The 265,045-nt window shown below is 43.8% G+C and overlaps 6 protein-coding genes and 2 long non-coding RNA genes across 17 annotated transcripts; 4 read left to right on the plus strand and 4 right to left on the minus strand.

Moving 5' to 3' along the window:
- Nucleotides 1-16,153: 16,153 nt before the first annotated feature.
- ADCK1 (aarF domain containing kinase 1) lies at nt 16,154-104,905 on the minus strand. Of its 7 annotated transcripts, none has more exons than XM_071557748.1 (12): nt 93,058-93,074; nt 90,876-90,993; nt 89,175-89,312; nt 84,768-84,851; nt 61,992-62,195; nt 40,275-40,433; nt 36,196-36,354; nt 32,984-33,100; nt 22,798-22,947; nt 22,353-22,550; nt 18,483-18,676; nt 16,154-17,148 (listed from the first exon to the last, which is right to left on the minus strand). In XM_071557748.1, the coding sequence occupies exons 3-12, from the start codon at nt 89,298-89,300 to the stop codon at nt 16,977-16,979; spliced, it is 1,563 nt and encodes a 520-aa protein (XP_071413849.1). In that variant the 5' UTR covers nt 89,301-89,312; nt 90,876-90,993; nt 93,058-93,074; the 3' UTR covers nt 16,154-16,976. The 7 variants fall into 7 exon arrangements, with proteins under 7 accessions (XP_071413849.1, XP_071413848.1, XP_071413851.1 ...); XM_071557747.1 differs by lacking the exon at nt 93,058-93,074 and adding an exon at nt 92,623-92,674; XM_071557750.1 differs by lacking the exons at nt 90,876-90,993; nt 93,058-93,074 and adding an exon at nt 104,649-104,905.
- SNW1 (SNW domain containing 1) lies at nt 104,253-121,160 on the plus strand. The gene is made up of 14 exons (XM_071557745.1): nt 104,253-104,335; nt 105,395-105,548; nt 107,227-107,388; nt 112,961-113,056; nt 113,142-113,248; nt 114,055-114,159; nt 114,259-114,328; nt 115,097-115,162; nt 116,423-116,539; nt 116,888-117,029; nt 118,608-118,704; nt 119,522-119,639; nt 120,626-120,789; nt 120,866-121,160. The coding sequence occupies exons 1-14, from the start codon at nt 104,322-104,324 to the stop codon at nt 121,068-121,070; spliced, it is 1,617 nt and encodes a 538-aa protein (XP_071413846.1). The 5' UTR covers nt 104,253-104,321; the 3' UTR covers nt 121,071-121,160.
- Nucleotides 121,161-121,557: 397 nt separating this feature from the next.
- On the minus strand, nt 121,558-125,479 carry SLIRP (SRA stem-loop interacting RNA binding protein). Its single transcript, XM_071557754.1, has 4 exons — nt 125,343-125,479; nt 125,148-125,206; nt 123,501-123,608; nt 121,558-121,682 (listed from the first exon to the last, which is right to left on the minus strand). The coding sequence occupies exons 1-4, from the start codon at nt 125,434-125,436 to the stop codon at nt 121,623-121,625; spliced, it is 321 nt and encodes a 106-aa protein (XP_071413855.1). The 5' UTR covers nt 125,437-125,479; the 3' UTR covers nt 121,558-121,622.
- A 7-nt stretch (nt 125,480-125,486) lies between these two features.
- On the plus strand, nt 125,487-143,715 carry ALKBH1 (alkB homolog 1, histone H2A dioxygenase). Its single transcript, XM_071557753.1, has 6 exons — nt 125,487-125,651; nt 128,333-128,441; nt 132,876-133,038; nt 137,348-137,438; nt 138,503-138,696; nt 139,224-143,715. Exons 1-6 carry the CDS (start codon nt 125,520-125,522, stop codon nt 139,642-139,644), a joined length of 1,110 nt encoding a protein of 369 aa, XP_071413854.1. The 5' UTR covers nt 125,487-125,519; the 3' UTR covers nt 139,645-143,715.
- LOC139672951 (uncharacterized) lies at nt 126,127-133,348 on the minus strand. Its single transcript, XR_011698013.1, has 3 exons — nt 132,473-133,348; nt 132,302-132,387; nt 126,127-126,344 (listed from the first exon to the last, which is right to left on the minus strand). It is a non-coding gene; the product is annotated as an uncharacterized lncRNA (long non-coding RNA).
- Nucleotides 143,716-146,356: 2,641 nt separating the features above from the next.
- On the minus strand, nt 146,357-147,372 carry LOC139673632 (uncharacterized). The gene is made up of 3 exons (XR_011698163.1): nt 147,105-147,372; nt 146,743-146,971; nt 146,357-146,457 (listed from the first exon to the last, which is right to left on the minus strand). It is a non-coding gene; the product is annotated as an uncharacterized lncRNA (long non-coding RNA).
- A 13,025-nt stretch (nt 147,373-160,397) lies between these two features.
- Nucleotides 160,398-232,914, plus strand: SPTLC2 (serine palmitoyltransferase long chain base subunit 2). 2 transcript variants are annotated; one of them, XM_071557756.1, is made up of 12 exons: nt 160,398-160,577; nt 172,153-172,347; nt 178,478-178,632; nt 179,675-179,823; nt 180,151-180,275; nt 184,597-184,690; nt 187,290-187,395; nt 188,217-188,436; nt 190,265-190,391; nt 225,157-225,292; nt 227,172-227,301; nt 232,189-232,914. In XM_071557756.1, the coding sequence occupies exons 1-12, from the start codon at nt 160,488-160,490 to the stop codon at nt 232,306-232,308; spliced, it is 1,647 nt and encodes a 548-aa protein (XP_071413857.1). In that variant the 5' UTR covers nt 160,398-160,487; the 3' UTR covers nt 232,309-232,914. The 2 variants fall into 2 exon arrangements, with proteins under 2 accessions (XP_071413857.1, XP_071413858.1); XM_071557757.1 differs by lacking the exon at nt 160,398-160,577 and adding an exon at nt 170,225-170,366.
- A 6,648-nt stretch (nt 232,915-239,562) lies between these two features.
- Nucleotides 239,563-261,540, plus strand: ISM2 (isthmin 2). 3 transcript variants are annotated; one of them, XM_071557758.1, is made up of 7 exons: nt 239,563-240,502; nt 244,780-244,920; nt 255,069-255,329; nt 255,815-256,175; nt 256,988-257,128; nt 257,625-257,702; nt 258,119-261,540. In XM_071557758.1, the coding sequence occupies exons 1-7, from the start codon at nt 240,365-240,367 to the stop codon at nt 258,634-258,636; spliced, it is 1,638 nt and encodes a 545-aa protein (XP_071413859.1). In that variant the 5' UTR covers nt 239,563-240,364; the 3' UTR covers nt 258,637-261,540. The 3 variants fall into 3 exon arrangements, with proteins under 3 accessions (XP_071413859.1, XP_071413860.1, XP_071413861.1); XM_071557759.1 differs by having other exon boundaries at nt 257,631-257,702; XM_071557760.1 differs by lacking the exon at nt 244,780-244,920.
- The last annotated feature ends 3,505 nt before the right edge of the window (nt 261,541-265,045 follow it).

A 265,045-nucleotide genomic window follows, 5' to 3' on the forward strand; every position in this document is an offset into this window, starting at 1 on the left:
TTGAGTCTCCCAGAGACATTTCTACTGCAAGTTTCTCCTCACACAGCCAAATCCTTTAGAAGCCCAGGGAGGAAAACACAGGTGCTGGTGAGCCAACAGGCAGCAAAGTTTTAAGCCTGTGTGAGCACTTGTGCTGTTTTCAGCTGTGGTAGAGTTAATTTCCTTCACAGTGGCTAGTATGAGGCTGTGTTTGGATTTGTGCTAAACATAGGATTGATAATATTGAGATGCTTTGGTTACTGCTGAGCAGTACTTACAAAGAGCCAAGGCCTTTTCTGCTTCTCATACTGTCACATTGGTGAGGGGACTGGGAGTGCATGGGAGTCTGGGAGGGAACACAGGGGGAACAGACTGACCAAAGGGATATTCCATACCATATGACATCATGCTTAGTATATAAAGTTGGAGGGGGGAAGAAAGAATGGAGAAGTTTGAAGTGACAGCATTTGTCTTTTTAAGTAACCATTATGCATGATGGTGCCCTGCTCTCCTGGAGATGGCTGAACATCTGCCTTCTCATGTGAAGCAGTGAATTAATTTCATTGTTTTTCTTTGCATGTGTGTGTGGCTTTTGCTTTCCTTATTAAACTGTCTTTATCTCAACCCAGGAGTTTTCTTCCTTTTACCCTTCCAATTCTCTCCCCAGTCCTCCTGGTGGGGGAGTGAGCGAGCAGGTGCATGGGGCTTGGCTGCTGGCCAGGGTGAAAACATGATAGCAATGCACTGATGCACCAAATCAAAATTCCCCTCAGTGACACGGGGTAAGGAGGAATACAGGCAGAGACCTCCACAGAACACAGCTCCCTCCAAAAGCCTCTGTATTTCTTGGCTTTTCTCACACTTGCCCACACTCATGCTCAGCTCCCATCACACACCACCTCAGGCCCACATTGTCAGGCTTGCAAAGAAATCCAAGGAGAGATACACTGTCATGCATTTAAAAGCCACCCCCATCTCTAGGAGCAGGACTTCCTCTAGCCACCCTTCCTTTCTCTTTTTCCCAGACAGAGAAGCAGGGAACTGCATGCCTTTCTCCAGGTCACCAGACAAAACAACCATGTTCCTTGGGACACCCTCCCCTCTCTGGGTTCTGCCCTCTGCCTCTTCTCCCCTTCTCCACATAGCCCATGTATCACACCAAATGAGCTACCAAGGCCTGTAGCAGATGCACTTGTTAACTTCAGCAAAAGAAAAGGCAGCCAGAATCCAGGGCTGCGATCTCCTTATAATTTGTAATGAGTTGATGGGAAAATATTTCTGCCTAATTAGAATCTTTAACAAGCTCTGGAGTATTATGAGTGGAATTTGGCTGGCCTCCTATTTTGTCCCATCCATAATGGCAGGACAGCTTCTAGTATTCCCTATGTATCTCTTATCCTCAGCCCAGCAGGAAGAGGTATAGTCATTCTTCACCCATCTGTACCACACCCTGACAACAGCAAATGAGAAATACTGCTGGTATTAATATATCAGTCCTTGCTGTAAATCAGAGTTAAACCTTCTGCTGCTTGGGAAAAAATTTTAGTCACCAGCGATGTCACCAAAGACATCAGCCAAAGACAGAATCGTTGCACCACAGACTGTGCTGTGTTAGGGGTTTGAAGATCCTTTATCAAGTATTTGGAACAAGGATCCTCTTTTTCCATTGTATTTTACCCATTAAAAAATTATTCCTGTGAAGCAGTAAGTACCCCTGAAGCAAAGAGTACTGTTCCCACTAGCAGAGGAAAACTACAAAATGTGTATTTACAAAAAACAATGCAGCCAATACTGCATGATAAGCACAGGCCTGGGGACTCCCAGGGCTGAAATGCAGCTCAGGTGCTGTCACATCTTCCCCAGATATTCTCCCTGCTGGCAGCTTCAAGGAGAGCCAGAGAGACCGGGACAGGGAATGTCCTGTCATCCCAAGGGGGATCCCTGCAAGGTGGGCTATGGTGCATCTCCAAGGCTGCTTTCTGAGTCACATAGAGAATTTTTGTGTCTTCTTTCAGCTTGGGACCACATATGTCCTTGCGAGACCCTGTCCCTCGGGAGTCTCCATGTTCCCACAGCACTGCAGGCCCACCAGGCAGTGGCAATCAGTCAGGGGAGCCAGCACCTCTCCACCTCATATATAAAGTCTGGTACTTTATACCATGAAGAGTCTCCACCTTCATCTCCTGTCCATTTGTCTTCATATCAAGGCTCTCTACTATGCCTCCTCTAAATTCTTCAGCCAAAATCCTTGCAGCCCGTCTTGACTCTGACTCCCTCTCCAAAAGTCACGCCAGTAAGCCATTCCTTTCGTCAGCTTATTCTTTCTTCTACGGTGCTTAGCAACATCTTTTCTCTGGCTTTACAACAGTCTTTTCTATAGCTGAAATGCCAGGTGAATGGGTGCAAGGAGACAGGAGAGGTTCTCCAAGCCCAGATTGCTTTGGAAGGAAGGAAAAAAGGGAGGGAGGGAGGGAGGGACCTGGCTCCAGCATCACTGCAGCTGATGGAGTGTCCAGGGTCCTACGGGCACACACCCAGGCTTTGTGGGGGTACCTTTGTATAGATAAGTTTTCCCCACCCTGGAGCTTAGTTTCTCTCTTTCTATGCAAATTAGTTATAATGCATGGTTAGTTCTTCTATACCTTTCTGGAAATGGATTAGAGGCTTTGGGGTGTTTTGGTGGTCTTGATCCTCCCCTACTGGATTGACCTTTGGTCAGCAGTCCATGCTCTCTTCTTGACCTCATTCCTACACTTGTGCTGTACTACTGTGTTGTGCTTATCTCCAGGAGCCAGAACAAGGACATTTGTCCCAGAAAAGTGCTGCTCTATCTCTGTATGGCCCCCTTCTCCAGCTACATCCTGTTCTTTCTTGCCCATTTGTGTCCTTGGTTGGCTCCACAGTTATCTTGCTATTGGTGTTTGAGACATATATATGTCTTATCTTCTGGGCTTCTACAATACCTTCATAGTATTTTTAAAAATCCTCTTTAGAACTTACCTGCAGTTGACTGGAGCAACTTAACTGACCTTGGGAAATGAGATGTCTCATGTAGGCTTGGTGATTCAACTCCAGCCCACATAACTCAATTGCCCAAGATGATCTGGGGATATGATGGAGCCAAGTGATTCCTATGCCCCGGAGGGCTTGGAGAGGACACCTCAGTGACCACTTGGTGACTCAGTCATTGTATCACAAGGAATGGCTGGCCCAGAATGACACAGTCCACTGGTCATAGACTGTGCTCTGCATTGGTTATAAAGGTTTCAGGGTACTCAGTAATTAGTGAAAACAGGCCCAGCCACATTATATGTAAATACATACATACAAATTTATAAATGTTAAAGAGATATTAACTTTCTTGTCAACAGTTTAGACCTGCTATAAACAGAAGTATAGAGTAGGAAGAAACTTCTCCACTTGGCAAGTCTTAAGTGTTGTCCATTTTTGTGGCTTTTCCCCTGCCCTCTGGGTCAGCCAGCCAGAACTATTTTAGAGGCTGCAGGCTGGACTAGATGGAGCACTGGTCTGATCTGGACATTAAGATTTCAGCTTCATGTTAGAAACAGAGGATTTTAACTAGTGTTAATATTTTAATTACTTTTTTCTATTCAGACATCATCCTTGCCTTTCATTCTGTGTAATGCCAGCAAGAGAGCACTAGAAGACTTGTGCCTGGAAGTAGTTTACACACAGCCCTGGAGCAGAGGTGGTGAAGAGGCTGCAAGTGCTCTGGGGGAAATAACTTGAAAGACTATGTTTAGAGGGATCCATTGGCACATGCCATAACAACACAAACAGCCTGTCTCTTAACACTGGTTATATAACTTTTAACTAAGGCACTAATACTCAGGACTTGAAATCCTTTTAACCCCTAAACACCAAAGCCCTTCTGTGGAATGAGAGATCCTGTGTAAACTGTTAGGAGCCTAGAGATAACCCACTAAGATTTGGAAATAGTTGCTAATACACTCACCAACCCAGTTGATGGTGTACCGAAAAGTGACAAAACTCTCTGCTCAACATGCAGCTGGTTTGGTGTGAAGCCCAGAATGGCTTCCCCGGAGAAAGATAGTGTAGAGTTCAAAAATATGTTTATGTGAATATTGTAGTAACACAGAGCTGCTTTTGTAAGCTAAATTTTCCCACTTCTTGGTATAGTCTCAAGCAGAATCTGTTGTTTGAAACCATAAGGGATAAAATACCTGCCTAAGCACTTCTCATTGCCATCCCAATACAGGCAATAAGGAGAGAGATTAAAGAGCATTCTGTTTTCCCCACCTTTCCCATTTCTGCCTGCAGCATTTTTGTATTTATGGGCCTAGGCTGCACTGTCCCGTTGTGGAAGCATCAGTGGGCAGCTATTTTCCATTGAATATGTGAGAAGTCAATGACAAAATCAGGATGCTGAGTCCTATCCTGCTATAATAAATGCAGTCGTCTTCTGACCCTCCTGGGCCAAGCAAGAGCCCTTGACTTTTTGCTCTATGCTTTTAATTTCCCTTTTGTTTCTTCTACCCCTCCAAAACACACTGTTCTGTCTTAAAATTTCCCACTCCCTCCTTCTCCAGTCACTGTCCATGCTCAAAGTGATTAACTCTGCCCCTTTCCCCGGGGCTGTTTTTCTGAAGATTATGGCCTCATGTTTGGAGTGGATAATCCATCAACCAAATGGCCAGCTGCCATCCAGGGGTCTGTCACAGTCCTTTGGCACTGGTGCTAGAAGGTCTGTGACTGCACAACCACAGGAGCGTGGAGAAGGCAGCGCATCAGAAAAACCAGCACGGCCTGGAGTTCAGTTTTCCAGCCAGCATGTGCACACATAAACATAAGCACACATACACACAATCACACTTGCAGCTCCACAGCCTCAAATCCCAGGATTGCTGGAAGAATAGCTCAGGAATGAATTAGCTGTCAGGGGACAACTTGCTTGCTCTTATGCTGCACAGACCTCCCTTTAAATCAGGAGGGGGAACTTTCCCTGCCAAGAGCCAGGCAGTTTTCAAACGACTTATGGAACCTGCATAGTGTTATTTGAAGCAAATATGAAAGTGAGCTGGAGCTGAAAATTGTGCCAATGCTAATGCCACATGCCATGAGCACACAGTGTGCCCTAATGCTCTAGGACCTCCCTGACAGAGCTGGTGCTCCTGCAGGCTGGCTGGAAGGCTCCTGGCCTGGTGATGCCATTGCAGACTTGGCTTTTCTGATAGCTCTAATAAAATGCCTCCAGCTTGACTGCTGTGCCTGACCCACTGGGTGCTGTGGGCCAACCACCCAGTCTGAGAACAGGTCTGAGTTAAGATCATTGCTGAAGACTGTTGATCTTTGAAGTGATCTAAACCACAACTAACATCCCTCCCCAGCAAGGACCATTGATAAGCAACATCATCACCTTGACAATATGGCCCAAACCACAGCCCACTCCCCTTCAGCCTGGAGAGGCAAACCAAGCTTAACAGAAACGTTACTGCAGAGTGGGCTAAGAAGGGTGCAGCAAGACAAGAAAGAGGGAAATGACTTGGCATGTGGACTGCTTTTGGCAGCTGGGCACAGCCTTACCAGCTTCATGCAGTTGAGATGGGGCAACATCTGCCTTGTGGCTAAAGCAGAGATGGAATGGAAGCTGTGCCCCATGCCAGTTGACAGTACTTCCTTGTGCCTAATTTGCCATGCCCATAGCGCCAGTCAGCTGTGCCACGAGGTGATGGCACACGGGCTGTCACTGCAGCAGAACGTGGGGAAAAATCAGGCTGAGAAAACCAGTTTCAAGTGGGACAAACATGTGAGAAGAGAGGCCAAAGAGAAAGATGCTTCTTGCTGGGAATGGGGCTAAACTGGCCAGGCTGCTGGCAGAGTGAATGGACATCTGGCTGATATAATAAGCCATTTAAGAAATCCATTTTTCCCTCTACTTTTCACCTTCTTTTCTTTCTCTTCTTTTCTTTATGTTTCCCTTATTAGTCAGTTTTTTAAGGGCAGAGAGCTTATCCCATCAAGCTGCCCTGAGGGGAGGGACTGGGCTGTCTGAATCTCTACCAGTTTCCTACTGACAAGCATCTATTCAAATCCTCTTCCAGTTTCAACCAAGGGAGGCATAGAGATCCCAGAGATAATGAAAGTCTTTTAGATCTAATGAAAATAGGTAGGTAGATAGAGGAGAGAAGACTCTTTGAGCATCCCCACTGTGGGAGATTGCAGTGTGAGCTACAATACCAAGCACCAGAAAACCTTCATGGGAGAAATCCCATAAATATCACAGGCCACAGGAAACACATTTAATCTGCCTCCATACTCAGAGGGCACTTGCAGCTGGACATGGAGCACAGAGTCAGCAGGCAATGGAGGCAAGCACAGCCCATCATGGCTGGATCAGTGGCAGGTCTCTCTTTCTGTGGCCTCTCTGCAGGCAGCAGGCACAGCTGTCTGGAAGCATCAACTACATCTGGTCTGCCATCATGTGGGGTCTCTTCCTGGCATCACAGGCCAGCACTGAACTGTGCATTTGTGTCTGGAACCACTAGAAGTGCTTCTCCATCTCTCAGAAAGGAAAAAGCAGTCTTACAGCTCCTTACATCTGTCCCAAGGAGACTGTATCCTCCATGCAAATAATACTGGGCCAGCTCCATAATGAAGCCACACCGTGCCATTAATGCTCCTGCATTCTCTGGGCAGAGCAAGGCCAGTGAGCCTGCTCTCTGTGCAAGTCATCCCACACCCTCTCTGCAAATAAGCTCATGCCAGGTCGCAGCCTGACTCCACTGCTGACTCGGCTGGCACGTGAGTGTCTGCCAGTTCCTTCAGAGGCTGCTGAACAGTATGAACCAGGCTTAATGATGGATGCAACTCTTGCTTGCTCCCTGCAAATTTTCTGTACTCTGCTTGGGAGATCCCATTTCCCCTCTGAAGGAAGTAGGTGACAAATAGAAGAGCATTATCCCCCCTATCTGCACTGAAACATTGACAGTGCCAGCGTATAAAAAATGGAAGGAGCCACACACCTTCCTCTTTTAAAAACAGGAAGGCTAGGATGCTTTCCAAGCCTAGAAACAAACTTAAGGCCAAGGCTGACATTTCAGGGATCATTGCCAGTTAATTTAATGAATAAAATTCTCTTCTTCAGCCATGCTCTGTGCATACTGGAGAGGAGCTGGATTGTTTTCCTGCCCTAGTTCAGGATAATTTTTGCTGCATTCAGTCAGAGACATCTGCCTGTTTTCATGCCTGCAGTGTAAGCTAGTGTTCAAGTTGCATCTGCTAAGGAGCCTCTCTGCTCCCTATCCTGGGGGCTATTTCAGGACAAAAGTATCCATTAACTGCTTACTCTGAAGCACACACTTAATAAAAGCATGAGCAAAGAACACAAGCCTCAAGCTCTACATATAACTCATCAGTTGCTGCTGTCCCTGGAAAGATGGAGGGAGCTGGGCTGGTCCTTCCCTGCACCTGAATCTTCACTGTACCTACCTTCCTCCCACTGCTGCTGAGGCCCAAACGGTGCTCTCCAGCCTCGTGAGGGAATGTTTCACCAACCACAACTTAGAGATGCTCAATAAAATAGCAGTGAGTTCCAAAATCCACTATAAAAAGAGAAAGGGAGAAAGGGCTGGGAGTGGTGTGCTTCAGGGTGTATGGATGACTGGAAACAAACCCCAGATCTCTGAAAACAGAACAAAAGGTGGGAGAAAACCACATAAGCAATGAGGAGGCGGTGAGGAGAGGGGCTCTCGGTATTGATGTTTGAAACAGGCTCTTTAAAATGGAAGATAATGACACCGAAAATTATTCTGAGCTTTTCAAAGGCATAAATGACCAAACTGCCTCCTGACTCCTGAATTACATTACCCAGAAAGAACTTAATAGCATGTTATTATCGCTTCTCCTCACTGACAGGATTTCGGCACTGAAAAGACAAACAAGAAGTGCATTCATAATCACAACCGCATTCACCTCTGCAACACACTGGCCACAGCTAATTTCAGGTAAGTGTCTCAGCAGCCAGCTGGGGAGCTGAGGAGTGAGGTAATTGCCTTTGTCACTGCCTGAGAGGGATCAGCTGGGTGTCCCCAGTGGCAGCCAGTGCTGAATTCCTGCTGTATAGGGGAGAAGGGCATGGCCTGAACTGCCTAATAGCAGCTGAGGGGGACCTACCCCCATGCGGCTGGCTCCAGTGGGCCACGGTGCTCCCCATCCTGTGAGGGGTCTGAGGCTGTGCAGATGGCAGTGGGGTTCCTATGTCTGCTGCAGCTTCAGCTCTGCTGGCCTAATGGGAGCTTATAAGAATGGGAGCAAGACAAGAAAAGGGGACATAGGGATGTGTGAGCGCTGGGGAGTGTGAGGAAAGAACCTGATCTGAGCTGTTCAGACCTTTGGCATTTGTCATGAATAATTCCTTTTCATGACTGGCAGCCCTGGAGATAAAGATGTTACTGATTTCCAGAGATGGGCAGCCTGGCCAGCCCCTCTTCTTCTCCCCTTGCTCCTGCCACCCCATTCCCATGCCCCAGTTCAGAAGTCAGGAGGCAACTAGGTCATGTTGTACTCCCTGCTGACGCTCATGCCCTGGCAATATCCTGGAACAGGCATCATCCTGGTCTAAGTCAGGGATGACCCTGGCATTGTGCCACTGTCTGAGGGGCACCACAAGAGAGCAGTTTGCTTTCGCTTTTCTTTACATCTTCTTTGTGCTTTACCAACACATGCCACTGCAGTACAAAGCACCTCTCTCATAGTAGGCACAACATCTTCCCCTGAAACCATCCCCAGTAGACAGAGATGGGGCTGGCTGCAGCTATGGCAAGGCAGCATGGTAGGCCAGTTCAAAGGGAAAGCAATAGGGAACAGAAAGAGGCAGAGAGCCATTTCCAGGGCTCTGGTGAGCTGCCACTGCCATAGGGTGCAGAGTCCCTAGGCAGAAGACCTTCCCTGTTACAGTGCCAGTGTGACAAGGCCAAACTAAACTCCAGGGGCAGCCTTCACACAGCGCTCTGCGTCCTGCACAGGATTTATGTCCCAGGTTTAACAACATTTAATTTCAGCAGCTGTGCTCCTATAGCTGCAGCCCCCTAGGCAAGTGAAGGAGGTAACTACAAATGATAACACCCAGAGCTGAGCTCTGTCGCCTGCCCACTACACATGTAGTTGTGGGGTTTTTCCCCATAGCACAATATGGCAAATACATAATCCTTCCCCACTCCCAGCAGAAGATAGGCTGTGGAGAGAGCTTACTCAGTACACCCAGAACCCCCCATGTCATCAGGGTGGGACTCCCCAGCCCAGCCTCAGCAGAAGGCTTCAGGTGAGCATCTGCTGCCATGGCAAAATTCGGATGCTGCCAGGAACAGTGCACATGGCACAGAAGCACCCAAGCAGCTTTGCAGCCCTGTATCCTCCCATGGAGACTCCTACAGGGTCCATCTCTTGTCCAGCCACTGCTTGGCAGAAAGCGCAAACACACCAAACAAAGGAAAGCATGGGGAAAAGACCTTGGACACAGCTCCCATGAGTAAGATCATGGAACAGTCCTTAAAATAAAGGAGTTCAATTAACCAAATAATCTGGGCAAGATGAGGCCTGAGAGCAAACTGCAGGGAACAGTCCTTGGCCAGCAAGGGCTGTAAGGGTGACCTTGCACAGCCTGCGCAACTCTCAGTCTGGCTTCAGCAACTCTCATTCCTTGGGCACGCAATTGAATATCCAAGTATGATTTCTCCAGGGCAAGACTCTTCTCCCATAAACTGACTGTTCAGCCTGCCGTGCAAAGTTATCAGTGGCACTACACTTAGCTGACTTCCCACACCACATCAGTCTGCTTTCTTCCCTCTGACTTCCTTTGGGGCTCTCTCCAGCTCACATCAATATGTTTCTGGCATGCTGATACCCCAAAGTAAATCCCCAGTCCACATCACTTCATTGCTCAGGTCTTCATATCAGCTGTTGCAGAACAGCTATTTCCCTGATGACCTTCTGCTCCCAGTGGCTACACTGATGGGTTTGCCCTGCTCCAGGTTATCTAATGATTCCATGATGCAGAGAAGCAACTGCAGTCCCAGCGCAGACTGGGTGCAGCACAGGCAGCTGTGGGACTCACTGCTGTGGGATATATGCATCTTATATTGCCAAGTTTTCCTTTCAGCCTTATCAGCATGATGGATAGTTTAGCCATGGTGAAGTACAATGTCCATGATTACTATTTTCCACATTTTCTCTAAGAGCAATATGGTATTACCAGGCTTCATGCATGTCATTTTGTTTATTAGCTACCATTTAGTAATCTCTTCCATCTTTGCTTTATTAAAGCTAGAGGCACTGTAGGCTGAGGGCTGAGAGGAGAGCAGGAGCTCACAGGGCAGCCACCCTGGGGAGATGCTTGCTCATGTACATCCATGCTGAGCCTGGAGCTGCAGACCTGCAAACCACCAGCAGCTCATGTGCACTTCACATGCAGATTCGTCCTGCTAGGTCAGACCTAAGTCTTGTTCCCTTCTTTGCAGTGCTCTAGCTACAGGAAGAGATTTTATGACTGTTTTTTATGCTCATATGTATCAGAGTAGGGAAAAAAGTAGCCTCAGCAAAAAAGACTCTGAATTAAATAAAATTAAAAAAAAATAATAAAATGCCAAAGCTCCTCCCTACTCCACACTGCTCATGCAGTCTAGGTGAACAGTCTTTACCAGACCACTAGAAATCACAAGTACCTGGTTACAGCAAGCAGCAAGAGGGGCATCTGTGCAAAGAGCAGCCTGAGTTCTAATACCGTGGCTGATCTGGAGTGACACAGAGCATGGCAAGCAGGTGATGCTCTCTGGGTCACACAAGCCAACCCCAAAAGGTCATTACCACTTGACAAGTTTACCATGAGCTGCACAGGGTTGGCAGGTGTGGGGGTAAGCATGCGGTCATGTCCTGCCCAGGGCTCCCTCAGGCACTCCTGTGGGCAGACAATGTCCCTGCAGGGGACATTGGTGCTGATCACTATCCCAGAGAGAATCAGCAACAGCTTTCCAAGTTGGCATGGAGATCTCTCAAATGGGTGTGGTTCCAGTTACCCTCTGTGCCATACATCCTGGGGCCTGAGTCGTTGGGGCCTGATTACCATCATCAGAGGTCACAGAGCATCCCTCCAGCACACTGAGAAAGCCTTCAGCTGAATCTAAGTACAATTTACTCCTGGTTTAAAACGTGCTTAAAGCCTGTGCTAAGAACAGCAGGATCCTGGGAAGACACCCACTGCCTCTTTTCAGCAAGGCATTGCAGCAGGTGAGTTTTGCCCAGGAAGGACTCAGGAAGTGGCTAGCTGATAAAAACTGCAAGGTGAACTACCCAGGCTGGAGTTTGCCAGTACAGGCAGACTCACAGCCCCAGCACCACAATGGAACCAAATAAAAACAGCTAGCAAACCCTGGTCTGGGCTTTAAAGCAAAGATGAGCCCTGGGCAGTGATGTTATCTTGTGTTTGAGCACAGACACTGACACACAAGGGACAGCTGGGAACGGTAAAACCCAGATCCACAGCAATGACAATGGTAATGCCTGCTCTGTGCCAGGGCTGTACTGGCTTCATAACCAGGCAGGCTAGGAGGGGCCACTGGGCGTCTGCCTGACTCCTGCTCTGTGGGTGACTCTTGCCAACAGACGACCAGCTGAGCCACTCTGGCTGGCCAGCCTGGAAGGAGACCCTCCTTGGGTGACATGTTCTAGCTTTGCACCATCCTTCTGATGAAGTTCCTAACTATCCAAACTGTGACTTGTGGTCGTTGGCCCTTGCTTAATCAGGTGGCACTGCCAGAAGGAGATTTGCTCTAATCCCCTTTCAGAGTCTCGAGCCATTAACAGCTCATCCCCTTCCTTCTTCCTTGCAGGGCTAAACAAGCCCATCTCCCTTGGAGGCCATGGGAGTAGATCCTGGCCATGTCGTGTGCCCTCCACCATCTCTCCTTCCTTGCTCCTTTCCTCTTCCCTTTCCCTTCCTCACTTCTCCTGCCCTCCCATCTCCAAACTTCCAGGATTCACTAGCAAAAGTGATTGCTGCAAACACTCAGAATCACATGCATCCTCACAGTGCTCTGCAAAGAGCTGTTTACTGCCTGGTTGGAGCACTAACACCACGTTCACCACTGACTATTGCCACACTGCAAGGAAGCAGCTGAGGGGAAGTCCTCTCACATCAGCAGGGGTAGGACAGCAAACACCTCCCAGCCAGCAGCACTGAAGACCGTTAATGGGAAAAAGCAGAAAGCCTTTGGGTCTTCAGACTTTGCACACAGCATGGCAGGAGGCAGTGGAGTAGTGGCAGCAGTTCGCCCCTAGAGATGTCCACTGTGGCACCTTGTTGCCCAGTGTGCTCCTCTGGGAAACTTTGGAGGTCCTGGTCCCCAGCATTGTTGCAGCCTTGCCCAAGGTGTAAAGTTGCATCGCAGGTAGGTGACTTGAGACCCTGAAGCAGGGGCAGCAAGGGAAAGCAGAATTCCCTGGGAGCTGCTGCACTCCTACAGCAATCAAGATCTTCTACTCAGCCTGCAGGCAGGAGATGGTTCCTTGGTGCAGAGAGTGGCCCTATTGCCACTTTACGGAAGAGACTTAGAAGGAAGTCAAGTGCAAGCTCAAAGGCTCCAATTGCTCCTTCGCTACATGCCCTGCTCCACCTTATGACACACCTCTATTCAAGTTGCCAAAGAACTGGGAGCCCCAAGCAGACCTGGATTTATCCTGAGGGCTTTGAGCTTCTGAAGCACCCCTTCCCCCTTCCACCTCAGCAGCACCCGCAAATTCCCACTCCAAAGACAAGGCAAGGCTCAGCCCACACCCCTCTTATCTCAGTGCCGTTTGCCCTGTGCCATTTGAAAGCCAGAATACAGACTTCTTGTCATCACCCAGACAAGCACATCCCCTGGGTGAGATGGGTATGGTCACAGCTCAGGCAAAAGCCAGCCCCAGCCTCTCACTTCTGGAGAGAAACCAAGGAAGAAAAATTATCCATCCCCTCTTTCTAGCCATTCAGTTGTCAGGAAATGAAAGAGATAAGGCACTGACTGCCCCAAGGGCTGTGCCCTTCCAGGCATCCCTCTCTCTGCTCCCACCTGAATGCTGGCACAGCCTGCCATGTGTGACATCTCCTTGCATACTCCAGGACCCAGAAGCCTGCCCACACCCCTTTGGACTCAGGGTATGGGTGGGAATAGCACCAAGGGGAGATACACAGTGGAGGTGGGGGAAGAGCCCTACAAAGTGATGCACTGGAAGGTAGCATTGGTGACCCAGCAGTAGTCATTGTGAGGGGCATGACTTTGGTGCTGGTCAGGCTGCATGTGAGTCACAGTTGATATGTCACATGCTGTGGGAAGCAGGGAGTGATTCATCTGGAAAGCTTCTATGCTGCAACTGCAGGAGGTTCACAGGCCACTGCAAGATGGCAGAGGCCACCATGCAGCCTTGATCTGCAAATCTACAAGCCTCATCATCTTTAAAGTTCACTGGATGGGGTAGGCAAAGGCTATGCTGTTCAGCCTGAACTAATGCTCTCTCTGTCTTTCCTTCAGCTGGATGTGCAAAAGCACGTTCACTTCATATCCTAGGTCCTTGCAGGTTTGCATGCCAACTTCATTTACCCTGAGTGCCTCATTTTCCACCTCCAATGGTGGTAATGGTAGATTATATGGTACATTTAAATGCTAGATGAAATGTCTGCTGTGTCCCCAACACGTCCAAGAGCACTGAGAGCCTTGGGATGGGTGATACTACAAGACTACAACATTGTAGTTCATAACATAGAAGCTGAAAGGCGCCCATCAGTTTTGCACCTCTGGCCCCAGCTCTTAGTTCTGGTGAAAGAGCTGGTGGACTCAGGCGTCTGCTTGCAAGGCCAGCATTTAGTGTCTGCACCAAACTTCAGTTCACTCACAGCTGCAAGCAGAACAGCAGAGGCTGTTTGGGGGTGGTGAAAACAGCAATAAATGCAGGTTGGAAGGACAGGCCAAGTGCACAGAGATGATCCAGGTTACCCATGCCTGACAACTACAAATTGGGATGAGAAAGTGTCTCTTCAAAACCCTTTTAACACCTTCACCTTTGAGAGCTTTGAGCAAAAAGATGACATAGGAATGTTAAAGGGTCAAAGTTCATTTGTTTGCTTGTTCTTTCCTCGTTGATTGACTTTGGGAAGGGTGAGAGCTGAGCACAGCTGATGGAAGAATTCCTCTGCTAACACTGCAGCATGCAGCCTCCAGGCAGAGACTGACAATAGACAAAGCTCTGCCAAACACACATCGCTCTTTGCCTGCTGCATGCTGCTAGAAACCAGTCTGAGGGGCTGCTGGTTCCCTACCACTTTTAGAGTCAGAACCTTTCTCAGGTAGCAGAACTAGCAGTCATGTGGTGGGATTTTGAAGGAGTGAAAGAACAGGTATGGCCAAGAACAGGCTGCAGACTTGACAGCCAGTGCAAATGCCAGCTGCAAGGAGCCTCTCCACATGGGATTCTCTGGAAGTAAGTCTTACTGTGGGATGACCTTTCCTTCACAGATGTTAGTGAGACCCAGATAGTGCTCTGGTCAGCATATCCAGCCACAAACAGGCAAAGGCATTTGCAGAGGCAGCTACAAGACGACGATATGCAGCTGGTGACCATTGCTAGAGGGTCACTGGATTTTATCTTGGTGCACCAGGCCAGTCTTCTGAGCAGAGCTCTACTTGTGATGAGAACAAGATAGGTTCACCCATGCTGGCAAGCCTACAAGCTCTACGTGCCTCATCAAGGCACTGATTCAGCCAAACTGCTCACATGAGCAAAGATTAGTCATGTACAGGCTACAGGACCAATATTTCAGGGCCCCTGTGACTGACGCCTTGTCAACTCAGGCATCTCATCACTGCGATTACCACCACTCCATTTACTGACACCATCATACAACCCAGAAGTCCAGGGGATTGCACAGGTTGGGGACAAGCTTCGCAAGGACATTCAGTCTTGCCAGGGTTTCTTTTTTTGCTCTTAGCAAAGATGGGAGAGCGCACCACTCCTGCTGTTGCCCCTATAATAGGAACAGCTCAGATAGCTAATGCCAGGCTCAGGCAATTGACTACACAAGGAGACCAAAAACCCACATTCAGTAATTCCCTATCCACAACTCCACCAAACACACATCACTTCTTGGCAGCCCTGGGATAGTCAGCTCTGCCTACACTTTTGTGCATGTACACAGTCACCGTCATAAGCCACATGTCTGCAGTCACTAACCCATGATGCCCAAGCTCACATGCAGTCAGGTACCTTTTCGGGATTACATCCCTTCCTTGTCCCACAGAGCCAGCAAGAAAACTGGTTCCTCAGGGACTCAAACACACACACTCACCTGCACTCTGACCCCTGCTTCCGTTCCCAAGCAAATGAACTCACTTCAAGGTGGGTCTTAGATCTATGCAAACTGGGAAATTGTATGGAAACTGGGAGAGTGAATGGCCTTCTTGCAGCTTGGACCAGGCAACAACCCTCAGCTTTCTGGCAGTAGAGGAAAATTCCTACCCTGTCCCTCATGTCCCCTTTCACCAAGACAGTTTCTGAGAAAGCTGAAATGATGTAAGCAGTCACCTCCATCCACCCTTCCTGGCAAAAGGAATTCTCACAAGTAGCACAGATGTCTCCCAAGATCCCAAAAATGTCTCACATAAAGCAGGCCTCTGGGTGAGACTTTCCAGTGGCTCTCCCATAACTGCAGAATCAGAGCCATCAGACTTGTCACTTGCACGACTGAACACATGGCAGGTTTTTGTCCAAGGCAAAAGCAGTTGAAACATCACAGGCAGTGACAACGTGAAATGCTCAGTGTGTGGCATGGGGATGGTGATGTCACACAGATGTGTTGCAGCCTATTGCCACAGGCAAGGAGGAGGTAGGCCCAGCATGGATCTGGGTGGCAAGGTGTGGTGCATCCTTCCCAGTAGAATGATGCCTGCTCTTCTGTGCCATCCCAACACATGTCTGACATAGCACAAGAGGACTCAGACATGGAAGAAACCTCTTGGATAGAGGAAAGACCAAGTGGTCCTTTCTTTTGGCTAGTAAGGAATTGCCAGCGTTGCCTGGCATCAGTCATTCAGTGGAGAAATGGAAACAGAACTCAGGTTAGAGGCCCAAACATAACTCTGAGTACACATCCAGGCATCCCTCCCCCAAAGATCTTTGATACAACACATTTATTTTGTAGTGTGGCATTATTGTACAGTACACATGCATTACCAGCAGTTTCAGAGCCCTGAGTTGTCATTCCTACTGCTTTCCCTGAATTTCAGAAAAGAGACAAGACCACTGTCTCCTTCCCTCACTTCACGTGCAAGGTAACAGGCCAGGAAAGTCCAAAAATATAGATGCACTTGCTGACGGGACTGGAGGCAGACCTCAGAAAGCTGGGACTCCCAGTCTACCACTCTCACCATTCATGTCCCCTTTCCCTGGTGCTGGGAGAGGAAGTCCTAGTGACAGCTTTCCACAAGGTCTCACCCCTCTGATAAACTCTGCACACCTGAATAGAAATCAGACTAAGGAGACTGTGCAAACTAATATACACCCCATTGCATTTTAAAGGGACTTACCAGCTCTCTCTAAGGTCTAAGAAATGTCTGGGGGCATTCTAGGGAGGGTCAAGATTCTCTTAAATTCTCTAAGATTGTTTAAGAGAGCCAAGGAGAGGCATTTGCTTCCAGTGCAGTTCACTTGAATCTGAGTGAAACTTACCCTGCTCAGATGGGGAAAAAAAGTATCCTGTCCTTCCTGACACAAGGTATCATGCATCTCCTTTTCCTAAACCAGGAAACAGTAGAACTCTGGTACCAACTCAATCTCTCAGCACCACAGACGAAGCTAATGCTGTAAAAGGCAAGGACAGTGCAGTGTGTAATGTGGAATAAACCCCAAAAATAGACAGTAAGTCAGAAAGGCAAATATGCCGTGGAGAGCAGAAGGAACGGTGGAGGCACCCAGGCCTCTCCCACCAGTTTGTGTCAGTATGTGGAATGGTGCATCCGTCTCAGGAGAGCAATGACCCAGTTCCCCAGCTGGGACCCCTTCAGCCACAGGAACAGTTCATACAAGTTGATCTGCCACAGGTTCAGGGCTTCTGTGAGTGAGATCTGGGCCCTCCTGTAAAGTGAGTGACTCCTGCTCCTCTGGTACCTAGAACGAGAGAAACAGCTGCATTAGATCCAGCAGGATACAGCCCAGGGGGAAGGAGGCCTGTCCTTTACTTCGGTACAACTGACCCTTCACCAGGGGAGGGCAACATCCCACATCCGGAGAATCCCCAGGAAGCAGGGATTTCCTTCAAGTAGTGCTTCTAAGAAGCTGGGAACTGCTTCTTTTAGACTGAATCCAGCAGAACAGACAGCCTGCTCCCTTGTGAAGCTGCAATCCTGGATCATGGCATCCTCTGCTTCTTTGCCCAGCTTCACTTCAGCTAACAGGGGCAGGTGGGCACTCCTGTAGCTTTTCCTGGTAGCACACTTGTAAGAGTCCAGCAATCCTGACACACTTACTCCAGGAAAAGTATTTCTTCACCTTTCTTTAGAAGCAGAGGCTAATTGGGCTTCATAGGTCCCTCATCAACCAGAGAAATAACTGCTATTTCATCTGGCAAGGAGGGGGAATCTGAGGCAGAAGTGCATTGACTCCTAAGACCCACAGATGGAAATCACTTGCATGACTCTTGTTCCTGGCTTTTAAACATCAGCCTCACCTTCACCGTCAGCCCTAGCCTCTCAGTCAGGCTGTAATGGACAGGAAGCCCCTTCATTTCTTCTAGGGGGTCAAATCCTAAACCCCTACCCCAAGACTTCCAAATTTATCCCTGTCCCCAGTCCCAGGGTGACAGATTTGTCCTCTGAAGAAGCTGATGGATGTGAGAACAGCACAGACAGAGGCTGAGATGTGTAACTGAGCAAGGGTAGGATCATAACTGATGTGATAATGAGGGGAAGAGATCCACAGCTAAGAATAAGAGGTCAAGATGTCAAGTCAGAGCCTTATCAGGCTACCTGAGTGGGGGGCTTTAATAAGCCTCTAATGGTCCTGCCCAACCTTCTGGTCATAGGCCCAGGAGACACAGTTAATCTCAGGCCTGCACCTTTAGTTCCTGCCTGAGCTACACTGGAAGAGTAATGATCCCCAGCTCATGCCCTGCTGTGAAGCCTCATGTCCTGGATCTCAACTCATATACTGACCTCTTGGCTTGACCTCAGCCCTCAGTCTTGTCATGGACCTTCTTGACAACCACTGGATTGGAGCTAAATACTGACTTTCTGGTTTGTTTTTAGACCTGCTCCATCACCATGATGCTGCCTTTTGATAGACTTTTGACTGGATCTGATCACCATCTCAGGGTCTGTCCTGCTCGCCTTGCTCAGCTCTAAGGGACTGACCTGCTGGACCTGGGATCCCACTCAGCTCCTGCACCACAGGGACAGTCATCTCCTGCTGCTCCGTGGTCTCTGGTGCCTGGAGAAGATACTCACGTGGAAACAGCTCTGATGCAGCAGCGAGACATGTTTAGGAAGGAGCTGGCACTGGCCCGCGTGTGCAGGGCTGACTCAATCCCCCTTAACAAGTCATTGGTCTTCAGCAGCAGCAGCATCTGGCGAGGGACATTGTTGAGGAGCTGGGTGATCTGGGGTAAGTAAGCAGCAGCGTTGGACCGGATCTCCACATCCTGTGGCCAGCCAGGCCATGTCAGGAAGAAAGGAGAAAGAAGTTGAGAGTGCATAGGAAATCCAAGTCCAGATGCAGCTCAGATTCAGCAGGAAGAAACAGTGTTTTTACAAACCATGACTCTAGGCCAGAAGCTAAAGAGCTCTGTCCTCCTTTTCTGCAAACACTGGGCTGTCCCAAGCATTCACAGCAGTCACAGACCAGTCTTGCTGTGTCCCACCTGCCACACAGTGAGATAAGGCCCTGTCCCCTCACTGCCTGGATTAATAGGCACTCATTGCTATCTTAGTTCTTGGCCCCAGGCAGCCTACAGCAACCGTATCTCACTACTGCCCTTGGAGACTCCTGACTGACTCTCACCTCACCAACCCCATAACTGGCAGAGCTGCAGGTAGCACAGGACTGCTCGGGAAGGAGGAGTGATGCTGCGAAGACAACCAGGCTGCTCCTTCTCTTGCTATCCCATGCAAATGATGGCTCTGTGCTATACTGATGAAGCTGTTTCCAAGGCCTAGTTTAGTCATCTGTCCTCAACACAACTCAGCAGAGGAGAGAAAACATTATGCAGTTAAGCCTCGTGATAACCCAAAAGATCAAAAACTGTCATCTGTCAGATCTAGACCTATGTCCTGTCTGACAGCAGCCAGTAGCAGATTTTTAAGGAAAGAGTGTAAGTCCAAGGCAGGCACAGGGTGATCCTTCATGTTCTCTGGTCCTCCAGATTCCAACAAACATATTGCCCACTGTAAGAACCCTGTAAGAACCCTAACCCTATTGCCCACTTAGGAGCTATAGCCTGAGCCACTTAAGATGGGTTTCCCTCCAAACACGAGGCACTATAGCATGCAAGACAGCCAGCCCCACCTCTTCTGCCTGTTTTTAGAACTTAGAGTTCCCTCAAACTCACCATCCCACTAAATGTAGCACAGTGTGGTAGGGAGCTGATCCTATATACATACCATGTCTCTACCTCTTCCTACAGAGGCCATGACATGAATCAGCAAATCCAAACAGAAGTCCTTGGAACATCTGAAATCTCCAAAATCCAGCAGGACACATGCAGAGAGCAGTACATAACTTCTTACAAGAGGAAGACTCCTTTGTGGAAAACAACAGCTCTAAAACCTTCTCTCCTCTGCAATATGGGATGGCCTGTGAGATTTCACGCCCTTTGTGAACTTCAGACTTGTTATAAAGGAACAGACTTGCACAAACTGAGTGTACAGGTAGTGATGGTCAGATGTATACAGCTCACACACTATCATGGTTGCTTTGCTGCTGACAAATAAATCTTTGTGTTCTCCTGTCTCTGTCACTGACCAAATACACAGAGCTTCAGCGAGAAGATGCTTAGCTCTCCTAAATGTTAAATGTTTTGTTCCATTATTTGTTGGCAGAAAATTCCTCCCTGATTATTTCTTATCCCTTATCCTAGCCAGCATCACTGCAGAGCCTACTTTATTTTCCACACAGAGGTTTTCTTTTTTATTTCTTTTCTTTTTATTTTAGCTCCAGCTGCTTGTCCACATCACAAAACAACCACATGATCTGTCATTAGAACTGTCATTTTCTGTCAAGGGCAAAGCCTGTGCACAGAGGAAGAAATGAGCTATGCCACAGGACCTGAGAAAAGCCCCTTGGCTGCAGTTGCTGAGGCTGCTGCAGGACACAGCAAAACACATCATAGAATCAGATGAGATGAGGCTAGCAGCCACCCTGAGCAATCAGCTGCCTGGCCCTGGCTTATGGCAGGAACAACTACACCTATGGCAATCCTCATACATTTATTTTGCCCAGCCTGCACCTCAAACTCTGCAATGATGTGGCTCAAAGCATTCCCAGAACATTCGCACTAGTGTTTCGCTGGCTTTGTTGTTAGATCTGGCTTTTCTCATATTTAGCTGAATTTAAAACCATGACTTCTTGTCTGTTTGCAGCACTCTTTAAGAGATTTGCATATCACTTCTACAACTCTCCTCAACCTGCCTTGCCTTTTTTCTGCCTTAATTTCCTCAGACTTACCTCCTGGATTGTGTTGGCTTGAACCTTGTAGGTTCCTCCTAGACTTGCCCCAGTTTCATCAAACCTTTCTCAAGATGCAGTGCTGCAGACTGGGTACAGCACTACAGATAAGATTTTGTTTCAGAAGAGTTTCTTCCTTGTCTCACAGGCTACTGTCATGTCGATACATCTTCAAGCATACTCTCTGGAGTTCTGTGCTGATGGTACCTGCCTACACAGCACTCAGCTCTTGCTGCTGATAAAATCTTTCAAATTCACCTCTAAAGTAAGGGCAAGCAGCAGCTCATTTCCTAATGCCACAGCAAATCTGCTCAGCTCCCCATTATCTACTGCAGGATTATCTAGTTTCAGCATTAATTGTGTCATGTAGGCAAAGACAACAGAGCTGGTTCTATACATGCAATTCAACTCAATGACAAAGTTCATTAGCACACACAAGGCACCATGCAGCTGCCACTACCCCTCTGCCATAACCTTCCCAAGCCAGTTGAGAATAAACAGTGCTCACTAGCTCATATTCAACACTGGCTTTATAGTATTGGAGCCAGCTCTGTGCCAATTCACTTTCTGGTAGCTCCAGAACTCACCAGATCAAGCATAGATCTGCTAGACAGTCACTATATTATTTCTGATGTTCAGAAAATTAACTCAGGTAGGAAGCAATCAAATTACTGGTTGGAGTGTGGAGGGTCCACTACCTAAGGCATCTGACCTCCTCATTGCTATGAATACTGACAAGCCAGTGCAGCAAATTCTGTCATATCCATCAAAATGAAGACACTTTCAGAAGAGAATTTCATAGGACAATACTGTAACACTACTTAAATTAATTTATCAATATTGTAACACTACTTAAATTAATTTTTCCTCTCTGATACAAATTCATGCAGATAAAAGCAAATCATAGGATACAACATGCTTCTGTTTACAGACACTAGTCCATTGGCTGAAATCACATCACTATATGTGACCCTCTAAATACAGCACAGTTGACAGAGGCTCTACTATTCTTAAGTTGGTGTGTGTGTGTCAGGTGAGCGAGGAGGCATAAGAAGGATCCCAGCATGTGTGGATAAGAAAGGGTGGAGAATTTAAGTGACAATTTCCTAGACTTGTGGTGACTGAGTTGACAGCATCTGCAGTTAAGCAACCTTGACTCCAAGTTAATAGGGTTTCTGACTGGGAAGTAATTTTCAGGGGTTTTTAGGAATTTGTATCAGTGCTGATAGTCATTTACATGAATAGTGATAATGCATTATCCTTCTCGTGTCTTCCCACTAAGCCTTTATGTCTCCTCTGCCTTATCCTAGACCCCTTGATGGTTCTCTGCACAGCTGCATTCAACATTTTTTCAAGAAAAGGATAATTTACAAATGTTTCTCCTGCCAGAAACAGTGAAAACTTAGGCATTAAAATATTAGACAAAAAATTAAGCAGCCCACGACAAGTGAATCTGGGAAATTAAGTTCAGCCACTATAAAACACATTGCAGAAGGACTCCTGGGTTTTTCTAGCTCAGCTATCAATGCAGAAATTGCTACAGGGTTGCCAGGGGTTGCCCAGCACTGCTGCAGTATCAGTAGTGCAAGCGGTTTCAACAAAGGTACTTGAGGAGAAGGTTGTGCACACATTAGGGAAGGACATACAGGACCTACCTCGCTGGCTGAGACTGGGGACTGGTCAATACCCCTGTTGACAGACTCCCAAGATCTGGCAGTAAGCATGCAGGCGAAGAGAGGGTACAAATCCCCTGCTCCGAGACGCCGGCTGTACTTCTGCACCCTCTTCATATCAGCCTTGATGAGCGCCTGCCAAAGGCGGCAGTAGTCCATGCGGAATGACTCGCTCAGCACCTGGGAAGGGAGACATGGTGCCAGAAGCCCATAGAGGACAGGAAACTGGGGGTAAAGTCTGGTGCCCCTTAGCTGTGTTCTATCCCCCATTTCAGGATCAGAAAATATCCTTGGGGGGTTATGAGAGTAACAGGAAGAATATATTCACATGCGCTTAGAGGGGCAAGGCTGCACCTGGATGTGCTCTTTCAGCCTGATGCCCAAAGGCAGCCTCACAAAGCTCTAGAAAACCTCCATAGCTACATACCTGGTAGAGCCCATGATCCAGGAGGATAATGTGAGCCTTGCCAGAGGTTGGGCATTTCTTCACTAGCACGTTTCCTGGGTGTGGGTCACAGTGCACAAAGCCGTTCACAAAGATCATTTCACTGTAGAGCTTTCCCAAGTTGCGAGAGATCTGTGAGGAGACAGGAGATGGTCACACACTGCCACTCACAGCAGGGTGCCTGCCGGGGCGGGGAGACAGCCTCTGTGGGCCAACCCTGCGGGGAAAGGGGTCTGTACATGCCAATGTCCCCATCCAGAGCTCCTGTAGCCTCTCACTGACAAACACACAGGGTAACTGCTAGCACCAGTAGCGCAGTGACCCAGGGCATTGAAGGATCCATGCAGGGAGAACCATGAGGGTGTTTGTGGGATCAGGACTTATTTAAGGACACTTGTCTGGCATATAAAAGAGAAAATACCTGTGGGTAGGAATGGGGTTTCTGGTAATGAGGAGGAAAGTAGGACAGCAGAAAGGAGCAGACATGCATTCACAGGGAAGGCACATAGAAATTGCTGCTGGAGTAGATGAGATTGCTTGGAGGAGGACTCAGGTGTTCCCATCCATGGATGGCAGCAAGACCCAGTGGAGAAGGGGTGTGGGGAGACTCAGCCTGTTAATCTGCTCACCAGAATGAACATGGGTTCCCGCTCCCATCCCTCCATCATACTGTTCCCCACTTTCCCTCTTCTTTTCCTCAGACCCATGCTAATCTGATTTGCAATGTCTGTGAAGATGAAGCAGCACAGAAAGGCTGTTTAAATCATCCTGTCACTGCAGTGTCCCTCCATGCTACTGCTCCTTATCACCAAGAGATGTTATTAAAGTTAAAAACCTCCTAGGAGCAAGCAAACATCCCCAGGGCACAGAATCAATCCCTTGCCATGCACTAACACAGCAGCCTTGCCCTGCCATCCCACCACCAGCCCTCCCTGCCATCCCAGAGCAGTGCAGTGCTTCTCAGCAGTGTGCTGAACAAGTAATTAAAAGACAGTTATAAATTATTCCAAGCATGTCTCTAGACACACTGTGTAAGCAGCAAACTGGCAGCTGTCCCCATAAGCAGAGGTGGTAGAAGAGGTAACAGGGATACTAATGACAGCTCATCCTGTAGAAAACCAGACAGCCAAGAAACAGTCTGCTTTACCCACCTCTGAAATGCGGCCACCTCTGAGAAGAGCGTTCATTATGGATAGCCCAAGAAACCACAAATGAGGAGAAAGAATAGAAACCCTTCCTGCAGCACACCAACAGGGACAGCTGTAGGATCGTGTGAAACAATACTCTGTCTCTCAAGTAGGACCTGGAATCACTGCTGAGTCATGATGAATGCTGGTCCCATGCTGAATCACCCACATAGATGGCACAGCATAGCCCTGTGATCTTCCACAGTGCAGTGTCCCTAATGTCACACAGGTGTTACTTTAAGTACTCACTGAGGGAAGTGATGGTTCCCTTTTCAATTGCCAACAGAGATCACTGGAGTCATGAAGTAACCCTTATACGTCTCCTAGATCGACAAGCTCTAAATTTAGACAGGATCAAAGTACCAGGTGCTGTGATCTCCTAGAAGAGCAGAGTAGCACTTGCTGACAGTCCAAGGATATGCTGTTTTAAGCCAGTCACTCATTTACACGGTCTCCCAGGGATCTGCACATCAGAAGGAATGGACTTGGACATCATGACTGATCACAGCATCAATCCCAACACTAGTGTTCATACTGGGTTAACCATGTTTTGCCCTCCCTGCCTCAACTGTTCGCCCTCCAGGGACATGGAAGAGCACAGAATTAGTGAAGATGAGGACCTGTGGACAATCTGGGGCACAACTCAATGCCTCATACCCATTAAACACATGTCCAGACAAGGGCTGGCAGTTCTGCAAACCTGTTGGTTGGTCATGGCTGAAGGGATTGTGCAATCTCCATCCTTGGAGGTTTTAAAGACCTGACTGGCTAACCCTCCAAATAAGCTGGTCTGACCTCAAAACTGACCCTGCCTTAAAAGGAGATTTGATAGAACACTTCCTGAGGTCACTTCCGATCCCAAATATCCTAGGATCCTACAAAAAAGCCTCTCACCAGGTTACCCATGCTCCTCTCAAAACAGCATCTTATGATACGGCTGCAGGCTCCAGGTACAGAGGAGGTCCCTGTTCCTGCATCACCCTCAGCACAGACCTACGGTCATAGCCTTTTGCAGCCCATGATGCAATGTACAAGCAGCTCGAGATTCATCTTCCCATGAAAACAGAGAGGTCACAGCCCTGCTCAGACCCTCATGCTGGGTCAAGGGTACAAGACAATCTTCACTGCAATATCCACATCCTCTCTCCCTTCCCCACTGTACTAATAATTCTCTCTTCACCAGCATGCAACTTTGATTATCTCCAGTATTTACACTGAAACTAAACTTTATGGCTTCTTTAAATAAGATGAATGCATTCTGTATTATTTCATTAGCATACAATAGATATGTTACAAGGAATTGTATGTGTGGCCAAACTTTGCAAGCGAAGATTTGGGAAGGGCTCTCCCCAGGTGGGGGTGTGCCATTTGAGCCTGCACAGTGGATTTTTTAGGTGAGGCTCAGCATGCACAGAACTGGCCCCACTGTTTAAGTCCCAAGGTCCATCTGCCACAGCCGAGCGAGCTTGGACAGTGACAGTGAAGTCCTCAGGACTGTCTACAGCACCCAGTACTAACCGGGGCTGACTCTGCTGAGCATCCGAGATCTGACAGGATCGGATGGCAAGGAGGCATTGAACTGCCCGGTACGGTCTCCACTGAGACTCGAACTCACGACCTTGTGATCAGAGTCCGGAGTGCTCACCATTACACCACGGGACCGCCCTACAAGGAATTATGATACAAGCATATAAACAGTTTTTACTTTTGAAAAAAATTACCTACTGTAAGAGATGGAGCTGTGCTGCATACTAAAGTATTTTCACATAGTTTTGTCTGTTGATATGCCTCTAAAACAGGATACATATTAAACTAAGATGTATGTATGGCCAGACTTCATGAACGCAGATTTAGGCAGGGCTCTCCCCACGTGGGTGAGCCCTTTCAGCCTGTGGAGTTTTTAGGTGAGGCACAGTGTGTGCAGAACTGGCCCCACCGTTTAAGTCCTGAGGTCCATTTGCCACGGCCGAGCGAGCTTGGAGAGTGACAGTGAAGTCGTCAGGACTGTCACAGCACCCAGTACTAACCGGGGCTGACCTTGCTAAGCATCCGAGATCTGACGGGATGGGATGACAGGGAGGCATTGAACTGCCAGGGGATGGTTGCCACTGAGACTGGAACTCAGGTCCTTGGGATTCCCTTGGGATTCAGAGTCCAGAGTGCTCTCCTTTACACCACGGGACCGCCCTAAACTAAGATAGAAAGTAGCAATACTGTCAAATTCTACACCAAACAGGAAGCTTTACACTCTAGAGTTTAGACTGCAGTATGTGAATAGTGATTTGTCATTATAATTCAGACAAAAGGAGTTCATGTTTCTTGAAAAACATGGACACCTTTATAGGAAAACAACATGAAACTTTTTTATACATTAATTCTCCAATATTGTGCCTAGTCCCTATGGGCCCTTATTCCACTCTTATTGAGAAGGCCATGGGATAAATAACACTACAGAGGTCACTCTGGAAGGATGCAGCTAGGTGAAATGAGTAAACAGACATGAAAACCTCTGTTCAGCAGAAGGGAGGAATTCAGCAAGCATTTAGGCTGTGTGAGACCTTGGGGTGAAAGTGCATCATAAATCAGACAAAAGGTTGCAATGATTTACAGAAGCAAGACCAAAATTAACAGACAGGCTTTTTGTTATGACATGGAGAGGTCATAAGTCCTTTCCCTGTTTATCATCCAACACAATGGGGTCTTTATCATTACCAGTGTCCCCTCAGCATCGTTCTTCTGCACATTGTAAAAAAATAATAATCATCCTTGGAATTCTGTCTTCACTTCCAGACATCTCATTAACAGAAAAATACAGGCAACATAGAGGGAGTTCAGAGAAAGCAAATAAATGAGCAGGATGCAGAAGGCATTTACTTGGGACAAAGATAAAAAGAGCTGAAGATTCCAAAGTTGGCTAAGGAATGGCAGAGGAGAGAAATCTATTGATGTTAAAAGGTTTGAATTGCAAGGAAGCAGAAGCACTTGTAGTTCTGGATGTGCTACAAGAAATACCACTAGGCAGACAGTGGTGTTATCATGAATAGCATAATATAGGCATAACACATAAGAACAAACACTATGCTAGTCAGCAAGCACAGCTGAGCTTGACATGTCAGGATGACATCAGGCTCTGGCTTTGGCCAGAGGCAGTCCTTGCCTACTGCCAGAAAGTGTGTTACTGCCTAAAAGAAGTTTCGTTTGCCTGTCTGTGCTGCAGCAGAACATGATGACTACAGTCACCAAGTGAGTCTGTGGCCTTACCAGTCAACGCAAATAGCAAACTGCCATTGCCACATTACGTGACACGACCATGACACTGTGTCAGGCAAACCGCACATTTTCAGCCCAGTGTTTTAATTTTGAAAAAAACAGAGCTGAGGAATAAACCGACTGCAGACAACAATACAACAATGGAGTGACAAAGTCATGTATAACAACCAGAGTTGAAGTAACTCTTCACCAATGTAAGCACATGAAGTTCGTTTTATGTACTCAATGTGGCAAAGAATGCTACATGTAACAAACTACTCTACTGTGAATTACAAGGCAATACAGAAGAAAATAACAATGCAGTGCAGATATTAAGCATTGTTACCGTACAGTACCACCAAGTCTCTCTGTAAACTGGTCAAGTTCACAGGAAATATGTAAGACAAAAAGCAGCACGTTGGAGGCTGTTTCAAAATTTACCTTCAGATGAGCAGAACCTTTCCCTTAAATCCCAGCCTAATTTTAATTATGTTCAGTTTAAATTATCCCCTCAGTTATCATAATACTAATACATAATAGAGTTTAACTAGTTCATCCCTCTTCAGTATTTACTACTCTAGGGTGTCCACCTATCAGATAATAATCAGCATAAATTCAGAAGAAATACTGCCCCATTTCTACTTAGGACCTGGTATGTCCTAGGAGTCAACCTGCCTCTTACACAGTTGAACTGCACAGGAAGCACACACCCTATGACTGACTAATATCCCAAAGTTAATTCTACTATGTCAGTTCCCTCTGATAAACTCCCAATACATTTAAGAAACTCTTCTTATTATTTTCTAAGCACATGACTTTTAACTTGGTATTGCTCATTTTTGTTCCTTTCTATAACTTCAGTCCTCAAGGCCAACAAGTCCTCCCCTGTATCCTCAGACCTCCCAACACGGTGTCATCAACAATCTCCTTGACATGGTTCTGTTTGTGTTGATGTCATCACCAATTTTTTAAGTATTATCTGTTTGAAGAGCAAACCTCACAAAACTCTATTATACAGTAATTTCTCTCCACCATTGCCTCTCTCAGTTTCCTATGTACTTTGCAATTCCCTACTAATCCCCATCTTTTCTAGTTAAGACTCATATCCAGGCTACCAAGTATTTTAACACTGCACTTCTGTCATCTAACTCAGAGGATCCCAAGCTGTAGCACAAGTAGCAGCAGTGATGTATTTCTCGTTGTGTATGTACACAGCCACAGTAAGTTCCTGCCATAAGTTTTGAAAGCCTAGACAACCTGCCGCCCTTGCCCCTGTATGCAACTCTCCCCTTCACAAATCAGCATACCCAGCTGACAAAGCAATGTGACATTAACAAAAGACCAGAAAGTTCATCACAAATGGGCATCTTTAAAAACATCAATACACAATAGTTAGCAATAAACCTCTTGGAAAAGAAAGAATGCACGCAAATTTGAACCTCCTACAGTAAAAAAATAGCACATACATCATGTTCAAGGGTAGCTGCAAGCTAACAACCAGCCTAGATTATCTGGGGAAAGTCACTGATACTTTCCTGGACTTGTGAGCAAACTGGAGTGATCCTGGCTCCATGCCTCCAACTGACATGAAGAATGGCAAAGAAAAAAATCCTGTGTCATGGTTCTGTAGATATGATCTCACTGCCTGCCTCTGATAAGTCCCAGATGAAACTGCCTGATAGGGCATCATCCCTTCCTGTCCCACCTCCATCTGTGACTGTCTCCTTAGATCAAGAGCAGATACTAGTCTCTGGCCTTAATTCGGCTGTAATATTTGCCAATTATTTTAAGAGATGGCGACACTAACTTCTATTGATCTCATTAAAAGTAAAGGTCGTTGTGCAGCTCATTTCTCAGGGCTCAATATTACCTCCTCCAGCCAAAATAATAGCATTGATTTTAGAACCTTAATCGAAGGTTAATTGGATTGAAGACTGTATTGGGTTTTTGCTTTCTTTCATTGTTATTACAGCCATCATCTAAGGGTTTGCTTAATCCTGCCAGGCCAATTCTGCCCAGTTAAACTCATGTCAAATTAGCAAAGAGTGTGGATGGAAAATGCTCATGATTTGGAGCCTACTGCATGTCTCTGCTCTGAAATGGTCCTTGTCCATAGATTAGGGTGGTCACACACGAAAGATCCGATTTCACACTCTGTCCTCTGTGATCCAGTTGTGATGATCAACAATGCTCTGTTATGCAGTGCTATCACTATGCACTAAACAAGCATTACAGTAAGGTGATGTCTGGACACACATGATGTCATTAAGATATAGAAATAGATTTTAGGACTCCTGGAGTGCACTCCTAGCATACTCTCTGTTGGAGACTGAGGCAATTATTTTCCTGCTCAATGCCCCATCTTCCATGGCATTTCAGTGGGGAGAAATATCCTGACTCATCCACCCTGGGAACTGAGGGACTAACTTGACAAATTTGTCAAAATTCTCAAAAGGATGCAGATAGAGAAGATCAGTTATTGTCTTTTTAATTGTTTCCTGCATCTGTCAGACCCAAAATGACCATGAGGATCATTTCCCCTTGGCTTTAAATACAGTTGTATTTCCTTGGATTTAATGTAAAGCATCTTGCTGAGACTTAAGCCATTGATTGATGATTGACGAGGACAGTTGGGACTGACTTTCAGTAAGAAATGGGTTTGTGTGTAATTTAACTCTTTTACTTGGTGTCTTTGCACAGCTCAAAAGCTGAAGTCACTGGAGGTCGCTATCCTTGCTTACCAGTGCCTTTCAGCGAATTTCACTAAGCTTCAGCAAGATGAAATATAGGAGAATCTGCAAAGAAACCTCTTCCCTGACTACATCACCAAGTGTAAAGAGCAAGAATAGCCATTTTCCCCAGGAACAGTGTTCTTCTCCATGCTCTGCTTCATCTAACCACTTGAATGTTATAAGCACAAATACTTGAGACATGAGAGGTTTCCACACTTGCACTGACAAACAGATCCCACCCTGGGAAATTCCACTTAAATTTTAGCAGCTACATGGCTGCAGCTCCTGACTCTTGGCAGAAGGGTAAATCCCACACTGAAAGAATATTTCAACTTGCAAAGCTGTCAATCACAAGAAGGTAGCTGGGCTCTTTATCGAGCTAAGAGTCACCATTTCAATGCAGAACCCATTTAGTAAAGAAAGAAGCAAAAAGTTACAGTAGGATGGGGTGACAGATGGCAGTAATTGTACTCATCTTAAGTACCTTAGTTGTTTGCTTTCAATTCTCAGCTGCACAAAATACTTTCCTGACTTCTGAATCATTCACATGAGCTCTTGGTGAGCTCAAGTACAAGGCATTGTTTCTTTTCCCTGACTCAAATCCAAACCAGGGTGATCATGGGGACTCTCCACTTGGCTACCTGAACTGACTAGTTAGTTGGAGGCTATACAGCACATGCCATGAGTGCATCTGGAAACTCCACAGCTCCCACAGCCTGCTGATCCAGCAGCCTCTGTGGAGACAGGCAGAGAATCCACAGGGAAGGACATGGAGAACCCATGCAGCAGACCAGAGATAATGTTAAGATTTGTGTACAGACAAGGTCTGTCTAAATGAATCAGGTACAACCAGAATGGGTGTAAAAGGAGCATTTGTGCCATCTGAGATCTTCTTTAAAAATCCATGCTCTAAGTAGGATTCCTTTCCTCCCACAAACAGTATGCTACAAACCTCTTGAGAGCCCCTCAGTCTTTCCTTCCTCTCCTCCCTGCTCTACCCATTTCTTCCAAATGGAACCTCCCAACCAAGACTGCAAATCCCCTTGTGTTTTGAAACAAGAAGAATCCAGTTTCCAGGTGTCCCCTTCTTAACCCTGCCATGGCCTGGTCTTCTCTCAAAATTCCTTCCAGCTCATTTCTTGATAACTCCCCTCTCCAGATTTCCCTTTCACTGTCAATGTCCTATAGCTGCATGCTCCTCCTCAGCTACACTTGCACATGAATAAGTAACTGTTCCACAGGCAGATATTTCAGTGTTTGCACTTGTCTTTAGAAATCAAAGCCTTCTCTGATTAAATGCCATTACAATCCAGCACTTGGACGGATCCAGTGAGATTAATGTGCTTTTGGGCAGCTTTAATGATAATCCTGCTACAGACGGTATTAAGTAAATGTCAGTAACCTGGTTTGAAGGGAGCTTTCACCTCAGGGATTCTTTCCATTTAAAGGAAAGAGGCTCAGCTTGCTTTTCGAGGCTGCATTGTCACACAAGAAATCCTGCTTAGTGAAGACTCCTCTTCCTCCACTCAGAAAAACAAAATGGAGTAAGATGATAGAGGAATTGATAGGTAGATAGATTCAAGTGATTTATAGGGAGCAAATGCATCTCTTCAAAGTCAAAATTGCTGTATATTATAATATAAGCCAGGTCATAGTTCTGAAAAGCAGGTTACCACTCCCTCTTCATACTCCTTTAGATGTCTGCTATCTTTTGCTCACCTCATCACCGTGCCACACAGTCCTTTATGCAGGGCAACAACAGCAGCAGCTGATAATGGACCTTGGTTGTATTTGTCCCCATCTGCTGCACCTTGCCAGAGGAGAAGTCTGGGGTGTGCATTGCTCCTACCTTCTATTACTGTGGCCATAATAAGAGATCTCCATCCCCATCACATGACCTAGACAGGCTCTGTATTCCCACCTTTCTACTGCTGCTTTATTGGCAATCAGTAAAAGTTAATCATTAATTTAAGGGAGTGGGAAAAAGGAAGAAGAGCTCAGAACAGGCACTGAGATAGTTTGCAGAAAATCAGTCTTAACCACTGAGCTGAGTGGCATCCTATACCTAACAGATGGACAGAGACCAGCTCAGAATCAGGAAAATACGTGGTTTCATTCCTACATAGGACCTATTATGCCAAGATGTCACAAAACAACCTTCCCAAAGGCATGGATGAACAAAACTATTAGCAGAAATTTTCACCCTAAATCACTCCTATTGCAAGCAAAAGCTTCTGCAAGTTAGAAAAACTGAAATCAGCTACGATTTTGCTATCCCCATCAGTCTGAGAAAATGCAAAGAAGCAACCAAAGTCCTAGGGAGGTACACCATGCTAGTTACCTTGATCTCAGAATGGATCTGCTGTCCAAGAACTCTGAGGAACCCCATCCCAAAATCTGAATGTACATATTGCTCAAGAGTCCTCCCGTAATGCATCAAAAAAGTCTTTCTAACTATTTCAAGACTTGAGGAATATTCATTCTTCTATCTGACCGTGTGGGCTGTATGTGACCCCTGCCTATGGCAGAAGAAAATGACAAGATAAACTCACTCAAAGAAATGACTCACTCACTTTTGACCAGTTGACTTGTCCAGATGAATGGAGCTGACTGTGTTTTGCCATGAACAAAATTTTTAAAATCTCTCCTAATAGCAAAGTCCATGAGACAAAAATAATCAGAAGCTGAAATCGTCCCTTTAGGGTAACAGGAACTGCCATCTTGGAACAAATCATGTGTGTCTGTAATATAAGAGCACGGTTGTCTTTCACTGTCTTCTTGAAGATCTCTCTAGATGCACAGCCTACAGGAGAGTGTTCCCTAAAAAGGGTTATGTACTTTTCCAAGAAGCACAGGAAAGGAGATCTCTCAGATTGATTGCTCTGTTCACATCTGTATGTGCTTCTTCTTCAGCCCTGTCCTGTCCTGTCAGCCTCCATTTTGCTTCAAGGTCAGCTGATGTCAACACCATGCCACATTCAGAGATGGCTGAGAAATTACCTCATTGACATTGATGCCATTCCTCTCCATGTAGGCCCTGTCATTCACCTGTCCCCCTTCCATAAACTCCATGAGAAGGACACGCCTTGTTGAGAGCTCCCAGTAGATCCTGGGGACCTGAAACAGGAACAGATGGGTTAGGTCAAGCAACAGGCTGGGAAAGGAAGGAGAATTTATCACACACAGTGCAGAGAAGGCGTAAAAATCAAGTGGCTGAAGTGAGGACTTAGGGTTTTTTTGATGAGCACATGGGAGGTAAATCCATCTACGAGCCTCTTTCCCAGGACAGCAGCAAGGTGTACAAGGAAAACACAATTCAACAACAGCAGGATCTGTCTTCATGCAACATCTGGCCATACTCTACAAGACCTTGACCACCTCCCACTCCCACTGTAGTCTGAGAGCTTTCTTACCTGCTCTGCAGCTCCTCTAGCTGGGTTGTTTAACTAGTACCTATTGTAAGTTTCTGAATCATCCACTCAGCTCCTTTAGACAGGAACTGCATCTTGTTTGCTACGCACAGGGTCCACTTACGCAGCTTTAAAAATTATAAGCCATCGTCATAAATTGCATCTCCGCAGTGCCCCTTGGGACATGAACGCCTTTGAGCTGACAAACCCTGCATACTTAGGACATCTGCAATTGAACTGGGAGAAAAATCAAGTGTCATAAATAAGGGACTTTTCACAGAAACCCTGGGAGACCCTTAACTATCTTATTGCCAAAGTGACACAGTAATGAGTGTAAAATGTCAAAGCACTTTTCATTCAATCGGCAGTAAATCAAGCTGAGTGAGGTACCAGTAAGAGGTCTGGTGTCATTCAGGGAGGCAGTGATACCAGCATTTCTCAGGCTGGTTCCCCATTTTCCAGCCTCTCCCTCTAGACAAAGTTTTTCCATGTTGACGTCCCCTATTGTCAAGAGCCACTTTGCTGAATTCTCTTTGGATATTTCTCACATCATTGTGCTGACCAAACCCTCAGTCTATCCAGATTGCTTTTGCACATGGGTGAAGCCACACTGGTACATTTTACTGAAGATAAGGGAGCTCAACCCATTCCCATTACTGTGCCCCACAGAGATACAAATTTTGGATCATGCAAATAGCAAACCAGCTGTGCAGGCCCCTCTCCTCACCCTCCTGAACCAGTCATGGACTTAGGACCAGCATCTTGGGGCAGGACAGGAAGAGGTAAGGGGTGTTGTCCACCTAGTGTGACCAAAGCCAGGGGATGACCAGCCAGGCCACTGTAGCTCATTGTAGCTCCTGAACAAGTAGCATTTGTTGCTTGTAACTACTGACAGTGTCTCAGATCCTCACAAACTATCTGCTTCCCTCTGTTCCTGTCCCAGAGAGATCGCTTCTACTTTACTATGTGTGTGCCATTTTAGATCAAAGGCTCCTTTGCTGAGCAAGTCCAATGTGCCTCAGTCCCACCATTCAACATCCTTGACATACTCTGCATGTGAACCTAGATTTTGATGCTGAGATCCACTATAAGCAAGGGGGATTTGGTTACTCACAGCCTCCTTAACTTATTTGGATGCTCATTCTTTGCAGTTACATTGCTGAGAAAGCCAGCCAACTCCAAAACTAACAGTTCCCTAACCCATGTAGCTCACTGATCCCTGCTGCCTTAGATCACTTCAGATGACACTCACTATTGTCTCAGTATTTACACGGGCTAGTCAGTGAGCTTGTAAAGCACTATGCATGCTCACAAAATGTCTCTCTCAATCACAGTCAAATTCTTCAGTGATTTTTTTAATTACTCACAGATGTTTGGCTGTAATGCTAGTGTGTGGAAATAATTCATCTCTAGCTTTAAAAGCTCAAACAGGTTCACAGCACAAAATCTAGTTCTCATCTTTCTAGCGTGTTCAGAAAAATTAATGTTACAGGAGCCCAATTCTTCTGTTGCTTTTGGGTGATGAACATGTCTCTGAATTGGCAGGTCAGATTGGAGAATTCATTATTTAGCCATCTCAAGCCATTGTTACTCTCACACATATTGATATAATGATAGCTTCTTAACCCAGCAAGGTGGTGATTGTATCCTAGTTACAGCTGCGACAGATACAGCTCTCTAAGGTGCATCACTTCTGATAAGCACCCACTCAGCAAAACCATTGGCCTTTGGCCTTTCATAGCCCTGGTGACTTAGCTATCTGTGTCTATGGGAAGGCCATCACTGCCACTGGGCTTGAAAAGGACTGCCCCAAACAGGGAGTCAGGCAACAAGGAAAGCCTTTACATGAAGGAAGCAAGGAAAAATGGATACATCAACCTGTGAATCCCAACAAAAACTCACCTTATTTCAGACCTCTGTCTCTTCTGTCTTGGGACTTCTACATAAACAGGAGGTTAAAACCTCATTTTGATGTGTGTATGCAGGAGGGTCCAAAGGAGGGTACACTTTTTGCTGCCTTTGTGTATGTGCAAATGCAGTTACATCAATGACTGTACCCACAGCACTATCTGTTTCCAGAAAGCACACACTGGAGGCTTGTGCCTCTTGTATGCCAGCAAAAGATTTCTGAACATGCAAGTTCGAAGATGTGAACTTAGGTCTTTCCAAGAATTAGGTGTGTACATGTCTGGTTGTACTTGAGACATTTGTCAGCGACCTTAGTCAGTGTGTCAGTATGAGTGTCAGCGGGAAGGACACACAGCTGCAGTTGATTTTGTGTATGAAGGTTGTATGCCTAGTTCTAGAGTAAGAATGTGCTTTTTTGCAGTAAGAAGGACTCATGTGAATATGCTTTCTCCTGAGATACAAGGTGTTCCCAATACTAATTAACACCATCAGCTTCAGTCTGTTCTATGTCCATTTCTTGCCCTCAGTTGAGATTAAGTTCAAGAAAAGTACCAACAGATGGCTCAGCAAAGAATGGCAAAGTCTCGGGCTCTGGGCAAGTTCAGAAAGACCATCTGGGAAAATGAGTAGCAGGCTCCAGACACTGCTGGCCCCAAGCTACCACTCCTGGACCCAGTACAGAGTGGGTACAGTAGGAAACAAACATGGAGAAAGCGTGCCTCAGAGCATTTCCTGGTCTGTATTAGCAGAGCAGTCTAGGATGGACAACACAGAGGGACTGAACTCCATCCTCCCCCATATGTTTCCTCCAGTTGGTGAATGAGGTGCATAAGACACAGTAAGGAAGACCACATATATATGAACATATATAAACAGAAATATGTGTTTCCTCACCTTCAGGAAGTCAAAGTTCTTGAGCATATAAGCCACCTTCTCAGCATTTCTGCCTTCATTGAGAAAATCCAGCTCCAAGGGGAGATTCTTCTTAGCTTCTTCCACCAGCCACATGAACTCAAAATCCGGAAAGATCTGCTTCACAACCAAGAGAAGAACCTGAGAACAAGGAAACAGACAATCAGCTGCATCCTGGCTCCAAAGCCACTCAGTGCTGTTTTGATAGGATCATTCCATATAACTTACAGATTTAAAAAACCCCAACCTACACCCCAAGTGCTTTTAGGATTCCTACAGTATCACAGTGCAACACAGTGTCATGCCTCAGTCATGTAACAAATTTTGGCTTACTCTTCCACACTGGCACGTCTAGGAGTTAAATGATGGCACACACCTGAATGGCAGCCCAGTTGCCTGCCACCTAGAAATAAGAAAACAAAACTCTGGAGAAAAGATCATATGGGCAGGTCTCGCCAAGGGCATGGCCCTCGATCAACTCTCTTCTGGGTCCTATAATTCTACAAGTTAATGTTTGGCTTCATTCATAGGTCTCAGATAAAGCAGATGAGAAAGATCTAAAATAAGACTTGTCATCATTATGTTAATTCTTCCACTGCAGAACAAGACTTTTGCTAGCACAGTAAATCCACTTGGCAGTTCAAAGAAGACAGAGGAGGTTGGATACAGTTAGTTGGCTAATTATCTTTAAAAAACACCTCTGGTGGGGGTCAGAGGGCAAGTTGCTCTTCAGCATCAGTCATAGACATCCTCAGTAATGCTGAGGAGGCGTTTTCTAAGTATCATATATCCACTACCTGGAATCCTCTTCTTTTTAAAGGGATTAGGTACTCAGCTAACAGCACCTGGAAAAGCCCATCCAAAAAGTTCCTGGAAATGTTTGCTTAAAGCAACATTTAAGGACTGAGTGAATCATGATTACACAACTGGATGGCATAATCAAAGTTGCACGGCAGCCAAGCATGTTTTCTGTTCAAATGAAGGGCTAGTTTCTCCACCAGAGTTGCAAACTTACACAAGCTGACAATTTGGACCACATCTTAAGGCAAATAATTTGTTTGACCGTTTTTAAATACTTGAGTCATAAAACAAGCTTTGCTGTCTTTATCTCACCTGTTCTACACATTCATCTAAAAATGGAAACAGACTTGTGTGTGTTACTACTTCCTAGATCTCCATCACTGAGGTGGGAACTCCTGCACTGCAGGAGAAACATTTAAGTACACACAGGAAGCTGCTAGATTGAAATGTGTGACAAAAAATAAATTTATGAACCATCACTGTTCCTGTTCAGTTGTGTGGCAACGTTAGTTCTCCACCCCTGTCTCAACTTCTGTTATCTAAATGTCAGTTCCAAACTCAATGTTCCTTTAAAAATATAATCACCAGGTTCCAGACACTATTGAATTATTTTTTTACTATTATATCTAGAGGCATAAATCCATTCAAATTAATGTCACCCAAATGAAATGTAACCAGCAATCTTCATGAACATGAACGTAAACTTCATAGGGTCTGCAAGATTATTTTGCTGGTGCCTGATATGAGAAGATTCATGATTTTTAATTTCTTTAAATGCTCTTTTGAATCAATTTGCTAACTTGGCCAACAGCAGCGACATACTTAACAAGTATTTCACCTACTCCTTTTCTGACATCTGTCTAACATATTGCCTTGAAATAATTATTGATATATGAAGATCAGTGAGGTATGTCTCCCTGGGTTTACCAGACACTGTACTGATTTTCAAAGAGTCAGCACTGATACTATGAAACTTCAAGTGAATTTAGGAAATTTCCATCTCGCTTTTCCCATTCAGATTCTTTCCCATCAGTCTCTAAATAAGACCATCTCCATCAACATTTAAATTAACCTCCTACCTAGCTGCAATGTCTATCTGATTCTTAAAGTAACAGAACCTGAGTGCACGTAATCTGGCTTTCCACACAGACTACACAAAAAGAGTCCCACACAGTACATGATGAGGCATGTAAACCAGCACTCCAGAAGAGACCTTTTAAATACAAAACTGCATGTATCGAGTTCTGAGCTACTTTCCCATAGCTGTGTATACACAACAGATCTCAAGGATGGTAAACTAGACTGTCTGTAAAAGAAGAATACTAAATTGCCAAAAGGAAATACACTTTTTTTAGTTTTAACTTTCCCAGAAGGAATAGTTTAAAACCAGAAAAGACAGGAATCATTCTAGAACAATTTTTTTAAATGTCTCTTACCAGTATAACCAGCAATCACAGAAACATGATGTAAAGGAGTATTTCTTCTGTGATATCCACTGATAAAAGGACAAATATCCCAAGGTAGACACAGGTTTTGGCTCATTCATACAGAATCCTTCTATTGCCCTGGTCTCACAGTCTTTCATTACCTGCTCATCCTTAGTCCTCGACTTCTCCTTTTCTGTCACCTCTGTTCTGGGAAGGAGTGAAGGATGTCATAAGCCCCCTGAGAAGTGCAGTGAATGTGATGACTCACATAAGCAAATTCATTGGGCAGACCACTACAGTCAGTCCTGGAAAGGACCCGAACAAAATTTAGATCTACAGGTGGACCCAAAGCCAGTTCACACAGTTCTCTGTTCTCAAAACAGCACTGAAACAGACAGATCGGATCTTACTGGGACATCTTTTTTGAACCCAAAAATTTCTTTGAGTTCAAAATAAATATTCAGCTGCAAACTAATGTGCCCCAGCTGGAATCAGACTAGCCAGGATTGCTCAAAGCAGGGTGTTTTAGCTGCCTAAAGAAGCTTTAGCTACATGCTCCTCTGAAAGGGTGCTGGCAGGATCTTTCATTGCTGATCTTCTGTGATGGAGAACTGTGTTAATGCATCAGCAGTACCCTCTAACACTTATCAGAACCCCTCAGCTTAAGCTTCCCTGCTTTAGTCCCATGGACCTACCTGTCTGCCAATGAACGTGCACATTACTGTAGATACATATGTGACTATACATGTATCTGCTTGTAAGAAGAGTGAAAAGCTTTATTGTTACCAGTTACAGACCTAATCCCTGCTGTTTCCTCCATCTCAGCCCTGTGCCCATTTCCTCTTCCATACCATATTGCTGGCATCTTTGACTACTGCAATGCAGTACACTGTCACAGTTTTTCTCCAGTTCCTCCCTTCCATGGTTAGACTTGGAGGTTAAGGAGAAGCTACAGCGCTGCACTGGGAACATGAGTGGTACCTACCATTCAGGAGAGGAATAGGAGCCAGGCATTGAAACTTCTTCCCTAGCTGATTCTCTCATTGGTGTGTCTGCCCCTGTTAGGTGACCCTCTCCATATTTCAGTGTTTTTGCTTCCACCATGAATCAGTTCAGCATTAAGGAGCTGATTAAGAAACAAAACTGAATCATAGCAACCTCATCCACTGTTGAATCCACACTAAATTTTAATTGGAAAAAACATGCTAATCATGGGCAGTGATTTTATTTTGGCCACACAGCTCTGACTGCAAGACCAACTCAGAAAAACAGTTAACAGGCACACAGGCTGAAGACAGATTTCAGGACACTCTCTAGTTCTTAAATCTTATATGGACTTACTATGTCACACAGAACCACAGAATCAATTAGGTTGGAAAAGACTTCTGAAATCATCGATTCCAACCTATGACCCAACACCACCTTGTCAACTACACCATGGCACTAAGTGCCACATCCAGTCTCTTAAATACCTCCAGGGACAGTGAATCTACCTCCCTGGGCAGCCCATTCCAATGTCAGATCACTTTCTCTGTAAAGAATTTCTTCCTAATGTATAACCTAAACCTAAACCATGTCATTCATGCTTACCTGTCTTCCTTCTGCCCTCATTCCCTCTTATCCTATTGTTCAGTCTTTCCATCCACACAATCACCAACACTGCAATCCTCACCAACTTTCTTTATTAATCATGTAAGACAGCACTGATCTCTGTGAAGGTTTCAAAGCTACAGGTTGGTGTTGTTTATGCCTGCTTACACCAGGGGTGAAAGTGGCCCCCTCACATTTCAATGGCAATTGCTTTGTAAGTCAAAGTCAACAGGTAGTTATTACCTCCATAAGCAAAATATCCTTGGAGCTCTGAGCTTGGACCTTTGGGTGCTGGATTTTCACTGCCACCGTTCTCCCGTCCTGAAGAACTGCTTTGTGCACTTGGGCTAGCGATGCTGCTCCCAAGGGAATGTCCTCAAAACTCATGAAGAGCTCTTTAATCTGCCGGGAGAAGAGAAAGAGGCATCAGCTTGGGATACAAGAAGCTATCCTAAGTAAGGCCCTGCCCACAGGCCAGAGAGTGCACTTGTCAAAGCTGGGCAGACTCAGCCCTTTCATCCTTCTTCTGTGCCCTTCCCTAGCCTTGTCACTGTCTGGCCTCCCAGTGAAGCTTGCCAAGCATGCAAGTGCCCTGGAGATATTCTGCTCACGGAAACCTGTGTCAGAGCCCCATCTTGGACTTCTAGCGGCCAGGCAGTATGTGAGGGGACCCCTTCAGGCTGTCCTGAAAATGGATTGGAATGATTATTGTTAGCATCCTTCGTTGTTACTGGGTGAAGAAGCCAACAGCTGTTCCTTTGCATTTATTTCTTCTAGAGACATTTAATACCAACCACCATCACCCCCTGAAACCTGACAGCATGCATTACAGCAGCAGCAGCTAACTCACTTGGTGAAAGCCAGTACATGTCTGGGAGCAGTAATAAGGGCAGGATTCAAGGCAGAGGCACAAAAACTGTTGTTTGTACCTCAACAACCTGGCCTGAAAATATGTTTAATGTGATGGACTTTCTCACATCTCCTGTAAAAGTAACCAGTGCCCTCAGCTCAGAAAAAGCACCAGGTGGGGACAGCAAAGCACTTCATAGGCAGGAGAGGAAATTATTAGCAGCTCTGTCTGAGAAACTCAGGACTAGACTGTAAGGCAAGTTGTTGATGAAGTAGATTTACCAGAGACAGATCCAGGAAGCAAAATCCGAGACAGACACAGGTGAGGCAATGGAAGATGGACAAAGGCCCATAGCATAATACCTGCTAGAGACCCTCAGTGTAGCAGCAGGCAGCACAGGCTGTGGAAACACCACAACCACGGTAGGCAGTATCAGCCTGTCTGACCAGCCAGACCCTCCACACATTCAACTCAGCTCAGAGCAAGGACCAACGCAGTTACATGGCTTCAGGCACAGACAACAGTTCATGTAATACCAGTTGAGGGTTTCTGTCCTGCTCTATAGGGCAAGGTGCACATAAGCTCTGAGGTATACAGAACTCAGCAAAGGAAACTTGTCCTACCATTGCTGCAGGCTCAACTCATTTTGTGTGAGCAGTTGAGAAGCCTGTAATTTATGCAGTAACAAAAAAGAAAGAATGTCAGTGCATTTTTATAACCTGATTTTTAAAAGGTAATTAAAGATGGGAGCTGCAGCAACCTAGTAATTAAATATGAATAAAGACCTTCTAAGCAAAGTTTTCATGCAAAGCCTTAAACGAATATTCTTTTTGCTGACAAGGAAGAAAATTACTACAAGGAGCAGCCTGTTCTCTCCTGCAGCTGTCAGGGAATGAGTCCCCTCCCACACTACCCTACCCCTTCTCTCCCAGCCCCTTACACAGAAAGCTACTGCCAGCAACAAACTGGAGCATTCACAGTAATTAGATTCCAACACAGACTCAGCTGCCTCCAGTAATCCACTAGGAAGGTGCATTTTATTTATTTAATTAATTCCCTTTGGTCCTAGCGGCAAAATCAATTAAGTAAAACAACTGCATTTAAGAACAACTAGTTAGGTGGTTTTTAATTACAGCAGGGCCATAATTCAAACCTATTGACATTTGTGTCTCAAGAGAAAAAAAAGGTTTTTCTCTCTTTCCTCTCTATCCTTTCTTTTCTCTCTCACTTCTGGATTTGGAGATTCTTGTTTCAGATTAGTATAAACAAAGAAGCACCTACAGGATGACAGATGGCTCAGGGCACATGTGTTTGAGACACAGGGACTTTCACCATTATGTCAAGTTTGTCTATTGGCTGGAGAAAGGACCTGCTAAGAGTAAAGACTTAAGGCGGCCAGAAGCATGCTGGGCTATGAGATCCCATAAGGAATAAAAAAATTCAGAGAACTTGCCACATGAGGTCGAGCTGGGACTTTGTTCAACTCTCTCACTACCCTGCATCCTCACAGTAGAGGGATGTACCCTTTACAGAGTGGTAGCCAATATTACTAGTCTTAACTGTTTTAAGGGAGGCAACATCCTCAAAAGGTTAAGCAATTGGGAGTTCACTGGCCTGAATCCAGTAAAGTACATTTATAGTAAAATCATACATAATTTGGTTAAAATACCTTCTGCTCTGAATTTCAAAATCTTTCCATTGCCTACACTGTCAATCCAGCCATTTTCACCAGCACTGAATGAGTGCAGGTGAAAAAAAAAAGCTGAATATATTCCCTCTGGCAGGAATAATATATACGACATTCTCGCGTGACTAAGTTTTCTAAGGAAACCTAATTGAAGAAAGCCATGTCTAGGAGTTTCTTTGGGCAGAAGAATTTCTTTTAAAAATTTGCTACTTAAGACATGAAAGCCAGGTTAGCAGGCATGTCCGTTAGAGCCAGCCCACTGGCCCTGCTGCCATTCCAGGGGGAATTTGTGCACATTCACAGGCTGCAGGCAAGGGCAGCAAGGCGAGGGACTGCAACAGGGCCACACAATTGATAGATCCTCCAGGAGCAGAAGGGCAGAGCATGCACAAGGAAGAGGGAGCAGATCACAGCAGAGTCATTCATGAGCAGGTGTGAGGCTGAGATAAAGCAGCAGCACAATTACAGCTGATTCCAGGACCCCCCACTTAGCAAATCACCCTCATTCATTATGAAATTGTCCTTTCTCAGCTCACTGGAGGCAGCTAGTGCAGGCTTTGTGTCCCAGACATGAAAAAGCAAGAGGCTGTATGGCATGGAAGCAGAGAAGAGGTGAGCCAGACTCCCACACTGCCTGCCAAAGTGGGGTCCTTCCCAAGGGAAGGTGGCCGCATCCATTTCATGCAGGCAGGGAGTTCTCGGAGCACACTGCGGGCTCTTAGTGCTCACAAGCACCCTCAACAAAAATTCTGTCACTTCCAGGATGGATGATTAGTAAGCATAGGTCTGGGACAGTCTTGGAGCCCACCTGACATGGTACTTAAGGAACTATCACTTTTTTTTTCCAGGTCACAGCGGGTCTCAAACAGCCTTATCAAATTGGCTGTTACCATCTGTAAGGAATAGGCCAGCCAGCTGCAGGTTTACAGGTGAGCCATATCCTGCATGCAGTAGTTTCCCTCACTAGCCTTCTACACTGCCAGCTTCCCATTTGGGCACATGCTCAACCAGCAAATGAATGGGTCACTGTACTTCACTGGCTGGAAACAAAGCCCTGACTGCTTAATTCAAAAGAATGAAGCTTGTTCAATTTTAAATATGTAAAATCTTTTCATGATTGTTGGTATTAGTATTCACACCTCAGGGAACTGATATAAAAGCTCTTACAGGATCTATCTACTTAGAAACTTATTAGTATGTATTTGTGCTGAAGTTGCACCTAAAGCCACATTAAGCCCAGAGTGCCATTGTAGGAGGTGCACAGCCACCACGAGCCCTGCACAAACTCATGCTTTCCCGGAGTTCCCAGCTACAGGTCTCCTCTCATGCTGAAGTGCCTTTCCAAAGCACAACAGCTCTGCCCAAGGTCTGCAACACACGACCACCTCATGCCACAATGTTGAGCATCAGAATGCCTCAGTGTTTTTTGTGAATCGTGTCCTTAAACACTTAGGAAGACACTGGAAGTCAATTGGCTTTAAGCTTCCAAATCCTGAGTCCTTTCTGAAAGTATTACCTAACACAACCTGCCCAGCATGTTCTTTGACAGAGCTGGGATTTAACCCAGATATCCCAAGTTCCACCCTGATGTCTTACTTTCCAAACCATAAAAGTTAAATGCATATGTCTTGCTATCTAGTTTCTTTTGAAATAAATACTGACCCTTAATCACAACCTTTTAATATCCATGTGCTGCAGCAAATGAAGGAATATTACTGCCTGGTTTCAACCTGCCCACTGTGTTCCCTTCCTTCTCCAGATGTTAACACAGTACCTGAACAGGAGCCTAAGTCATGGAGCCTCCTCCCAGCCCAGCACTACGTAACATCATGCCAAGTGAGATGCGGTGGCTCTGCTCTGCCATTGTGATGAACCAAGCCACTCTATCACTTCCCAGCTGGACAGGGGAGAGAGAGTAAGATGGAAAACCACTCATAGGTTGAGATAAGGCAGTTTACTAAAGCAAAAGTGAAAGATTGCATATGCACAAGTGAAAAGGAAAATAACAAGGTTGGTTCTCTACTTCCCATTAGCAAGCAATATTTGGCTTCTTCCCGGGAAACAGGGCTTTCGGCACGCAGTTTCTCAGCAGGCATTGTAAACAACCAATGCCCTCCCTTCCTCCTCCTTTCCTCAGCTTTTATATCTGAACTGATGTCATACGGTAATGGAATATGCCTTTGGTTAGTTTGGGTCTGCTGGCCTAGTTGTGTCCCCTCCCAGGATCATGCCCTCGACTCGGGGGAGGGAGGTTACAGCACTGATGCTGTGCCAGCACTGCTCAGCAGTAGCCAAAATACCTTTGTTATCAACACCTTTCTAGCGACCAGTGCAAAGCACAGCACTGTGAGAAGGCTGCTATGGGGAAATGAACTCCATCTCAGCCAGACCCAACAGAGGAGGCCATGTGTCAGCAGTCTGTTCAGGATAAATTTAGGGTGGAGTGTGATGCAGGACCATTAACAGAAAGTGTCTCAACAGCCCAGCTGGCAGGCTGAGCCCCTTTGTCTCTGGGCAACACTGGCTCCATTTGGAGACAGAGTGGTGAGCTCCAGCTTTTTGTCTGATTTGTATAGTCATCTTTATATTCCTCAGAAGCTCTCTCAACAGACTGACCAGTTTCAATGACAGCAGGATGGACAATGGGGAAACTGTTTCACCTGCTGATATCTGGGACTCTGTCACTGTTTGACAGCCTAGGAAGTTCCTGATAGACCCTGTAAATTTCTGAGAGCACAAAGGGTACAGGGGAACCACAGCTGGAAGTGACTCAGTGTTCAGGGTAACAGTGTTGGTAACAGTGCATCTTCATGAAACATCTGTCACACAACTTTCAGACAATACAGTTGCTTCTATTACCAAAAGTATGTTAAATATTCCAGAACAGAGTGTAAAGGTGCCTGTCAGAAAACTTTGTCAAAGTCTGGAACAGGTGAGGAACATGCAGCAAGAGCTGGGACCATCTCAGGCAGAGGCCATCTCCAGACACTTCACTGTGCTTGACAGTTTCACCATAGCTGTTCAAAATGATTTACAAAAAGGGACCCAGCAGGGATAATGCCATGCCTTTATTATGAAAACCAGTGCAAACTGAACCATTCAAAACCTCAACCACAATTTCACAGCAGATCTCCATCTGACCACAGCATACTGTAATTGCTACCGAGTCTTGCATTTTGTATTTGGACACTGTAATCTACGAGATGTCCTGCTATTTTAGAAGGAGATGATGAGGCAATACAGGATTAACTTGGAACTACTTGTGCCTACAGGATATTCATCACAGACCATGATACAACAGACCTCCATTAACAGGAGTATTTTGCAATGGTCAGGGGCAGCTCACAGTCTCCAATCATTTTGAAGCGATGGAGCAGCACAGGAAAATGCACATGGGGAAGTTGGTATAAATTCATTTAAGACAAATGGAATAATACAGCTGTGAGACATGTGCACAGAGGAACTAGATAGCAAGAAAGGGATTAAGGTAAGTAAATTTTGCACATCTCCTGTGCTGTGATTCCCTTGATGGAATTAGTTGATTTATCTGGATTTTCCATTCCAGACAGAGACAGCACTAAACAGTTCCCTCTTAATCATGGCTCTATGGATGGCAATTTGCTAAGGTGAGCTCAGCCTGCAGGAGCTTTCTGTGAGTTACACAAGGATCATGCTGTCTGCAGCCTCCCAGCCAAAACACTGTGAGGCAATGGGATAACGGAATTCATGAGCTTGCTGGAAAACAGACCAACACAACACCACTCTGGCAAGAAAAGTTTTGAGGGCTGCAGTTGCCACCTTAACACTACCTAGTACAATGTCCCCTCTATTTCACGTAGCAGAATACCTGAAGAGATACTCAGTTCTATGGGCATCTCCAGAACCTTTGGAATTCACTTTATCAACACTAGAACACTATTGCACTCAGAAGTCTAAATGCCTTTCCTGGTTTAAGGGATGTGAACCTCATCCTAGGCTGGTCATCTTTTCAACAACCTACACGTAATTGCTCGTAATGCCACCGATCCCTGCAGGTCTGCAAGACCAGAGTTCCAGGCATGAGAAAAATGTTAGCTTGGTGTAGAGCAATATACTTCCCAGACAGCAAGTGAGGGTTTTTTCCATTGTCCCACCCTTTCCATCCCCTCTACGAAAACAAAATGTCACAGTGTTGCTCCAAGAATTATTAAGACAGCAAAAACTGAAAGATTAGATTTATTGCAGCAGACAGTGGATTATGAAGAATAATTCATCAAACGTCAGAACAAACAGCCCACAATTTATAGGCGGCTTTGTTGAGTCAGTGAAATCTGATTGGACTTCTCCCCACCTAATGAATGCCAAGTCTAATTGATGGTTCCTAAATGCATCTGTCAAGAACGTGTATTTATTAATTCAGTATTTTTAATAATATTGTAGAGATATATCAAATAGTAGTTTTCTTTTCAGTGGATTCCTTGGTGATCATATTACTTATACATGTAAGTGTACATGCATATGGAGGTATACGCTGCATCCAAATGAATGTAGGTAAAGGTGCATGTGTATTCTCATGCACTGGAACAATTACATATGGCTTATTACACAAAATCCCTGCATCTTTCAGTGAACAGGATTGGAAAGTAATGTGGTTCTTTTCAGAGGAAGATGTGCAATAAGGTGCCTGCTTAGAATTTGAAAGAGCTTGAGCTCTAACATTGTCTCTTCTTGATATCCCATGTGAAGCTGAGCCATACCATGTCACAGCTCTTATGCTTGGATGAACAGAATTAGGGCTGTCAAGACAGCTAGAGATCTGCCCTTGCCTAATCTATTAGAACCAAATTTGTAACTTTCTCTTTAAAAATCTGTCTGTACAATACATATACAGCAGTTATTACACAGAGCCACAGACATGTCACTTTATGTGCTAATGGTACACATTTGCTCCTGGCATGCCAATCACTGCAAACTTGGTTAACCACCGCTAACGTTTCACTACAATAGCACAAAACCAACGCTGTCCATCAACCACCAGCCTTTCTTCTAAGAAAGAGCCGTGAGTCAGGTGGGGTGTGAAATTCATATTTTCCTATTATTTCTGCCTGATACCACTTTGTTCCTCTGCAGTCCACTATGTGCTATATCATTGAGAATCTTCTCTTGGATCCTTCTAACAGCATTTCTCAGTCACAAAGCCATGACTGTTATAGAAAATGAACTCTGCTAGGAAGAGTCCGTGATCCCATCATCCAGAGACCAAAGTTTGCTCACTCATTCATTGTCTGATACCTAGGATCCTGGCTATTTCCTGTTCTGCTCACCTACAATTCTCTTTCTGTAGTCTCTTCTGGTGAGCAAAGCAGTGGAAAAGCCTACATGAATCCAATCTTGTATTCATTCATTGCATCCATCCACTGAGCTGTACAGCAACAGCATCAGTCTGTTTTACGTGCTATAGTACCTTTAATTATTACAGAGCCATACTTTGGGGAAAAGCACTTTTTATTCCATTCTTGATGACTCCTGTGTATTAATCTGTGCTCAGACACACACATGGTAGCTTCATTTATTTTCCTGAGTAAGTCAGATCCTTTAGGACAAGGCAGAACTATCTGAGAACATCGCTCATCCTGGATCGAAACCTGGATCTCGGTGGTAACAGCTACAACAGACAGTAATAGCAAGGAGCTGACAGAGCTGATTTATGTCTCCTGAGACCTTGTATGTAAGGTGGACCTCATCTCCCATCTCTCTGAAAGGTGTAAGTCACTTATCCATGGCTTCCACAAACGACATTCAGTCCAACAAAAGCAAGTATTGTCATGGCCAGACTGGAACATAACTGGCTCAGGAACATTCTCCTGACTGGCACAAGGAGATAAATGGTTTCCATTGATTAAGCTATTAGGTGTCCTACTACCTTCCAGAGACACAGGACACTAAGATTAACAGACTAGCTCAGTACTCAGAGATGCTTTCAACAGTTGGAGTTCTACAGTTTTTCCACTAGCATCACCACAGACTCTTCCATGCTTAACTTCATTTAGCCGTTCTTTGTCCAGATGCTGGTCTCACAAACCATTCTGAAAGCAGAGACTGTACATTAGACTTTTGATGTAAAGCAGATCTCAAGCTGAATTGTAGGAAAGCAGAGTCCAGACATTATCTGCAGGGCTAGCACAAACATATAGATGTAGTTCTGCAGAGGAAACAGCAAAGCTGGGATGTCTCAGAACAAGTCTCTAACTCAGTCATCTGTGTGTGAGCATTTTTCCTGGTCAAAGTACTCCATGTCAGACAATGCAGATAGTTTTCTCCCATGTCTGTAATCTCATGCTCAGAATTAACTTCCAAGAAGCTCTATTCTCCAAAATGTCCACGGGAAAGATTTTGCTGTTGGAAGTTGCAACATAATTTTAAGCTGCAAGTCCAGTTCACTTCCCTACAGAGAAGACAGAAGGTGGAAAAACTTTGCACCACTAAAGGAACCATTTTCTCAGGATCTCCTTGAGTGATAACAAAGTACCAGTCTCCCTAACTCTGATATGGCCATTGGGAAAATGCTGGTTTCCTATTTCCAGATGCAGTTAATCAGCACAATGACCTGACTTGTTCAGCATCTCACTTCTTTCTACCTCAGAATACAGCACCTTGTACAGCTAGTCACCTTCCTGCTATCCTAAACCATGTCCAAACCCCGACTTGTCTGTGACTGGCTTCCAACAACAAGCCAGTGTTTCCTGATCCTAACAGTCAAGTAAGAGTCCACCAACAACAATGCTTGTGAGGAAAGGGAACATGAGAAATAACCAGTTGCCAGAGCCCAAGGATATATGGGGATCTCTGGGAACACACATCACCTGTGCCTCATCTTAAATGCCTCTGATTGAGCTTTGAAAGCCTGGGGGCTTCAACAATTGTACCAGACAAGGAGAGGGGCAGGGGGTAATGTGTATGGGCAGGTTTATGTGACTACAGACGATATAGACTGTGACTATAGAGAGCATAAGGAAGGGATATGTGGGGGTATATGTTTGGAAGAGGTGGGATACAAGCATTTGATCAGGAAGTGAAGCTGTGCCAGGGCTTGAGCAGAGTTAAGAACGAGGCATGGGGCAGCACACTTGTGCACGCAGCTTGTATGGGGAATGGTAGGCAAAATCCTCCATCCACAAGAGGTGAGAGAAGAACAGGTTCAGGACAGGTGTTTGGGGGTGTGTGCAGAGGCAGAGTGCGCAGGGGAGCGAAGGACTGTGTGTGCAGGACAGCCCTGCATTTCACTTCATGGAATCATAGAATGGTTTGGGTTGGAAGGGACCTTAAAGATCATCTAGTTCCAATCACCCTGCCATGGACAGGGAGACCTTTCATTAGAGCAGGCTGCTCAAAGTCCCATCCAACCTGGCCTTGAACACTTCCAGGGACAGAACAGCCACAACTTCTCAGGACAACCTGTTCAGTGCCTCCTACCTTCACAGAAAAGAATTTCTTCCTAATATTTCACCTAAACCTATCATCTGCAGTTTGAAGCCATTCCCCTTTGTCTTATTACATGTTCTTTTAATAAGTCCCTCTCCAGCCTTTTAGTAGGCCTTCTTTAGGTACTGAAGCTGTTATAAGGTCTTCCCAGAGCCCACTCTTCTCCACACTGCACAACCCCAATTCCCTCAGCCTGTCTTCACAGAAGGGTTCCAGCCCTCTGAAGATCTTCGTCACCCTCCTCCAGATTTGCTCCAACAGGTCCACATCCTTCTTACACTGGGGGCCCCAGAGCTGGACAAAGTTCTCCTGGTGGGGTCTCACAGAGCAGACTGTGAGTATGTGCTACACTCTCAGACCCTTCTATTCCAGCTCCTAAAATGGAGAGAGAGAGGCATACTCCCATGAGTACTGTGTGGAATGTTTTTATGTATCTTTGCAGAAAGGGATGAGGGAAATGTTTATGAGCCTGGGACAAAGAGCAGGAATGACAGAAGCATTGCACAATCCAGCAGCCTGTCACCAGAGCGGAGAGAGGCACAGCAAAATGAAAACCTGCAGAGTACCAAGACCAATCCCAGACAATTCTGCCCAGCTATATCCTTTCCTCAGGTTTTGGTTATAATTATATAGACACAAGCATGACAAAGTCTTATTGAAGCACAACATTGCCTCAGATTAATAGGACAGGAAAGTAGGGGTAAGGATCCAAGGTGGACTTGGAAGTACATGCAGTCTGGCAGATGTGGGCAGCTCTGCCTGAATTGAACTGGTATCAAGAAAGGGATATAATGAGGTCACTACATTAGAAGAAAGATGCTTAAAAGGTAGTAAAGCCCTGCTGAAGATATAAAGCTCACCAGCCAGTTAGCAGTGCTAACTGTGTCTTGATGGGATACTGAAACACCAGCACACCTGGCAGACGACTCAATGTAAAGGGAACAGACATATAAAAGTCCACACCACGGAGACCAAGGTGCAGGGACTGAAGAGAAGCTGATGTAGAATAACTTACAAAGAGATCTGGAGGGGACCCTGGAGTTTGTACCCTTTGCAGCTTACTCTCAGAACAAAAATACAAAGAGATCCATAAAAGTCCCTCAAGAGAGAAAACTGCATGGCAAATTAAATCCACAGCCAACTTTGCCAACAACCTCACTGGCACCATGCTGGGGAAAGGGGTTCCGTGCATCCCCTAATGACTAGTCATACAATCCGTGGAGCCCAGAGCTCTCTGCAGTTATGCAGACACAAAAATCCTATGCTAAGCCAGTCACATCATTTCCTGCTTCCTTCTTGTCAATTTCTCCTCTAAATGCCAAGCTTTCCTTTCTTCTCCTACCCATATTTCCCCTACTTTTCATGTGTCTGTTCAGATCTATCTGCTCCTTCAACAGTTCAGTTATTATCTGTCTCTTCCTCTTCTTCCTCCCCTGTTTTTTCCCTTGCCCCCAGATCTTCTTGTGGGTCTGCTAAGTCCCTGGTTCAGTGGTGTAACTCAGATGATTTACTTTCCTTAAAGAAGTGTCTGCTCTCATGTAAATCAGCCTCCAAACCCAACCTTTGAAACAGGCTTGTTCACTAAACTCTATGAATAGGAAAGTAGGCACAGCTGGCCTATTCATAATCAACATAAAAAATAGATTAGCACTTTACAGATTAAACATTATCGTTTCAACAGTTAACATAAATCAACTACACTTACAGGCCTAGCATTGCTGCTGCCACTGCAGGGTGACAAGCACTGCAAAGGGAAGGGCTGCCAGTCCAGGGTGCACTGGGAAATAGCTCATTTCTCTTCCACCTTGAATGTGAGTTCTCCTCTGGCACCCCCAGGGTGTACTGCCAGAGATTGTTGTAAGGAGAAAAGTGGGCTAAGGAAACAAAGGTGGAGAATAATTTTGATTAATTCACAAGCATTTCCAAGCAGTCCAGCAACCCACTATTCCAGAGCCAGAATCCAATTGCTCTACTTCCCTCCCTAGGGCCAATGCAGGTCAAAAACAGAGCAACAGACTCAGCCTCTGGAACAGGAGCAGGACAGGAGCCTCTGAATACTAGCTCTGTTTCTTATAGTCCAAAATATTTGGGCTTTTGTGGATAATAAAGCAGTTTGGTGGATTTTATCTATTACAACCACCCCAAAAATCACCCCATCACAACCCAGGGATTTACCTCACCAAAGAAGGGCCAAGGACTGAGATCCACTCCAGGCATGCATCGTGGAGAGCAAGGTCAAGAGAGAGTAGCCCAGAGCCTGCTACTGGTCAGGCTGCACCTCCTCCTTCATCAGGTACAGAACAACAAGTCACCGGAAATGTTCAGCCCAACACACTGTCAACAGTGTGCTATGGTTGTGTAGTCAGTAGAGTGACAAGGCCCACAGAACCAGTACAGTCCGTACCTTTCCATTCCTTCCTACTCACTCACTGAGAACCACACAGTGGTCTCAAATGTTTAGTTTGGAGCAGCCAACCTGTAATTCCTGAGCTGGTTCTTATGATTGCAAGGGACTGGCAAGGATCTTGGTCATTAAGAACCAGCCTCACAGCTCTTTCAAACAAAAAGGGGGGAAAAAAAGAAGGTGAAGAAGAGATCAGGTTCTGGTCCAATGAACAAAAGACAGACTGAGAGAGAAGGCATGGGATTAGTTTTCTTCACAGCCAAAGACATTAGGGGTTTGCAAAGGACAAGGCAGCAAAAGTTATATGGAGAGACTTCTTTAGTATAACACCTCTTAACAAGCCCTCGTAATTGTCATAAGCCTTAATTGCTCTAGCCTCTTTCTAGCCTTTCTTGATAAATGGGAATAGCAGTTAACAGACCTGAACCAATCAGCTACATCCAATAAAGTGCTTGGCAAAATTAACTTTATTCTCCACGTACAACTGATACCACCTCAATTTCATTCATTGTACGAAAATGAGCCAACTAATGTATATTTTCTACTAATAATTTGAAATATGGAAGGGTTGGTGCTGAACAGTCTCTTCCAAGAATTTGCCAAGTTGAGATGGAGTGGTTATGTGAGCTTCGTAACGGAGAAATTCATGGGTTTGCTCCAGCAGAGCTACCCTGGCACAAGCAATAGATCATGTGAGTTTTCTTCTTCAGTTGTCACAGACAGCTTCACAGGTTTGCCTCTGAACCACGCAACCTGTAAAACCAAATACTGCAAAGCACACAGAAAATAAGTGCAAAATCTGTTTAATGTTCACAAACATGACTTGATTTCCAAAGGGAACACGAAAAATCTTTCTCTTTGTCTGGCTGCTCTGCATACTAGAAACAAACACACTTTGCTTGCTAATGGTATAAAGAACTTTAAGACCACTTAGATCCCAATTTTTGCTTCAGTTCTCAAAACATAAGAACATGTTGAGTGTGAGGCCTCCCATAAGCAGAATTTCCAATGCTCCTAGCAGTTTTTTCACAGGGAAGAAAACTTTTAGGCAGAGTTAAAGTGCTTTCTATGGCTCAGCATCTTTCCACAGAATTGAGAGATGCCTCTCAGACAAGTCCCCAAACTGCCATAACAGAATCTATTAGATCACCATACATTTTAAAAATTCATAAAAATATTATATGTCTATTCTGTGTGCTAGGAAAATGCAGATATGTCAAGGTCCTGTCCTGTATCTCCTTATTTCATCTTATGTAATTTGTTTCATCTACAAATAACCTTTTGCCAAAAGTTGCCTGACTCACTGCATCAAGTTTTCATGTTCTCAATCAGTCAAGAGCCAAGTAACTGGGTAGATGTGAAGTTGTGTAAGAAATCAGATGATAACCAGAAGAATCAAGGAGGATGTTAAAAGATCTGTGGTCAGGCAGATGACAGAATTCCTTGCTCCCTCAGAGAAAAATCAGGCATAGTAAACCCAGCCTGTGCTTAGATTAGAGCATCAAGAATATTTCAGAGTGTATCAGCAGTGGGCTTTGAAATAGAAGCCAGTCCCTCCACATGGCAGCTCTGTGTTCCTGCCCCTGCCCAGATCCTGCTGTGTCAGAAATGCCAGGAGATTGCTGAGCAAATGTGGTACACATTTGAAAAAAGAAAGCCTCCATGTGCAAGAATAAGGGCTATTAACCCCAGTTACAGATTGCAATTGTCCATGATTGTTTGGAACTGGAAGGGTTACCCTGCACTGAGAGGTGGTTCCTGCCAGTGGCTAAAGTACTGCTGTGCAGCACACCCACCACCTCTGCCAGATACAGTCACTGAACACAGCCCAGCACAGCTGTTGTGTGCATTGCCAGCCAAGATGTATTTGCACCACAGCAACACTTCAGGTGCCATTCAAACTCTGAGAAAACCATGCTGAAGTGAGCTTACCGTCTGTACACGAGACATTGAGCCAACAAATTCCATGCAGGTATGTCATACACTAACCCTCAGGCACCTCAAGAATTTGCAAATTAAAGAAAAAAATGTCACTAAGCATGCAGATCAGAACTATTCTGCATCAGAACCAGGCCATTCCCCATTGCATTTTCTGATCTCCAATTTTTCGCTTCCTTCCAGAAGGCCCTCCAAACAATCCTTCAGAAAATCCACTGTCCAGCTTCCTGTATTATAAACCTTACTAACTTGAAAGAAGCCAAAGGAGATTATCCTCTAATGTATACACAAAACCTTCCCTCTCTTAGGTAATGGGGCTTAGAGCACCCAGGAAGAGGCTGCCATGAGCAGGACTCAGACATCCTCTCCCAGGAGCTCTGAGTGGAGAGAAAAGCCATGGAAGGAGGGAGTACACTCTTCCAAAGCACCCCTGGCAATAAGGACACCAGGTTGTCCTTCACATGACAGTAAGGGTCAATGACACTGGAGATTGCATACACAATGAGCAGGGACACAAGAACAATGCAAGGTTCACCACCTGAACCACAAAAAGCTCCATTTGCTTCCCCTGTCTGCCCTTGCAATCAGCGGTTCTGGACAGCTGCTGCCTACACAAGGACTCAGTGTAGAGGCAGCCACAGTGAGATCTGCCAGTCACTGGGGCCTCTTACCAGAGACAGGGCAGGGAGAGCACAGCAGAGGCTGCAGAAGCAGGAGCTGTACAGGCAGCCACTCCTGCCTTTCAGCTGAGTAATGCGGGGACATTTGTTTTGGGTGACATTAACGCTATTCACCATCCATCTCAGACTCTTTAAATTACCTTTTTATGGCCAAAATCCTTTTCATAATTGATAAAAATCTCTTTTTTATATCCCGAGTTATTGAAAGAAATGTGAAGTTTTTTTATTCCTCATTACAGTTTTAATACAAATGTGTCTTTTATTGGCGGCTGCTTGGAAGCCCTGACGGGCCTACTGAGGGAGGCTCAGAGGGGTGGGAGAAGGGCCACATCCTCCCATCCCACCTCTCAGCCCCTCACACTGTCAGAGGAATGAGCACCACAGCCCAGCTTCCACTCTGGTGGGCAATGGAGGGTGAGGAACATGCAGAATGAGATCTCCTGTGACTGACAACATCCACAGCGGGCAGAAGTGGCTCTTGCTGACCTAAATCCAGTTTCCCCAAGTGTGTTAGTGATGGACACTGGGGTCAACTTCACAGATCACCCGGCACGGCATTGCTGGAGCTGGGTACTTTAGGACAGAGCCACACTCACAAGCTACAGGAGACCCGGGTGTTCAGCAGAGACATTCAGCACCAGTCCCACAGGCCCACACAACCATGAGAGCAATCACGCACTGTGCCACACATCTGCCTTCGGGCAGAACACTTGACTACAAGGGCTATGCAACACTGAAGGAAGCAGGCATGTGTCCTGGCATCCTAGAGGGGTTAGACAACAATGCCAGCCTGGGAAGAGGCTTTCTAGGGCCATAATAGACTCTGCAGCATCGTGACCTGAAGATCTTGTGATCTAGCACAGTAAATCAATCTTCTCTAGGGCACCACATGGGGCCAGCTACAGAATATGGCTCATATTCCCTTGGGAATAACTTGGATGCTGTAGGACATGAAGCTGTAATATCCAACAGCCTATTGAAGGCCTAGCTGCTCTCCCACAGGGCTGAGCACTGCTTCAATAGAGTTCTCCAAATCAGAGGTAAGCATATGTCTCGCCAGAGCTTAAAATACTAATCAACAATTCCAGAAGGCAGGTACAGTCCATCATTCTCCCTATCACTGGCACAGCAGAGGTTGCCATAATATACCAAGAATGCATACTGAAATAGGAGTAAAAGGAGTCTCTTCTATTCCATCTTTTCTGATACTCCAACAGTTTGAGGGCAGGGAAGTCTCTTACTGTGGGGATTAGTTCCTTGCTGTGGCCTCATTCTAAATCTTTCCCATGGCAGGCTCACACAGTCATACAATTTTTGTCCCACCCTGTCAAATGGCCATGTGACATTGTTGCAGATCATTGCAGTGACCATGTTCCCAGAAGTATATGGGTACATCTCAACAGCAGATGAATATTTGTGTAGCCAACTTAAAAAACACTTTGAGAACCTTGGGGGCAATTTAAAGTAGAGGGACAAATGGCAGTATTCTTCTTAGCCATGGTTTTGCAGCACAGACAATGACTTCTCAGACAAAGAGTATCTGTTTCTTACCTGCACAGCACTGGTGCTGTGCCAGCTACAACAATAGGAATCCAGGGCTGGATCCTCCAAACATTGCTGTGAAAATGCATCCTGCTTCACAAATCACAGTGCAGGAGGTTCTTCTACCACAGGTGCTTTGTTCATAAATCACAGTCAAACCATTGACATATCCTGCCCTGCTCAATCAGCAAGCTCCATTACTGTATGGCTGCAGGAGGTTTCTTGCAAATGGCAAAATAGTCCTTGAACAACAGGTAAAAGCTGCAATTAACTGTGGATGAAAAGTATGGGCTCCTTGGAGGTGCTGGGTAATCAAGCAATTAGAAACTACTTCCCATTACCTGCATTCCCACGAAGCAGAGCTGGACTGACATCGTTTCAAATGACTGTCTTTCCATCTATTTATGATGAAATTTTTATATGATTTGGCATCAGCAAAGACAGGCCTCAAACTCTGGGATCTCCCAAGCCCTTTCCCCCAGCTTTGAACAAAGAAAGCATTATAAACAAGACTTTCAATCACTGATGTGATCTCCCTATAGAGCCTGTTTTGTCTCAGCCTTCCTGGAGCACAGCAAACTCACTAGCAATGGTGTAAGTGTTCAGGATTTCTTAGGCTCCCTCATTTGATAGCATCTGAGACTGCCCAGCTTCAGCAATTTTCACTCTTCTCTGCAACAGCTTCAACAATTGTTAACAAGGAGCCAGAGACATGAGGATAAGTCAAGGGGCAAGGAGGAAGGAGAGATTCTCACTCCCCTGACAGGTGAGACTGGCCCTGTGCCCTATACCAGCCCCTCACCCCCTAAGCAATGGCACAGCCTGGACACAGAACACCTGGGCAGCCACGCCACACAACCACCCCACCAATATGTGAAAGATTCTATCTGGGATCACACCAGCCTCACTGGAGGGATACTAACTGTATCTTTGCCCTAATCCCCAACTACACAACCTCCGACAAAATACAGGAAACTAGAGAACCTGCCTGGATGGAACCTACCAGAAAGGAGAATGGCAGGAGTTGGAATATTTCTGAAAGGACAGCATGAGAGATGGGGAAGGAGGGAGTGTTTCTCACCAAGGAAAATTACCTCCAACATGAGATAAAGTCTGGGTAGATCAAGGAGTACACAAACATACTGAGGGAGAGAATAAGAAGTCTTAGGGAAAAGGTCAGTAAGTTGATTTAAAAATGTGTAAGAATGGGCTGGAAGCTGATGAGCAATGGGTTGTGAAAAGCAACAACTTGCTGTATACAGGAGAGGTAATACAGTGGTGCTGAGTCAATAGAGCTATGCTGTGGCCTACTGGGATGTGCAATATGACAGTAAACCAGGACGTATTTTGGAACTAGAAAGAGCTAAAAGAGTGTGTTGGTGTAGACAGGAGTACACAGAGAAGCAAGAATATGTCACAGGATCTAAAATTATTACCATTGCACAGCAGCAGAGAAGGGAGACCATACTAGGAACTGCTCTGGACAGTAATGGAGCCAGACAAGAGAAAGGCACCAAGAATATTTGGAAGACCAGGGTTGTAAAAGCTGTCAAGTCCTTCTGCAACCACTTCATCCTATGATGAGGGATGCTCTGGAACAGCTTTGATCAGAACAAAGTGAAGCAGATGTACTTTTGAAAGCAGAGAGTTTCACAATAGTCCAATCATTCTTAGCAATGAGCAATTAGCTCCTCTGAGCACTTTGTCCATGAAAATTATATGCAGAAAGACCTACAGGAAGTCTTTTTGACAGATACCGAAGGGCTGTCAGGTAGCTTGGCCAAAGTCAGAGATGCCCTGGGTTCTACATCTCTGTCCCAGGACCAAAATGGCATCACCTTCCCAGTATACCCACCTCCCACAGCCACAAGACAGTCTCTTCCAACAGACCTGCCACAGAGAGTAAATGCCGCTGATCCTAGTGCTGGCAAAACATTTCTTCTATCTTTTCTAGTTTCTAAGCACAACGATTTTGTGGTTTTAAGGTGCAACCACTCTGAGAGCTTTATCTTCCAGAGCCCCTCATCTCTCTTTCTCCCTAAATGTCTGGTGCCCACATTTCACCAGAAGTTGCCTGGCTCTGCTCTGCATACACTTTGTTGAGTTAAAGCACTTAGCTAAACCAGCTATGTCTCCCTGTGTCATTAATAGTTCTGCAGAGAAAGAACATATTCATTTTGCTTTCATTTTCCACATGACAACTTTTCACTTTCAGAACCTTGGTCAAGCAAGAAACATAAAAATAGAGGTAGGAGAGACTCATTCGTATCTTATCACCCATTCTTATGCACACAGCTTTTCCCAACTGCTCAAAGGAATACACCAGAATGACCCCAACCTGTGGTATCCCCACTGTCTCCCCAGAAGATTCTTACTCTGTGATCTCACTGGTGATCGTTTCCAGGAGTCAGTGCAAAGATTTCTTTGTGCAGCCTCTTCCACTACTATTTACTTGTGTTTCTTTGCGAATCCCACCCCCTACACCTCAATATCTTGCATGCAACACTCAAGAGAATGATCACCTCCCACCATCACTTAGCCAAACCACTGTGGCTGAGATTAGAAAGACAGCATCTGCTCACTACTGATTATTTTTATCCCAATGATCCTTGATAGGTACACAAATTGCTCCCAGACTTAAAACGGGGTTTGACAGGACAACTCACTAGTCAGCATATATGATGCTTCTCCTGCTGTGTCAGATCAGCACACATGCCATTTGTCTTTAAATCAGTTAGCTCATGCAGCAGAACTACATGCTGCAGCTCCCAGTCCCTGGCCATGATGCTGGCTGGCCTAGAATGGGAGATCCCACATAAGCAGGGTATCATGCAAGTCTGCATGTGGACAACAGAACCACGTTGAAGTGCTGTAAATCCACCTCACAAATGCTCTGTCTTGGCTCAAACATCAGTCCCATTGGCACAGCCATTTATGCCAGTTTCCCCACAAAACATCTGTCAAACATCCAAGCCTGTGATAAGATTCTGAAGAGTAGGTCACATCAGAAGGCAGACTATTTCTAATTGACTGAAGCTACAATGCTTCTATACATGAAATGGGTTTTCTTTGATTTTCATGCTCTTTCGCAAGTTCTTGCCTAATTTGTCAATTTGTCACATTTCCCCTAGGTATCTCTGTATTTCCAATTGGTCTTTCTCCCATCTGTTCTGCGCTGATCCAAACTGCAGGTAGTTACTTCTTGCCTACACTTAAGACTCATCTGAGTAGCCCTGCTCTTGGGCCTGATGAGGGAACTGCAAGTCTTAGCACTGAATTCAAGTGCAGCAGGGCTAGGCCTAGCCACCCTGGGAAGGTTCCCTTATGGTCATTTTCTCTTCTATTTGAATGCACCTGCAAGTTCCCAGGTTTCATGCTGGCTCCAAGGAGGAAAATTTCAGGATCCCTCTTTGCACTTGCCTCTGCCCTGACACTCCACCTTGCCCCTCTGCCACCTATATTTCAGCTAGTATGACATACTTAAAATGTACTGAGGATCTAACTATGCTGGAATTAAATTTGTTCCTGAAGTAACTCTATTAAATCCTCTGGGCTACAGCAAAGATAATTTGGGTGCACTGAGGTCCCCAAATCCTCTGTTTTTAAATACCTTAATTTGGTACCTTATAAAAACTAACACTGGCATTTATATCAGCTTTTCATACCACCCTATTTTATGAGCTCCTTTACTTTTATACATTCATTTATCTTTTTTATCATCACTCTCTTTCTATTGTTACCATTTCCTCTCTATCACCTTCTTCCCATTTCTACTTTTTTTTCCTCCTTCTGTTTCTTTAAAATTAAATATTGCCCAGCATTGCCCATGTGTGTGAAGCAAAGGCTATGAGGTAAGGCTGCAGTGGAGACTGTATTCGAGCTGCTTCACTGGGAATCAATGAGGCACAGTGTTCATCTAGCTCCCAAAGTGCCAGGGAGTGTCAATGGCAGCTGAACTCACACTAGAGAAAAAGGTGCACCTCTGAGCACCTACTTTGGTCCTTAAAAGACTCCACACAATCTGCACTAGAGGTGGCTGGTGTGGCAATTTAATGTGGGCTAACCTTGAGGTGGCTTTCCACAGCCTCTGCGAAGGGGAGATTGCCAGATGGAGGCTCATGGAGGTAGGGGCCTGCAGGGGTCTGCAGGGAGCAGCCAGCCTGCACTGCTCCATCTACTCACTGAGCTATGAAACACAGCTGGTAACCAGCCATGCTACAGGGATGCAGTGCTGTTAGAGAGAGAGCATCCTGCAGGCTGGGGACTGACTTAATCCTGCTATTAAACTGCAGGGAGATATTAATTGCCATTCCTGTCAAGACAATAGCTAGACCCTTAAACTACATGTAGGTAGTAACTCATCCAAATCTGCCCATAATATAGACTCTAGGTGCAAATACTCCACTTACCTCCTCGTGTTCCCCCTTATCTCCTTCCCACACAGTCAGACAGGCTAGAACAACCAAAACCACCCCCAAAAATCCCTCTCTTTATAAGCAGCAATAGATGTACACACTGCTTCCCTTCTTCAACCTTCCATCTACCTCCCTCTCATACACACCTTCTCTACCATCATCTTTGCACACTGTTGCCTCCTTCCTCCCCTTACAACCATTGTGATCCTTGAAATGCCTCCCCTCAAACTGGGCTGGAGTGTGAGGGGACCTCTTCTTGTAAGGGACAAGATGCAAAGTAGCAGAACACCCTCTGTAATTTACTGTGGTTACTTCCCTTATAACTAATGACCACAGGGACCTACCTACTGATCTCAGCGCTGTGGGCTGCTGAGGGTTAATGGTGGTACTGACTCCTGGGCTACTGTGTTACCTGACTGCAGCATCAAAAGTGATTTATGCTATTATTTTCTTTGGGGGTTAATTAGGGGCTCGAGAAACTAAAGGGCTGTCAGTGCCAGCTGGAATTGGTCTAGTGCAGCCAGGGAAGAGCAGTCATCCCTCACAGAACTCTGCCAATATAACTTTGTCCTGAACATCAGTACCTTCAGTTTCCACCTCTCAGTGTAGCAGACAGCTCCCCATTCTGACCTCCAGCTACCCTTTTGTCTTGGCATACAGACTTCATTGCTCTGTAGAGTCCTGTCACTTCTATCGGGCAGCTTTCACACCCTAACTCCTCTGTTATCTGCTCCTTATCTAAGCTTGCCAATAATGCCCACTGATGGAGGGAAAAAATTTCCATGGCATTCTCCCAGAGGCAAGGAAAAGGCATCTTCCCCTGGTATCTCTTAAAACTGAGAACTACCAGTTTTCCTTCCTCTAGCTGTTGTTTTCCTTCCTCTAGCTGTTGTTTTCCTTCCTCTAGCTGTTGTTTTCCTTCCTCTAGCTGCCCAGGGCCTGCTGAGACCAGAGAAGCCAACAGAGGCTATGACTGACTCTACCTCTTTGCCCAGATCTTCACGAATAACTTGTTCAATCTCCTGCCTGGTGCTCTGTGGAGCCTGGCTGTGCAGCACTTTGAGGGTGCGGGTGTACTCCTCAGGCAGCAGGTAGTCAAGCGCTCCCAGGTGCTGTCCCACCTTGATGAAGGTGCCTCGGTTGGAGCAGCACAACTCCCGGAGGCGCTCAGCAGAGCGCAGGTGCACCTGTGAAGAGAGCAGAACATCAGCCAAGGCCTTTTGCTGTCTGTTATATGCACACGCCCACATATGTATCTTTTATTTGCCCAATATTTCAGAAGACCAAGGATTTCTTTTCTTCATTTTGGACATCATCATCTAACATGTTGGTTAACACTAGGACTCTGGCTAGTTTTAGTCAGGCTGAACCAGACCAGGACAAGATGCTCCAGAGTATAAAGGGCTTCAACACTTGTTTGTACAGGCAGCATGCTCAGTGACAGCATATCAGTTTTTGGCTCATCCTTGCACAGAATAAGATGTCTAGCCATAGGACAGTATTGGTTTGTCACGGTGATTCATCACTATGATGCACAGTTTGGGAACCCCTTGTTAAAAGACAAAAAATCAGGACGACAACCATTATGGATGGTAGACTCTTAATGTGAGTGCAGAGAATCAAAGTGAGAGGAAAATCACAGATACCATCCCAGAAACTTAGAGGAACTTTGAAGAAAAGTCAGTTAAAATCAAAATTAGAGATGTCTGTTAGTCAGTGAAAAAGACAGTATGTGGGCAGTCACTCATTTTCCTCACCTCACTCAGACACATACAACAGAAAATTATATCCCTCCAGTCCAGCCACCTCTTGGTCTTCCTGCTTACACTCCCAATAAAGTCTGCAGTGAGGGTGGTTTGAGCAATGAAGAATTAGAAGACTTGCCAGCTGTGCTCACCATAGCCAAAACGCAACTACCAAATGGCAAAACTCATCACTAACCACTGGATTTCAGCTCTTGAGGTTTGTTTCACTTCTCAATAATAGACTAGCCACCACATCCGTCAATGACAATGATTTATTCTGCCTTTATTACGCTCACTAGAAAAATCTCCTGCCAAGGACACAGCTATATTGAATATTTAATGAACTTCAGATAAGTTTACTCTGATACATTAATAAAACGTAAGCAAATCAATAACAAAAAATAACTGTGCACCCATCTCCTGTTAATGCCTGACATGTATCTGCATGAAGGCTCCCAATTCCTCTGGCTTCTGTGTCATTGAAGGATAAATCTTGCGTCTGCAACTCTCATTTGCCCAAGATCCTGTGGCCAGGGGCTCCACCAAAAGCCTCAAAAAAACAGGAACAACACAACAAACATTCATGAACAGTACACACCCCCACCCCATTCAGTGTCTATCTTTACCCTCTGAAAAGAAGTGCTGTGTGTCTCACATTTGGGAACCGTCTGGGAGCTGATCAGGGGACAGACTGGGTGCTGAGCTGCGAGTGCACAAAACACAGGCCTAGGGAGTGTGAGGAGAATGCCTAATGTGTAAGTCTCACACTCAGCATGAGACTTGACAGTTTGATATACACACACACAGAGGCATTTTCCTAGGTGGGCGCATCCAGGCAAGAGTAACTCATGCTAGGTGGGGAGCTTCGCCCAGCACACTGCTGGCTCAAAATACACAGGCAGAAGATAACATCCATGAGCATGTCTGAAGTCTCCCACATTACTGTCCTGCATTTTACAACAAGTCCTGCTGCAACATACCTCTGCCCCAGCTCCTTCCCTACTCTCCTCCCCTGTGTGCAGCAGAGGCAAAAGCAGGCCAAAAGAGAACAAGGAAAGGAAGCTGTGAAAGAAAATGAGAGAGCAAGAAAACCAGGGAGGGAGTAATGGAATGAAAAGAGAAAGGCAGTGGGAGACAGGGAGCCAGAGCAGCTGGGTAGTTTGTCACAGCACTGCAAGTGCAGCCCATTACAAGAAAACAGTTTTTATGCAGCTCCAATAATCACCCTCTGCCCACTGCCTTCAGCTGTGGAGGAAACCCCCTGCCAGCAGTGAAGGCAAACAGCGGCCAGCCACCTTCCCCAAGGTGTTGGGCAGCCACAGCTGAAGGCATCAGAGGGAAATAGGCAAGGCTTTTTGCAGATATGTTCCGAAACCCCAGCACTGGGCTCCCAGCACTGAGCTCAGGCCAGCACAGAGCCCTGTGACCTCCCACATGCACAGCAGGAGTCCATCAAATGACTCCAGGCTGCAGCATGGCTCAGGGCAGAGCAGCTGCAACCCTCGGGCTGCTGTGCAGCCATGGGTGTCAGGCTGGGCAGCCAGCTCAGGGGAGCAGTGCTGGCTCTAATGCACTACCTACCCCACAGGGATCAGCAAGGGACATGGAAAAAGCAGGATGGAAAACTCGTGTAGCTAAAAATGTAACTGGTTGTAGACATACTTGGATACAGCACATATCTTCATGTCGTTAATCACTCCTGAGAAAGAGGCAGACATAACCCCTTTCCTCTGGCACAATGTGAGAAGAAATTCTGGCTTCCCAAACTTAGCCACACTGTTGAGAATATGGTTGGCATTATGGACACAGAAGTCTTGGCTAGGAGAGACCAGAGGATCCTTAGAGAGGGCTCCAGGAACAAAACATAACAAAACTGCCATGCACAGCATCCTCTACCATGCTCTCTCAACTGCCTTGGCTAAAACTCCTAAGAGAGTTGCCCTGGCTGGCTGGCTGAACCAGGGAATGCCAGCTCCTGCACCTGCTAGGGAGAGAACATGACCAGGCAACTTGTCTCAGAGGAAGGAAACCCATCTATTTAGCCCTACATTTTACAAAACGCCAGTCTGCATTAGAGGCAGAAGCACAGTGAGCATGAAGCAGGACTGTGAATGCAGATTCCAAGGTCTTTTCTTATCAGTCAGATCATTTTTTTAGCACAAAGTGTTCCTAATGCTATCTTATAATTTCTTGGATCTCCTCAGCTAGGTCACAGTCAAGATGCAGCACTTGTTTCTGTAACAGATGACATTTCCTAATCATAGGCAAGGTAAGAGTATCACAGTCCTACTACAGTGTCCAATCCTATGGATCCACATTTCTGTTCCACCTTGAGGAAGCTACAAGTTAAATGGAATCTCAGAATGGCTCAGAACTTTTCTTCAAGAAATCTCACAAAATACTGCTCTTTGTTGCACAAGCAATACTTTGAAGACTCTATCAGCAAAAGGAGTGGGAACCGCAGATAGTTTTATATGGACCTGCTTGTATGTATCATGCCTAGGAACGCATTGCAGAGAAAGGAAGCATTTCATGTACTGGGGAGTATAAGCTAAGCCTCAGCAAGCACTTCAAATCACAAATGCTGCCTTGAGTGTGTATGTGGCTCTTTCCTCAGTCCACATGGGCACTTCTGTCTTAAATCCCTTCCCTGAATTTCAGCAGGCCATATTCTACACTGGCCCACAGCATGGCTACCTCCTTCACATAGTTTTACCTAAGTTCTGAGTAGATGGGGATTGACTATTAAAACTGTGAAAGTAACAACTGTCAGGGTATGGAGAGGAGGCACCTCTGGCATGAAGCACATGCTCAGCAAGCAGAGCTGCAAAGCAATATTTTTTATTTTACCCAGGAATGTATAAGTAGGCCTCGCTTTTCAAGTCATTTGGATGCTTTTGAAGGAGCCTATACTCACACAGATATAGGAAAGAACTACTTTCCAGAACAACAGATGTGCAGGTGTCATGAATTGACAGATGCTAATCTGGTCTTAAAAATAAAGGAATTGATCTAGAAGAAAATAAATACCAAAGTTAAAATAAACCAGTGAAAATTTCAGTATCTGGTGACAGACCTGGTGGCAAAAGGGCTCAGAAATGTCACTGAATACAGTAAACTAAGTGGTGAAAGCCACTCCCCACATGAAATCCTTCAGAAAAGTCATCCCAACTCAGAAGAGCATACTCTTAGCTGGCAAAATGTGAAATGAGGATTAGGAATGCAGAGAGAAAATTTGATATGCAATTAGTCAAAGACACAGCAAACAAGTCACCAGAAAATCCTGGTGATGAGATCTGCCTCCAGGAACACTGTAAATACAGTCATCTCACACCAAGGCCATCATGCTGGATTTTGCCCAGAGTACAGGGCTTGAAGGGCTGCTCCTCCTCTCCCCTCCATATCGGAGAGCACTCTCATACAGGTGAGGAGGAACAGCTCTGCACCATGTGGTGTCTGCTCACATCCCACCTACTCCCAGCCTGAGCCCTGAGCAAGGGAAAGCAGTCCTGTGCATGGGGCAGGATGCTGAGGAGAAGCCTGCCCATCACTGCTTACAATGGAGATATACTCAAGAAAGGTGTCTCCAGAAAATACCTTAAAAACTTCAATCATATAAAAATTAGAGATTAATTCAAAAAGTGGCTGAGATGATAATAATCATAATAAAAACGAGACCTCCTAGTAAAACCATTAACTTCCAGAGGACTGAAAGGGAATAAATGTTGCCCTGTTTTTAAGAAAAATCCAGACTAAACTGGGAAATTATAGTCCTGCAAGCTTTATTTCTGTATCAACTAAATTAGTTGAGACAATAATTACAGAGAGTACTAAAAATCATCTAGCTGAATGTGATATGACTAAAAGAAAGTCAACATGGATTTTCAGGGGGAAAAAAACCATTCTTCACCAGTCCACTAAAATACTGTGGGGATGCTAATACAATGGTCAATAGAAAAAAGATATTTATTGGGGCTTTCAAGTGGCTTGCAATAGATTTCCTCACAAAGAGTGAAAGGAAAACTCAGCAATTACTGAAGATGCAAGAACATCACTTGCTCATTATATCCCATTCCCAGCCCCGAAGCCCAGCACTACAGACAGCTGCAGTGGGAGACTTTCCAGTTAGAACAAGGAGGCAACATGTAGTGCTGTTTTCATCATAGCTTAGATTATCAGCTGACTCAAACTGGGTCAGGCCAGCTGACTTCTACTGGCCAATGGTATTGCATACCATATTCTGACATCATCTCAAATATAAAAGGAGAGGGAGGAGGAAACTTCTCTTCTTCCTGACCATGGCTGTAGTACTGACAGGACGCTGCTGCCATCCCGTTCACTACTATGTTGTCTCAGGAAAGTAAAATGTTTATTCTTGGTTTTCTCTCTGTTTGGGTCTGTCCCTCGGGAAGTTGAGCTCTCTTGGATGATTTTGTAGCCAGAATAGTAAGATTTGTGTTTGGAGGGGTTCAGTTTTCTGTTGGGTGGGGAGGTAAAAGAATTATTTTTTATATCTAACTAGCATGGCTGTGTGTTATATGGTAGTTTACTTTTAATTTTCCCTTTTTGTGTAAATATATAACCCAATTTTCTGCTTTAAGTTTTTTTTCTTCTTTACCTTTTCACTTGATGGTGGGGGGGGAACTCTGATTCTGTGTTTGAGTAGTTGGCATTTTGCCAGCTCAACCAAACACAGGGAGATATGACCATTTGATACAAAAGAGTCTGGTAAAAAGGAGATCTGAAATGTTAGGAGACTGTTTAGATTACAGAGAGTTAAAGCATAAGAGAAAAAAGTTGTATGCAATAAGGAAAAGAAAATCTCCCATTCCTATTTCCAGTTCTCATAAAACCACAGATAATAAGGCATTCCACAAAACAACTACCTTTTGGGGGGAGGGGTTATATCCCATTTTGCACAATACAGCATTAACCCATGGCACTCACTGTCAGAGGATAGAGAAGCCAAGAGTTTAATGAAATTCAGAAAGACTTTAGATATCTATGATAAAACAACCATACCTGATTTTATATGGAGCTTTTCATCTCTAAAAGAGCTTTACAAAGCTCTTTACAAATCTCAGGAATGCTATTCCCCATTTTACAGACTCATAAGAACATTACAGGTAATAAACTGTCTAAAGGACTTTAAACACTGTTGTTCAAAGCATCAAGACAGAAATTACTCCACTGTATGGCCACAACGAGAAACAGAATGCAAACAGAGTGCATTACTAAAATCTTTAAAGAACATATTTGGTGTATCCAGCTCCCAAATTCTGGTTAAATCTTCTACTGGAGTTACCCTGTTTCCAAGGATTTCCATATTTCCTGCCGATTACCTGCCATTGCAATGACTTGGGACATTGGTAAGGGACTCTTGCCTTCTTCCCACAGAACAGCAGAACTGCTGCTTATGGTCTTTCATACTAAGCCATTGGGATGCTGGGAAGAACCTTATGGAACACAGTGGGTTGGAGCATCCCAAGTGCATATGCTGTCAGCCATCCTGGACAAGAAAGCTCTTCCAGGAATGTCTGCAGTAGCAAGAGACTGGACTGGAAAAGCCAGGCTGTCTCTTGGACTCCCTACAGAGGGAAGAAAGGATGTCATCACACCTTTGTGGTGGGTATCCCCAAAGCACAGTAAGTCAGTGAGGGAGAAAAGACATGTCAGAAAGAAAGGAAAGGAACCTCCTCATAGTCCTTTTCTCTCCACCCCGATAATGTCAGGGCCATATGCACACAACTGATAAAACTACAGAAGAGCTTTAGATGACCCAGGACAACACAAATCAGAGAGGAAAGAAAGGATGTCCACCTCAATTTAATACAGTGAGAAACTGAAATCAATGGCCATGCCAAAAGATCTGTAAAGATATTTAGAGAGGATACAGTGACTGATGATGTGAATAGGGTACTTGGGTGCTTTAAAAATACCAACTCAAAACATAGAACCCATTTCAGTAACAGTGTAGTTGTGTCTAAGGGGCTGTTATCTCCTCTTTCAAGAAATCTGAATAAGAATACAGTTAATATAAACTACTACAGCCTTCACTATCAGCCTGGCAATCAAACTAACTGACAGCAGGGTTGCTGCAGGGAGACACACAACTCTAAATGGAATTGTTATTGCCTCTTTTTGTATTACCTTTCCTACTTACCTTTTACAAAAGCTCATTCCTAGGCACAGTAGATATTTCCTATTCAAATGCTTCCTTATACCAATACTAACTGATCATACTTGCTCCTGATGGACAGATCTACGTCTTCGGAATTGGACTAACTCCTGGTCCAATGTACCTCACTACCTAATAATTCATTATTTGTGTAAGTTATGTATAACTTAATCATGATCCTTCAGAAATCCTGGCACAACGGTTAGTTGCCAGTGGGACAGAGAGGAAGTGAGAAAGAAAGCTTTATAGCTTGGAAAAGATAAAGGATGGAGATGAAACCTCAGACTAAAGTGACAATTTCTTAGCTTCTCAGTTTCACAAGCACAGAAACAAGGAGTCACACAACTAGCAGGATTGCCAGTAAACTCCATACTAGTGGAATAATAAACACAGTCATCCTGTGTCAGACAGCTGAAATGTGGTGTTGGTGCTGCGGCCTTTGATCAGCAGTGCTGATAGTGGCCTTATATCAGCAGCTGAAAATAAAGCAAACACATTCCATGATTTGTGCAAAACTTCCAAGATCATGATGGACTTTTCCAAATCTAGGCCTACACATTTTACACAGAGTAGATAGGCAAGCTCCCACCCTCCAAGCCATCAGGACTCTGAATTCCACACACAAGCACACACAGACACTGATCTCCCATCTTTGCCACACATACGCCCACAGCTCTTCCCACTAATACTCTGATCCACAACTTGGTTTGTACAGGAGACTGAAGGGCAGCCTAGCAACAAACCCCTATTCTGAGATGTCACTTTGTTCAGGAAACATTTATCCTAGGCAGAGGTTCACCTCTTTGGCCAGTAACTCCCCAAGCTGCTCTGGAAAGGAGGAAGCAGTGTTCCTCAACTGCAGCACAGAGCACCAGCAGTCACCGTACTGAACCTTGCCCTTGCTGGCTGGTACATACACAACCAGCACCAACTGCCTGCTTGTGTTCCATCTTAATTTTACTCCAAGCCGATCATTTGTGCTCTGATTATCTCTCATTACTGACGACCTTGCTATAATGAGTTTTAATCTGCCTCGTATTAATTAGAAACATTTTCATTAGCCAGCTCAATTTTAAGTAAATAGCTAATAGAAGCAACTGAGCTGCGATTAGTTATCTGTGGGGCAGTTCAGGATAAAAATCAGGAGAGAGCAGCTGTTACCCCTCTAGACAACTCTGTGATATAATGCCCTATTCTGTGTATATCTCCTGAGCTGGGAGAACAAGGAGCTTGAGGAAGGGCTGGTCAGAGACAAAGGGAAATAATATGCTAACATAACTGGGCCACAGCACTTCTGTGCCTATAGCATTACCGGTATATTCTCTCTCACTAACAGTCCCAGGTCAAACCATTGAATAAAGCAATCTGAGAGTCAAGTCCCCTACACCCACAGACATCTCCACTGAACAAGGTTCTGCTCTTGAGGCTGTTTTACCCTATGACTGTTCAACAGGTCCTTCACACAGTCTCTCTTGTGGGGCATGTACATTAACGTGAATGGTAGTTACACAGGAGGATAAGATCAGATCAGATTTGCACAAGATGGAAGGACCTAGACATATGTGCACACAGATGCATAATACTTGCAAAAGCAGTAGATTCCCAAAAGTGCAGTCAGTGCCTTGTTGTTCTGATAGTGCTGGTATAGAAAGAGATCTGTCCATCGCAGAGAACCCAAGGAGGATAGAAAGCAATTCAACAGCATGTCTGCAGGAGGCACTGAGACATTTACAGAAGCCGCAATGAAATATGGCACATGTCTTGATCCATTGATCACAGTGCCTGCAGATTCTGTTACAAAGGCAGGTGAAATGATAATAAATTTGACACAGCATCTCTCAAAATTTGGCTAACAAAATTAATTCAGTTCAGCTTGGATTACACCATGTGAGATGCCAGTGAAAACCTGGTGCTGCAAAGACACCATCTTATATGGCATTGTGCTTAGATGTGGTGAGGGTCTTTCAGCCATCAGACCCACTAAGCCCTGTTCCATTTGCTGTTTTCAGTTGCTGTAAGAAACAACATCAACTGAGATGTGTATTGCATTCAGGAGTGTTCCCTTAACAGGAGCTGCTGACACACTCTGCAGAACTGCAGACTATTGACTGCACAGCAAGAGATGATGTCGTGCAGTAAAAATGACCTGAAGGAAGACTCCCCAGACAGCTATGTGCGTGTAAGGAAACTCTGGAAAGGTGGTAGCATGGGAAGTGAGTTCTGGTCCTGGTCCACAGGGAAGGTGGGGGAATGAGCTCAAACAAAACCACAGTAGGAATTAGCTGTCACTGAAGCTCAGTTATGGCTATGCCTTCAAAGCGAAGTGAAGGATCCTAGCAGCAGGAATAAAGACAAAGATCTGACACTCCCTTCCCTTAGTCCCCTCACTCCATCCTACAATAAAATGGAGCTGGAAAAGCCATGGACTCCACAGGAAGCCCAAAGAGACAGAAGATACAGTGAAAGATGCTAAAAGATGAGCATTATCAGGATGGATGGCCCAAGCACCAAAAAAAAAGACTGAGAAAGCTCAGTTAAGTCTCATCTAGTTCAGCAGCTGAGGGTCAAGACAGGGTAGCTTCACACAGTCTGCTCTCCTACTGTGGATGTGCAGAAAAGAAGGAAGCACAGAGGCAGCCGTTGCAGCTGGAGGGGAGAAATAGTCACATCCACTTTGTCAACGCCGAAGAATCTGGGCTGACATTTTTCTCTTCCCAACAGTTGAATCCCACCCTACCAGCTGCACGTCACAGCTGACCTCCAGTCAGGACCTATCTGAGTCAATGTCAGGCGATTAAATCGTGCAGCAGCAGCTTGTACATATGCAACTTCTCTCCTGGCAGGTCACTCCAACAGCCATGGGAGGAGAGCAAGCGGGCTCCCTCTCTTACAGCCATGCAGACACACACCAGCATTCACCTTGGTGACAGAACCCAGAAAGAAGGGTTCCATTGCAGTCTCTCTAAAGAGAGTACAGCCCCTTACCAAACTGACAGAGGCAGATTCTTTTCCCTTTCTTTAATCTGAGAAGCTCTGACCTTTAAAGTACAGACCTCTTCCCACAGGAACAGGATGCCTGAAGAGGAAAGAGACAGTAACACATGAAATACCTATGAGTGATTAACTTGGATTGACAACAAAGTCAGGAAAGGTAACAACCATGGGATTATACTGTCAATTCCAAAAAACTGCAATGACTGTTATAGCACCACATCCAACAGACAGAATGGCTGCAGTGCCAGTAAGTCATCACCAATGGCAAAGTGCAGTTCTATTTTTCAAAGTGCCTATGTTGAAAAAAAAAAGAAAAAACAACCCAAACAAACAAACACAGAATGTCCCCTTGTTACTCAGCAGGTCTGTTCCCTTCAGGGTATCAGTCAGAGCTGCTGATTTAGGTGAAAAAAATAAATAACTCCAGCTTTTTCATCTAGTTGACACCACACAGCTTCACACCAAGAAAGGCAACTGGCGTCTGTTAGCATCCCAGCAATGTCATTGCTATGGGAGACTAAGCTGGTGTCTCTTCTGCTTCATATACAATCAGTAGTCTTGTTAAACTGCAGTTAGAAGGTCTGATCCTTCCTTGCAGCCCCTTCTGTACCTTCTCACTGAAAACAATAGGTTTCTGCAGGTGTTAATGGAAGTAGAATTTGGAAAAACTGGATTTGCATGTGCCAGTGAAGGAAGCATTTGGTCTGCTGAATCCTTACGGCTGCTGGGAACACAAGCGAGAGAGAACCTACACTGGCTTAGACAGTACCCCTTTAAAACAGCAAGAGATGGCACTTTAATGAAGTAAAACATAAATATCTGACATGGCATCAAACTGAGATGAGCAAAAGGAGAACCCAGGTGAGGCTGCATGTTGATTATTCATTCCAGAGCAGATTACTTTTGCTCCCACAATAAGCAGAAGGAATTACCCCCAGCAGTACCAGAGGCAATTGCCTTCACTGCAGCTGGTATGACAATGAACAATATTGTACGTGCCTCCTCTGCACTTGGCTGTGGCTCACCAAGGTTGTAAGGGGAGTAAAACTGAGGTCATCTTTATATACAATTACATATTCAACATTTTTCCCTTTTCATTTCCAGTTGTTGAGTTTTCCCTTTCATCTTAGAGGCAATGAGCATCCATGAGGCAGGGATGCTGCATCTGCAAAAGCCAAACATAAGAACTTAAAGTAAAATAGTCAGTAAAGCTTCTGGATGTCTTGTCTCGTTCTAACTTTATAGAAACAGATAGTTCTTCCACCTACAGACTCATTGTCAATCATTATTTTATTTACAAGGAATCAGGTGGAACAGGAAACATTACCAGTGTATGAGGAGCTGTGCACACAGACAAAAGGAAAATGAGCAGAAAGCCTACACCTCCAAGTTACCTATCTTATCCAGGATCAGAATGACTGGTCAATGTTTAAGAGTGGTTCAGTCTACATTATAAAATAGATTTCTGCAAAACTGCCTGAGAAAGAACATCCCTACCTTTATCTCCCATCCATCCAGAGAAGCAACCACAAATACCAGGAAATGGGCTTTACCAAGTAAAAATTTAGGGTGGCATTTTTCTTGATTTAAAAGATGCCTATTACCACAGCCCTCCCGTGCAAGCATCCCAAAGGACAGGGTAATGGAAGCCTGGTCCATTACTACTCCAGTATAACTTTAGTGGGGAGAAAACTTCCTAACTGGGCAATGTTTGACACAATTTTAAAACAAAAGCATCACCTAGGAATCCAGTGTTCCTTTGCAAAAGGGGAAGGATATGGTACAAGAGGCTAATATTGGACAAGAAAAAGCAAGATGACACCACACCGGAGATAACAGGCAAGAGGCAACTCTCATCAGCAGGCTAGTTGAAGACGGACAACGTCTAACCCTGGCTAGAAGGTAATCAGTTAAGTCAAGATAGAAGGCAACTGGTGCAAAACCTGATAGAACAACAATACTGACAAAGATCCTCCAAAGAATCAGATCTTTGGACTGGCAAAGTACAGTCACTGTGTATATTCCCAAAATAAAAATCTGCATGCCAAAAAGAGAGAATGAGCACAACACAAGATGGATATGAAGCAAAGAATTTAAAACAGAAGCTAGTAATCCAAAATTAATGCTATCCATGACTTTTAGCCTTAAATACTTAATATGAAAGCATTTACATACTCCACACAGAGATCCCATGAAGAAGGATGAAGTCACAGTGAAACTAGAAGTTGATGCCAGCAGTCAGGAGAAGATGGAAAATTGGATAAACATGGTCTTGATTCGGTCTCTGGAAGAGTAGAGTTTCCCTGTTCTTTCATTAAGGACACCATGACACAAAAGGAGGCTGTGCATTAACACAGAAAATTTGCTGCTTTTCTGGACAGGGACAGAGTGCTGCAGAGACGAGCACTTGGCTGGAAATGGTAAGATGGGACTCAGATGCAACTATAGAGATCCTTTGATGAGTGACTACTTCTTGACAACTTGAGTGAGACATCAAGGTAAAGCTGGCAACATGAACAGGCCTCATCCAGGAGCTTCTTTAAATCTACATCATGGCCTATTCTGTAGCCTAAAATTGGCTCCCTCTTAATTGTTTGCTCATCAACACCTGGCATTCACCAGCATCCCATAGCAGCCAGTGGGCTACGAGATACATATCTAACTGCCTTTTTGAAAGCACAATTACCTTTCTGTAATTGTCCCAATTACACATACATTGGGGTGAGCTTCTAAACAGCAATGAGAAAGTCCTCCTCCTCCTCTGAGTGTTGCAGAATGCTTCAGTCACAGGGAGGCAAGGTGCCTTATTCTCCTCTACTACAGTGAGGCAGCTGTCTTTGGGCTACATCACAACAGTTCCCAGAAACCACCCCACAGGCAGAACTTGGAGTTGGTAGTCTGCAACTTCAAGGGGGAGGGCCCAAGCAGACAGAACATCATTAGGCACTTGGAACTCAACCAGCACATCAGATTTGACATCCTTGACAGAGAGAATCCTTAGTGGCAATAAAGCAGTTCAGATAATGACCTTTTGTCTCGTTCTAAAATCCATAAAATCAACAAGTCCAGCATTCCTCACTTCCAAGCCCTCATGATGCTGCTTAATCATGACCCAGATAGAAGACACTGGTCTGATACCAACCATGAAGACCTCCCCTCCATATGGCAATGCACAGACTCACGCTCATTTTGACACATAATATTGGGAAACCAAAAGCTCAATAAAAGTAAGCTTTCTACACCCTAGTCCTACTTTTGCAAATCCCTCATCTCCAACAAAAAATGTGTTTGCTTACAGAGAAGCATGTGTTTCTAGCAATTGTATAGAAGCTGTTATATTTTACTATTCATTTGCCTAAAAGAAGAAAAAGAAATCTCCTCTGTTTGTCTATTGATCCATCATAACGAAATTCTTCATAATTAGTTTGTCCTCAACAGTTGCTTTGTAAGAGTAGCGAGAGAATATTTCAGGAATGGCAATTACCTCTGGTGTCAAAATGATGGGGAAAACAAATGTTCAACCATCAACAAAATGCAGTGCCTTTTCCACTCCCACCCGATGGTGGGTGACAGCACTGCACATCAGAATTACAGTGCAGTTAATTACTAGGCATGTTGCAATTGAGAATTCATTTCCCTTCTTGAGATGAAATTTGTTGAACAACGCAGGTTGAAGGAGGGGCACCTGCCAGTGGGATGGGGGTCATGTGAGGAAATGGTCTTACCCATACACTGCTGCTTCTTTAATTTACTATACGTATGTCCAACAATTTTAAGGAGTGAGCACTATTTAAAGGAATTTTCCTTTATTACCTATACATACATCTCACAATTTCAAAGATTTTGCAAAAGGACAGAGCTTGACTTCTTTATTGTTACTTTATTTAAATTTAGTATCCTTCAACTAAAATTCATGTCTGCATTAGTCTTTCCATACTATCCATACTAATATGAAATATAGTAGGTTTCTAGGCTGTTTGTAAATGGAAGAGTTCCTTGGGCTGTGAGCTCACTGGATTTCATCAGGTTACGGAACCTGACATCTGACTGTTTCTGACGTGAGATTTCCAGGAATGAAGCTAAAGGCACACACAGGTGTGAAGCTCATCTCAGATGAGGACCAAGCTCTGCCAAAGTTAGGAATGCTATTACAGAAAGGGACTAGGCAGGGGAAACCTGCTGTCTTCCCCATCCTTGACACATATGTACCCATCTCCCACAGCCTGGGAGAGCTGTTCTGCCAGAATTTGGCAATGTATCCACTCAGCCCCTGTGTCTGAGTGCTCTCAGAAAATTAACATTGTAGCCAAACTTTGCCACATCAATTACTAAGGAATGCAAGCCTAGGTGGCGTAAGTCTGTATCCAGTCTGCCAGCAGCATGGTGGGAGGTGACAGCCAGGGCTGAGGAATTAGTGGGGAGAGGTAAGGGCAGAGCCAAAGGAAGCAGGAAGCTGACTCAGGCATGGTACAGGATGTCAGCGCAAGTGAAGGGAGGTCAGCTGTGCAGGGCAAGTGTGGGAAGCTGTGTGCGTTCAAATGATGATACACCAGGAGAGATGCACATGTGAAGCTGCTTCTGCATGCATTTTGCTTAGTCCTCAACCATATTACCAAGTACTTCTAAAATCAAAACATAGGTTTAAAGGAATTAAACATCATCCTCACTCCTGATACAGATTCAATCCCTAGCCTGCAGCCTTTGAGAAGAGTGGAAGCCAAGAAAAATTACATGGACCTGACCTTGCCAATCCAGGAGATGAGCGATACCACCTTCTGGGAGCCCCTCCCATGCATCGGGTTGCAGTCACCAAGCTCACAACCCTGAACAAGCACCAGCTCACAGTGAGGAAAGCACGGTTCCAGCTAATGGCTTTGCTGTTTCTCTCTCCCCATCGCTCAGGACCCATCATTTCAACATAACAGTGTTCCCCTGTCAAGGATCACCACTCTGTATATTGGCAGGGAATAACTCCCAATTCAGATCGCCACAGCAAAATCTCAGCTTGCTGCAAGAAATAGAAGCAGGGAAGTTGTTCTGGAGAGGAAGAGGAAAGACAGGACAGGTGATACTAGGGCAATGCAGAGATTAAACAGCTCCTGCTGGGCTCTGGAAATGCCCAGCAGTGCTGCCTGACTGAATGCAAAGGAAAGGGCCTGAGGTAGGAAAGTGTATCTTCCCTACTTCTCTTCACACAACAGTCCTATGACAAACAAAGCCTGCTGCTCTTCAGCAATTCCATAAAGAACAACTTCTGTTTAGAGAAACCCTACAAAAACAAACAGGCTGCACAGTTACAGAGCTCACAGGCAACTCAAAATGAGTAACATTTTCAAACAGAGACTGCAGGGGCAGTAAAGACATTTTAAGAGACAGGGTTTTTTTAAAAAAGCAATTCTGCTATTGACCTTTTCAGTGAATTTACCTCTAAATTCAGCAAAACTACCAATAATAAATGGATCCAGAGTTGGCAGGAGGCATTTCATAAAACACTGGGCATGTATGTATACGTGCAGGCTCACATGCAAATTCATTGTTAAAGTGGAGCTAGGAACAAGGTGGAGGCTGTAGAAAGACGACCCGTCACTATGTTTATCTGCTCACTGTGGGCCCCTTCCACATCACATCACAAGGGCTCAGGACACTGACAAAAACAAGTTGTTACTGGTGTCAGACCTGCCAAGATGATGCTGCTGCAGAGGAAGGAGCAGCAAGCTGCTCTGAATGGTGCACCATCAGCAGAATTTGCAGCCACTGAGACAGAACTCTAAAGCCAAAAAAGATACAAGTAAGCAAAAAAACAACAAAAATAAAGACATGTCAAGCCTGTTCCATGGGACCAAAAGTAGGCTTAACTAGTCTAGCAGTGAATCTGATTACCAAAAGTAGGCTTAACTAGTCTAACAGTGAATATGATTACCATCTTGGATTGACTTCCAGAGCCATCTTCATACATCTGACTCTGTCTCAGAAACGGCTCCTTAACCAAAAGTACTTGCACCTGAACACACTGGCACATGTCTACAGGCAAACAGATGTCTCTGTCCAGTTGCACAAAAATGCAGATTTCTGGGCAGGGCGCATGAACACCCCAGTAAATAAAGCAAGGGATAACGCCTAGCACTGAACATTACTTTGTGGGTTGTCCCAGACTAAATCAGCAACTGCTCCAGCTCAAGAGGAACCTACCTAGTCACCAGGGCTTCCTCAGCCTCACAGAGTCCTGCCTGATCCTGGGGCACCAGATGGAAGAATACAGCATAGTTCCTTTCAGAGATACCTTCCCCTCAAGTATGCAAACAGGGTAGCCCCCACATACGTAAAAGGGTTTGATTGGAACCCACTAACACACTTCTCACATTGACAAGAAGTCCAGGGGAGTGTTTGCAAGATACCACCCACCACAGCAATTCCCTCACCACTGACTTAACTGACTAAATGAAGATACTGGCTTGACAGGTAAGATAATTGTGAGCTACCCTCCAGCACATTCTTTTATCAGATACACTTTGGGGAGAACATGATAAGGTCACTGGTTTAGCAGAGCAAATCTACAGTATTCAGTCCTGCCCCAAAATTCCAACTTGGCCTGATACATGAAACATCCTCTGCACACCACACGACTCTCTTCACTCCTGGTTTTACATCTCTGTACTCCTAATTTGGGATCCTTCAAGATGGTGTTTCATTGCAAGATGATACGACCACCTTAGAAAAGAGAACAGAATCCACAATATGGGTCTTGTGAAGGACTCATAGGGTGAATAAAACAACACTTGAGAAGTCCAGTTTGACATTGCAAGTACTGATGTCTCTTCCCAAATGAAACTTTTCGGTGTCTGTTTTTCCTAGTCTTAGAAAAGATTATATCTACTCTCAAGCCAGCTGTCTTCCTGTTCTTAAAACAGGTTAAGTACTGGCTACATGTCAAATCTACTGATTTTACAGGTGGCCTCCAACAATCATATTAACTGGCCAGTAGTTCAAAGCTATGGAGTCCTTCATTAAGAAAACATACAGAATTAGGACCTGATTCAAAGTCAGTGGGATTAGCCTTAAGTCACAGTGGCATCTTAAGTAATTTCTGCTTTTTGTTTCCTTCCCTTTTTAAACAGACCTTTAACCCTCTGAGAAACCCTATGTTTGCATCCATTCGCACCACTCACACCTAGGGAGGAAATCTAGGCAAATGAACCATGAGCTCTTCAGAGAAGATACCTACCATCTCTTGCCATACCTCTTGACTTTGCACTGCTGAGTGTTCATTTTAGTTCATTTCACATTGGGACTCAAGCCATAGTCCAAACATTAAATAAAACATGATTATTTCTCCATTTCCCATTTGTTCCTGCCAGAATGTTTCTCATGATGCAAATTCCTTCCACCACTACATCCTTCAAGGGCTTCCTAATGGCTTCCTCACTGCACCGGTTGAGATGCTCTTCAGATTCTCCTTTGGCTACTACCAACCTCTTCAACAGTTGTAAGGAAGCAAAGTCATGAGGTCCTCAGGGATTCGAATGAAAAGTGATAGCCCAACATAGAGGAGAGACAGCTAAATGCTCCCAAGGCACACAGTGTCTGTCACCCCTGCTGGGGAGCTGAGAGAGACGGCTCAGGCAAGCGGTGTGCCTGTAACTCACACTCCTGCTCCTGGAGCAAAGCACTTCAGGGACAAGGATGCACAACCAAGAAAAAAGGTGCAATAAATGAGGCACCCTAACCCTAATCCTAACCCTAATCCTAACCCTAACCCTGTCTCTTTCCCCTCACTTCTCCCCTTCTTTCTCCTCCAAAAATGTCACCATAAATGGTCCATTTCTCTGAATAAATCATTGCAGATGACTGAAGAACATCTTGTTTCATAGGCACACATCCCCCCCAAAAAATGGACCTTCCTAATGCTACAAAATTAAAACTTAGTGATGTTGTGGCCAGAGTATTCAGCTGACACCACTCTAGAAAAGCATGAGGAGGAAAGGGAAGTGTCGTATAATTATAAGACTTCTTTTACAGCTTGTTATGTGTTTTCAGTGCAAATCTTTTGTGCTTTGTGTGTTGGCAGGAAGTTTACTAGACAGCAGTGCTCAAAATGTAGTCATCAAGCCACCAGCTGACCCTGCTAGTAGCTTTTTTAGACTGCATTAGTGTCGACTATGCCTTTTAGATGAAGAGATATCCTGGGGAGCACATAATAGGGCAACCAAACATGATCAGCTCAGGGACTGTGGATGAGCTCTGAAGCTCTTCATCTCTCCATTACTGGTTCCCATTTAGTTTGGGGACAGAAAGTCACTAATGCCACCTAATGGTTATTCCATGTCTCATAGGCAAGTTCTTTCACTTCTCACCTCAGTTCACCACACGCTGAAGCACAAACAATGAGACCGCCACTGCATACACTGACTGTGGTGTAGAACAGCCCACAGTTCTCATTTACAGCTGTCTTTGAAGTCCATGGAGAGTTCCTGGGGACTTCTCTCTGCAGATGCAGTCCGCTTCCATCAGGAAGAAACTATTTTAGAACATCACTTATTATTTAAGGCACACAGTGCTACTGAATCATGAGGGAAGTCCAAAGACACACGCTATTTCATTGGTTTGAACCATCCAGAAACTGTAGGTTATTTTTGAAAAACACACACACGTGTACACCCACTCCTGTTCTTTGCAGGATCCTTCAGCTGGGCAACTTCACTGTGAGACAAAACTCGTTCTTGAAACACCCACTCCACTGTGAGAAGCAAATGTAACAAATGCCAGGAATAGCCTCCAAAGAACAAGAAATCATATTCTGTGTAATGATGGCACAAGGTTACACTTTCCAAATATTTGCCCAGGTACTGACAACTCAATAACCATACATTTACATGAGGAGAACATCCTCATTCTGCTCTCAAAAGGGGGATATTTAATTAACTTCCCCAAATCTCTTTTCCCTGACAAAGCAATTCTGTAGCCAACAAAGTTAATTCAAGAATGGATTCCTAGTGTCTCACGAGACACCTTGACCACAGATCATTCTTCTCCTTGCTATCTCCTCTCCATTAAAAAAATCCACCTGTATCCACATTCACAGCAGTAACATTTTGTCTTATAGAGGAAAACAACAAAAAAGCCCTGCTCAAGATTTTCAACTGTGGCCACTTGTGCCAAAATCTACAAGATGACTGACCCATTGCAATCGCCTGACTACACTGACAACAAGCCAGAATCCCATTGATGCCACCCCTTAAACAAACTGCATGTTGTAACACACCTCCTGAATGACAGCAGAATCAACAGAAATTGATACCAGCAACATAGGAAGTGTCAGCCAAGACACCCAGATGCTGTGATGAGAGGCATGCCGGAAATGTCACAAGGTAGGCTGACTTGAGACTGGGGAGACAAACACTCAAAAAGGCCAACATTCAAGAATGCAGAACAATGTCAGAGAAATGCAGACTTCTACAGAAACAAAATGGTTTGTTGAGAAAGCAATAGTTAAGGAAATGGCACTGAGCAGGCCACCCTCCTTTGTCCTCTGACCCAGTGCAAGCAGGAGCAGAAATGAAAAGAAATGCCCAATCTTACATGTGGCAGAGATGTCCAGAATCATTTAATGAAACAGACATGAAGTGAAGAAAGTTCGTACCTCCCCTAATGATTCTGACACTAAACCTACAGACATATGATGTCTTGGGGCCAACCATGGCTACCATTCGCCTTGACAACAGTACACTGACATTATATGCAGGAAAAAGGTATACACCCCAGGAAAGGATCTTTAACTTACAAGAAAGATCAAGTTTCCTATATGGTCCAGTCACCAGTAGTGAGACAGGGCAACCACTGCTAAGGACATAAAGCCTGAGCACTTAAGAAGATTAGTTCCTGCTACAGACAGGAATGGAAACGAGAAGACTTCTTTACTCTTGGCTGCTGCTAAGGAAGGGCTATGAGTGCAATCAGGTAAGTGGATTCTCTTATCTCCTGGTTGACAGGAGAACCAGAGAGATGCAAACCAACCTCAGGACACATGGCAAATTCCCATCTACTGCTTCCTGCCTTATGGAAAAGAGTAAAACACTCCCAACCTTCTGGCCATAAAAAACCACTGAGAACTGAGGGACTGAGAGTATTAGCATCAAATGTGGTCCATGAGGGACAGAAAAATATAATAAGACTGGAGATAATTCCTTGAAGCTAAGCAGGAACCTGGCAAAAAGTCCACAGGGAACCCATTTCATTCTTAATCTGCTTTGCATCTAATCATTTCTTAAAGACTATGTCCCTGTTTGGCCCCAGTAGGTTCAGGGACTGGTGTTGCCACTGAAGCTTCCCATCTCTCATCCAAGCCCATGGGTAATTTAAAGACTCCAATTTAATGGCTCACTGCGAATCCATGTAGAGCAAGTTCAGCATTATTTGCACTGGAGCAGTACCCACCAGTATGCTGAGTACCAGGAGGAGATCCACAGGAAAAAGTGTTTTTCCACTCCCAGGTGCAAGCTCATCTCAGACATACATGCAGCTGCGTTCTCTCACTGGAGGCAGAGGCACAGCCACTGCATCCAGACCTTTTGGCACTACGTGCAGTCCTAAGGTCACCAAATCACATAGATACACATCCTGCCTCACAGAACCTCTCTTCTAGGCACAGCACCAAAACTGAGTCTGGAAATCAGTAACCAATTCATACACACCCTTAAAAGAAAATTCCAAACTCTCAGTTTATGAAAAGGAGGTTAAACTGGACTCACTGGAAAGACAGAAAGCAAAGAGAGTACAATGAATAGCTGAGAGCACCAGAGATCTATCCAGGTCAAAAGCAACATCTGGTTAAGTATCCTTACCACACAACACTTGCTTGGGAGGGGCATTTATATCCTCTTGGCCCCATCCAATGACTAATCTTTAGTACCCACTCCAATGGGGCAATTTATTACAAGTGATTCTGAGCTAAAATAAGACCAACAAAATCAGCTCCCACAGAGAGATAAAAGAACTGCAAGATGGTAAGATTTGGTTGCCATTCACTTACAATTGCACTGAGATAAAGGGTTTGGTGTGCAAAAATAATTGTCCAGGCCCAAAAAAATCTCACATGCCAAACTGATGCTTCACTAGTACAAGCCCTACAGGGATGCTGCTGAGGAATCCCCAAGTGCTATCACTGCCAGGCTCTGTGGTGGCACTGCATAATACCTGCCAACAGCAGGACAGGCCTCTGTTGGCCAACAATTTTTACTAACACACGCTATGCTTGTGCCTACCTCCTCCTATCTCCCAGTCCATGTCCCTTTATGCAGCCAATGGCTAGTGCTGGCCACACCACAGAGCCCTCGCGTACCACACTGGCACGCTGTGCTTGCTGCTGGCTCTGCCACACGCAAGGGCTGACTCAGCTAGTCTTGGCTGCCAACCAGGGAGGGCACAGCTCTGTGCAGTGCCAGCAAACAGGCCCCTTTCTGGCTGCTGGGGGCATGGATTGACAAGCCATCCAAACCTGCATGACAGAGGTTAATGAAGCTATGAGGAGACATGGCACAAAGTCAGGAATTTGCAACGGCTGCTGCAAACTCTGCCAAATGATAAGCTTTCCACAGCACCGGTAACTGCGTAACTTGAGAGTCACTTAAGAAAGTTACAGCAGCCCTTCTGCAAACTAGATTTCAAAGGCACAGAGCATAGACATGGGCAGATAGACAGTGGAACTCCAGACTCCAATACATCTATCTCCATTTTATTCCAGGGCATCAGTAGCACTCATCTGGGATGGGGAGCTACAGCAGAACAGCTCAGCATTTTCAGACAGGAGAGGATGAGAATAAGCCCAAGGAAGCCATTCTGCAAACTATTTCAGACACACTAAGACCAAACTGATGATGTGGATTTTCTGCTAGAGGAATACTACAGCATGCTGTAGACCAATGTCGCTGATTTCTACCTCACCCAGTGCTGTTTCCAGCTTTAGAGGCCCTCCAGACTAAGAATCTCTGGAGACCACCACTCCATGCATTACGACCCTAGGCCTAAATCCTATGTGCATTAAGAAGAAAAATAAGGTTAAAGACCTTACTTCAAACACATTATGCAGACTGGCCTAACTTGGCACAAGCCATATTTTCCACTCCAAGGAGGCCTTAAGCTGGAAGAAAAGAGAAACACTGGCTACCTACACCACATGCCCTAAACTAGAACTGGGTGTCATTCACAGCTCAAGGTACTACAAGACTGTAGGCTGAAATGAAAGGTGCAGCACATGACTTCAAAGGAGCAATAAGGGTGCTTATTTTCCTTCTAACTAGAAATGTTTTTTTCTATTAATGTTAATTACTGATATCAAAACTCAACAATATGTTTTTCAATGGCATGTACACTTCTTGGCACAATTCTCATTTCCTCAGAGATCTGGAAGTCTGATTCATCCCTATTATTTCCCTTTCAACACACTCTTTTTACTTAAATCAGTGAGCCTTCATGTTATGGCCATTACCAACCAGTAAGTAGGACTACCAGGCCACTCTCAGCACTGACCTCCACACACCAGTCTGGGCAGCAGCAAACCAGTGGCAGAGCTGAAATGCATCTCACCCACACACCGAGTACTTGAATCTCTACCAGACATAAGAGCACGGGTTGCATGTGGCTACTTTTGGCAAAGGACCTTCTCCACTGATCAATGCAGGTCCTCCAAGAAGCTTATCTAATGTGGAGCTGTTATCTAATATTGCTGTTAACGATTTGGTAGAAAGCATATTGAATTATTAAACTGACAGCTTTACAGCAATGGCTTTGGCAACACAACTGTACAGCCTTGCAGTTTCTGGGGAACACAGATCAGTGCCATCACCTACCTGTGATTTGAGGAATTCATACTCCTCTGTTCCATATGGGACACTCCGAAGAGAGGTGAGGTAGTCATAGGTGATAACCGCCGTCTGCAAATGGAACCAGAAATGTTCAGCAAGCTCTGCAGTTATCAAAACAATAAGACTTCTGTTAAGGAGAATGTATGTAGCTTAGGTTTCAAAGTTTAGCCTCCACAGTGAAGCCTGTGGTAACAGACTCATTAATAAATTAAATTAAAATATTTCAGTTTCAATGAATGTTTATAAAAAGCAGTGCAGGGGGCCTCATTGATACATAGCTATTAAAAATAAGCAACACTTGGCACTCCTATACTGTCTTCTATTTGAGGAGCTCAGAGCATTTTCCTAATACCTGTACAGCACCTTGCACAGCAGACTCCCATTCTCAGTCAGCCATGTGGGGCTTCCACAGTCATGTCTGCTGCTAGTAACAGAGGTCATGCAGACCCTGTTTGTGTCCCAGCAGTTATCCCACACTGCATCTTCACACCTCCAACCTGCCTAACCAGCTCACTCTGAGTAGATGGCTCAGCAGGGAACAAAGTGACTGAAGACAAGCTCATAGATTAGCACGAGCAGCAGGACTTTTGGGGATGTTCAACTGCGCAGGAGATTACAGGCCCAAAGGGTCAGATACCCAATTACAAAACCACAATATGGGGATCCAGCTGAAGTTTGCTAGCTAGACACAGCCACAGACAATGGAATTAGATTCCTAAGTACCTCAATGATTTCTGAAAACAGATCTAGGGAATTTCATCATTCCTGCAACTAAGGTTCCTCTCTTTCCACAGTCAGAATGCCAGTGAATGGAAGTTAGGCATACAGGTCATGTTTGGAGGCAGAGAAGGGAATATACACCTGGAGGAGGCTGCCTGCTAACCTGCCATTTGAACTTCAAGATCCTTGCCACAGAAAACCATTTGCATAACTTCCATCGAAAGTCAGTTTTCCTAAAATCTCCCTACTGAAGGGGTAGCATCCCATTCTGGTACAGGATACTACCCCTGTTCATCACAAACATGTCCAGGAAGGACATAAAATACAGGTGATCTATTAGGAAAACCAGGGAGGCAAGGGAATCAAACCTGGTTTGAGACCAAGGCAGTGGAACTCACAATAGGGAAACATTCAAAAACTCAGAAATGCATCCAAGAGGGGACCAAGCTGGGAATCATTTACAAACACACTCCTTCCTTGTGGAGGTTAGGTTTCTCATGTTTCCTGTTTCCACACTGTAAACTGAGAACAGCAATTTTTTTTATGGTTTTTCAGGCTCTCTTGCCCCTGGTGAACTCAGGAGCTGCAGAGCTACACAGAGACCATTCAGAAGAAAAATTTTTCAAAGTATCTTCATAACCTCAAAGAAAACTTTGAAGTGGAGAGAGGTTCAAATCAGCCTTGCATGAAGGCTTGAGTTTGTTCTTATTTTATCTCTGGTCCACAAGGGCAATTATCACCTCCAACTTGAAAAGAAGCAGCTAACAGATTGGCCTGTATTACAGAGGAAGAGGGAATTAATTAAGCGGTTACTAATTACATCATAATCTTAAACATTAAATTAATATTATGATGATCCTGATAGGCAATTCTGACATTGCCAAATCCCTGCCAGTGTCTAAGATGTATTCAAGTTACTGCACAGAATGTTCCTTCCACATAACCAAAACAACTGGGACACTCACAAAGGAATATGGCAAATGCACAACTGCTCTGCCAGGTTTCTAATTTTACCAGAACATAGAAACTCTGCAGTGTGATGCTGCTCACGCCACTAAATTCATTCTCATCCAAGACTAGTGCTGTCATTCATGTTACAGTGTGAGATTGAGGCTTGCAGATACAAAAAGATCTACAAAATCGACCAGTCCCTCCCTTACAAATGCCAGATTACTTTCACTGACCTTGTATCCTGTCCAGTGTCAAATGTCCCAAAGGCTTGGGCTTCCACTTTGTGTCAATGAATTGCCAACACCACTGCTCCTAAACCTATCCTTAGATCTTACCAAGTCATAGCATAATGTTCCCTCTGAATAGTTGTCTGCCCATACATAACCAAGCTCCAGTTCTGCAAACTGAGGATTAAAAAGACATTTTCTGCTAGTGAGCTTCATCAGGTTTCTTATGGAGTCTGCAAAGAACTACTGAACCAGCATGCTTAAAATACAAGTAGGCTGAAATCTTTCTAATCAAACTCTGGTGAAATCTGTCTAGAGACTCATGCGTATGGTTTCTTGATCCTCATGTGTTCTTTTGTCCAGGCTTCTCTTTTGTTTTGTTTGCCATACAGTAACTTGTCTTAAATTTTTATGTAGGCTGCTGAACTTAATAGCTCTTAAGCATTACAGTCTCTTCATTACAGTCTGCTTTTGCCTGGCTATGGTCCAATGATTGAATCGAGCACCCAGGTAAGAAGTCTGGGCAGGTCTAGACTGGAAGGACAGATACTTTAGGTCCATGTAGATGCTATCAGTATCCAATGCCCAAAATCACTCGTTTGCTAGAGTCTTTCCTTTCATTTACAAAAACAGCAAGCCCAAAGCTGAGCTTCTTAGTAGCAAACATGTCTGCTCTGCTGGCTTCATCTGGTCCATGCTAAGGAACGACAGCAGTTCAGACTGCCTGTGCTCAGACAAGAGCAGACCTCTGACAGTCCAGCAAGGAGCAGACCCCAAGCTGGGAAGGCAGAGGTCACTGGTGCAGCAGGACTAAGAATGTATCAGAGGCAACACAACCATAAGCAGCCATATATTCCAGAGGAAACATGGAATTCACAAAGAGAGAGAAGGTCCTTGTTTGAAAAGCACACAGACACACAGATTTAAACACATACTGCCATCACTTGCAGAAGACCAAGCACTGGTACCTTGGTTTCTAGGGTCACTGCTCACAGCAATGGGTGCAAAACCCTCTAATGCATTTAAGAGCAGGGCCCAGTGAAGCGCTTTACAGCCAATGACTTGTGACTTCCCTGAAGGCAGAGAACATGAAAGTCAAGCATGTCTGTAGATTTGCCAGCATCTAAAGCAAAGAAAATCCGCTTTCCCCGACTTTCTCTTCACCAAGAAAGCAATCTCTCACAGTCACTCAAAACACACACCAACTGCACAGCTTCATCACTGCAGTGGCTTCAGAAAGACTGAGAAACACTGGTCAAGCACACAGACTGCAAAGGCAGACTGGAGAGCCCAAACAGCCTGAACAGCAGATTCTCCTCCAACCACAGGAAGCTGTGTTCCCCTTCCATGCCTCAATTTCCTGTACTTTAAAAGGGAAAGAGCTGCTCCCTGCCACCAGGCAGTGTTGTCTTATGGTTAGGGACAGAGCACGAAGCTTAGCACTTACTAGGTAAGCAGGAAAGATGACAGTGTGTATTTCTGCCTTCACTCCTTCGAAATAAGCATTCATTTTTCTCAATAGTTTGTGATACTGCATGCACACGGCACCTGAGCCAACCCACAGAGCTTGTTTCTTAGTGCATCTGCCCTCAGGAGCTGAATCCCTGTAAAACTCATTAATGAAGTGCTTAGAAGTCATACAAAATGCAGACAGACAGCTGCTTACCACTGGGGGTCTGTAAATGATGGAGATTGTGGCCTGAAGTGACAGATGTATAATGCAACTGAGGTACAGGGAGACTGATACCCACTCCAGTCTGCTCTCTGTGTTCCTGGCTGCTCGTGGATTCATCAGTGAATATCCTCAAGGAGAAGGCAGAAGCCTATTTGGCCTGCAGTCTCCGTTCTCAGGTTTTCTGAGAAATATCACTGATGCGAGGCAGATATAGCATTTATTTTACATATCTGGAAACCACTCCAACCTCAGATGTCATCTCCCATCCTCACTTTACTCTTGCTTGGAGAATGATCCTCAAAACACCAGTCCTTCTCTCCCCAAACCTCTCATACCTCTCCATGTCATAGGGCAATGGATACCATAGTTTATAATAAGGATCCCTAAAACACAATGTTAAAATGTAAAAAACAGCATATGCAGAGAAGATGCTTTGAACTAAGTCACTGTTAAAGGCCACAGGACACTGTACCTGGGCAACTGACCTTGAAGGGTTGCTGAAGAAGATGTGCATCCAAAGTGAGCCCTTGCTCTAAAGGTCCCACCCCATCTAGGGAAGCAGAGACAGCTCTTGCAGCCCAGTAGCTCCTTTTGTCTCTTTTCAAAATGTGCAAACAACAGTTCTATTCCTTACACGCTTTCACATCTTTTCTTCCCACTGTGTCAAGAACTTGAAGAGCTAGCTCCCTATGGACCTTCTGACTTCCAGAGGCCAACCGGACATGCAGAGAGGGAATGCAGGAAATCCCAAGTTCTTGTGAATTTCAATTCCCTTACCAATCTAGGAATCTTCCTGCACATTACTGTGGTAAAACTTACTGTGGCAATGGCTCGGCCCACACGAACAACTCCAAAATCATTAGGATCCAGAAACTTGTTTCCATACACATAGATGCCAGAAGCAGCTGCTGTCAATGAGGCAAGTTTCAAAGCCCTTCGTGCCATCACTGCTGAACCCTGCTGAGACACAAAACAGCAACTGTAACATCTAATAAGGACTTAGTGATCTGATGCCTACAGCCCCAAAGGATCTGACAATCCAAGTTTTAATTGCTTCTTTCCTAATGACACATCGCTAGTGCTGCCTCCAGCCAAGAGCTCAAGCAACCACGCAGCAACCGAAGGTAAGCTATTCATGCCAATCCTAACTTAACAGTGTCTACAGGCCACAAATCCATAAGTAACTCATTGCCAGGAGCATAAGATCACCAAAAGTCAATTCTGATCCTAGCAATAGGCCACTTCTTCAACACAAATTTTTGAAGATACCACAGCATAGGCAGACTGCAAGGGGACAAGAGAAAATACTAAAAAGCAGGGTTTAAAAAGAGCTCTTGCAACATGAAGGGCACTGTAATGGTTTGACTCATGGCTTCCTCAGTAACCATTGTATCTAAGGAAGTTACAAGTATTCCACACGTGTCTTCCACTTAGCAGGAGGGGGAGTGGTTTTGGTCTTTTTCTCTTGGCCGAGGAGCTGGAGGGAGGTGGTTGGAGTCTGGTCCCTCCGGTTGTTGGTGGTTCTCCTGTCCTGGGGGAGATTGTTTCATTCTTGTTCCTGTTCCTTGAGGTTTTTAATTGTGTTTGTTTTGATTCATTCGGTTTCTTTAGGTTGGGTTGGTGTCTTCCCTGTTTTTCTGGCTAATCAGTCCCCTTTTTTCCCTTCCCCTTCCCCTGGGGGTGGGATCCTATGTACTGTGTATACAGTGTGGTTTGTGAATGTTAGAAAATATAATTTATTCTTTTTATTCAGTTCAGTTTCTCTAGAGTGTGTTTCTTTTCAGTGTTTTTTTTTCCCTTTCCTTTGCTGGAAAAGTTCTGGGAGGGGAAAGGGGGGCCAGTCCAGGGTTGGCAACAGCTAGGCCAAACCTGAGACAGGCACCCAAAACTTCTTAGACACTCTGTCAGGCCAGTTCTACAAGTTCCTCACGGCTGACAAGTGGTCCAGGAAGAGGCAATCCATTCCAGGAGGTTGGGTGTGACTCCAGCAGTCAGACAGACAAGCAGAATGGCTGAGCATGGGGGACCCGATCAGAGTGACCCAGTGAGATTTGTTTTCTCATAATCACTGTCCCATTCAAGTGCCAGAAAGGGACTGCACTGGCAGAACAGGAATCTGCAGGAATCAGCAGCCTATTCCTGGCTCTTCACAGGCGCAGCACAGGCCTGAGCTGAGACACATCTCTCCTTACTCACTATTTCTCTGGGACACAAGGTGGGGAATGAACACATTTCCCACATGAAGCACTTTGGATCACTGCATTCATAGTTTGCAGAACATACAGTAAACATGTAACTCACTACATGTAATATATATGCTACATTTCTTTATGTAACCTTAGAAGATTCCGACCTCAAAAAAAAAGTTAATTACGTGCATTTTTCTTTCCTTTCCCTCTGGCTGTTATTGGACAGAAAATGTGGTTGACCATTCCTTCTGTTTGTACCACAAATCAAAAGGCACAGTCACCTACACTGCAAGCTCCCAAAGAGCACCCTTGACAGAGTGCAGCCTCTTACCCCTTCAGGATGGAGTCTACTAATCCTTCCACTCCTAGACTTGATTGAGAAACTTTCCTACTTCTCATTGTGAAGCTTTAGCAGCGTCAGTCTGGCTTCTGCCTTTTCTCTTGGAAGCCTTGTAACCAAAAAACACATAGCAGTGACACAGGTCAAATCTTTCAAAAACAGCTCACAAGAACAAAATCAGCGAAATAAGTTAATATAACACAGGAGAGCTCTATACACGAACCCTGGCTAAACTTTATGATTTCCTTTTATTTCCTTACAAGCCTTAGGTAACTGCAAGGCTGAAAATCTTAGAAATAGTCTGTCAGTGCTTGTCAGAGCTGCCTGCAGCACCCCAGCTTTTTCCTATCAGATTGAGTAGCTGATTGACCAGGACTTCTTTGAATCTACAGTCAAACTCAAGAGAAAATAGACCTTGACCCTTGACTGCAGCCAAATAAACAAGCACGTCCCCCAAAAAAAGCTGCCTTCCTCCCCATGCCTCACTGGAATTCTAGAAATTTTGGGCACTTTTTCTGGAGGACCAACCTCTTGAACAGACATCTCTTGTATCCACTGTCACCTTCAAAAGTCTTTTCTGTAATGTGTTTTAAACCATTTTTGCTCATTGTACTTTTCTGTAACACTTCTTGAAAAGTGAAAGGTGCAATGACATTTTTTTGACACACAAAATATGCCTTTCTTTTTCACTATTTTTTCCTTCACTTTCTTGATTACTAAAGAACATTTTATTGAAAGCAAGATGCAGGTCCATCTGTTGTTACATCTTGTTTCTACCTGAAGCTATAATTTGCAGTTTGTGACATCACATCTACTGCCATACCCGCCAGCTGTACGTCACAAATGGAAGATGGGAACTGTAGGGTGCAAATAAACAGGCAGAGCAGCTGAATTCTTCAGCAAAAAAGTTCCTGCTTTCATGCTTAATGTGTTGTACCAATAAAAAGGGAATAATTAAAACCCCTCCAACGTAAGGTTCAGAAATGGAATTGTCAGGAATAAATTGCATTTCAAAGTTCTGCATAAGGAGTCAAGGAGCCTTTTCCACCTAAATGAGCCATTACGACACCCTTAGGGGTATCTTAAGGACCCTGGCACCTGTGAATCACGCCTGAGGATGTCACTGCCTCCCGTTACTAAGCCCCGAGTTGATGGATCACCTTCAGCTTTCCTTTCAGCTACGTGAGGTGGCACGTTTGACTTTCACACAACTTCACACACATGACGTTCCCTTGACTTACAGCCACGCCTCTCCTATTCCCACCAGGGGCAGCCGCGACGGTGCCGGTTCCCTACCGGAGCCCCGAAGGTGACCCCGCGGCCACCTGCCCAGGCCCGGGCCCCTCCGCCCCGAGGGCAGCGCCGCCTAAAGCCCCGGACGTGCTGCCCGACGCCCAACCCGCCACCGCGCCCGGGCTCTGCCCGTGAAGGACACGGGGGGCCGGCGCCGACTGCTCTCGGTTCTCCTTCAGGCGCCCCGGGCCGGGCCTCCGGGAGCAGAGCCCGTACCCAGAGCCGCTCCCGCCCGCACGAACAACGCCGGCCCTGCCCAGCCCCGCGGCAGCCAGAGCCCTGCCCCGGGGCCGCGCCTGCGGGGGGCAGTGGCCGCCTGGGCCTGGAGCCCCCGGCCGAGGGGCCGAGGCGGCGGTGCGGGCGGGCAGGCAGTGCGGCCGGGCGGGCGGGCTGTGCCCGGGCGCCCCGGCCCAGGCGCTCCGCCGGCGCTCGGAGCGGCACTTACCGCCTGGCCGGCACTTCAACTCGCGCGCCCCGCGCCACTGCCCCCTCCGCCCCACACACGGTACGGCCTTGGCGCGTGGCACGCCGGGAAATGTGGTCCCGGCCGCGGCCTCTGGGAGCGGCGAGGAGCCGGCCCCGGGCGAGCCCTCCGGGCAGCCTCGGCCCCCGGGCAGCCTCTCACGGCTGCTCACAGCGCTGCGGACGGAATTGTGACCTCCTCTAGTTCGGGAACTACAGGGCAGCGCAATCCGCCCCTGCCAGTGCGGCTCTCAGCCTGGCACGGCTGCCCAGGAAACCCATCTTCTGCACTCGTAAAAAATCTCAGACTTTAGAATAATTCAATAAGTTTTCCATGTTTTCTAACCAAAATCTCTGCAGGGAGATTCGAAATCTCTGAAGGGAGAAGGTTTGTATCTATATATACATTTATACGTACATATATCAACAATTATGTATGGCCAAACTTCGCAAACCAAGATCTGGGCAGGGCTGTCCCCACGTGGGTGTGCCCTTCCAGCCTGCGCAGTGGATTTTAGGTGAGGCTCAGCGTGCGCAGAACTGGCCCCACCGTTTAAGTCCTGAGGTCCATCTGCCACGGGCCGGGTGAGCTTGGACAGTGCCAGTGAAGTCCTCGGGACCGTCAGAGCACCCGGTACTGACCGGGGCCGACCCTGCTCAGCATCCGAGATGCGACGAGATCGGATGGCAGGGAGGCATTGAACTGCCAGGGGACGGTCCCCACTGAGACTCGGAATTCAGAGTCCGGAGTGCTCACCATTACACCACGGGACCGCCCCCAGCAATCATGACAGAAGGTAGAAACACGAAAGTCGGAGCCCTCCTGTTCCACATCCATGAGAGGTGCTGGAGGGGCACTGATGTTTTGACCAACTAGAAATCAGAACTCGCCTTTGATGAAGTGTGCGGGTTTGACCAGGGTACTGTGAATATTCTATTTTGTAAGTCTGAGTGTTGCACCGCATCAAGGCTGGTGTAAGCACAGTCACCTGTGCAGCCACACAGCACATGGGATGGCAACACCATGCCTGCTCCTGGCGCTGAGGGAGTGCTCGAATGCTCTCACCAATGGGATTCTGGTGACAAGATTTGCAGCACTTGCTCTGCTTCCACTGAAGATGACCCAAATGTTGTCCATCATGTGGTCAAATCCTCAAGCAGTGTAAATCGATAGCATAACCCATGCAGCTGTACTTAGCTTTGATCACTGGTGAAATGCACACACATGGCTGTCCGATATCAGCTTATGTTTAAGGATATTCCAAAAGTCAAAGAGGCGTGTACCACAGATATCTCAGAAACTGCTGTTCCCCAACAAAGAGAATAATCCAGTAAAACAAGGATGTTCATCAAGAATAAAAGAGCTGTTGGCAATAGGAAAATTATTGCAGAATGAAAAAAGCATTGTCTGCAGCTAATCTTTAGCTCCTTACCGTAAGAAATGAAAATAGTAATAAATTTTATCATATTCAAGGTTCAATGTAAAACCAATCTCTCCATCAAAGTCTTCTTGCAATAAAGATCACAATAAAAGAAAGATCAAAGCAGAGAATGAAAAAAATGTTGCTGAATCATCATAAATAATGTAAAATATTGATATTCTCTGGACCAAATACCTTATTTTATAGTCACCCACTTGAAACTTGGCATTTCTGATTGAACTTTTCTCCAGTTGTGAAAAGCACGAAACTCAGTGTTGTTTCCAGTCAGTATCTTTCTGATAAAGAGAACTTGCAATTCAGCAATACCTGGGAACCCATTATGGAAGTATTTGGGACAGAGTTAAAGACACATCTACCAAAATAAATCCATAATACTTTAAAAGGATGAGAGTGACCAAACCAGAATGAGACCAAAATGTTCTTAGTAATTCTTTGAGAGTTCTTATTTTCATCAGGATTCTGGAAACATTGAAAAAATTGAGGAAAGCATCACCACACTGCATTTCCGTTCATATTTGCAGAGATACGGTTGCACTCAAAAGGATAGAAACAGGAGGGGAAAGGAATCTGGAAACATTGAAGCAAAAGGTCTCAGCTTCTGAAAGTAATAAAACATGACATCGAGTTCAGGGAAAAGTCCTGATGATAAGTCTCTCTTTCAAGATGAATAGGTAAACCTCAATGGAAAGTGCTGTAAAGGTAACTTTTCTACCTTCTCCCTGACTGTGAGATAATGGTATATTAAATATTTTCCTAAAATATAAACAGAATATTGGGAATTTGCTAGGTACCTGTAGTGGATTTGTGTGGCAAGGCTGGGGGTGTGGGGGGGAGGGAGCTACAGGGGTGGTTTCTGTGATAAACCGTCAGAAGCTTCCCCCATGTCCAATAGAGTCAATGCCAGTCTGCATTTCCAGTCTGCAAGACAGACCTGGCGCTGGCCAAGACAAAGTCTATCAGTGATAGCAGTAACACCTCTGTGGTAACATTTATGAAGGAAAAACCGTTATTGTGCAGAGGCAATTTTGCTCAGAAAAAAGTGAAAATGTGTGAGAGGAACTGCTCTGCAGACACCAAAGTCAGTGAAGAAAGAGGGAGAGGAGGTGCTCCAGGCACCAGAGCTGAGATTGCCCTGCAGCCCATGAGGATGAAGACTGTAGTGAGGCAGGCTGTCCTCCTGCAGCTCCTGGAGGTCTGTGGTGGAGCAGAGACCCACTTGCAGCCTGTGGAGGACCCCACATTGGAGCAAGTGCATGTCCGAATGGAGCTGACACCCCAAGGGTAGGCCACACTGGAGCAGGGTCCTGGCAGAACCTGTGGAACCATAAAGAGAGGAGTCCATGATGGAGCAGGTTTGCTGGCAGGATCTGTGACCTTGTGGGGGGGCCATGCTGGAGCAGTTAATGAAGAATTGTAGCCCATGGGAACCATTCACATTGGAGAAGTTTGTGGAGAAGGGTCTCCATAGGAGGGACCAAACAATGGAGCAGGGGAAGAGTGTGAGGAGTTCTAACTCTATGGAGAAAGGAGCAGAGGAGACAACACGGGATGAACTGACCATACCACCTGTTTCCTGTCACGCTGCACTTTTGCAGGAGGGGGAATAGGAAAAAATTGGGAGTGAAGTTGAGCCCAGGAAGAAGAGAGGGTCGGGGAAGCTGTTTTGTAAAATTGGGGTATATTTCTCATCTGATCTGATTGGTAATAAACTCAAAATAGATTCAGTTAATTTCCCAAATTGAGTCTGTTTTGCCTGTGACGGTAGTTAGTGAATGATCCCTCTTCCTGTCCTTATCTCAACCCATAAGCCTTTTGTTATTTTTTCTCTCTGTCCAGCTGAGGAGGGGAGTGACAGAGCAGCTTTGGTGGGCACCTGGCAGCCAGGCAAGGTCAGCCTGCCACATTACCCCATTTGTTTCCATTTGGTTTTGCTTCACTTTTGTTTTCCCTGCTTGTAGTCTGTGGCAGAGCTTAACATAAATGCCTGCACAATGTGGGCTGCCTGCTAAATACTATCTCTAAGAAATAAAGCAGCTACAAATGATGAAGGGCAGAGTTAAGGGTGATTACCCTGTCAGCTCTCTGAGGATATAGGGCCCATGTGGCCAGTTGCTTCATCAGCCACGTGATGGCTAAAATGGCTACAATCTCTTAAGTTTCTTTCCCTTCTAGGACAGATGAGAGCTTTTGAGCTGATGTGGGACAGTGAAGCATCGCAACTTAGTCTTGGACCATTACAAATTTGAGTAGGAAAGACTATTTATTGGAAGGAAACTTCACAGTTCAGAGGGAAAAGAGGAAGAAAATAAGTCAGGGAGATGTGCACCTGATGTACTATTGAGAAAATGAGAGAGGAAGAAGTCCTGACTGAAATGAGATAACCAATCTGAATCACATAATTAAAAAGTCTTAGAAGGGTGGGAGAAAGATCTACTGTTCCTGTGCCTAGTAAAGCCTGTGGAAGTTTTGCTATGGGCTTTTGTATTTGCAAATTCGTGACCTTTACATCTCCAATTGATACTGGGCATAACAATGGGATATCCACTTAAAGTTACTGTGCTACGGCATATAAAAAGCAAAAATAGAGACTGTAACTACAAAACAATCACTGATTCCTGGCCATAGCTCACTGCTTCTACTTGGAATGCTTACGAGACTGTGCTGCCCAGGCTATCAATCCCTTGCTTTAACCTCTGGATCCCACGTGTTGGCAATGGTCCCAGCAAAGGGAGCAGGTCAGCATCTGATTTTTGCTGGCCTCCCCTGGAAAAGCTGTGGGAGGTTGCTTCAGATTAATTTTGTTCCTTGCAACTCTCAGTTAAGCAGGCTGACACTGGGTCTGCTGCAGAAAGGGAAATAAAAAAGCAGCCTTTGTAGCACAACAATGCCGTGTGCTGATGTGCAGTGGGCAATTATGTAACCAATGCTAAATCTTTCTATAATTAGAACAAGCACCTAGTTAGAGTGATCAGAGCTCCTTTGTATGAGCCTACACGAGGGTATGCAAGAAAAACCTTGGCTTGAAAGAAAGATGCTGGCTTGATTTCCCTTTCCTTTTCAACTGCTGAATAAATTAAATCTCAGATTACCCCAAATTGCTGTGAAAGACAAACAGTGAAAAGCGTTTCCTTTTCATTCGTGTTGAAGACATTTGCATCCCAGGTGTGAATCTCATGAAATGCAGATACAAACCCAAAGATTCGGCCTCTGCGCCCCAAGCACAGGAACGGGAAGAGCAGCCAGATAGCCTGAAGTGAGGACATAAGGTCAGCATCAGCACTCCCTATGGAGAATCAACCTTTTTTAGATTAATTTTGATGAAAAACATGGCAAGATATCCAGAAAGGCTGACTTATACCAAACATTCCTCATGTACACGGAGGAGGCATGGGAAAAGAGATCAAAACAGTCCCAGAAAACAGGTGATCATATGATCTTGTGGACCCCAAGAATTATCTCACAAAGGGAGATGAAAAGATATGGTGAGAAATTGCTACTAGCGCAATGGGAAGAATGGCTTGACCCAGCTGTTCTTTTCTCACTCTTCTGAGCTGTCACTCCATTCTGTGGATGGTCAGAAACACAAATACTGAGGCAGATCTGCCTTCTGCAGCTGTAAATAAATTCAGTTCTCAAACTGTATTGTAGCAATGTGTATTCGGACAAGTTGAAGATCTGGCTGGTAGGATCTCTGCTGACAGAGATCTGTACTCCTCAAATATTTTCTGATTCTTCTCTTATTAATGCAGGTCACTAGAAGAAATATTACAAATATCTCTGTATAAGGGTTGACAGATGTGCAAATCAACATGGGAGACAGGAAATACAGCAACCTACCTGGAACTAATTCCAGGAGATATAGTGAGACACTCCCACAGGTGTGCAGCCAGGACAAACCCTCCCCCATTCTCAGTCCAACTTAAAAGGTGATTCGCAGGTTTTGCCTTTATATCAGCAAGAGAAATCTCAGAACTGACTCTGGAAGTCATAAAATTGTAGAATACCACCTTCTTACCAATCATACTGTACAGAGCCGGGATTTGGATATGACATCTCTCGACAAAAACATGCCCATTGCCCAAGGTCGTTCAGTCCCTGTGAGCCAGTAATGACCAAAGTCTGAATGTGACAACAGAAAGTGTTGTGCTGCTTGGAGAGCTGGGCTTTAGCTGAGAAACAAAATCCACTTCTACTAGTATTTTGTTCTCTCAAGGCCTTTGCTCAACATTGTTGTGCAGTATCAGTTTAGACAATTGCAGGCCACCTCCATACCTCTCTCTCATCATTTCCGTGGGCAGCAAAGTTCCCCTTTGTTTCCCAAAGCTTCTGCTGCCTGAAGGATACTCCACTTCTTGCAGTTCATTGGGAAGTGTCAGTGAGCCAACATGTCCCGTGTGAAAAGATGTTTATCAGCTGGGAATGAAATGCTTCCAAGATGTTTGCAAAACACTCCAGAGTCTGTGGGGTTTTACAGAAGTACATGAGAACATTTTTGCCTCTCTGAGAAAGCTTTGTTTTCTACAAAGCACAACAAATAACAGAAATTAACCCAGCCCCCAGTTCAGTCATTCTGGAGAACACAGACATGGCTTAAAGAATTTAAAGGTTTTTTAATGAAAGCACTAATAGACCTTCTAATCTTTTACCCCCAGCCATAATTATTCTTCCTGACTGCTGCCTGTAACCTCTAAGGGAATGAGAAGTGCAGGGGTTGCTGTTGTGGTTGAACCTTTCCATCTAGGTAAATATCTTCTTTTTCACTGTTTAACATCACACCTGTGGCACAATTTATGCCTTGGGTTAAGGACTGTCATTTATTTTGATCGTTTTTATCCCACTGTGTGCAGCAACTGATAGGCATATAGATATCTGATATTAACAATAGTTTATTTCATTACTTTGTATTGTCATCTTCATTTGTTCCAAGGCATTTAATGAACCATTTAATTCTGCATTTGTGAATGTGAAAAGTAGATAAAAAAGTTGCAGAAGATGTAACAGCCTAAATCTACCCCAAAAGACTCCTTGGAATGCATCAGAAATACGTTCTTGAAACCAACTGTGGTATTCATATCTAAAACTGTCCCTGCTCCTGGCCATGCCAAGGATTAAGAGAGACCTCTGCAGAGCCTGAACTCCTTACTCATGATAATGAGGATCATTTTGGCATGATCATTTTGTGAGAAGAGATGTATGTGGAAACCTGGTATGATTGTTGTCCAGAAAGATAGCAATATATAGCAATCACACAGCACCTTCAGGGTGGACAAGGGATTAGACCCAGCCAGCATGGGTTTAGGAGGGGCAGGTCCTGTCTGACCAACCTGATCTCTTTTTATGATCAGGTGACCCACCTGGTGGATGAGGGGAAGGCTGTGGATGTGGTCTATCTGGACTTCAGCAAGGCCTTTGACACTGTCTCCCATAATATACTCCTGGAAAAGCTGGTAGCCCATGGCCTGGACAAGCGTACCCTCTCCTGGATTAAGAGCTGGCTGGAGGGTCGGGCCCAGAGAGTGCTGGTGAACAGAGCTGCATCCAGCTGGCGGCCAGTCACCAGTGGTGTTCCCCAGGGGTCTGTGTTGGGTCCAGTCCTGTTTAACATCTTTATTGATGATTTAGATGAGGGGATTGAGTCCATCATCAGCAAATTTGCTGATGACACCAAGTTGGGAGGGAGTGTCGATCTGCTGGAAGGCAGGAGGGCTCTGCAGAGGGATCTGGATAGACTTGAGAGATGGGCTGATTCCAGTGGGATGAAGTTCAATAAGGCCAAGTGCCGGGTCCTGCACTTTGGCCACAACAACCCCCTGCAGCGCTACAGGCTGGGCACAGAGTGGCTGGAGAGCAGCCAGGCAGAAAGGGACCTTGGAGTACTAATTGACAGGAAGCTCAACATGAGCCAACAGTGTGCCCAGGTGGCCAAGAAGGCCAATGGGATCCTGTCCTGTATCAAAAATAGCGTGGCCAGCAGGACCAGGGAAGTGATCCTTCTCCTGTACTCTGCATTGGTGAGGCCACACCTTGAGTACTGTGTTCGGTTCTGGGCCCCTCAGTTCAGAAAGGATATTGAGGTGCTGGAGCGAGTCCAGAGAAGAGCAACAAGGCTGGTGAAGGGACTGGAGCACAAGCCTTATGGGGAGAGGCTGAGGGAGCTGGGGTTGTTTAGCCTGGAGAAGAGGAGGCTCAGAGGTGACCTCATCACTGTCTGTAACTACCTGAAGGGAAGTTCTAGCCAGGTGGGGGTTGGTCTCTTCTCCCAGGCACTCAGCAATAGGACAAGGGGGCACAGGCTTAAGCTCTGCCAGGGGAAGTTTAAGTTGGATATCAGAAAAAAATTCTTTACAGCGAGAGTAATCAGGCATTGGAATGGGCTGCCCAGAGAGGTGGTGGATTCACCATCCCTAGAGATTTTTAAACGCAGATTGGACGTGACGCTGAGTGCCATGATCTAGTAAATGGACTAGAGTTGGACCAAGGGTTGGACTCGATGATCTTGGAGGTCTTTTCCAACCCAATCGATTCTATGATTCTATGAAAACCAAAAAATAATTAATAAATCTTTTTCTTAGAAACAGGTCTTTATTTGGGCAAATTATTATACAGATTCTCAGAAATATTCCTTAGCTAATGTTTCTTTAACCAAAGCTCTGCCAGAGCTGGCATCTTTGAACCATTACTGGGTCTGGTTAAGAAAAGGTTCAGACTTAGGAGATAGATGAAGATGCACAGAAAATATCAATTCAGAAGAGGATATTAACTTTTCTTGTCTGATGCTGTGATTGTGGGACATGAAGTTTCACCTGACTATTTCTGCATGGGCCCTGGTTGCTCAGGCTTGCTCAAAGCAGATCTGGAAATAATGAAATTGTTTCTTCCCAGGAAATTTCAGCTTTGATTAGAAGATAATAAAGGATCAAAAAGAAAGCACTTCTTATAGTTTTCAAAGTTAATCACTTTCATTGTTAAATTGTTAAATTTCTTATTTGACTTTCCCTAATTTCTACTTCCAGGCACTGGTTCTTGTTTTGCCTTCCTCTATAAGATTAAGGAATGTCTTCATGTCTTGCATTTCTAACTTGCACAGCTACACATATAGGATGATCAAATCTCCTCTCAATTATTTTGTAATGAGTGAAACATACTAAAGGATTTAATTTGCTCAGTCAGATTATTTCTCCCTGTAGTGTAATTGCCAAAGAATGAATAAACGGAGTTCACCTCATTCTAATCTGACAATATAACATTTACCTCTGAAACCTCACCACAAAACAAGTTCACTTATCGTATGTCCCCTACACTTCCAATTAATGGTAGCCTCAGATTATCTTTGTAGTCTTCTAACTCTCTTCCTTCCAGCATTGCTTTAGAAATTTGAACAGCAGGACAACAGAGGCCTCCTGGAGTTTGCCATGTCTCTACTTCTGCATCCATGGGCTGCACGAGGCTTTTTGTAGCTTCATAGCACAAGAAATTCTGCTGCTTCTGTCTCATAACCCTCATGGATCCTTTTCAGTCGGTGTTTCCCAGGACAATCTGTACTTAATCTGTTATTTCTTGCTTACAGATACAGAAGTTTGCACAATGTAAAGTTAAAATACATCTCATTTTAACGGATTCTACTTACCAAGCAGTCTAGCTCACCCTGTATGACTTTCCTCTCAGTATCACTGAACATTTTGCCACTCATTTTGAAACACACAAATTCTATTAATAACAAATTCATATTGAATGCAAGCTGATGAAAATGGTGACTAGTAGAAGTCTGACTGTCTCTTCCTCTGTCTCTTCCTCAGAAATATCCTTATGCAGCATTGATTCACTGCTGACAATTCCTTTGCTTTTTAAAATGCCAGCCAGTTCTCGACCCACGTGACACACGACTTTGAGTGTTGCACAGTAGTAGTTCTTTCATCAAAACATCATCAGAAGCAGAAGACAGAAGTAATGGGAGGTGTACCTGGTCAGGTTCAAGGACAATTGTGTAAGCAATTTATTTATTTGTTCTGGTAACTCACCTAACATAAAAAAATAAATTGCTTTCTCACTTCCAGAAGAAAATGGGAAAAAAAAACCCATATAAACAAACCAAAACACCATTCTGTGTGAAAACAACGACAACAGAAAAGTATTAGATCAGAAATTAAACACATTCTGGTTTTAAGAATTTCCCCACTTTCAAAAAAGCAAGGAGATTCAGACTACAATTGACTAAGAAATGTTGCTTTACACCAATTCTTGAATAATTTATTTTGCAAATGTTGGAAAAGATTCAAACTCTCCAGACTTCTCAGATTTTTTTTGAACCTTTCATTTCAAAACTTCTCAGATTTTTTTCTCAGTAAACATTTTTAACAAGTTAAACCATATACATAAGCATTGGATGCAATATGTGACAGGTAATGCAGATTAGAGACAGCTGGATTTATAGCACTTGCATAAAATAAAGACTGTGATATGTTTACAGAGCCATATAAGCTTGTACAGCCCCTTTGTACTCCATGGTCCACTCTGTCCTGGGCTAAGAGCATTTCCTATTCACTCAAAATTAGCCAAGTCAGACATCAAAATCAAACCACAAAAAGACAGTGGTTCAAGGGGAAGAAAATATTCAAAAGAACCAGTGTTGCTTATAGGCAGACAGCTGTAAGTGTCTGCAGCACCTGGAGCTCACCATCTGCAGTGAGAAAGGGACTGCACAGTCCTCAGAACAAGCTATGTGACTGAGGGAACAAAAGGAGCATCTCAGTGCAGGGGCTGAAGCAGATTGTGCACCTACAATTTCACCTTCTAAACAGTAAATTTGTACTGTGCCTGTCATATAAACTCTGTTGCAAAGTTGTATATTTGCCATAGAGGATTAAATGCATCCCATCAAAGGAAGAAGAAGAAGAAACATTAAAGTAGGAGGGGGAAAATGTATTTTTTCCACAGAGACAGAAGCCCTGGCAACTTTTGATGGGGAGCAGAAGGTCCTGAACCAGGAGGCACTATTGCCAGTTGTGAAAACAGCAATTCCATTACTAAATGACTGACAGAAATGGGTAGAAGAGATGACAGATGAGTTTTACTCAGGAATATTATTGATAAATGGTATGTGTCAAACTCTTCTCTCTTTAGCTTTGTCTAAAGTGCTCATAAGAGGCCAGCTGTCTCTGTCATTCACAGAGGTGATGACAGAGCTGCTGTCACCACAATGCTAACCCAAAGTCTGATACCCACTAGAGGTGATGAGATTGGGTAGAGAGACTGCAACAGGACTGCCCTTACCTTCCTCTAAATTTCCTCTGTACTAGAAATAGCAGCAGATTAATTTAGCCTGCAAGACTAGTCTCCCCTGCAGATTAGATGATAAAACAGACAAACTGACTAGAAGACTGCAAGACAGACATTTACTCTGCCTTATTGTCTTCTTGCCCCTTACAGTACAATTTTCTAATTTCCAATAGACAGTGTTTGTTTCTTTAATTCTTCTACACTTTTCTTCTCTAAGTGGCTTCTGTTTCCCTTCTAAATGAACTGCGCCTGGCCCAGTGAGACCTTTTTCTCTTTGATTCACTAGATGTGATGAAACAATAGCTGTTTCTAATTAATAACTGAATGTCTTTGGTTACATATGGTGGCATACACTGCCCTTTCAACCCAAAGAGCAGGTTGCCCATATAAAGCTCCACCTGCTTCCCATCTATTACAATTCCCTGAGAAGTATTCTTCCACGTTCCAACTTTTAATCATACTATAAAGAGTTCATCTCTTGACTTGATGTAACGAAAAGCTTCTATGGAACATATAGATGTCCATTTAACATAGGCAATACAACTCCTGGTATTTAATATAGAAGTTTTTATTATAAATCAATATATTCTATGCCACTTTCCATCTCACTTCCTCCCTTCTCTCCCATGTCCCAATTCTATTATTTCTAAGTATCAGATATCAAAACAAGAATTTTTATTCCAGTCCATTTGCTCTATATTTTCTGCTTTTCACTTCGACAGCTTCATGTGGATGAATGTGAAGTCACAGAACTTGCTGGAGACGGCGCAGCTCAGGGGGGCCGAACGGGACACGCTGAGATCCTTGGAACTACACCTCCCAGGATGCCTTGCGGCGCGCCCGAGTGCGCCGGCGCGCCGGGCGTGACGCCACAGGACTACAGCTCCCAGGGCTGCGCTGCGCTTGCGGCGCGTGCGCACTGCTACCCGCAGGGCCGGGAGCGCAGCAGACGGGAAGGCCGAAGATGGCGCTCACCAGGTGGGTCCGGCGAGCCCGGCCGGGCCTTGGGGGTGCCGCGCCCACCGCCCGGCCCAGGGCTTTCCCAACGCGCTCACCGCCCGGGTCGGGGCTTTCCCAACGCGCTGCGGGGCTCCGCCGGCGGGAGGGGCCGCGGCCTCTCCTGGGCCGTGGGCCCTGGGCCTGCCGGCCGCCCCGGAACCTCGGGGAGGGCAACGAGGGCCGGTCGGGCCTGGGGAAGCCTCACTGCCCTGCCCTGCGCTGCCTTTCCCTGCCTTGTCTTGTCCTGCCCTGCCCTGGCGGGAGCGGGTGTTTGACACTGCCAGGGCCTTACCTTCTTCTCGTGTTCCTTGCGGGAGGAAGGAACTCCTCCGCCTCAGTCGAGTCCCTGCGGTTTTGTCGAGGTTCCCCCACCGTCGCAGAGGGCGAGCGGTCTTTGTTGGGAGTCGCTGAGTCCCTCGCGGCCCTGGGCAGTGCGGCTCCAGTGGCTGCCTCGGAATTCCGAGTTTCTCGGGGCGCTTCCTTATCAAATGCGCAAAAGGCCTCCTTAGACTAGACGAGCTGAAAAACGGGAAGTCAAGGAATTGGGGTCCGACCTCTTGTGTTAGGCCGGGAGGTGTGACGCATTGAGGGGAGGTTGTTGACAGATCTGTTTGAGGGTGTTTGCTTTGAGAAAAAGGAAGGGCGAGTCATTGGGTCTGGGCATGCATTTTTTTTCCTTCTCCGTAGGGGTGGAAAGAGCACATAGTGGATGTGACATTCCTGTTGGAGAACAGGCATTGTCACGCTCCTGTTCAAACACAATGTGTGTGGACGAATTCAGCATTAGTTTTTACAGCACTTTTGCAGAAAGCTGAGAAAGTACACGTTGCTTTCGCCCCTATAATATCAGAAGTTACTGCTCCCAGGTGTATGAGTGTAATGCTCCAGTTCCGTAAATTGTTTCTTAATCTATAGAGAGTGATTATAGAGCAAGCTGTAACTTAGAAAGAAGTTGCTTCACACACAGTTGAGTGTCACTGAGTGAAGTTATCAGAATTAACTTTCTTTCTCTTTTGGTGTCTGTCTGTGGACATGCAGTTTTTTGCCAGCTCCAACCCAGCTGTCCCAAGACCAGCTAGAACTAGAGGAAAGAGCAAGAGCTCAGAGATCCAGGCAGACTGCTCTGGTCTCATCACGAAGGGAACCTCCCCCATACGGTTACCGGAAGGGATGGATACCTCGGGTGCTCGAGGTAAATACTTACGTTCATACTGCAGAAGTGTGTCTGTGAATGGGGGAAAAGTATATTTTCTGGAGTAGAAATAAACTCTGAGCACAGTATTTCATGTATGATCATACATTGTTCCCAAATACCATCATTTCCTGAGCTTGTAACAGTGTTATCCTCACTTATGTTTGAGTCCCATTTTTGTAAAGATGGATCCAACACTGTTCATGGTGATCCATGTATTTCAAATAATTGTTCCAGTGGTTTACTGGAAAAAGTGGGTTCAGCATTTTACTTGAGTATATGATGTTAAAAATTGTACCCAGTGTAGGGTTCCTTTCCTATACTTTGATTACTAAAGTTACTATTTTAGTGCTTGTTCTTTATAAATGTTAGTAAAAGCATTTTTTAAGAAGTCAGGAGGTGAAGGTTTAGGAAGAGTTTCCAGCATCACTGGGCCACAAATTGATACACATCCCAGGAAGACTGTTACTTTTTTTTGCTTCATAAACAAATGCAAATTCAAGAGCAGTAAATGCTTTCAAAGCATAACCTTTGTCCAGTGATCCTGGAGTGCCATGGTTGGAGAAAACAAAACCTGATCTTAATAGATCAAGAATTATGCAGAAAAATAAATGAAGGAATGACTGACATTGGTACTTTAACAACTGACTGTTGAATGTGACACATCCCAGGGTAAACTTTAAATAACTGAAACTGTGTTGAAGAGCATTTGTAGATGCCACAAAGGTGTCCCTGTTTGGAAGGAACTGTTCTGCTCAGTCATTTCCAGCCTCACTCCACTGTTTGTCATAGTGGTGGTGGCTCCTTGGTCACGTGGTGAGCATGGAGGGAGATGGATCTGCCCAAGACACACATTGGTTTTCTTTGATCTGTTTTGTTACTCCTCATAAGCAGTGCTATTGCAACAGAGAAAGGGGGAGATGCTCGTGCTGCTTTAAGCAAATTCTTCCTCCAAAGAATGACATTTAAAACCATAGCCTGAAGTTGGTTTGTGAATAGTACCAGTACTGTGCACATCCTCTGTGTTACTGAGATGGGATGGTCTGTCTTAAGAGGTCTTTTGGTTTTCTGGTTATTAAATGCTTTTAAAGCAACACACTGTAGGAGAGAGGAAGTATAAGAATGTTGGGCTGTTGGGTGCTGGCCCAGTTTTCAGTGTATTTACATGTCAAAATAAACACTTGACATTTGTACCATTGTAAAGCCAAGGAATGCAATATCTTTTTAACTTCTTCACTTTGTTAGGTGTGAAAAGCAACAAATAACCAGTCGAAATCTTCATGAAAAATGCTGCTCTTTTAATTTTAGTATCCACAGTTGCTTTATGGCAGAAAGTAAATTTTTAAATTAGTAACTCACTTGTGAATTAAATACTTAATTTTGTATTGTCTGTAGCATAGTTTTGCAGGCACATTCTAGTCAGGGATAGCTGTTCCTGCCTTCTTCAGGGAATAATTACTGCAAGATGTCTGTGTTTCACTGTCTTTTAATAAGTCAGAGTTTTCTCATTCACTGCTCTGATACCAGTGAAAATAATAAAACTACTGGAGCATTTTTGCTATATTTCTTTTTGTTCAAATCAATCTGCTCTCTCACTCCATTTCCCATCCATGCAAATGTTGTAACTTTTTTTGTTATTGTTGTTTTTTAGATGTTCACCACTTTTTTTTTCCTGCAGGATTTTGGAGATGGGGGTGCTTTCCCAGAAATCCATGTGGCTCAATATCCATTGGATATGGGCCGAAAGAAGAAAATGTCCAATGCTTTGGCTGTTCAGGTAGATGCAGAAGGAAAAATAAAATATGATGCAATTGCTCGACAAGGACAGTCAAAGGACAAGGTAGGATTTCTTCACACGTGTCAGCTGGCATGATGTACACTGGGAAAAGTTCTATGTACACGTTGCAGGTACTTAAACTCATTGGTCTGGCATTAGCCAAGGGGATTGCATCTTCTTCTCTTAAACTTTAAGAACTGAAATAATGTCAGATAGAAATTGTGATCTTCTCTGTAATGTAATTGAAAGATAAGGCAGAAATGGTGAGAGTCTCTACACAGAATTACTTGATGGCTTAGCAATTTTTATTAGAGGGCTTTCCAGTGAAGGCAAGAATCTGAAAACAGGTCTGAAGCTTAGTTCAGCATTAAAGGAGAGAGGGCAAAAAAAAAGACAGGAAACACAGTTCAGCTTTCAGAGTATTGCACCTTATGTCTTACTGATTTAACATATGAACCTTCTGGCTGTTTTCAGTGTTGTTTGGTGCTCTTTTTTGTTATTGTTACTGGATTTTTTGTTACTATTTTTGTTATTGTTTAATTCCAACAGAAAGTATTTGCCAGTGGTTACACTCTGGAATTTTGCACTGAGTTCAGTGATGACAAGATTCCCATTCAGTCTAATGGGAACCAACCTCCATTTCCTGCAGACAGCAGTGTTTCTAAAAACTAAGAGATGACACTTAAGGTCCTAACTAGTATTGAGGAGACCAGGCACCTGGGTCTCCTAAGGCTGCTTTGAGGAGTATTTACATCTGCCTCTTCAAGTGTAACCAAGTGGACCATTAGACTTCTCTTAAGCAGATATTGGGGGCTAAACACCTGCTGAGGCATGACCAGTGTATGACCAGCTGCTTGTTCCAGCAAGCATGTCCTGTAAAAAATACAGTAACCTGAGGAAAATCTAAATAGTGTTAACTAAAGAGAGTGTTTTAGTTAATACATATGACTCGTTGTTTTCAAAATAATTTGACTTTTCGGGGTTTAATTTCGGATGCCTTGCAAAGCTTATGAGTATATAACATGCCCCATGTCTTACTGCAGTTGAGGAAGGGAGAAAACCAAGATACAAACTTTAACCTCTCAAATGAAAAAATAGGTTTAGCATTCTAAGAATAACAGGGGAAACATTTGTTTTTAACAGATAAATTTGTTTGTTGTTTTAAATTGATTCTGTAGTCAGTGGGATTTCATTTTTAACTAATACTCAAAGGTGTGTCACATCTTGTATATCCTCATCCTGTGCCTCATGTTACTGCAGTGCCTTGGAAAAAGATGAGTACAAATTGGACTCCATGCTGTCATGTGGAAGAAAGTAGTCAGACTAAACAAACAATAGCAGGGGCAATATTTTTATGGAGGGGACTTTTATTGAAATTCCATCAGACTTTGTCTAATGTGTGGAATTATTTGTGAAGAGGAAGGTGCTAAAATATTAATTAAATTTGAAGAATTTTGTGGCTAAATATTTGATACTTCATACTAAAATAGAAATGTTACTTTTTCCAAAGCATAAAAATAATTTGAAATGGATAAGTAGACAAGAAGTAATAATCATACCAATTTTGGGGAAGCTGAAGGTCAAATAATAAGAAAAAAAATTAGCATAGTTACAGTCCCATTTTTACAATTTGTCAAATACATCTTTATTTCCTTGTAGGGTCATTTTTAATTTGCATGTAATAGAACTGTTCAGATTGGAATCTAAGTATGTTTGAAAAATAACCAGATATTATAGTAGGCTTGAGGCAAAAGTGACTGTAGTCTTTTGCTGTGCCTTATTTGGTTCAGAGTTAGGAAAATACTTAGAAAGGTGGAGTTAAATTTAAGCTGTTATCATTTGTCATATTGGACTCATGAAGATCTGTCAAACTGTAGAATTAGGGTTTCCTGACCTAATCCAGCCTTTCTGGGTCAGCCTGATCCTGATTACATCTCTCTGGATGTAAATGCTGAGAGTAAAGGTTAAGTATTGTGAGTCAAGGGGGAGTAAAACTGAGGCAATATTAGACCATAGACTCATAGAATGGTTTGGTTTGAGACACCTTCTGCCAGACCAAGTTGCTCAGAGTCTCATCCCTCCTGGCCTTGAACACTTCCAGGGATGGGGTATCCACGAATTCTCTGGGCAATCTCATCAGTGCCTCACCACCCTCACAGTCAATAATTTCTTCCTAATATCTAATCTAAACCTACTCTCCTTCACCTTAAAGCCTTTCCCCCTTGTCCTCTCCCTACATGCCCTTGTGAAAAGTCCCTCTCCATCCTTCCTGTAGCCCTCTTTAGGTACTGGGAGGCTGCTGTTGGGTCTCCCTGGAGCCTTCTGTTCTTCAGGCTGAAGAACCCCAACTTTCAGCCTGTCCTGACAGGGAGGTGTTCCAGCCCTTTCATCAACTGAGTGGCCTCCTCTGGACTCTTTCCAACAGGTCAACATCATCTTTGGGTTTGTGGCCCCAGACCTGGGTGCAGCACTCTGGGGTCTCACCAGAGCGGAGTGGAGGGGGCTGACTCACCTCCCTCTTCCTGCTGCCCACACTGCTTGTGATGCAGCCCAGGATACTGTTTGCTCTCTGGGCTGCAACAGATACCTGAAACAATTTCACTGGAAGCAGCAGAACTGCTTTTGCTTGATTTGCTTGCAGGAGAAAGTATTGGCAGAAATGTCATAGGGAGCAATTCTTCACTCATCTGTGTTGAGCTGAATAATGTGGAATATTTTCTTTAAGAACTTCTGATAGTACAGTGTCAGTAGGAGTAGATAGAGAAGTTTCATTTTCCGGAGAGCTGCAGCCATAATTCAAATATTTCTTCAGTCTTAATACTTAGAGCTGAAAGAAACAGATACTTCGCAGTCCGTCAGAAATCAGATGGAGTTTCCAATCTTATTCCATGAGCTACTTGTTTGGTTTGAGTTGAGAAGCAAATTTTGCTTTTGCTACAGCTTATGGATTTTTTTTTAAGTTGAATTCAGTATTCTGCCTTCTTGTAGAGGCAGCAGTTCCATCACCCAGCCTTTATCTTTAGATGACTTGTCAGCAGTTTCTGCTGTTGCAGTGGTTTCATCTCTTGCATCTGTTCCCTTACATATTTGAAAAATAGTTGCTTCAGAGAATTTTCCTTGAAAAATCTGACATAGGTGTGATAGTCTGACAAGTCTCCTGGTTTGGGCTGGCGGAAAGTCTGTTGACATAAAGTGCTGGATAACATTGACAGCCCTGGATGCAAGACCTTATGGATCCGAGGATGGAGTTCTGTATGGTTGTCAGTGAAGGATTTCCAGCACTGGCTCTGTGAATGGCACTTGTGCTGCTGTGAATTCTCCCAGGACTTTCTCTACTCATAGTACTAAAAGGCAGGCTAAAATAATGCATCAATATTGATACATTTTGATGAGACTGATGTTTGTCCCCTTATTAGGAAAATAAGGACATGTGATTGCAATCTGTGGTTTTATGAAGACAGAAGAGAGTAAAATTGAAGAATGGACCTCTTACATCTATTACTTTTTTCTGGCAAGGATCACTTTCCGTGCATGAGTTGGATTTCTTTGTGGTGGCCCAAGGCTGTGGTTTAGATGCTAAAGACGAAAAAAAGAATCACAAATCTTAGCTACAGGGTTTTTCCTCAAGATTGTCAATTCAATTGTGACATTTACAAGAGATAGTAGTTCCATTGTTGAAGGAACCCCTGTCACAGCGATGCAACAGGTCAAGAGAACATAACTAAAACAATCAAAAGTGTTCTTTACTCATGACATATTTGCCTTTGTAGTAGAGCTTTGTTTGAGAGTTTATCACCAGTCTTTTCTCTGGTGTGTGCAGAAGGCTTATAACCAGGTAATTTTAATGACCTCTAAAATGTTAAATGCTTCATGAGGAGAAACTTCTTTGACAAGGAAGAAATTCATTCTGCACTGCTTGATAGTGGATTCTCGATTTCCACATAGGATTGATGAGCACTGTACGGGTCTGGTTGGGATATATAGAACAAAATATGTCAAGCAGAGGGATTTATGTGTAGCAAATTAAGACATTTGTATTCAGACATTGCATCTATCAAGTGTCTCATGAAACTCTGAATGCCATGGATGTCTAAATCCTGCCATGAGGTACAGTATCTTAGACAATGAGTTAGGTGAGAGTTCTCTTTCTTAAGGCAGTGGCATGCAGATTTCTAATTGCTGCCTCTTAAGGCTGCCCCAGCCAGGGAATCATGTAGCTGTACCAAAACTTGAGCTTTATCTTTCTGCCTAGAAGGAAATTCTGCTCTTCAGTAGCAATCAAAGTGAAATATCTGAAACACAGGCTGATGCTTCCTTTTGAATTTCATAGATTGAAAAATGGTGGTGGATTGGTGTAGTACAATATTGAACAATCTGAGTCTCTTGTTTTATCTTAGATTAATAAAATGTCTCAACATTACTGGTAAAATGAGATAAATGTCTAGAGAAAACAAGAAAAAAAGTGTAACTTGTTTATTTGCCTCTCTATATCACCTCAAAAAAGGACTAAAATTAAAACATGCCAGTGTATAATGTTTTCGATGGCAACAGGAATATTTGTATTTTGAGGCTAATTTAACCTCTATTATGGATTTCTCCCATAATAATACCACTTGCCATTTGCATGCAACACTTCAGAATTTAAATAGTTCATGTAGCTCATTTGTACCTCAGTGTACAGTAGTTTTTAGAGCATCTCTTGGACCTTTATTTTCTCTTTTTGTCTTCTGGGATGCTCTAAAGCCCTTTCAGCATACTTTGTTCTTCATGCAGCAAGACACTGGGACTTAGATTTAATTACCTTAGAGGAACACTGTTCTTCAGATGTCCTTCATCCAGCATCTGAGAAGCTAGAATATTATTCATACTAATTCAAGAGATTAAAATTTTAGGAGTGAAGGCTGAGAAGCAGAAAGTGGCTCTCATGTGGCTAATGCTGAGGCTAAAGGTCAATTTTATGTTGGACATGCACTGTATAATAAACTTGAAATAATAGTTCTAAGGGCTTTTAACCCTTTGAACTAAAACCTCCTGTGCTGTTGGACACATGTGAAACATCCATGCAATACAACAAATTCTTCCCTGTAGCCATCTATAGTGTTATTTTCCCTATACTTAAAATTGGGTCTTCAAGCTGCCAACAGCATGTTGGGTGAAGACTCAAGTACCTGTAGATGGGAAAGTGTCAAGAACAGATTTCTCTAGTATTTGTTTTTTTAAGAAAATAGTAAATAAAATTTAATAACCCAGATGCTGGAAAATACTTATATTAGATTCTTGAGTAATTCCTGAGAACAGAAGTAAAAATGTGTGGAATTTTCTGTGTCTTGTGGATGCTAAAAAGAAAAATACTAGGAATGGAAAGCAGGAAACGGGCATCTAATGCCAGTTCTGAGAGTAATTTCTATAATTATATTTAATTAAATTGCTTATTCGGCTACTCGATCTGTAAAATGGGATCCAGAGTATATTCTTGTTCTAGGGGGGGTAATTGAACAATATGTGATTGTAATGCATTTAAAGTTGTATATGAATTTTAATTAATATCTAAAGTATAGTCTAAGCCTGAAACATTTCCTTGGATATATGTCTGTGTTCCTGTTCACCAGCACTAGTAAAATCTAATGTCTTTCAGGTTATTTACAGCAAATACACAGATCTTGTGCCAAAAGAGGTCATGAATGTGGATGATCCTGAACTGCAAAGACCAGATGAGGAGGCAATTAGAGAGGTATTGTCTGCACTCCTGTGCCTGGTCATGGTATGCTTTGTTTTGCATATACAATGGGATGCACAATGTGGTGGTTTTTCTTCAGATAACAGAGAAGACAAGAGCAGCTCTGGAGAAATCAGTCTCCCAGAAAGTTGCAGCAGCCATGCCCGTTCGAGCTGCTGACAAACTGGCTCCTGCTCAGTACATTCGGTATGTAGTGCTGGTGTCTGTCATACATAAAACTGATTAAAATTGGCATATTTCTTGAATTTCTGAGAACAGAAATTCCTCTTGAATTCATGTTTTTTTGGTAAGGAATATGAAACTGCCTTAAGTATTTTTAATTAACTCACTAATGATCACCTAATTTGAAGCATGTAGAAATATATCTTCTAACATGTCACGAGTTGTGGCACTTTGTGGAGCGGTTGTTGTTTTAGCAACAAAATACAGATTTGTCGGGAATCACTTTTAATGATGCTGCCCCAAAACCAGAGTATTTACTGCAAGTCTCAAGCCAAGACAAGGCCTGTAACACAGTTCTTCCTTCACAGCAACTGAGCAATTGGAAAGAATTGGAATTACAAGGAGGCTGATACTCATTTATAATGTTTCTGTTTCAAGCACAGAAAAAATTTCATAGCAGTGTTAGATTTGGCCTGAGGTGAATTCTGGAAAAAAGTATATGAAGAGGTTCTTAGTAAGAAGTCACCCAGGGCTTCACATACCCAGGTAGAGAGTATTGTGACAGGCTGTGTGTACTGTACTAGTTTTTCTTCTACTTCAGAATCTAGGTTGAAACAGGAGAGTGTAACCTTCTGTCTGGTGTAACTGAGTCTCTGCAGTCAGTCCAGTATCCTCTGTGCAGTTCCCTGCTGCTGATGTTAACAGTGGAGAAATCTTAAACTGGTGTGGGTAAAATGAAAATGTAGCCAGAGCAGTGGACTGAGGAACAATGGAGGTGGGAAAGGAGTATCCAGCTGTGTGCAGAAAACTGAGCACTGTGTTTTATTCAGATACACACCATCTCAGCAAGGCGTTGCATTCAACTCTGGAGCAAAACAGAGAGTTATTCGGATGGTGGAAATGCAGAAGGACCCTATGGAGCCTCCAAGATTCAAGTAACTTTTCAACACTTGTTCATACCAAATAGAAGATTCTGAAGTGTATTTCTATGCAACATGCTGACTGTAATTGTAATTGTTTTCTTAATTGCTCAGAATTAACAAAAAGATTCCACGAGGACCACCTTCTCCTCCAGCCCCTGTAATGCACTCTCCCAGCAGAAAGGTATGAAGTGTCATGGCTGATCTCAGTTTTGTGTACTTAAGTGGGTTCACAAATTCTGCTTTGATCTGGTTCATTTCTGTGCACCTCCTCCTTACTGTTCTTTTGATGGGATGTTAAGTGATCAACTTGGTGCCTGGTGCAGCCTTTTTCTTAGTTTTTAATTTTTTCATTTGGGCAGTTCTTATGTGTCTTGTCAAAGGTGAAGTAGATGTCTCATATATTTTATGCAGGGCCTGCATTGCTGAATTCATTCATGGCATGGATAAGGACTGAGGCTTTAGCCTTGCTGTGCTTATATTGCTTTTAGACAACACTGTTTAGCTAATTCTTAATAGCACTCACTTGTGTCATGAAGGTTATTAGCTCCTTCTGAGAGATCAGTGTAGTGGTGGGTCATCAGTTTGCTGCCACTTGAAGGGCTGCTCAATGTGGAGATGTGAACAAGCTGGCTGTGAGTTACAGCCTGTTTGGTGACAGCTTAAGAGGATGGCTGAAGAGCTGGCGTGACTTTATTCAGTGTTGGCAAAGGTACAATGCAGAAATAAACCCCATGGCAGGGAGATTGGAACTAGATGGGTTTAGAGTCCCTTCCTACCAAACCCATCCTTGATTCTGTCATCTTTTTGCTGCTAAGAATAGTTGGGGTTTTGTGGAGTCCTGGACTTCCTACTCCAATTCATTTCAATAGTTTCATAGTTGCCTGGGAGAAAGAAAATATTTCCTTTTGCTATGAACCTGAAGATGACTCTGCTTCTTTTTTTAAATCAGATGACTGTGAAAGAGCAGCAAGAGTGGAAAATTCCTCCATGCATTTCAAACTGGAAAAATGCAAAGGTAATTATGTTGTTGTAATTTTATCTTTCTAATGTTGCACCCTGCTGGGAAACAACTTTGAATGATTTAAGCTTGAATAATACGGGTTTTAAACCTCTAGACTCAGGTAAACTGGCTGCTTCCAGTATGGAGAACACATTATTTTACAGCTCATTTTTTTTTCTGTTTGAGGTATAAGGGTTGTCAAATTGAGAGGAGTAGAGAACTGAGGGAGAATGTGTTACATCACAGCAGAGATTATAAATTTTGAGAGGAATAAATGGCAATAGTAAAAATCCCTGTAGTAGTGCAGTCTGAAACCAAAATCTCTGGAGTTCACAAAGTAAAGCCATCTAAACTGAAAAAGAGAAGGATACCAGAGACCCAGGCATGTTTCTTTTTAATACTGCAGTTCTTTTTAATACGTGTCTGGAAAGTTTTCCTTGTTGCATTCTTTCATTAATTGATCTTCATCACTGGTCAGCTTCACTATTTTTGCTCATTGTTTGAGTAGGTATGTCCTGTTCTTTTGATGTTTATCAGGCATTAAGTTTATGTCCAAAGAGGGGGAGAATTTATTTATTAATTTGCTGCAGTAACTAGTGTAATAATTCTTAAATCTGTCAAGCTGTTGTCCTGAGGCAGCCTCTTCAAATGGAGGGAGGGAAAGCTGCATGTTTGGATGCTATTTTTTTTTCTACCCCAACACAGCTGTCTAACTGGGCCTGATGCTAATTAGGAGATCAAATTTTAGGTTACAGATGCTAAAACCAAAGCAAAAATCTTGTAGAGCTCACTAAAGAATCTTAAAATAACATCTATAAATAATTTTAGGTTTCAGCGTTGGAAAGCAAAACTAGCATTTAATGTGTCTTACTTTTGCTGCAGCCTTGCCCCTTTCTCTTCTTAAATCATCTAACCTCTAAACAGATATAAAAACAGTTTAATGATTTTTAAGGAAAAAATGGTAAAACAGCTTAGTGACTGAAAAAGCTGTTATCTCTAGTTTTTAAGACAAAGCAAAAAATGGGCTTTATTGGTCAAAAACTGTCTTTTGTCCTAAATGAGACTTTAAGGGAAACTGATTCAGATTTAGAAAGTGTGGAACTGGAGTGAAGGTTACTATTATCTGGTAAGAACCTGAAGTACAAAGGAAATCCACTGAGGCCTGTTAATGATGGTCTGTGAGTTTTGTATGTGTTTTTGTTTCCTTACACAATAAATAATGCTTGTTATTACAAATAATATTTCTGTGATTAATTGCCTCTGTTTCCACTGTAGGGTTACACCATTCCATTAGATAAGCGTCTGGCTGCAGATGGCAGAGGACTGCAGACTGTTCATATCAATGAAAACTTCGCCAAGCTTGCCGAGGCGCTCTATATTGCTGACAGAAAGGTCAGATGTTTGTTGAGACTGTTTTGTTCCATATAGTTTTACATTCTTGGTATGTATATTTCCATGGGGAAATCAACTGTGAATAGGCTCTAGCTTTTTGCTTTGTCCTGCTTCTTGGCTAACGTAAAACTTAAGGTGCTATCCCCACTGTCTCTGGATCAGAGGCTCAGTGTGGGTTAAGATATTGGAAGTCATGGGTCTTGTCTCTCAGCTCTAACTGTCTGGCTGTAAGCTTCCCATTTTTGACTTAACTTCTGTTGTGTTTACTGGCTAGCTTCATGACAGAAGATCTTCTTGTATCCCAGGTGCTTGGCTTTCTCTCTTTTTAATTGTGTCTTATTTGTGCAGGCTCGTGAGGCAGTAGAGATGCGTGCCCAGGTGGAGAGGAAGATGGCTCAGAAAGAAAAGGAGAAACATGAGGAAAAGCTCCGAGAAATGGCTCAGAAAGCCAGGGAGAGAAGAGCAGGGATCAAAACCCATGTTGAAAAAGGTATATCTCTTTATTATCAAGATGCTATGGCTTTTTTTAACATTCTCAAGTGTGAGTTTGGTTGGAGCAATAACCTTAGAACTTGCAGTATGTAAATACCAGCTGACATTTCAAAGCATGGCATCTATTGGTGTCTTCACTCAATTGGTTAACTGACTGGATGGCTTGACGGGATCCAGGTTTGACCCTCACAGCAGTATGTCAGCATATACTGGTTTAGGACAATTGAGCATTTCAGTTATTAATGCATCAGTGCAAGTGATGGCTTTCATGGAAGGTTCTAAACTATTTTTTAAGAAGAAGCTTGTTGCAGGTGAAGAGCAACTTTGTTTAGAAGAACTAAACCATCTTGAAGTTTTCAAATGTGAAAGTCTGACTCTTGCCCTGTTGTAATTAGTTTTGTAACTAGAACTGTAGTTCTACTGGCCACTAGGCCCAAAAAAACCCTGCTAACCTAAATTGTAACCATTGTGTTTAGATTGAAATTACACTTCATAGAACAAGATGATGAACTTGGAGAGCAGTTATGGTGTCTCTAGAATGTGGATATGGCCATGTAATGCCAAACCCTGCAGCTAGGATGTACTAACCTCTTCCCAGCAGGCTGGGGCTGGCCAGCTGGAGGGCCACTCTGTTGCAAAGAGCCCAGGCATCCTAGTGGACAATATGCTGAGTGTAAAGCAGCAGCGTGCCCTGGCAACAGTAATGCTATGGGCACATAAAGCTGCATCTGCAAGAGTAAATAACCAGTAGGTCAAGGGAAGTAATAATTTCCTTGTACTGGTGACCTGTTAGGCTGCATCTGGAATACTCTGTGCAGTTCTGGGCCTCTAGGTACAATACAGACTGATAAATGGGAGTCAGTTCAGGGCAAGGCCATCAGAATGGACAAAGGGTGTGAGTATCTGCCTATTCAGGAGATGCTGAGAGAATGAAGCCTGTTCTGCCAGGAGAAGATGTTGCTTTGGGGCCAACTAATGGGAGCTTTCCCACAAGATCATCTCTTATTGATCCCTACAAGATCATCAGAACTCTTTTTCAACAGTGAAATAGGTTGCCTAGGAAGTCTGGCAGTCTCTATCCTTGCAAGTTTTCCCCACCAGAGTGTGAAAACCCCTGAGGAACCTGGTTTGAATTCAGCAGTGCTCCTGCTTTCAGCAGGTTGTGAACTAGACTCCCTTCCAAACTCAGTGTTTTTCTGAGACTGCATTACAGAATGTTCTTCAAAGCACTTAAATCCCTGCATGTTTGAACAGTATTTTTGCATTTAAAATTATAATTATCTGTGGTTTAGGATATTAATTCCTAGACGGACAAGTATTCTAAGCTCTTAAAAGTTGGGAATACAGTTTTTGGGACATACCTGCTTTGATTCTTGTCAAGGACAGTCAATTGCTTGTGGCATAAGAAATCTGTGGTGTTCCATGTGTTGTTTAAAGCATAACATTTTAAACAGGGCTAAGGGTCACCACTTTTCTGTAAAAGAATACTGAATAGAATTACTATGCTAATGTCTGTGGCATAATTAATTAAAAATTCAAATATTTGTCTGTAATGAGCAATCTTGCATTTGTTCAGAGGATGGAGAAGCCAGAGAAAGAGACGAAATCAGACATGATCGGCGCAAAGAGAGACAGCACGACAGAAACCTTTCCCGGGCAGCCCCTGACAAAAGGTGAGTCACAAGAAAAAGCTGCTTTATTCCTGTACTGACACTGGCTTCACCACTAGGGAAACTTATATTGGGCTTTCTTTTGCTTGATGGGAGTGCCTGAATTGTACCTTGTGGAGATGGTCACTGGTATGAAGCACAGTTTGTTCATTGTATGGAAAGGTATTACTGTGTTAATGAAAATACTGCAGTACTCTCTTCAAAATGTAGAATTTTCCACATGAATGGGAAAGGGGGGTGTGGTACGTTCATTTTGGGTGGGTTTGTCTTTAACCGAACTTCAGTATATTCAGATTTAATTAAAGTGTTGACAGCAAAGGTTGAAACCTGGATCCTGTAACTTCAGTGAGCCCAGAGTATCAATGGTGCCTGTTTCTTGAAGTTATTCATTTGAAATAAGCTTAGATTTATGAATGTAGGCTGAAGTATCTTGTTTGCTGAAGCCAGTGAGAGTTCTGAGCACAAGTGGTTTCTGGAGGCTTAAAATCTCAAATATCTTAAAATTGGATTGCTCAGCCTTCCCAGAATATAACTACAGTTGCTCTTGCAAAAACAAATATGACATTTCAGACAAAGTCAGCCTGATGTAAATTGCAGATAGTGGAAAGCAAATTTAAATGTCATGCCCCCCTGAACATAACTTTTCCAAATGTTTTCTTTGCCAGGAGACAAATTTCAAATGTTACCTAGTAAGGAAGGGCAACAGTCAAAATCTGGCTCCGGAGGCAAATCGTTAACAACTAATACAGATCAGGTTGTAATTGAGCATGTCAACAAGTGTGGTTTACTGACCTATTAAAACTTTAATTTTTTAATTCAGGTCAAAGCTGCAGAGAAATGAGAACAGAGATATCAGTGAAGTTATTGCCCTAGGGGTACCCAACCCCAGGCCATCCAATGAAATCCAGTATGACCAGAGGCTGTTCAACCAGAGCAAGGTAAAATACCTTTTCACAGCTGTGTAGCTTTCTATGAGAACATGCTCATCCTTCCTTAGTTGATATGGCTAGAGTACTAAAGGGGGCCTGTTTTCATGGTTGGTGTGGATACACTCTGAAAGAAGTCTGTACATAACTGGTTAGGAAACTGTTACCTTTATCCATGGTCTATGCAAAAAAAAAATGGAATATTCTGATGTATAACTGTATTAAAGTGTTGTGATTTTTCTCACTGGGGAGTGGGGAGAAAGAAGTTATTTTGCCTTCAGGCTGCAGTGACCCCATTTTCTTCTCTTGCACAATGTAGGCTGAATAGGGAAATTGCTTTCAGAGAGAAGCAAGTAAATACTTTCTATTCCCATTATTGCTTCTTTTAATAATGCTTCTGAAGACATAAATAGTTAACGGCAATATTTATTTTCCCTGAACTTTATCCTGTTCAGAGATGAAACAGTAGATTAGGCTTCGGAGAGTCCCTGAATAGACCACAGTTTGTCAATCATTCTTTTGCATGTCTCCAGTGAAAGATTTGCAGGCGGAAGGGAAAGCTGATGAACAAAAAAGGAACAAGCTGGCACTTCTACTTTCACAGTTTATATAAGCCTCTGTGTGACTTGGATCAATCAGCTTAAATCATGTTTTCCAGAAATTCCGAATAATACACATTTCTCTATGGCTGTACTTAGCCATTAGACAGCTGTACTTGCAGTGTGGCCTGAAATGATCCATTATTCTGAAATATGGATGGCTGTAATCCTTCCTCTTGCCTTCTGGAAGCACAGAACTTAGGCTTGTAATGTCACATTCTCCAGACTTAATCCCAGACCCAAACCCACTTACATCATGATTAAGTGCTTGGAATAATTTGAAATCAATAGTAACTCACACAGTACCATTTCTGAGTAACACCATCAATGTATTTTGATGTGATGTAAGTTAGCTGAAGTTCTGCAGACTCATTTGTGATGTTCTGCTGTTCTTCACAGGGTATGGACAGTGGCTTTGCTGGAGGAGAGGATGAAATTTATAATGTTTATGACCAGCCTTGGAGAAGTGGAAAGGATATGGCCCAAAACATCTACAGGCCAAGTAAAAATGTGGATAAGGACATGTACGGTGATGATCTAGAAGCTCGAATAAAGACCAACAGGTAAGAAAATAAAGTGAAGAAATATTCTTAATTACTACTCTGAATTTAATCACCTGAGTATCACCTTCTCCCACAGGTTTGTTCCTGACAAAGAATTTTCTAACTCGGATCGTAACACCAGAGGGAGGGGCAGAGATGGACCGGTTCAATTTGAGGAGGATCCATTTGGTTTGGACAAGTTTCTGGAAGAAGCCAAGCAACACGGTGGTTCTAAACGGCCCACAGACAGCAGCCGCCCCAAAGAACATGAGCATGAGAGCAAAAAGAGGAGGAAGGACTGAACGCCTCTGCTCCTGGAGAGGGTGGGAAATGGACTGCAAGCTTGGACTTCATGCAAAAGGATTTTTAATATCAGAGGTGTATAGGAGGATGGCATTGTAACACAGCTGTTCACAACCCTTGAGGGATATATACACACACCAGTTCTACATAGGACAGCTGTCCTGGGAGAGAGGAGCAACAGAGACCACTTTGAAACGTTTCTTAAGGGAATTAGTTATCTTTAGCAAGTTCTCTGACTTCGCTGATTCTCTTGCCCAGCATCTCAGGATAAGAATGTAGCCCCCTTCCTACAGCTTTAGTTTTTGTAGGTAGCTAAAGGTTTGACTTAATCTGTTAAAAGCTTTCCTGCTGTATATAATTACTGTCTTATGCTGTACCAGATGCTGGGGTGTTTATGATTCAGTGTTTCTTTAGTGTGGCAATATAGTTTATTTGAACAAGGGAGGAGAAACAGCTGGATTTTGTTTTAGAACAAGTACTCATTCATAGTTTCTCAGTAATCTTTATTTTACTTTCTTTACATTTAGTGAAATAAAGCCTCCTTCCACCAGTCACTCCCTTGGAGTCCTTCTTTGACTGCGTTTTCTGCGGGTCTGCTGTTTGAGAGTGAGCTGAAAACAATGGAAATTACTCAGATTAGCTAGGCAAGCTTTGGCATTTTTCATTTCTGATCATCCAGAACGCCGATATGGAAAGCAGAAGACACCTTTGTAACTGGTTCAGCTTCATGAGCCCCAGAAGAGGGAGGGCTGTCCTGACAGGGAAGTTGAATATACTGTGCACAGCAATGCTGGTTGTATCAGCAACATGCATCTTCAGAGCTTGTTCTTTCAAGTGGAACTAATAGAAAGTAACTGTCTAAACCTAGCCTAGAACAAAGTGGGAGAAGTGCTCCTGTATTCTAGAGAAGCTTGCATTTTTGATGAAATTAACCTAACTACTGCCTGCCTTCAGCTTTTTATTTCACTACAAAGTCTCACCTCTTGTGAGAGTATAGTGTTTCAAGCCCAGGCAGTTAAGTGGATGTGGCTATTTCACAGCTTCAAGAATAAAAAGCATCAAAATAATTTATGGGAAATTGACACTAAATAGTCATCTATGCTATTTCTAGTACTTATTTTAATAATCTCATACAGATACCATTCTAGTTCAGCATAATTTATGACGGATCAGCCTAGTGCCTGTCCTGTCAACAGTTTAAGGAGTCCTAATTTCTGTTTCCATTTTTGTACCACAGTTGTAACTCACAGGTCAGTTCTTGGGAGTAGGTACTGAAGTAACCACAACCAGTGAAGGCCTGTGCAGTGGTATGAACCATGTCAAGCAAAATACTTTCTCACAATGAACATACTACATCCCTGAAGTCTCCTACCAATTGATTTTACTCTTACCATCTCCTAGCATTCCAAGTCTCAAAATAGAGAAACTAGTTGTCAAAAGGATATTGAAGCAGAATTATTAATTATTGAAAGCATGAACTGATTGTGTCTGGTACACCAGCCTGCTTCTCGCTCGTGGCTTCACTCTGTACTACCAGCTCTGAGTGGCGAGATCAGCTGGAGCACACTTAAGTCTGTAAGAAAATCCCCTGTTTAGGGAACATACTAGATGAAGTTTCTAACAATTTTGACATGAGACCTGTTAATAAATCAACAGCTTTGGGCAGCCACTGACTCCCTGTTCTTTTTTCTTTATCTCTCAACACCACTGCATACTAAATGTCTGGAAAGCAGTGGAATGGCCATTTCCTTGCTCTGTTTCTTTGGTGCAGTGAAGCCAGAGGATACAGTTGTCTGGCTCTAACTCTCCAGTTCCTGACACACTTGCACTAGACCACATGCAGTGTCTTGATGCCATCCATGGAGATTGCCAAAGTGCTGTATTTTTTTCTTCACTAACATTTAAAATGTTAAAGATGGAGAGAACTTTAAATTAGCTTTAGTGGAGGTTTTTTTAATCTTGAACACATGAAAGCAGGCAGTTGATTTCTCCTGTATGAAATGACAGTTGAAGAAAAATAAATTTCACCGAAGTTCACACGTTAGCATTACGATGTCACGTTCCCCTCACCAACCAACATCCAGATTAGATGTTGGAATCCATCTGCAGAAACCTGTATTACAAATTAACTGCATAGCAGATTCCAAACAGTTTGACTGTATTCACATTCTTTCAGCATAGCAGTTTTTGGTCTCTGGACTGTGATGTTTGTGGTATCTCTATCATCTTGGACCCTGACAACTTGAGTTGAGGGAATAAACAGAAGTGCCAATGATTTAAAAAACATTAAAAGCATGCTGAGTGGCAAAATCCTTAATCACACGTTGAATTAGTATGGTAATATTTTCATGTTACTGTTACAAATCACAGGCGGAATTAGAGAATTAGAGAATCAACTCATTACTTCATTAAAGGAATTAGCACATTACCTTGGAACCTTCAAGTATGTGGGAGTCCTTCTGTAACACGTTCTGAACATCTTGTGGAGTCGAGAATTTAATCCAGCAATAACGTCTGTGAAAGCCTGTATCTCTGTCCTAATTACCAGTTAAAAAATAAAGTGCTATTACTGTAAGAAATATTAACATAGGCTGTTAAAACTTCATATGAATATTGAATTTAAGGATCAGAAATAATCAGAGGAATTGGCACACTTGCTGTTTCAGGAACTTTTTTCACATTTCCTGTCATTGACAGCATATGGGGGCCTAGCTGTTCTGCATCCCTTTCTCTCAATTTGACTCTAGCAATAATAAAAAAATACAAGATTTTAAGCTATAGTTGAAGCCTGGAATAACGCATAGATACAGGGGTTTCAAACTGCAGTATTTACCTACTAATAAGCCAGTGACAACAGAACTGTCATTTAAATGGCTGTAGTACTTGAAAAGCATTCAGCAAGATAAAGCAGGTGCTTAAGAGACTTAAGAAAGCAGACTCCAGAGTTCAGTCAGGTTCAATCTGCCACTCTGATCATCAGGCATGACTGGCAGCACTTTCACCACCAGTGAAGTTTCCACCTACAAGGTACTTCCTGGTTTCAGCATCACAGTAATGTCTAAATTAGTCTGTCCTACACTGCTGACAGAATTTTTTATCTCTGGCAGTTTTAAGCATTAATGATGCTCCTAAAGTAATCACTGAATCCAAACATACACATGCATCACTAAGTACTGGAGCAGGGTTTGTGGTGAGCTGCCAGTCTTTGCAGTCTGTCCTGGACCTGGGGAACAACAGCGTGGCTGGCAGGCACCTAAACTTCAAGTGTTCAGAATAACCAGCCTGTTTCAAACTATCTTTTTCCATTTCCAAATTAGTCCTCAACTAATAGTGAGCCCATCAGCTCACTAACTGAAGTTCACTCCGTACTGAACTTAATGTAACAAACCACTATTTCACATGGAGAAACACAAGCGGGCAGAAGAACCTCTGCTTCAGCGATGGCCTCCAACTTGCCTGTATAGGAACACTTTTGACTGTTCGTGTCTGAGAAACTGCACTAGACAGTATGATCCCTGACCTACATATTCAGAAGATAAATAACCTAAATGTTAGAGGCACGAGGAGCTGACAGCTTGGCAGCACCTGCAGAGGTTCTGGTTTCTATGCTGACCTCACACTCTGGGTGGGATCTGAACCCTCCGCAAGAAAAGATGTAAGTTCATACCCACACCTTTCGGTTTTTGGCCACTGAGACCGGGTAGATAAAAATTTAAATCTCTGTCAGAAGAATGACAACATAAAATTCACAGCTCTTTTATGTTAATTACTCAGAACTGGCTACATCAATAGGATCTGAGGGACGTGCTTTATAAAACTCTGAAAGCTAGTGGAAGCCACTAAGCTTCAACGGGGCCTAGAGCTCGCAGACAAATGGTGGCACCCGCTGAGAGAAGGGACCGAGGTGGAGAGCACTGAAAACCAGACTACAGTACAAGAAGAGGCCTCCAGGCAGCAGCTCCGAGGAGGGGAGGAACCTGCCCCATGGCAGGGCCTCGGCCGCAGAACCCGCCGGCGGCTCCTCCGCCTCACCGAAAAGACACGAACAGCGGTCCGGAGACTGGGCGGGTACTTACGAAGGGCAGCTGGCACCTCTGCACCGCCCCGAACTGCGAGAAGTACTCCTTCAGCTCCTCTGTGGAGAAACGCACCTGGTTACCCTGGCCCTGGCCCGACCCGCGCCTGTGGCGGCACACGCGGAGGGGCCGCCCGACCCCGCCGGCCCCAGCCCCGGCCCCGGTGAGGGGAGCGGTGGCGGGGGAGAGACTCACTGCTCGACACCGTCCATGGAATCTCGGCCACGAAGAAGTCAAAGAGGTGCCGGGAGCGGCGCCCGACTGTCCTCGCTGCGCTGGCGGCCGCCATGTCGGAGCTGCGGCGGGCGGGAGGGAAGGAGGGAGGGAGGGAAGGAAAGGCGGCCCCGCCCCGGCAGCTCCGCCCGGCCCGAAATGGCGGCGGCGGCGGCGGCGCTGGGCCGGGAGGGCGGGGAGGACGCGTTTCGCCGGCTCTTTCGCTTCTACCGCCAGCGCGACCTGTCCGACCTGCCGGGCGTGCTGGACTTCTCCGCGCCGGGGGGCCAGGTAATGCCGGCCTGCTCCTGCCCGTGCCCTGCGGCTCCGAGGGGCTCCGAGCGCGTCCCGCCTCCCGCGGTGTCAGCGCCGGGCTCGGCCGTGTCCCTGCAGACCCTGCTCTCCGCTGCTGCTTCCCTTCGTGCCCTTACTGCTGCCCGGGTTCTGGCCAGAGGACGCTGCGGACCAGCGCTGAGCCTCTGGCGGGGCCCTGTGATGTTTAAAACCGGTGCGTGACCGGAGAGGCACGGCTGGGAAGGGCCCGGGGCTCGGCAGGGACCGCTCGGGCCGCGGGACCCGCCCGGGGGCGCCGGGAGCGGCCCAGGCACCCTGCCCAGCGCCGGGCCCGGCCACAGAGGTACTGGTGTTTCGTGTATGTGCTTCCATAGTGTATATAATTAGCTCCCTACACTGCAGTAGGGGATCTCCAAGACCCCTGACAGAACCACGTGTGATACGTTAAAAGAAGCAAAGGAACGTGTGGACAGAAAAAGGCAAATGTCAGTCTCGGAGCTGGCACTGTTTCCTGGGCCTGCTGGCCCTTGTCTTAGCCCTGTAATACCCGTCTGAGCTGGGAGCTGTTCCCTCCTGCTGTGCCGGCTGCCCGCTGCTCAAGTTTCTTGTCTTTTCTCGCTCCTCTGTAACAAGCGCTTGGCTGAGTCGTCAGGGCAAGTTCATCTGATGCACCCAGTCAGGAAAAGGTAGCTGAAAGGAGTGGCCATCGTGATTAGTAGTTTACCGTGTCTCAAGTGATAGAGAAATTATTTTCAAAACTTCTATTTTGTCACCTCACAAAAGGATGACAGATACCTGCTGAAGTACTGTTAACCATGGACTATTACTTATGAGCCTCTATCAAAAAAGGAGTAGAGAATACAGTTAAAATAAAACTTTAGCCTGTTTTTTTCATAGTTCCCATGCTTAGTCTTTTGTTTTTACTGTTCTATTAAAATAATTGTTTTCTTTATTTTTTATTTTCAGGCTATAATTTTGCTGTTAGTGGAACACAAAGCCTGACCCATATGAAATTGGTAGAGGCATTAGCATTAACCAAGGAACTTGTTAACATTTCAGCTTTTCTTGAGCTTGCAGCAATTCTGTATATGATAAAGGATTACAGCATTATGGCTCTTCTTGGAAATTCAGGGTACTTGGAAGCATCCCGAGCATCTGTCCCCTCTCAATATTTTTTTTTGTGCCTGTTACCTTCTACAATCAGGTGACAGCTTGCTAGTGAAAACATCTTTTGTTACTCTTACCCCCAGGTTAAAAACATCTGGCTTTCCTCTTAAAGAGCTGCAGGCCAGGCAGATTGGCCCAGATAATATTGCTTCTTTTCTCTCAGAAAACTGCTTCAAGCAATTGGGCTTTTCAGTGGAGTGTGACACACCCCATCTGCCCTGTTACCAGGCTTATTTGACTGACTCAGCATATGCATTTCTTCAGCATAGAAACTTCCTGCTCTCCAGAAGCCCAGGCAGCAGCCGGTGTGGAAGCGGTTTGAGCAGGCAGAGGTGGCAGAGTCTTAGAGGAAGAGCCTTCCTGGAAATGTTCATGGATGGGACTGTGAGCTAAGCTGCTCAAGTGACAAAGCTGCGTTTGGCAGAGCTGAAATATTGGTAAAACCAAGTATGTTGCCAGAAGCTGCTGCCCGGCAGAATTTTCTTAGAAATTTCTGTATGTACTTTAGTCCTGTTGCTCAGAAGACGTTAAGCAGAGCTGTCAGTCTGCAGAGAGAGTGGTTTACACCAGTTTGCACCACTGCAGAGTCTATGTGTAAAGGCCTTAATTTCGTATATACTTTAAGTTGTCATAGACAAAGTCTTGCTTGTCTCTGTCTGCTTATTCCTACTGTGCTTATTCCTTTTACGAGCCTGTAGTTTTCCACAGCTGCATGGAGAGCTGGATTGGGGAACTAAGAGAAAAAAACCTACCTGCCTCTAGTCTGCCTTCCTTAAGAGAGTTCCCTATCCTAAGGAAGGAAGGGAGCAGGAACACAGTAGAGGAATTTGAGGGTTTTTTGTCCAAGTATTGGCTTATTGCAGCTTAAATAACATGTGTTATTGCAACCCAAGAGAATATGTCAAGAAAATACATTTTGCCAAGCCTTGAGCTGCTGATCCTGCTGTTGGGAACAGAAGTGACAGTGTGTTATTCATAACTGAGTTTTTGCAGTCCTTCACATCAGACAACTTTGGCTGCTTCATTGCTGTACTGCTTCTCCTGTCAATTACAGACGAGAATAATCATCTACCCTATATGACCCTGAGCAACTTGTATTTGGAATGCTCTTTGAAGGTATAAAGTGTTATGGGAGTATTGCTTTCTAATGGAGCTCAATAATTACCAGAATGTTTTATAACATTGAGGCTGTACTGTGGAAATGGACAAACAATGATTATTTTTTTTGTCATTGGTATGTATTATTTGGGGTTTTTTAAGAATGGAGGATCTCTTTCCCCATCCCTAAGTATTGTAAAAACTGTAGGTACCTTTTGATTCTTATGTTGAGCTCTGTTAGCAGGATGCCCTGTCCTGGTCACAGCTGTTTAGACCATAATTCTGTGGTACAGCTGGCATTTTCATGAGACTCACTTTGTAATGTGGTAGTACCCTTTCTTACAGGTGCTGTTTTCAGATGGGTTTTGTGTTTCTTACTTTTCTTTTTAACCAGACTTGTTTTCTTTTGCCAGGTGTTCAGATCACAGCTCAGTATTTCTTCAGTCAGTGACCAAGATGCCTGTCGAGCAGGATTACAGCCAGTTAGCCAGTGGAAAGCCTATGGTCTCAATGGGTATCCAGGTAGGTGCTTCTGATTTCATGAAAAGTTAAACACAACCTTGTTGCTTCCGAGTCATGCATTTTCTATCTTATCTTTCTTGTCCTGCCTCAAAAAGCTATTTTGTTTGGCATAAATGTAATTTAGTGCTACTTTAAGTGCAGGATGACAAACAAGTCAGCTAAAGGATGGGATGCAGCAATATATATGAAGGTGAGAAAGGCCAGTTGTTTCACAGCGAGATCAACCATAGCTCATGAGAGTGGATTCCTGTTGCTTTTGGTGGAGATTTTGTTTCTGTAGAATCTATTTTTCATCAATGTATATCATTAAAACTGGATAAGTGGCTGAAATATAGTAATTTTAGTGTTGAAGTGTGGCATCTACTTGTTTGGTGTAGGACACCAAGTACAGTAAGTGAGTAAGAACCTCTTGGCCTATTATGTGCCAGAGTAATGTCCTTAGGCAGGTTATCTCAGCAATTGACATGTCTTAGGTTTGCAGTTCACATGGTAGAATCGCAGAAAGAGGTTGGGTTGGAAGGGACCTTCAGAGGTCTATGCCAACACCCTGCTTACAGCAGGATGAAGTTGCAAGTTAGATCAGGACGCTCAGAACTTTGTATGGATGAATTTGGAAATCTCCAAGGATAAAGATTACACACCCTCTTGGGTCACCTGTACCAATGTTTGGCCACTCCAGTGATTTTTTTTTGTAATGCTATATCTAATAAAACTTTATCTTGCTATATTTTCTGACTGTTGCTTCTCATAATCTTGCTATGCAGCTCTGAGAAGAATGTGGCTCTCCTCCTCCCTCATGCCCCTGCAGGTAGCACTCACCAATACTGGCAAATGTGTCACCAGCCCTCACTGCCACTCGGATGTGCTACTGACATATGCACAACAGCTTGTCCTCAAGGCCACCTGGCCTGTTGGTTTGGAGCTGCTCTCAGGTCCTCAGGCCATGCTATGCATGGGGTTATTCTGCCCCAGGTGCAGGATTACCACTGTTGAACTTCCTGAGGTTCTCATTAGCCCATTCTTTCAGTCTGTCAAGTCCCTCTCAGTGGCAGCAGTAGCTTCCAGCATATCCACTGCTGCCCCAATTTAATCTTATCTCTAAGTGACATGAGGATCAACATCCCATCATCCACGTTGTTGATGTAGATATAGTTATCAGTCTTGGCCCCAGGATCAAGGAATGCAACTCATAGTTAGACTTTGAATCATCAAATCACTATTCTCTAAGCCTGGTGGTCCAGACACCTTTTGCTCACTATTTTAATTTGCTCATAAAATCCATAGGCGCCCAGTTTGGCTCCAATGATGCTGCAGGAGGCTGAGTGCAAAGCTTTTCTAAAGCCAAGGTAAACAGCGTGCCCTGCTTTCCCCTTTCTGGACACCTTGCTGCAGCAGGTAGTAAGGCTAGTTTGACAAAATCTGCCTTCCATACTGCCTGCTCCCAGCCACCATCTGTCTGGAAGTGGCTGCCATGAAAGTTTGCTCCATGATCTTACCAGGACTTTCAGAAAGGCTCATGAGCCTCCTTATTTCAGGGATTGTTGTTTGATTAATTTTTTCTCATGTTTCTTTTGGTTCACTGGGACCTCAGTCAGTGTCTGTATGGGTTGTTATGAAGCCAGCCTACCCTTTCTGAAACAGAGGCAGCCATGCTACTCATCTGGTATGTTTAATACACAGGGAATTTAATAACTTCAGGAGAAGGGCTCACACCTCTTGCCTCTATACATTTTTTGTTCCACTTACCTGTCATAGCTGCCCTCCCTTGATCTGCTTGTCATTTACTGTCTGCCTAAACACCCTTCCTAGTAATTACATAGGGGGTGTGGGGAATCATACATGTTCCACTTAGCTGCATTTTTGTTCTGCTTTGGCAAAGGAAACCTTTCCCTAAAATGAAATGCAAATAAACCTTTCACTAAAATGAAATTGACAAATTCTCTGTCCTGTTTAGTATCAAGTCATGTGGTCTTGAATAATTTTTTATCTTTTTCCAGCTACCTTTTTACTGGCCATCTTAAAGCACTAAAAGATGTTTAGCCAACTGCCTCACTAGCCCTCTAAATGACATTAGAATTTCTTTAGTCTGTGGGCAAATGAAAGGGAAGTCATTTGGTTTTGTTCCCACAGTGAGCAATGAAATAAGACTAAGGAAGGTGGGTGAATTTCTGTTCTGGTGACCTGAGTTCTGTGAGGCATGGGTGATGCTGTCTTTGGGTCTTTCTAACTGGCAGATGGTGTTTTTAAGAGAGGTTTTTCTTGTTAGACATCTGTGTGTCTTACCTTCCTTTACTGAGGCTGAAGACCACTTTCACCTCGTGCAAATTAATTCCTAGTATGTAGCAAGATTTTTCTGCAGTAACATAATTGCATCTGCTTCAAGGCTGTTTCCTTTAGTGTGCAGATCCCCACAGAATTCTTCTTTTGCCCTTTCCACTTGCAGCAGCTCTTTCTAGGCCAAGAGGCTCAATTGTGTTGTCTTCGAAGCTTGTCTGTGCTATTCTTCAGTCACTTCAGAAAGATTGCTACACAAATATATTTCTTATTCTTACTATTCTCCCTCCTGTGTGTGGCAAGTCACTGTTTTCTAGCACTATTAATCTTGAGTTTTTGTGTAGAATTTTATAGTAAAACTCTGCAACTGTTAGAAATTCAGTTTCTGCCTTTCTTGACAAGAAGCAGAGCAGTAACCCACTTTCTAGTTGTTAGTGCTTTAGTAAATCTAGACTAATCTGGTTTCTTAGGAGAACAAACTTAGGTCAATGAAAGGTTTGGAGAGACATGAACATGTTCTAAGCTTCTGATAAAAAAGCCATTAAATCTGGATTCTTGTTCACCTCTCTCCTTGTAACTAACCCTCCAGGCTTCAATTCCTTCATTAATACCTGGAGATAATACATGCATAGTAGAGTGTAATTTCATGAATGTAGTAAAGTGCTTTGAGAACCCCACATCAAAAGCTGAAGATAGGAAGGGCAATATTGTATTCTGTCCTATGCAGAGGCCAACAGAAAGCAAATTTAATTCTTCTGGCAAAGAAATTTCTTGTAACCAAACTTATCAGAAAGCTGTCATAGTCTCAAAGTGCAGGGAATGGAGCGAAATGAATGACTGTATGTTATTAACACACTGAAGGCTTTTTTTTCAAACCAGTTACTATAATTGTGAGTCTGTGAGATATGCTGTCAGGAAGCTCTTTTTTTGTTTTTACTACGACTTTCGTAAGGCCACAAGGCAAGTTTGTATTCTACTGAGACTCCTAGCCTTGCTTCTTCCTTTTTCATCTATTTTTGTCTCTGTTTAACTTGATATGACTGAGAAGTTCAAAAAGATACAGTAGGCCAAAACCTTAAAACCTCCTTTTCTTTTGTTCCTCCTGTACCCTTATACCTCTTTGTATGTGGATTTTGTGTTGGTGAGTCTTAGTGAATTGACAGTCATTGAGAGAGTTGCCTCGATTTTTCTAGGTAGGTACAATACAGATTAATAGCATCTTCCTCTCAGACACTCATTCATCAGTATGTTGACTCTGGCCTGGAAGGAAACACCTCCGAGATGCGGGGGAGAAAGTTCCAGTGCAGAATCCTGTTAGCACTTCTGGTGCATGTGCTCTTGTCTGTTAAGGTACAGACCAAAGCAATCTGTTACAGCACTGCTGTCTCTTTTGGGCTGCTGCTTGAGCCCTGGCTGAGGTGCCTGGCTAAATGAATGCACAGACTAGCTGCATGTTTATTTTGTTTTGCTAATTAACAATGCCTGCAACGTATTTGCAACAAGCAGCTTGGGATATAATTTGACTTTCATCCCACTTTCTGAGTGTTACCACAACAAAATACAAATATAGGTACAACCAGACTTACCTGGAAATAAGCATGAAGCAAAGGGGAGGACACTTTACATTACTAGAGACTTGCTCAGCCCAGGCGCTGCTTTCTAGTTTTTGGCACTGAAGACAAGTCATAAGAAGACAGTATGAGTTCAGAGACAGTGATAAAACTAGTTTGAAGTCTAGAAAACTACAGCAGAATTACCTTAACTTTGCAGCGTTTAGAAGAAAAATCTTGCTGAATAATTTAATTGCTTTGGAGTAAATTTTATTTTTTGACTTTCCAATTTCTTACTCCTTTATTTCCTGTAATCAATACGCCTTACACAGATATGTTCTTCATTGTCACTTTTTACTTGGACCAGCGTTGGCTGCCCTCTCTGCCTTCTACCTTGTGGCCACCATTTGTTTCTACTGAAAGAAAATACCAGGTTTTAGCTTAACTGTAATAGATTTCATCAGGTTACATGCACAGTCAGTGGTTGTACATCTAAGGTGTTTTTTCACTACCTCTGGCCCATGTCCTTTGCTCTAGATTTGGGAAAAAATCCCCACAGAAATGCCTAACCATACCTTCTTTCCATCCCCTCCTTTTTCCTTTGTCTCAGGGTTTATTTTCATACCAAACCCTTTCCTTCCGGGCTGCCAGCGTCACTGGGTGAAACAGTGTCTCAAGCTGTACCCCCAGAAGCCCAACGTCTGCAACCTGGACCTGCACATGGCTCCTGAGAAGACCATTGACCTGTGGGGACAGAGCAAGGAGCAGCTGAGGTAAGTCCACAATAACCTTTGATGGCCAAAACTAATGGAACCAGGTATCAGCTCCAAGAACATCTAAGAAAAATTAGCAGGAAAGGGAAGCTGAAAAAGGTTGTGTATATGCTGCCAGTATACAGATTGTGTCAGTCACACCAGGTTAGAGATGGATGTGTCATGGCTTCGTGTGCATCTGTTGTAGTTTGGGATTATTATGTAAATTCTCTCCCCTGCCACTTAACTGCCCAGGCCAGCGGTTAACAAAAGAAGCAATTAACTGTTGATCGCTGGGGTGGGGGCAGGTTTGTCTCTTTTGGGTTTTTTTTTGGATATTCTCCGGAGTCTTGGCTCGGCTGAACGGGGGAGTGGGGGCTCGAAGGAGGCTGCCCTGCTGGTTACTGCTGGGGTTTTTCCTGCCTGTCTTGCCGCTGCCCACCTCGGACTACTTTTCGTGCTGTGCTGCTGCTGCCTGCCTGCCTTGGATTTGCTGCTGGTTGCTCGTACCTTTCTGCTTCTTGGACGGGGAACACAGGGGGAAGAGACTGAGTCCATCTGAAAGCCCACTGCTCGTCTGTTTCGCTGGAGAGGGACTGAAACTCACTCTGCAGCCAGCCGGGCTGTGACAAGGACACTTAAGTATAACCTTTTCTCCCGGAGAAAAAAACCTGCTGGGTTTTGTTGTTGTTTAGTTTCTTTTGTTTTTCTTTTTTTTTTCTCTCTTGTGGTGTTGGGGAAGTGGGTTGCACTAGTCTGTTTACATATATATATATAGCTGTTATCCTTCTTGTATTAAAATTCCTTTTCTTAAATTTGATAAAGAGTGGTGTGATTATCGTGGAGGAGGCCCCTCCCCTGCTTGTGGGTAAAACATTTTGGTTTTTTTCCCCTCAAACCGAGACAGCATCCTTGTTAATTCTCTACTTTCATATTCAATGGCATTTTCTAGTAGCATGTTGTTCTAAAGCTGTCAGTGAAATGTAAAATAGTGACCCTGACTGATATCATGGTGCTTGGAAGCTTGCTAAGCTCACCTACAAGTAGAACCATGAGGTCCCTCTAGGCCTCAGTTTTCCTGAAGCAAAAGCGGTGTTTGAAAACTCCCCACTCATGCTAGCACTTCTTCCCAGTCAGCTCTTCAACCCAGTACACTGTAAATGAAAGGCTGTTAACTGCACTTCTTTGAACTTCCCAAGTCAACCAGTTTCTGTGTTTCTGTTTTCTAAAGTACTTCTTTTGGTTTGGTTTTGTGTGTGGTTTTTCTTAATTCATTATGAAATTGAATTAAATGTATGAAATTACCATTTTAATGGCAATCCTGTTTACTCTGAAAGATTCCTACAGGTTCAGAATTCTGTGGCTGTAGCAGCTGTCTTTCCTTTACCTGATCTGGAATTTAATGGAGAATTTGTCCCAGTTTTGAAGTCAAGTAGAAAGTTTGAATTAAAGAAAAAGTCTTTAAAGCTTGAGTAAAGTCACCTGTAAAAATACATACAAGGGTTGTGTACTGTAAACAGCATCTATCTTTTAGCTATTTGGGTATTTATCTTTAGTTACTGATTTTGCTGCTCATTTTTCCTAACAATTGTTTCATGTGATGGTGCAACCAGAGTTCTCTACAGTGCTCATCTTCCACCTCAGTTTTTTTAGTGAGATTTTCATGCTGAGATTTTTTTTCAAAAATACTCTTAACTTGTACAAGATACGGAATGGCAAAAGCAAGATTTGGACTTCTAACTATTTGCACCTAGAGGAGAAGTTATGCCCTCACTTGTGTTTTCCAGGCTCAGTCAGAATTATTTACAGAAATTCAGATGTCTTTTTGTGTTCTGTCAAGGATGAAAAATTGTTCTTTGAAAGGACTGTGCCTTGTGCTCAGTGGCTGAAAAAAGTGGGGTACTGTTCCAGCTTGACAGTCCTCTCCCAGCAGGACCTCCTGCATGCAGAGAATGATCAGAACAGGGGTTAATTTGCAGCTGAGTCCAGTTCAGTTGAAAACACTGTTTGGAAGAGTGATGGCTGGCAGAAACACTGGCAGTTTTATTAAATACTTGTCCGAGTCTTCAAGTGAGCAAACTGCTGTATTTGTGCTTATACCTTGGGGCAGCAGGTCAAAGTAGCCAACTTCTCCAGTATCTGGAGTGAGAGCATTTCAGGGAGGGGAGAAACAGTGCTTAAATAAAAAGTCTACTTCCAAGATGGGTCACAACTCTAATGGTTTTTAAAGCCATCAGGAAGATGCATAAATGTGCTTGGATCGTGGCTTATCTGCCCTATTCAGGATGCAGGAATCACAAGGTAGGGGAATCCATACAGTTCCTAGACATACACACTATGCTTTCCACACAAAGTGGAGCTTGGGTATTTTCTGTAGTTCTGGGGCCAATTAAAAGCACACAGCGGGGTAAAGCATCCCTGCAAGGGAGATTTAGATACATAAATATTTTTATGTATATATATGTGTGTATGTATATATATAGGGAGAGAGAGAGAGAAAGAGGAGGGGAGGAAGGAGGGAGAAGGAGAGGGGGAGGGGGAGAGAGAGAGAGAGAGGGAGAGGGAGAGGGAGAGAGAGAGAGATGTGTATATGTCCTTGCGTATAAGGAAAAAGCTGGTGAGTTTTGTGGATGCAATCATTTACCAGTGAATAAAGAAACAAGGGAGTTTCAGACCAAACTCTTAGATAGTTACTCTCCTGTAGGAACACCTGCTGCTCAGCTCTAGGAACTTACTGTTTTCAGATACATAACACTCAGTCTTTTTTCTTCTTAGCAATTGCGTGTGACATCACATGCAAAATACCAAGTTCTGGGCATAAGGACCTCCAGAGCATACTGGGGTTCCCAGAGTTGTGCAAACGCTCTAGCACTGTAGTGAAAGAAGGGCACTTTTGAAAGGTGTCTGCTAAAAATATTTAATAATGAACAGGGTTTGTACATTGAAAGATGTGCAGGAACAGGTTGTGGGCTCTCCCTTTTCTAAGTGATGTGTTACCTGCCTGTAGGCTCCAGAAATGGTTCCAAGAACTGTGTATTTGACAGTTACTGTGTTGCTTTTTATGGTAATTGCAGTTGCTATAACCCTATGACAAAGACAGAAACTGGAAATACTACTTTCTTTCAATAATCAGTAAGCTAAGAAAAATCACTAAAGGCAAAGAAATTAGCCTTTTACTCCTGTTCCTGGTTTATCTTAGGAGCGCTATCAGTATGGTATAGCTGAAGGGCAGAAACAAGCTGCACATCCAGGGAGAAATGCACATTAAATGCAGATGCTTGGCTGAGACTTGACCATGGCAGCACAAATATGAACCCTGTTTTGTAAAAGAGAGCATGTCATGCTGAATTAATGAAGCTCTAAATGAGAGCCAACTGTCTGGTGCTACTGTTTATCAGGATCTTCTGAGTACATTTCCCTTTTCTCTTCTTTTTTTTTTTTCCATAGCATATGACTTGATTTGAGAAAATAAGCTGAAATTGCTGGAATGAGTAGACTAGAAGATAGCTGTGTACCTTCCTTTTCATAGTTGTCACTTACTTACACTCTATAACTTTTCAAGGACATTTCCATAAGCTATACTATAAGCCACTCCCTGAACTCTCTTCTTGCCTTTGCCACCTTCAGGTAAGGATGGTGAATTGGTGTGTGGTGCAGACCACTCAGTCCCTCTACGTTAGGGTTGTCACTTGAGAAGAACAGTTCTTTGTTCTGCATAGCAGTCTGGATAGGAGACACCTGCAGTCCAGACTTCCTGACATTACAGCAAGGGTATGGTCATAGCTCAAGCAGTCGTGCTTCTTACTGAACATTGAGTCAGTCCATCCAAAGGACTTCTTGTCAAAGTTCCAAGCAGTAGAACTAACTGTCCTTTGCAGTATTAGGCAGCATGCTATGCTTCACTGTGAGGCCAATCATTTTCCTTTCCTGTAATTTTCCATTATGTGCCTAGAATATTTTCCTTGCATTTGCAGCATTCAGATTGTCACATTCTGATCTTTCACTTTTAGGTGCTCAAATAGTACATGTTTAATTCTGACTCTAAATCTGCAACAGCTCATTGTGTTGTCTCCACCTGATAACCTGTTAGGTACCATGTTGAAAATACAAGCTTTCAAACTGACAGCAGTTGGCTTGCACAGATTGCATGAACTAAATTTTCAAGCTCTTTGGAGGAAAAAAGTACTGGCACTGAAAATAAAAGTCTAGCATTGATTGCTTTTAGTAGGCTGTCCTATGGATGAGTGAATCTCATTACTGTATGCTGCACTACCAGAAGACCCCTCAGAAATTAACACACATCCTATTTCTTTCCATTTTGTCTTTGTAGAAGGAAAGGTTCCAGTAAACGTGAGCCCAGAAGCTTATTGGAGAAGCTGCGCTGGGTGACCCTTGGGTACCATTATAACTGGGATACTAAGGTACTGAAATTAAATTCTTCTCCATTTTTCTTAGCTGTAAGCACTCAGAATAGCAAACAGAGGAGGACATCATTAAATAAAATGCTTATGGTTCTACAAGACAGTCTTGAGGAAAGGCTGTAACAAACTGCTTGTTAAGAACATTTTAATCTGTATTAGTTTACTGTGAAGGATTTAACACACAAATCCATTGCTGCATTCTTTCCTTTCTAAGCTAGTGTGATACCTGCAACTCTATTTCAGGGTAGTGACCATTTTTACCCGACCAAAAGGGATGATCACAAAAGCGTTTTTAACTACTTAAGGTGAGAATGCCTTCTGAGAAACTGCTCCTCTTTGAAGGGATGAGCAGGAGCAAGAAGAGATTGTGATTGTGATTTTGAACTTAAATGAGTCTGAATCAGTCTTACCAACTAACAGCTGTTTTGAGGCTCCTGATGAAAATGAAATTGTTTTCATAAGATTGAGTTAGATGGAGGTTGAGAAAGACTGGCAGAGTGGATATGCATCTTATCAGTACATTGCAGATAACCAAATCTGCTTGCAGCCTTTTATTTACCAGGTCAATCTCTTATTGGATGGCCTTACTGAAAGCATGGTTATTTGCTTCCAGTCCTCTCAGAACCACTCACAGGAGGGAGAAAAAGTAGTTTTGCAATCGATTCCTGTTTCTTACTCTTCAAGAAGGAACAAAGATACTTATTTCATAGCTCTGTTGATGAGCTACAGAACTGTCTTTCCATTGGCAGTTTTGGTTGTGACTGAGAAGATCCTCAGGGTGTTGGTACAAATTTTACTGACTTCAAGTTTAGCATCTAGAGAGAATATAAACTCCACAATTAACTGCATCTGGCAGTCTCAGCATAGGCCAAGAATTTAATGATAAGAGGTAAACTTGCTGTGGTTCTGCCTGTGTTGTAGTCATCTTCTAGGAAAACGTGATGCCTTTCTCCATGACTATCAGCCAGACCTTTGAGTCGTTGTTTAATTTTTATTTGCAGTTGTATTTGCTGCTCTGATGTGTTGGGTGTGGTTTTGTTTTTTCCCTGCTTTCCTTCTTCCAGAAGTACTCAGCAAATCACCACACTCCTTTCCCTTCAGACCTTGCATTCCTGTCAGAGCAAGTGGCCGCAGCCTGTGGTTTCCGGGGTTTCCAAGCCCAAGCAGGGATATTGAACTACTACCATTTTGACTCTTCACTGGGAATTCATGTGGATGAGTCTGAACTAGACCATTCTCGGCCCCTTTTATCATTCAGGTGAGTCAAGAAAAGCCCCTGAGTGTTGTGGAAAGATGGGTGGGTTTTTTCTAGGGTTGGATATGGTTACAGGAAGTCAGTATGATGTAGTTTGCTAATTGGGTATATAATCTTCACTCTGAAAGATCTGAATAGCAGAAGGCTGTAGATCAAGGACATAAGTTTTTCTTTGAGGCCTGCTTGAAGAGCATGGATGTAGCACATGGAGTGAAGAGCTCTTTGCACAGAGCAGAGTTCTGCTCAAGAGCAGCAGGGTGTCAATTGGGTATGAACCAGCAAGGATGAAATACCCCAGCAGAGCTTCAGACCTGACAGGGCAACTGCTCAAACAGTGCCCGTCTTGAACCAGGCCTTAGTCTGTTTACCATGTTCTAATTGTAGAGATGTTACTATGAGTCCATCTGCTTCAGGATTGCTTGGTTTTTTTTATAAAGGGATGTAGCTACTGGTATTTTCTTACTGTACAAATACTTGTTCTCTGCCTGAATTTGTTTTCTCTTCTCTCTCCATCCTTACACCTTTTCTAGTTTTGGGCAGTCCTCAATATTTTTGCTCGGGGGCCTTAAGCGGGAGGAGGCTCCAACAGCCATGTTCATGCACAGTGGAGATATCATGGTGATGTCTGGCTTGAGCCGCCTGCTGTACCATGCTGTGCCCCGCGTCCTCCCCAACCCCGAGGGGACAGCTCTGCCTTCGTGCCTTGACCAAGCACTTTCTTCAGAACTTCCTGTTGGCTCAGTCATCGACCACAGCTCTGATGAGGACTGGCAGGTGTGTGCCAAGTACCTGCAGTCTTCCCGCATTAATATGACTATTCGGCAGGTGTTGGCTGAGGGCCAGAAATTTCCAGAGGAATCTGGGACAAATGAAACAGGCCAAGCACCCTCTGAAGACAGTCATGAGGAGAACAGCAGAGCCAAGAGACATAAACCAAATACAGTCAGCTGAGACCAGGAGATCATGCCAACATGGACTGGACAGGCAACCGCTGTAAGGAATTAGAAAGTAACATAATACTGGCAGTTACTTGCCTGTATTGGGATTAATAAACTTGTGCAGAATAAAGGTAGTCCTTTTCTTGTAAGAAATACATGGGGGGAGAAAAAGAATTTAAAAGGAAAAAAACGGTAAGTTCAGGGCTGGGACTCAGGAGATGAACTCTATTGCCATTTTGTTGCAGATGTTTACTGTACTCTGTTCCCTTTAAAATATCTGTGTGCCAGGTAATTTTAAGCTTGGCTAAGCTTAAATGGTTTAAGCTTTTGGTTAAGCTTAGTTTAAGCTTTTTGAGTGATGCTTATAAAATATATGAAATAATTGGACAAAAAGTGTTAGCAAAAGTTATGTAATTGCTGTGTATTAAAGAATTCTGTTTGGCTTGTAAAGCTCAGCTGAAGTGCACTAACAAGCATGAATGAGGAGAGGGTGCTGTGGGTGTGAGACCTGCCTGCAGCATTTTTGAGAGAATTACCTCCACAGCAAAAATTAGTTCATGGTCAAAAACTGGCAACTCTCTCAAGCGACAGCGCTGTAAGCTTGCTGTAGTCCTGTGCTCTCCTTTTTCCTTTCCTCTCTCACCTGCAGCAGAATCTGCTTTTATGAGTGGTGCCAGGTCTTTTTTGATCTCTCAGATTTTAGAGGGAAGCAACTTAGGGCAATATCTACTTAGAATGTAGGTCACAGCTGGGTCTCCTCCCAACAGTAAGTATTTGAGTGAGCCCAGCATCCCCATTCTTTTGAAACTGCCTCATCTGAAGTGCCTGTGGATTGTGGTTCTCCAGTCCCAAGCTAACATCTTTAAGGAACAAAAGGACTTGCAAATAGAAGCAATGAAGTTGTAAATTAAGTATGTAAAAAATTAATCGGTGACTATCTCTGTCCCCCAAAGACAAATATATTGAAACAAAGAAAAGCACTAGCTTATGTGCCAGTTCTTTTTAAGACTCAGAATTTCCTATCTGCTTTTTAATGCAATTTTTATTGTTGGAGTGGAATGCAATCCCAGGAATCCCTGGGGTATTTTGTTGCACTTTCCCAATGAATAAACTTACTCAGTTTTTAAATTGAAGATCTCTTATCAGATTTGGGCTGGCTGTTTTCTTTTTTCTCCCTCTCAGTTATTTCAGTGTATTGTTAATGCTGCTGCATCCCTTGTGTAGTTCCCTCCAGGCTTCTTTCAGATCTCCTGCCTCTGCCATCTGCCAGCTCTGGTGGAGGAGCCTTGTGTATGTCTGCAGGGCTTCTATGCTTATGTGCAGCTCAGAGTTTGCTGGGCAGTTGCAGAGAGGTGTTGCCTGCAGTATTAAAGTCCAATTTAATACGTGTGTGGCAGCTTTTTCCTCGTGGGTAAACTGTCTGGTCTGCTTATTTCATAGCAGCTGAATGTATGTTTGTGTGCAGTATTGTATAAGAAATTAATTGCAAAGAGCTCCAGTAACTTCAAGTCCAAAGTAATCAGACGTGGGTTTCAATATCTTATTCTGTGCTAATGTGTGTCCTTTCTGTATCCCAGGCCTGCTGCATTTACAGCTTCACCATAGAGTTAATTTATTATGCAGTGAGATTACACCATGACCAGAAAGGAAAGTTAACTGAGTCAGGATCAGAAAATAGCGAAGTTCCCTTAGTGGCACCTTAAAGTGAGGAAGGGGAGAGGAATATCTTTTCCTGAAAGTGAGAAGGCAGACTGTCTGTTCTTCACTCTTGAGAGGGAAGCAAAAGTCATCCAAATCACTCATCTCTGAAGATGAGAGAAGAAAGAGTCGTGAAACTAGAAGGTGGTGAATTGGAGCTGATTTCTTTACATCACAGGCTGAGGTGTAAGTCCATGGTTCTCATTTCTTACGTCTTCTGTTCCCTACAAATATATATCATATGATAAACAGTCATTTACTCCGTGATTCAGTTGTTCCTGTGATTCAAGGACAAGAAACCGTACTGTTTATCCTCTGCAGTTTAAAACTGTACTAAATGCTGCAAACTACTGATAACATTTAGTCATGAGAAGTATCCAGTCCATTGAACCCTTATGTTCAGATGTGACTGAGTTGAGAATTGGCTGAGTTATTGACTTGCAGTCAAGCTTGTTACCTAATGCCATTTTCAGACAGATGGCTCAGATCTCATTCTGTATCAGACACCTAGAAAATGTAAAGTCCATGACCCAGAAATGGGCATATGGGAAATAACACAGAAAAAAAAAAGGCATCCACATACAAAGAGGAACAACAATAAGAAGAGAGAATTTCCTGAACTGCCAGGCTAGCAGGATCATTGACTCTGACTACAGCAGAGTAGAGTACAAATGAGCAAACCACAGGACTTCTGCAGGCTCTCTAAATTGGGCTTCCAGAATTTCAAAGAGGCAGTAACGGTCTTGGGAAGAAGGCAGGGAACAGAGCTGCATCCAGTGCTATACTCAGGAACCATTGACCTACTCCACACGCTTTCAAACTTTACATTGCACTACATTTGCTTAGGTTTGTGATGATATAACAGGATTTTTTCATAGCACTGATCAAATTTTTGTATCTATAGGCACCACAAATGATTGCTTGTGTTCATATAGGTGGATGCTGAGATAATCTCTGTAGTTTTTAGTTCCTCTGAGGGGGGAGAGGGAAAGAAGAGGACACCTGGACCAATTCTGCAAGAAAATTTATGTAATGAGTTGATAACGGGAAGATAATCGTGTTTATTTCAAAGCCACCTGGAACTGAAGCACATAGCTCTGTTCATTGTATGATCTAGAGATAAAGCTAGCTGTCCAACAGACTTTAGACAATTACTGCTTTTTTATAATAAGGGAATAAAGGGAAAATAAAATTTCCAGTTAAATCAGAATCAAAGTGCAGTGGGATGAATACTGGAAGCAGAGGAGGCAATTGCCTGTACAAACTTGTTATTTTCAGACCTCTCAAAAGTATTGTGCTAGACAAGTTCAGTGTTACAAACTGGACTGGTGGCTAGTGCCTGAGACAGATTTACTGCATGGGCTCTGCACACCAGCCAGGCAGTAACTTACGGGCAAGGCAGTCCCTAAAGCTGTGCCTGCTGCTGGAATTACTCTGATCTTAGGCATTTTTCCCTTTTTGACATGTTTTCCTCACTGTTCCACAGCAGATACTTGTACAGATTGTAGTAAGGTGCACCTAGGCTCCTCTATTCATGCTGTGTGCTCTGCTGAGCTACGAGGTAGGGAGAAGCAAGTGGCTAAGGAAAGAAGCTGTTAGGGAGGGACTACCCAGACAGTGGCACAGCATTGCACTGCCACGGCTACAGATCCAGAATGAAGCTGGCTAGAATCTTGCGTAGTGCAGACAAGAGTTCGTATGTCTTCATGTATTTATGTAAATTATTCTCTGCATCCCACCTGAAATAGTATAGATTTAACATAGAAAAGAGACTTGTCAGTGACAAGACTGTCTTCCACTTAATTAGGATGCAAAATTAACTGAGCTATAATTCAGTGTGCTCTAAGCATACTTTAGTTCTGATGAAATAGTAAAACTTGCCTGAGTCTGAACACATTACCTCAAAAAGTTAAAAGAAGCACATGGCCTGCAAAAATTAATGATCCAGAAAAAGAAGTTGCTGGAGGCCTCATAAGATCCCTATATGAACGGCCTTTTTTTTTTTAATAATCTCTATGCAAGAAGAGACTTAGAGAAAACCAGTGACAGTCATCCACAGTCTGCTGATGTCTCCATAAATCCTAATAGCCAAAGCTGGCTGAAAATTAACTGTATTGTAATGCTCTAGATCTGATACAAGAGGCACAAGATGTGTCTGACACAAGTGTAGTACAGTACAAAATAAGTTCCACTATTTATACTCAGCAAATAATCACAAATACCTTAATAAAACCATTTTGCTATACAATTAATTAACAATGACTAAGAATATATTCATGTGTCTTCTGGTAAAGTTTAGGTGAGATTAAGTAACAGCTTTGCTCATACAAAGTATTTCCTTGCATCATCATCTGGTATCTGTTGTCAAAGGACACAGAAATGGTGGTTGAGGGGACCTCTGGAGCAGCCCAGTCTCCTACTAGGAATAGTACTGTTGCCCACAGGAGACTTAGAAACCTTCCATGATCATGACTCTACCATTTCTTTTAGTAACTTGAGCCCAGAACTGCCACACTCACTGTATTAAGAAACTTTTCCTTATGTCCTGCCCAAGTTTTCCCAAATACAAATTGTATCCATTGTCTCTGCTTTTTGCTTACCATCTATTACTACCAAGAGTTTGCTTTCATCATCTTTGTAACTCTCCTACAAGTAATTGAAGTCTATAGTTAGAGCTGTCCCCCTTTAGCCTCCCCTGAGCCACATGGAAGGACATCAGGACACACAGTATTTCCCCACAGATAATCACTCTCCTCACTGAGACCTCTTCAGAACCTTTTCTGATTCAGGTGCTGCACCACTCTCTCTGCTAGTGCTGGTTTCTGTTACAACCAGGATGCCAACAACAAATTCACTACTGAATCCTAGTTCCTAATTCTGCTAGATCCACTGGATCTACTGGATCTGAGGCTGTGGGATTTTTTAAGTGTTTCCTAAATCTACATACAATAAAATAAAAGCAGTAGTTTTGTGAGGTGCAGAATGAATATTCCATGGTTCCCTATGGATTTGTGTTCCTGAAAACCTGAGGTCTCACTGAAGCTTTTCTTCCATCTGACTATTTAAAAGTAATTTTTTTCCATGTGATCTTCCCAGAGTTTAATATATGCATAGTGCACCCTTTTCCTGAATTAGGATCTTTCTAGGGTCCCTCCCTTCTGACTGGCTACCTACTACCTGCAGGAACTTAATTAGCTGTGTAATCTATCAAATCTAATCGAAATAGACCATCAGGTTTCAAAGTTGCTGGACATGAATGTGAGGACACACCGAGTTTAACACATGCACAAACCAGGAGAACATATGCCTCATTCCTTTAGGCAGCCAATCTCAAAAGGCTACTTCCTTGCTCTGAATGCAAGCTTGTCTGGACTTTTATGGCAGGTCCTGCTCTGAAGGGTTCTGCTCTTGAGTTCCCAGTGAAGAGATGAAAAATCTGGAATATTAGAGTAGTTTTAGTCCGGAAAGCATGATCCCCCTCTAGTCCCTTCTATTTTATGACCCCTCTTAGCCCATGCACAAAGACTGAACTTAAGCAGTTAAATGTTTATCTCTCCAAGGCAGTAAATAAGTCTCGGGTACAGCAAGGAGCCAGACCTGATTTCTATCAGAACTAGGGCTTGTATTCAGATAGGCATCGTAGGAGGTACCACTTCCACTGGCATCTGGGGTGAAGGAGGGACAGGATAAAGTCTGGAAAAGCTTGCAGTAGTTTTATCTCTCTGCAGAATAAGAGATGTTTATTCCACTGGACAGCGAAAGCTTTGACCTTGTGGAGACATTTCCCATTTGTTTTTTCGCCAAGTCAGCAGGGACTATCCTGTCTCTGACTTTTTCCCAAGGGCCTGTTGAATGTCCTCTTCCACAAAATCCCCATGTTTACTGAACTCTTCCCTGAGCTTCTCTGTGTAGCCCTTGCCTTTTTGTGCCTGTAATCACACATCTTAGCACTGAGGTTGTGCCTTTCTTCACCATCACTCCCCATGCTTATTTCCTTAACTCAAGTGCTCAGTGCTGCTGCCACCTGCCCACAATACAGCTTTCCTAGTCTGTTTCATGATCATAGGCTTATGCCTATTTCCAACCTAAATGATTCCATGAATCTGTGAGGCACAATGAAACACTCTCCAAATACTCTTATTGAACTACATATAGAGAATAAAAAGTGAGTCAGCCTAAGAGACATACAACTTCTTTCTTCTCCGATGTTGGGAAGTCAGTACTTTACAATAACTTTTAGCTTCCTCCTAGGTGAATTTAAAACTTATTCTGTATTTACTGAGGAAGGCCAGAAGAATCAATAAAAGCCTTGGCTTTCTAGAGGTGATCATCTCACCAATCATTCCTTCTCTGTTCTGCGTTAAGGGCTTAGATAAGAAGGTTTTGTTTTTGTCTTCCTTCTTAATGGATAGGCTTCTTAATTAGGATGGGGGAAAAATGACTGCAATTTTGCTGTGGCAAATTAAAATGAAAATGAGGTAGCAAAGAGCAGGGTCTGGAGGGAGGGGAGGTGATCAGAGACAGCTATTGATTTTGAAATGATGGAGGAGGAAAAAGAGAGCACAGAGCCTAGAGAGGAGACTCATCTTTCAAATCACTGTTCTTGCTTAAACCAATCAGTCCAGGCAGAGGTGTTGGTTGTTGCTGAAGCTTCAGACTTAGCTTTGTTTCCAGAGAGAATTTAAATTTTGGAAAGACTTGCTAGTTCATGATGGGATGGCTTCTTGCACATTTGAGATTGTGGAATTAGGAATCATGGAATAGAGCTGAAAAAAGGAAACCTGTGGAGTGGAACATCAAGACATTTTAGCAGAAGTGGTAACAGAAAAATGTTTGGAAACAGTTTCTTCCAAGGACAAAGAAAAAGTGTGACTGGTCACAGCCTAGGCAAGCAGAGGAATGGGAACAAACATCCACTGAATATGGCACAAGCAGCAAAATCTAACACACTCTCACTACCAGGTGTTGAGTAGCATGTCCCATCATTTCTAGAGCAGACAGAACTGATTTGGCATTGTCTTACCTTGTTCCAGTGTCTAAGATAGCTGAGGTACAGCTTTCTGCCACTCCAGTCAGCACATTCATTTTCACTGTTCTTTTCCCCCTTGGCTTTTCAGACAGCATTCCCCTAAGATTAGAGTCAGATGTTAGCCTGACCTTTTGTCAGATATAACCAGTGTCTGGAAAGACTGTCAGAGAGCTGCACCAATCTTGTGATGACTGGTTTGAGTTGTCAGCTTGTTCTCATTGTTATGATGAAACCTGACTTTGCAGAAGTGCTGATTGTCGGGTGTCTATGACAGGTGGGGAGGATTTTAGCCACGCTACTGCAAATAATCTGCAGCCATTCTAAACCCTGATGAATGCTGTACACAAATAAGCCCCTTTTCAGTTCAGATAGCTGAAAACACACCTCAGATCCTTCTAAAGCAAGGCTTTTGTTCCACATTGTAGGAGACCTGTCTTCTCTTGTTCTCAATGATACTGCTCCATCAAATCCTCATCACAATGCTGGTGACAAACTGGCAGCTCTTTTGCTTCTGGCATAGTGTGTGCCTTAGCACATCTTCTGTGAGGATCTGCTCTGTGATCTTCCCAGGCACAAAGGTGAGGCTCACTGGTCTGTAGTCCCCAGACCTGACCTGTCAAATATGAGTGTAGGGATATGATCACTTCCAAGCTGGTTCCTGACCCACCACTGTAATTATGCTCCAGGACCCACCACTGTAATTATGCTCTGAGTTTGCCATGCTGTTCTGATGGTTCAGCATTTACCTGAGCTGAAAGTGGAACCAGTCTGCAGACATCTCCTGGCTTGCATGGGAGTCTCAAGCACCAAAGTCAGTCTTGCATAGCCTTATTGCTACTACTGTCAAATTCACTAGCGCTTCCTCCCTTCTCCTAGGTCAAAATGATAAGGAAGAAATTAAAGGAAAGAAGGATCTCAGGTGAGCAAGCATAAAGAAGTGAAGATATGGCACGCTCTTTTTGATGCCTGTGGCCTACTCCCCCCTCCCTGTAGCTGCAATCATCACTGCACATCGTTCTGGAACAGCAGAAGAGCTCAATGCTGAAGGCTGCAATCCCTGGCTTCACACATCTTTAATATTCCTTTCCCTGAAGTTCACACAAGAAATGCTGGTTTTGCATGTGACATAGAACCTACTGAGAAACCATGGGTCCCCTCCGGAGCATGACTGTGCAGGTACTCTGTGTCTGATTCTGTGACTGTTATTTTCTGCAGCAGAAAAGTGGAAGAGAGAGAAACATTAGTCACACACATGCTTAATTGAGATCAAATAGCCAAGGTCAGTGCTCAGCCAAGAATAGACAGCAGAAGCCTCCTGTGATATATTTTTGTGATGAGAGGTCCATAGCACACAGACTGATCTATTATTGGGTTTCACTATGAAAAATTTAACTATGTCCTGGAATATGCTCAAATCTATTTTGCATAATTTCCTTGCTTTTTCATTTAAAAATATCTTTCCAATGAGACCTCATGACCATGTAAATTAGCAAGTCTGTGCTGTGTGGAGAGATTGCTTCACCTTCACTAAAGTGCAGCTATTTGTTCTTTTGCCAGTCCTCTGCAAGATGACAATACTGTTTGTCACTGTCTAGAATGCTTTTCTGTGTTTTAAACTAAAAATCCTTAAAGGGAAAAGATGAGTACTCAAAGGAAGATGCTGCAATGGGCACATGGGTCAGGAGAAGCATTGGACCTTTGCCTCGAGCTGTGTTCTGCATGTCTGCAATGTTCCAGTGCAGCAGAAGTGACATGTGGACCTACCTGCTGATCTACAGCACCTCTCTGGACCTTCAGCCTACAGGACCAGCATGACCATCTACTTGGTTTGTTCTTTCTAGCTTTTGCATATGGGTCTGTGCAGGATGCATCAGTGTTCCTCCCCAAACCAAGCATTTCTGAATATTTTTAGGCCTTAAAGCCTTTCCTCCTTCAAGTTTTCCCCACAGACCACAAAGCAACCATGTCCCCAAACCTCTAACTGAGAACACTGGAGAGATACAACTTACGTGGCTTCTGAGCACGAGAAAGTTGATGAAAGAATGCAGTAAGGTTCTGAAGACGAAAGGTAGAGGTCTCTGAGGAACACGCCTTAGCTCCTGTGGTACCTGAAAGATGCAGCTGTGCTTTGCCAGAAGCTACAGCACAGGACATGTCCTGATCCAACTGAGTCAGAGCACTAACAGCAAGTGTGAACACATTAGGTGCAAGGAGGCTTTATGCTCTGGTGCGCCTTTGTCTTCTCTCTGTCCTTGGAGCCTTGCAGTACCTGCTGCTGGTGAGCTCCAAGCTCTGGATGCTCTAGGGCTGGGGTTGTTCATGGTGATGCTCCTAGAGCACCTCTTGCAGCACAGGTGTGAGGTCCTGCAACAGACAGCTCCCTGCACACACACAGTTCGTGCCTAAGGACTGACAACTGGCTCACACTTCGCTGGTCCTGAGGACACTAAATGGACATATAGTGCAAGAACCATACTGTGCCATAGTAATTCAAAGCACAGTCCTCTTGTCTTTGCACTGCAGCAACCACCAGCATAGGGGGTACCCAGACAGCGTCCTCCTTCTACTGAAAGGTGGAGTGTGCAGAAATCACTCCATATCCCACTGTCTACCATTCTTCCGGTTTGGAAGACAGGGCAGCACGGTCCTCACCCAGTTCTCAAAAGAGGAAGAGAGAGTTTGGGGTTTTTAGAGGAAGACACAAACACTATTGCCTGGAAGCCTGGCATCTGTCCAGGAGAGGAGTGCAGTCGCCATGGTGATTCTTTGCCTCATTTAACTGCAAAGTAACCTCTAGTGGTTATATGCAGCCATTCCTGGCACAACAATTCCCTGCCCACCACCCACACACACAACATATCCCTGCTGGGCAAACCCGTTGCCCATGGATGATACACAGCATGTGTGGGCTGAGCAATATACATTCCCTCAGCTCTCTCCCACTATCACCTATGTTGCTAGTTAACCAGCCAGGCTTACAGTCCCTGTTCCTACAACTATAGGTACCTCTGCTGCACAGGCATAAGGTGATCTGCAAGCACAAGATCAATACATGCTTAGCCAGCAATCAAAAGACCTGTCTCCCTGTCTTGCCCAGCCTTGCCACCACACCTGCCTACACCTCTTGTATAGTTTATTCTTAGATGCATTTTGTTTTCATGCTGTGGCATGAACAAGGAATAAATTCAGCTCTTTCTCATTCATTTTACTCTGTTTCTGCCTCTGAGGAAAAAAATATCCCTGAGAAGCAGATCTATAAGGAGAAGCCTGGGTGCCTCTCTGCAGAGCCAACTCATGGGAAGCTGGTGTTCAGATTGGTGCTCCTGACTGGACCCTGCTGCTCATATTTCTTGGTAGGGAACTATAGGAAATCAATCTCAATTCAGTTTTTTCTCATAGTATCCTGTGGGTCCCTGCAGGAGGGCTCGGTCCTTTGGTGATAGTAGGGAAACAGAAGTCCAGAACAGCAGTGATTGATTTTATAGTGTAGCAGGACCATGGCTGATAGGAACCACACAGAGTTCCTCACTCTGCTACACAACAGCCAGGTATCATCTCATCTCATATCATAAGATGAAATGTGGCTCCCACTTACACAACCAGACACAGCCTAAACACCTCTCCCAGTCTACCTCTGCCAAATCAGGTTCCCTCAGCATTTCCAGAAAGTGCTGGTATGATTAGAGCTTGGGCAGTGTCACTAGGGTGGGCACAGACCTCCCCTCAGCCAGGTGGCAGGTAGAAACTCCTGAGCTATATGTACATGACAGCTCCAGCTAACAGGGCCTATAGAAGCCAGCAGGCATAGACTTGGAAGCCTCAAGTTCTCATATTGCATTGTGCAAGAGCCCTTTTCTACCTTGTGCTGCGGTGAGTTTTAACAAGCATGTAGCAAATGCACACAGTCAAGGATGGCTTATCACTGAGGATGACAGTCACCTGAGTCTGACAGGGTTGCTAACAGCCAAGACCCACTTGTTTCTGTTATATAGCTTGTGTGCTCTATGCATGTGGCCTACAAAATGCTACTAGAAGTGCTTCAGGCAAAACATCTCCTTTAGGGAACTAGCATGGATGCTGCCCATATCCTCTTGCATCCATGTTCCTCTTTGTAAACCTTTCAAGCCCACCTTGCTGACTTCAGCTCTCTTTCTCTTGAGGTCCCCTACCCCCCCTAAAAGCATGTTGATATCACCATCCTCAAGCCTGAATGCCCTAATCTGAGTTTGATCCAGCTAATACCACCAGCCATCTGGTTGCGTACATGTGTGAGGAGAAAACTGAAGTGAGTTTTCACCACTGAGCTGCCCAGTAGCTCTGGACAAGGCAGCACCAGTTCTCCTAGGACTGGTCAGGGTTGCATTTCTCATCCTCCTCTATCTCCAGCGAGTGATGGTTCCGTTTCCCACCCTTACTACCCTCTCACCCCATCCCATCATTGCTACCTGTACACCTGGCTGTGGCTGAGCTCAGGTGCCTCCAGGGGCATTGGCCCTGCTTTTAGCCCTCCAGAGGAGGTGGGACCCACGCAGAGTCCACACTGCTTGCAGAGCCCACAGCCAACACAGCTGGGGTTGCTCCAGCCCAGAGAAAGCTTCTAATGCCTGAGCACACACTTCCCTCTTATGGCCATGCCCGATATAGCAATCACTCAAGCCTGAAGCATCTTGGCTTGGAGATGTGATTTTCCTGTGAATATTGACATTTCCCATAGTTGCCTCTTACCCTTGCTGGACACAGACATCTCTCCCCTGCTTGAGACTTGGGGCTCAAGCACAGAGCCACCCTGTTGCCCTGTTTGCTTGATGCTGATCGACACATGCACACTGTGAGCCATGTGAGTGGAAAAGACAGCAAGAGCACTCAGTTCTGCCTGCAGTGTCCCAGCGTCTCTCTGATGGAAGCCCAAGTATCCATCCTTGGTCCTGGGATAGATTTCCCCTCTGGTGGGGAACAGCTTTTAACAACTTTCCTCTTCTCAACTTAAGCATGGCTTTTATTTACTTTGGATTTGAAGGGAACCCTTTTAACTACCTAGCAATGGGTAGTTAAGGGCTCTGTTCAATACCTCCCTCCCTTGCCCCATTTTACTTTATGGCAAAGCCTTTCTACTTTTTATCCAGATAATAATATCCTTGCCAAAAGAAGAGGGAGCAGCCTTCTGTTTTCCTGTATTGACCTTTTCCTCTGGACTGAGCTTTAGGTAGCTTCTTCTTTCTGTGCTCCTATCACCCCTAATACCAGGTTTTGTAATTCAGAAGCAGTTTGCTGCACAGATGGAATAGTTTCCCCTTAAGTCTAATCTATGGCCACCTTTCTTCAGCCACCAAGTCAGTTCAGCTCACTTCACCAGCCTGAAAGAAAACTAGTCAATTTTCCATGGATAATTTTCTGTTGGATGAGTTGAACTGACTCACTCTGAAGGTAGAAAGTTGACCACAAAAAAAAAAAAGCTCCTTTAGCCATGACTTTTGTCAACTTGTCAATCTTCTTCCTTCACCCATTTTTTCTCAAGAAGAGATGTAGGAGAATGAGAACCCGCAAAACTGCTTGATACTGGAAAGGAGACAAACTGCTCCTTTCTTCTTTCTCCAAGCTAAGGTTTTGTCACTACTCAGGTGCTTGTGTACTGTCTTCACCGTCTTTCCCCTTCTCTATACTATACTGTCTTCTCATGTGCTACCTTTGAAATAGCATTAGTAAAGGATGAGATGAAAACTATCAACAGACACATTTTCAAGGCAACACGGTTTTTTGTTCTGTTCTTCTCACAGGGACACATGAATAAGGAAGTGCCTGTGCAATCTCCTGCAGTAACAACAGCATTGTCAGAAGCAGCAGCAGCAGCATTTGTGTTGCCCCTGAAGTCAGCCATAGTAGCCTGATCATGCTCTGCTGGGCTCTAGGCCCTTTACCAGAGTTTCTCAGAGCACTCTGCAGTCATTGATAAAGTGAGACCGTGTCTGCTCTAAACCTGTTTGCCACGGTTCCGATGGGAAAGGGGTAATTCCATAGTGCCAACAGGTAGGTCCAGATCCTCAAAAGTATTTAAGTACCTAAAAAGACGTTAGGAATTAAAATTCCATGGGACTCTAGGACCTAATGAGGATGTAGCTATATTGGTATTCAATGTTTTTGCTGATATAGCTGATGGTGCTTGGTAAAGTTCTGCTCAAAAAAGAGCCTCGTTCTGCTGACTTAAGCTGCCTGCACACAAGGAGGGCTTCACTGCTACAACTCTGCTGCTACAGCGATATCACACGCATTTACATGTAAATTAGGACTTTGTTTATACCGCACAGATGCAGCCTTTCAGTTCATCCTGAGTGGGGGGAAGGGAGGGCGGGGAGGGTAATGGTCTCACCACTCTCATTTTATGGACTAAGAAGACCAGGCACAAACAAACTGAACTCATTGGCTCAATATCACTCAAGGTGGGTGTCAAAAAAGGCAGAGATTCTAATCGTAGTTTTCAGCTGAAGCACTTTTTCATTGCTAAAGACAGGGAGACAAGTGAGATCTTGATCATAATTACAGCCAAAGGACTTTTTTCACTGCTACAGACAGGGAGACAAGTGAGTCAATAAATAGTAGCCTTTACACGTCAACTGTATGAGGTCAAATCACCCATGCACTGAGGTGAAGGGGTCAGGAATGAGCGCATCAGGCAGCACTGAGCCTGAAGGAGGGAGACCTATTTATATGCACGAGGTACTGTCAGAAAGTAACTGAACATGAGACAACGTTTCTACTGTGCTGCTTCTCCACTCTTCCCCCTGAATGGCCATAGGCACCGGTGACAATGAATGTCCGTAGAGGGTGGACATGAAAGCTGAAGCAGCACGGGTGATCAACAACACATCACAGGACCCAACACAGGTTCAGAAACTACAGAGGTTACCTCTACAGAGGCCACCTTGTTTCCAACTGCCGCTCCACTGAGTGCACCTCCATTCTGCCCGTACTCCGGTGTCTTGACATCAGACTCTGTCAGGTCGTATTTCCATTTACAAAAACCAGCACAAGCCAAGAATAATAAAATAACTGATCACATCTCAGCTATTCATTCCCAAATACACCTCTCCTGCTCTACTAAACTATGTATCTGACATGGATATAGGGAGAATTGCATGATAGGACCAAACCCATCATGTTTGCTAGGAAGCTTCACTCGTACCAGCTTCCCTCAGTGGCAATACAATGGTTCCTGAGGCTACAGCCTTTCTTGGCTCCACAGTGACAGTAAGGGATCTGGAAAAGACAAAATACCCACACAGACTCCAGAAAAAGCAGGCGGTGTCATGGGTTGGGTGAAACATAATGAAAGCAGGTGGATGTTACTGCTGGCCTTAAGCTGGCTCTAAGATACAGTCTGGTTCCATTGCAGAGAAACTGCAGTCTCCATACCAAAACACTGCACAAGTCACTGCCCAAAGGAGAGGCAAACATCCAGAAATTTGAACTGGGAAGGATGGGAACAGACATGACTTTCTGAATGCTGTTTTGTACAGGAGTCCTGGGGGCAGGGTACATGAGAAACAGCAGATAAAGCACAGAAAATAAGGCTCCAAACAAAACTACGACAATCTTGGTAGTCAATCCTGAGTAAAGCCCAGAGAAAAACAGCTCTTTGGTACTGGTTGGAAGAAGGTATGGTGGTGCATGCCCTCTTCCTCCCCACCTCTGGTCTTGCTCATTAGGCCACAGCCTTGACAAACAACACCAGGACTGATCCCCTCTTGAGCTTATCAGAAACACTCCTAGGAACTTACACTGTCTAATGAGCTCCTGTTTTTCAACTAACAGCCTTGGAAACTTCTTCTTCTTGCCTGAATAACAAGTGAAACAACATTTTTGTTATCAAACTTTCACAGAAAAGTCTGTTAAAAAAAATAACCCAAATTGAGGCCAGGATGGAAAAACAACTATGACTAAAGCCAACTCTCTTGTGACCCTATAAACAGCAGTCCTAAATGAGATCCTTTGAGCTCTTTGGGACTGCAGGGGGCTGTGACCAGCAATCTCCCAGTGACTGGGATGTCTCTCAGGGCTCACAAACTCTCAAGTCTGCTACACTTGGAGGACTGTGGCCAAATGCCAGTGACGGAGCCTTGGTTGATACCTCTGTTCCTGGAAGCTCAACCCTTTGTCCAATGAGAAGATGCAAAGGCATCCAACATAAGTACTTCACTGGATTTGACAGGAATTTTTCACAGGTGTATAACTTGTACATACTCCATCACATTTGTGTGTGTGCAAGCGTGAATACACTATAGCAAATGTGCTATGAATGTTGTTCTCCTGGATTCTTAAGTACTTGAGATTCATAGGTTAGTCCTGCGAGTTACTGTTGTTCTATAGAAAATTCTATAGACTCTTTTGTTAAATTCTTTAAATTAAGCTACCAATTGAGTGCTGTTAAGTGCTGTCAAACCCTTCAGGCTTAAACTGTTGGTCAAGTCTGGAGCTAAGTTTGGCAAGGGAGTGACTCTGAACCTTGTGACTCAACAGGAGGGTCTGTCTTATTTGGTTTTTTTATCTTTATCCTTTCCTATTCTAACCCTTTTACCATCCCCAGCCTCCACATGGATAATTTTTTGCTGATTTTAAGTTTAGATTGATATTTAGGTCTTAGTCTGATTTTTCTCTGTGTGCTTTAACCATCTAGTTAGTCATAGAGTGAACCTTGCCAATGAGCTTTGTATTATTTAATATTAAACCTGCTTTTGCCAATACTTTTGCCAGTGATTCCTTGAGTGACCGAAAACACCCTGTTGCAACAGAAAGCTGGAGCCATGAGCAAGGAAATAGTCCCCTGCTGCTTGATTCCCTTACACCATTAGAAACATAACCTTATATATATTTTGTAAATATTTTTTTAAAAAGGTAAATACAGTTAATTGCTTCTCTCCTAACTGAAGGATTAAATTTTTGGCTACTAATATGTATGTATAAAAAAATAACAACAGCAGGGGGTAAAATTGGCCTGTTGTTAATCCCCTCTGCCACACTGGATGCCCTCACATGCCCTGTTCTGCCAGCCAACACCCTGATCCTAAGAGATATCATCCCATACCCTCTTACATCTCTGTTTTCTTGTGGCTCACCAGACCCATATTCATACACATCTTTCATTTCCTGGTATATCCTCTCTGACCTCTTGCATCTCCAATTACAAACCTCCCATCCTGAATCCTTTCCCATTTCACCACAAAAACATTATGCAAATCTGGTTGGCTAGCCTGGTTTCTCCAGGCAAACAGACCGAATGGCAAACTGTTCACTGTGTTTACAAATTCTGGTCCAAATCAGTGCCAAAAGACAGGTCCAGTCAAGGCTTCATAGCCAAAAGAAAAAAAAAAAAAAGAAAAAAAAAGAGGGGAAAATAGTCTGAACAGAGTCTTTTTAGTATTATATAGCTTTGGAGGTTAAAAAATTTCCAGAATAGTATTACTTTCCAAGCCAGTGAAACGACAGCTGTGGTGAGCCCAGAACTGTACCACTCACAGCATCAAGTGTTAGGACAGAGAGGATCAATCCTGGAGCAGAAGCGCAATTCTCAGCTCAGCTAAATTTGAAACAACCAACTCCATTGTTTAGAAAGATGTACCCACCTCCCATTGCCTCCACCAGAAGGAAGCAATCTGCTGTGGGCACAGGTGGTTTAACCTATTTATAACAATATGCTGAGAACAAATCTGGTCATCCCTACACTAGGCTAGCCAACCTTCCAAGCAGGACCTCTTCATTGTTCCATGAAGTTTACCTAGGGACTTGCCAATTTTCCTGAGCATCTTCATAACCATCAACTTTTTCCAGGCTATGAGGTCCCCAGAGACCTTTCCACATTTTGCTCATTTTTCTCCTATGCTTCAGACTGTTCTGGGAGAGAGGGAACAGGCTACGTTCTTTAGGTGCATTCTGCCATTCAGACCCAAGCTGAAAACCATTCACTGCTCCCCTGGAGACATTTCCCAGGGCAGTTCCTGCAGTTTTGGTGCTAGGTTGCTGTAACCATGGCAGAAAAACAGGAAACAGTAAGAACACTCACTTCACAGCACCACATTGGCCTGCCCAAACTGCAGCCTTTTCAGCTACACCTTTAGCATGAATTTTGTGCTTCCTTCAGCCTGCACCTGGAGGCTGAAAATGAAGAAGAGGAAATGTATCTGATGAATATAGACTGATCCTTCTCAGAGCAGCCTGCCTGCTCTTAACTGCCTTGAATGCAGTGGCTGAGCTGGTGCTTATTCTGTTTCTGAATTGCAAAAATAAAAGCTTAGGTTTATTTCTGACTACAGCTGTCTTGCAACCTTCTATCAAGACTCTGCATAGCTAGCATCATTCACACACTCAGTTTTGTGTCAGTTTTCAGTTCTCTCCTTTCTCAAAGGAAATTCTTCCCCTCAATCACACCTCTGATGCATTCTAATGATCAGTGCAGAAAGCCCTTGTTCTCTCTGTTTGGGATCTTGGAGTGGAATATTTTTCTGCTACGCTTCTCTGTCCCAGTGGCTACCCAATTAGTCCTTCCTAAACTTGCCCTTCTTCTGTCTCCAAACTTCACAACTCTCCTCTGTGATTCCTAACCCTACAGAGAGTTAGAATACTAGTCATTGACTCATGTCAGTGATATAAGCTCTCTGTTGACATAAGCCTGCTGTGCAGCAATCCCTGTCTGTCTTGACTTCTTACCTATGGTCTACTCTTCCTTTGACTCATCAGTTTTTTTGATACAGTCTTCTGCTTCATTCAGTTGGCAGAGTAAGCCAGTTTGTTCTGCCAGCTCATAGGAATAGTATCTTTCAGACCTGAAAGGAAAGTTAAAACTGGGATTTGCTGTCCCGATTTTGTTTGGCTTCTCAACTTTGTAACTGATAGGCCAAAGGCAAAAACTACAGCCACTTGTGTACACAGGTGTCTTGTGCATCAGCTGAAGCTGTATCAGAGTTGCTCACAGGTGTGACTCCAGGAGCTCTGTGAGATGTGCTTGGTGTTGCTTGTGGCAGTAGGTGTGCTCTGGGATGGCATCCCCATGGTGGGACTTGTCTCCATGAATGTCCTGGGCTCATCTGTCACTGCAGCCCCAGGGTGAGCATGGCCTTCCCTGTCCCCTGCCCTGTGCCAGCAGGGACAGATGCCGCTCAAACACCAGGCTATGCTGGCCCCATGCTCAGGGCAGGGTGGTCCTGGCAACACGATTAGGTCTTGTGTGCAGGGGAGGCAGCAGCTGCTGTGTCAGACTGCACAGTCCCACACGAGTTAACCGAGTGGGTCTCTTAATGTTATTCATGTTTCCTAAACCAAAAGTGAAACCATCACATTGTAAGAGTTCAGGTTAGTTGTGTCCAAGGACAGATGAAGTGACAAGTATGCAGACATCTACATGTGAAAAGGGTTTGTGCTGTAATTGTACAGATAATGGGGCACTGAGATCCAGTGCCTGACAGGTGAAGCAGCTTATCCTCTCTAGCAGTAAGACATTAGCAGATGAAACTCCTCCCTGCACAGGTGAGCAGGGAATGGAGGATGACGACCCACATGTGCCCTGTGAGGGTAGACTAGCAGACCATCTGCACTCCGCAGCACAAACTAGTCAGTATAATTCAATCTGTTCTATTCAAAGGGAGAGGAGACAGCAGGAAAATACCTACAGCCAACTATGGCAATGGGGGGGGAAAATCCTTCAAAAAGTTTTACAGTATGTGGTCCCCTAGCACACTTCTCTCTGTTGACTCACTCATTTATTACATTTGTTAATTTCCTCATTGATTACTGCAACTCAGCAAAAGCCCAACCCTGCTTACCCACTAAAAAAGCAGCAGGAGGGGTCCCTGTGCCTCTTCCGCACCTGTGCTCCCAACTGCACCCATACCGAAGCCACTCCACCTGTGCAAGCACCCAAGCACTGAACAGGAGTGTTCACTGCTCTGATCCCTGTATCTTTCCTAGAGACACCAATCTCCCCCAGGGTCCCATCCTGCAACACAGCCCATCCCATCTTAGCTGATGGCTCTGTCTCACTCCACACCGAAACCAAGTGAAGAACACGTGCTGCTCAAGCAAGTCCATACCTGCTTCAGTGCTAGTCAAGGTACAGGAGTGGCCACAGACAGCAAGAAAAGGAACAAGGTCTCACACTCAGCTTGCACGTTACCCCTGAGGCTGTGTTTGTACCCCTCATTACAAAAAGCCCTCTTGCCCAAGGGTGACACAGAGGTATGAAGCATAATGGACACATACTGCTGCTTACAAATAGGTTGAAGCCAGGCTGGGAAGCTTTCCCATCTTTCTGAGGGAATAAAAATTCCTGTCTTGCACAGAAGCTAATTCACTTGTTTAGGACTCCATGTTCATAACAAATTTACAATGAGATCCATGACAGAGGTTTCCAAGATATAATACAGAAAAATAAGCATCAATAGAAGAAAATCAGAGAGGTAATGATGAGCCCATTCTCTCAAATTCATCTGCTTAAACCTGCTAACTCTCCATTCTGCTTTTTCCTGATTGCAAGGACTAAGAAACACCACAGCCCTTCCCTCTCAATTATGTCGGAGAAATCAAAGTTCACACTCTTCCATGTTTTCAGTGTGTGATTAAACATGTCAGGCTATTTCCATTCTGCCAATTAACATTGCTTCAGCTCGGGAACCCCTCCCCACTCCCTTCCCAAGATGCACACAAGTGTTTAATAGCATACAAACCCAGGTGCCCTGTGGTTTGCAGAGCACCTTCCTTCTGGCCTTGTCTGTGTGGTGTTTGGACACCCAAACTTTATTGAGGTTGGTAACACCCACCCCCGAACTAAACACAGCATTTAATTTACCTGGTCTTTGAACAAAGTACGTATTTCCAAATCCTGCCAGAAAGCACATTTGTACACAAATCTGGGCTGGTTTTTCAACAGAGCCGTGGGCAGAGAGAACAGATGGGCAGCTCCAGCTGCCAGGGACCATACAACTCAGCAGCGTGACCAGCCTCACTGCAGTCTTCAGCCCGAATATAAATCCTACGGGATAAAGCTCTGCCCGGTTCTTGTCTGCAGGATTCCCTACCAGTGCCTTCCCTATCCTGGTGGACTCCGAGTTGCTGGGAAGGGCATTACAGAAACTACGTCTGACCTCCCTTAAAGGCTATTTGGAGCTCTCACCCGGGGCTCTCCGTCCGCTCCAACGGGTGATTTCAAGAGGACACAGCCCGAGGCGTGCTGGGGCATCCCCAGGCTCCCCCATCCGCTCCTTCCACACTGAGCAGCTCCAGGACCCCCCCCGGCTCTGTCCCGCTCCAGCCCCGGGGCAAGGCGAAGGGAGCGGCGCGTGGGAGAAACGCCACGGGAGCTGCGAGACGGGGGAGTGCCAAGCGGTGCCATGTCACTCCTACAGCCGTCCCTGTGCCACTCCTATAGCTATCTCTGGGGCACTGCTACAGCTATCCCTGGGCCACTCCCTATAACTATCCCCGTCCCTACAGCTATAGCCGTCCCACTTCCTAAAGCTGTCCCTGTGCCACTCCTATAGTTATCCCTGTCCCACTCCCTATAACTGTCCCTGTCCCTACAGCTATAACCGTCCCACTGCTATAGCTATAGCTATCCCTGTGCCACTCCTATAGCCACCCCCGTCCCTCCCCACGCCCCACACGCCTCTGGGCCGCGCAGCCGCCTCTGGCGCCCCTTCCCGGCCCAGCGCCCGCCCATTGGCTGCCGCCTCAGCCCCCGCCCCGCTACTCCCTTCGCCATTGGACAGGTCCCGCTTCTCGCACGCGCCCCTCCCTCCTCCTTGCGCTGTGATTGGCTGTCTCGTCCCTTCGCTTCGTTCCCGGTCCTATCTCTTCCAAGTGATTGGACAATGTTCACCTCCTGGCCCCGCCTCCCGGCAGCGTTCCGCTCTGCGATTGGGTGAACCTCTCCCTTCGCGGTGCTCCCCGCCCACGCGGGGGCCGTGCGGAGCTCTCATTGGCCGCCCGCCGCCCTCCTCGCACGCGCGCCGGCGCGCCCTGGCGGGGCCTGTCCCCGCGCGTGACGTCCGTGCGGGCCATTGGGGGAGCGGCGCTTCCGGTGCTGGGCCGGGCCGGACCGGGCTGTGCTGAGCGGGGCCGATCGGAGCGGGCGTGGCGGGGCCGGCGCGATGGAGCGGCCCGAGCGGCCCCGCGCCAACGGATGCGGCGCCCACGGCGCGCTCCGCAACGGCTTCGTGCGTGGCCCGCCCGGCACGCAGGTGTGCGCGGGGGGACGCGGCGGCGGGGCCCGGGCAGCCACCGAGCTGCGGCGTGGCCGTGCGGGACGGCGGCAGAGCCGGGCCGGGCTGTCCCGCCGGCCGCGCCTGGGGAGGGCGGGCAGTGCCGGGCGGTGCGCGCTCCCCGGGGTTGCGGGTGCGTGTGAGATGAGTGGCTCTCGATTCGCGGCCGTAACTTTGCTGCGAGGCTTCTGTTCGCGGCAGGGCTTTGAACTTAAACCTCGCTATCACACAGTAGGTCCGTGCTTTGGAGGGGAAGGTTTTAACAGTTCTTCGCTGCTGTTTTGTTATTACAGGTGTGATGCACAGGGCTGTGGGTACGAGTAGCCTTGAGCGGGGTGTTCACTCCGCAGCAGAGCTGGAGGTTGATGCAGCACTTCCCATCCGGCAGTGCTGACACTCTGTATTTGTGCTTTCAGACTTCCAGTTGTTTCTCTGCGGAACACTCCAAGTCTTGTGTTACAGTGTAGGGAACTTCATGGTTCACACGAGGTCAGTCCCAGCAGTATGGAATAGGTTGTTTCCTTGGAAGCTTCTTGAGAAAAACCTTCCTCTGTTGTCATCCCTCCTGTTTCTCAATTTTCCAGCCCTCTGCTGTCCCTTCTGTTTTTTCCAGTGTAGGCTTGTGCAGTCACTTGTGTGAACCACATTGAGAACTGATGCAGGGTAAAACCAAACTTTTTTTTCCCCCGAATTGTCTTTACTTGAGGATAATTACTGCATTTCTTTCCTGATGGATGTTCATAGTCTTGCCCTGGCCCTTCAGAGGTGATAGCACAGTATTGGGAGTGAACAAATGGAGGAGGAGGGTCCAGTAGCTTCTCTGGGCAGCAGTGTTGGCTGCAGCTGGGTCAGGGAGCTGTGCCACTGATAGTCTTGCCATTCAAACAGCAAGCACTGCTGGCTGTGAAACCTTAGATGTAAATCTTTGAGCTAAGACCAAGCATGGTAATGATGAGTGGTCTGTGAGTGTTTTTCCCCACATTGCACTTTCTAAACTGGTCTGGATACAATTGTGTTCTTCTACTTCAGAAGAACAGAAAAGTGGAGTAAGGAAGCTTCTCCCTCAAGGGTTTTGTTCAGCTGTGTTAACTGGAAAACATGGGAGGTGCAGCATTTGAATGGAAAAACCAGAGATGTCAAACTGGGGCAGCTTAGAAACCTTGCTGTTTTATGAGATGTTCTGGTTGGTTGGTAGCTTGTGTGTGATCCTATGCTTGGGTATGTTTTGGAGGCCTGAGGCGTTTGGAATAACTATTTCTAAAGGGAGAGAGTGTTTTCTTGGAGAAATGGTCGCAAAAAATCACAAGAAAACCAAAGTGTAGTGACATTGTCAGAGGATGTAAGAAGACTATAGGAAAGTTTGTTATCTTTCTGGCAACTGCTTGTTAGTCAGAGATTTATAATTAGGAGTCTTACATTCTTTTCTCTACAATTTTATGTGGTCCAGGTTGCTAACTTTTAAAATAAGGGTCTAAATGTTAGAACTGGACTGGAAGAAGTGACTGTTCAGGGGAACTAACCATGTACAGCTTTCTCAAATGGCATCAGTAGTGATAAGCTGTTAAAAGATTTGATTGCTGATGTATCATGGATTTGAGTACTTAATTGGTCTTTTGCCTTCTGAATTTTGACTGTTGGGCCTTTACACAGGAGGAGGGAAACATATTAGTGCTTACTGTGTGTTGAGTATTTGTCTCTGTATGTATATAGAATGTACGTACCTACTATGTACATACCACATGCAGCACTTGGGAATCTGCAGCTGGAGAGGTCACAGAATGCAAAGCAATGAAGTACCAAGAAGGAGGTGGCTTACAGGCAAGACTGCAATTCCTACTTGGCAAAAACCCCAAAAAAGTAAGAATGAGAGAAAGAATGGTGCTTTTGCAAGAAAGCCTATCACAGGATTCGTGAGAGAAGTGAGGCAAGAAGAGATTGAGCTAAAATGATGGGAACAGGAGGGGCAAGAAAAAACATTGGTGTGAAGAAGTATTGCAGTCCCTGACAATTTATCTGGAAAACTCTTGATCTTGTGAGAGGAGAGCTTAGAGACAGGGTAGCAGCCCCAGTAGGGTTTGATAATGCAGGAAAGCTTTACCCATTTTTAACAAGTGAAAAAAGGAGTCCTCTCCTACTTAGGACATATCTGCTGTGGTTACCTGTGTAAGTTTTGGGGGTTTTTATGTTTTGTTTGTTTGTATATGTTCTTATGGGGTTTTTTCTCTAAAAAAAAGGTAAAGATTAAAGCGTTTCCTTATGATGCTCCCTCCACTGAGAGTGGTATTTGACACAGAGTAGGTTCTTTACTTTCTCCAGCATGAACAGAAGAGGGTGAAATTGTTTGCCTTAATTTTTGAAGAGGCTGTATTACTTTATCTCCTTCTGAACTGCTAATCCTACTCTGCTAAGTGGAGAGCTGCCTACTGAGATTGCAGTTACTGACTTGGCTCCCTTGGAGATTAATGAAATATCATCAATGACTGGGAAAGTGACCATTTGAAGTTGGGGTTTCAGCATGCTAAAAAAACCATTCTGTTGAAATGCTAAGATAAGTAACAGCTCTTTCCTTTGCTTTCCTGGAAAGTCTTGGGTTCAAATTACTTTGGTCCTGCTTAAAGTTAATTTAAAGTTAATCTGATTAGAGATTCAAATTCAGTGAGTGCAACAATCTCACTGTGAACACTGTAATTAAAAGAGGTTCAAGAATTGTAAAGCAGTTAAAAATTGTGGAATATTGGAGAAAAGTGACTGATTTCTGACTGTGTACAGTTAGAAAAAATAGTAATCCAAGGATTGGTTTAAAAATGATTTAAAGCTTTGGTATAATAACTGCGCTTTGTAAGATGAAATCCTGACATCTCAAAGGGTATTGTAATGATGTGAGGAAATGAACACAGGCAGGAGAAAGAAAGCAAATTTAAGTAAAAGAACTGTGCAGTTACATTTTCAAGGTGTGCATGATTCTGCTTTTTATGTCCATCTGTTCTGTTGGGGAGTGTTAAGTGAGTTCAGTAGAAAGATGGTATTTATGATCTATCAAGACACTTGTGGGAATAATAAAAAGTGCAGGGAAACAACTTCTTTCTGCAATGCAATTTTGAACTGGAATGTATTTCTCCATAGGTGTGTTTTGCAAATGACTAGTGGTTTTCTAATGCTGCATCTGGAAAGAATTTTCTTGCTTAAAATAGGAGGATTGGGACATATTCAATGGGAGAAGATGCCCTAATTTTCCATGATAACTTATTAGAATCTACCTATTATTGCCAACAGATTTTTAGTAATGTTGTATTTTTCACTCCTTATTTGAGCTTCTCGCCTTAGAATAGTTCTGTTATGCTTCTAGAAGTCAGAGAAGAAATAATCTCAAACTAAAAAAAAAAAGTAGTTGGATTATAGGCTTTAGGTATCGAGTTCTTATTTTCTGTTGTGCCAGGTCTCTCCAAGTTAGTCAGGTAGGAGCTGGCATTGTATAAACAAATTTTAATTTCCCTGATGTTTCTAGAAGGTTTTCAAATGCCTACAGCAACCTCCAGAGCACTTACTGCATGCGTGCCTTTCTGAAAAACAAGGTACTCCTTCTTCAGGAAGACAAGAAATAGTTTGGTTGAGAGGAGTGGGAGGTCAGGGATTTGCATTCCTTTCAAACTGTCCCAAGTCCTAAATTCTAACAGCTATTAAAATGGGCAGCGCAGATATTTTTTTTCTGAAAGCTTTGGTGAGTACATGTAGAAACAGCTTGTGTGGTCCTGTGGTCCTGGCTTGCTCTTGCCAGAGAGAGCAGTTACACTGCTGGGATGCTTCAGGATGCAGGGGAGCTTCATCTTGGATGGAGCTGCATTCAGGATGCTGAACTGACACCACTGTGATTTTTTAGATGCTTTTGCTGGAATTCAGGTTAGTGTAACTTCTTTGGGAGAGCACACTTGGATGACTGCAGATGATACTGGAAATGTTTCTTGCTGCAGTGAGTTGGTGGTAGCAGTGATGTGAATAAGCCCTTGTTTCAGATGAAAGTTAGGATAAGATAAAGATGTAAATAACTGCCCTGTCCACTGGTATGAAAAGGAGTTTTAGTACAGAGTTGTGGTGGTTTTTTCACATTTGCATGCAAATTTAAATGCAAATATTTCTGATTAAAAAAATGATCCCAAAAAACTAAATCTCATTACCTTCTTCATGAAGAAGTGATTGCTCCTCCTTACTCAGCATTTGTGAGCATCTTGCAAACTGTGTCCAGTTTTGAGCTTTCTGGAAAGACTCTGACACAGCCACATCAATCTGTGAATCCAGTGAAGGACCCCCAGGAAATGGAGAGGCTGAGAGATCTGGGTTTGCTCAGCCTTAGGAGCAGAGAAGGCTCATCTAGCTGGCTACAGGACACAGAGGAGATGGGGTCAGACTGCTGGAAGTGTGGCAGTAGTATGAGAGGCAACAGGTGTAATTTGGAAGAATGGGAAATATTGGTTATATATAAGGAAAATCATTTTTCCCATGAGAGTGGTAATATCCTGGAAGAAGTTGCCCAGAGGGCTTGGAAGGAGGAGTTCAAGACGATGTTGGACGTGGCCCTTGGCAACCTTTTGTAATTAGATCTGCTTTGAGCTGGGACTTGGACATGGTGGCCACTGGAAGTCTCTTCTGACTTGGTTAAAGAGATAAACTCATGGGTTGCAGGAGAGTGTCCGGGTTTAGACATTAGTATTGATCCCTGAACCCCTGTAGAAATGTGTACCCTTAGGCTTGTAACATGTACTGAGGCTTGCATCAGACCTGAGGAAAGAAATTACTACTTGTTGCCTCTTGCTTGGCTTTGTGATTGACTGCATTTATTGTGTCAGTAACCTAAAACTGAAGTGAGAAGATTGGCTGACCTAGAAAAGACTGCAACCTTGTTCAGCTGTTTTAATTGATAGAACTCTTTTTTCTGAAAAAATGTATCTGTGCACAAGGATTTTTTTATAATATCAAATTCAGTTGTAAAAAAGTCTAAGCCTTTGTGGAAGCAACAGCTACTCACCGTTTTCCCTGGCTAAATGAATATTTGAGACCACCATATTAAATTAGTAGATGTAGTGCCAGTGTTGTACTTGTTCAGAGTTTGTGTCTCTGTGCTGGTATGAAAACAAATGCCCATGGCAGCTACTGAAGTGACAGGCTTTGTAGGTTTGAGTATGTGCTACTGAGAAGCTGGTTTGGGTGAGGTGTTAAAATCCATGTATTATATTGGGATTGCCATTTCAGATATAACTGGTGATAAGCTTTAAATGCTCTTAAGAAATTGTTTTAAATGTATGCAAGTTCTTTTTTTTTTTACTGTATCTACTCGGACAGTATGTGTCTTGGTTTGAGAGAAGCAACTGCCAACCCCCCCAAGCACAGAGAGAAAAGGCTTCCTCCTAACACCAGGGAAAGGGAAGAAAAGAGAGGGGAAAGAAAAAAACCACTTCAAATGGCATTTATACTAAAACTACATATAATTTTACAGAAAGAAAGAGACAATTAGAAGAGAGTACAAATATACACTCACACAAGTCTACAACAAGTTCCTCACTTCTTAACGAACACACAAACTTTACTGTCTTAACTACATATTACTTAAGAAGAAGCTTATTCTCCAGGGAGACGAACTCAAGCAGAAAGGAGAGACCCAGAACAACACATTTTACTTTCCTGAGGTACCCTGTGAGCCAGTGGTGGGCCTGGTCCTCTCCATCCCCCCTGGGACAGCATCGTGTGTCCTCCCAAGAGGAGGGCTGAGAAGTGAGTGCCTTAACCACTCCCACACTGGTTCCTACTTCCCTGGAGATGATGTCATAATGTGGTATGGAATACAAAATTACTGGCTAGAAGAGGTCAGCTGTTAGCTCAGCCCAGCTCAAGTCAGCTGACAGCTTCGGCCTAATCCAAACTTCAGAGCCCAAATCTAGGCCCACCTAGGTGAACCCATAACGGTATGTCGTGCTGTGTTTTGCTGTCTTAATTATACAGCAGAAACATTGTTTCTCTAAATTTCATGCTTTCAACTTGTTGGGGGGGGGAAAGCTCTATCTGAATTATCTGTTGGCTTCAGTTGCTCTGGATGGAACATAAAACATTGGCCCGTCTTCAGTGAGTTTTCCAGTTTTTTGTATTGCCATCAAAATGAATCCTAGAAAAATAACCACTTCAAATTGAAAAATATAGTCTTGAAGAATACTTGTAGTTGAGAAAGCAGGAGTTGGAAAGTTTGGGAAGTAATGGTGTTTAATGTCCATAAAAATGAGCAGATTCTAAAGCATGTTAGGAATGTTTTCAGAGGTATCTCAGAGTCTGAAGACTGACTTGTTAGGGAACCACTGCAGACCTGTGCTGCCTTTGGAAATCTTTATTATAAAGCATATCAATAATTGAGCATGCAGTTTGGGAGTTCTCTGTCAAAATCCTGCATGTTTAAAATCTGCTGAATGTACTAAATTAAGGCACATACAAGGTTTAAGGTAAAATCTGTTCTCAGCAGGATTCAAATTGTCACCCATGTGTAGGAAGCAAAAAATCCCAGGTTTAGTTGCATCCTTTACGTGCTAAAGGGAAGAAAAAACCCTAAAACCCAAACAACACTTAAACATTATGAAGCTTTACGCTGTTTGTGTGGATGTGGTAAGTGCATCTTAACAAGGGACTTTCGGATTTGTTGGGAGTAGCTCATTGCAAATAAAAAGATTTGATCATACCTGTCAACAAGAACAAATGTCTAATTAGGAATATGTGAGTGTTAAACAAGTTTATCTCCTGTGATTTTTTTTCTTCAAAAGCTTAAAGTGTGATTCAAATCAGGGAATTCTAATTTTGCTAGTAAAAACTTTGGGTTTTTATGCATGCAGCAGTCTGTGGTTTGAAGTGTAAGAGCAAAGCAGTGGAAGGAAAAGGGCTGGAGGTGACAGTAAAATTACCAGAGAATACCAAACAGCTTAGAGCTTCTGGCATTATCACTGCTGTGGTTTCAATTCCCTCAATCCCTTGTAATAAATGTGACTACTTTTGCATCTGGAGGCATGCTCATGGAAGCAGTCCTACACAGTGTGTTTCTGAAAAACAGAAGCTGCAAAGCTGCTGGTAAAATTTCTGCACTATGTGTGGTATGTGGCAATGAGAAGCTGCTAAATTTTAATAAGAATTTAGCGAAGTTTGTTCCATCATAAGTAATCTTTTTAAGGTGCTTAAATGAAATCTGCCAGGGTCATCTGAATTTGTTCTTCCTGGTAGCATGAAATGAAATGGCCTTTTTAATACAGAGTGCTGGGGTTTTCCTGGGGTAGCAGCATAAGCAGTTACCATATTCTTCTCTCTGACTGTGTGCTGTGCATATTGCACTTGGAGCATCTTCTCTCCCTAAAGTACATGAGAGTCCTGTGATAAATGCTGTGTGCCACCTACAACAGCATTTGCAAATGTTCCTGTGTTTAAACATGGCTTTGGTCTTCTCACAAAGAATGTAAATCTACTGGGAAGTGTCCAAAGAAGGACTGTAAAGATGGTGAAGGGCCATGAGGGAGGCTGTATGAGAAGTGGCTGAGGTCGCTTGGTCTGTTCATCCTGGAGAAGACTGAGGGGAGACCTCATTGCAGTCCAGCTTCCCTGTGAGAAAAAGAGGAGGGGCAGGCACTGATCTCTTGTCTGTGGTGACCAGTGCCAGGACCCAAAGGAATGGCCTGAAGTTGTGTCAGGGGAGGTTAAGGCTGGATATTAGGAAAAGATTCTTTCCCCAGAGGGTGGTTGGACACTGGCACAGGCTCCCCAGGGAAGTGGTCACAGCACCCCAAGTCTGCCAGAGTTCAAGAAGCATTTGGACAACTCCCTCAAATAAAAGGTGTAATTCTTGGGTTTGTGCTGTTGGGCCAGGAGTTGGAGTAGATGATCCTTGCAGTCTCTTCCAACTCGGGAAATTCTATGATTATAATCAGACTCTGATGTGTTCTGCTTAGACCAATTGAGTCCTTTCTAGCAGTAGCTGTTTGATGGTGCTGCTGCTCAGGAACTGTTACAATACTGGTTTATGTGACTTGTTTGCCAAAGTGCTTTGGCCAACTCGGGTATTGCCTGTGGCTGATTTGTTGCTGCCTTCTGTAACCAGCTTTGTGGTGCTCTCGGGTGTTTCTCTTGCAGCTGAGTTTTGTCATGTGATGGTGCTCTTCTGTGTACACATGGTCTGGGCAGTACAGGAAACAGAGATGTAGGTGGGCATACATATCCTTTTCTTAACCACATATTTAAGTGAACTCTGACTTTTCTTCGTAGTTTTCCCTTAGCTATGTCGTGTATTGTACTTCAAAGGTCATGGCTCACTTTATTATCATAAGGCTTGTTGACACCATAAAAGTCATAATCTTGCATACCTTTTTTTTTTTCCTCCCCAGTAAAGGAAATTATTCACTAAGCTGTAGCCACCTTCTTTCTTGGTCTCTAGAACTAAGCTTTCTGCACTTTGACACGTGAGCCTTCATTTGGAGGTTAGTGTGTAGATTTGTGAAACATTAGAAAAATGGGCTTGTATCTAAAATACATCTACAAATGTCTCTTCTGTAGTCAATTCTAGAGTGTATTTATAGTCATTGAATGCTGCATGAAGAGTTTGTGGATTACATTCAGAGTATTTCTTTAATTTTTGATTCAACTAGGATAACATAGAGGCTTCTCAGCTTATGTGATAGCAGACATGTGAATATAAGAATTTATAAGCACATTGGTAGAAGAACACTGAGAGGTGAAATTGATTGGAGTATGTGTTGAATTCATACAGGTATTCCTAAAAGGGCCTTTCTTAGTGAGATGTTTGGTTTGACCACATGGAATAACTTGTTTAGTTTTAGTATTTTTTACAAGCACGGGCACCTCTAAAGACCTGGAAAAAATTGCTATGTTTTTATTCTAATTAAATTTGCATATAGTTTTGGGTCTCTTGGGTTTTTTTTTCAGTGGGTACTTTTTGGTATTAGGTAACTTCAGATCCGTAATCTCAGGATGTAGCCTTTCATCTATTCCAGATGAACTTTCAGTTACCTGGAAAAAACATTGAAAGCTTTGATGTCATCTCTATTTATTCTATACTCGGTAATTGGTGAAGTAGTCACTACCAGTTTTTGGATAGGACTCTCTACTGTTAGATAGCCGCTGGTACAGGTGTATAGTGTGCCTGGCTCTGAATAGCTTGGTCTGTCAGTGTGAAAATGCTCAATTCTACTTGTAATTCATCAGGCTGTGAGATTTTAGTGGCTGGGGCTTTGGTGCATGATCTTTCTCAGGTCTGGATGCAATAAAATTGTACGGTTTCATGGACTGGAGCCACAGTGATAAAGTTAAGCATTCCTGAGAATAACAGAGAAGAGGTGGCTGTCACGGTTTTTCCTCTGCAGCATTGGCTCACTGATTTTGTGGTTGTCGTGGTGCTGCTGCTGCCCCTCCTTTCTCTCCCAACAGCCACTGATTTCTTGCTTGCTGAGCCCTGTCGAATGACTTTATGGAGCAGTGCTGTAAAGACTATTATGGTCTAATGAATAACCTTCTGCAAACGATTATGTTTTCAGCCATCAGTTTGCTGTTGGAGGAATGCTGTGCTCATAATCAGATTGGCTTTACTTGTGCAAGCTGGAGGCTGGTGCGGATGGCTCAGAGTGGGAGTGAGTGGGGCAGGGGCAGTTTCTTTGGCTGGCACCATTCATGAAGAAAAAGATGTGTGAACCTTTGGCCTCGACTAAAGCTCTAAATTGCGAGCATCTGAGCTGCAATGTGGTGAGTAACTTAAGCCACCAGGGTACACAGTATGTTTTTAAAACTACTTCAGTATTAAACCTGGCCTCAAAGCAGTGCAAGTTAGTTACCTGCGCCTGCTGTGAGTGCTGCTGATAAAAGAGAAGTTCCTACTGTGTGTTTCGTGTTTTGTTCTGACACTGTGTTTACACACCAGTTGTAAAGTCCCCACAACCAGGGAGACCAAGTCAAGGATTTGCTTTGGTTAAAACTTTTTCTGAATGTCTGTGCCAGCAGAAGGGAAGAGGTAGAAATGACTATCAGGAGGGAACGTGCTGTTGCACTTCATACTTGGTGACTTCGTAGCTATAGCACAATTGTATCCTAAGAGCAGACCCTTAATTCTGAAAAAATTACTTTCAGGATATTAATGACAGACTTGAAATACAGACTTGCTCCAGCACCTGAGGAACAGGTGTCACTTTCCTAATCATGCAGTGTGTGGTGAGGCCAGCAAGTATCTTTATTGATTCATCAGCCATTGCAGAGGTTAGTACGATTCTGCCTTACTTTCTCATAGGATAATATGAATGACATAGGTGAATAACTGGTTTTATTCTGTCTGCTGGTCCACACCCCTCTGTAATTATTTGCCATTGTCCGTTTCAGATGAATTTAGGTTCAACCTGTTCCCAAGGTGTTGACGTTTCTTTGATTAGTACATTTTTAAAAATACATTTCTTTTATATGTATTTTGTTACAGATAGGGCATTCATGTCTTGGAATGTGTTCTTTATACATAGCTGTTCTATTGTAGTGCAGCTATTCTGTAACTTTTAGCAATGCCAATGGCAGTTTGCATCTAATGGCTAGCTTTCTGTGTTTTGGTACATTGACTTATGAGAACTGATATTTAACTTAACTCTTTGAATGAGTAGTCTAGTTAAAACCAGTCCTCCAGTATTAATGTTGGGTGAGCACTTGCCTTGTAGCCATGAAGTTTTTCTGTAGTAGTCATAAACAGGGAGTTGTAGTTGATGATCCTTAAGAGTCCTTTCCAACTTTGCATATTCTGTGAAATGTTACGTATTACAGTAATTGTCGTTGAGATGGGCCTGCTGCATGTATTATACAGCTGGTAAAGCTCTTACCTTCAGGAGATGATATGTAAGTAGCCAGATGACTTTCAGCATGGATTTTATGCAAAAAGCCTTGCTTTGTTCTGTGTGCTGACATATATGCAGTGTTGGGACTATATACAATGACTTTTTTGTCTGTGGTGTCATGTCTGCCTCATGGATGAGTGCAGTGTTTATGTCAGCATCTTTATGCTAGCAGCTACAGAGACACAGAGTATGCTTGTTTTGTTACACTAATACGGGCTTCCAAGCCTGAGAATACGTTGTTTAGATCAATAAAATTATTACTTCCCATTTTGTTTTTCTCTATGGCGAGCCTGGGAAGCATCACTGTTGTGTTATTTGTGACTACCTAGTTCTTGGTGAAGGGAAAGTCAGTTTTTTCATTTTGGTTGGCCTGGATGTAAGCAATGCCCTGTGAGTAGCTTTGGGAGCTAAATAATTAGATCTTAGATTAAACTGTGCTACATTGGCAACTGTGACTTTGGTTGTCTCAACAACTTGGCAACCTCATACATGGAGACTGAGTGTTCTCATCATTGATGGCTGAACAGAGCGGGAAGCGCTTTTTGCTGAGCGGGGGATGTAGAGCCTGTAACTGATCAGAGGCCTGGGGACCACTCGGAAATGCCTGTCTGCCTTTTCTTGCATTAATACCTCAACTGCCTCTATTTAAATTTTTCCTATAGATAAATCATATTGTGCACAATGGAGGATTATACAAAAGGCCTTTCAATGAAGCTTTTGAAGAAACACCAATGCTGGTTGCTGTGCTGACCTACGTAGGCTACGGTGTTCTCACTCTCTTTGGATATCTGCGAGATTTCATGCGGCAGTGGAAGATTGAGAAGTGTCAAAATGCAACAGAAAGAGAAGAACAGAAGGTAACCACTGGGAAATAATGGTCAGTGGGAAGTGATGTTGCTGAGGCTTGAGTGTTTCTTTGGGGAGCAGTGGTGTTCAAAGTTTTCTGCTACTTTCCTTGTCTTCCAAGTGCTCAAATAATATACAAGTACAGCTGTGTCATTAAACAAAATACTGTTTCTTATAGCTGGGTTATTTTTTGGCAGAGCAGTTCCCTCATCTGTTTCACTGCAAAGCTGCATCAACAGTTATATCAACGTCCTGAGAGATGCCCCAGCTGCAGAAACAAGGGCTTGAGGGAGATTGCATATGCCAGCAGCAGCAGCGAAAGAAAGGCATATCAAAGGATCTGGTTTGACTCTGACACCAGTGGGAGGCTTTCTGATGCTGCTCTGGTGGCTGAGTTTTGATTTAGAAACGTGTTATTAATTCTCTTTAGCTAAAGCAGTTGCAAAGAGGTGCTTGTGGGTCAGATACAGAGCACAAGCTGTATGAATTTAAAGTAATGTGGAGTCCAGAACATTAGAGTGAATAATCTCAGGTACTGACTCCTGACTCACTGATAGTAATTAAAAAGAATTCATTCACGTTAAGACCTATGAAAAGCTTTTGTTACCAGATGAAAGATCTTACCTGCTTCAGCAGTTAGTCTGGATTTTAAGTTTTAGTTGTTGTAAATTATTTTTAGAGGTCATTATTCCCCACAGGAATTGATTATTCTTATGAATGCTACTGTTGAAACTTGAAGTTCACAAGCTCCTTCCTTGCTAACTCTTAATGTTGTGATCCCTCTCAACACAGTGTGACTACCAGTGAGCTTTCTATAGAGGTCTTACTCTTGATGATTGGGGTTCTGTTTTTCTCAGCTGCTTTGGGGAGCCAGTCTGGCTTATAAAATATTGAGTTCCTTTTCTAGTTGCTGGTTTCTGGTTCTCTGTGCAGCCACACAAGCAGTTGGATAGCAGAAAATAGTGGGGGCAGGAAGGGCATCTCACCAAGGCAAACAAATAATCAAAGGTGGCAGGGAAAAAGTAAAAAAGAGAAGGCTCCTTTGAAGTCTCTTTTTGGAGACAGCACTGGAGTAAAGGGCATGTCTTTTTACAGTAGATGAGCTAAGATGCAGTAAACTAACCGGTGCCTAAAATTACTTCACAGTAGCTTCTTTCTGTGAGTTTCATGAGAATTAAACTGATTCACAGTAGGGCACTTAATTCCCAAACAGAAACTCTCATAGGAGTTTAATGAGTAATAGGTATTACATACTGGTTAAAAGTGCAGGAGTTTAAATTTACTCTATTTACAAAACTGACTTCTGGAATCAAAAGTAAAAAAATTGGATCCCTTTAAATAGTTATAATAGTTATACTATCTGATTAAAGATTGCTGGTTAAATCTCAACTTGAAACTCGATTTGTTCATTAATGTCACTTGAGCTACTTTGTTTTATGTCACTTGAGAACATGATATCTGTGTATTTTTCTATGTATAAAGGAGAAGGAGAGGATAACAGTTAAACAGTTGCAGAACTCTACCAAGACATTAGAATAAAAGTTTAGATACTGGTCTGTATTCTTGGTACCTGAGGATTACAAAAGAATAACTGAAGCGTTGGTGCAGTGACTGTATATTGTAATTGCTTTATTTCTGTTGTGAAAGGCTTGTCCTGTTATCAGTGTGTGAGGTGCAAGGCTGCTTTCAGCACTCCTTTCTGTGGGAGCAGTCATGACTCCTACATGAGTGAGTGTACAGAAAGGGGGATCTTGGGCAGTAGATCAAATTCTGGAATACAGTATTGATATTAGGCTCTCAGTAAAGATTGTTACAGAGGACCCTGAAGCACAGGGTTTTTTAGCAACAGATTATCCTAGTCCTAAAAGGAATTTAGCCCTGATTTGTTTTATAAATGAACTCAGCATTGCATCTTACCCTGAAAGCATTTGCTTGACAAGTCTGCCTTCTGGACAGATGTATTGAAACCCTTTCAGTTTCTGTGTTGGTCGTGGCTTCCAGGAAGAGATGCATGTATCTGGGTTTGGTTTTGTTCATAGGATGTCTGTGGATGGACCTAGTAAGAAGTGCCAGTAAATTAGGACTGTCTCTGACAGTGGGTAAATTCCTTGGAATTTATTAGAGCTGTGGATTGATGTGAGTGATTCCAGGAACACCTAATACTCACTCACATTTGGAACACAAAAGGGTGAAAAGGGACAGACTTTGCTAGTACTGCTTTCCAGGAAATAGTTTGATGGGTTTTGGCTCTGTTTAAATATATATCCAGCTGGGCTTTTCCTGGAAACCAGTGTTGTGTAGCACATCCTCTCTAAAGCATTACCAGTCTGTTTTAGGCATGGGTAAGTGGCAAGATTAATAACTATTAATTACTCTGTAATCAATTTATGCATACCCAATTTAATGTACTCTCTGGTCATACAGTGTAGTTAAATGTGCAAAATGCTTGTAGGATTTTATAGGCAGGATGAAAATCAGTTTTACCTTCCAGTCTGATTTGCCAATTGATTACATGTATGTTTTGTGTTTGGAAGCAACTGTGCACGTGGGGGTGGTAACTCTCTCATACCTCTTCCAACTCTGTAGCTCTCCAGGTTAAAACATGTTTCTGGCATCTGTGGCTTTCAAACACTTGTTCACAGGAGTCCAGCTGTGGGAGTATCTCAGAGCCAGTAAACTGGAGTCTTTTGTTTAGTGTTGTCTTAGTGTCTGTAGCTCATCGAAGACCTCCTGATGGTACAAAGACTACCCGCAGTTACTGCTCCACTTTTTCTTGACTCGGTGAGGTGGAACTAGTCTTTCTGCTTTTAGAAGCCTAAAATTTGTTGCAATTGTCTACTTGCTTTCGATTCAGAGTCAGTTATGTATTACCAGGGAGTGCATTATCGAATTGCAGATAAGCCCTGCTGGTGCTTATGGCACCATTTGTTAGCTTAGGGGCAACATTGTGAAAACTTGACTCTAACTAAGAGCAGCATAATCACTGCATTTGCATGCCACTGTGCCCCAAGCTAATGGCTACAAAGCTGTCATTATGACCTTCACTTGTTGTAGTATTAATTGACAGTAGGATGAAATAATGGATTCCCAAGTCACCTATGCTAAGGTGTTGCACCCCAAGGGAGAGTTTTATTCTTCCCTTGATTGGCTCTTGAAATCGCTCTGCATTTCAGACTTTTGGGAGACCACTACTACTTAGGTTTCTTCATCAAGCATCACCTCACTAATAGGGAATGTGTTCTAGGCTTAAATTGACAGGAATGGAGCTGTTTGGGATTTTTTAGCTCCATGAATAAAAGAACATGCTGCCTCTGCTCCTTCCTTGGGAAATAGTACGTCTTTTGCAGTTGTTTGACTGTGATTACTCTGAAAATTGCTGCAAGAATCAGCTTGCTCTCAGAATATTTTTCCTCCAAATGAAACTGCTTAATCTCAGACTGATACTCTTAGGATCTGTTAGAGGATGAGAACTTGGTGGAAATATGAAAAGCTCTGAAGGCCATTAAAGGGGATAGTAGTTGCTTCCAGCAGTAGGACACTCTTGCAGCTGAGCACTGAGGCTGCAAGTGCCAAGAATTTGTAATAGTACAGACTGATGGATTTCAGCCCCCACCCTGTTCCTCTCCAAATGTTTTTTTCTTGGTTCAAAAATTGAAAACATTAAATTTGCGTGGGGAATTCAAGTGGTCTTTCTGTTGTACTGTCTTCTGGAATGCCACACAGTAGAAGGATGGAGGAGGGAAACAAACAAACAAAAACACCAACCCTCAAAACAGCCAGCAGACCATCTAGTCCTGTATGCTGGCTCCAAAAGAGGGCTCTCAAACTCCACAAGTCAGTAGCAGTTTATAAAGGCACGATATCCCTCCAATTTTTTTTTTGCATTTTCAGATGTGTGGATCTTGAGAACCCGTTGGGTGGGGTTGGGATTACTGAGGAAATAGGCAATCCAGTTTTGCGTAATGCCAAAATAACATTTCCTGCCTATCCTCTTCCAAGGAACTTTCTAATGAGAGCTGTCTGAGGGCTGCTTATTGGAGGGAGGGGTGCATGTACAAACAGCAAAGGAGCTGACATTGTGCAGATGCCTCACTTTGAGCCCTTTGCTATAATCCTACAGCTTGGTATCCCAAAAAACTAAAGCTAGTGTCCCATATTAGACATTAATTCCCTTACCTTTAATGTGTTCCTTGAATTCTTCTTAACTTTTAAAGACACATTTTTTCCTTATTATAATCCATTAGGTTCAGAGAACTTCTCTACTTCACAGTTAAATCATTTTGAACTTAGTTCTGCTGTTGGCTTGTAGGATCATATTTGTGTTACATATACTGGTGGTGCCAACCTGGTGTGGGTGATTGTCTTTATCTCACCAGTTGAGCTTGTTACTCTTCTGGCTTTGTCAGCTTGGGTTGCAGAGGAAAATGTGCTCTATTGCTCTATCTGATGAGTAACCTGAAGTAAGATTGGACTGTATCGACCCAGGCATACCTGCTTGAGTTGGTATAATGACTCATTTCCAGCCTCCCTCTCCTAAGCCGGTAACCCTGGCTAAAATACCAATTGTTTCTTGGGTCACATAGTTGATGTGCTTGGAGAACCATTGCCAAGCTGAATTCTCATGCAGTGATAGTTAACTGGAGTTGAAATGCATCAAGGATCTCAGCAGATTGTAATTAGATATAACAAATCTCTCAAGTATTGATCTAATGTGCTCGGGTTTCTTTTTAATCTCACTTCCTCCACCCCTCTACAAATAACGTAGCAGAGGTTTTCTAACAATTATAGATTATAATTTCAGTTTTGTGTCATGAGTTGAGGCAGGCATGTGGAAGAAATAATTGCCCTTCTGTGCATTTTAGTGCATAGAAATTTTATTCCTGCTGTCTGTCTTTGTTGAGACACACATGCTTGGGATTCCTTGGAGAAGCGATCACTAGCTAAATTTGGGATGTGTTTCCATCGTTGTGCCTTTTTGACATGTCATTGTGCACAGGGTTACGTGCAACTATGTCTGCTTAGACCTTGGCACTTTTGGGCTCAGTCTTTCCTGTGCAGCTGCTGGTAGGAGGATGCAAAGGGGTGGTTCCTTTACTCCAAACTGCAGGGACCAAGTTGTTAAATCAGTAAAGTAGGAAGGTAAAGAAAAAAGTACTCCTCCTGCAGGCAAGCCTTGTAAGAGCTTGTCAGTGCTCATTTGTTTGTGTTTTTATTTAAAAATCTGCCAGAAATGCTCCCAGTTTTCCATCAGTGGTACAAATGTCTGACACCACAGTAATTGGTCAGACAGATATTCTCTCTTGCTCATACTGTCACCAAAAATAAAATTCCTGTCACAGTGTTTGCATTTTTCTTGTGAAAAACAGGAAAAACCACTCTGCTGGCTCTTACCTTCATCATAAATTCTTTTTCCTTTTGTAGATTTTTAAAAAGCCTTCTTTTTTTTCCAACAGAAGCACATGAATTATGCATTCTTATCACTACTGAATGTCAAACATTCTTGAATTGAATAGTAAAAAGGAAATCTTGTGACTTTGGAATCAGAAATAAATGTTCTTGAGTGCTCAGATGTCCTTGCTGCCACAGTTAGTGTGACATTCTTGTGTTATCCATTCAACGCAGTCACTTACTTTTCCTGGAAAATGTTGGAAGGGAAGCTAAAATTCAGGAAATGCTCATTCATAAAAATCACGTGGGAATTCAGTGCTGATAAGCTGGGCGGAAGAGAGGTGCCATAATGTAGCTTACTATCTCCTGTTCAGAATAAGAAAATGTGGAAAGTTCTAAGCATATCATGTATAATAATGCTAGTGCTGCTATATTAAATGCTTTCCTTATGCACAGAATGAAATATGGTAGAGTTCCTCAAAGTCTTTGTGTATTCAGTAGAGCAATGCATACTGTTTGGTGCCCAAATGCAGTCTCATGTTCCCTTGCTCTGCTGAACTCTGAAGGCTGAATACACCTCTCTTGTAAAGAGTATATGCCCAAGTTTTTCAGGAAGGGGATTATTGTATGTTTTAAATTTTCTTGATTTTTTTTTCATTAGCCCAGAATGACAGAAAAGACTTATGTCTCTTATTCGTAGTTTGCTGTGATATATATTTTCCTTTTACTTTGAGTGCTTCTCATGTGTTTCAGGATTTTGTCCCACTGTACCAGGACTTTGAAAATTTCTACAACAGAAACCTCTACATGCGCATTCGGGACAGCTGGAACCGTCCAATCTGCAGCGTGCCAGGGGCCAAAGTGGACATGATGGAGAGAGTTTCCCATGACTATAACTGGACATTCACGTGAGTCGAAATTGCGACACCTGTGTTGAAATAGAGGGTCTGTAAGAGCAAGTTGCAGGCTGTGACGTTAAAAGAGCCGTGAATCGTTCAGTTTGAGCTTTGCAGCAGTTTGAATCAATGTATTTTGCTTTTTTGAAACACATTTGGCCACCAAGGTGATGCTTTGTACATAATGTTTTGTCTGCTTATGAAGATTCCTGACTGTGTTAAGATTTCATGGGCATACATCTGTAATAAATACCTTTATTATATACCTTTGTGCATGATGAACAGAAGCTGAGGTAGATACTTTGGGGTTGCACTGCTACTTGTGACTTTGTGTTTATTTAGGATGAATTCTGACACTTGAAGTAAATGTTGCTGCCTAAACTGAATTTAACATGATTGTTTTGAATCAGAACTGAAATAGTCTGTAGAAACAAAATCAGAAATAGAGGGAGGGGATTTTTACAGATTGGAAATGACATATCACAAGTGTGATGGGAAGAGATTTGCAGCACAGTACTTGGTGAAACTACTTATGTCTCTCCCTGGCTTTCAAGGGTAAAAGAATTACTTTCTTTTTTCCACTAAACTTCTTCCTTAATCTCCTTGTCACGTATTGTTAGCACAGCAGTGCCAGATGTGTTTCCTTTTTGTAGTTAGAGGATATCCCGCTTGAGGGGCTGCCAAGTTAATTGATCTTGAGATGTTATTTAGTAACTGAAAGAAAAGTTGTATGTTTCTGGAATGGCAGGGGAAACATGTCAGAGAAAAAACAAATGGTTTGAGAAGCCTCAAGCAGTTTTGTATATGATACCAAATTCACCTTTTGATGCAAACTCTTCTAGGAATTAATTTGAGTCTGTAAGATAGGGAAGGAATCTTTTTCTCTGATCACTGCAGTTTGGTGATGAGTGGCAGTAGTGAAATAATTTCATGGTTGATTCTATTGATTTTTAACAATTTCAGTGTGTGGTCTAGGAAAGTAAAATAATAATCTTATAATACAGGGGTTTTTTTAATTGTGGATGTCCTAACTTGTGGTGTTTTTAAAATACAGGTACACAGGGAGAGTGATAAAAGACATTATTAATATGGGTTCCTACAATTACCTTGGATTTGCACAGAATGCTGGGGCTTGCCAGGAAGCAGCAGCTAAAGTTCTGTCCCAGTATGGAGCTGGGGTGTGCAGCACTAGGCAGGAGATGGGTAAGTTGGAGGAAGACACTGTGCTCCCCAAATGTATGTTTCGAAGTCTGTGATCTGATTGCAGGTCTTTGAAACATTGGTTGTTCCAGCACTGAACTTGAGTCAACAAGTAAAGAAGCTTTTACTTCAGTGAAGACAAATTGACTTCCTGGGTTTAGTTTACATTGCACAGCAGTTGACTTACTTGTTTTCATACATTTTTTTAAAGTGTTCCCTTGTGGGACTTTAAATAAAGAGTAGCTTGATTGGTGGAAATTCTTGCAGAATTTAGCAATAATAGTGAAAGCTGCTCCTCACACTGAATTTCTCATTGTTTTTAATGTGCAGGAAACTTGGACAAGCATGAGGAGCTGGAAAAGCTAGTTGCCCAGTTCCTAGGTGTGGAATCTGCAATGGCATATGGAATGGGGTTTGCAACCAACTCTATGAACATTCCTGCTTTAGTTGGCAAGGTATGGCTTAAGTCATGGGCAAGAGCTCATCTAACAAGGATTCTACTGGTTAATTTGTCTAAAAGCTACTTGTTTGCTTTTGGTTTTCTTCAGTGGCAACCTCTGAAGATACTCTTTATGGAAACTGTGTAGAGCACAGTAGGGTGGTCCCATGGTGTAAAGGAGAGCACTCCGGACTCTGAATCCCAAGGACCTGAGTTCGAGTCTCAGTGGGGACAGTCTCCTGGCAGTTCAATGCCTCCCTGCCATCCCATCCCGTCAGATCTTGGATGCTCAGCAGGGTCAGCCCCGGTTAGTACCAGGTGCTGTGACAGTCCTGAGGACTTCACTGTCACTCTCCAAGCTCACTCGGCCGTGGCAGATGGACCTCAGGACTTAAATGGTGGGGCCAGTTCTGCACACGCTGTGCCTCACCTAAAAACTCCACTGCACAGGCTGAAAGGGCACACCCACGTGGGGAGAACCCTGCCCAAATCTTCCTTCATGAAGTCTGGCCATACATACACACATACACTGTAGTTGTAGTGTTTTCCTGCTCGCTGTTTTTTTGTAACAATGAAGCAGCACTATTTACTTAACATGTCTTTTCTTTTGGTCTGTTAAGTTTTAATTATGAAATAGTTTCCATAATAAAAAACTATTTTCGAATCTGATGCCAGAGAGAAATTTAGTGCTTCAAATCTAGTCCTTCTGGAGTCACATACCTCTGCAGTGCTATCAATCTGAGCAACATGTGTTACTTCTAACATAGATTTTGCTTGCATTTTTTGGCTATTTGTCTTTCCACATCTCTCCAGTTTTCTGTTCAGCAGAAAAATGATCCATGATTTCTGTGAGACCTTTCAGATTCAGAACATAGTCAGATCAATTTAAGTAGACTGCTGGCTATTGTAAGTCGGTGCAAATTACCCATTATGGCAAAGCTACTTAGCCTTTTTTTCTGTGTATGTGGAGCCTGCTGTACATCTTCAGTGTATTATGAGAATATCCTTGAGACCATTCTTGGTTCCTGAGTTTTCACATTTGAACTTTAACAGGTTTTATAACCATTGAGAAAATCTGAACAATAAATTTCAAGCCATACAACATACCTGTTTTCATGCACCTCATTTATACATTTACTAAACCAACTCTTTTCATTAATGGGTACAGCAGTCTGTACTGTGTTAGTCATGAGGATACTTCGTTTTTGTGCAGTTGAAATAAAGTAGTGAGAAGCATCTGTCCTTATACTCAGGTGAATACTCTAAACAGAAAATGGGCTCTTCTGAAGAAAAGAGTTCTTGTCAAATGAACCATTTGGCAGTTCACAATGTTCACTGAATGCTTTTTTGGCTGCCTAAAGTTGCTTCTCACTGCACATTTGATTTCTTCATTGTCTGCAAATAAAGACTCGCATCAATCCTGAATTGTGGTACCACCCAGTACACAATTAAATGTGTGCACAACCTGTTTGGCAATGCTTTGATAGAGCCCACAGTAAAGCTCAGAGATTCCCATACTTGATTAGACTCTTGGGCTCTTTTTTTTTTCCTTTTTTTTCTTTCTTTTTTTAGCTACTGTTTGTGTCTCTCTACAAGTCCTACATAAATTTTCAGTCTCAAAGCTGCTTGGAACAAGAACTTCTGGAAGTTTGGCAAATAAAATCAATAATGGCATCTGCATTTGGCCAGAAGGGGTTTCTTTGACAGTCACAGATACGTTTGAAATGAATCATTATTTATATCATATCTGGGCATGTATATTGCAATTTAATTAGCTCAGAACAAGCTACTGCAGTAAGGTTGCTCACATATATGTAATCCTGGACCACCTGTTCTGTTTCTGCTCTGTTGAATCCTGAAGTACTTGGTTTATGTTGCTACTGAATCCTCTTTTAATAGCAACAAATGCAACTTGACTATCCAGGATCTATCTCTACTCCATAATTTGATCAGCATTAGTGAGAAAAAGGAATTCAAAAGCTTCATCAGCATTACTGAGTTGATCTTTATTCACTATGCCTTGTTTAACAGCAGCTTCTACTAAGCAGATGCTGAAAATAGATGTGGTTGATATAAGACTGAAAGTTGTGTTTTAGCACAGTTAGAGCATCACTAAAACCAGGTCTTTCTGCACCTGGCAGTTTTCAGCAGTAGAGACCCTCTATTCTCAGCTGTCAGCTGCCTTGTACAGTACTTGCCAAGTATGCTGAGTCTAGACCCCAGCTAATGTGAAATCTGTAGATTACTTAGAAGTTGTTAGACCATTTGAGGCTAAGATACACTATGAAACTGGCCTATTTCAGAGTAAATGTCATTAATGTAGTTATTGTAACTAGCTAATTGCAGCATTTTATGCTGCCTTTAGCACAGAGCTTTTCGTCATAGCTCTGGACTGAGAGAACCTAGACAACTGAGTTAGAGGAATGATGCTTGAAGGATCCTCTTTTGGTTGTAAGCAAGCAAATTAATTTCCTTGTATAGGTAGGTTGTGTAATTAAGTGCTCAGTACTGAATTTCACAATTTCTATATGCAGCACTCTGTGGTAAAATGTGGCATTTGCTTCAGTTTCCTTGTCTCCCTTGTAGAATGCAGTGGTAAGTCTGATCTTCACTGACATATGTTTTTCTAGATCCCAGTAGTGTTATCTCCAGCTACTGTTAGCCTTCTCCTGGATGCTCCCTCAAATGTAAACTTGCTGATAAATAAAGCCTTATCATTGTAGTAAAGGCACTCGGTTTTACATATGATCATCAGTGATCGCTGTACTGCACTGGTGGTTTATGTGATCCTTTGCCCTTTTTCTAAAGGCAGACACTACTAGACTCTTTACTGCTTGTTCAGTTTCAAATTAATTTGTTTCTTATTGAATGTCCTTTTCTATTAGCAGAGGATGAAAAGGGACTGCTCATCAATTTGTTAAATCTACTTTCTCCACCAAAAGCTCGTCCTTGTTTTTATGGAGAAGCTCCTTCTAGACTGTTATCCTTCTCTTTCTCTTTTTTTAGTGTATTCGTTTTTTCACTTTGTACAATTTAAGAAGGCTGCTAGTGCTGTATCAGTATATTCAGGTTTTTTGGATACAGTAGCGTTTAACAGCAATGCCCTGGATGAAATGTACATACACTTTGTCTGGCACAGCAGTTCCAAAGAGCAAACACTAGCTGCAGATTTTTGTACTTCTTATGCCAAAGTCTCTGAAAGATGTGATGTCTGTAGCAGCAGTGTGATCACTTGACACCTGCAGTTTCCTGGGAAAAGCAGTCTTGAGCTTTCTCAGGATGTAGAATATTCCTAGGTTCATTCCCATTCTAGTCCAAAATTTCCTTTATTACGGAGAAAATACCTCTGTTGTCTTGTGACACATCCTTGTGTGACTGTAGGCAATGCTTTTCACAGTCCTTTCTAGTAATTTCCATTTCAGAGAAGAAATCTTGGTTCTTCCCTTCACCAGTTGTTATTAGAGAAGCATAGAATGAGCATGTGTTGTCAGTGGTAAATCTTCAGCATCTTGACTTGCTTTCTGGATTTTTAACTGAACAAAGTCACTTCTAGAGTTGCAGAATATTTGCGTAGTAATTGAATAAGCCAAGGTTATTTAGGTTGTTGCTCCCTTACATATTAATCCCTCAATATACATTCCTGGAGTCCACAGTGATAACAATGTGACTAAATGTTCAGCATATCAGTTATTGACTTGGAATTGTGACTGCTCTCGAAACAGACCTTTCCTGTTTTAATATTTGTCCAAGGATTTAGCTTCCCTTTTTTGAAAAAAAGCAAACAATTTCAATGTCATCTTTAATCGCTTCAAAAAACTTCTAAATTTCATTATGCAACTTTGTTTTTCCCTTCTTGTCTTATGTATATTACCTCCATCTAATATAGGTGGAGGGTTTAGTCAGTGGTTGCCTCCTAATGTGAAAGAAATAGTGCAACTTTGATAAGGCCTTTAATCTGGGACTTTGGTGGCCTGTTTCTTAGCACCACCCTAGACTTGCTGAGTGAACTGGGGCAAGCTTCTCTGCTCTCTGTTTTACCTGCCTGCAGAAGGATGAGTACTTATCATCAGGGTGAGATACTCAGGCAGATTCAGCTGCAGGACTTCTGGGAAAATTGAAACTTAGGTGGTTCTTTCAGTTAAGAGCAGTTGTGTATTTTTATTTGCCATACTAAGGCTGCAAACTGTGTCTTAGCAAGTCTTCTCTGGACTAGCTGCATTTATGTTGGATTTTTTTTTCTTAAATGATCCCTAAGTAGTTCAGAGCTGCAAGGTGTTATGTGCTTGGCTGTGAAACATAACCTTTTCAATATCTTCCTCTTTCCCCTTCTAATTCAGGGCTGTCTGATTTTGAGTGATGAACTGAATCATGCATCTCTAGTGCTTGGAGCAAGACTGTCAGGAGCAACTATTCGAATCTTTAAGCACAACAGTAAGTATCAGATGTTGGACTCTGCCTTACTGCAGATGCTATAGATAGGATCCAATCTCTTGCATCTTCTAATAGCTGGAAATCCAATTTCGTGCAATTCAATTGCTGGTTACCTGAAAGGTCAGAAGACTGCTGCTACTGAGAATTTAATCATCCTGAGTTGGATATTTTTAATATATTCAGTCCCAGCTAGTAACACTTTATTCTGAAGCTGTTCTGGCTTACATCATCTGCACATGAAGAGGAAGAGGCTGCCCTTTGGCAAGTGTAGGGACAATGGTGTTTCAATATAGTTGGACAGCTCGGCGTAGTTAGACTATTCTAACAGTCCATATCACATAATAATGCAATTTTGTAGGGGTCTGGGTTGCAGTTTGGGGAATTAAAAAGTTTAATTTTAGAACCAGATGCTGGCATTATTCTACTGTAACAAAAGCTTGTGATTACTGATGTCCTAGCTAAACTATACAGTCATGAATTGTAGCACTAAAGGAATTTTTGGGTTGTGAACCATAGATTAATTTCACTGAGTTACTTTCTTTAAGTATCGTTTCTAAAATATACAGACTTTTTACTTTTCTAATTTCATCTTCCTCCAAAGGAGGTATTTTTAATAACTCTCAGATTAGAAATACCTAGGATTTCCTTCACTTACTCTCAGTGAAAGAGGTACCTGTTGTCTTTGATTAGTAAAGCCACTACCTTCATACTTCAGCAACTCCTAGTATTCTTTAGTGTCAGTCTCTGAGATCATGATGACTCTTGCTCTTTGAAGTGTGTGGTGGTGACAGCAAAGCTTAGGTGGCTGCAATTGTGTTTCTTTCTTTGTCCTACTTGATGGTGGGTTCTCTGCTGTGCTTACTGTTTCTTTTGTGTTCTCTCTTTCTTGTTCTCTATTGTTTGAATAATTGTCTTTACAAAAATGTAGAGCTTATTGTAAGATTCAGTAATTTTTTTTAATAAATTCTTCATAAATCTTGGTTGCTGAGCAAGATTACAAAACCTTTGCATTCTACCTCTGCATTTGTATAGGCATACTTTTGAACATTGCATCCATTTCCAGAATTTCTAAGAACACTGGTGACAAAAATAGTTCTAGCTATGAGGAGAAGGACTTTCGAAGCTCTAAGAATATCTGATCTGTGGGAATAGGGTACAAACTAGTAGTGGTGAGATTGGGGAAAAACCTGGGAACATTATAGATGATGGAATTCTGTGAAAGAGAATGGAGTGGCCTATTGGAATGAGAAGGCAAAATGCAAATAATGGTCTTGTCCTGTCAAGATGATGTTCAGTTTATGTCTCTGTATGTGTTCTCAGTCCTACTCTTGGTATAGTCTATGCTGCCATAGGTAACTTTATTTTCCTGGGAGGTTAATGACTTCATTCATGTTCTCCTTTTTAGAAAATACATGGAGGGGGGGAAATGAAAAATCCTCTTAAAGTCCTTGTTCAATATTTTTATTTCTTCCTGCCTCATTCTGTAGTTTGTCCTTTTTATTAAGGTCAGACCTAGTTCCTAGTCTTTCCCTCTTTCTTGAGAGATCAGAGCAGACATTTATTTTCCATTGTTCTCCCTAACTGCACTAAACTTGTATTTTCTTTATTGAGAGATTTGTTGAAGACAGGGACTACACTGCTGATTTCTTCATTGTTGACTTTTTTTCAACACTAACTGTCTTTTAACAGTCTATTAACTGACCTACTTTGCTGTATAATTTCTAGCCTAGTTTTAGTTCACAAGCTGCTCTTGCTGCTACAATTGCCCTAGTCTACCAATTCTCTTTTCATGATTAATTGTGCCCTTTTTCATATCCTACTCTTTATATCTGTCTCTTGTTCAGCACTTTGACTTTTATGTTTTGATTAATCCAATCTCCACTTCTTTCCTCTAAGATTTTTTCTCAGGAGCAATTTCATGTCTATTTATTTGTTCACATTAATTAGGTCTCTTAGAATTGTGTCTCGTGTTTGTAGCCAAACCTAATAAGGTTTCAGAATACATTGCTACTAACATCTTCATCTGTCTAGTTTCTGATATGCTAAACACTGTACTCTTTCCTACACTGGGAGTTCTCTTTTCTTCCTTTTCTCTTTTTGGTTTAGAAGCTTCCTGTTCCACACCTCCAATCCCTTCAATTTTAAACATAGGAACAAAAAAGTACACTTGTCCTGCTTCTTGTCCTATACTTTTGTTCTGTCTTCTACTTATCTTTAGTTGTTTTCTCCTTGAATTTGCTTGTTGTTTTTTGCATTATTTCTATCCACAGGGGCATTCTTACTACTTAAATTGCTTTCTCTTTTCATCAAAATGAGATACCTTTCTTTCTTCCCCCTCCCCTTCTTTGTGCCTATTGCTCTAACTTGTGCTTTTAGCTTAGGGTTATGAAATTGTTCCTCAGAGTTCATACAGTCACCATTCCCTTCAATCTCATCCATGAGCACGCAGCTGGACAAAGCGTGTGCTTATTGACTTGTGTATGGTCTGTCCTCCACGCTGGAGCAATTTGTGCATTTCTGGAGTATTGCTGTCTTTAGCCATGTCAAAGCTCAAGCTAGTAGCTGTTTTGGTACCATTTAACAGTAATTTCTGGTGCAGATATGCAAAGCCTGGAGAAGCTGCTCAAAGATGCTATTGTGCATGGGCAACCTCGTACACGGAGGCCCTGGAAAAAAATTCTTATCTTGGTGGAAGGAATATACAGGTACAAATTATTCTTTATATTCCTAAGACCCTCCACATGAGATCCAGATGATTAGTGTTTGGGTTTCTTTGCCAAATAAAAGTATGAATATTGTCACTTTATAGTTATTTCATTAGTCTCATCTGTAAATTAAATTACGTTATGTTTGTCTCACATCCTGGGCTTTCTGTTGCTAGAACTGTAGCTGCACCTTGTGTTATCACAATGCTTTCCACATCCTGATTAGATTGCAGAAATTAAATAATCAAAACTGATTATTTATGTCAGAGTTGTGGTCTTAAATTGCTTGTCCATTCCATTCTTTCTGTGTTCACTAGATGATGTTAGTGCAAATGGAATTGCACGCATTTAATGTTTTTGCTGAGAGCGAGTTAGGAGGGTGTAGTGGGCATAGCTGTGTTAGGCATTTAAATCATAGTGACTTTCGGCACAAAATGACATGTTTTGGAGTGCTACTAATGAGAGCCTAGTCAATTCTTAAAAACAACAGGTAAGTAGATGTAAAGTCAGAATATTGTCATTAGGATGGAAGTAAAATTGAGGTGATTCCTGTATAAAATTGTCAGTGAATGGATTCCTGTGGTTGCTGCTGCTGCTGCTTATTTAGTCTGTATGTCAGCAGCCTAGAGATGTCAAACAGGTAGAAAGTAGAGATCTGGGCCCCAGGTGCAAGGAGGAGAGGTGCATCTCTGCAGAACATCGTATGTCTAGCAAATTTGAAGTGTTCATAATTACTGAAAGAGTGAAGAATTCAAAGCACAGTGACTTTAGGTTCCGTGAAGTGGTCGCAACCGTTAAATCAACTTTTTGTTTCTCAACAGTATGGAGGGATCCATAGTCCGTTTGCCTGAAGTGATTGCCCTTAAGAAGAAGTACAAATCCTATCTGTATCTGGATGAAGCTCATAGTATAGGTGCCCTGGGTCCCAGTGGCCGGGGTGTAGTGGAGTATTTTGGACTCAATCCTGAGGATGTGGATGTTATGATGGGAACATTCACCAAAAGCTTTGGAGCTGCAGGAGGATACATTGGGGGCAAGAAGGTAAAAAGCTGGGAATCTCATGGCTGTTTCAGGCAGGTGGTGGAGTCCTTCATTAAGCATTTCAAAGTTAATCTATTTCTCAAGTACCCTGATTGTCCATTTGTTTCATAAATTTACATACTGTCTAATAATGTGAAAGTCTGTGCAGTGCAGAAGAGTTTAGTAAAATACCTCATAATTGTTTAGTTCTCACATGGTAAACGATGATCTCAGTTTGAAGTATGTACAGTAGTGATGTAATATCTTTCTAGGCACTTTCCAGGAATCAGCAAGCAGGGATTTCTTGATGTTACTTTTAATGAAACTTGCAGGAAAAATGAAGTTTTTCAGCCTTTTTTGGAGGAAAATCCCTTTCTTAGGTTAGTGTGGTCGGATTGATCCCGCCTGGACACAAATAGTATGCTTTCTAAAAAGACACATCTTTGTTTTTGGTTTTTTTTTGGTTGCTTGGTTGGTTGGTTTGGGGTTTTGTTTTTGTTTTATCATTTTGTTTGTTTGGGGGTTTTGGGGTATTTGTCTACTGTCTCTTTTCTATTGGAAAGTACAGCTAGAAAGTGTTGCCCTTGCCAAACCTCTTAAGTCTCAGAGGGGTGGTGTAAACAATTCCTTGTTTTATCTTTCTCATATCCTAAAATATATCTCACAGATCAGGCTTCTAAGCTTTATTTGAGGGTAAATGTCTACCATTTTCCTACCAGGACAATTTTTTTTTCCATATTAATCCAAAGGAAAATGAGACTTACAGATTTTCCTCATAGGGAGTTTACTGTAGTTAGATTAAAATTACTCTTACATCTTTCCCAGAAACAAAAAGCACCATATAAATCTTCTCCCAAAAGTAGTGATCTATTGGGATTAACTCCATGGCATAAGGTAAAGCAAGTTAAGAGTCCTTTTTAACTGTCTTTTAGCTACTGATTGAAGGATTGCCTCAGAGGTAAGAGGCCTTGAATCTTTTCATCTAGTTTATTTCGGAGTCCCTTTAAGCTTCCTTTCATTTAAGTCTGACCCTAGACAGACAGCAACAGAACACTTCCACGTATTTCTGTACTGCATTCCCAGCTTGTGGTAGCTACAGGGTCATCATTATTCATTTTGTGGTAGAAGAAGGCGGAATCTGTCCTGGCATTTATACTGGTGTTTATAATATTTTGCTAGGGTGGTCTGGGTATTTTAGCATGGTTTTGTTACAGTTCACAAGCAGCCTAGATCTGAGGTGTGTTGGTCCTTTGTTCCTCTAACAAAAGTAGTGTGTTGGTTCGCTCCTGAACGAGTGTAAGGTTTTTGCACTCTTGAATTACACCTACTGCTTTATTTATATTGTGATCATAAATGAGAGGAAAAATTTTGTAACCGGTTCTTTGTTTTGTGTCTTTTTTTGGGAAACAAGTATACTGAGCATGGTGCATAAGCACCTGTGGATCCCGCTCCCCACTATTTCGTTTGTTTTATACTCCCTCTGTTATAATCAACACTTTTGAAATGCAGCCTGGGTGCAGTCAGTGCAATGCAAACACCTTGTTACAGTCCACTGCTGGTGCTGTTAGCTAAACAGATCTGTTGTAGGCATTTGTCTCTGATCAACACCCTTTCTTGCCCTGTGACATTATTATGGGTTGTCATGTCCCTGCTGTTCACTTTTCAACTGTTTATTTCTTGTACTGTAAAATCAATCCTTGAGATACTTGTTCTCTTCTGGGGCATTCTGAAAGAGGTTTCTTGCGGTGCCATTTTATTGTGACTAAAGACATGACAGTTTTTAAAGACATGACAAGCATTTCTTTGAGTGCTGGGAAGCCAATGTCTGATGCCTGTTGTGTTTTGCTAGGAACTGATTGATTACCTCAGGACATACTCTCACAGTGCAGTGTATGCAACATCAATGTCACCTCCTGTTGTGGAGCAAATCATCACCTCCGTGAAGTGCATTATGGGTGAAGATGGTACAACTGTTGGTGAGTCTTTCTAACTGTAAGCATGTGGAAAGGGGAAGCCAAAGAAAGCCTCTGTCCTTTTGACACATTCATGATTTTCTATAAGTACATGTTGGGCTGGAATTTCTAGAGCAATAAACCAGTTTACTATCCTTGACAGATCAGCATAATAACAGCATAAAGAGTTTCCAGCTAGAGGTGAGTCATCTTAGTCTTATCTATGACACAGTATTGTCTTATATTCATTTTTGTTCTGTGTCTGGCTATTCTAGCTTCCTTCTTTTTCTTCCCATTGTCTGTCATTTGTTACTTGCCTCACTGTATACATTGCTTTCAAAGTATTTTGCTGTGTGTCTTTTACAGTTGTGTGCTGGTTACTGCAGGGCCAGTGCTTCCAGTTTTCGTCTCTAGTATAATTTGATGTTTGCATCTCAGTTACATATGGAAATGTTTCTGAAATCCTTTTTTACTTGGAGAGCTAGAGACAGTTTTCAAAATCAATGAATTTAATGGACCAGAAGAAATTTGGCCTATTTGTCTTTATAGTCTTAGTTTTCTTATTTCATAGTGAAAGTTCAAAAAGAGGAAATTTTTACTTGTCTCTGTGCATTCAAAGTCATAATCACAGATTCTCATGTCTCATTTGCCTAGTGGGTAGAAACTTCCTTCAGTTCTAGCATGAAGTAGACAGCTTGTACTTGTGATTTTCAAGATGCGTTCAAACTGAAATGGCACAGCAGTTTGCATGCAGGATACTTTTCCCTCTTCACGGGTAACTAAAAGGCTGTGAACAGCTCACACAGGATGACAGTATAGTTTGCTGAGGATTTGTCAGTGGTGTTCAGATTGCAGACTCTTAGAATTCAGGCTGCAGTGTATTGAGTTCTGGGAGCTTGAGGTGTCTGGCCACGAGGTGGTGATGGTGCATGCTCAAGAACTGAAATTGCTTTTGAATGTGGATCAGCTAATCTCTTGAATAACTCTTACAGTGGAAAAGCTCACTGGAGAAATGACTTGAGAATTTTTCTGTTATAACAGGTTTTATTTGGTTTGCTTACATTATCTGAGAACAGAGTTAAGTGCCAGAAATTGTTGGTGGTTGCTCTGTAGAGATGCCATCAGTGAGGCAAACAGAGCCAGACAGCAGCCTGTATCTGTGCTGGCTCTGAGTGGCTTCCAGGTGGTCCATGTGAGATACTCATACCAGCCAAGAGTTGTCCCCCTGGTCTCAAGCACAGATAATAACCAAGCTTAAAACTACATGAAAGTTGTCTTGCTGTCTTAAAAGTGACTGTTTGAGCTCTTTATAGCTGTTGATTTGCCAACAATCTGTGGTCTGCTTGGGCGTTGCTTGTGTTGGTTTTCTTCCAGTGTCTGCTTTGCTTAATGAAGCAGGAAGCAAGGAGTGTGTGATTGCTGTTTGCAGTATTTAAACTCAGGCATTTTTGCCTGTTTCTGAGGCTGCAGTGTGGTATTGGTTCAAGCCAGGAGAACGGAAGTAATTTCCACTCTGGGCTGTTCTCGCCATTATGCCAGCAAGGTCCATCTGAGCTGAAAAGCAAAACAGATCACGAACCAGTCTGGTGAAAAAATAAACTCGAAAGACCTTTTTTATTCTCATGTTGCTTAAAATGTATATCAGGCTGTATCCTGGTAACTGGGTGCCAAGGAGTACCAGAATTCCTGGTCACTCTTTCTAATGAGTAAATAAGTGTACCATTTCAAAGAGGTCTCAGTAAGCCCAATTCCTATACAGGCAGTAGCAGTTTCTGTAAATGATGGATATAACAGCTGGATAGCCAGAACCCTGTCAAATCTCAAATGATTTCTCAGCTAAAGGTCTTGTGAAAGCGTTACTGGCTTTTTAAGCATCTAAGTCAACCTTCAGCTTTGATAAGCACCTCATACTATGATTCCTGCATGAAGGTGATTCTGTGTTCATTTTCTGCAGAGTGCTGTTTTCCAGTAATGCTTTTTTTAAATTGCCTTAAGGCTTTGGAGATAATATTACTTTGTAGACATTTTCTGTGGATGAAGTTGGCAAAAGTTCAGTTGGGTGAACTGGGCTGCTGCTTAGTGATAGGATGACAAAGTTTTTTCTTTGTTTAAGGGCTTTGGCTGAAAAACTTCTGTTTGGATTCTGTGGAAGTACAAGTGGGACTCTGGAGGAGCAGTGCCTGAAGTTGATCTGATTATGAGAAAATGAAGAGTAGATGGGTGCTGATAATAGTTGTTAACTGTGGAAGACAAGTGGAGAAATAGTGTTAAACTGGGTCACTGGTAAGCTCCTCTGAATTGACTGCAATTACAAAATTTTCACTGGTTTTAAATTAGTCAAGCTGAACGAATGGATGAAGGAATCTCCGAGAGGGCAATGATTTTACAAGAGCATAGAGGTTGGAGCTGGAACCAGAACAGTAGATGGCTAGCTCCCAACCTCTGTTTTGGGCCACAGCTAAATCTTGTAATGGCTTCAAGAATGCTTTCTTGAAAAGAGCCTTTGCGGCTTCTTTGTCTGCCTGCTTCTGTCTACCACATGCTGTTTGTAATAGCTGCTGTTCTTCATGGCATCAAACCTTTGTGGAAATTCTGATGTCACACTGAGATAGGCTGTAGCCAGGGAATAAGTAGTAGGAACCAATGAATTTTTGTTGATTAAAGGTTTTTTTGTATATCATTTTGCAAGAATATGTTAATTCTTCTAGGTTATTTCTTAATCTAGGGAAGCATTTGGAGGCTCTAAACATACAATATAAGGTGTTGTAGTTACTAAAATTTTATGTAACTAAAAAAAGTGAATGTCTCCTTTCAGATTTTTCCAGCAAGCTGTCAGGGACTAAATAGGGTATTAGTAGGAGGCAGTACATACAAAATATAAAGGTTATGAAAAGCTGAATAACTGTTTACAGAGAACTTAGGATGGGTGACATGCAAATGTGCTGCCTGAATTGGGACAGTAGTTTCTTGTGTATTGATTTCTGTTCAAACTAATCTATTAATTCTTTGTAATGCTTATGCATGTAAGTTACTAGCAAACCCCAATCACTCTGAAGACAGTTGCAGAAATATAATTGTGTATGAATAGAAGGATATTTCTTACTCCTTCACCCAGACTGCAAAAACCACTCCAACAACCAAAGCAATAGCAGAACTGTGTTACAGGTTCTTGGGAGTGATGCTTCCAGTATTACATCTGCAACTCCTCTGAATTTATCAGATCAATGCTCTGTGTCTGTCCTGTTTTACTGTGCATTTCTTGTTGTGCACTGTAAGTGGCTAGAAGATCACCATGTGGTCTTAAACAAAACATACTTGATCTGTGATGCCTTTGAGAATTTCTTCAAAGGAACAGTTGCCCTCAAGAGTGTTGAACATCTTGAGCACATAGACTGTTCAAGAGAGCTCAGTATCTCATATATCATCACATTTGGGGTTGATAACATAGTAGAGCAAGGTGAGCAGGAGAGACAGAGAAGGCTTCTTTCAGCAAAAACAAACTTTTGGAGTGGTTTTCCAGTTCAAAGTCACTCTGGTTGAAAACTTTCAATGAGCAAGTGTTGCAGATGCTTGTCAACAGTTCAGTGAATACTGCTCTTGCTCTCTGTTCAACCACAAAGATGAATGAACTTTGGATAGATAAACTTTTGTAGATAAAGGGGCTTTTAAAACAATGATAATAAAATGACACAATAAGCAGACTTTTCAGGGTCATGGTATGCATAAAGATGGCAAATTGATTCTTGGAATGGAATTCTGGAAAGCTCTAGTGTAGAGCCACTCGATTCTTGCTGTCCATGTGGTGTTTGAGTTATTTAAATTGACGGTAGGGAAAATGAGACAGCTTGGTGCTTATCATGGTAAATGAGACATTGTTGGGATTTATAGTGTTAAGTACTTGACCTGTCTTGATGAATTTTTCAGCACCAATGGTTTGGTTTGAGTTGAAAGCTCAATTTTTCTGCCATTACAATCTCACTAGGTCTGAGAATCCAGCTGGCTCCTTTCTGTTATTTACATAAGAGCCAGTGATACATCCTGTACAACTGGAGTTCTGTTAGCACTGTTGCTGTTCAGGACCCAGCCTGGTTGTTGCCTTGATAACATTGCTGGGGGCAAGTGGAAGAAAATCAAAAAGTAACCCAACTGATATGTAGGCAAATTAAAACATGCCAAGTGAAACCAGTCTAGGGACTGGTTAGCCACCTTCAGAGATGAAACTTCATTTGCTCTCCTGTGTATTAAGAACTGAAGATGAGTCTCAAATCCAGGTGTGTTTTAAGTTTGAACTAAAGCTGGCAGTGCTGAGGGCTTGTAAAAGAGGTGAACCACTTCTGTCCATGGACATTAATCAATAATAGTAATTCTACATGTTGACATTTATAACAAGTTTATTGTCTTCCATCTCAGTTTTAGGAGGCAAATATTCCACACCTAATCCCAGACCCATACATACCATGTATAGAATAGGATGTGGGTAGACCTTGCCCAAGATGGCACTTAAATTTTGAGCACTGCATAGAAATGAAGGATTATTTTCCCACATAGCTCAATGGAGGTGGCAATTGCACAGGCCATCCCAGCTGCTAAACTGTTGGAAACTCATAACTGACCTTCAAAGACTGCTCAGTCAGGCAGCAGCACACAGTCTGAGGGGCATTTGTCTCAGCACCTTGGTTGTGAAGAGCTAATGATTCTATGTCATCAGAGAAATCATTAAAAAAGTAAAAGTATGTAGTTCTAGTCATACCATTGCTATGTGCAACAATATTGAGCAAGTTAAATCAGAAAGGTAGTTAAACCAACTATAACCACAAGTAATAAGAAGGTACAGCTGTCATGGCAGAGAATTGAACTTAACTGAACTATTGAAGGACCTTTGATATACTGTTAATACGCACAGGGAGAAGCATGCTGGAAAAAACCCCAAGCCTGGTCTGCTTAAATTCTGGAGGAGAAAAGACTGCAATGACTATTTCAATCTCCACGTAGTTGATCAGACCCATACAACATCAGTAGTCTAATCAGTAGGTTTCTCTAAGTTGCACATTTTTGTAACATTACCTTTTTTCTTTCCAAAGAGAAGCCAGAACTATATGCAAGTATAAAACATAAGCAGTAATGAAGGAATAGCCCATGTTTCATCACCTGGAATTGAATTTTAAGTAGCTTAAAATGTATTTATAAAGGAAGTCTGTACATTGGCATTGTTAGCAGTAGATCCACAAATAAAAGCACTGACTGCTGTTGTGCTCAAAGGGGGAAATAAATACTCCCTGTACGAGCTGAGGTTGAAAACATTCAATTAGCATTAAAATCGGTTCATTTGAATTTCCTCCAATAATGCACTTGTTAATGAGGTGTTAAATTATCACCTTGGGAACCTGGGGACCAGTCAAAACTAATTTAAGCAAAGTGAGAACTTTTTTTTTGTTGCTGCCCTTGAGAATCTCAAGCTGAGCTGGGAAACTGTTGGAAAAACAAATACTCTGGGGGTCATAAAGAGAGTTTCCTGCTTCTCTCCAGGGGTCTAACAGTTTTAAACATCATTCTCTGTATTTGTGCTTCCAGCTGAGGATCTGTTAAATCCAGTTTGTTGCTGCACCCCTACCTCCCTCCCACAGAGCATGGCAAGCCTCCAGAAAAATTGCTTTAACCTGGGCTGGGCAGGAGAAATCTTTCAGCCTTTGATGCTTTGAAGAGTATTTACAGACATTAGCAGAGCTGTACCCTTTGTGTTGTACATTGGAATGTGAGAATTCTTCAGTGCCTCTTCGTTTGAACCTTATTCAACTTTGTGGTGTTCGTGCAAGAGCTTATAAACCTTTATAACTGTATATCTACTTTATTCACATTCTGGTTCTTGCTATTTCTGTTCAGGTGTGAGCTGTCATCCTGTGTCTTCATAGCCTAAACACTGATCTGTCATGGTGGAAAAACAACGAGGAATGTGGCTTTGTTGAAATAATTTAATTTTTCTTCATTTCTTACATTACCTTAAAATGTGTGGCTGACTTTACTCTCAGTAGCACATGAGGTGCTGCATTTCTGCAGAATGCTGGTGTGCTGCTCCTATAGATAAAAGGAGAAAATACTGGTAGCAGGTCACTGCTATACATTGTTAGCAATAATGCAACTTGAAGTCTGGTACATCAGTAACACAGAAGTAAAGCATTTCAACGTGAGTAGTCGAAAATCAGGTGATGTGCACTCTGTCTTTCTTTGAGTTAGTGTGGAACAGAGTTCATGTTTTCTGTTGCAATACATGATTTACTAGAGCAGTTTTTTAAAATACCAGAATGACCCACACAAGCACCACTTCCTATCATCAGTCCTGGCAACCACAGCAATTTTCTACGTGGAAAAATTATTACTAGTATTAGAACAGTGTCTGCAGTATAGAGACTTCTCTGAAGACTATATAGTGTAAATGTTTCTGTCTTCTTTGGAAACAAAAGGTAGTACCACCAATAGGTGGTAACTGAAGCCCTTGCTGTGGGCTCTGTGTGTTTGTGCGTGTGTGCGTGTGTGTTTTGGGCCATTGGGAGTTGCAAACCAGTTGAACTCCTGTCCATGCCCAATTTAGCAGGTTCTGATGCAAAATGTGGTTGGCACCAGGTCCACTCATGCCATTTCACATCAGTGCAGTTGACCTACCACAAATTCCCAAACATGGACCATCTTGACAGTCTACAGTGTGTACTTTTGTCCTACTAGTGTGCAGATGTTTGCTAATGTTCCAGAATTTATAAACCTCCTTAGATAGCACAGATTTCATCTTTGAAGGAAGAAGCTGTTTGAAAGACCTACATGCCAATTAATGTATTTTAAGAGCATATGGCCAGAGGAGAGATTTGAGATTGTTTTAAATAAGATTGAGCAGATTCTGTTGAAATCTAACTTCAACAGTATGGTTTAGTTCAAGACAAATTGGCTTGTCAGGGACAGGATAAATCAACCTGTAGAGCTTCTTTCTGCCTCAAGCAAGCTTCTGGTAATGCTCAGGTTATTGCCTAATCGTTGCATATTGGAAAAATTGTGGTTACAATGCTGCCTACAAGGGGCAAAACATATTACAGAGTATGCTTGCTTCTCAAGTTCATGCTGGCTAGCAGCCCCTAAGATTTCATAACCATTTGTCCATGGCACTGGGATTGAAAAGAAAAAAAACCCAGTAAAATGGAGTGGAGACCTCATACTGTGCTGCAGTTAGTATCTCTAGAAGTACTCTGTGCAAATAGGTGTGATACTCTTACAGAATAACTGTCTGCACCAAGAGCTGGAAGCAGAATATTTAGTACCTCCAATCTTTACTGAAAATAGCTGTCTTTTCTAGGATTATAGCTATATTTCTGACAAGTGACTTTTTGTTCAGGACCTGGCATTGTAGAGGTAGTTGTGGGTTTTATATGCATGGCTTTGAGCTTTTCAGGATCCTTGTAAAACAGAGCTCTGCAGGAAAAACAAGTCTGTAAATGTCACAGGAGAGGCAAGGCCTCCAGGGTTTGGGCCTTTTCAGGCACAGAGCCTACTCTTCCACCTCACTGCAGTTCCAGGTGGCAGGATACCAGGAGCTTCTTGCCAAATACAGCTTAGTAACATGGGAAAGCCCCACATCCTTCCTGATGAAATTATTGTAGAGTTTTAGGGTAAATCTGAGAGCACACGGGAGAAGGACAAGTATGGCTGCTATAACAGATGTGCATGCAGATGTGGCCAGCTCTGACTTGGTGGCAAATTTGCAGGCTGTGGCTTTTATCATGAGATTAACTTCTTGGCTATAAGCATCTTTGACATCAAAGGAGAAACTTGAAATATTGTACAGGATCTCTTTGGGAATAGATGAAGGTCTTCGCAAAAAGATGTATGAAGACTGTGTTCTATGAAAGGTCATAGAATCACAGAATCATAGAATCAATTGGGTTGGAAAAGACCTCTGAGATCATCAAATCCAACCCTTGGTCCAACTCCAGTCCCTTTACCAGATCATGGCACTCAGTGCCACATCCAATCTCAGTTTAAAAACCTCCAGGGAAGGTGAATCCACCCCCTCTCTGGGCAGGCCATTCCAATGCCTGAGCACTCTTTCTGCAAAGAATTTTTTTCTGATATCCAACTTAAATTTCCCCTGGCAGAGCTTGAGCCTGTGCCCCCTTGTCCTATTGCTGAGTGCCTGGGATTCAGGTTCTACCTTCTCAGAGACTTCATATATAAGCTTCCCATTGGAAAAAAAACAAAACTACAAACCAAACAAGCCAACTCATTCAGAGTGGAAGTTCTTAACTTTAGGACACATTAATAACGAGCACATACACATTTGTGGCCTCTTGTCTCTCCCATTGTGCCTTGTATTTGGGTGAAATCTGTAGCAATATTAATACTATCCACCCTAGCTAAAACAAGGACAGAGGTGTATCAAAGTTAGGTTGAGAGACAAAAAGACCTTTGGAACTTACTGTGCTCCATTTCGTAAGGTCCCATTTTGTACCACTGGTGAAAAGTAGGTGTTGAGGACTGTTATGTTCACTTTCCTTATCACTTAAGGGGTTTTCCTACCAAGAGACATAGTAAAAAGTAGTCTATCTGCCAGGCATTTTTCTGGATTTTCAAACTAACACAAAGATTAAATATTTCTAATAGTACCTTACAGTATCAGTTACTGGTCAAAGTTTACTTCTGTGTAGGCTCTCATTATCATCTCAAACACATGAACCCTCTCTCGTAGTGCCCTGGTGTCGCTTCCTTGTAGTGCTGGTTTCTGTTCAGTTTGGCCAGAAGATGGTAATCCAGTGTTTATGTCTGCTCCCAGAGGAGTTTGCCAAAGAGTAGGATAGTCAAACATGTTCCACCTCTCAGGTGACAGCCCCTCATGGATACCTCACTATCCAGGTAGGAGAATGGACACCTGAGCTCTGTCTCTTTCTAGGTGAGGATGATTATTGGCTTTTTTCTAACCAAAGGTGGACATTCTGTAGCTGGCTGGTATATCTTTTCCACTGAATGACAAGCCTTGCTGTGCTAGAACTTGAGCATTGGTCTAACTGCTTCATGAACAATCTTGTTAGAAGCTTTTAAAGTGTTGACATGCAGTGTGACCAGTCAACTGACTTTTGCTGAATGCTGTTTCTTGCACTTAGAGCATTCCCATCTGATTTTATAGTTCAGAGCAGCACTTCACTGGCTAATGCAGCTGTAGGGAATGAGGGACAAGATTGTTGCTGGTCATCTGCAGTTAATTTGCACTGTTTCTTATGACTACCTTATTGTCTGTGATTTGTGTGACATATAAATCCATCCATTTGGCTGGACTGGCTTTGAGTTTCAGAATAGATTAAGCCCTTTGGATGTTGTAAAACTTTGTGCTTCTATACTGGTTTGATGTGAAATTAATAAAACAATGCAGTTAGAAATAAAAATAATGTTTATGACCAGCTAACAAGAGATTCACAGGAGAACTAGTGTATTAAAGATCATCCAGCAGAGGTACTGAATAACTGCCCTAAATTTGAGTATTTGGATATCTTGTCCGTCTATGGATTGCAGCACATATTCCTTAGCTTCTTAGAGATGTGCCTAATGACAGGATAAATAGACTGACAGACTAAATGTTATTAGTGTTCATAAATAATAACTGTTCCATACAATGGCGTAGACTGTACTTCACTACATTTCTCTGAAGACTATTCTTGGATTTGAGAATTCAGGGGAAAATTGTTGTTTTGTTTTTTTTCCTGGACACAGCAGAGTTTAATTCTTCTTTTCCAAGTTGGATTTTGAGAGGTGTTTCCTGTTACCACAGGGCATGCAGTGACTATAGACAATAGGTATGGCTGTCAGACTCTTCATCCTTCCTAACCCTGAGCTTGTGCTACAAACTGTGTTTACAGTAATTTTTATTGCATTTTAATCCTCTTAATTTTTATAGTACTTGTACTTGTCTTTCTTCAATATGAGCCCATTTTGGAGTAGAGCAAGGCTACATGGCCTTTTTTTTTAGGATTTTGTCCATTTGGAAGAAGGAGTTAGTAGCTCATAGCCTGTTGATTCTGGATATTGTGCTCTAATATCTTGGTTAAGTCCATAGATTTTGGCATCTAGTTAACTTGGAAATTTTAGTAGGTAAACCTTTGGAAAGTTCTATGTAGATATAAAAATATTCCCCTACAAGTGTTTATCTTGTCTTTGGATCAGTTCTTTTAACAATTCATCATGAGGTGAAGGATTTGCAAAACACTGTCTTCATGGAAACTGTAGATACCTGGTAAACCAGGGGAATTCCCCTGTGTTCTGGTAGGTGGGAGTGTGGGATCTGGGGGTTTGATTTATTATTATTATAATGGTGGGAGCAGCTGCTGCTGCTTAGGCACCATCTTGGATCCATGCGGTGGTGTTCTTAAGACAGCTTAAGTTTTGGGTTTGGTGAATTCAGTGGGATTGAAGGCTTGTTTGAAGGCTCGTATGAGGGACTTTGGGAATATTTTTCATGGCAAGAATTTTCTTAACACACGTTGTAAATGTTCACTGATTTCCCTTCAGATCTGAGGGCAGTGTAATGTGGCCACAAGGGCTGTACAATCCATATGCATTTGGTTTTCTATAGTAATAATGTATTGTGGAGTGTTTAAGTGCCTTTTCTTTGGAGTGTTGTCTGTATAGATCACACCTATTAAACTTAAGCATTGTGCTTTTTCTTGGAAAAGGTGGTGTGCACTACAGCTTTTTTACATGTTACAGGAAAAAGAAATACAGTTTTCTACACTGCTTCTTGTGGCCTACACATGTAGAGAACATCTATGCCATATAACAGAGAGTCAACTCCAGCCTAGCAGCAGCAGCGTGGCAGAACTTGGGCTCATGACGTGGAACAGTAAAATAGATGGGTTTTGTTATTTGTTTTGTCTCTTTCAAGGAGCATAGTTTTAGAAGAGATCTTACGCTACTACTGTAAATAAACTCTGGAGATGAAAGGAGTACGTAGAATTTTGTCATTTTTGTTCTCCTCATGCTTGAGGTAGAGCTGAATTTGTGTTTTATACTGACTGTCATGGCTAGGCTTCATGAACAAAGATTTGGGAAGGGCACTACCCACGCTTGCTGCAAGTGTGCTGGTGGCTAAAACGGACAATGCAGGATGGGCAAGTCCGGTTGCATCTACTGACTGTATCCTTTTGGTTTTGATAGCTGTCTTAAAATGTAGAGTGGGCTGCTTTGGTGTTTTTATCACACATGTTCAGCTGGAGGTGATAATCTGACTGGTTTTGTAAGGTTTTTTCTATCTGTATCATATTATATAATTGATAAAGACATTAATACTAGCTATAAGTAGGTGAATGCTACATTATGTGTAATACTTCATGATTGAGATATATGAAGAGGCCTTCATCATATATTTTTGTATATTTTTTTTAGTAGCCATTCATATCCTTCATTATCTTCTCTTGTACTACAAAGGCAAAGAGCATTTCTTCACCCCCTTGTGGTGTTTAAAATCCCAAGGAACAGTTAACTTTTATATTGGCTTCCATTGTGAAGAAACAGCCTACACAAAACAGATGGAAAATATAGTTCACACTCTTTGTTGCTATGTTGTAAAGCTACTGAACTGTCTCCATGGAAGTCAATTATAAACATCCTTAATATAATATGCTTTGTCAAAGCTTGCACATTCCTTAGCTTCTAAAGAAATGTGATGTTTGTATGTGTTCCTGATGTTTTTGCTCTCTGTGGCTTTAATCTACCATAAAGGTCTGCCAGCCTGTTTGTACTGTACAAAGGCTTGAGTCTGTTTCCTTCTGTCTCTTCTTCACTGATGCTTTCTCTTATTCTTGGGATTTTTAAGGGCAAAGATGTGCTTTTTAAATTTCAGTGTCTGTGGTATCGTAATAAGAAGGAAATAGAAGGTTTTAAATATTTGCTTGTCTTGACAATTCTATTAACTTGCCAAGTTAAATTTTATCGAAAGTTTATAAAAGGTTGTGATTTTTTTTCATGGGTTTGATCTTATGGTGAAAGTGCCGTGATTAGTTCAGAAGAGTAGACTGACCAACACACATTTCTGTTCCTTCTCAGCAGGACACAAGAAGAGCTGTCATGTACAGCTGTCTTTGCAGTGATTATGAGTGCTATTATCATGACTGTGCATTTCTGATCATACAAAATCTGTACTAGCCAATATGTGAGGAGTGTTAATAAAATCCCACAAATCTTACCAGTGATTAATATGTAGAGTTAGATAATACATGTACCCAGGCAACACCAACTTAATTGTTTTGTTCTGGAGGAATAGGCCTAATCACGTTCTTTTAAAAGCACTGATTGATCTGCACCAGTGCTTGATAACATTCTACTTCAATGTAAAAATGACTGTAAAATCATAATTGTTAGGATGCAGTGAATTTCAGCCATGTGATGGCAGTGGCACCAGATGCAGTGAGCAAGGTATAAACAAACATGGACAGCTATTGTGAATTACATTTCAGAAATTGCTTTCTGGATTGCCTGGGGTGGGAGTTCTTGCAGGCAATACTGCATTTAGTCAGTAGATCCTTCAGCTGGTGTTGGAGTGAAGTTGAGCTGGCAGTGTGCTTTTGTTCTTATTTTCTATCACAGTACAGTATTGTTCTGTTAAGCTTTGATACTCTAGAGAGAGCTTGAGGTGCTTTCAGAAATTCAACCTCTGAAAAGTTCTGTGTGGAAAAATACTGTGATGGCTTGTGAGGCTGGAGTTAGGGAAGCCTTCTGGATCTCTTCATGAGTCTAATCTCTCACTACAGCATCGTTATACAGTGAATGTCACCATGAATATTGAATTGTTGTTCCTGTGCAATTCTTTGCATGTGAAATAATGTTGTGTTCAATGAGTCTTACTGAGTTTTAGATACACGGACACATGCTTCCTTGTTCCTTTTTTTAATGGTTAAACAGAGTTTATGGATAATTTTTCTCAGTTTACAAGGTCAGGCATTATCTTGAATTCTGCTTTAAGTGGAAAGGGCTTGTGTGTTTCTGACAGCCTTTCACAGGAAGCGCAGAGTTTTGGCTTAATTTTTGTTTGTTGTTGTTGCCTTGGACAAGATCCATTCTTCATCAAAGACAGCAAATCCTTCTCCGTCTATCTAGGTGGATTTCCTATGAAGAGTCACACTAAACACAAATGAAGAGCATGGGATCTTTTGTTCTGTGTTGTAGTGACAGTTGCTATTTCTGCAGTGTCTGACTTGAATCTGGTATACCACTGAGCTAATACTGGGGGGAAAAATTTCAAAGCAATTACCAGATAGATGAAATTCTAGTAGTCATTAAGGAATCTGATTGTACCAGCAACTGGCAGGTTTTTAAAGACTTTCCTAAGTCTTACAAAACCAGGTTTCTATAATGCAAAGTGCATTTTGATGATGCAGAGAAATGGTAAGAGACTGTATTACGATTTCCCATCTCTTGAATCTGAGTTCTTGAAATAAATTGCAAGTTGGCATTACATTTGAAGACATGGTTCTCTTTTACAGGGATAATTTAAATGGATTATTTATGTGATGTGGATCTACTATTTTATAATTTCTGTATCTTTAAAATCAAGGGACTGCTGACAATAAAGAATGGGGGCAATTCATAAGATAAAACCCTGTGTAAATGTGAATGGGAATTGTTTTGGGGCGATTGGGAGGATTTCTCTTTTTATGGTTGGTTTGTTTGTTTTGTTTTTTTTCCTTGATGCTAACTTATTGGTAATTAAGACTTAAAAAAAAAAATCAATGCTTGCCTCATGACAGTTTTTGCATGTTAGGCTTAACTAAAACAGTTCCACAGCAGTCCTTGAGTATAATCTATAACCACAAGTGTTCTGGCAGCCCAGGTGTTTTCAGGTTCTGAGAGAAGCACTTGTGAGAGAAGAACCAGTCCAGCAGAGCCTTTGCCGGCCCAGGGGGATGTATGTCCTGCTGAATAGTCCCTGCCTGTTCTTTAGGTGCTGTTTGTGCAGACTTCAGACTGCTTGAGATCAACAGATCATTTCCTCTAATTATCACACAGGGAGTCTGAGATGGTAATGGCTCTGTGTCCCTGTTGCTAGTCTTTTTCTTATATATACAGAGGGAAAGGGCAGTTTTTAAAATTAGACGGGGTAAAATCACTGCAAGTGTTAAACCTTGTGAAGGTTACTGCTACAAACCCAGTGGTTCTTAAGATCTCCTTTAAAGACTGACAAATGTAGACAGATGCGTTCTGTTGAATTACAGCCAGATTAGGCTGTTGGTATCCCTCTAGCTGTGAACTCCTGAGAGCTGTATGTACCTTACAGAACAAATAAAGAGTGGAATGAAAAAGCTCTAGATTCAGAGGGCCGATCTCTTCAGCAGCCTGAGAGCAAATGTCTGTGTGGGCTCCTGTTACAGCCAGTGCATCAATTGATGAACCGCACAAAACGGCACAAAACCTCACACACTGCAGTGACAAGTATGTAGCATGTCTCAAATGCCAAACTTGAATAGGAATTATCCGGGTGTTAAGATAGCTGAAATATTTCCATATTAAATTACAAATAATCCTCTCTCTTGGATGTACCAAAGAACTGCGTGTTGTTCCTGTTTTGGAGTAATACTGTAAATGGGAGACATTTGAAAGTTCATCCTTTGAAACAGTCAGTGTATTCTATTGGCTATATTTTTATCAGAATGCTGAAAATACCTGGTAATTTTAAAACTGCTAGTTAGTGCACCCATGATGTTGCATACCAGTGGTGCCTTTGAAAAGCTGTTTTCCCCAGCACTGCACTGAAGTTCACTTCATTACAGCTCACACAAAGCTCAGCAAAACTGATTGTTGGGGCCTTCTGTGGTTTTGTTGGTTATGGGTTTTTGGAGGGAGTGTCCCCATGTTTCGTTTAATTACATCTTAATGCAGATATCAAGATGTCAAGAGGGATTAAGGTGTTTCAGTTGATAAAATAGGTTAATTCAGTTTCTGGCTCTAGAAAATTCAGATTAATTAGGAAATCCATATCACAAACTAGAAGGGAGAACCATAATGAAACGTACATGAAAGGTGTTCGGACATGTTTGTCCTTAGAGCTCTATTACATGATTTGATATGGTGTTAAATAGAAGCTGATACCACTTCAGTCACTTAGTGGAGCAGGAGGTAGATCAAGAGGAAGCTTCTGAACAGGGTACAGTCGTTCTACCTTTGTGTAAATTCTGACATAATTAGCAGCTGATCATGTGGTCTGTGGTATAGCCTTATGTTCTTGGGCTTTATTTTTCCAAGTACCGTGCATCAGTCGTTATTAATGGTTCTGAATGTATTTTCTTTGTGTAAAGGCAAATGGCTTCACCTCATTAAAGTGGTTTTAATAGTAGTGGCATCACTAATGCTTTATAGCTGACCAGGAGCCTCAAAAAAGATGATTTTGTAGTATAGTTTATGTGTAATAACAGAGTTGAAGGGAAAAAACTGTACAAAACAAGAACAGTAGAAATATTTCCTTATCAAATGAAAGTAATTGCCTCTACCTTGTGAAGGACATTGAGCTTTCTCTTGTGTGCACCTTTGCACACTGAGTGTGAGTTGCTGCACACCCGTGTGTGGGCTCGAAAAGCCTCCAAAATGTCTTTTGCAGGCTAGTGCATAGGTGCAAGAAATACTCCAACTCTGAGAGAAGTGTTAGTAACTGTATCTACACATCTCTGAAAGTTTATCAGTTGCTGTCTCCATTGTGTTGTGTCCCCACTGCATGTGCTTGTTAAGAGCAAGCAACAAAGAGATTTTGCATTGGTGTTTGAAGTTCTGATGGAACTGCACCCTGGTACCCTGTGATAAGAGCCACCCTCACTTGTTCAGACAGAGAAGACAACTTACTCTTTTCCTGTGAAGCTTTTTGTTCATGCACGTACTACTTCTTAGGAGAACTGAGAGATTTCATGCTTTATCTTCAACCCTTTTTTTATGAGTTGTGGTCTTCTGGTTATTAAGTCATCAGGTACTTAGTTCAGCTCCTGGAGGTGATAAGCAGAAATGTATGTCAGTCAAGATCTGTGCCAAGTCTTGAATGCTGTCCACTTGTGGTTTGGGTGGTTTTTTTTCTTTTCTATCATGCTTTGTTTTTCTTTTAAGGCTGTAAATCACATATAAAATAAAATAGAATCTGAGTAACATCCTTTTGGCAACTGCTGCATGAAGGAAAAAATGTACTGACTTGATCTTAGTTTAAGAGAAGGTCAGTCAAGAGTAAACTGAGCTAAGCCATTTTTAATACGTTTGTTACCATTGTGGAACTGAAACTACTTGAACATTTTTGTTCTACCCTGTTAGATGTAATTCCTGGAAATGGTTGCACTTGGGATTTCAGCTTACCTTTAATTTCCCAGGCTAAACAGTTATTCTAGCTTTTCAAGATGAACAAAATGTTCTGGTGTTAGGAAAAGAGGATGTGTTTCTTACCACTTCATTAAATATGTACTGTTGAAAGAAGGGGAAGCTGGAAGTCCATTTTTGACTTGGAAGCAGGCTTAGAAAATGCTTTGAGTGTTCAAATAATTACTGCTTTTTATTTGGCGGAGTTAGAAACTAAAAGGGAAATTTTTATATGTCGTGAAATTCATCCAGTTACTTGTGTTCTCAAAGTGAAGGTACCATTTGGTTATATTGTAACTTGTTTAATTACACTGCAAGATCCAGCCCTCTGTATCACTCCGGTATAATCAGGACATGTTTCCAGATGTCAGAGAAGTGTCAGCCTGGTAGTGTTTGGTCTGTAAGAGATGGCTTTCAGTTCTTTAGCTTTGCTTGCCAGCTAATCTTTAATTCTCTGTGCTTCACAAGCCTTACCTATTAGTCTTCCTCCCAGAATAAATGTTGCTACTCCTGCTTTTGAGATGCAAAAATGCAAAGCCAGAAGAGGTGCATACCAGAGCAGTGAAGATCTACCACAGTTTACTTAAAAAGCCTGTGTCATAGGTGACATTTTAATGCAGTACAGCTACTTTCCCTGTAAAAATGAAAAAAGTATATACAAAAAGCTTTTAAAGAAAATTCAAAATATGTCTATTGTTGGTTTTTTTAATCGTGTGTCATCAATGTCCTCTGAGAGACTTGAGCTATGCTTTTAACAAATGGTCCTCTCCACTCTGTGAGTCTATTGAACCCTGGAGCTGCACAGTGGGAGTCTTGACAGACTGGAAGTTGCATTAAACAGCTTTGGGTTTTTATTGAAAACATTGTCCTTTGTTCAAAGGAAAGGTAATTATTCTGCCCTGGAATGATAACAGCCCCTCCTTTATTGACAGCACACCATATGGTTGTGATAAATTACATGGCCCTGGCACAGCTGCAGCTTTTTGGTAGCAATGGGTGACATAAAAGCTTCATGTCCAGATTGGTAGAAAATAAGAAATAAAGATTGTTTATGGAAATTACATACTTCCCTGTGTTTGGTGTCATGGTTTTTTCCTCTAATATTGTCTATTAGTTGTACCTCTAAAGGAAAATTTCAGAAAGCAGGATAGTGCATGGGATTTTTCAGAAACTAGTTCTTTCTGCAAGTTCAGTTTCACTAATGTGTTGAGGGACTTGAAAAAGTGACGATAGACATCTTGAGTATTATGCAATTGGCACCGTTTGTTTTACCTTACCCCCCAAGGACTGTTAGTGTAGTTCTCACCTAGCAGTAAGAACTGTGCAGATTATTAAAGGGTTTTACGCAAAGATTGGTTGTACTTAAACTCATTTGTTGCTGTTGCTCCAGGGAGGTAGGTTCCTTTTCTGAAAGCTTGCCAAGTAGTCAGTTTACATCTATAAGCGAAAGTTCAGAGTGGTGTTAGGCAGTTTACTGGCTAATTTGTCCTCCTGGCAACTTCTTTTATTTGCTGTCCTAGCCGGAGTATCGTTTCTTCTTCTAACCTGTTTAATTATATGATACTATTTGATTATATGATACATTCGGGCTCAGTTCTTGTGCTCTGACAAAAATAAACATCTGAACTGGTGATGATTGTCAGACAGAAATGCCTGTAAGAGTCTTGGAGGTGAGAAACAGTTTTGGTTCTCTTAATATCTGAATTACAACTCTAAGAGAGGTTTAAATGCTTGCAAATAGAACATATTGTATGTGACTTTCTATAGTGTCTGATTTGTTGAGAATGTTGGCTGGTGTCTGTGTCCAGATTTTATTTCAGAACACAATTCTAAACCTTTTCAATTTGTTAATTTTACTTACTTTAAAAAAATCACGTCAACCCTATGATGAAGTTTATTCTTGCCAAGTTCTTTTAATAACTTTTGTGAGGCTCATTGCTGCATAGCAAAGTGTCATCAACTAGCTCTGCAAAGCATTTCAGTCTTTTTTTTTTATTTGGGCTGAGGTAGCAGTAATACCACTCATTACTAATTCTTACTTTCCTACCACTTCTGTTTTTAGACTTGGAGTCCATACAGTTATATTTGCACAATATAGCATGAATAACATTTATCTTAGATTTAGATGTAAAAAGAAAACACTTTGAACCTGGCATTGCTATGCTTGTTATTTCTGTGGCCAGGCAGTTTGGACATGCATGTGGAGATTGGCCACAGGTTAAAATAACTCCAAAGCCATGTTGAGTGGTTACTAAAATTCAGTCAAGAATTTTTATGTATAGTGAGCAAAGTGCCATGGCAAGTGTGACTCACTGCTTGGCTGCGGAGTACATGAGAAGGGGATGTGTATTATTCTGGTTTGGCAGCTTGGACCTTCACCTTTTGTGGGCAAAATACCTCAGCAATTCTAAGCCATTTAGGCAAGACACATCATATCTAATATGCGCAGTTTGTTGAGGAGCAAAAGTTACAAAGTGCTTATTATTATTAGTCTCTCAAACAGTAGGCTTGACATTTTATCCTCTCCTGTAGGAGGCAGCTAAAAGTACAAAGTAGAACTGAATATGTGTAATTTTAGTGTGTATTAATTAATGTGTGTAATGTTTTCTGCATCTATTAAGTTATAAGTTTTTGATGATTTTAGGGTTTACCTAAGAGGGAAGGAGTTTCTGAAAACTGAAACTGTGAGGGTGGTGAAGCATTGGAACATGCTGCTCCTGGAGGTTGTAGTGTTTCCATCTGTGGAGACAGTCAACACCCCAACTGGACACAGTTCTGGGCAACCTATTCTAGTTGATTCTGCTTGAGCAGGCAGATTGGACTGGCTGAGTTCAAGACACTCTTCCAACCTAAAGGATTTGTGAACAGTGAAAGTGGTACCTCCCACATCAGTAGCAGCTATTTTCAGCACATTCAGACATTTTATCTTTTGACACAAAGAATAATAAAACTGTAGAGAGCATCTTTTACGTGCCACAAATGCCTTTTTTCAGGGGTGTTGTATGATGGGGAAAGGTACAGTGCAGGTGCTTCAAGAGTCATTGTCTATGCAAGATGCATCCTAAAATGACCTCATTGTATTGACACTTCTTAATTATATCAATTCCTGATGCTTCATAGGTGATTTATGCCTGTTTGCTTGTGGGCATTTCCAGCCTGTGATCAGGGAAGCTGACTTGTTCTCTGATGAGATTCTTTCTGATGGTCTTGGGCAAGTCAATACAATGTGTCAATAGCCATCCTACTAGACCTGGGCTGGTGAGGGTGATTCCAGCATCTCATTTCTTGGACCGACCATAAATATATTAGGTACTCTCACATCTGATTGCACCAAATCAGGTCAGGAGATCATCAAAGCATTTGGAACCTCTGTTTGGAGTTTAGTGATGCTCATGGGTAGAACATTCTGTTACACTTATAAAGGATGTGTAATTGGTAAGGAGGCAAGATTCAAGGGTGCATTCTTACCTTGCCAAATGGGCTGTTTTGTCCCTTGTACAAGCTGTTACATGTCCTTTGCTCAGCAGTTCTGGAGTTGCTATTTGATTACTGTCTTTCAAATTTACCTTTTGGTTAGACGGGTTTCTTGCATCTGCCTTGGCTACTCACATCTTTGAGATGCTATTCCCTAATTCAATCACCCTATAGCCTTGAAGTACCAAAGCAGTCCAGCCAAGGTGTTTCATCTATTAAAAAAAGCTTCTTTTCTAAGGTATGTTCCAGTTTTCATTCCTACTATAGTTACATGCCTTATCAGGTCAGTTCCTCCTTCCTTCTCTGAGGATTACTTTTTTGGTGATCTTCCTGCAGAGGAATGACTGGCAGCTTTTAGTAGTAGTTTCTTTCTTCCTGGTAATGTTTGACTTTCATCCAAGTCAGGTTATTATCTTCTTGCATTTTAGGATTAAGCTTTGTACTTCAGTGCTGAAACTCTTCTTCCGATCATGGAGAGCAATGAGGTCTTGTCCAAGGTTTCAGTTTATCAGTGGCTGCAGTTGCTTGGTGAACTATTGAGATTGGTTACAGAAGTCTCCTCGAGTAGTGGAAACATACTCTGCTAATAGCAAATACTCTAACATAGCCCAAGATAACTTAAAAATGTCTTTCAGACCCCTGCAGGTCAATTGTCTTACATTTTAGTTTCAGCTTCATCAGAATCTCTGCCACCGATACAGTATATGGTAATGATGCTACATTTGGTAACATAGCCCTTTATTCACATCTGTTTTAAAGACTCGGGCCCTTTGTTGGCTAATTGTAATGACAGGCGGTACTTGGAGTCTTCCATCCTGTGGATTTTTAGATCTACCTTTCTTAATGAATGTAAATACTTGAGGTGTTACTTTCATTCTATTTTCCTCTGAGTCCTTAGCAGGTTACTGAATTCTGTAGTTGAGAATCTGTAAAGGATGTGTGTAGGGCTGAACATTAACTTAGTTTCAGTTGGATGGGGAAGATGCAGGTTGCTGTACAATTGTGCCAACTAAAAAGGCAAAAACTATAAAAGTTGATTACTAATGATGTATGTACACCCAGAAGATTAAACCTCCATGCACACAAAATAATTAAAGAATTGAGTTAATAAGAAATCATTTTCCTTCCACTTTAATGACTATGGACTAATAATTTCTGTTTTAGCAACTAGAAACGCCTCTAATGGAGTTTACTTATTTTATATATTTGCAACTATTACTACATGTTTGGTTTATGCTGCTTTTAGGAGCCAGCATTGGCCAGATTTGAGGCAGAATAGTCTGCTAACCAGTCTTTTTTTTTGTAACGTCAGTAACATTCTGCTGGTTTAATCTCTCTTTAAAGCTTGAGTTTTCAGGATCTTAAAAAAAGGATTTTTGCTGTAGAAAAGCTGACTCCTGTAGTTTGATAAACATTGGCTCAGTTTAAATCAGTTGAGTTCAATACTGCTTTTACTAACTCCTTAAAATGTTTATTCATGCTGATCTCCCTGGAATATGTATCTTATTTCAAAGTCTCTCTGTTCACATGATGAAGTCTGCTGTTTGAGGCAAAAGATGAGTAATCAAATAATTATAATACTGTCATGGCTGTGCACAGAGGAGCAGCCATTTTAGCTGATTTTATTGCTATGTCATTTTGTAATATGTTTGTGTCCCCATATTGCAGAAACTCTTTGGCATGAGCTAAGACTTACGCTCACTGCTGTGCAGACATTGCCACTGCTCTAGAGAAGTTTAAATGATACACAGACCAGGGCAGTATGAAGAAATCAGCCTTACCCTGTCAATACAAATACTGTTTTATTGGCTACAGCAAGGTTGGGCAACACTATTACTGTGATATTTGAAGTACATATGCAGCCTCATCAGTCAAGTTCTTTTGTGGCCACCAACATAGAGTTTCTATTAATAGAATAATAAACTGTGAAATGTATGCTATTTTGAACAATTAGTAAGATCTGGCAAAGTGCCTCCATAGTGGCTTTTCTGTATTTAGAGGGAGCTTATAAGAAAGATGAGGACAAACTTTTTGGTAGGACCTATTGTGATAGAACAAGGGGCCATGGTTTTAAACTAAAAGGTTACAACAAGGGTAGTGGAATACAGGCCCAGGCTGCCCAGGGAAGTGGTGGATGCCCCATCCCTGGAACTATTTAAGGCCTGGTTGAATGGGGCTCTGAGCAACCTGCTGTAGTGAAAGATGTTCCTGGTCATGGCAGGGGGAATGGAATTAGATGATCTTTAAGGTCCTTTCCAACCCAAATCATTTTATGATTCTAACAGATTGCATCTTTCCTGTTATATCAAGAGACATGATCTTGTCTTGGTGAGAGCTGCATATCTTTACGATGAAGTTCATGGGGAGAGCAGGCTGCCTTGGAGTTCTCTAAATGCAGCTGGTAGTTGCAAACAAAAGCAGAAAGTGCAAATATAAAAATATTCCTCTGGGCTCTGGAATATGCCAAAGGCTTCAATCTCACCAGTATACATAAACTCAGTGAGTACACAATACATGCACCCAGCTGCTTTTTGGCATGCCTTTAGGCTCCACTGGAAATGTTTAGTTTGATAGCAAATGCAATGACAGATACTTAATATTAGCATAAATTTTATTTCTCTGAGACCTTTCAATGCCAAGAATATCAGCCATAATTTTTCTTTACTCCATTTTCTGTTTATGATTCTCTTTTGTTTTACCATTGCCAATTTAAAAAATCAGATTTGACCATTTTCCTCTCTCCTTTATAGCACTGAGCATTTTTGCCATCACCTCTGCAGTGGCTCCATGCTGAGTGCCCGTGTAATCCAGGCAAATCCTCTGCGTACAGTATTGCTGAAAGCCACAGTCGCGGGGTTAACTCAGAATGGTCACAAGCCAAGCCCTTCACCGCTTCTCCTAAAATAAATCGTTGCTAATGCTGCTGCCATATGGCCATGAACATGAGCTCTCAGTGGTCTTTTGATTTCCTCATCCACACTTTCAAGTGCTGGCTCTTAAACTGTACTTCTCCTACCGTGTTATTTGTAATTTCTCCCCCAAGCAGTGAACTCGGGAAGCACACAAGTATGTCAGAAGAATAAATAACTTTACTCAACTGTCCCATTGGTGATTCGTTAGCATCTCCTGGGTGAATTAAACACAGATTTCCCATGATGCAGTGCAGGCCTTTTTCGGGGAGCACATGCTGTGAGCAGGTCTCAGACACCCTTGGGTACCGCACTTGTGGACTCCTGGTGTGCAGCACTGGCCACGAGTGGAAGGTGCCTCATCCTTCTGGTGACCCTGGGCTCAAGACATGCAGCCCAGACTCTTCCATTTCCAAGCTTGCTTTAAACCTGGATTCCCCATCAGCCCTGCAAAAAACCCAGTGAGTTGATTCTGTCTTCTGACTGGTTTGCTAAATACTAGAGTTTGAGCTATTAAACAGTACTATAATAGCGCTGAGTTAAGTTATTAATTATTTTCTCTAAATTTCTCATTGTTTTGGCAGGTTCTCTTGGCATTTGCCACTGTGAACTGGTGTTTTCTTCCTCATGAGAGGAAGAGGAGGGCCAGACACTGATGTCTTCTCTGAAGTGACCAGTGACAGAACCTAAGGGAATGGCCTGAAGTTGTGTCACAGGAGGTTTAGGTTGGATATTAGAAAAAAGTTCTTCACCCAGAGGGTGGTTGGGCACTGGAAGTCATCACAACACCAAGCAGGACGGAGTTCAAGGAGCATTTGAATGATACTCTCAGGCACATGGTGTGACTCTTGGGGATGGTCCTGTGCAGGGCCAGGAGTTGGACTCCATGATCCTTGTAGGTCCCTTCCAACTCAGCGTATTCTATGATTTCTAATGTAAAACTGGGGGAATATAGTATTGTGGCCCATACATTTTAATGTGTCTCTGTGCAATCTCAGGTTAGTTGTACATAGTTGTATAGTTGTATATAATACTTTTCTGAAGATTTATAATGAAAATCTGGAGACAGCCTCTGAAGGGAAGGATGTATAATTCTGACTGAAAACATTGGCAGCAATGCAGCGTTTACACAAGCAGTCTTGGAGAAAGCAGATTGAAACATGTGGAGCCACCTTGTCCCTGGAACTTAAACAATGAGATAGGAAAAGTATTCTGAAAGATAAGAAATCAGTATGTAATGTAAATATGTATAGAATTTTCTTTATTAGCTTGCATAGTGTGATCTCTTAAAAGAAACCACTGAAACTTTGCTTTATACCTCCATCTTGTTCATGAGCTGTTGTAAATCACTTTTTTTTTTGAGGCTGACAGAATAGGTTGCTGTAGGAGGTCACCTTTCCATTATTGAGTGGATGAGTGCTGCCTTTGGCAGGCTTGTACATGTGAATAGGTCTTGATCCCTCTTTCTGCCTTGGGGTGTGAGTTTATGTCAGGAGTCTTCTTTCTGACAGATGATGTTACAAGCATCTTAAAATCAGCACTGGATGAAATCAGCATATCCTAGTTCCTTAAACATCCATTACAGCATTTTTAACAGCATTGTGCTCTCCCCATCTCTCTTAGTGCAACTTTTCCTTAAAAGGTAAAAGTGTTGGCATTTAATCATCATTGGACTGGAATTTTGTTTAGTGTTCCAGTGTTTTTTAGTTTTAAATCTCACTCTACTTTCTCTGGTTTTAAGTTACTCACTGTAGTCCCTAACTGGTACTACCTTGTTTCTAATCTGACCCTTGTTTCCGGTCAGATATTCTTAAACTGTGCTTGTCCTTTCTGCTAGTTGATAAATATAAAAACATTTTGTTGGGGTTTTTTTCGGCATGCAAATGTTATTAGAAGCCATGCTTGACTTCTGCTTTTCAGCAGCAGCCTTCAAGAGGGGAGTTTTCGGTACCTTGTATGAAAAACATGTTCATGGCAGTAAAAGGGTAGAAGGGCTTTTATATCTTCTCAAAAAAAAGAAATTGGCTGTTGTGTTGGTTTTTTTAATTATGAAGTATTTACAAATTTAGTGTCCAGAAAACAACTTGACTTATTATGTTAACATTGCAAAAGATCTTCATAAGCCCTTGGGAGGCAACTTAGCTTCTGAAAGCTTAGTGGAGAATCTGTTAAATCAGCAGAAGAATATTGAATTCCTGGTCGAGATTTGAAAAATGCTTGTTTCCAAAACAGAATACACAGAATTATGTCTTCCACTTGAAACAGCCAACCAAAAGACAGAAATGCAGGAATAATAAACAGAATGAAAATATAAGCCTTTGCAAAAACAAGGGGGTTTAAATGTGGAAAAATTTACAAGCTCGATTATATTATAGCATCACTCTGACTTGAAAAAACAAACTTCTAGAGAATGGTATATGTAACCAGGTTTTCCTCACCAGTTTACTTTGATTTAAGCACTTCCCAATGTCTGAAAATACAGACTTTTTGAAGTAGAAATTCTCTTATTTTCTTCTGTTTGGCCTGTTGATAGCAAGGTGTATATGGAGGAAAAGCTCTATCCGTGCTAATGAAATAGTGTTGTTCACACTGGTGCTCGCAGAAAAGCAGTGACAAAATGTTGCAGCCTGGTCCATATCCTTTTGGTGTAGGGTGTATTTAGCCATATTCTGTTTGGGGAGCAGGACACAATGATGTCACTTTGTTCTCTGTGCCTTTGTCATGGATTATGATATCTTTTTATCTTTTTTTTCTTTCTTTTTTTTTTTTGGTGTGTGACTTTGGGGGTTTTGTTTGTTTTTGAAATTTGTTTTCAGTGAAGGTTGGCTTTTGATTACATACATGTCTGCTAAAAATGTTAGTAAGTTTGCGTAGTCAAATATTTCCACAAAATTGGTTTGTAGGTTGGTCGTATCATTTGGTAACAATGGTGTATGCAACAGAACTGACCCTTTCCAAAAGCTCTTTTTATTCCACGCAACAGTCAGTAAACATTAGTGCTCAGGTTATAAAATGCCTTTCAGCATTATTTCCTGAAAAAGTAGGTTGAGATCTGCTGCTTTGATGTCCTTTCACACCATGTGCATGTGGCTTTCCAGCAGGGCTGACCCGCTGGAAAACAAATCTGTGGAGAAGGACCTGGAGGTCCTGGTAGACAAAAAGCTGCCCATGAGCCAGCAGTGTGCCCTTGTGACCAAAAAGGCCAGTGGTATCCTGGGGTGCATTAGAAAGGGTATTGCCAGTAGGTAAAGGGAGGTGATCCTGCCCCTCCTACTCAGTCCTGGTGAGGCCCCCTGTGGAGTGCTGTGTCCAGGGCTGGGCTCCTCAGTACAAGAGAGACAGGGAGCTCCTGGTGCAATTCCAGTGAAGGGCCACAAAGATGATTAAGGGAGCATCTGTCTTACGAGGAAAGGCTGAAGGAGCTGGGCATATTCAGCCTCAAGAAGAGATGACTGAGAGGGGACCTCATCAATGTATGCAAGTATCTGAAGGGAGGATGTCAAGAGGGTGGAGCCAGACTCTGCTCCTTGGTGTCAAGCAATAGGACGAGAGGCATGGGGCAGAAACTGATGCACAGGAAATTTCACCTGAACTTGAAGAAGGTGTTTGGAACAGATTGCCCAGAGAGGTTGTGGAGTCTCCCTCCCTGGAGATACTCAAGATACTCTGGATGCAATCCTGTGAAATGTACTCTAGGATGACCCTGCCTGAGCAGGGAGGTTGGACCAAATGAACCACCACCTTACCCTGTCTGTGATTCTGCGTATAAATGCACACAGAGCCATAATCCCCATGAGCACTGTTGGCCAAGTATCTTCTTTTAGTTAGCTTGATTTTTACTTTTTTCATCTAAGAAAGGCCAAAAAACATAACTTGTTTAGTCCTGGGAAAGCATTTGTTACAAGGGAGGGAAAAGTTTTATTAGATGCCTTGGACTGTGGCTGTCAGGAGAGGAGAGGATAAGAAACCTGCCCAGATGAGCAGTCCTACAAAAGTGATAGCCCTCCAAGAAAAGTATATCTGCTGAGGTTATGCTAACATCAGTAAAGCTGTGGTATTTGTCAGGGTAAAGTTATTGCTGGATAAATCCCTTCCTTGACTGAAATAAGCTATGCTATACTATCAGAAATAATTCTGCCACAAATTAAGGATGGCACATCTAATGCTTCTCATGTCTAACACCTCTGTGCTGTCAGAAGTTTGTAAGATAGGACAAGCTTGAAAAACAATGTAAAGTGAACTACATTAGAGACTGATTTTCCATAAAGAATCAATAGAGTGTTTTCATCTCAAAGATGCCTTATGGATCTGATATTAAGATTAATTTGTCCTAATCTTCTTCTTGCAGTGATTTAAAAATGTGTCTTTAGTATGCCTCAATCAATCTTACTAACAAAACCTGCTTCTTGTTAGACACATATTGAGTCTTACCAGAGACAGTATGCTACTATCAGAGTACATCTTCACAAGTTCTCACCAAATTCTTTTAAATCTGTGCTAGTAAATGTTTTAATTTCCATGATCATGTAATGAAAACCGAAACTGAAAGTGTTCACTGTGTTACAGAATGAGCTGTTATTGAGGGACTGAGTAATTGAGGCAATGAATATGTATCACAAGCGGAATGTCTTGGTTTGAGATAAGCAACTGCCAATCCCCCCAAGCACAGAGAGAAAAACCTCCCTCCTAACACCAGGGAAAGGGAGGAAAAGAGAGGGGAAAGGAAAAAAAACACTTCAAACTACATTTATACTAAATCTACATATATTTTTCACAGAAAGAAAGAGACAATTAGAAGAGAGTACAAATATACACTCACACAAGTCTACAACAACAAGTTCCCCACCTCAACTTCTTAACAAACACACAAATTCTACTGTCCTAACTACACATTACTTAAGAAGAAGCTTATTACCCAGGGAGACAAACCCAAGCAGAAAGGAGAGACCCAGAACAACACATTTTACTTTCCTGAGGTACCCTGTGAGCCAGTGGTGGGCCTGGTCCTCTCCATCCCCCCTGGGACAGCATCGTGTGTCCTCCCAAGAGGAGGGCTGAGAAGCGACCCACTTAACCACTCCCACACTGGTTCCTACTTCCCTGGAGATGATGTCATAATGTGGTATGGAATACAAAATTACTGGCTAGAAGAGGTCAGCTGTTAGCTCAGCTCAGCTCAAGTCAGCTGACAGCTTCGGCCTAGTCCACACTTCAGAGCCCAAATCTAGGCCCACCTGGGTGAACCCATAACACGGAACAATTTTGCTCATACTGAATTGGAATCTATTCATATCAAGAGAGGGGTTTTATTCTACATTTTTCATTTAATCATTAAAAACATGTATGTTAGTCTTCAAACAGTATATAAGGTAAAGGCATGAAATTGCTTAGTTTAGCCTCTCTGTCCATGTTGACAATAAAATAAATAGATTAAGACTGCAATAATAAAACTCTAATGTGTTGAGCAGCTAAAAGATTGATTAATGAAAGAATATAGAGTAACTTCAGCATAGCTACCTAATATGAACTGGTATTTGTTGACCAGCAAGAGCTTGTGCTGCATATATTTTACAGTTTTACTGGTTAGGAACCATTTTTCAAGATATGGCCTACTATTTTTCCTTTAAGTCTTCATAAGAATTAATTACAAATGTAAACACACAGCTTCCTTTGTATTGCCCCAAGTATCTTTCTTTAGATCCAGGAAACAGTGATCCCTAGTATGACAAGCAGATAAAATCATGCTTGTGTGTGTTTGTGCCTATCTGAAGTTGGTTTGCCTCTCTAAGTTCAGTGTCAGCTGGTAGTCTGTCTGTGTACAATGCAACTTGCCTTTTACTTCTCAAGAAGCTGAGCTGATGAAGTGTTGCATTGTTTAGAACAGATTTGTGATTGCTCTCCAATTATTGCTGAGAGATCACAAGAGTGGGGGAAAAACAAATGCATCCTGCTTGCACTGAATTTTCCCTTGTGACCAATACTGTCTATGATAGTTTATTCATCAGTCTTAATAGATGACAGAAACATTACAAATATTAGGTCTTTGTGACAGAGTAACTTCCACAAATTCTGGGGCTTCTTTGTTCTTTATCGAGATGATTTTTGTGAACATGGAAAAGAGAAGTTACACAGACATCAGCTCTAACAAGAGTCTTTTTTTAATTATTTTTTTCCAAAGGCTAAGTACATCCTGGTTTCGCAAAAAGTTTTAACTGCTGAACAATTATTGTTTATTTATTAAAATGCCTTTTGCAAATAAGGGTTGTCTGAGAATCCTTGAGGTATTTCAACTGTTAGTTTAGGCATGAACTTCTATGATGGGCAGCTTGTTGTCCACCAGGACCCCCAGGTCCTTCTCCGCAGAGTTGCTTTCCAGCAGGTCAGCCCCCAGCCTGTATTGGTGCCTGGGGTTATTCTTCCCCAGGTGCAGGACCCTGCCTTTTCCTTTATTGAATTTCAGGCGGTTCTTCTCTGCCGAGCTCTTCAACCTGTCAAAGTGTTTCTGGAGTGTTGGCCACTCCTCCCAGCTTGGTGCTGTCTGCAAACTGCTGGGGAGGTGTCTGTCCCTCCATTCAAGTCAGTGAATAGGTTAAACAATACTGGGACCAGTACTAAACCCTGGGGGACACCACTAGTGACAGGCCACCAGCTGGAGACCCTGTGCCACTGATTACGACTCTCTGGGTTCTGCTGTTCAGCCAGATCTCAATCCACCTCACTGTCCACTCATTCAGTCCGCACTTCCTGAGTGCCAGAAGCCTTGCTAAAGTTGAGGTAGACAATATTCACTCTTCTCCCCACATCTATCCAGGCTGGTCAAGCATGATTTATCTTTAGTGAATTCATGCTGACTACTCCTGATCACCTTCTTGTCTTCCATGTGGATAGAGAGGTTCTCCAGAATAAAGCACCCCATCACCTTTCCAGGGATTGAGGTCAGGCTAAATGGCTAGTAGTTTCCTGGGTCCTGCTTCTTGCCCTTATGCAAGATCAGGGTGATATTTGCTTTCTTTCAGTCCTCAGGCACTTCTCCTGCTCTCCATGACCTTTCAAAGATAATCATGAGCTGCCTTGCTATGGTGTTCTCCATCTCTCTCAGTACTTGTGGCTGCATCCCATCAGGGCCCATGGATGTGTGGATGTCAAGTCTTCCTAGGTGTTCTCTTACCCAGTCCTTCCTGACCAAGGGAAATCTTCCTTACAGTATTCCTTTACCTTGCTTGATCTTCTCGGTCTGTTGTAGTTTTAGTTAAATGGGAAGGTTTTCAGTGATGAATATTCATACCCACTGCATAATTTCAGAGTGCATGCACTGCCCCCGTCCAAGCTGAATCGAGGGAAGACTGTCCTTGGGGGTCTCAAGAAAAATGGAATGGAGCATCCTGGGAACTTAACAGACAGGAGATAAAAGGTGGGCACAGGCCAGGACTGCTTTCTCTGTACCTTGGTTTTGCCTGTACCTTGGTTTTGCCTGCCGGAGGATCGTGGACTCTCAGAGTCTTTCCTGGAGCGCTCAGGAATTCCTCCGCTGTCCGACCGAGCTCGCACTCAGGGGAACCACCCCAGTGCTGTTTTCAGATCACTTGTGGAGCTATTTTGGAAATATGCCGGGAGCTGGCACTGCCTCAGCCGCAGCCCTTTTGGTTGCTCACCCGCACAAAGGGCCACGGCCCGACCCACCCGGCACCGGCACCGCCCGCACACACTCACATACGTGGCTGCTGCCCCGGGGCAGAGCACACACGCATGTGGGTTCTGTGTCAGAACAGAACACACACACATGGGTGCTGTGCCAGAACAGAACAGACACACATGTGGGTGCTGTGCCAGAACAGAACAGACACACATGTGGGTGCTGTGCCAGAACAGAACAGACACACATGTGGGTGCTGTGCCAGAACAGAACAGACACACGTGGGTGCTGTGCCCTGAGCAGAACACACACACACACGTGGCTGCTGTGCCAGAGCAGAACACACACCAGCACCGAAGCAGTGTAAGGTTCTTTGGGGCGAAACATCCTTACAGGTTTTGTTTTAACTAGGGGGCAGCGGAGTAGTATTTTTAGCTTTTTCTCTTCTTTACCTTTTTAGCGAAATTGTTGGTTTTCCTTCTTCATTCAGATTCCTCATAATTGTTTACCTTCTCTTTGTTGGGGGGAGGAAAATAATAAAAAAGGCGGGTTCATCTCATTAGACATCTCATCTCCCAAATATATGGTCTCTAAACCAAGACAAAGTCAGAGGTTCCTGAGGGCTGGTGTTGTCAATGAAGACCAATGCAAAGAAGGCATTTGCTGTAACTGCTGTCTTTGTGAGCAATATGACCTCTAAGGCAGAGACCTTCAATAGTGGAGTATTACTCTTTCAGCCTGTGGGAACCTGTCCTGAAAGAAACCCTAATTTACTTCCAGGAGTTGCAGGGAATGTGCATCTCATGCTTTTTGTTCATAATGGAGTGCTTTCTCTAGAGTATTGGAATTTGTTTTCCAGGGAGATGCTATCTGTGTTTTTTAAAGACTATTGCTTGCCTTGTATATTTGTGACAGGAGAGTGTTTCTATCCTGTAGATGACACGTGATCTTTACTTCTGATACAATAGCACCGTGTTCTCTGGCGGACAGATGTGCACTTTAGGCTAAATGGTGCCTAGGCTGCTACAAGCAAGAAAGCGTTTTACTGAATTGCAAGAGCAATCTTGATAGGACTGCAATAAACTTGCAAAAGGGTATAGCAGTAATGGAGAAGTTATTAGTTAATCCTGTAATTCCAGTGTTGGTCTGTCAGTAGCTAGTTTAAGCCATTTAAAGGACCCATGAGGGACTTCAGATCAGTTGATCTGATAAGCAGTTCTCTAGTTTTTTTAGCCTTTTGAAGAACTCAGTTCCAGTAATCATCCCTTTCTTCCCCATTTCCTTCCCTCCCTGAAGGTCATCGCATTCCAGTTTCTTAGATGAAAGGATGTTACCAGAATCATTGCACAACTCCTATGCAAGAACAATTGGCAGGGTGGTGTCTGATCAGGCCTTTTTCTCTGGTTTTAAAACTGAAGCTGCATACTGCCAAAAAAGCTGGCTTCTGGAGAATTGCTGCAGTCCTGGAAATTTTTCTAAGCCTACAGTTGAGCAGATGTGGACAGAGCTCTGAGCTTCTGAGAGTGCTTGGGCTGAGAAGGGATTTTGAGATCGTCTTGAATGGTCAAGCACTATTTGTGTACAAGTGGGGTTAGCAGTGGTACTTACTGCTGTCTCCAGGCACCGCTTGTTTTGTCTTTGTGGTCCCAGAAAACATGGTAGAACTGTAGTAGCAATTACAGCCTGCTACTCTAGTATGTACCAGTGGGGCTGGACCAGCCAATGTTAGCAGAGCTGAACGCTGGGTATATGCTTGTTGCATAATAATGCAAACCTTACTCAATTAGCATGTGGCATCACTCTTCAGGCGCAGGATTTTATAGTGGAATAGGAGACTAAACACACTGAAGTGCAGAGAAGAGTAGTTGTGTGGGATGCAGGGAAAAAGGTGAACAGAGGACAAGGAACCTGTGATTCCTGGTGCTTTGCTTCACCATGGCTACAATTCTCTTCAGTTGGTAATGACACGTGGTAGGTAGTAAGAAGATGCCACTGAATATGTTTTCAAGTTCTTGGTAATATTATTGTAGCCACAGTGACAAGTTTTTAGAGGTAATAATTTCATTAAATTGCCTGATGATTCTAAAGTGAAGTAAAAGCTGACATGCTTTTGAGACCCACAAGCCTGGAGAAGGCAAGCATCTTCCAAATCTCAGTTGCTGTAATAGGTGTTTACATCTTTGTAGAGAACTGAAAGACTTGTGCATGAAGCTTGTTTACATCGCAAAGGACTCTTCAATCTATAAGGACAAATCTAGAATCATAACCTCTTTATTGGAAGGAGTTCAGGGAAGACTGTGAAGCAGTTGCCAACTACAAATTAAGATTACTCTTTAATCTTTAGTCTGGAAGGCTCCTAACAACATGGAAAAGGGTGTGAATGTGAGAGGGGAAAACCATAAAGGTGATGAAGTTCCTCCTGCTTAAAGCACTGTAAACTATGCTTTATGGGAACATGGACAAAATACATAGCAAAAAGTGAATTACTTGACATGGGAGAGGGGCTGACCACAGCAGCTGCATTCATTACCTTACTACTCTGTAATGGTGAAATCTGATTTGCATTTTGATGCAATTTTACATCACTGACCTGAAATGTCAGAAATTGATGCATTTCTGTGTAGGAGATATGCAAATACAGCTTTCTTGAGACCTACCAAAGTAGTTTCTCTCTCCATGTAGTTTGCTGTGGACACTCGTGTATTTATTGATTACCTTAATGTTAGAAATGCAACTAGTGGCTTTTTGGACCACTGTTTTAGTATCCTGCAGTAGGCCTGTTTCTTCTAATTTTGTTGGGTTTATTTCTTTTTTCAACTTGATTTTGCAGTCTGAGGTATTTAAAATAACCAAACAATTGGTTTGAAAACATAAGAGAAAGCTGAGTCTCCAGTAGAGGATCTGCTCTGATGTGAACCAATTAAAAATTTCGTTTCATAAGCTCTGGATACTTTTGTGTTTTACTGAAATCTTACTGCTTTTTGGGGAAGAGGAATTAAGCTTTTGCAGAAACTCTGGGGGTGACAAGATTAAGAAATAATGCTCTTAATAGAGAAGAAGAGATGTCTTCAATGGCAGTCAGTGCTGTTAAAAATACCAGCTCCTACCCACTAATGATAGGCCAGGTTGTGCAACCTTAACAGGTTTTATCCTTTTTCTTATGCGATGCCTTTGATGGGATTTTCCCTTTGATTGCCTGGTTGTGGGTGGAATGTCTGATACTCTTGGCAACAAATACTGTATAAGTTCTTAAAATTACATTTGTTCTGGCCTGGAGCAGAGTCGTGTGGGTGTCGGAAGTTTCTTTGAGACCTGACATTCCTTTTAGTTAATCACCTTATGTTATCTACAACTCTAAAGGAAGATGATTAATATCTAGCTGCTGACTTCACTGTGGCATAAATCCACATTGCTGTACATTTAATGGTTTGGTATATGAATCACCCATCTGAACAAGGCACTATTTGGATAATCAGTTATCCAGAAATATACTCTGAGGACCAGAATAAAGTAATAAAAAGTGTTGCTTGTTATGGTCTCTTCAGTGGCAAAGTGCTTAATCGCTTAAGCACATTAGAGTATTAATTGATCAGAAATGCATTATGAACTGCTTAGGTGAGATGATGTGAACCTTTTTCTGGGCAATACAGGAACGTAGTGCACTGTGCTACGCTAGAATTTAATTAACTGATAAATACATTGTTCTATGCATATCTGAACAGCTGGAATATTTAAATTAAACTGTCTGTCTAATGTTTTGTGTGCTGATTTTGACAAATATGAAAAAAAAGTCCATACAGATTTGGCCGAATACATGATAAATTGGCTGCTGCCAGTTATGTGAAATGAGCTGGATTATCAGAAGTAATTGGTTTAATTTAAACCCAGCTCATTTTAAGTGAAAAAGGTTAGGGAGCAGCCACGTGATCAGTTCAGCAAGGAGATCTGAAGAGGAAAGTAGTAATTTCTATTAATACAGACAAGAAGGACAAAATGTGGTGAACAGCCTCAGCTGACTCAATAGGGTTCCATTAATTATTCAAAGTGTAAGCAAACTCTTCTTCAAGATGCAGTTACTAGTGAATTTTGAGCAAATTTTGAATCTTGTTTAAAAGCAGGTAACAACTTTGTTTTGCCAGGTACCTCTTGATTGAAAACCTAATATGGAAAACCAGGGGATGCTTGGACTTAATGGTTATCCCTGTCCTAGTCCATTCAGCTACAGACTTGTCAGAAAATGCATCATCAATCTTGATTACATGAGGAAGAAGAAACTGCAGATTCCACTTTGCATTTATATTTAATGCTTCCATAAACACAGGCGGCACATTCATATTTTGTACTTTAGCAGGAGATCTTGTGTTGCAGTTAACGTGTGTGACTAATGACAATTGAGTTCACGGCCTTACCTAAATTTCTTTTCTAGGAAGAGCACGTGTGCAGCAGCTAGCAGAGAACACGAGATACTTCAGGAGACGACTGAAAGAGATGGGTTTCATTATCTATGGAAATGAAGATTCCCCTGTTGTGCCTCTAATGCTGTACATGCCAGCAAAAATTGGGTAGGTTTGACAGCATAACTGCTCATCTGTCTTTTTTAAAGCTAGGATGGTACAAGGATATTAAGAATTTTCTAAATATAAGAAAATACTTGATTTTTGCTTTTGTGATCATTACTGAGTCTTATAAAACATGGAAACTTCATATAAAAGTGATCTTGAGAACATTGAGGTTTGTGGCCTGGACCAGCAAGGAAGCACTTTGGGGAAGCAATTCTGCTGCTACAAGTCATGTTCTAAAGGTTGGGAGTGTGTTGGGGGCTGTTTGTGTGTTTCCATTCTGTTTATATGTAAAGTGTATAAATGTGATAAAGAGGTGCAGAAATTGAACGAAAATTAAGATTAAAAGTTACTGGAGGAAGTCTTTGAACCAGCTCCTGGATCAGAAACAGCCAACATTGCCATAGGTGAGCTTTGAAAATTAAAAAAATGAAAAGCGGGGGCAGGCAAGGCATGATGGGACATAGGTATTTAATGAATCCCAAGTTTTTAAGAGGTCTGGTTTTAATCACTCAGGTGTTGGTATTGTAAATACTCGTACAACTGTAGCACATAGCTTTAGAAATGCTTATGCACTTCCGGGGTGCTATGTGGATAATTAAGGCTAGAACTCTTCAAGGAAGCTGTAACGTGTATATTAAACATTTTTGCAGCATAAACAAGAACCTGATTTCAAGGAGAGCTTGGCTTTGACCACTGCTTTTCAGTGTCTGTATAATGCAGTGCTCAATCAACACTTTCAAATGTGGAAAGCATAGTTTCATTTTAAGCCATATCAAACATCTCTAGTGCTTTACTAGCTGAGTTAGGCTTTAGTCTGGCAAAGCGCTGTGACTGACACAACAAAAACATCACCTAGCACTCTGCATGAAGTCTCTCCCCACACTTCTCAGTGTAACAAAGTTTAAAAGGACTCTTACCTTTATGGGTGTTGCAGGATCTGCAGGGTACACTATCCAGCACCCAGAGGCACTGTTTGCACTGCCCAGCTGGTCTGCCGGTCACTACAGTCTTTTCCTTGGAAATGTTTATTAGCTAAGCAGTTGGGCCAGTAACTTACTAATTTAAAAACTCAGTAAAAGAATGTTATTTTTGTACATCCTTATAAGCCTCTTAAGTTCATTGCTTCTTCTCACAACAAGGTCAGTTCCAAGCGGATTAACCATTTCTTGTGGCGTGTAGAAACATCCTCAATTGCACTGCCATTACAGAAGAGATCAAGATCTTTGTGCCTCTCATAGCATACTCACAGCCACTAATTTCTTTAATCCCTTTAAGAGTTTGTTTTGTGTAAGAAATGTGTGACAGTTGTATGAGATTTTTGCACCTTCCTTAAAAATATTTGGTATCATACTAGATTATCTCAGTTTACTGTGGCGATTCAATGGTTCTCATTATAGGCTCTTAAAAAGGGTATATTCTGTGACACAATAATGCCCTTTAATCAAGTTAAACTGGTGACAAAAAAACATCTTGAAACTGCAGAAACATCCACTTTGGGGTATTGCAGCATGAGGGATTCCTGATATGGTCAGACTTTGGAGCCAAAATCCCTGTTTCCTATCGGAAAGATTTCCAAGCTCAAATTACAAATCCATTTAGAAACAGCCTGCTGAAAGACCAGTCCCTGCCATATATATTCTTTTAGCTTTGTTAGAACTTAATACAATGAAATCTTTCGAGAAGGGCCACTTTGGGATTGAATTAAAAAAAGACTACTGTGAGCAGGCATTCTGCCACTAAAAGAAAGCACCAGAAGGTCCAAATCGTGGTGTTACAGGTTTGCTTCAGGAAGGACCTGCATGCATTAACACACTGAGACCTTCATGCTCTGGCTTTGCTGCCACTGGAATAATTGTGATGCTCTTGTTCTCTCTGGCAGTGCGTTTGGGCGTGAGATGCTGAAGCGGAACATCGGTGTTGTGGTTGTGGGCTTCCCAGCCACCCCCATCATCGAGTCCAGAGCCAGATTCTGTTTGTCTGCAGCTCATACCAAAGAGATGCTTGATACAGTAAGTGTCTCATCTTGTCTTCCTTTTGCTCATGCCTGCTATAAACAGATACAACAATCGTCTCTTTTTTTGTACACTGGTTCAATGTTTGGTACACAAACCAGTTGAACCTATCTTCAAAGTCTTCTGTAGTACAACTGGCAATGACTTCATCTCTTTTCTTGTTTCAACAGTGCTTTTTCCCCTCTTAAGAGGCTCTTTCTTGCACTGAATCTTTTAGAAGGAAAAAATTGTGCTTCTTCTGACCCTAGATTTTTATTCCAAAGATTAGTATTCCAGTTCTTCTTTACAGCTTCAGATCATTTTATCTTAAATGATCCTGTTCTAATGAGTCTGTGCGACATGCAGTGCCTTACTGACTCCTGCCTGCACTAAGCATATTCCGGAGGGAATGGAGGCCCTCTCTAAGAAGGCCTGCATCACAGTTAGGAGATGCTACCTTAAAAAGTAAGGTATGCTCTCTGACCTATAGAGTTGAAAGAGGATTATATTAATAAACCTTACTATTCTTTGTACGTTTTGGAGTGATAGCTACATTCAGATTTGAGTCTTCTGAATAATCTTCTTTGATGGACATGGCATGTCTTAGGCACCATCAAAGCTCTGCATTGTATTTTTTTCTTCACTTTGAGAGGCTGTGACTCAGAAGCTAAACTATGTTGAGTCATGAACTTGGACTCCATGTGAGTAGACTCCCTCATGTTCAGAGACCTGCTTGAAAGAATCCCATAGGATACAGCCTCAAAGACCGGAGGTGTCCAGGACAGCTAGTTGATTTTTCCTCCTCCCCTGAAGAAAGATCCACCCTGGCTTACAGGAGAGTAAATGTGGCAGGAAACCTTCATGGATGAACAAACCAACAAAAACATCTAATGAAAGCATGTAAGAAAGAGGTGCAAGCAGGGACAGATGACAAGGAAGAATAGAGATACAGTTCTGAGCATGCAGGGATTGGGGTCAGGAAGCAAAAGCCCACCTGGAACTCAGGACATGAAAGGCAGCAGGCAGGGCTTTTATGGGGATATTTGTAGCAAAAGAAAGAGTAGAGAAAATGTGGGGGGCTGCTGCTAAATAGCACAGGAATTCAGGTGACAAATGACATGCAAGAGGCAAGGGGTACTCAGTACCTTTGTTGTCACAGTCTACTGTTGAGGCTTGACTTCAAAAATCCTGGGACCATGCGATTAGTGGAAAAGTATGGAGCAGTGAAGAAGGCTCCAATAAGGGATCATTTAAACAAACTGAACATGCGCAACTCTGTGGACTTGATGGGGTGCACCCACAGGTGTTGAGAGAGCTGGCTGTTACTGCAAGGCCACTCTTGATTATCATCTTTAGAGGGAGGTCATGGTGACTGGGGGAGGTTCCTGAGGATTGGAAGACAGCAAATGTCACCACTGTCTTCAAGAAAGGCAAAAAATGTGATCTGAGAAACTGCAGATTGAGAAGCCTCACTTTGATCTCAAGCAGATTGTGGAGAAAAAAAATCCTTGAAACTATTTTTTGATATTTTGTGGACAGGAAGGTGATTGGGAGTAGTCAGCATAGAATTAGAGAGGGGAAATCGTGCTGTGTCCAAATATGATCAGATCATAACATTTCAATATGTGAACAGTAAATGGGGCATATAAACAGATACTTACTAAAATCTTATAAAAATAAAAAATAGATTCAATCTTTTCACACTTCACTGCTGCAGAACTCCCAAAACAGCAGCTTAAAATGGAATGCTTTTTGTATTTAATTTTTGTTATGAAAATCAGTAAGGCAGTGAGTGGTGTGTGCAGTTTGGTAATATATGTTTAGTGTCGTTGAGTAGTGTTAAACAACCTGTCATGTATGTCTGGTGCAGTACTTGCTGTTTCTAAGTTCCTTCTGCCTTGTAAGACCTGAGAGATTCTCTAACATGACACTCCATCAACAGATTGCTGAAGGAGTTCTTTCCCACCTACTTGTCCTGCTACACTTCCCTTAATTATCCAAATTCAGTTGTTTCTGTTCCAAGTTAAAATTTTGAACCAGTATGTTTAGAGAAGGCACTCCCTTTCACCTTGCATAAAATGAATAGTATCAAAGATTCGGCTTAGGGCATGGTAATAGAACTGAGTGCGTTGACACAAATGAGGGAACAGGAACTTCTGGACAAGTGGACATGGAGTGGGGATGAATGGGTAAGATACAGGATGAAGGATAATAAAGAAAACTGAAGACTCTGAAATCATATTGTTGCAAATGGAGCTAAAACTGAAACTGTACAAACTTGATATGCTGGCACTACCTGAGCAATTGTGCAGTCTGCTATTGGTTGGGTTCTTGGTCTTCTCTGTTAGTGACTAGCTGGAGCCTTTACCATAACAAGCTGCTTTTGCAGAATCTTCTTGTTGTCTTCCAAAACCTATCTGTAACTTTTATTCCTCTACTTAAAAAAATCTTTTTTCCTGTCAATTCTCTTACAAGTCTTTCTGCATTGTCCAGAAAATGCTTCAAGTTTTGTGTATTTAACATAAGACTCATTGCTAGAGTACCCCTGTAAGCACTAAATGCTCTAAATTGAGGAAATGCTTGTTCAATATATTAGGGCTTGTCTACCTACGAAAATTAATCCGGAGCAAAATGAGGTTTGAATTTTGCAGTGAATGAAGAAATCCTGATTTAGCTCAGTATGTGCAGGCCTTGTTCCAAGTTAGTGTAACCCACTTTAAGGTTCAAAATAGCTGCATGCTCTGAACCCAGAACATTGGCAAGGATATAATAAGGGACAGGTCTTTGTGTCAGTGAATTTGTGTTTTTTTTTCTTGTGATGCAGTGATAAGGGATTGATTCCAGACAGCTAATCATTAAGGCATCCCTCAGACCTAATCCCTCTGCTGAACTGTGGCAATAATATCCAGTAAGAGGAAGAACTAAAGTGAATGGACTTGGGTATAGCTGACAGACAGCTTCTTCAAGTCAGTGACAGAGAGGACAGCGTGGTAGCCCATCTGTGTATGCCTGGGTGCTAACTAGGGCTCTTATGGTACTTTTTCTAAACAAAATTTACCCGTGTTTAAAGCACAGGGAAGAGAAGCTTGTCTTGCAAATGCTGGTATTTGTAATGCTTCTTTCTTCTTATTAAATAAACCCACATGATGGGGAATAGTTCTCAGTTTCAATTTTTACTGTTTTATGTAAATAAAACTTCCTTGCCTGAAAATATTTGGCTTAGGATCAGAGTGAAGTCCCTCATAACCTGCATCCCAGTGGGCTGGTGCTTTCTTTTCAGTGATGAAAAATATATTACACTCTCCTAAAGCCAGAGTACACCAATGCCATTTCCTTTGTAGTCTTTGCTGGTCATATGGCCCTTTTTGTTTTAAATTAATAAAATCCTAAATCTACATTCAAGAATAACAGTTAACATAGTCTTTCAGCAGAAATTCAGCTTTAAATTGCTTCCATATGGGATCGTTACTTAAAACTCTGGCAGACTCTGCCCACACTTTGGTGGGTTTTTTTACCAAGATTCAACTTCTGGGTTTGTCGTTCCCCCAGATTTCAGAGTGGAGAGGTTATTGCTGCCAGATATAACAAGCATGAAGAGCCATTGTTTAAAGAAACAAAAACTTGAACTATCCATCCAGGAAGGAAAACCATGTAGAGACATTAACCCCTGTCTTCCAACTGTCCTCAAGAGCCAAGCATTTGACCCAGAACACGCTAAAATTGAAGCATTAATATTGAAGTAGTGACATTCTGAAGGAATGCTGGATGTACCTCTCTTAGTAAATTTACAATTCAAGAGGGTGAAGGATGCCAGCCTTTCAATTCAAAAATCACATTGGGCTTGAAAGTAATCTTCTGAACTCATTTCTTTGTCCGTTGCCTATATAAAATAATTAGCATGACATACTATTGCAGATTTGTCTGCAGCAACTCATTTATTTTGTACCTTGCTCCAGGAGTGTTCTGTAGAGAAATGAAGTTTAGGGTTTGGCTTTTTACAGGACCCTATTGTGAACCAGTGTCTTATCAGAGAGATTGCAACATAATAGAAGTATGATTAGCTGAGCTGGGACTTTCCTCCTTTCTGATGCTGGCAAATGTTTGATCTTTGGTACACTTCATAACATTTTAATTCAGGTCAAAATGGTGAAAGGTTGTGCTAATTCACTGACAGTGTTCTGAGCCATCAGTTGCCTGAGCGTGGCCTTTGTGGCAACCTCTGTCAGTAGGACTTGCTTTCTAGGGAGAAATTTCTTGGGGATCCTACCCAGAATAACTTTTTTTCATTTCTTGAATTGTCTGGCCAAATCTCCCATGCCATGTTGTTTATGATGCTGACCTTGCATCTGCTTGTATATGGACAATGCAAATTAACCACATGTAGATATAACAGATGTGTCTATAGAACTTGTTAGCTTGCTATAGCAGTTTGTCTTTTGCTGTCTTGCACTTTAAAAAATACAGTAGATCAGACGGGGTATGCTAACACAGATGTTGTTTTCATACTGAATGATACATAAAGAGGTGTCAAAAGTCTGTGTACATTTTTTTCCTGCTTTAGCTTCATTACCTCTAGGAAGAGAGGAATATTATTCTCATTTTTTCTGTCTGTGAATAATCATAGGGTTTGCTGCACATTATGATCCTTCTTTGGAAGGGGAGGAGTCAGGTGAATGAATAGGCACTCTCAGTCCAGTGATCAGTGCTGCTGAGTTCCTCTCGAAACTTCTGAATGCTAAAATCAAGAAGAAATCCTGTGCACTTCTGAGTGTACTGTGTTCTAGCACAGTAAAATCTCAAGTAAAATGGCTGTCAGAGTAGTCTGCAGGCAGGCAAAAAGGCAGATGTGCTGATAACTTGCTTGTGTCTGTCTCCTCTGCTGATCTCCTGTGGTCTCTTTGTCAGGCTTTAAAAGAAATCAATGAAGTTGGGGACCTTTTGCAACTGAAATATTCCCGTCGCCGTTTGGTACCTCTCTTGGACCGGCCGTTTGACGAGACAACGTATGAGGAGACAGAAGACTGAACTCCCTCCATGTGCCTCGGTGGGAGGGACACACCCCATGGGACACTCCGTGGCATACAGGGCACAGCATCCGTGAACTACACACGTAGGACTGCTTAGCATAAAAGACATTTCTTCACAATACTGAAGTGGCCACCTCAGCTCTAAATGGCATTTTGTAAATAGGGAGAGGAGAAGAAAAACCCCTTTGATTCCTGTGTCTTCAGGATCTGGCCCTAGAGGTGCTTGGCTTTATTTTTTCTTGTTGCTTTTTTTTTTATTTATTTGTCTCAATTAGTTCACAGCAACCCAAGTTGGCTGTGGCTGATCAATTCAGAATTTGTTTGCACCATTAGCTCCCCAAATGCTGGCTGAGATGTTGTACGCATGTGTGATGCTGGCATGGCAGCATTCCCAGTGTCACTGCGAGGTGTCTGATCTTCCCAGTAAGGAATGAGCTGACCTGTCTGTTCTTAGGGACTTCCTAGGGAAACTGTTGATTGCTAACTTTGACATATTTAACAAAATGGATAATCAACCAAAGTTGTTTTTTTCATTTGCAGTTACTTCTGTTTAAAACTTGAATTCAGCCTTTTTAAAATAAATGTGTTGTTGACGTGTCACTGACAGGACCATTGTTCCCAAACATTATTTAGTTTTGTAAGCCACAGGCAGAAGGACTTCTGGAACTCTAGCTTCTTTTCCTTCCCAGTTTGGATACCAGATTGTCTCCTGGTTTTGACACTAATTGTCCCCTTGATATAGGGTAAGTGATGGAGAAGGGTTTTGTTTGGGTTGTTTTGAGTCCTTTTAATGGGTTCTGTTTTGTCTTCTGACATACTTCTGTTTGAAAAAAGGAAAAACATGGGTTGTGTGTGTGTTGCTTTCTCATTTTCAGGTTAATTTCTCTTGCTTTAGAATTTTCATAAAATCGTGAACAAGCCACTGCTAAGTTCTAGAAAGTAAACCAGAACAAGCCTTGTGCTTCTTCTTAAGACTAAAACCCCTGAACAAGCAGGCCTATACAATAGGTGACTATTAGGAGAAGCAATTATTTCGTGCAGATCTGTGAAAGACTGATTGCTGCCCTTTGCCATGCTAATTCACTGGGTTTTGTCATATACAAGGTGTTCTTGACTGACCTTGTTGCACATTTGGAAATTACATTTCAGCTAGACAGCAAAGTCTCTGTTGGCAGCTGCATGTCTGTGTAGGCCTTCCCTGAAAACAGCATGTCCTTGTGATTGCATTGGTTTGGATCTTTATTCTTTTGTATTTCTGTTACTGATCAACATGAATCAAATTAGTATTTACTGAGCCAGTTGCTGTTTGGAATCCTTATTTGCAAGTTCCATACTGTCCCTATGTTTAAAATAAGACACCTTTTTTCTAACACACCTTAGAGGAGGTCTGCTACTTACCTTTTGCATCTTGAATTCTTTCAGTGAACAGAATGGATCAACAAAGAGGTACCAAAATTTTTAAACAGGAGTCAGTTGCAGTATAACTTGTTTCTGTATTTCACATTTAGACATGTACGATTTCTGCAAAGATAGTAAAATGATAATGTTGTATCAGTTGGATTGGGCCAGCTCTTCAGTTTCGGTTGCCAAGAGGCTTTTTGCAGGTCACTCGAGGTTTTTGAAACAGATTCTTCATCAGAATGCTAAAGCAAAGTGCAGCTCTAAGCTCTTTGCACGGTGCTGAAAAAAAAAAGCTTTTTTAAAGTTCTTTTATGTTTGCTCTGTAGCTAACGGGGAAAGAGTGCTTTGGCCACAAGAACCAAGTAGTTCTGCAAATACATCTGGCAATTTAGAGCAAAATTGGCTTTTATTTTATAGAATATCTGTCTGTGCATTTATAGATCTTGTTCCATTTTTTAATGTAATGGAAGTTCAAAAGACTGATTCATTTTTTTACCATCGAATTTCAGAAATTTAATTATATGAAAAGAACCGAAATTGACTATTTGAAAATAGGTCCAGATAACTATTTCTGTCTTAGTCCATTAATGCTGATTTACTCTTCTTCTGGAGCCAGGTGTGTGCACAGTCCTAGAAGTCTGTATGTGCAACTTTGATAGCTATGAAGTAGTCTCATTTGTTCAGCCACAGAATGAATAACCTGCAATTAGCTGAGCTTCCTTTCTCACCTGTGTTCTGCCCAGGACTGGCTCTAACATTCCAGTAGATGACCTGGTTTCTGACTTCAAGAACCTTTACCTCAAAGAATTATTGCCTTTTTTTTCTTTGGACTGTAGTAGGGAACAAGAGGAGGTTAGTGCAGGAAGCCCTGACTCCAGCCCTGATCCTATTTAATTGATCATGGAATGGTTTAAGAGCAGACAAAACTGACCAACTTGAAGGCTTGGGTCAGTAGGTAGGTGTTTTGAGCATTCCCAAGTGTGTTTGTCTGCTGTGTAAAGTCAATTTGAAAACTGTGATATATGAAGTTAGAAATGGGTTATCCTAGATTCTACAAGTCTCAAGTCTTAATCTTGTGTCTGGTATTCAGTTTTAGAGCGGCTTGTCTTTAGAGGGGAGAGGAGCATCTGGGCAAATCTTAGTAGTACAGATGACTCCCGTATAATACTTCTGAAATCATCGGTGTTTAAAAATTACTAGTGTCCATTGAGATTCCGTTGCACTTGTTGAGGAAATTGTGTGCAAGCTTCTGCCTTCTAGTATCTTTCTGCTGTGTCACTCTGCATATGACTTTGAATTTTGCATTGCAAAGACATTTCAGAAATCATTCAGGCAGTTAGTAGCATTTGCAAGCTGCTTGGTTACATTTCAGCCTCCCCGTATCCTTTTTGGGAAGCAACCCCCCCCCCCCCCGGGTCCTTTTATTCAAGAGAACCTCTTTTGCCAAAGTTACCTGTTGAAACTGCTTCTGAAAAAGTAAGAAATTGCAAGTCCAAGACTTTGCACTTTTAAGTCAGTAATTCATTGAGCATGAAAGCCAGGAAAATCTTTTTGCATCTACTAGAAAAACTTGCCCGTGATGGAAGGAGCAGACCAGTACTTGTTTGTGCCAGGCAAACCTACAGCATGTACGCTGTCACTGTGTGTGTAGGATGGATTGCTGCTTTGATACTTACATGCTGACCAGAAACCTGTCTCTGTTTTCTCCTGGCAGTAGAAGTGAATGAAAGGATCAATCTTGAGAGATCACAAAGGAAGAAAAGCTGCTTAAGAAATAAGTCCCTGCCAACTTTTCAGAGACATTCTAATTGAAAATGACTCCTGGTATTTCCTAAGAGATGCAAAATTGAAAAGAAAATGAAGGCTGCTTTTGAACAAAGGATTTTGCCCTGTACTGTATACTGGCTAAACTTCCTCATATATATACAATAGTTACCTTCCCAGTACCTTTCTGAAGAACTTGGCAAGCAAGTTTTTGCTTCTGGTGACAGAGTGAAGAGTTTAGAACCATTACTGTTTTCAAGGCTAATGGCCGTATTCTTTCACTTGAAAGAAAATTGAGAAGCTCCTATTACTGAGCATCAGCAAAGAGTGAGGCATCTGCCTCTTGTTAGAAACTGGCCTTCCCAAGTAGACCTTTGTCTTAAGGAACCTGATTCATAGTTTTTCGGTAGTTCTTTGGCAAAGAAGAAACCAAGTTTTTTTGTGTCAAAATAATCAGGGCTTTCTTTTTTGTTTTTGACACGACATAGTACGTATGTATATGGTGTATTTGACTCTTTAGTTTCTATATCTTTCCCCTTCTAAGTAGCATCTTTAATAAGCTGTTCTGGTTCTTGAGTTACTGATGTGGCACACTTATGCTTTAGGTGGACCCAGGAGTGAGTTGACCAAACATCGTACTGTGATGAAGTCATTCAGTGAAGGAATTGCATCATTCATCCTCCTCTTGCTGTTTCCTCTTAGGAGTGCAGCAGTGGTACCCACTGTCAGCTGTAGCTGCACACGCAGGCAAGGGAAATGTCCCCATAAAATCAGTGACTCTGCTGTGTGGATGAGGGACTGATACAGTAGAGATGGAGCAAAGGGGTAGCGGATCATCACTTACTGTCAGCTGTACAGGGGTCTTTCATGTGTACTTGAACAAGTACGCCTAAAACAGGAGTGCAGCTTTCAGTGCCTAAAGGGACACCCCTCTAAAACTTTTCCATGCCAAGTAAGTACTTCCTCTCCTGTGCAAATTTTAATTTCTTTACCTCTGAAAAGCATTTGGCTTACAGCTGTTTGCTCGTTCAGAAGCCATGTTATCCATTCAGGGAGACTGTAGGAGAGGTTGGAAGAAAGCATGAGCATGACTCTTCATGTAAGAAAAGACCTTGCAGCATTGGATCTGGAGCACTATGCATGAGCCCCCTTGCTGAATCACAGAGAAGGAAACTTGTGGAGATGTATCCCAATATACAATACTCAGTCAGAATTTATACAGTTTGTATATATTATTTTTACAGTTTATACGCAGCCTATGAAAGTGTCAAGCATGCTGGGGTCAGTGTGGGTGGCACCTTCTGCATGGAGATCTGAGGTACCAGCAGTCTGTTCTGTTTTAGCACTCGTGAAGTACTGAGCTGTTCAGGAATGCTTAGTATGACCCCTCAGCAGGTGCACTGCTGGCTTTGGTGCTGGACTTGGCACCCAGCTGGCACTGGACCACTATTTGGGAGAAGCACCAGTCATTTAACCCACATAACTTGAACATGGTTTTAAAAGAAAGGAAAAAAAACCAACTCAGATGCTATTGTGATGGCTTTGTATTCCTGTAAACATGCCCAGCCTCACAGTTGTTCACTTGTTCAAGGACTTGGGACTTGAAGCTAGAGCACAAACATGAAGTGTTTGTGTGAAGTACTGTGCTTTATCTTTCACTAAAAAGAGAAGCATTTGGTAGAGGTATTGAAGCAATTGTGTTTATATCTGCAAAAGGGGTTGGGTGGAGGAGATGATGACTGTGGTGTGTGCTGGAAGGCCTTAAACTGTGATTCTTGGTATGAAGAATTGAAATTAAAACTGACCTTGAAGAGTGCAGTGGATTTTAACCCATGAAAGAAGACTCTGTGCTCTTAGTTTATTAAAGCAGTATGTACTGCTGTTTTCCTGGGAGGGACAGGTTCAGAACTCCATTTGTGTGTGACCCTGGCTAGCAGCTATTTAAGGAGATGTCTGTGTGTGGGAGCCAAAGTACTGCACCAGTGTTCTATGTAGCTTATGTAGTTCCTGTTAGTTCCATCAGTAACTTGTTCCTGGGCTGCTGAAAGCAGGAGACTTACTGAGAGGGTCAGGGACTTCAGAAGCAGTGGCAGCTAGCAAATTCATTTCCTCAACAGTAGGTGAACAGGTCTCACATGAATATGCCAAGGGTTGGTGCTGTTTCAAAAATACCCATGGCAAGGTGAAACATGCACCCAACCATCTGACTGTTATAAAGCATTCATTGTTTTGCCAAAACTCATCCTGTTCAGACAGTATTTCTGCTACCCCATAATGCTATATTAAGCTTAATGCATCTCCAGCCTCCCAGTAGTGTTAATTTCAGACCCGTTGGAGAGAGGACAGAGGAATGCTGGAGCCTGAGGCTTTAGGCTAGCAGTCCCAAAGCCAATGGTGGCCCACATTTCCACGAGCCCTGGGCAGAATTACCAAGTCACAGCACTTCATCTTAAATTGCACTGTTATTCTTATGCCTCTGTGTTGCTATAATGTACATATATATTGGATTTTTTTGTAGATAAGACATTTTAGATAAAATTTTTAAATGGGCTTCCCCCAAAATATTTTATGCCAGATGTCTAATTTTTTTTACACTCGTGATTAACATAAATTTGGATGCTCTGTGGGCAGGGAAAAAGATAAATGGATGGTACATTGGCTTTAAAAAGGTAACAATGCATGTTTAAAAAAATGGAGAAAAAAACTGCTTGGGAAAAAATTCATTCAAATATATTCTATGTTCTGCATAATAAAGACTTTAAAAAATACTATATTGTGGTTTTAGCTTTATTTTTCTTAATGCTAATGAGGCTTTTTCCTGTTAGGGAGACCAAACCCTCTTCCTCTTTCTTCCCAATTCCTCTCCCACCCACCCTCAAAGAACCCTAACACCCAAGTTGTATACTGGAATGACTGTAAACCAGCCTGTTTGATTGCTTAGGTCAGAGTTCCCCTCTAGCCATGTACTCCAGAGCCAGGAAACCTTGCATGTGAAATGGAGGCTTCGTTGGTTTTTGGCAGTGTCAGGTCCCTCATAAAGCAACAGCCTTGATGCGCAGTCTAAAAAAGCCGCTTCTTGTGGAGAGGCGCCTGCAGCAGTAGCTGCTGCTCCTGACACGCAGCGCTCCCTCGGGAGCGCCCGCCGGAGCTCAGCGCTGGCCGCGGAAAGCCGGCTGTGCTCTAAAGCCAGGCTGCTACCCTTGGGTGCTGTCACAGAGTCAGGCTGCTCTCAGCTGTCATGCTGCTAATGAGATGTTTGAAAGGGCTTCTTGATCCATCTCATATGGGATTCTTGACCTCACATCTGTCTTGCAGTCTGTCTTGTTTTAAACCTTCCATTCATCTCGGCCCTAAGTCTGCATAAACCAGATGTTGGTATTTGAAAAGGAGGTACAGGTCCTGTTTTTAACTGTGTGTACAAATGGGCCCAGGTGATTTGCAGCTTTGGGCTAAGGCTGCTGTAGAAATGTTTTTTTGCTTCTAGGTGTCCCTTTCTGGGGCAGTGCCAGCACTGGCACTTTTCCTCAGTGGGCTGCAAAACCTCCTTTCAGTGTCTTTCTCTAATTAAAGTTTTTCATAATCCTTTTCCTAGTAATTTCCTTCACATGGTCGTGGACATCTGTGGAGATCTGGAAAAGATTCTCTCTAGACCCAAAGTAAACAGCCACTCCATGTTTCCAACAGGCTTTGAGGGTTAGGGAAGACGCTGCCGGCGCAGAACAGAGCAGATCAAGGAATAAAGATTTATTTTCAGTGGTGGAAACTTCCTCCCGCAGCTCGGTAACAGCCGGAGCTTTCACTTTCCCGGGGAGCACAGAGCCGCGTTTCTGCCCGTGGCGGCCGGGCCGGGCGGGGGAAGCCTGTCCCCGCTCTCCCGCGGAGCGGCCCCGGCGCTTGGGGAAAGGGAGGCGGCGGCCGGAGGTGCCGAGTCCCCGACACGATGACTCCGTCTGGGGCGCCTCCATCCTCCCGCCTCGTGCAGCCGGACCGGAGCCGCCGGGCCCGCGGCCGCCCCGCCCCGCCCCGCCGGGAGGGCGCTGCTCCTGCGGCGGGGCCGGCCCGGCGGGAAGCGCCCGCTGCTGCCGCGGGGCCGATGCGAGGCCGGCGCCGCCGAGGCGCGGAACAAAGAGCCCGGGGCCCCGGGCCGGGCCGGCCCTGCCGCAGGGGCAGCGCCCCGCGGGCACGGCCGGGCGGAGGGGGCGGCGGCCGCCCGGGCCATGCAGCTGCCGGGAGGGGAGGAGCGGAGCGGAGCGGAGCGGGCGGCGGCGCCCCGGAGGGGGCAGCGCCCGCAGGGAGCTGGGGGAGGTCTGGCAGTGCCGGCAGCCTCCGAGCCGGGCAGGGGCGCGGCGGGGCCGTGCCCGGGGCCGGCAGCCGCGACGATCGCCCGGGAGAGGCTGCACCGCGCCTCATGCGAGCAGGAGCCTCTCCCCGGCGAGCGGCCTCCCGCCCGCCCTCCGGTGCCCGGCGCTGCCTGCAGAGCCGCGGCAGCACCGGCGACTGACTCCGCGAGGGGAGGAGAAGAGGAGGAAAAGAAATCGGATTGCCGAAAGGATTAGGAAGCAGGGTGGGGAGGCGAAGCTCTCTCCCCTCCTCCCTCCCCGCACACACTTGTGAAGCTATTCAGAGTTGTCCTTCAGCATCAGTGGTACCGGCAGGCGAGCCCGGGGGAGCCGCGACCGCGGAAGGTGCTCGACAAACTGCGAGAGCGATCAGAGGGAGCGGAGCGGCCTCTGCCCGGCTGCGGTGTTTTATGTAGTGTTATTTTTAAGAAGTTTTCGCTGCTTCTCTCACTTTGTCAGAGGACAGGATCTGGAGCATTGCGGGCAGGCGTGCGTGGTGCCGGACCGCCTGCCCTGGACGTGGCGAGGTGAGAAGAGAGGGACGGAGAGATGCCTCTTATTAGAGGGAAAGTCGTGCTCATCCTCAGCTTCGTCTTCCTGACAACTTTCCTGGCTGCAGTGAGAGGGCTCCCCGTGAGGAAACAGCGCAGCAACAGCCTGAAGGAGAGGGGCTCCAAGCTGGCGGAGGTAAGGCAGCCTTTGGAGTAGTATGGAGAGCCGGGAGGGTGTTGGGGCAAGTCCTTCCTCAGTGTTTGCACCCCTTCCCTTCGCGTGCCCGGGAAAGCCGAGGGGGCGGCGGCCACCTGGGCGGGCAGCGGCGCGCTCGGAGGCGCCTGTGCATCCCGGGCGGGACCGGCATCCAACACGTGCCCCGCGGCGCGGCCGCCCGGAGCTCCAGGAGGAGAAGCAGCAGCGGGGAGGAGGGTTTGAGCCACCCCTCTCCTACGGGCTGTTTCTTCACTCGCTGAGCGGGAGAGCCCTTTCCCGGCCTGGGGGATTTTCGGGCAGCATCAGATCTTCACACTGCACAGAGGCTGAAGGAAGGGGGCTGCTTTAGCCTTTCTGAGATCGGGGCCGAGTGCCGTGACTAAGTGCTCGGAAAGATCCGTTGCTTCCAGCGGCCAACATCCGAGTTGGGAGAGAGGGGTTAAGTTAACGGGGTTGGTGCCTTGCCAGGAACGCCGAATGTCCGCTGCCACAAACGTAAGATATGACGGATTTCAGCCACCGTCTCCTCCCCGCCGACACTCCCCTGGGCAGGTTCTGGAGCGGCCATGCTCCCTTCTCATCCCGGCAGGCTGCGCCCCCGCAGTGTCCCCCGGGGCAGGCGGCCTTGGGAGACCCCGTCCGGGAGGGGCGATGTGCTGGGGCTGCATCTCTCGCTCCTCTGAGCGGCGGGTCCTGGCCGGCGCTGGCTGCCGAGCGCGGATTGTGGAGGGGAACCTTCAGCAGGCAGCGAGAGACTGGTCAGACTGGGAGACAACTGGTTGGGGCCTGATGGGGATTACAGCAAGAAAATGGCAAAGAAACAAAAAGAGAGCAAGAAGGGTTTGCATAAAAAAGACAATTGGAAGTTTGAAGCAAGTTGTTGCCATCTTGAAACTGTTCTCTGGAGGAAAAAAATGGTTCAGTCAGCAGAGCTGTGTTTAAAAAGTACTCTTTCAAGGAATGCTACTGCTAAAAGTTGGTGAAAGGAATAATGGATAAAAGTGGCTATGGCTGTAGGAGGTTGATCAGGACACAGGGTAAGAGCAGCTCAGCCCTAACGGGCAATATGCAGCAGTATGGGAAGCAGCAGATTCGATTTGCAATGTCAGTCAGACTGTTAGAGATGGGAAGTGATGGGAAGATAATCTTATTGCTAGTTAGTGCCAAAATAAGAGTGCTGATCTGTGGAGAAGTCATACTGGCAGCTCCTGTCAGATGCACTAAACCCTGTTCCAGCGGGAAATCCAGGGAAAAAATGTGAGAAGTGAATCTGCCACATGGAAAACCTGGCCAATGGGCAAGAGAGGGCACGGCTTGTGTCCAACCAGGTACCACTAGTCAAGCCTGGTTTTGAGTGAAGCATGGACTGAGCAGATGCAGAGTGGACTGCTGGGGATGCTACGGGCTGTAGCACTGGTTGGTTCTGTACTTTGCTAGTGAAACTTCCAGCATAGACAGTCATGTCAGTTGCCAGACAAATGCCAGGGCTAAGTGACCTTCAGCTCTGGCTGCAGAAGAAGTACCAGTTTACACTTGAAGTCCAGGAAGGTATTGCAGCCCTGAGGCAGGCGGATAGGGGCAAGCGGTATGTTAGGAAGTTGTGCATGTCCCTACCATGGGATCCTGCAGCGCAGTCTCAGACTCTGTTTTATCTGACATCTAGAATACAAGGTAAAGGGAAGCGAGCTGCTGTCAGTCCCAGTTTGTGAATGGTTGTGAATGGAGAGCGTTGTGCGGCCAGCCAAAGATCACATACAGCACTTACACAGCACGGCCTCTGTCCCTGGGACCTTTGCTTCTTGCAGAAATACAAACATACAAGAAGTTTCTAGGCAAAAGTTTGAGGGTGGAGGTTAGAAGCAAGGAGGAAGTTGAAAAATGGATTCCTCTGGGAGTCTGTTGGTGCTCCCGTGCACACCTTGCATCCCTCAGAGTGGTGGCTGCACAGTTCTCATGGCAGGGAGAAAGCAGCAGAAAACATACTGGCATCTGTCTTCTGGATCTGTTTTGGGATGAAATCCTCTATTTCTAGTACATGTTGGGGAGAATGCAGAGTAGTCATGCACAGCTATTTAAGCTAAAGTGGAGAGCACAAGCACAGCAGTATGGTGGTTACAAAGAAATCTGGAGTGATTTTGGGTCATAGACGCAGATGGTTCCTGTTGCAGCACTGATACGTCCTGTCTCTATGGCAGCAGGGCAGCCACAGCTGGAGTATTGGTTACACTATGGGTAATGCCCTACAGATGTGGGTAGAATGAAGGGGGCTGTGAGGAGAAAAATAGAAATGACAGAGAAGAGCAGATAGACAATCAAAACCATTAAACAATTATATAACTTGTACTTACTTTAATTCAACAACTTTGTTTAAAGCAAACATTTTCCCTTGGTTTAGAATTGAATGGGAATTGTTATAACCTCTGCTGAACCTCAGAGTTGTACTTCTATATTACAATAATTTAGAAAATTAAAACAAGTTTTTCAGTAAATTTTTGAGTTAGAAAGTCTTCTAAATTTAAATTGCAGGAGGGATGGAGGGAACACATGCTTTGTTTTTGGGCAACAGCCTTATTGATATGTCCCAAAGTCCTGTACCTCAGTCAGGATCCATTACTTCCAGCCATTACCAAAGGAGCAAGTACTTGAACTGGCATTTTATCAGCAGTGACACTGAACAGAAAAGCTTTGCCTGAGTTACACTGTGCTTGGCAAAAACTACAGATGTAGCAAGAATGTTTGCTATTTCTTCCGTCTATTTGACTGGAAGTTGAAAAGCAGAATGAAGAAGTTGAAAGGCAGTTGTCTTTTCAAACTCGGACTTAAACCTAATGAGAGAAGGTACCTGCTCATTTGTAGGTTTTTTGGTGTTGTTTGGTAAGGCAAGTGGGCTCTGAAGCAGCAACCAGGTACAGCAGGGGTTTTTTGAAGAGCTTTTGCAGGTTGGATGCATCATACTTCGGTGTGGGCAGAAATGTGGTAGGATGGAACACTGACCAGCAAGTGGCCCTTCAGATTTGGGTAACTGAATAGTTGGAAAAGCTTACATCCCTCATGGAGACAATGGACAGCTCATCATGTCACTTAATGAATATTTATTTATGAAGTCAGGAGGTTTAAATGCAAAATATGTTTTGATAAACTCACTGGATTTCAAAATATTGGCTTTGAACATTGTGAATAGATGTTTAGATTCTTTTCAACTGATACCAATTGGTTCTGGTGCTCTTCTGGTAAATAGAAAGCAGCTGAAGTCCTAACATGCTAGAAATGTAAATGTTAGAAGTGATTAACTCTGTCTGAACTGACACAACAGCTTCAATAACTGTGCATGGAAGTAATAGTGCCAGTGGGAATGGTGATGAGGGTGTTGGTAGTGAGCATCCCGGTGGTGATGGGGTGTGGCAGAGCAAACCAACAGTGTTTTATGGAGGGTCCAAGCTCCCAGGTCAGCTCTGGGGGGCTTGATGTGTGCTCGTTGGCAGGAGGGAACTGTTCTGAGAGAAGGGCCCAAAAGCAATGTCAGCAAGCTCCCCAAGGCACCCAGGGTGTTACTGCGAGGGCGGGACAGGGGCAGGGGCAAATCCATCCTGGAGATGGCTGTTGGAGTTCCCCTGATCTGAGGCTGTGAGCAAAGCAAATCCAGTATCTGCAGTAAGAGATAATGGAAGGCAACAAAAGAAATATCAAGCATAGCATAAAGGCTGAGTTGGCCGCAAATCAGTGGGTTTGTGCAGCACCTGATACGACTGGCTCCTGAGAAATAAGGAAAGAAGTGACAGCAGTACCTATTATTTATTGGTTAAATCAAGCAGTGAGAGTAGTGATGGAAAACTACATATAAAACTGAAGGTCTACACCTGATTAAAAGTAATTGGTAGCAGTCTCGATTTGAATTGACCTGCCCTGTGCATAAGGCCATGTGAGTGCAGAGGAGTGCTTAATAATTAAATGTACAGCAGTGACCTGATGCCTTACTAGAGATACAAGCAAACAGAGTGAAGGAGCTCCAAGGTGATGTGGTGTGGCTGTACTAGATAAAAAACTGTTAATGGGAAAGAAATGTCAGCGGGGGTCGCGCAGAGTTTGTCAGGAGACTGTAAGTCGGGGTGGCCCCGTCATCTGGGAGCCGTAACACAGCCTGGACGCGCTGGTGTGGGGACACCACTGGGGTGATGGGCTGCACAGGCACAGAGAGAGGTCTGTGGGAGCCTGCCCTGTGCCTCCCCCCAGCTCTTGCTCCTTCTTGACTCTTCTAGGGCTGTCTGGCCAAGAAGAGGATGTCATTTCCCCAGAGCCATCTCGCCCTGCTGTGGATCTCCAGCTTGTGTTGTCACCCAGGTCTGCCCTGCGTGGAGCATCTTACCGCGCTGCCGCCTCGTCGGGAGGGCCCAGCTGGGGTACGAGTGGGCGGTGGGGTCGGTGCTGGCTGCATGCACAGCCACATCCCCGCCGCCACTGCGGGCTGTGTCAGTAGCAGAGTCATTTTGCCTGCGGATGTGCTTTTTACCTTTTCATTTCTTCAGCAATTAAGCGTTCTTGTCCCTGGCTTTGTCCTTGGCGGAGGTCGGATTTGTGGGTACAAAACGTTCACTGAAGCATCCTTCCGCTCTGAAAGGGGCTCTTTGTGTGCAGGGAGGTACTTCTCCCTTTGTAGCAAATTTCCTTTTGAGAAGTGCCAAATTATCTTAGTCAACACAGTTGAAAACCCTCCCGCCCTGGGGCTGAGACAGCAGTAGAAACAAAGGGGAGCCGGGTGTAGCAAAGCTGCCCAACAAGGGGGCTTCTTCCCTTTTCACTGCACAAATAGGTCTGCTGCATTCCCATTGTTACAATCAAAGGGGTTCCTGTAAAAGGCACATGTAAGGGGAAGAGATGAGGCATAAATCGCTCCACAGGGCATTGCCCCACACTCTCTCTGGCTTCCCAGAAGTGTCCAGCTCGTGCAGATCTCCTCAACCATGATCCCTCCAAGGCCAGTGGGTGATGGAGGGAGTGTGCTGGAGCTTAATTCCTGCTTTCTTCTTTTCAGTGTCTTACTGGTAGGGAGTGCAAACGAGGGATCTTGTTTTCCATAGTAGCAATAATTCTTCCACTCAGAATAATCCCTGAAACAAGAAGCCTTGGTGCTTCCCATAGGGAAGGAAACCTGAGGACAGTCTGAGCTATGGATAGGCCAGCAAGGTGTCCCATGCCATCCAGCATCTTCAAAGCAAATGTTGTTAGCCATAAGCTCAGGTTTTGTGTAAAATACTGGAACAAGGAAGAGATCGCACCATGTTTTGATGTTAAATTATTTTTGTTTCAGACTGAACCTTGCAAAAGCATGGTGCAAGAATTTTTTTCTGTAGAATGTTTTTGCAAGGAATCTTCATGGGGCAGTCGGATGCTTTTACATGGCCTGTTGTAAAGGTCAGCCTGAGTGGTATTGCTTCCAAGCAGCCTAGTTCCTGCATGTTCCCTCTGTGAGGGATTCCTGGGGCTTGTCTGAGAAGCTGTTTGAGATGTACTTTCATCTCAGTACTCATGAGATGAAGACAACAAAAAGGTGATGACCTACCTGCTTCTGAGTCCTAGGTAGCCCTTGGCACCAGTACCTTCTGGGCTTCAGGTTGGTTTAGTCTCCAGGGCAAGGATACAGCTTCAAAGGGAATAAAATGCAGTAAATTGCTGCCTTCTGCTGTCCCCTGGCTGGCACCAGTGGACAGGCACAAGGTAGAAACCTGGCTGCAGGTGGCCAGGAAATGCTCGTGCATGCATGGAAAGAGGTGGTGAGGTGTGGGTTTATCTTGGATTAGGAGCTGATGTTTGGCCTGGTTTTTCGTGTTCTTATCTAACACTCAGGACTTGGGGCGCACGGCAGGTCTGGGAACATGTCCCAGACCAAGGGAGCACATCATGGCAGGTGCAGTAGCAGGCTGGCACATGGCATGAACACATTGCCTTTCAGGTGAGCTGCCTTCCATCCCAGCCTTGGCAGCCTGAGCCTAGGGGCTGGCAAGCCAGCCCCAGCTCTTTCCCAGCAGCTGAGCCCCCAGGCTCCTGCCAGCTGAGGAGGCAGTATTTGCTGGATGGCCCAGAAGTACTGCAGGAAGTGCCCCACCAGTGGAGAATCAACACCTCTTTGCCTCCCTGGGATGTCCTCTCTTACCCACCACTTTGGCACTCTTTCTTGATGGCCTCCCCACCCTCCCCTTCACCTGCAGCTGTTCCCACAGCAGCCAAAATCCCAGGGGATGCCAGCTATGCTGTGCCATGCCATGCCATGCCATGCCATGCAGCACCTTGGACAAGACAAAGTCTTGTACAGGTGTCTTCACATATGCTGTTCCCCCCAAAATTTTCCCCTCTTGAGGCATTGTGGTTTTATTACATAGTAAGGCTGCCTGTTACTTAAAAATCAAAGATGTCCCCTAGGAAAGCATCTGGTTCTTCTGGGAAGCATCTGCAGGTTGGCCCTCCTCATGCCTCCAGTGGAGGAGATGTCTCAGGGTGTGCTTGGCTTCCCCTGAATCCAGGATTACAACTTGGCTCTTGTGTGTCTGTGACGACCCTGGGGACCAGTCCTGGGGTTACCTCTAGGAAGTGACCAGCCAAAGGGAAGAGGAGGAGTCAACTGAGGGTTTACATGCTGGAGAAGTAGGCCTCCTTGTCTGGATATGCCCCAGCTTTCCTCTGACTTTGGATTTGCCTCTGCAGCCTTGCAAACCTCAGGCTTCCATCTGGTGGGGGCAAAAAAAAGAAAATAATCATTTTTGGTGGAGCACATAAGAAGTAGCAGGGGCTGTTCTGGAAAATCTTATGAACAAGTGAGTTATGAACACCAGAGACCGGAGCTAGAGGAAGGTTTTCCTACTCCAAGACCCTTTCTCCACCCCACAGTGATGTGCAGAAGTGATTAAATCCTGCCAGTGGGCTGGCAGGGGGAGCTGAGCTCATCCCCAGGCTGGGGAGCTGCAGCCAAGCACCTGGGACAGGGGCTGCTGGCTGAGTCAAACCAGCTTTGCCCCTTCAGCAGGACAAGATGCAGCATCCCTGCCTGGATCCCTTCCTTTGCTGGGCATGGAGATGCTCCAAGTGCAGCTCAGGTGTCCATTTTGTCTGTTGTTGAAGGGGTCCCCGGTGGATTGTATTTGGTTGGCTGCATTCCCTGCCTCACTGCTTGCCTGTGCACCCTGTGTGGGACAAGGGGAGTAGGTGCCCCTGAGCTCCCTCTTGCTCTGTCTCGCCCCACTCCACCACCTCTTCTAGCAGGCAGGGGTAGGCTGGCATTGGTCCTGTCAATTTCTGCATTTGCTTTGCTATATTTTGGGGTTTTTAACTTTTGCAGTTTTGCCTGGGCTGCAGCAGGGAGAGAAGCAGCTGCGGGAGCAGTGGGAGGGTTACAGTGTGCAGGCTAACAAATGTGGATCATTAGCTGGAACAAGTTAATGGTCACTGAAGCACATGGGGCTTAGACCTGGAACAGGTTAACAGCAACTCAGTCTGATACATTAGGAGTTTATATGTATTACAGCTCAACTACATTAATAAAAAACATGTGCCCTAGCAGGAGCATTTGCCAGAGAGCACCAGAGGATATGGAGGAGTGTCTGTTCACCTCTCTGGGGCACCTCTCCAGGCAGGCTCTCTGGGGCCTGGCTCCCATACCCACGGCTGTGCTGCATCTGAGCAGCCCCCAGCTGGCCTGGCTGCAGCAGATGTCTCAGAGTCTTCAGGTAAGGGTGCCTTGCCACTGGCTGGTGTCCTTGCAGCATGCACCACCCAGCAAGGATCAGCTTTTGGGACCTTTGCACTTAGGCAGAGTCTCCAGTGCAAGAACAACCCCATCTGCTGTGCTGTGACATGGCAGTGGTGCCAATCATATACCCCAGCTTCTCGACTACAACGGCTGTCTCAGTCATCCATGTGGAAGACAGGGCAGTCCCTTCTCAGGTGCAAAGGGGGAGGAGAAACTGAGCTATGGTAAACCTTCCTGAGAGCCTTCTCCAAGTAGGACATGGAAGACCCACATCTATTCCTGACCTTGCTGCAGGCTACCTGAGAGACCTGGGACAGGTCATTTTCTTTGTCTGCACAATGGGAGTTTTACAGCAGTTGTCTCAGTGTTAAAGAGGGGGAACATATTTGTGGTAGAGAAGCATCTGCATGTGACACTGAGGAGGGCAACTGATAGGCATGGCAAGGTGAAAAGCCACCAGGCTCCTGTTTTTCCTCCTCATGTCACAAGTGATCTGGGGAGTGAGGATGCCATGGACAAGTTATTCATCATCATGTCCACAGGAGAGCTGAGAGAGGAGCTGGGCTGTGCCAACAGGATGCATGGTGAGGAGCACTGTCAGTAGCCTGGACAACCTCCCCACTCTTGGTCTTGCACAGTCAGTTATGCTGTGCCCTTGCTCCTCATGGTGCTGCATGCTGCTGCTTCTCTGTGCTGTGGTGTCTTCTGCTCCAGGGCTGGCTCTGCCTCAAGGCAACTGAGTCACCAACCCTGGAAAGAGTTTTGTGATTACAGCTGTTGCAATTGTGAGACATGAAAAATAATGGGAGACATGAGAGAACCTTTGATGCTGCCTCTGGTAGCTGCCTTCTCAAGACAGTTGGGATGAAGCTAGTTAGAAAAGGAAGTGATACTGTATGATCTGAAGTATTTGATAACTGCATGAAAATTATAATCATGAGGTCATAGTAATTATCTGCACAGCTCACAGTTTGCTGCTGGCTCCTGCTGGCCTGTCATAAACGGGATCTACCCACAGAAACTTGATAACCAAGTGCTTTTTCTGTTCCATGAGCACTTGCAGAACTCCCCCAAAACCTAAAGGGAGTCTTTGTTAAAAGAACACAGAAGCAACAAGCAAACAAAACAGTAAAAAAACCGAAGCACAAGCACCCAAGTGTGAGTTGATTCTGAGATGGACCAGAGAGTACAGCAGTTGGGAAATCATATGCTTTTTACTTGTGCCACAGCCCCCTTGCAGGCAGGAGTGTAACCCGGGGCACAAGAAAAGGGAGGCAACTGGAGGTGTTCTCTACTTGAAATTACTGCTGGCAGATCTTCCAGAGCTCACCTGTCAAAACCCTGAGTGATAGCTCCTGCCAAGCCACCTGCCTGTAAGTCTAAATGTGTTGTGTCCGATGATAGGGATTGTGGCTCAAAAGGTCTTAAAGACAGTAACAGGAACTGGGTGGCATCTTCACCTTCCCTGTTATCTTATAGGTACCCACCCAGCTCTTAACACCTCTAGAAGCTTTGGCAAGGCTCTGGGAAATCTGTTAAGTGGGTGATGAGCTGATGGGTAGCAGAGGTCACTTGCCTGATGAGTGTCCCATGGATTTGCCATGTGGTTGAAAGACTGCTGGTTGACAGGTTATGTACTGGTGGATGGGTTATGAGCCAGAAGGATCAAACTACATCCCTCAGGAGGCTGCAGTGGTTTCAGCTGGCTGGGCTGAAAAAGCCTTTTGTGGAAGCAGTGTCTCATCAAGGAGAGAGCATGTACTACGCGAGGGAGGCATTATGGCACTGCATTTGTTCCTGCTGATTAGCCGATGTTCAATCTTTCTTTATTTTAAAGAGACAACAGTGTTACTTATTAGCCCTAGAAAAATCTCCCCTTTCTCCCAACCCCATCGACAAAAATTGTCATGACCTTTTTTGCAAACTATAGCCTGAGCTAACCCCAGACATGCTGGGCTTTCTTCTAAAGCAGCCAGCCAATATCCTACTTTCGTAGCTTTATAGTGTAGCTTTATAGTAGAATCCTGCTCTGAAGTTGTTTCTGCACAGTTTCAGGCCAAAGAGAATTTTTTCTTTCTCCAGATCTTTGCAGCTAATTTAGGTGAATATAGAAAGAAAAGTTTTATGGTTTAAAAAAACAAAAACAAAAAAACCCACCAAAATTTGTACTTCACTAATTCTTAAGTGGGCAAGTTTGCATCAGACTGCAGTACAGATTTTCAAATAATGTTGGAGAGAGCTTAGAGGAAAGAATAGGAAGGTCTATTCAGGAAAAGATCAATAGTTCTTCTGGTGGTTTCTTTTTTCAGTACAGCATGGTAAAACTGTTCAAAGGAAACCTAACACAAGCAGTAATGATTAAGCAACAAAAGACCCCATTCCTTTTAATTATAGCCTAGTGTGATACCAGCCTGTAATAAATACGTCATTTTCTTCACTGCAGTGTTAACAAGCCCAAAGCACAGCCTGAACGTTGCCTCTGATCTGACTGCCATGTGCACAGGTTTCTTTGGTTCAAGTTGAATGAGTTTACATACTGATAATTGGCTTGGGATAGGTGTGGGTGGAAGCTGCATCCTCTGAGCTTGTCCTGTGCTGGTGACTCGCTCCACTGGCTGCTGATGTGCAAGCTCCAGCAGTGCTTTGCTCCCAGGAGAGTTTTCTCAAATGTATACTTGGATTGGTTTAACCCTGTGATCAGGGGTAACCGTGCTCAGCAGTGTGTGTAGTTACAAAGAACACTGCTGGTGGGTGCACTGGCAACTTGCAATGCCTTCAGAGATGCTGAGGAACATGCTGGAGGCACAGGAACCTGTGGTTGTGGTGGCACACACCACAGGTAGTGTAGTCCCTGGTTGCCAAAGTGCAGTACAGCACAGGGACTAGTCTGTTGATGTTTTCAGGTTTTAAACTGTTGCACGATCTGAGATGTCACATCTCTAGTAATTTTTATGTAAGATTTCCAGCATGTGAACATTGGTCATTTGCTTTCTTAATCCAGATTAAGTTCAAAGCCTTAGGTTAGTTTATAGCAAAATTGCTAATTTTAAGAGCAGGAGAAATTACAATAGCCTTGACTTTCTTCCCTAGTACAGATGTGCTGCTCATGTGTTGAGCCTGGCGATGGGAGTTGGACAGTCTCCACAAGAGAAATTGTCACTTTTCATATTAGTTTGTTACTGTGGTTAATCACCTATGGCAGTAAAAGCATAATCCTAATTCCTCAGTTAAATTTTTCTGGCGTTGTCTTGGGCACATTGCTTCCTATTATGTGTTTCTGTTCTGAATTATAGAGTCTCTCTGGTGCCTGATGGATTACTGTCATAAAGAACTGAGAAACCAAGTCATTGCTTTCTTTTTTTAACATGACAAACATTAAATTACAAAATCTTTCACTGGAGAAGTCTTTCCATTGCTTGAAGTGGCTTTGTGGCTTCTCTCTTCACCATCTCCAGATTTTTGAGCAGTTTTATTAGAGTTGTATGGACTAGAAATGGGAAAATGTCAGCCTTTAGTCTCTAGAGCATTGATATGTGGCCTTTTTCTACACCTTGTCCACACACCTTGTCACCCATGTTATGTACAAAGTAGGCATGACACTGGGGTGAACTTCTTATGCATTCCTTCCCCTTACAAACATTGTCTCTGAGCTTGCTCCCCAAGGTGTTTTGGTGTTCAGTCCTTCATGTCAGAGAGCCTGGACTATATGGGGAGAGCTCCTGGGCTGGTAGGTAGGAGGATGTGATCCCGCTTATTGATCCTGCTTATAGCCTTCAGTCACAACATGGTCTTCAAAAATGGAAAGTCCATGATCTTTCCTGAGTGCTGTTCCAGAGTTTCTGTCAGGTTTCTACCCTTGGAATCCTTTTCCCAGCCAAGCAGGGTATGCCAAGTGTGTGCAGGAGTATCTGTGGCAATTCCTTTCTTGGCTTTTTCTTTTGCTTGGTGCTGGCTGGTCACAGGAGAAGGCTGGAGCTCCACTGTGAGACACTGGTGGCTTCCCAGCACTGTGCTTTGCTTCTGTGGGGTGGTGGCGAGTGTTCTTTGCTGGTGGTGGAAGGAGAAGGGAGCTGCTGCTGACCAGCTCTGCAGTGGTTTGCAGACTTTCTCCTGTGCTCTGTGGAGAGCAAGGGAGTGGAGTGTTCACTCTGGACAGGCAGTCATCTCTTCCCTCAGCCGATGCGCTGCCGTGGCCTAGCTCCGGGCTTGATGGCTTTATCCAGCTGCTCCCTGGACAGGGCAGAGGAGAGGACGGGTGTCACGCAGCAGGAGTGCAAACCTTGAGGGCAGCTGCTAGTGTGGCTGTCAGGGACCTCTTGATGACATGGAGAAGACATGTCTGATGCCATGAATGCTGTGACCCAGAGGGAGCACTGGGTTCCTAAGAGCTTGTTAAATCTGTGGCTTGATTGACTGGGGCACAGCACTGAACAGAACCTTGCTTAGGAGGAACATCTTATGCAGGGACAAATTTTAACCCAGCAAAGCTTCAGAGTGATGTAGACATTGACAGGAGGGAAGCGTTGGGTGGTATGGTGCAATGACCATTGCTGAAGGACTCTGTGCCATCCAGGGCAGGCAGTCCCGGCATCCTTATGTCTCTGGAGTATTTGGGTGCTGAGGGAGCTGTGTTTGCCCTGCAACACTCTTGCAGCCAATTTTCCTGGAGCAGTTTTACATTTTCCCTATGGGAACTGTACTCTGAATTTTTTGAGCTTGTTTGGGCGTAAAATCTGAATTAGGCACTGAGTGTAAATTTGGAGACTTGGAGTCTGTTCCTGGCTGGCTTGGTCTGATGTCCTTGGGTGAGCTCGGATCTTGTTGCTAGAGACCTCACTTACCATTTGTATTAAATTTGGGTTGTCTGTGAATGAGCTTACCCAGCACAAATAAGCTCATTGCAAATTAGGCAGGAACGCCAGCCTTGCAGGGCTGTTGCCAGTCTCTTGTGCAGGGTTGTGTTGGGCATGTGCAGCTTGCAGCAAACCCAGCACTGTCAGGCAGTGTTGTGCAGCCTGCACTAGGACACAGCCAGGTTTGCCTGCTCAGCCCTCCTTGCTGTTTTTATTCCACCTGGGCTCCTCCTTGCTTCCTGGCAAGGAGTCCCTGGGTATGACAGGATATTTAGCAAGGGGCTAAGGCACCGGGAGTCGGATTGAGACAGGGCCAGGCATCCTTCCCCATGCACCCTTTGCAAAATCGTTGTGGTTTTGGATGGGGACAGAGGGAGCTGCGAGAGGAAGGTGTATGCAGAGGCGTCTGTCTGTGCTCATGTTTGATGCAAGCAGTGCCACAGGAGCCCTCCTGGCCTGGCAGCTGGAGCAAGCCCCAAATGCTCTCACCAGGCAACACAGGCACTCTCCTCCCCGCAGCCCTCTCTCCTCTGGGCCCATCTGGTGAAGTCTATCACCGGCCCTTCCCTGCGTTCAGCCTGCTCTGGGCAGCAGCCAAGGGACCAGCAGCGTCCCTACTGCTCTTTTCCCTCCCCCGGGGATGGAGGGATCATGGGCTTTGATGTACAGGCACAGGGCTGGGGACAGCCTGTGTGCACTCATGAAAGTCTGGCCAGGCTCCAGCTGCCTTTGAAGTGCTCCAGTGAACAGGATGAAAGGGAGGGAAGTCCTTCCCCAAACCATCTGGCTCTAATTGCAGGTAGAAATGCCTCTCTTCGTCCCCCGCCTCCACCCTGTGGAGAGGGGGCACTCCTCACTCGTCGTTAATCCTACGGCTCTCGACTGGACTGGCGTGAAGGGCGAGAGCTTGGGAACAAAAGAGGGCTTCAGCTGGGCAGCCAGAAACAGGCAGCCTCTGGCAGAGATGCTGGGGGTTCAGGCACCTCCGCTGCAGACCTTCCTGAGAGCGCCCGTGCCATGGTGGAGTTTGCCAGTTGTTCCCGTCTCCGGTTTCTCAGGCACAGCGGAGCCTGCTGGCCCTTTGACTCGACTCTTTCGTGCCAGTGCGGGACGAGGAACGTGGGAACTCCGTGTGAGCCCAGTCGTTTGGCGGCACTCGCTGGCCGCCTCCCTGGCCCCGCCCGGCTGCCTGGTGCTGCCTGTCTGACAGGGCTCCCTGCCCACTCTCTCTGCCCTTCCTGGGACAAGGCTGGCTGTGAGATGCCACGTGCCACTGCAGTGGCAGCAGCACCTAGAGCCATTGGCAGCACTGGCAACTGAGTTGTGTTGACTTGTTCGGCTGGGCATCTTCTCTTTCTCAGGGACCTAGAGGTGGCTGGGTTATATCTACCAGCAGTTTTCTTTCCCTCCTTGTGGTTGCCTTTGGGCAGCATCTGAAATCTTAATTAAACCTGTGTTGCTTGAAGTTGTCTTAATACTCACACCACAGAACAATTTATTTTGATGAGGTTTCTCTCCTTGTCATGAACTTTTTATATAAATATATAAAATTATTAAACATGAGCTCTGGTATCTCTGTGACCAGAAACAGCCCGTGCTGTTACCCATCTCCAGGGACCAAGCAGTGGCCAAGAAGGTAGAGCAAGAAAAGGAAAGCCAGCCATGTAAAATGGGCAGTGGGACAGGGGGGGTGCAGAGGGTGGCTGCGGGCATTGGAAGCACCACCCTTAATAGACTTGCAGGTTCAGGTGCAGTGGGTCTGAGCCTGGCCCAGCAGAGGACACTGGGTATTTACTTTATGGATTAGTATGATAATTGCTACCCTGATGCTGCAGATGGGGTGGAGGAACTGTTTAGTGCACCAGACCAGACCCCTCTTTGTTGGGCAGCAGTTTGCTCCCTGCCCTGCACTGCCATCCTCAAGAATTGTTCTCACTTCCTCTTCCCTCTCCAGGTCTCTGCCTCATCCAACCCCGGTTCAGCAGGTGAGGAGGAGCTGCCACCATCGGGCAAGGCACGGAGTCTGAGGCGGAGCGGGCAGGCTGGCCCACGGCGGCACCGGCGCCGGGGGGTGGCTCAGCAGGCTGCCAGGAGCCCCACGGTGCCCCAGCCTGGCAGTGCTGGCCAGGAGGAGAGCCTGCCTTTCATGCTGGACCTGCAGAGCTTGCCAGGGTTGGCCAATGTGGACCTGAGTGCCCAGAACCCCAACATTCAGGTGGGGAGTGGGTGTGGGAGGGCCATGGGGGGATGTAGGTGGGCACTGCATGTATTCTCCAGCCTCATTTGTTTGAGGAAAGATCTCATGAGTGGGGTCTGTGTGGCCACTGCCATCTGTCTTCTTAGTAACTGGCAGCTTCCAGATAGCTGGCATGGAGAAGCTCCTTGCCAGAGGAATTTGCTCACACCCTTTTCCCTTGCTCCCCCAGCCCCTCTCCATAGAGCAGGAGCAAACACTCCTATGTGGGTGATCTCTCAGTTTCTGAGGGTGGCATTGACACCTGTGGGTGACAACCAGCCCACCTGTCCCTCCCATGCTGCCTCTGCCAGTCCCTCCAGAGGAGGTGAGACCACCTGTGCTCCTCATAGTCCTGCAACCCAAGGTATCTCTGGCCTCTTTGGTTGGGAACTAGTGCATGGTCTGGTAGGTCTGTCCCAGGGCTGTGCCCTGGCTCACTGCCTTGCCTCATATCTGCCCTAAAGGTGACCATCGAAGTGGTGGATGATCCTCAGGCTGAGATGGAGATGGACTTGTTGAAGGAAACAAGAAATGACTGGTCTCTGACATCCTCTGAGTGGTTGTCCCACAAGGACCTGTTCTGGCCTCTCTTCTGGGAATACACTGACCCTGCTGATGGGGAGGAGGAGGAAGAGGAAGAAGAGGATGAAGAGGATGATAACTTGGATGTAGGGGACAGGGAGGAAGAAGAGGATAATGAGGAGGAGGAAGATTACACAGCAGAGTATGAGGAGGAGGAGTCCATGCTCAGTGGAGTGGGAGGTAACTGGGGCCAGCGATGGCCTGGGCAGAAGAACTGGATCTTCAAGGAAAAATATAATTATGGTGAGTTCTTTTGGCATGCACAGCTGCCCTATAGACCAGCACTGTCCTTCCCTGCCCTGCCTGGCCTGCAGCCCTGTCTCTCTGCAGGGGGAGCAGCCCTGCACCATGGATCACAGCATTCTGGTGCTCAGCTCCTATTAAAAAATAAATAGACATGCCAAGGAGCAATGCCAGCATTCAGCTAGGACTGCTAGCAGTCAGATATGCCAGAGTCCTGATGGGAATTGCCCTTGCATGTAATCCGATTGAGCATGAGCTCTAGCAAAGGAATGCTCAGATGAGAAATACAGTGTAAATGTTTAATGACAAACACTGTTGCCATTGACTCAGATCTCTGCAGTGGTAGCAGTGCCAGAAGCCTTTGCCACAGACATGGGCACCATCCCAGGAGAGGTGCTGCAGAGGGCTCAGTGGCAGGTGCTGGTCGACTGGTACCACAGCAGTGCCCTCCTGCAGCTTCCTGGCCATGATCCTGAAACCAGTCAACCTTGGCTAACACGTCATGCTTCAGTGCATTGGGCAAGTTTGGTGAGGATGGGGATGGACAGCAATACCTGTTTGGGTTGGTATGACAGGGAGCAAAGCTGTGAGAATGAGAACCTTTGCCCAGGGGCTGCTTCCCTGGGGTTGGCAGTGAAGACAGGGTTGGCCTTTGACATCACGTGGCTGGGCACTTCTGTGTGCCCCAGGCAGCACTGTCCCTTTATAGGGATGGTGCAGAGCTGAGGGAGTTCCCAAGTGGCTGTTGGCTCCCCTCCTGCTAACGTTTTGCTGAAGTCCACCACTCTCTGCCTCTTGTCTGCCGTGCACAGACTATGAAGATGAGGAGGAGTGGAGCCCATGGTCCCCCTGCAGCATTACCTGTGGCAGTGGGAATCAGAAGAGGACCCGGTCCTGTGGGTACGCCTGCACAGCGACAGAGTCGAGGACCTGCGACCTGCCACACTGCCCTGGTGAGCCCTTGGCCATACCAGTGCTTGGGTACTGTCTGACCTTGATGTGGGCTGGTCCCCCACCACTGCGGGCCGGGCATTGCTCATGCTTCAGGAGTTATGTTTAATGTGATCAGGGCTTAATGACCATGGGGCATTTTTTCCGCTAAGAAGCTATGATTGGGCTTCCCCACACAGTTGTGTGGTACCCAAGGGTGGGAGAGCTGGCATCAGGCTTGGTGACTTCTCTCACACTGGGAGCTTGAAATTCTGTCCTGAGTCATACTGAGAACCAGCTCTATCCACTGGGATTTACATAACTCACAGCCTAAGGCAGGTCTGTCCAGCCAGTCTTGCTTCTGGCCCTTCCTTCTGAAGACAGGACCATGTCACCAAAGAAGTGGCAGGAAGGGACTGGAAAATGGATGGTGTCTGGTGTGCATACAGAGGTAAAAAACCCACCACTGCTCCTGCTATTCAACCTGGCTCTTTGTTTTGTTTTTTTTTCTTTCTCAAGGAGCAGAAGGGGAAATGCTTTTCCCCACAGAAGAGACACCTTTCAAAAGTGACAACACCACAGAGCTGTTCAACTCAGGTCAGCCTCTGCTTCTGCTTTGCACTCATAGCTGGCTGGTGGGGAGGGCTTTGCCAAGGGCTCCTGTGTCTGGGGTCCAGACCTAAGTCATTCAAAGCACTACCACATCCAGGCTTCAGTGGTCATGTTGGTAAACCTAGTTGTTCCCACAGCTCTGGTACAACATAGTCCTGCCTTATGGTTCAGTGACTGAGCCCAGCCTGCTGTGTGCTCTGCCCCATGGGGGAATGCTGCCAGCCTGGCCCCAGCACAAAACCCCTTTGCTCTGTCACTGCCTTGGTGATGGAGCCTGGTGCCAGCTCATCCCAAGAGCCTGGCTGCTCCTGCCTGGTAGATGGTGGCTCAGGCACATGGCAGCTGGGTAAAGTGGGGTGCAGACTGTGCATGCCCTCACCCTTTCGGTACCCTCCCTCCAGAGGTGGACAGCTGTGAGAAGTGGCTGAACTGCAAGAGCGACTTCCTCACCAAGTACGTGAGCAAGGTGCTGACAGACCTGCCCAGCTGCCCCTGCTCCTACCCACTGGAGGCTGTCTACAGTGCTGTCAACCTGCGGGATGAGCAGCAGGGCAAGAGCTTCCGATGGCGGGATGCCAGCGGCCCCAAGGAGCGCCTGGACATCTACAAGCCAACAGCGCGCTTCTGCCTGCGCTCCATGCTCTCCCTGGACAGCACCACCCTGGCTGCCCAGCACTGCTGCTATGATGAGCACACCCGCCTCATCACCCGCGGCAAGGGGGCCGGAGTCCCCAACCTCATCAGCACTGAGTTCTCCCCGGAGCTGCACTACAAAGTGGACATGCTGCCCTGGATCCTCTGCAAGGGCGACTGGAGCCGGTATCATGCTGTCCGGCCCCCCAACAATGGGCAACAGTGTGCTGACAACCCCACCGAGGAGGAGTACCTCTCCCAGCTGCAGGAGGCCAAGGAGTACTAGTCACAGCCATGCTAAAAGGAGCCACAATCACCACCGGCTTGCACCCCTGTGCAGCCTGGTGAGCTCTGGCCCTGCTTATGGGCTCCTCAGTGGTGCCAGGAAGAGCAGGGAGGATATGACATATCTAATCCCCTCAGAGGGTGCCTCAGCACCCCTTGGATTTCTGAGGATGCCAGAGGTTATCGTGGTGCAATCCCTGCCATGCCACCCAGTGCAGTCCTGCAGTCCAGGGCTCCTGGGCTGTCACATGGGGAGCAGCAGGGGCTGGGAGGTGTAAAGGGAACGAGAGGCTGCTCCTGTCTGCTTTTATTCTCTACGAACTTTCAATGCAACCTGAAAGCTGAATGCAGGGTGAAGCGGGTTCTGCTCCTGCTGGCTTCATGCTACATCTGAGGAGATGCTGAGGCACAGCTGCCTGCTCTTGCCTGTGCATCTGCCCTGCTGGTTAATGTCTGAATCTGATGGTAGGTCCTCCTAGAGAGTGCAGGGCTGTCCCAGCCATGCATACAGAGCAGGGTTGGTACATGCTCCTCAGGCTTCTGCACGCATGGTTGGGAAGGAGCAGGGAAAGGCTTAGCAGGGTCCTTGGGTCCAGGGTGGATGTGGGGCAGGAGGAGACTGACTGCCTGGACTTCCTTGGCAAGATTGCCTTGCCACCAGGGTTTTGGCTGCCAAAGCTAGACATGGGTGGGCCTCAGAGGAGGTAGATGGGACACTCCACCTGTGTGCATTTCAGTCCCTCTGCCTTAGTGCTTGGAGGAGTAGGGTGATAACACCCATGAAAGTCCCAGCACCACCCTGCCACCATGCCTTGGCCCCCTGGCAGCCCCCAGAGGATCTCAGTGCTCAGGAGCACCCGTGACACAGCCCAGAACAAAGTCCTGTGTTTTCCACTCACATGCCTACCAAAGGCAGGAGGCACCTTGGCCACTGCTCATGCCTTTGCTGGCGAGGAGCAAAAAGCATTGAGCAAAGTTCTCCATGGGGATAGGAACAAGTCAGGCACTGCTAGGAGCACCCAGTGTTGCCCCTCTCTGGTCTGCTGCTGGACATGAGCCCTGCTCCATGCTGTGTCTGCCCAGGTCTCCAGTGGGAGGCAGCCCAGGGGGAGCGAGTCATGGGCGCACCCTGTGCCTCTCAAGGCTTGCTGCCAGGCCAGGCTTGCAAGTGTGGCTCCACAGGAGGAAGACACACATGATAATAATGTCAGTACCTGGTGTCTACAGGTCATGAATCATGATGCTCTCTGTTGGCATTTTGGTTTTGCATGGGTTTTATTCAGCTTTTCACAGGTCCATAGCAGTTGCCTCCCAGCATATTTTGGGAACTTTCTGCAAAGAAACTAGACTGAGCACCCTTATCCCTGGACATTCAGTTGTTGAGCCTGGCAGAAACTTCACAGCTTTTATTTAGCAAATTTTATGCATCAGAGGAAATAAAAAAGCAAGTCAAGCACACATAAAGAATGGAGTCATTTCTAGATAAGAGGTTTCTTCACCCAAGGCTGTTAGCTACTCCATGTATTTCTGCAGGACACTGTCAGACCAAAACCTACCTGTCTGGTTGGAGAGGTCCTTGGCTGACCATCCTGTGCTGTGTCCTTCTTGGAGGAGCTTTCTCCAGTGTCAGTGAATATCCATGGTCTGGAAGCTCTTTGGGGAGTCCTTCTGTGAGCATCTTCATATATGTTGAGTGTATGTTGATCCTTTTGCCTTGGTTACTGATAGAGTATTGCATTCTTGGTCACCAGTACCTAAAACTTCCTAGCTTGTAAAACAAAACTATTAGTGAAGTTATTACTGTGTTATTGTTATTTAACAATTATTGTATCCCTGGACTCTCACTATGGATTCTAGGCATCATCCATTTCCCAACAGGTGTGCAGTCTGAGATGACTGATTACATAAATGGTGAGAAGGAAGACAACCAAATAAGCATGGATAGAGACCTAGACTCTGGAAAATTTTCATCATCATTACTCATCCAAAATGGTCATTCGCTTGCTAGTTTCTGGTAAAAACATAGGTCATAAAGAGGTAGTCAAGAAAGGGTGGCAATGATCTGGTTCTGGCTTGGTTCTAGGAGCCTGGGATGCATTCAGGGAGCCTCAACAAGAGACATGAAGGTTTTTTTGTGGGAGGTAAATGAATTGAGCAGCTGAGGTCATGGAGGGATAGCTTGTTACCTTTATATTTCCTCTCCCATAATACGATATGTCATCATTAACATCATCAGTCTCTCAGAGGAGAGTTTCAATGCAGACTTCTTTAAAACAATCTCCTGTTGAATGTGCCTAGTGTTCAGTATTGGACCCATGCATGGAAGCAGGACTTTACCAAATAGCCTTTATTGAAGGATTGCAAAAGCTCAGCCAATTCATGTTAGACTAGGCTAACAGTAAGAGTGCTACCCAAGATTTGCACCCTCCTCCTCTTTATACTGGCTACGTCAACCAGTCTAACCCCCAAAAAAGAAACTGTAATTTCTGTAATAACTGGAGTTCCCGTCCAAGGGCAAGTAGAAAAATTTCTTGCATTGACACCCCCTGCCACTCCCACAAAAGCTAGTCGAGAACCAAGTAGCTGTTCTGCTTCACTGCCTCTATGGTTTGGACAATACAGGCAAGAACTGGAGCATGAGAAACAAGAAGCAGTGTTGTTTCTCATACAAGCACCTTACACACTGGGTGGCTTTGCAGAGCGCTGTGAGAAAAGTAGACATTAAGCAAACATTTATTTTTATATCCCAAGATTCTGTTCTGCCTACTGCTATTTAAGTGATGAATCTCTAAGCCTTCACTCCTTAAGTTTACTGGGTTTTTATATATTATATAAAAAATCTATTTCTACGAAATTTCGTAAAGAATTCTTTATTCTGATGCTGCAATAAAGCACTTTATCTATATATGTCATGCGGATGTCATTCACTTGGGACTGAAACATATGTTGCTATTTATTTTTGTTGAAAGGGATGACACTATGTCTTGGTCTCCCAGTCCCAGTTAGGACTCTGATGGCTTTGATTCCTTCCCTTAGGATTTACATTTGATGATGTCTGGCAGCAAAAATCAAAGGTAACAAAGACACCACCACCACAGCCATGGGGTATGTGAAGTTCTGCTTACAGGGAAGGAAGCCTCCTACAAGAATACCATTGGGGTCAGTGCTGAGAAGCAAATGCATTACCTGTGCCTAAGGTTTTATTCCATGGTCAGCCTGGGCAGAGCTGGATACTGGCTGACATTACACCAGCACACTGCTTTAAGTAGGTATTGAGCATGGAAGCAGGGGGAAGATAAAACCCAGCATCATCCCAGGTGGAAAACTGGTTTGATGAACCACCTTCAGAGCCAACAGCTAATTACAGCAGGGGAATTTGCAAAGCTTTCCAGGAATCACAGCTTTTTGTTGCTGTTAATTTGCTGGATAAATAATGACCACTTTCAAGATCTTGCTGTTTCCAGCTGTTTTCCCTCCCTCTCTCTTGCTCCTTTTGCCTTGTGCTGTCTGCACATCTGTCAAGTGTTATCTGCCACTCCAGCACAGGACTCTGCTCCACAGCTCCTGGCACCAGTCCTCGCCCCTGCCTGGGGAGAGCAGACAACTCATTTCAGTGAAGGATGCTCTCATCTTCTGCAGCATCAAAAATACTGTTGCATGGAGCCCAAATGGCTCAAAAATCACTCTTTCCCTTGAAAAGCAGTTAGCAGTTACTGCTGTGTGTGTAACATGCCTAACATGCCTTTATCCTCTGCAATAAGGTCCTTGGTGTGCTGGTTGCTGAGCCCTGCTACAAAACTCCTGGGCTGTAAAAATCCACAGCCAGAGGATGGAAACAGGACGAAGTCCCACCCTAATGCTGCAGGTGTTGAAGACCTGAAGATGCCACCTGAAATCATAGAGTGAGTCTGTGGCAGAGTTTGATAATGTTTCAAAGCAATTTTAATCATTGCTTAGGCTGGAAGCTTTCAGTCTCTGATTTGTGGCCTGATTTTCCCACAGAAGTTTCACACATAAAAATGATCAAAATACAGGAGAAAGGGCCAAGTCATAGCACAGCTCCATCTAAGCTCATATCCAGTTTCTGACAGCAGTCAACAGTGAGTGACTACTAGGAAGGAGAAGCACAAGCACACTATTTCCCTGAAGTACTTTCCTTGTTGCCAGCAGCTGGTGGCCAAAAGACTTCTTGAGCCAGATGAGATGGTTGTTCTGGTTTATAGCCCTTGGTTGTTTTATTCTAGCAAGAGTTTTTTCAATCCTGTTCTGAATCCATGTAAGGTTTTAGTAGTGGAAAATCACCAGCTGCAAGAAATCCCAGAATTCACTAAATATGTCCAGAGATCTATTTGTTGTTTGATGGTTGCTCCTTACTCATCTCCTTCATGTGTTTCATAAAGGCATTGCTAGTGAGTATCCACTTCTGGTGTCACATTACTGTGAAAAAATCACTTCTACCTCTGTCATCTATTTTTTTAACCTTTGCTTTCTTTAATTCACAAGACTTTGTCTCTTATTCTGTGTCAGTTCAGATTCTTAAAGAGCCTTTAGGTCAGAGTATACTGGACCTTCCTTTTCTGCCTCATACACCCCTCCCTTCTCCAAATAGCTGAAGGGCTGCAAACTGTGTCCAGTTCTCTTGACACTTCCAAGTAAAGCAGAGGTCTGGGGTTTCTCACTAGCATCGTATAGCTGCACCAGATGTCAGCTGCAGCTGAAGGAGTGTGTCTCTGCTGGCAGCGGGCAGATGTAGTGGGGGCCTTCACTGGCATCACTTAAGGCTCAGATCTCCTTCACCAAGCAAACGTCTGAAGTGGTGTAAGGCCTTAATTACCCTGCTGTGCCGGCTACAGCTGGTGCGTCCTGGCACACGCTGTGCGCGAGTGCACAGCCTGGCCCTTCAGCACAGGCTCTCCCTTCACCGGCGTTAGTCCAGGAGGGTCACATGTGAACAGCCGCCAAGGCATGGCCGCATTGCACAGCCAGTGCTGCTGCTGTGGGGATGGTGATTTCCAGCCCGCGAGGCAGGGAGCCAGCTGAGGCAGCACCAGCATAACCCAGGCAGTCAGTTTTGCTGGAAGAGCCCTCAAATCGCCTCTGAGCAAAGCTCTGAGTCCATGAGCCCCATGAATGTTGGGCTGCTGGCCGAGGCCAAAGCATGTCCTATTAAGAGCAGCAGCAGGATGTCCAAAGTAAACCCTGTTTGTGATGAAAGGAAGGCAATTAAAATTCCACTTCAGTTGCCTTCCTGTCCCACTTCCTAACCTTCCAGCAGCAGGTGATTAGCAGGGCCTGCCTTCTGCTGCCCTGGCCCAGCTGTACCAGCAGAGTCTGCAGCAAACACTGCTACCACAGCATAGCTGCCAAAGCACAGCAAGCACATTGTGATTCAGCTGTCAGGTTTGCTTCAAGTTAACTTAAACTAAGCTCATTTTTTCAGTGTTCAAGTAATTTTGCTCTTCTCCTGCCAAAGTTTTGGGCTGTGAACTCACCCTCTAGCCCTGCTGTTTGAGGTTTCCCATGTTTCTTCCCAGGATTTCCCAAACAGAAAACCAAACATGCATGCTGTACAGTAACATCAGTGTGCCTGTATCATGCTACACTCCTGCAGCCTACCAGATGTATAACCTAGTTCATCTGTGCACAAAATTCCTGGCAAAACACCTGCATCCCTTTTCCCAGCCAGATGGTGCTTTAGGGAAGACAGCCCGGCAAAACACAGGGAAGCTCTACCATACCTATTAGAGGTGCTTGCTCTTCCTACAACTTCTTTTGCTGTCAGAGGTCAGCTCACAGGGATGAGTACACAATCCAGAATTTACTTCCTTACTGCACTCTTGATGTCTGTGTACACACTTTATCCTGAATTTTTCACACTTAAGCACTTTGGAATGGTGAGCAGAACAGGCAAAATACTCTTTAGTTTAAAAGGCAACTCAAAACAAGTACATTCAGTTCTTTTAAGACGGGCACACAAGGGATTTTTTCTGTCTCCTGAGTTGAAGGGAACAGTTACCACATGCCATTCAGATTAAAAAAAAATGAAAAAAACCTTAAAAATCCACAAAACAGTAAATCTCATGCAGTAATGTTACTTCCTTCTAGCTTACTAGAGGTGCTCTGCAGAAAACACTAGCAGAAAACAAAATATTCAAGAGAAGCTCATGCCTCAAAAGAAGAAAACCAAGCACTTCTGTCACCCTGTCACCCTTGAGGTTAGGCAGATTGACACTTCTGATCAGTTAGATTTTCCCCTTCTCTCTTATGAACAAGTTTATTCCTTTAGAAGACACCTCCAGGAACAAACAGTATTAACAGGAGAGAACAAGCAATTCTCTCTTCCTCACCAGTTAAAGCAACAGCTTAAGTGAGATGAGTCAAAGTACTGCACTCTGAAGACTCTCAATGGG

Source organism: Pithys albifrons, chromosome 6 (genome assembly GCF_047495875.1).
Source record: "Pithys albifrons albifrons isolate INPA30051 chromosome 6, PitAlb_v1, whole genome shotgun sequence".
Lineage (NCBI taxonomy): Eukaryota > Metazoa > Chordata > Aves > Passeriformes > Thamnophilidae > Pithys > Pithys albifrons.

What these genes read in the sequence shown, in the direction of transcription:
- ADCK1 (XM_071557750.1), bottom strand. Translation starts at nt 89,300, where the DNA reads ATGGCACGAAGGGCTTTGAAACTTGCCTCATTGACAGCAGCTGCTTCT. An exon ending in AGAACTTTGACTTCCTGAAG is followed by an intron (nt 33,101 to 36,195) that starts GTGAGGAAACAC and finishes TTCCTGTTTCAG; the next exon opens with GTCCCCAGGATCTACTGGGA. An exon ending in CCCCAGTCTCAGCCAGCGAG is followed by an intron (nt 18,677 to 22,352) that starts GTAGGTCCTGTA and finishes GGCTGGCCACAG; the next exon opens with GATGTGGAGATCCGGTCCAA.
- SNW1 (XM_071557745.1), top strand. An exon ending in CGGGCAGCCCCTGACAAAAG is followed by an intron (nt 118,705 to 119,521) that starts GTGAGTCACAAG and finishes TTTTTAATTCAG; the next exon opens with GTCAAAGCTGCAGAGAAATG. An exon ending in GGCTGTTCAACCAGAGCAAG is followed by an intron (nt 119,640 to 120,625) that starts GTAAAATACCTT and finishes TGTTCTTCACAG; the next exon opens with GGTATGGACAGTGGCTTTGC.
- SLIRP (XM_071557754.1), bottom strand. Translation starts at nt 125,436, where the DNA reads ATGGCGGCCGCCAGCGCAGCGAGGACAGTCGGGCGCCGCTCCCGGCAC. An exon ending in AGAGGTGCCAGCTGCCCTTC is followed by an intron (nt 123,609 to 125,147) that starts GTAAGTACCCGC and finishes ACTGGTAATTAG; the next exon opens with GACAGAGATACAGGCTTTCA. An exon ending in ACATACTTGAAGGTTCCAAG is followed by an intron (nt 121,683 to 123,500) that starts GTAATGTGCTAA and finishes CATTGTTTTCAG; the next exon opens with CTCACTCTCAAACAGCAGAC.
- ALKBH1 (XM_071557753.1), top strand. Translation starts at nt 125,520, where the DNA reads ATGGCGGCGGCGGCGGCGGCGCTGGGCCGGGAGGGCGGGGAGGACGCG. An exon ending in CAGAGCAAGGAGCAGCTGAG is followed by an intron (nt 133,039 to 137,347) that starts GTAAGTCCACAA and finishes TTGTCTTTGTAG; the next exon opens with AAGGAAAGGTTCCAGTAAAC. An exon ending in CGGCCCCTTTTATCATTCAG is followed by an intron (nt 138,697 to 139,223) that starts GTGAGTCAAGAA and finishes CACCTTTTCTAG; the next exon opens with TTTTGGGCAGTCCTCAATAT.
- SPTLC2 (XM_071557756.1), top strand. Translation starts at nt 160,488, where the DNA reads ATGGAGCGGCCCGAGCGGCCCCGCGCCAACGGATGCGGCGCCCACGGC. An exon ending in TTGGTGGAAGGAATATACAG is followed by an intron (nt 187,396 to 188,216) that starts GTACAAATTATT and finishes GTTTCTCAACAG; the next exon opens with TATGGAGGGATCCATAGTCC. An exon ending in GATACATTGGGGGCAAGAAG is followed by an intron (nt 188,437 to 190,264) that starts GTAAAAAGCTGG and finishes GTGTTTTGCTAG; the next exon opens with GAACTGATTGATTACCTCAG.
- ISM2 (XM_071557758.1), top strand. Translation starts at nt 240,365, where the DNA reads ATGCCTCTTATTAGAGGGAAAGTCGTGCTCATCCTCAGCTTCGTCTTC. An exon ending in GTCGGGAGGGCCCAGCTGGG is followed by an intron (nt 244,921 to 255,068) that starts GTACGAGTGGGC and finishes TTCCCTCTCCAG; the next exon opens with GTCTCTGCCTCATCCAACCC. An exon ending in CACAGAGCTGTTCAACTCAG is followed by an intron (nt 257,703 to 258,118) that starts GTCAGCCTCTGC and finishes CCCTCCCTCCAG; the next exon opens with AGGTGGACAGCTGTGAGAAG.